Source organism: Phoxinus phoxinus, assembly GCF_949152265.1.
Source record: "Phoxinus phoxinus genome assembly, chromosome: 11".
NCBI lineage: Eukaryota > Metazoa > Chordata > Actinopteri > Cypriniformes > Leuciscidae > Phoxinus > Phoxinus phoxinus.
In genome coordinates, this window is record NC_136886.1 from 9,151,040 (window position 1) to 9,424,734 (window position 273,695).

Below are 273,695 nucleotides of genomic sequence, written 5' to 3' on the forward strand. Positions count from 1 at the left end.
GGTATAAGAATTGGCAGATATATCGGAGAAGCATAAGCCTAAAAAGTAATTTTTTATTAACATTAAGAAATCTCTATCTCACAAGACCAAATACCCAGCTATGTTGTTTACATTTGCACAGAACATTCTAACAAGTACACTTTGTCCAGGTTTGATGCCAGTCTGTGCATCAATCTCAGTGTCTTTAACCCATTGATAGCCACATTAAGAGATTAGCAGAGCCCTAATCGCATTACTGTCTCACATTCTCACCTGCCTCCATGAAGCCCAGTCTTGGCCTTGGCTTTGACCTCCAGTTCTTATTGGGTTACAGGGCAGACCATGCTCCTGCAGACTTTGTTTGGGCTGGATCACAGTGTACCAAGTCTGGGATTGAATGAAGAGAAGTTAAGTACTGCCTTGGCATTGGGCGAGGTTTTAATGCCCTTGTTAGAACTCGAAGAAAATGCCCCAGCTAACCTATCACTAATTGTATTATTCGGTTCTCTCATTCTCGTTCAGGTCTCAGATTTACACAGCCAAAGATCACAATGTTTCATATCTCAGAATCTATTGCAACAGCGAGCAATTGCCAAAACTCCCTGCTCCGTCTCAGATCAGTAATTACGCTGGTGTTTCACTCTGTCAGCAGTTTGAATTGGCTCCTCTCCTCGTTTCATTACTTGACTGGAGGTCATTATTGTTTAAACATTAAACATACTGGTCTGCACAGTTCTTAATAGACGTATATTAGGTTATTTTGGTTAGTTTTGTAATCACAATTACTAGTCATTTAGCAGATGCTGTTTACATAGCGTAGCATTAGAAGAAAAGGTTCTATATAGAACCTTAAAAGGTTCTATAGGCGCTTCGTATTTGGAACCCCTAAAAGGTTCTACACTCTTAGAAAAAAAGGGTTCATTGGGGTTCTATATAGAACCATAGGGTTCTTTATTCAACTCCAAAGAACCTTTTATGCTAAAAAGGTTCTATAATGACAAGAAAGAACCCTTTCTTGGGTTCTGTATAGAACCTTTTAGGGGTTCCAAATACGAAGCGCCTATAGAACCTTTTAAGGTTCTATATAGAACCTTTTCTTCTAAGAGTGTACGGTATACAAATATCAGTGACGGCCCTCCACAAAGAGCACTCTATTTAAAGGCACAATGGTTCTCTCAGGGATTCTCAAGTTCACAGGTCTCTGAGATCAAAGTGTCAGGCTTTTGTATCACTGGCCTTTAACCGCTGATATACCACCCCTCAAGTTGCATTTGTTCCTTTAATGAATAAATGAATTGTGTGCCCCTTTGACCCTGCCATGCTCACACTCTGAAACACGGTAATGATGTTTTAATGTTTAAAGCTCTGAATCAGAGAAAATGCTGCTAATGCAAAATAGATTTCAGCGTATAACAACCTAAATTTGTCTTTTTCTCACTCTAAGCTATTTTCTGGCTCCAGAATATAATTTACGGAATACTTGGTAGCCTATCTTATTTGTCCCTTTTAGCTTGACAGCCACCAGTTACAATCTTGTTTATGCAAATGATTGGACAAAATATTTTGCTTATGTTCCATGCAAGATTTTTTTTTTTTTGGAACAACATGCAGATGAGTAAATGATATTTAAAGTGATACCAAGTTTTTAATGTTGCTTAGGTGTTTTTAATATGCTTTAAGACAAACCATGTGCAAATTCATAAATCAGCATTGTGGAGTATATTCTCCTTAAAATTGCAGTGAAAAAAGACAGTCTCAAAAACGCGGTTTGAAATCGCAAACATTTCTTACATCACAAATTACCTTGTAACCAATAATGTCAATTTTAGCATATTGTTAACTGCTACGAAGCAGGGGAGTCTCAAGAGTTGTAACCAGGTTATACCTGTATATTTTACTGTTGATATGAAAAATCAGTACATTTAACAATATAGCGGGTGAATTATGTATATGATGTATATTACGATGTTATGATGAACTATATGCTTTTTTCTACTGACGTTCTGAGTTGATCAAGCGTTTCTTGATAAAATATGTTTTATTCGATAGAATTCGATTACAGGGCGTTCAGTTACTTTTGAAAGGACAGAAATTAGGTGTCAGTGTATTTCATTAGACTTTTAACTTTGCCAGCTATAAAAAAAAAATCAAGCATTTTTTACTCACGTTTTACCACAGATTTCTAATGACAGTCGATATGCATGGGCCCCTGGCCAATGACAGTTATCCCTGCCGTGCCATACCACAACGGGTTTCATGACCCTTTAAGTTGACCGAGTGGATCAGGTATTCTAAACTGGTGTGTGTGAGTGGAGGCGGGGCAAATTTTTATATTCATGGTTCCGCGTATATGTAATGGTTACAGTTACATTCAAGCTATTTTAAGGCATGCAGATTTGTTTCCCCCAGGAAAGATCTTTTAAATATGTCATTTTGGTGATCAAAGATGAGTTTTAAGGGATACAATTATTGACTGCAGATGGACTATAATAAATCCTTTATGTATTTTCCATATTAGACAATGGTAAACTTAATAGATGGTCTTTGACTAGTCATATTCAATAATTATAGTATCCATCTCCTTTGTTAACTTAAAAAAGGGGTTCCCTGCCCTTTAATTCATTCATGCTTTTCATTCTTCTCTCACACTTTTTCCATGGCCCATTTTTCCACTCGTGAGTTCCAGCAGGCAGGATTAGAGAGAGGGATTAAAGTCAAACCCTCTGCCTGTGGTCCAACACTACTGCAGATCTCCTACTGTTGACGATACGTGTATCTATCCTCCTTCAAACTAAGATTCTCTTTCTCTGAGGAAAATAATGTGGCCAGTACATTCCATTAACTTTTTCTGATGTCTTCAGAACTATATTGCCCATTTCCTCTCATCACCAACCAATTTTTTTTGCACTGAATATCATAACAGCATTTTATACACATTTCCAATAATAAAAAAATCACTGATATTGCCATTGTCTGAAACTCAGCACTCTCAGTTCCTCAGAAAACAAACATATGTTCACTGGCACCCTATTTGATTTTGTCGGCTGAACGATTGACACCAAATTACACAATTGTAATCCTCTACCATGTGGTCCATTGGTATCATGTCACCTGTTTTTCCACTCATTTGCCTGTATTTCTACCAAACGGTTTCACAAATTATATCATACTATTGCTAATAGCATTTTGTATGTTCTACATTTAATAATATTATTTTTTAATGTGCAAGCCACATGCAGTTGCCTTTTGCTCACACACTAGGGGACTACATATATTACTGTACAATGTGTTATGTAAGTGTTATGCCATGACTTTCAATTACATCTGTAACTTAGTACATCCTTATTCACCTACATGCATAATATTGCAAATCTCAACTTCTTGATTGCTTATACCTATGCAAAATGTAAACTGTATAGGCCTATTATCATCCAGCAATATATTTAATGTTGTATATAGACCTACCTAGTACATCTAACTTTACCAGAATACATACATTACACTCACGTAAAGCAATATTTGGCTATATCTATTTCTTACCGCATGACTGTTTATAATTACAAAATGTAAACTAGCATGGTAATAGATCATAGCATTGTAATTTGGTCTTGGCTGAATAGATCTGCTACGCTGCTGCAGAGCAAGTATACAGAGACTTGCTACTGCTATACATTCACAGACATTGCTGTGAGCAAGTAAGACATGCTGCTGCTGCTGTACATATAATATTATGGAAGAGGTGTTAGTGAGGCCAGCAGGGGGCGCTCACCCTCTGGTCTGTGTGGGTCCCTAACCCTATGGTCCTAACGCCCCAGTGTAGTGACGGGGACACTACTGTCAAAGAGCACCGTCCTTCGGATGAGACAAAAAATACCAGGATGTCTTTCGAGAGAATAACCCCGGCATCCAGGCCAAATTTGCCCAGTGGCCTCCTAATCATCCCCTATATATATATATATATATATATATATATATATATATATATATATATGTATGTTGAGGAGATTCCCCTTTGTAAAGCTTCTTTTTTAAAGTGCTGAGAAAAGCGCTATATAAATGTAATGATTATTATTATGAAATGACTGACTATATTAATGCTAGCAAATCTCAACTGCTTGATTTTTTTAGATAATCAAAAATATTTAAACTAGGTCTAACTTTTTAGCATTTAGCCTACTCACGTAAAGCGATAGCCTACTATATAGCCTATTGCAAATCTCATGTGTATAGTGAAAAGCTCTATTCACAAAAGCACTATTGTTTATATTGTTAAAATTATTGTTTTTTCTTCATAGAAAAAATGTGGCCATGTCAATGTTATCTGCTATTTTATAGTTAATTTTCAGTTCAGCTTTCGTTTCCCCGTACTTGTAAAGCTGCATTTTCTGAATTTTCGTGTTGTGACCCTAGCGAGTGCCTTAACGTATGCACTTACCAGCTTACATCCATGTCACACAGAGAGAAAAACACAGCTGAGCCTGAGCTGCTGCTGCTTCACCTCCTCCACCCCAGACTGTTTTCCATCTACTTCCTCCCCTCCCCCACCCTTCCTCACTCTTTGTTCGCATTCTGTCCTCTCCACTGGTTGCCACCCAGCACCATTTCCGGCGCTCTGATTGGCCAGTTTGATATTAGAGGCGGGGTTTGTGATGCAGCGCTGACATTTTCTCAGTTCGGTGAGAGATTACGGTGTCAGTAGAAGAAGAGTTTGAGAGAAGGCGGTTGACACTTCGGCGATTAAACTGCTCTTTCTCGGTGTAATCCCTTGTATTTCACCATTAGAACAAATATAGACCATTTTATTAAATAAGAAAGATACAAACTAGATGACTCTTGTCATAAAAGAAAGGATTTGAATCAAAACACAGAGCTCTTTTTTTGTCGTGTCGTCTTTCTTCCTCATTCCGGCTTCTTTTGTTTATGTCCTGCAGTGTTCTACTGCACGGTTGAGATCACATCCCTGATCGTGAGTAAACGATAGAGTGAATCGAGGGGAAAAAACGAAAGGCAGAGAGAAATATAGAGACAATCTCGTAATTTTAACCGTCTAACGTTACACGTCTTGTGGTGTCCAACTGGACCGGAGTAAGAGTCTAATGCCCCCGGAGGATGAGCCCAGCCATCGAGGGGATGCAGACAGAGCCGCAGGGGTATATGGGGAAAGGGGTGCTCCTTGAGCCCTTTGTGCACCAGGTGGGGGGACACTCGTGTGTGCTTCGCTTCGGGGAGCAGACAATATGCAAGCCCCTCATCCCCCGGGAGCACCAGTTTTACAAGAGCCTCCCTGCGGCTATGCGGAAGTTTACACCGCAATATAGAGGTAAGTAATAATGCGACGTATTATTCTGGTTTTATGCCTATACAGGCTATTGCTTTCTCTTTCACAAGTGTCTTTGGGGTACAATATGATATCTTTCGGTATGTTAGAGTGTAAAAAAACATCTTCACGTTAAATGAAGGCCAGCAATTCTGCTGTGTTTCCGTTTTAACGCTGTTTTCTCACGAGGGCGCTGTTGTAATATTATCAATTCTTAAAGGGACAGGTCACTCAAAAATAAAAATTGTCATCATTTACTCACCCTCATGTTGTTCCTTACCCGTATGACTTTCTATTCTGTGGAACAGAAAAAGTGACGCCCTTTCAGTCACATTCATTGAATTTGTTTATTATTATAATAGATGTGAATAGTTACTATCATTCTTCATTAGAAGTAAGAAAGTCATGTTTAAATGTATCTAAATGTTTGGGTGTATTACTATCCTTGTAAAGATCCCTTTCGGGTAGGGCCCCTATAAGGTAAGTTATTACATGCTGGCAAGGCTGTACACCTTGGTATCACAGTTTTGCTTGAGGAAGAAATACCTGAATTTGGAATGCTTCCCAGCCTGACAGACTTGAAAAATAAGCACCAATGCAATGACATACGTTTCTATCTGGACCAAAAGACTGCTGATATGACATCATTGACTGCATCCCACACACTTGTGGTATCAAGATTTTTCTGTCATTCCCGAGAAGAACCTGGAAAGACAAGTTCAACCAGTTTAGATGTTCGCTTCTGTTCATTCATTGGTCTCTTTTTTTCCCCCTACTTTAAAAAAAAAATATATTTACAGCTTTGTTTTGATGCACACTGCAGTGTCCGTGCTCTTTAAAAGTGCCCTGGTTTCCAGTGTGTTGATAAGTGTGCTTCTCTGTTTTTCTATTGGGTGAGGTTGAGGGATGGGTGTGATGTCAAAACAGAATCTTGGGCATAATCTTTGTGGTTGTTTTTTTGGGGTGTCTTGAAATGCATTTCTTTTTATGAACTGTTGGAAATTACTGCATCAGTGCTTGCTTTTGACACTTCCTTGTTTAATTGTTCTGAATTAAACATCTAGGTGAGACTTTGGGTGTTTTTTTTTGCATTGTGGCATTATTGTCATTACAATACTGTACATTTCTTTATTATGATGCAAAAAAAAACTGATGAAACCTACATGATTAAAATGTATACATGGTGGGATTTTTGATCTGACTTTTATTTAAATCATCTTAAATTAAAAGTATTGCATATTTTTACTTTGATGCATTAAAATACTAGAGTAATAGGAGGCCAATGGGAATCATCATTGAAAATAATGGGCATAAAATCGACGCAAAAATCGATTTGAATTTTATTTTTATCATGAGATTCATCCTGGTAGTAATTTCTCTCTTTCAGAATATCAATCATATATTTGATTTGTTGCAAATGTCTCATGTATGTCTCTTAACACATTTTAGACTGTTTGGGACTGCCTTTCGGGTTCATAATACATTCTTGTCATTCTTGTAATGTCCACGTTTTTCTTCTGTGATTTCCCCAGGTTTTGGTCCATTGTGTTTTATCTGATGTGTTGATAATATCAGTTTTGAATTTGAGTCATGAAGTGATATGATTTGCTATTTGACAATAAATAGTGTTGGTTTCATCATATCTTAAGCCTCTTGTCATTTGTTTGTGGGCTGGTTTCATCCTTGTGCGGCAACTGATCGAACGTAAACGTTTCTTATGGTTTGCCATGACCGATTGAGAGAACCAATCCAGTGAAGTCACAGCTCCTGTTCATTGGCTGCTCTCTCTCTCTCTCTCTCTCTCTCTCTCTCTCTCTCTCTCTCTCTCTCTCTCTCTCTCTCTCTCTCTCTCTCTCTCTCTCTCTCTCTCTCTCTCTCTCTCTCTCTCTCTCTCTCTCTCTCTCTCTCTCTCTCTTTCTCTTTCTCTTTCTCTTTCTCCTCTTTCTTTCTGTTCTAAGTATTTCTGTCTTGTTTGTTTGTTATGGATTGTGTGATTCCAATCAGGTTAGGACCAGCCCGTGCTGTCGGCTCAGTAGCTTTTGTTAAAGATTCGGGAGCTTTTAAGAGCAAAAAAGAGAAGTGGGTAAGAGATGTTAAAGATTTCCCAGACTTTAAGCTCGGAACTCTGACTACTTCTTTGCTAAAGTGAAGTTGTTATGGATTCACCTCTGACCTCATTCTTTTTTCTCCCTCTCCTATTCCATCTCTCTCTCTGCAGGTGTGGTGTCGGTGAGTTTCGAGGAGGACGAGGAAGGGAATTTGTGTCTTATTGCGTACCCTCTGCACAGTGATCTTGGGGACCTGGAGAATGTGGTCCCCTCGGCCGACCTGGATCCCAATAACAAAAAAAAATGGGTCAGTAAGATGCTGCTGGACAATGAGGGCTACAGCAAGGACCGGTCCAGACACACTCGGAAGGATAAGGAGAAGAGGTAAGGGGACGGTAACCATTGATTGTGCAATAGGCTTGTTAATATACATATTTGATGCGTAGGAAATAGGATTGACGAGTTAAGGCCCATTCACACCAAGATTGAAAACTATAACAATATTAACGCCCACGCTAGCGGAAGATGTAATTAAACCACCTGGCAAGTAGGGCTGAATGAATAATCAAAATAAAATAGAATTCGCGATATGGCTTATTGCTATTATCAAATCACAAAGGCTGCAATTTAATTAAATATATATAAATATATTAAATATGCTCTATCTAAAATAAATCCATCTCTACATCTGCTCTGGTTTTTGGGTCACTTACGTCGTGCATTTGGGAACACTACTTGTGTATTTATAAGTAAGTATTGTAATGTTAATTTCTTTTTATTTTATTTTTTTATTGCGTGATTTTATTTTTTACAGTGAAATTATAACAATAGTTATACTTCTTATTTTGTTTATATTTATCTAATAATAATAATCATTATAACAATATTTTAGGGTTAAACAAAATGGTTAGCCCTAAAAATGTGCAGTAATTCACAATTTTTATCAGAAAAATCACAATTGGATTTTTTCCCCCTTAATTGGTCAGCCCTTCTAGCAATTACCCAGAACACCCTAACAGCTGTTTAATAACGTGCTAAAAAACACTAATTTTACCTTATCAACCGTATAGCACTGACCTGACAACCACCTACTAGCCTACATTGTAGCACAGTTTTGCATTATCATTTGCATCATTAGATTCTTTCAAAACCAAGATGAAATCTTTAAATTTCTTCTTTTATATAGATTTGTATTGTTGTGGCTATTCAATTTTGAACCCCTGAAATAAATCCAATGTGATGTGTGCTAAACCCTTGCTGAAATATTAAGCCGCGTTTCCACCGCGGGAACTTTCCCCAGGAACTAGGAACTTTGGGCTGGTACTCGGTGTGTTTACACCGCAGGAATCAGGGTCTAAATGAAGTTCCGGGTAAATATTTCCCCCTCAGAAAGTCCCTGCTGGCGAGGTAGTACTTTTCCAAAGTTCAGGAACTTTCGGGGGTGGGACTCGCTGAACATGCTGATTGGTTGTGTTCACGCCGCATTTTGATTGGATGACTCCACGCAGCATTCTATTTTAACCGGCTTTTTTAAAAATCTATTGCGGTTCGTGGCTTCATGCAGTGAGAGTCATCTGTCTGCAAATATGGAATTTCATTTAATAAAAACACAGCTGGACCGACGACGAGATTCAGGCTTTATTAAGCGTATTTGTGTAACAGGAAATTTCCTGCGCGTTCGTCCCAGCCGTCTCAAGGCCAATGTCCGCATCGTCTAATTTTATGAACACGCTTTAGTATCAGTGCTCGTCTCTTTTCTACCGTTTTGTTAATTAACGTTACCTCGTTAGTAAACCAATACATCACAACAAACAACCGCAGCACAGTTTGAATCTCCTCCATACTTATTATAAATGTGGCGCTCAAAACTGATCACTGTCCGTCGCAGACTGGTAGGAGCAGTCGCGCGCAGTTTATAATCTTCCAGGTACTTTAGACCGCGGTGAAAACGCAGAAAGTAACCGGTCTGGGGTAAACAAAAGTTCCTGGGACAAATTGTCTCGGGTAATTTCGGTGGAAACGCGGCTTTAGTAGGCTTTTACCAGACGCTGAGGTTCAGAATCTGACAAGGGCACAATGCTGACAAATCATGTGCTGTTCCTTGCGGATCAAACCAGCAGCTTTACAGTTAGCAGAAGTTTGAATGCCTAGACCACACCACCCCACATCTCTGGAATAATACTAGCCTGTGTTCTCCTGTAATAATGGCCCTGCTCAGTACGTGTCTGACTCAGTGAGAATGTGACCGATCGTAATGTCGTCGTCATGAAGAGGCGCTGAACGCACTGACCCACAGGACACCCAGCTGGGCAGAGCAGATGCACTCTCAGTTCCTGGCAGCCGGACTGGTGCAAATGTGTGTTTTGAGCCAAAGTTTAGCAAGTGGTTATGTAACCAGCGTAGCTTTGTGACTTATTAGAAGTGACCCCTGTGTGACTGGGGAAGGGGTGAAAGAGCACATAAGGGGCATTTGTTCTCCGTGCGGGATTTAGGATTTTACGAATCATAAGTAATAACCCTCCATACATCACTCTACTGTAAAACCGAAAGGAAATGCACTTATTGGAGCTGTAGCAAACGTGTATGTCGCAGTAGCATTAAATCATTTTCCAAATCCTATTCATATAATAACATAATCAGATAAAAAAATCATAATATTCAAGGTCAAACATATTTGCAGTGTATGAACTCTTGCCCAAGCCAACATGAATCCAGGATTTTGCTATGTGGTTGTTAAGTTGTCCTGAATGCTTTTTGCATATTGCTTCAAGCTTATTTGGGTGTCCTAGGGTTTGTTCAGATCTCTAAAAAAACATGTTGAGTTCATCCAAACAAGTAGTCTGATCCAACATGTTAGCCCTAATCTGTCTGTCTGGCTGACTCACCTCTGTCTTCACCCCTGCAGTGTGAAACGCGAGGAGGAGTGGCTTAAGCAGGCCGATGTGTTCTACTACAGTCTGGAGGGCAATGCTGCCGGCCCTCAGCTCAAGCACAACCCCTGGAGCCTCAAGTGCCACCAACAACATCTGCAGAGGATGAAGGAGAACGCAAAACACCGCAACCAATACAGTATCCTTAAGTGCTGCCACAAACAACAAAGGTGGATTGGTCTAGTGTAGTTTACTGATGTTAGTTAGATTATTATACACACACACACACACACAGATATATATATATATATATATATATATATATATATATATATATATATATATATATATATATATATATATATATATATAAAACTGTTCAAAAGTTTGGGACCAGTGAGATATTTTTGAAATAAATTAATACTTTTAAAGACATTCATAATGTTACTACAAATCTCTATTTCAAATTAATGCTGGTCTTTTGAACTTTCTATTAATCAAAAAATCCTTTAAAAAAATGTATCATGGTTTCCGCAAAAAATGTTAAGCAGCACAACTGTCGACATTGATGATAATAATACGAAATCTTTCTTGATCACCAAATAATCATATTAGAATGATTTCTGAGGGATCATGTGACACTGAAAACTGGAGTAATTATGCTAAAAATTTAGCTTTACCATCAAAGGAATAAATTACATTTTGAAATATATCTAAATACAAAATATCAAATAATATTTATTTTCACAATATTACTGTTTTTCTGTATTTTTGACCACATAAATCGAGTCTTAGTGAGCAAAGAGACTTCTTTTGAAAAACGTTAAATATTTTAAACAATAGTGAGTTTATAAAAAATATATTTGATTATAAAAAACGATATATTTTAGTTTATTTATTGCCAATGAAAAGTAAATTATGGTATATTATTATAAATGATGGTAATATATACATTTTTAAATAAAATGTGTGATACAAATTAATGATGGCAAATAGGAATTGTAATTATACAAAAATGGCTTTAAATTAATAATTTAATCTTATTTCAAATCATTTTATTAGTTTTTAGTTTTTCCTTAAAAATCACTGAAAATATTCTAGAATGTTTAAACGCCTATTTTACCAAATGTTTACTTAAAAATCACAAAAAAATATAGATATTCACTGCACAACAAATAGCACAGCACATTACAAAGCTGGAAAAGTTCATTATACAGCTTCTTTTGTCTGCAAACAATTAGTGAGGACAATTGGAAGGAAAATAAAAGGAAGAGCATTTTATCCTGCAACAAAAACAAAGGTTAATTGTGTAGCACAATTTATAGAAAAGCCAGGAGAATCTGTGTTTCCCTTAACCCAGCACCTCCCATCAGAATTCATCCTGTTAGAGAACCTGACGTGGCGCTACACGGTTCCATGCGTGCTCGATCTGAAGATGGGCACGAGGCAGCACGGGGACGACGCCTCTGAGGAGAAGAAGGCCATGCAGATTCGCAAGTGTCAGCAAAGTACATCCGCCAGCATCGGAGTGCGCCTCTGTGGCATGCAGGTAAGCGTAGCACTCAAACGTGATTCCATAAGGAAAATATTAGAAAGGTAATATTTAGGGGTGTAACAATATATCGTGCCACAATATATCGCAATACAAAAATGCAACAATACGTATCGTGGATAGTGACAATATGTATCGTGGATAGTTCACCCAAAATAGAAATTACTGTATAAGAAAAAAAATCATGTTTTCAGAGTTTAAGTGTCAGTACTACATTAAACTACTATATAATGTTGATTATAATGTATAATAATGCAATGGTCAGCTTCAGAATCATGAATATTTTTATTCTGGTGTCACCATTGTCTTTGAATTACAAGCACCAAGTCCAAACCTGTTCATTTAAACCCACAATGTAATATCAAAGTTAGCATTTTAATCAACGGTACATTTTTTGTTAACCTTTTATCATATGTCTTGGGAGTATCGCAATAATATCGTATCGTGAGTTCAGTATCGTGATATATATCGAATCGTGAAATGAAGGTATCGTTACACCCCTAGTAATATTTCATTTACACACTCCTCTGCTTTCCTCCAGGTGTACCATTCGGACACAGGGCAGCTCATGTTCATGAACAAGTACCACGGCCGCAAGCTGACCCTGCCTGGCTTCAAAGAGGCCATCTTTCAGTTCTTCCACGACGGGAGGCGGCTGAGGCGCGAGCTCCTGTCGCCGGTGCTTCGGAGGCTGCGAGACATGCAGGCGGCCCTGGAGGCCTGCGAAAGCTACCGCTTTTACTCCAGCTCGCTCTTGATAATCTACGACGGAGACCCTCCGCGATCCCGCCATTCCCCAGAGGATGGACTTTCGGAAGAGGAGGAGGAAGATGACGAAGAGGAAGAAGAGGAGGACGAGGAGGAAGAAGAGGAGGGAGGTGCTTTTGGATTCCCTCACGGTGCAGGTGCGGCTAGCAGCAGTAGCATCAGCGGTGCTTGCGGTGGTGGAAGCGGCGCCAGCGCCTCTGCAGGCGTGCGACGCGTGGCCAGGTCAGACAGCGGCCCGGCCGTAGACGTGCGCATGATTGACTTTGCCCACACCACTTGCAGGCACTACGGGGAGGATAGTGTTGTCCACGAGGGCCAGGATAGCGGTTACATCTTCGGATTGGAGAACCTCATCACCATCATTTCCCAACTAGAGGATCACGGCACAGATTAAACCAGCAGGGCGTTCGAATGGGGGAAATGCTTCTTTCTCTTTCTATTCCTCATTCTTTCAGTCCCTCGAGATGTTCAGCTCAGTTAAAATCTCGAAAACTCCACCTGTTCAGTTGTTTTTGGTGTCTTTTTGCTGATTTTTGTGTGCGTAGAGGATTAAAAAGGGTCGAGAGGCTAACATTGAAACGTCACATGATCGGCTTCCTCTGTGTTCAGTAGCTTTACTCCCTTCCCCTAGCGTGTGTTTTTGGTTCCCCTTTTCGTTCTATTTATTGAGAAGATAAAATGGTTATTTACAAAAGAAGGACCTGATTTTGTTCCCGTATTCTTTCCTTGAGAAGGTTCCAGAACTTTGATTAGCTTCCGAACACTCCTTGTTGAATGAAGGAACAGTAGGTGTCGAAAAGGAAGACTGTTAACTGTCGCTCTACAGCACCGTCCCGTTGCACCTTTACCCATCGTGAAGAGAGAACTATATTCAGATAGTTAGTTGACATACAGAGACTATGATAAAGCTTTATTTATTTGTCATATTTCCTAAATAAACTAAAAAGAAAATTCAAAAAAGAAAATAAAGAAAAGAAGATTCAAAACTACATTCCATGTTATTGTTACAATAATGATATTAATAAATATTATTATTTGACATGTTCAGATACCTCTCTTATATCTGTTGTACACGGTATGTTGGAGGAAAAATAAAACTTGTTTGTGTTAAATTCTGGTCTTGTACTGTTTGTTTATTTATTTATTTATTATTATTATTCCATTCTCTAGCAAGGTGTGCTATCAGGTTATAGTAAAAAATGCCAGTTTTGTTCTTTAATTATATATTCTGAACAAGAATAGTGAAATAAAAAAGAATGCAGTTGGTTAAAATGTTTAAGATCTTTGCTAAAGAGGATATTATTAAAATGTAACTCGCTTAAAATCAATTGAAGGCAGTTCTTCTATAGCATTATTGTGATTACCCGGAGGAATCTGTTGACTGTTATTGAGTCATGTAGTTTTCATAGCCGTCAGAGAGATATAACCACATCACTTCATTATCATGAGTTTTAAGAATGCTAATGTTTTGCCCTGTGTAAAACTTTTAAAGCAAGGTGTCCTGACCCAGTGGCCCGACCTTATCCTCATTACTGGCTGTTTGAGACGCTCGTCTCGGTTACAAATAGACGTGTTACGTGGATCACTGTTACACAATGACGAACAAGTAAAACAGACATGCATTATCAACCACACTCTTCGAAAGACAGGAGTATGTTGTCACACTTTTTACTCCAGTGAATATTTCTCAGGGAGGGTTTATTAAAGTGTAGAGTATTATACATACACTACTCGTCAAAAAAGTTTTTGAAAGAAAGAAGTCTCTTATGGCAACTAAGGCTGATCAAAAATACAGTAAAAACAGGAATATTGTGAAATATGATTACATATTAAACTACATTTTGTTTTCTTGTTTAATATATTTTAAAATGTAATTTATTCCTGTGATGGAAAAGCTGAATATTCAGGATCATTACTCCAGTCTTCAGTGTCACATGGTCCTTATGCTGATTTGGTGCTCCACGTTTGTAAATGTCCTTAATGACACAATTTAATGCATTCTTGATTAATAAAAGTATACATTTCTTCTTAAAAAAAAAGAAATGATAGAGTATCAGGGTTTTAAGCAGCAATATTAATCAACTGTTTTCAACATTGATAACAGAAATAAATATTTATTGAGCACCAATCAGCATATTAGAATGATTTCAGAAGGATCATGTGACACTGAAGACTGGACACTGGAGTAATGATGCTGAAAATTCAGCTTTGCCATCAAAGGAATAATTTAGTATATTGCATAGTAATATTTCACACATTTAAGAATTACATTTCAAACTCAACTGGACTTCATTTATACTAAATGCCTCTAGATTTGGTGAATTGTGGTCCATGAACAGCTGGCCCAAAACATACCCACCACTCCACAGGGGGCTTCCGATGCCAAATGATGGGCTTCATAGGCTTTGAGGACAGTGAGTGTTTAATCGTTTGTTCTGTATGGTTGTTTTATCTGCTTTATCCCCCGTCTTAGCGGAGTGATTTGATGTAACCTCATGGATGAGGGCCAGTGTGTGTGTCAGTGCCAATGTAAATGCTAATTGGTCAGTGCGTGTACATGATTTAGGATTGTTTTTCTGTCTGAATGTTTGTTTGATGAATATTTCAGCATCACCCTTTATCCAGCGTGGTGGTTGCCATGGTAACGGACCTGTTTGGTAGTACTGAAATCGCTATGGCAACAGAACAGTAGATTTTCTTTTGCACTGGGGATCATGTGTTGGCCTACATACGGTATGCTTATTACACCTCCTTTAAAATGTCAGGCATATCAAGTGAATTAAACCCCAATCTTAAACATATGGGGGATATGTTCACCTTACTTAATTACTGGTTTCAAGTACGCAGCTGGCTCATTTTGAAGAGTTTACATTTGCATGCTCATTAAAGACACTCAGCTGTGCTCTGTTTTAGTTCAATTCAGTCTATTCTTCCTTTGTTCTTTCTTTGTCCCTAAGAATAGACCATTGTGAGGGCAAAGCATTGCTCGGTTTCTTTTGTCTTTTTCTGCGAACTGAGTCATACCTTTTGAGGTCGCACACACATTAGTAAATATTTAATTTGTCAGGCATCATCCTGATATATTTAACTTCCCAAGTGCCAATGTGAGATGCTTTTGATAAAGACAAAACTGGGACAATTCTCTAGCTTGAATAAAAAATAAAATAAATTTATAAATAATAAAATAAACAAAAGTTTATTCAAACTCACACAGTTCGAAATATATTTGAAATGTTTGAAATGGTTTTCATGGCAAAAGGCCTGTATTTTCAGGGTGTTTACACAACAACGACGTACTAAAAATGGAAACGTTTTTTCTTTGAGTTTTCGTGGGAAATTTCTTAGAGACGACAACTTAGGGTGACAGTCCCGAAATTGGTGCGTCCCTTAATACATAAATAGTGTCCTGCATTTCAGTTATGTCTGTATTATAATTTTTTCATCCCTGAAATTGCAAAAATAAAATAAAAACTGTGACTGGTATTTAAAAATCTATTTGTGCAGCCGTCATGTTCTAGCTGTAATATTAACCAACCAACCTAACCCTAGCCCTGAAATTATAAGGCAATAATATATCCCAAATTTATTGAAATGAACATTTATTGTCTTGTCAGAGGAGGACAGGCTCCATCCAAAGTTTCTCGTCAACTAAACATATTATGGAACTATTTTACCTGCTGCCATCACCTTTGTCTCCATTGGGACAAATGCAAATAATAGATTTCACAATGAAAAAGTTCAAAAGCATTATTTCTCTAAACTGTTAAAACACGTCAACTTGTGGATTTCTGAACTGGTGTGAGTGAATGGAGGCGGGGCTAATTGTTGCATATTCATAGAACCACGTATACTAAATGAGGCAACAGTGTAGTTACATTCAAGCAATTTTAAGGCATGAAGAACTTTTCCAAGGAACATTTTTTTAAATATGTCATTTTGGTAATCAAAGATGAGTTTTAAAAATGTGAGAACAATCACGAAACATCCAACTCCAGTCAGAAATCAATACCAGAGAGAAACTAGTGTTGAGTATCAGGAAGTTTATTAAAAAACTAAATTCACATGACCAGGATAACTTCTCCACTAGACACCACAGTTTGCCCACTAGAGATGGTCTTGACATGCGCATCTCTTCCTAAAAAAAAAAGTGATAGAAGCATGAGGCATTCAAATAAAATGTTATTCCTGAAGTCAATTTACAGCAAGCACTCACTTTTCCTAGTGCAGCTTTGCTCACAGGTGCCAGAAGAGGGATGGCACACCGCTGTACTACAGTGGATGAAGATCTAACAGAGGGGAAAGGGTTAAGCCTTATAATTCAATATAAAAAGCACTAAAATTAAGGCTTGAGGTAAGGCTGCAGAGCATACGGTTTCCTGCAGAGGAGCCAGTGATGCTGGATCCACAAATGTGAACATCTTCACAACAAAGCGCTTGTAGTGGGTTGGGAACTGAAGACCCGAAGATCCAGCCATTGGAACCAATGTGGTCAGGTAACGATCATCCTGGTAAGGGCATCTGAAAGGCAAAGAGGCATTCAGAAAAGCCTTACAGCACATGGATAAAGACTGGCCTTACTCACCCATCAACCAGAAGGTCCCATTGGGGTAGACTGAGTGGACTGGGGGTTTGTGTCGCCCAGCAATGTCCCAGCATCAGGACAATGTTGGGGTCGGTCCTCTCCAAAATGCGCACCTCAACATACACAGGCTCTCGCAGGACTTTTGTAATTGGATAATCAGCACCACTGTAGTAGGATGTGTACGCCTCATCCCCTGAGGATACAGTGTTAAACTAAACTGCTGCAACCTGGAGTTTGAGAGGCGTTAGTTATACTTGGGACAAACCCTTACCTTCTGCACAGCCTTTAGTGACACATTGACCATTTGCCAGTCTAAGCTCAACCCTGAGGGGTCCAGGAGCAGCTACTGGTGGAGGTGGAGGAACACTGTTGACCTCCACAACCAGAGCTTCCACAGAAGTAGCAGAGTACCTACACTGGAAGAGAAGCCTGGACAAACCATGAGCTTGTAGCAGTTGTCAATGATTAACATTTATGATAAAGCATAGGTCACCTACTCAAAATGGCTGTCCCTTGTGATGGAACCAAGTGGTCCAATACCCACTTCATACGAGGAGATCATTCGGTTTTCATACACCACATATCCACTGTCCTCCTGCAAATAGTAACACTGTTGGCATCCAGTCCATCCTAAGCCACACAGAAAAAAAAACACAAGCAGCTACTCACAATCATGCTCGTGCCACATGCAGTGACAGGGAACTGGTATATAGCAAAGAAAGGTGTGGATCCCACAGGACTGCAAGATGGGTCACTTCCACCCAAGAGACGGACAGAATCCAGGCTCAGTCGAGGCAGCGTAACATCTCTAGCCACCACTACCACAAACTGACCATCTCTTATACACTGGACAGTCACTGGAAAGAGTTACAAGAGCAGGTTATTGCTGAAAATCAGTTTAACATGAACACTTTGCATTGATTCAATCTTACCAGCCTTCCCATAGTAACATTGCTGTCCATTAAAGCAGCAGTTTATAGCTGCACACTCAGCACCACTAATACCAGGTGGTCCACATTGGATCTGCTCATAATCAGCTACAGCACATTTGTCAAGGGGCTCTGCCTGTGCCACTGGCTGCTTAGGCTGAAACTGAGAAAACTGTTGACTAGCTTGCTGTTGAACTGACTGAGGAAACTGTTGACTAGCTTGCTGTTGAACTGACTGAGGAAACTGTTGACTAGCTTGCTGTTGAACTGACTGAGGAAACTGTTGACTAGCTTGCTGTTGAACTGACTGAGGAAACCGTTGACTAGCTTGCTGTTGAACTGACTGAGGAAACCGTTGACTAGCTTGCTGTTGAACTGACTGAGGAAACTGTTGACTAGCTTGCTGTTGAACTGACTGAGGAAACCGTTGACTAGCTTGCTGTTGAAACTGCCGATTAGCTTGCTGTCGAACTGACTGAGGAAACTGTTGACTAGCTTGCTGTTGAAACTGCCGATTAGCTTGCGGTTGAACTGACTGAGGAAACTGTTGACTAGCTTGCTGTTGAACTGACTGGGGAAACTGTTGACTAGCTTGCTGTACAACTGACTGAGGAAACTGTTGACTAGTTTGTTGCTGAACTGGCCGAGGAAATTGTTGACTAGCTTGCTGTTGAAACCGCTGGTCAGTTTGCTGGAACATCAGAGATTGAGGATTCTGGGGCAGATTACTCCACTGTGGAACAGCATGACTGAACGCAAAGACCCAAACACAAAGTGCCAGAGACTGACGCGCACACCAACTTCCTGCCATTGTTCAACAGTAGTCACACTGCTGAGATGCTGCCCTTTGTTTTTTTTTGTACCATACAGACTTTGGCTAATTAATGATAATCCCTCCCTCTTCATTAACAGTCATGATTCTCCAGACTTGCATGAGTGGGAGTCTATGCAATGCGTGATTCTATTGGTTCTTACAATTATTATACTTTTTGAACATACACAAAAGCACATATTGAGCTGAATTCTGAATAGTATGCTAGTACAATTTATTTCATTCTGAAGTCAGCCTTTGTTTTCTCCTTCATTAGCTGAATTGTATAGGCTATTTGATGGTTTGGCTATTCTGGATTTTTTTTGTTTTATTCAATGTAAAATTAAAAATATAAGCATTTTTATTATATACATTTATGAATTTATGAAAATTCATAAAATAATTAATGAATAAATAAGACATTTATCAGTAGATAAAACGTTTATAAAAAACAAATATATAATTCACTCAAATTATTATGCTGAAAATATTATTTACAATCAACAAAACTGTATTCAAATTAGAATCATTTTCATTATATACATTTTTTAAATACAATTTGCAAAATACATAATATAAAATAACAAATAAACAATACATTTAGAAATAAATATAAAGTCTAAAAAATAAATATACATTTATTCAAATTCGAGGGCATCAGTGATCCTGTATGTCATAACTAGCAGGGTCATTTATAGAGGTCACTTCATCGACCCTTGATGCAAATCAATATTTCATCCCATTCTAGTCCCATCGAAAGCATGTGTTTGTGTGGCATGGTTCTTCATATGATACATTCAAACAGGTGGAAAAAAGACACTAGCACTGCTCATCCATATAGCCAACATCACATGATACAGGTTAACACTTTAGCAACTAACAGAGGGGGGAAAAAGAGAATTCAGGGAAGAAACACACCCTGACAGGGCCAGCCGTATAGGTCATGAATGCCCCTTGGTTTTGACCACAGTCAGAGAGAGTGAGAGAAATCCAGGCCAAGAAAGAATTCGAATCTTACATAAGCACCGCAATGACGTCAATGCCGCTCTCATATAGCATTAGCTGTAGGCTGTTGTGTTGACTTCCTTCACTGACTGTGCTGTCAACATGTGTTTAATCAGGCCTGCCAATTACACTAACAAGATCAGCTACATCTATCCATTCCACCAACATATTCCTGATCAGCTATAGGCCTATTATTTCATTAACATAACTGCAAATGCTCAGGTGATTCTCAGGTGAGTCAAGAAAAAGACAGTGTTGCTTTGCCAGATTAAGTGAGAAGTCTATGAAGAAATTTTTTTTTTTCATTTCTACTTTTCTATTGTATGTAATGTGAATATTCTGTCAAAGCAGCTCTGAGCTATTATATTCACATTACATACAATAGAAAAGTATAAAATGTATTTTGCAAATTGTATTTAAAAAATGTATATAATGAAAATGATTCTAATTTGAATACAGTTTTGTTGATTGTAAATTATATTTTCAGCATAATAATTTGAGTGAATTATAATTTTTATTAATTTATAAACGTTTTATCTACTTATAAATGTCTTATTTGTTCATTAATTATTTTATGAATTTTATAAAATATTTTTCATAAATGTATATAATAAAAATGCTTCTATTTAGAATTTTACATTGAATAAAAAAAAATATTTCAAATAGAGAGACAGAGAGAAAGGGCAGGGTTGACTAAGCGTTGTTTTAACGTAACCGATACTCGATACTCGATAGTTGAAGAAAATGGAAAGGGGTTGGAAGGAAAGAAGAGGTTTTCAGACAAAGGTTTTCATTTTCTGTTAAATCTATTTTTTATGTGTGTTTTTTTCCGATTAAGTATAATATTATCTTATTTAATTTCTATTAAAAAAAATATATTTTTATTAAACCTGAAACAGGGAAAAATACAATAAACTTCAATTTCTCCTGTTCTTCGCACAAAGCTATCATGCCTTCAGAAGACTGTGAAATTTAGTACATTTGGACCTCTTAAAAGTGTTTTGGAGCATGACAGACATGGCTACAACAAACTGCTGTTGTATTGGGGAAAAAAAGCGCACAAATTGTTTTCCTATTGTGTTCTGATAAAAAAATAGGTTTGAAATGACACAAGTAGTAAATGCATTTATGTGAACTATTCATTTTATGTGAACTATGCCTTTAAAAACCTAGTGAAATGGCAGTGAAGCACTGAATCCTGTAGCCTTGATGTAACAAGGATGATGTAACAATGTCTCAAGCAATTGTAAAGTGTTCTGGCGTCCGGTTCAAGGTATTCAGAGGCGTGCAATAGTCTGCTGAATAATACTTTGGTGGAAATAGTTTGGGTGCTGGTGCACAAGGGCGTCCTTCCATTTTAAGAAGGAATAAAATAGGACTAGAACTCATTTTAAAGATGTATTGACTTCCCAAATGATTCCAATATTGCCCTCTGTTTAGGAATCTGTTGAGTTGTAAAGTGCTCTGTCTACTGAAGCATTCTGTCCTCTGCTGTCCTGATGTGTGTTTGCACATGTGCCGTCACATTCTGACTCATTAGACGCCTCTCCAACTCACTAACAGTATTTATAGATGCATCTAAATATAAGAAAGAAAAAAAAACTCCCACTAATCTGAAACACACAGAAATCAGCAAAACAGCTCGGACATTTGTTGACATGCATTCATTTACTACAGTATAGTTTATAGTGTCTGAGGATATGTGGAACTAACTATGTTTACTCTCTCTAAACAAATTAGTAAATGCCTCATTCATTCATTCATTCATTCATTCATTCATTCATTCATTCATTCATTCATGTTGGAAAATACCTTGTGCACCAGGCCAGGGGGTTTACACAAAGTTTAAATGTTTTACTTCATTAAACAGCAGGGAGAAAGAGCAAAGAGAAACTTCAGACAATGCTTGTTATTATTTCCACATTTAATTTCACTTCAGTAATAAACAGCATTTTTTAAATAATTAAATTAATATTTTTATTTGAATATTATTATAATAATAATAAACAAACAAACAAATAAACATAAATAAATAAATGGATGGATGATGGATAGATAGATAGATAGATAGATAGATAGATAGATAGATAGATAGATAGATAGATAGATAGATAGATAGATAGATAGATAGATAGATAGATAGATAGATAGATAGATAGATAGATAGATAGATTCTCTCCAATAGTATTCTTTGTGCTGGTGGGATTTTCTCTAAAATTGGTCTGAGATGCTCCGGCCGTGATTAAAGCTTATTCGAAGGCATTGTCTGGAGTCTGTAATGCTGCAGGTTATATTATGGAGACCTTATTTCCCAGCACTAGTGTAAAAAGGAACGAGACGTCGTTCGACTCAGTGTGAGACTCTTAGGCGGGGTTATATTGCTGTCAGGGAACTAGAAGTCTAGGCATTTTATGTGGTCAGAATGGCAACTCTTTAGGTCAGAGGTCAAAGGTCAATTCAACTGAGTATAATTGTGCAAATGTCAACTGCTTGACTGGAGATGCCGCAGGTAAACTTAAGTCAGGTGCATAGGGGAAAATCTACCTAGATAGATAGATAGATAGATAGATAGATAGATAGATAGATAGATAGATAGATAGATAGATAGATAGATAGATAGATAGATAGATAGATAGATAATAGATAGATAGATTGTGGCAGTTATATCTGAAATAGATTTCATTGGTATTTTGTAATTTGCATGTCAGCTCATTAAGATTGAAAGAAAGATTTAAGTAATAATGTCCAGCTATATGCCTATTATTGTACTGAGTGCTTTTAAGAACACTTTTCAAGACCTGATGCGAACAGTATTGAGGCAGTCCACTTCCTGAGCATTTAATAAAGTAGATGAACTTTTTATTTTAAACCAAATTATGTAAGGCATAACGGAAGGAGCACAGCAAACCCAAGTGGCCAAATGAGCCAACGGAAATGTCACATAAACCATAAAATAAATCATGTAACTCTCAGCAGAGTTAGCAACTGAAGAATTTAGGTCCTGCGTTATGTCAACAGCATCTGAAAATAGCAGCTCAAATTGACCATATCTCACTGAGAAATGCAAACACCACAAAAATAAATGAAGCGGAAGGCTTTATATGTAAAAAACAAACGTTTTGCTTATGTATCACGCTGCTTTCTTCTCAGTCCAGATTCCACATCCTTCCACATGGCTGAAATATGACTCATTTAAAAGAAATGTACAAGAGGTATATATACACATAGAAAAAAAAAAAAATGCTAAATCAAGTTAAATTACATTTTTCCCCTTATACGACACGACACTGAGATGTAAAAGAAAACAAACTAGTTGGGGGAGAAAAGAATGTGTGATTTGTGTGGTATTTGCTTGGCCTCACCTCGGTGTTATCTCACAGTTCACTGACCATTATATAACCAGTTTGAACAAGTATCTCTTTATTAAAGCGCAGACAACTGCTCATCTCTAACCAACAAGCACACCAGAGAATCAGCCGCTGATGTGCGCATAAATGTGTATAAAGTACTGAGCAAAAGGCCATGTGTTCTCTCTGCTCCCTCATTTGTACTTTCCCCGGTTGGTGTGAATGTTAGTACGGCTCAGTGATAATGTGTGTCAGATCAGATTGGCCTGGATCAGCTGCAGACAGACCCCAGACTGGGAGAATCTGCTGTCAGTATCATGTTATAACCATTCAACAAATCTGTTTTGATGAAGAATTGTTTTTTAATAAAGAAAAATCGTCAGTTAAATAATTAATTATCAAGTTTTAAATGTTGCTGTGGTGAACACCATCTTATAAATTACAAAAAAATAACTTGAAATATGTATATTAACCCCTTAAGCAGCACCCCCTTATTTTTAAATAGACATGAAAATGCACATTCCGACCTTAAATGGTTGGAATTCAATGTTAAAAATTAAATTATTCATATTTTATATAAAATATATATTTTCAAAACCTGGAGGACTCTAAAAATGCAAAAATAAATAAATAATCAAAGCCAAAAATCTGAACAAGTTTCAGTGTTTCAAATTTTAGGTTGATATCTCCAAAAAAAAGCTTTCAGTGAGATTTTGTTTGGGCGCAGTACCAAACTTTTTCACTAGTTGTTTTTACCATTTTCATAGAATTTATGAAGTAGACATCCTATTCAGAAGTAGGCTATAGGATGGTTTGGCAAAAGTTTGGCAGATTTTAAAATGAATTCAACCTCTAAGAAACACAAAAAGAGCACGTATGTGCATTATAGCTCGCTGTCACATCACAAATAACATAACATAACATAATGGATGCTATCTTTTGAACTCTTGGCATGAAAACAAACTGAGGTTTCTACCATTCTTTCATGATTTTTCATGTTCATCACTATTTCAAAATAAAGGTCTGAACACGCATTAGGAGTATGAAAATATTCTTGTTGCAAATTGATAAATTACGGCTCATCTGTAATTTATTTTGAAAATCAGACACCAAATATGTAAACTAGAGATTGTAAGCTTTCAAATGATATATAGTTTGTCAAGATTAATTTAGGTTTAGTATAGGATATTACTGTTTTAAATATGTAATGGCTGTGCCAATATAAGGGGTTAAAAATTAATCATATTATATAATGTACAGAATTAATGGCATTATCATTGTAGGCCTATGTCAAAATAAACATCATTATAAAAGTGGTATGATTGTCAAAAAACATCTTAGTATCATAGTTCATAATACTATTTGTTCAGGGACTCTACATGATTCAACAGTAAAGTTCTTGTGGCAACAGGTTTTTTCATGCATCAAGAGTGCAAGGACGCCCCCTGGCGGTTATTTCAGTTACGTTGCTCAGACACAAACTATTCACCACAAATTTAAGCATTACAATTTTGTGCCTCTTAATTGTTGCCATAATATGTCAACTACCAATTATATTACGTTGGAATTAAATGTTCTCTTTGAAAGTAGTTTGAGTTTTGAGTAACTTTGGCTAATACATCAAAACGTTTGTCAGTCACAGTCAATTAAAAGACTAAAATAAACTAATAAAACATGCAAATATTGCTATCAGTGTTGGGGTAACGCATTACAAGTAACGCAAGTTAGGTAATCAGATTACTTTTTTTCAAGTAGCTAGTAAAGTAATGCATTACTTTTACATTTACAACAAAATATCTGAGATACTTAAAAAAAAAAAAAAAAAGAAGTAACACAAGGTAGGCTACACCTGAGCTCTCCTGTCCCCCAAATCGTTTGTGAGGTACAGAGGCGTTGTGTGCTCTGTTTAATCATGATGGTTATTGTATAGTTCTAGAATCTAAATGTGAGCATGTATTTACTCATCTGACTTGCCCAAAAACAGATTGAGTATTTCTAAAAATGAATAAAAACAGTGGAATGCAAACTCAGAATATTACACAAATCTGTAGGCTTAATAATAAAATACAACACATATAGCCTGCTCAATTCATTATTCATCTCATTAGGCTATACGTACAGTACGGATGTAAATTTGCTCTTCCTTCCGCCTGAGGATTATTTATTTTACTTTTGGTGTGAAAGGGGCTATACAACTACCAAAAATAGAACTTTTGCTTTTTTTTTTGTTATAACAACAAAACAAAACATGAGAGCCCAGGCCAAGTAACGCCAAAACACATTATTTCCCATAAAAAGTAACTAAGTTATACAATTAGTTACTTTTTAAGAATTAACGCAATACTTTTAAAAGTAACTTTCATCAACACTGATTCTAATAGGCCTACGCTATAATTCAACAACTCCAATCAAGTGATTTGACATATTCTTCCGCCAGGGGGCGCATGGAGGCTCGCGAAGCCGAATCTCCTTTAAAATAATTAAAATCTCAGGTAGACCCCATTCAATTGTATTGTAATTGTAAGTCTATTAATACCAAATGTTTGTTCCGGGAATGCATACAGAAATCTATCCCAGCACTCTAGGCTACTTTAGATCAGTATATTATGTCATTATGTCAAAGATTATATAAGTGTTTATCACGTGACTGCCCTCAAGCCTGTTCGAGCAATAATATACGTGTAAACAAATCACACACTGAGAAACCTAAATATCCACTGATGAACTGCGTGAAAAGATAAAACGCTTAAAGCGATCATTATCATACCTACGTATTTATTACGCAGCATCAGAGACGACTTCCGGACCACTAATCCCGCCCTTTCCAGTTTGATCATTTTGCATTCAACCCACTATTTCTGTGGCTCAGACACTGACGTGTATCTCTGTGCTCTGGGTGATGACGTGTCCTGAACACGCTCCTCTCAGACTCGTAGCGCTGCTGACCGGTGATTGCTAACCGCTAGATTGGGACCGTCATCAGAGGAACACCATGGCCAGTGAGTCTTCATCGTTTTTATTGTACTTCCAGTCTATTAACAACTAGTGTAATGTACTCTATAGTTATAAACAACTGGTATTTTAACAATAACTGGTTAGCCACAGTGTTTATTCGTTCATTAAACATTAGCAACTGCATTTTCTGTCAGAATCTAATGCTGTTCATTGTTTTATCGTTAGGGTCACAGAAACACGTTGTTTAACTTTTATTTTGTCGTTTAAAATGTGACTTTATGGTTAAATTTGTAATTTCACTGGTTTTAAAAAGAGACCATGGCCAGCTAGTAACGTTACTAACGTTAGCTCCGTAAGCTAGCCTTGTCACAAATGCATTTGTTGTTTATATCATTGCTTAGAAGTTGATTGTATTGTAATCCTGTAATAATGCTCGTAAGCAATTTCGTTAGAACCATGGTGTGTAAAATTATAACGCTAACTTCACATAAAAATCTGCCAACTATGATAATAATCATTGTTGTGTATCGTAGCGTGATTTGTATTCGTTTTATGCATGCATTTGGTGTGCAGATGGTTTTGATCGTGTTATTTGGGTCAGGGTTTTCTTCTTCTTGGACTGAATGATGACGTTGCAAGATAGAGATTCAAGCAACTTGTTTGACCTCCAGAAACTCTAAAGCCACGTCGCCTGAATTCCCAAGAGCTCCTGGGATAGTAACGTTGTCTTGTTTTCTCATGTTAGGTTAAATAACTCTAACCCCAAGTCCGGTTCTTTCCTTTTTCTTTCAGTTAAATTCCTGGAGGTGATAAAGCCATTCTGTGCGGTTTTACCTGAGATCCAGAAACCAGAAAGGAGGGTATGCAGTTATATCTCACCTCAACATCTTGCTTTAATGGTTCCTGTGGCACTTCAGTGATTCTAACTTGTTAAATCTCTTCACCACAGATTCAGTTCAGAGAGAAGGTATTATGGACAGCAATTACCCTGTTCATCTTTCTGGTGTGCTGCCAGGTATGTTTACTCCGTTAACTCCTAAGCTGTTAGTGCTGTAAACTGTTGATCAACAAATCATTCTTGTGCATTTGATAAACCTCTCAATCCAAACATTACCATCTTTGGATGTTTTTATTGGTTTAAATGATCTCCTACGCTCTCTCTCCTCCAGATTCCCCTCTTTGGAATCATGTCTTCAGACTCAGCAGATCCCTTTTACTGGATGAGAGTGATTCTGGCATCCAACAGAGGTGTGTATACCTGAATCAGCAATGTCAGAGTGATTGAATCAGATGAATGATTTAATCAAATATCGTTGGCGGATTAATTTGCTCATAATTATAAAATTGGATTTTAATGATGTTAAGCACTCTTGCTAATTTTAAGTCCATCAACATCTGCCAATGACTGTGATTTGTTTAGTTGTCAATTAGGCTACTTATACAAAATTATCCCAAATGGTGAATTTGGAGTAAATATGATTTAATATGTTGTACATCTTTATTTTTATATTGGTCACCTGCGTTTGCAAAATCCCAAATTGGCCAGCCATTAGATTTAGTTTAGTAAAAGTTGAATTAAAGCTTAAAAATGTGTGTTTCAGGAACTCTGATGGAGTTGGGTATCTCTCCTATTGTGACGTCTGGTCTAATCATGCAGCTGCTGGCTGGGGCTAAAATCATTGAAGTTGGAGACACACCTAAAGACCGAGCGCTCTTCAACGGAGCTCAGAAACGTAAGGCAACCCTTTCTCTTTTACACTATATGAGTTGTCCATTTACATGGCTCGCTGCAATTCCTGATTCTGATTGGTCATTTGTGGAACTCTGCATATATTATGCTTTATTATATTATGCATATATTATTAATATATTATATTTGAATGACGGGCCAAAGTTATACTTAATATTTTATTATTTAGTTATTTCATTTATTTGATTAATGTGTTAATTTGATCATTTACAGTCAGCCAGTTTTTATTGTAAAATAAACCCCCTCAGGCTCTGCCATCTTGCAACAATGCAAGATTATAATAATGCATTATCGTTTACCAGTTGCACATCTTTCCTGTGGTCTTTGATGTACTTAGCTAAGTTACTTCACTGATTGAAAGTAATAGAAAGGTCTAATGCAGCTCCCATTGCAGTAATGCTTGTGGGAAACCCATCTTAATGTCACTTGTTTCTGTAAGATATCTAACTGTGAGATCTTTCCACCAGTCTTTGGCATGATCATCACCATTGGCCAGGCTATTGTGTATGTTATGACTGGCATGTATGGAGACCCTTCAGAGATGGGTGCGGGAGTCTGCCTCCTCATCATCATCCAGGTTAATTCACATTCTCTCTATTGTATCGACAAGTGCTTGAAATAATTAGACATTTTAGGAGTGATAAACTGATATATTGGTACATATCTTCAGCTGATAACCTTTTCTACAGAAGCATTTGGTTCTGACTGAATCTCCTGATAGGATTGTGGATGGATAATGCACGTTTTCTGTTTGTCATTCATATTGTGTATCGGGTGCATTTTAATTCTAGTACTCTTGATTCTAGATACTATCATTGACAACAACCTTTAAAATAACATTGGATCTATTTTCACCTTATTGTGGATTTATTTATTTATTTTTATCTCTCTCTCCAAGTTATTAGATGGCACTGTTGGTTGTTACATTGTCTGTAAAATCACAAGACTTCGCTCTGGCTAATACAGTGAGCTTTGTAGGCATTGTGTAAATAATCTCATCTGTTTGCATTCGGGTCTAACCCCATCTATGCAAATGAGCGCATATAAACAAACTGATTGATCAACATCTTGTATCTTGTCAGTCTTATCTTGTGCTTCATCTGCATGCTCTGTATAGAGTTGAATTATGTTATGGTTGTTGATATCTTAATGATATTGATGATCTGTTCTCTGTAGCTGTTTGTGGCCGGTCTGATCGTGTTGCTGCTGGATGAGTTGCTGCAAAAGGGTTACGGTTTGGGCTCTGGTATCTCTCTCTTCATTGCCACAAACATCTGTGAGACAATCGTATGGAAAGCGTTCAGCCCAACCACAGTCAACACAGGAAGAGGTTTGTGTTCAGGATGGAAGTATCTCGTTTCGAACCATTCTGTGGTGTCATAAATAATGTTGACTGAATTTTGTTTGTGTACATTCAGGTACTGAGTTTGAGGGAGCCATTATTGCTCTGTTCCACCTGTTGGCCACCCGTACTGATAAAGTGCGAGCTCTGAGAGAGGCCTTCTACAGACAGAACCTGCCCAACCTCATGAACCTCATCTCTACAGTCTTTGTCTTTGCTGTAGTCATATACTTCCAGGTTAGTGGATTGTTGTTTAACAGAGGTGTTTGCTAAGGTTTCACTGTTGTTCAAATCCTAACCCAAATTAGCTGACAACATTTATTAGATGCTAAGTACGTATATATATTTTTTTCTTGTTCCACAGGGCTTCAGAGTCGACCTCCCTATCAAATCGGCACGTTACCGTGGCCAGTACAACACATATCCTATCAAACTCTTCTACACCTCCAACATTCCCATCATCCTGCAGTCTGCACTGGTGTCCAACCTTTACGTCATCTCTCAAATGCTCTCCACTCGCTTCAGCGGGAACTTCTTGGTCAACCTACTGGGCACTTGGTCGGTAAGTGACCATGTATAAGTTAATTGTTACTTTAAAATATTGTCTGAACAGTTTTTTATTTCTGTTTAAAAATGATTCTATATGATGAACAAATTATTTAAAAAATACTTGGTGCACCTATAATGTGTGTGTTTGTTTCTGTTAACAGGATAGCTCAAGTGGAGGGCCAGCTCGTGCTTACCCAGTAGGAGGTCTGTGCTACTACCTCTCTCCCCCAGAGTCTTTTGGTACAGTTCTGGATGATCCAGTTCATGCCGTCATTTACATAATATTCATGCTGGGATCCTGTGCCTTCTTCTCTAAGACCTGGATTGAGGTGTCTGGATCCTCTGCTAAAGATGTAAGGGCGTTAGTCTATTCCTGCTTCCTGATCACACAGAGCTACACTGCACAGTTGACTTAAGTGAGCTTTATATGTTCATTTTGCATTACTTAGGTGGCCAAACAGCTGAAAGAACAGCAGATGGTTATGAGAGGACACCGAGAAACTTCTATGGTCCATGAGCTCAACAGGTAAAACATGCAGAGCACTCAAATTGAATTAGACTCAGTGAGTCAAATATGGAATAACTAAAACTTTTTTTTTTTAAATCCTTATTTAGGTACATACCCACAGCTGCAGCTTTTGGAGGCCTGTGCATAGGTGGTCTGTCAGTCATGGCTGACTTCCTTGGAGCCATCGGTTCAGGAACTGGAATTTTGTTGGCCGTCACAATCATCTACCAATACTTTGAGATCTTTGTGAAAGAACAGAGTGAAGTGGGCAGCATGGGTGCTCTCCTCTTTTAGTACGGCCCTCTGTGACCACATCAGACTGTCTGAATTTATAAGGTTAAGTTCTTTTATATGATTTTTGATTTATTAAATGCACAAATTCAATGTTCTACATCAAGGATGGGCTCCCACTGTGCGTCTGATCCTGACCTGTAGTGGCTCGCTTTGCAGCAGAGTTGCAGACTGAATTGTGTTTTGCTCTCTTGGGGAAAATATGGCAGCTTGATATCTCTGTATTAAGTATGGGAATGTAACCATCCACTCTTTCTGTTTTTTTGTTGTTGCTTTTTTAAAAATCTCCCAAGCCGGTATCTATCTATAGATGTTTCGGATTCTACGTAATTCCATTCAATTATGCATTATAGAAGAAACCTGTCCCAACCTGATCCACATTTGATACGCCCTGCAGTTGTCTCTGTATGTGTGTGATGAGGTAAGCGCAATGTTATATCATGGCGACAGTTGATATGGTGTAAATAAAAATAGATTTTTACAGTTGGTATGCGCTCTTTTGCTCGCTGAGTGTGTGAAAACGTTGGATTGGTTGTTAAAATTTGCCCAGGTTTATCAATGCCATGTCTTTGTAATTACTGCATTGGATTTGTTGAGTCTTTGCCAACAGATTTTCCATTATATTTATGTTTGTTGTTTTTCTTGTATCTACAAGCTATTGTAAAATAGTTCTGTGCATTTCAGGAACACTACTTAATGCTTCTATTATCGCCACGCCCCCCTTTTAGATCTAATTAGCTTTGGTTTCTTTTAGTGGACCAAATGCTGCAGAAACTGCCTGTTTATGAATATGCCAGTGTTGATATGAGAGGATGTGGTTTGTAATAGTGTTTCATTAGTTGTTTTCTTATACAGACCATAGTATTAAAATTTGTTGCGAAGACTTTTGGAGTTTTGTTCTTTTAATTTTTACATTTTGAGCACAAATTTTTACAATTCTCAAAGATGTTATTTGATGGCAAAAGACTTACTTCAGAGTGAAACAAATGATTTCTGTGCAGAATCCACATGGCTACCCCATTCCATAAATAAATAGAAAAAACTTCAAAATAATTTGTCTTTGTGTGTGCGTCTGTGTTCATATGCTTTCTTTTACATGGCCTCATCCTGATGATAAAATAAAAAAATTGCATAGTGTCCTCTGTCAGATGCAATGTCAAATCCACTGAGAATGCTGAAAATGGAGTGACAAAGAATAAAATAAATGAATATTTAATGAAATGTAATATTTAACAATATACTGAAATCTAAGAATTAGGTAAATTATACTTATGTAGCCTATTATGTTTTTTTAAATTGATCACCCTATTATCCTAAGGATTTGGGATCAACTTCGATTAATGGGTTAAAGCTGCTTTATATATATATAAAAAAATTGCATATTGCAATACCAAAACACGAAAATAGATATAAAAAAAGACTAATGAATTGAACATTTAATAAAATTTAAAAACATTTAAAATTAACATTATTACATTAATATAATTATATTAAAATTCTAATAAAATAACATCATTTTGTAATTATCCACTAGAATCATATTTATATGCCATATTTCTTAGATTTTGAAATTTAATTATGAAAATGGCTTTTATTCTGAAAAGCTGTTCGTGTGTGCATATCTTTGCAGCAGCACAGCAGAGCCTCGATGGTGTCACATCCTGTCTTGAGTCTTTAGTCGGGCTTCGCTGAGATATACCATCATTTGAATACGACAGCAGGTACAATAAATGCATTATGATAATGTTGTCGCAACAGGTAGCGTCGAAAATATAGCATATGGTCGGTGCTGGTGTGTGCATGCCAATAAATGGTGTATCGATTCGCCACCCTAAGCCTGAAAGAAGGTTGTTAGCAAAAAGCTAGCCCTTGACTCGTTACAATGGGAGGATAATAGCAGCTACTAATATTACTTAAGTTAATATTAGTAATTTTAGACGAAGAGATGATTAGATTTAAACTTATCGTTTGTCTGTTTTAGGGTGGTCATTTCCTATCATTATCCCTTTACAGAAGCATGGCTGAGCCCGAACTCCTCCTGGACTCCAACATTCGCCTTTGGGTTGTGCTGCCTATTGTGTTTATTACTTTTCTGGTTGGAGTGATCCGCCATTATGTCTCAATTCTGTTACAAAGTGACAAGAAGCTCACGTTAGAGCAGGTCTCAGACAGGTAACTTTCATTGGACTGTTTCATTATCCATCCGCATGTGCACCGCGCATTACAGAACACTAAAGATTTGTGCTTCATGTTCTCTACACAGCCAGGTTCTCATCCGGAGCAGAGTTTTACGGGAAAATGGAAAATACATCCCCAAACAAGTGAGCCCTTCTTATGTTTTTGTGTCTTTTGATTGAGGTGTTACCGGAGCACTGTAACTGAAATGTTATCTCTTGCTAAAACAGTCTTTCTTGATGAGAAAATTCTACTTCAATAATCAAGAAGATGGGTTTTTCAAAAAAAACAAAAGAAAGGTAGTCCCACCCTCTCCAATGACTGGTGAGTCGTTCTAAAATGACATTCTTTAATGCATATGTTACATCATTAAAATGACAGTCAGGATTGAGCGACAAGGTTAATGTGATGATATTTACTCAATTAGATCCCAGCATGTTGACGGACATGATGAAAGGCAATGTGACAAATGTCCTGCCTATGATCCTTATTGGTGGTTGGATCAACTGGACCTTCTCTGGGTTTGTCACAAGTAAGAGATACGGTTTATGTTATCAAATATGGCTTCTTGTTGTCCATTCTCAAAGAATTCATCCTAACGCATTTATAATTTTGTTCTCTCCCTAGCAAAGGTACCGTTCCCTCTCACTCTCCGCTTCAAGCCGATGCTGCAGCAGGGAATTGAGTTGCTCTCTCTAGATGCCTCCTGGTTAGGGCTCTCGCAACCTTGAGTGAAAATAAGTGTTCTTATTTTATTCAAAGCTGTATCTTTAAATAACATCTTGCTGTATGCATCCACAGGGTGAGTTCAGCATCTTGGTATTTCCTGAATGTCTTTGGTCTCAGGAGCATGTATTCTCTTATTCTCGGACAGGACAATGGTAAATAACTTTACTGGTGTGCCATTTCAATACACCATCATTTTGACCTAGTCCGACGGTGATGCCATATTGTAAAATTGATCTAAAATCTGTCAGTTGTCTGCAATGAAATAATGTTTTAAATGGGCATTTTGCCAATTTAATCAAATTTGTACTGTAGAAATAGCTTTTTACCTCAAATTCTAATTAATTTTAGAATATGCATATTTTTGAGATTTGTATTATTTACTTAGGGTAGGCCCTATATATAAAAGTCCCTTTCAAGTTGGTGGCCATATTTCCAACGACTTCCATCGGCAATTGTCCATCAATTGGTGATTGTCTCTTTTTTTATTTACAAGGTGGGACTTGGGTCGCCTATTATGAGTGCACCGTCTTTGTATATTTAAAGTTTTTGCTTTATATCAATTAATTTTCATGCATTTGCAACAGGTGCAGATCAGTCTCGCATCATGCAGGAACAGATGAGTGGTGCTGCAATGGCAATGCCTGCTGACACAAACAAGGCATTCAAGGTATCAGCTAAACTCTAACGTTAATACATTTATTCTGTTATTTTTTAAATATATATTATTTTGAAGCTGGAAACTAAATCTCCCTATACAAAAAAAAAAAAGATTTATGTGTATAAATGTTCTGTACTTTCTGTTCTTCCTAGGCTGAATGGGAGGCACTGGAGTTGACCGATCACCAGTGGGCCTTGGAGAATGTTGAGGAGGATCTGATGAGTAAGGACTTGGACATGTCTGGGATGTTCAGCAAAGACTTGCCAACAGGCATCTTCTAAGTGCCTGTCTACTACTGAGAGGTTTTGGAGGACCTCATGAAATTACAAGAGTGAATTGTCGGACTGGTTGTGGGAGCTCATTGCAGACATGTAACATTTTGTGTCATTTGCATGCACCATTCCCTCCATCATTCATTTTTGAGCAGACTTAAGTGTCATAGTGTGACAGCTTTGAGCTTAAAGCTTTTTAAATTATCTCTTGCGACTGCGTTCATACAACGCAACAGAAACATTACAGTGCACCCCATAGAGTAGCATGTGGCCTGGTTTTCTTGAAAACATTCCCTAATGATTATTGCTGTTGTCTTTTATTTTAGTTTGAACAACTTTTCATTAACTTGTTTTAAGAGCCCCTTGTTCTTGTTTTACTAGGACCATTTGGTTGTTTGGACCAAGTAGGCAAACAGGAAGTTTTAGGAATTAATGTGATTTAAAAGTGGAACTGTCCATAACTTAGGTTCAGTTACATGAATTGTATATTGCTAGCATTTTAGATGGTTACTTATGGTGCCAATAATACACCATGCACTGAATATGTAGTAAAAATACTTTTTTTTTTTTTTGCCATCAAACTAATTAAGATTTATTGGCATGTTTAATAGATTTATTTGACTTCTATTAAACATCATCTTTGGTTTTATAAAATAAATGTTCCTAACTACATTTGGATGTGTAGATTTTTAATACAGCCTGTTTTACTAAACCGTGACGCACTGTTCTGTATTCTGTATTTATTTTATGATTTAATTTATTTTTCTGAAGAACAGCGGATCCAACATTACAGTTGAGATTAAGTCTTATTTGACCCCACTTTTAAAAAAAAATGTTTCTGGTCTGATTGTGCTATTTCTTTAAAGCATGATGTTCTAAAGACATGCTACTTGTCTTCACTATTTTTATCGAAATGTTACAATTTGCTCTGCCTCTTAGGGTGGAACTCTTTCTTTTTCCAATTCTTCAGATTCAACTGCTGGTCAACTGCTGCCACTCTTCTTAATATAATTATGATTTAGTTAAAAAAAACAAGACCATAGCCTAAATATAATTTGCATCTACATTATAAAAATTAGTTTACTTCTCGTTTTTTAAACATTTTCTTAAAATGTTATTTATTAAACCAATTCCTTTTCATGTTAATAAAACCGTTATACAATTAAGTCTCGAGCATATTTTCAGTATATGGTTTATGAATTTATGGAAGCTTGTTTTATGCCAAAAAAAAAGGTAATTGCTACTTTTTATCTAACAATTCGGACTATTTTTTTTTTGTGATAGTTTAACAAAAAAAAAGAAGTTTTTTTTTTGTTGAAAACTCGCAATTCTGTATGTTTTACTCCGTTATAAAGATGAAAACTTGCAATTGCAAGAAGACCTTTTTATTGGCTGAAACAAGCTTCCATGCGAATCAAACTATTGAACAAAAAATTTGATATTTTAAAGAATGTTTGTAACCAGACAGTTGATGGCACAGTATTTTATTTTCGTACTATGGAAGTCAATGGGTGCCGTCCGTCAACTGTCTGGTTATAAAACATTCTTTAAAATAATTATTTTGTGTTGAAAAGATGAAAGGAACTCATACAGGTTTGGAACAACTTGAGGGTGAGTAAGTGCGGCTCTGAGTAAGTGATGACAAAAGTTTCAGTTTTGGGTTAACTGTTCAGACTGGTTATGTGAACCGGTTCAACTGATGCATCGAAATTAAGATCCGACCATTCAATTTAAAGCTCAATATAATAGAAAATAATTTCAGGAACAATGTGTGACAAAAAGGTCCTCTCGGTCAAAACTTGTTATATCGGCTGACAGGAATAAATAAGCTGTTAGTGATGCGGACACCAATCTGTTTATCTTCCCAGAGCCCTAACTTTTAATGTAGGACGGTACATTTTGTTTCAATTATCCACCGCACCTCCTTCATGTAACTACTATTCGAGTTCGGCAGCCTAGTACGCGCGCTCCCTCTAGCGCTGCGCGTCCCCTGTATACTTCAGCGCGCTCGCGATTACTGCGGGTTCACTCGCTGCACGATGGCGGAGGGAGGCGGACCCGAGTCGGGTACCGCTTCGGACCCTGACGAGAAGCCGGTGATCACACAGACACCAGTACCGTCCACCGAGAGTCAAAAGCAGAGCATCGGTACCCTGCTGAAAACGCCACTTCGAAAGGGAGACGAGTGGTAAGAGGTTTTTAAATAATGCCGAAATCAAGGCACGCTTGTCGGTATCAGCTCAGGCCTACTGACGGAGACACCGGCTGCCGGAAATCCCTTTACTAGTTGGGCTGTGGACAACCACCTGCTTCGCTAACACACATTAACTAGCTGGCTCCCATTAATACTAAGGCGGTGTACACAGCAAGCGTGCGTTTTAATATAATAAAGATTTAACACTATTTATGTTGGTTAGAAAACGAGGAAGCTGTTTTGTAGCTAGTTAGCACAGATTAACCAGCCGTAGCTTTTATATTTCACATCAACTGTCCAAGTTCTTCAGCTTAAATGTCTCATTTATGTAATAATAATACGTTTTCAGACACGTTAGTAGCCGAAGGGTTGGTATATAAACGCAACCACCCCGTTGTCTGTTATCAGTTCTCTGATAACAGCGTCAGGCATGTAAGGCACTTTATTAGCCGAGGCTAGTTAGCCAGGCTAGTTTGTGTTTCATTGCCGAGTTAAGTGTTATTTTCTGTCAGACGTCAACCTTATTTTAGAGGAACTGTCAAACTAGATTAAAATTACTGTCCTACTTCTCCCTGTGAAGTTGTGGGGAAGACTAAGCTACCTAAACGAGTGTTACAGTAAAGCAGTGCTTTGTCATGGCCTCTGGATAACACCCAGTCACTCACAATGTTGTTGTTGTTTTCCAATAGACAAGTTTATGACACTGATATTAAACACACACACTCAAAATACATCTGGAATTAATGGAGCTTAAATGGCAAACACATATATACAATATTTAGCCTGTAAACCCGTTAGTATATGAACGTATTTGGATAACCTGTCCACTTTTATTTTGAAAACTGTGTGTAAAATGAGACTAGTGACTCACTCGAATGGACATTTAATTTTCAGTAGGATTAAAACAAGTATATATACTGAAACTAATTAATTTAATCAAGCAGGTAACTACTTGTGTTGTTAGTTAAGGTCATTTTACTCTGTTTTTAGATCGAGCTTCATAGTTTAATTAATTAATGAACATTTTTAAATAAAAAGTCTAGTTTGCCCCATTTTTTTTTTTTAATGCTCAGTCTTTTCATTGAATTTAAAAGATGTTAGACGGAAAGTTATGAGACTGACAGTTTCTGTTACAATAAATTAATGGTTTTGAATTTTCCACTACAATGACCATAAGCATCTCCTTTTCTGTTTCACAGAAGAACATCATATGTTAGTAAGCAATGACAATTTTGACTATTGGGTGATCCATCCCTTTTAATTCGGACTTTTGACGTTTCTTATCAAACTATTATGTCTGTCCCTTGGCGGAGTGTAATCAAGAGCTAACAAGCTTATGTAGTGGAACAAGTTCCTACTTTGGATGAGATTAAGAGACCTTATTGACCTTATTGAATATCCTTATTGACTGCTCTATATTGGTAGATGTGTAAGAACACAATAGATATTTGCTTTGCAATCAGTTTAGGCATTACATTTTAGGAGACAAACACATTTATTGTCCTTTTCCCCTGACTTTCACTGATCTCATTCTATTGTTCTATTTGTTTAGGTATTTGATTGACAGTCGATGGTTCAAACAGTGGAAGAAATATGTGGGCTTTGACAGCTGGGATTTGTACAATGTTGGAGAGCACAATCTGTACCCGGGACCCATTGACAACTCTGGACTCTTTTCAGGTAATGAATGTTGAGTGTTGTGCCTATCTTTGCTTTGCCACACTCTCATAGATGGGTGTTGTGAAAAAATGGGTTTATTTTGCCAGCAGTAAAACATTCTTTCTTTGTTTTGTTATTATAATACTGGATACATTTGTATCAGCTTTAAAAAATATGAATACTTGCTCCGTTATGTATGTGAATATCTGATTCAAAGCTGTGTGGGTAATTTAATTTTAAGGTGCTTACAGACAGTGCTGGACTGGGACTAAAAAGTGGCTCTGGAATTTCTGGCACAGAGCGGCCCACGGTACCCGGTCCGCAACACACCAACACAACTGCTCATTTTGTGCAGAGCAATTTTTAACACCACTTACTACAGGGCTCAACAATAAGGACTGCCCGATGGCCCGGGGCATTTTTGCACATTTTTAAGCCTTGCTAATTTAAATTTTAAAGCGCACGTAGACCCGAAAGTACCCATGTCTCTCAGTTTGGTACTCGCGCTGTATGAAAAGTTTTGTGCACAGCAACACATATCCAAAGCGTGCGCCCAGAACGCCGCGTCTCACAGCACGCAGATTCTCTTTCAAGTCTTCCTGAGCTTGCACGGACATATTTGCACAAAATTGTCAAATTTCCCGTCTTGTCAAGTACCATCGTAAACATAGCCAGTTAAACATTAAACGTTAACGTGTGAAATATGTAAGGGATAATGTATAGCGAGGCGGTTGTTATAACGAATTCAACACCAACAGGCCAATCGGGAGCCCGACGCGAAGCGGAGGGGTCTTGAATCAGCCTGAAGGGGTTGTATTCGCTATAACAACTGCCACGCTATACATTATCCCGCTTATTACATGGCTACCTACCAAATAAATCAATAATTTGACACAAAATGTTGATTTAAAAAGGAGTTTATTGATTTAAAAACGACTGTATTGCTTCCGTTAAAGAGCACCGTGTCCATGGCAACGGTGTGTTATACTTAGCAGCGGTCTGTTATCAAGAAATAACAGACCGCATTCTACATTAGAATTTAACCAAGCCATGTAATAAGCAGATGTAAGAGTATATTGGATCCGTGCAGCTCTTAAAGCGACAGCAGCCTAATATTCCTGCCTCTGTCTGTTTTTATATGTTAATCAACAGGACAGAAAAAAATCTCTCGCTGCTCTTGACTGAATAACTGTAAATAGGGTTAATCTATGTTTATACAGTGAAGACTATGCAGTGATATTTTACATTTGATTACTATTTATGTACCCTACCTGGAAATCTAGTTAAGACCTACATGAAAAACCTGAAAAGAACTGTTTATTTCATTTGTATATGTTTGTTCTGTTGTATTTATTTGTGCTATTTCTCTCTAATTTGACTCTTTGTTCAAGACTGTCTGTAATGATATTTAAAATGTATATGAGTTAGGCTAGTAGTTTTTGGTTTCAGAACCTTATTTATTAAGGTTACATGGATCAAAAACAATGAAAACAATAACTAGGCCTATTTATTTTTATTTTTATTTGTTTATTTATTACGGTTTTGTGGTGGGGCCACAAAAAAAAAAAAACTGGCAGGGCAAGTACAAATTTGAAGGATTTTTTCTACTTGTGAGGTTGGGCCAGTGGTTCAAGCAAGTAGAAAAAAATCCTTAGTGTTGAGCCCTGTACTAAATTAAAAATATAACAATAACAAAATATAAATTATATTTTAAATGTTTAACTGAAATAAAATAAATTTTGTGCTTATTAAAATAAATGCAATTAGAATAACAAGACATTATAGGGTTGTTACCAATCAATTTACCGGTAGACAGAATTATTCTTTGCACTGCAGAAGCTGCATCTGAAGTGGCATTTAGAGGTTTTTACACAGACTGTTAACAAATACAGAAATGTAATAATAGAAATTTTGGGGTAAAAAATTTAATCGAAAACTAAAACCGCTGGGAAAACACCCGGTGCTCCAGATCCAGAATCACTATTAACCAGATAATTAATATCTTTTAATTATTATTTTTTCTAAATGATTCGTTCATGAATCGGATTGATCTGAATCTTGAGTTTAGTTCACTGACTCAATGATCCAGACACAACATTTCTTGAGTTAACGGCACACTGGAGGGGAAGATTGTCATTGACTAATTACTTATTTATGTTTATCACCCAAAGCTATCATGTGACTTTGAAAGACATTTTCATGATGCTTTTCATTCTTTTTGAAGCTTGAAATCTTTTTTCAAAGCGACAAGTACATTTTCCAAAATCTATCCTTTGTGTTTTATTGAAGGAAGTAAATTTGTCATATTTTCACCACGATTTTGATATCACGAGCCTAGCATGGCTTATTCTGTTTGATAATACAGTGTAGTGTTAAAGGGTTGTAATGTGTTTTTCTAACGATTTCCCATTTTCTCTCTCTATCATAGATCACGAGTCCCAGACGTTGAAAGAGCATCTCATAGATGAGTTAGACTATGTTTTAGTGCCTACTGAGGCCTGGAATAAGCTGGTCAGCTGGTATGGCTGTCTGGAGGGTCAGAAACCCATCATCAGAAAGGTTCCCCCTATTTCTTTGTTTTGCTCTTTTGCTTTGTCTCTTTCTTTATTTGTGATGCTCATAATGTAGCATTCATTTAAAATTTTGCTTGCTATTTCAAATTTTATGTTATGTTTTTTGATGTCTTTATTTACCCATGTCTGATATACATGAGTTATGTAGTTACACAGGCAGGGTTACATAGTTATATTATTTTCATGTGGTAATTGCATTGAAACAGTTACACAGTTAATGATTTAATTAAGGTATGTTGAGATGCAGATTGAAATGCTTTTCTTTTGCTATGTCTTTGTGTGTGTTAATTGTTTTTGAAAACATGTTTTCCAGGTTGTTGAACATGGAATGTTTGTGAAGCACTGTAAAGTGGAAGTGTATTTGCTTGAGCTGAACTTATGCGAAAATGACAACATGGAAAAAGTTGTCACCCGCCATTTCAGCAAAGCAGACACTATAGGTATGAGATTCATAAGAAAATATCAGTTTTCCTCCTCAGTGGTATTTTCTTCACTGATTTGATCCATTATCACAGTTAATGAAAACTAAAACTGTTCATTCATTTTAATTGTTCACAGCTATCAGTTATCATATCAGTTAGTTTGAACTGATATTATAACTGATAGCTGTAAACAATTTTATAAGAGCAACAAAATTGCTCTTATAAAAATTGGGCAGCTGTCTGTACATTTATTTATTTATTTTCCCCCCTCTAGATACTATTGAGAAGGAAATGAGGACTTTATTCGACATCGCATGTGAAAAGGAAACTCGTCTTTGGAATAAATATATGAGTAACACTTATGAACAACTTAACAAGCTTGACAGCACTGTACAGGACGCAGGGCTTTTTCAGGGGCAGGTAAACCATTGTGCTTTATTCCATTCCAGTTGTGATTGGTTTGAGGCTGATTGACATTTTCAGAGGGTTTATGAATTCACATTATCAATCTCATCTCATTCCTCAGGTGCTTGTTATAGAGAAGAAGAATGAGGATGGCACATGGCCCAGACAGACCTGCCATTCTAAGTATGTACATGCAGTTTAGGTTGTTCTCATACTTAAGCAGCTTAATGTTTAAAAGCTGCTAGTTTCAGAACTGGAGTAGTTTTATCAGTTTATTATTGGGAGTTTTTTTTTTTTAAACCAGTTACTTTGTCTTCCCACTCGTCGTTATTCTAAAATTGCTTTGAATAACCCTAACATAATTCTTTGATTTATGCCTAGGTCCAGTACTTCCACCTCTCGGAATTATACAACCTCTCCAAAACTCTCTTCGAACTCATCTGCTACCATATCCTCCACAATAACAAATGGGGATAGCAATAGCAACTCTGGCTACATGCTGAACAACAGTACTTCTGGTAACAGGTCAGCTTGAACATTATGTAACATGAAAATATCTCAAATTACTCCAGTTAGTTTAGTTCCTTGCTGAGAGAAATTAAACGGGGAACTGAAACAAGGTTTCAGTACAAGTTCAGGTTTCCTGTATTCAGCATTTAGTTGACCGATTGTGGTGGTCTAAATAGGTTTAAATTGTGCTGTTAACTCATAGTAAATGTCTTTGCTAATCCACTATATCTGTTGCAAATCCACCATATCTGTTGCAGATTGGGAAGTTATAACTCCTACAGCTCCTCTTACAGTTACAGAGAATCTGCCGCTCAACCAGGCCTCTGCGGTCTGAGCAACCTGGGCAACACCTGCTTCATGAACTCTGCCCTCCAGGTACTCAAGCGCATATGCATTGCATGTTTTGAAATCTAAAATATGCTGTCTTTGCTCATGGGCACTTGGTTCAGCTGATGGGCGTAGATAGAAAAAGATGCTTTTGGGCCCAGATGGTGGTGTTATGACATCTAGTAGTTTGCTAGGTCATGCTAACCAGCCAAACTCTTATTCCTTGATTAATACAATTTTCCTTTTAATTCCAGTGCCTGAGCAATACTCCCCCTCTGACGGAATATTTCCTGGAGGACCGGTATGAAGCCGAGATCAACCGGGAAAATCCATTAGGGATGCGAGGCGAGATTGCAGAGGCCTACGCAGATCTGGTCAAACAGACGTGGCTTAGTCGGAGCAGTTACGTGGCTCCACGCACTTTTAAAGTGAGTGAATCTGTGTTTGATAAGTTACCCTGGAAGTCAATTTAAATTTCCAACACACTCTTAATTTGAAGGTTAAGTTTCTCCTCTCTCTGTTCAGACCCAGGTGGGTCGGTTTGCCCCGCAGTTCTCAGGGTACCAGCAACAAGACTCTCAGGAGCTGCTGGCCTTTTTGCTGGACGGCCTACATGAGGATCTTAACCGTGTTAAGAAGAAGCCTTACCTGGCCCTGAGAGATGCTGAGGGACGGCCTGATGAGGTAAACCTCGCATCATGATGTGTAAACCACAACAAGACATGCATTTTAGTTAAAAACCAAATTCAGAAGTAGTCAAAAACGACCAGGATAAAGCTATAATGCTGCACAAGTCCTGAGAAGTGAAGCCAAAGCATTTTGATGGCCCCCTGTTGGCTGGCTGCAGTATAGGCCATAAACCCTCTCCATGTAATCGAATGTGACACGAGACAAACTAAAAAAAACAATTAACACAATTTAAATAAGGATTTGGTTTTAGTTAGTTATTTGATGCTGTAAAAACAGGATGTAAAATGTTGGCCCTTAAACTGAAGAATGTTGCTTGACTTGTGGGTATCTCATTTGTCTGTAGATTGTAGCTAAGGAAGCATGGGCAAATCACCGGTTGCGGAATGATTCCATTATCGTGGACATCTTCCATGGCTTGTTCAAATCTACGCTGGTCTGCCCAGAATGCTCCAAAGTTTCCGTTACCTTTGACCCCTTCTGCTACCTCACGCTGCCCTTGCCCATGAAAAAGGATCGCACTATGGAGGTGTTCCTGGTCCGCACTGACCCACAGTTCAGACCCATGCAAGTAAGATCCGTTTTCCTGAAAACACACAGGCACAGGTTTTAATTTTAAGATGTGGGCTAAAAGATCAATTTGTTATCTTCCAGTACCGTGTAGTGGTTCCCAAAGTGGGTGTTGTAGCAGACCTGTGCAGTGCTTTGGCCAAGCTATGTGGACTTCCTTCAGAGAATGTAAGACTTTTTCTGTTCCTAGCATTTCAACCTAACAATCGCCTTTCCGTTATTTATGATTCTTAAAGAGATGGTTCTCTCAAAAATAGAAAAAATGGTCTGCTGTTCCAAACCCATATAGCTTTCTTGAAATAAAGCATGTACATTTTAGGGTCTTTTTTCTTTTGGAGTTTGAGAGGACTAGGTCACTGTATTCTTGCATTTAAGTGGAAAAGAGCATTTCATTTTGAAATATTTGCAGATTTTGTGATCCATAAAAAAAAAGTCATAAGAATTTGAGGCAAAATGAGGTTGAGTACATTGTCTGTTTTCACTTTTGGATGAAACATTTTTCACACAAATTTTTCACTGCTTTGACTCTTCTAGATGGTTGTGGCAGATGTTTACAATCACAGATTCCACAAAATCTACAAACGGGATGACGTTCTCAATCAAATAATGGAGAAGGATGACATTTTTATGTAAGCCATCTCTTAAATGTACTTATCAATACCGTTCAAAAGTTTGGGGTCGGTAAGATTTTCAATGTTTTTGAAATAAGTCTCTCATGCTCACCAAGGCTGCATTTATTTGATCATAAATAAAGTAAAAAACGTAATGTTGAAATTATTAGTTTTACATAATTTATTTTTTTAAATTGAATACATTTTAAAATGTAATTTAATCCTGTGATGGCAAAGTGGAATTTTCAGCAGCCATTAAGTTAAAAAGAACAGCATTTATTGGAGATGGTGTTTTTATTTTATTATAACATCTTACTTACTGATTAAAAAGATATTACTGACCCTAAACTTTTGAATGCTTATGTTTGTTCATTGAGTTGTATTACATACTGTAGGTTTTGCCAGTTGTTGTTTTAGTTAGTGGTCTTTTACTGATTTTGTCTTTGTGGTTTAGTTATGAGGTGTTAGAGGAAGATAGTGAGAGGATGAACCTGCCAGTGTACTTCAGAGAGAGGCATGCTAAGCACAGTGGAGGCTCTTCAGGCACAATGCTCTTTGGCCAGCCTCTTCTCATAACCGTCCCGCGCCACAACCTCACCGTGGATACCCTCTATGAGCGTGTGCTGGAGAGGATCGGGTTGGTATTCTGCTTTATTGGTCTATTCTAAATGTTACACTGATTCTGTCATTTCACACTTGGTTGACGTTTTATTATCTTTTGTTTTAGGCGTTACGTTAAACGTTCACAAGGAACCGTTACAGACAGCAGAGCATCTGCCTCAGCCACATCGTCTAGCAGCAGCCAATCACCAGAATGCCTCGCTTCAGTGTCCACTCACAGCACAGGGCTGAGTAGCTGCAGCAGCCCAGTTTCAGGTGGAGCTTCCTGCAGCGCTGGATCCAACGGCTGCAACCACTCCAGCAATGGCCCCAATGGAGTCTGTGATGGTAGGACACTCCAACTTGTTATAGAGCTCCCAATTGCTGTATTTATAGTCATCATTTTAGATTTTATTTTATTTTTTTATACACTCCAGACATCTGACACAGGTCTGATTTTGTTGTATGCGTGTGTTTTAGGCGATGAGGAAGCCATGGACCACCAGGAGAGTCCTGAACCAGAAAACAGCCACTCAGACACTGTGGATGGAGAGGAGGATTCAGAACCAGAGAATGGGCCCAATAGCAGCGGTGGAAAATCTTTTACTTCTCGGCCAAAACTCTTTTCTTTCAGCATGGTCAATTCCTACGGCACAGCCAACATCAGTTCTCTCCCGTTTGATGGCAATCTCCTGAAGCTCACAAGTAACTATCACATTTTTTACATTTCGTACAAAAAATTAATCAAAAGAATCAGGTTATTATTAAATGTGAAACTCTTTAGCATCACTTGCATTATATCCTTAAGTCAAAACTGATAGATATGCCTTTCTACAGCTCACTCAACAGTAGCCATTGATTGGGACTCAGACACGAAGAAACTATGCTACGATGACCAGGAAGCTGAGGTAATGATCTCCATTCCGCTAACTGTTCAAAACTACACAACTTTTTAAATGTTCGAGGTCAGTAAGATTTATTTTATGCTCACCAAGGCTGCATTTATTTGACCAATAATATAAATGTTAATGTTGTGATATATTACAATTTAAATAACCAAATTTTTTATTAAAATCTATAAATTAGATTTTGTTTTTGGGGACTGCTAGAACAGGATTTCATGGTTGAATGTTCAAAAAACGCGTTATTCTTCCCAGTCTGTCAGTAACGCTCTGGGGTGTGTTTCCCAAAAGCATTGTTAGCCAACTATGGTCGCAAGTTCCGTCATTTTCAGCATAGTTCAAGCAGTCATTCGCAAACAGCATCGCAAAGTTGAGTGGTTTGATCGAGAGCTCTCGACTTGTGGTTAGAAGCATAGTTTCTCGTTTGCATGATATGTGGACTCAATAAATCCTTATCTTGAGCCAAATAAGCAAGCTGACATTCAGTATGTTGTGTATCTTTTATTTTAAATACATACAAATGTAATTACATATTTTAATTTTGACACGAGATTTAAAGTGTCGTTTTTGATGAGTGGGCATGTGTGAACGTGCTCTAGTACGTAAGAACGAGCCTATGATTAAATCTGGAAATAAAGCTAAATAACTGAGAAAAATAGTCCTCGGATGCCATGTCTGTAATTTATAGCAAAACAACTACCATTAATTCGATCTCAAACAGATTCATTAAAATTAGTTATTACTCCACCACATGCATGACATCATTAACCAACGTGGTTGAACGAACCAGTTTTCTACTATACAGTTTTGAGAAACAGTCGTGACCATAACCATGAGTTTCAACCAAGCGGCAACCTTCCTGTCTCTCTCTTGAAACCAACATGGAAGTGACTTAAACTGCAATTCATTGGCTGGCCGCTAGAGACCAGAAGAGAGTCAATCCCATAGACCCCCCATGTTTAAATGCCCAACTTATCAAAACATTTTTACAGCCTTGTGCAAAAAGTAGCACAAGTTAAAGTTAAATTTTGGTCTATATAGCTAATTTTGCCCTTCATGACAACTGTGAGGGGGGTGAATTGTTTTATAAATCATCCGTTTAAAATATATTAAGCATGAACGTTCTGCATAATTAAGGGCATGGCCACTTGAGTGACAGGTGGATTGCCGCTGCTGTCACTACTAGCCGTTTGTCTGCTGTCTGTTAGCCGTCATTTTTGCCCGTTTTCATTTATCCATGAGTGACGTGCTTCCAAGATGGCGACTGCCGGCTCCATCCACTTTGAGCAAAAATGCTCTTCAGAAACCTACGGGTGATTTCATGGACACTTCCATATTTTTTTACAGTCTGGTTTCAACACACTAATAATGCAACTCAATCAGTCCTCGCCCTTTTTTTGCAAATGCCTTGGGCGGGAATCATTTGAATGAGGAATATTGTGACGTGTACATTCCTGGAAGAAATCTCAAGACTCCAATCGAGGCATTTCAGGGAGTTCAGAAACAGTGCTTACTGATATAGAGTTTAAAGAGATATAGACTCCCTTTAGAGTGGACTTTGTGCTTTGCAACTTTGCAGACCCTTTTTCATGCTCAAACTGTAACTTGACACAAAAAAAAGTCCAAAAAAGGTGAAAAAGCATATATATTTTCAAAATTGACTAGTTGATGGGTTTTTTAAATGATTAGTGAATTTAATCAATGTTGAACAAGTCCTGTGTAATTGGCTTCCAGTGAGATGTGACACAGTGGTCATCTGGTCAAAGATTTCTTGTCATAATCCTCACAAAAATGGACTAGTCGACCATCTTTCCTTTTAGCTACCTGTGCTAAGTGTCCTCGGACATTAATGTGAAGTCTCTCCCCAGGCCTATGATAAACATGAGAGTATGCTACATGCTCAGAAGAAGAAGACCACAGTAGCTTTACGAGAATGCATCGAGCTCTTTACTACAATGGAGACCCTAGGAGAACATGACCCCTGGTGAGGAGCCCCTGCTTTCCAAGGTCAAATGTGTTACCAAAGTATAACCACATTTCGTGCAGTTGTAATGATGTGTATGTTTGCTGTGCACCTGTAGGTACTGCCCCACGTGTAAGAAACACCAGCAGGCCACAAAGAAGTTTGACCTGTGGTCTCTCCCACGCATTCTGGTTGTCCATCTGAAGCGTTTCTCTTACAACCGCTGCTGGAGAGACAAGCTCGACACGGTCGTGGACTTTCCAATTAGGTAAATCAGTTGTGAGACAACAGCTGCAGATGACAAAATTGAATGACAATCATGATGGATGGATGAATCAATGAAGTGATGGATGGAGAGAGAGATATTTTAATTGAAATAAATGTAATATGTATTATATTATAATTGTTGTTATTGCTATTTATTTAACTACTCTTAATGATCATTCTAAATTATATAATAGCTTACAGGTTCTGTATGTAACTTTACTCTACTAAAGCATAAAAATACCATAATGTTTGCAGATATTTAGGAAACATGCTAAGTTCACATACTCGTTTCTCTGAAAAACATATTTTACTTTATTTTACACGTTTCGTGTTGTCAGTGTGATCTCGCCTGTTCACCCAATAGTATTTCGACACCTCGGGATGCCAGTTGGCAGGAAACAGTGTATATCGCAGCGTCAGTAACGAGCAAACAAACTGATCAGACATTGCAGATTCCACACAACCTAAAAGGCCTCGGTATCCATCTAAAAATCTCTATGAACGAGAGCATATTAAAACGTGGATAAATCAACTCATTAACTTAGTCTGTAAGTCTCCTCTGTTTTCGCCGTCAATTGCGCTCACTCCTGTTGCGTGTCCTCAAACTGGCAACCCGTGTGAGGGTTTAGTCTGAGGAGGAGGGGACGGGGAAACAACGGCCTCTGATATTTTGAATTTGGACTGTCATTCTTACTGACAGCGCCTTTAAATCGTGTAATCATTCTCCAAAGAGCATGGGATTTGTCCCTTAAATTAGGACTCTGGTGTGTCCTCTTCGTGTAAAGCGCTTCTGTTAATTTCCCACCAGATGGCGCCAAATTCTCTCCTCATTCACACAGAAATAGGTTTTCATTGTCTTAGGCCAGTTTCGGGATGGCATCTGACTTCAGATACATACGAACAATGCCACACTTTTGGGCAGCTTGTTTTTCAGCCATGATATTTGCCTTGAGCATTTGGCATTCATCCCATTTGGGTGCTGTAGGTCATCACACTGAACAGGAAGCAGGAAAGAGTGCACAGAATTCAGATGCATTGCATCAGGTGTCAGTTTCTGGGAAGCTGAGTCATGCTTACCTGGACAGACAAACACATCCATTGTTCATTGTGGTAAACGGAGTAGACTAACCCAGTACTGGTAGTCTAGTACATGGATGTATTGATAAAAAAATTATAATTTGTGGTTGAAATGTAAAATAGACACAGTGCGATTTTCATATTTGGTCGTTTGTGTTTTGAGGATAGCTTTTTTTTTTTTTTTTTTTTTTTTTTTTATTAACTTAAACTTCTGGAATTGTGATATTTTCATGTTTTTAAATCAATTTTAACTTTCTTACACAGGGACTTGAACATGTCAGAATTTGTTTCCGACCCCAAAGCTGACCCATATGTCTATGACCTCATTGCTGTTTCCAACCATTATGGAGGAATGGGTGGAGGCCACTGTAAGTCACTCTTACTGCTTGTCTCCCATTATTTCATAACTCTGTAATTCCCTTTTAGTGAAAGCACATCATATCTATTGTCCTTTTATAATTTTAATAACTGGCCCACTCATAGGCTGTCAGCAGCCTTTTATTTGCCCTTTATCACTCATTCTTTTCAACTCGGATATCTCATGTTTGATAGATTTCTACAGAAACTTTAACACCGAGTTAATCATTTACATATTTGTCATTGTATTGCTGCCTGGAAACGATCATTTAGTTTGTTTTGGATTACACAAGTTGAGGTTGAGCAATACGTTTCATTCATCTTGCAGACACGGCATACGGCAAGAACAAGATGGATGGAAAATGGTATTACTTTGACGACAGCAGTGTGTCTGCTGCTACTGAGGATCAGATTGTGGTGAGACTCTTTAAACTTGTACTCTTTCCCTTTTATTAAAATATATACTTTGCCATCCTCTCCAGACTCATATAGCATTCCTGTGGGTAATGAATCTCAAAGAGACATTGGAGTTGTTGATTTGCGGTTTGTGCACCGACTCGAAATTGTCTCTTTTTGTTCTCCACAGACTAAAGCAGCCTACGTGCTTTTTTACCAACGTAGAGACGCAGACACACCATCCAAATCCACCCCCTCCGCATCACTAGGCGGAGCTTCAGAGACCCCGGACGACCACATGGACACCAACTGATTTTCTTTTAGTCTTTCAAGGACTGGCACTGAAACAAAAACTACATAAAGATGAAATCAGCAATGCATCGACGCACATCCCTGGCTACTTCAGTGACTATTAAAGGCTCACAAACAGGCCCTCTGTTTTTAGCTTTATTTTATTTTATTTTCTTTCACACATGCGTCTTTATCAAGAGCCAAAAAAGAATATTAATAATAAATAAAGAGAATTTTAGTTTGAAGCGTGACATGAAAGACTTTATTCTTGGACCTCGATGCCTGCTGATTATAGAAGCTTGTTTCTTTTAGTCTGAAATGAGAATGAGGGTGAAACGGCAATATAACCTCTCTTTGGACGACATGAATGTTAGGTGAAATAGATCAGGAGAGGGGAAATGCCTAAAAATAGACTATGTATGCAACATTACGCTTCTCTGAAATGTTAAATTATGCCTCTGCCCACTCACGTTGGACTCTAGCTATCAGCATCTTGTAACATGTGCCTCCTGTGAAGAATAGACTCTGTGTTCAATAACTTAAGCGTGTGGTGACAAGCAGAGATTCTCTCAGAGAAGCTTGCGCTCTTATATTAAATATTGTCTCCAGGTTTCCTTTATCCTATCACAAGCCACAAGTTTTGTTAAATATGCCATGCCGGAGTGTGTTGTCTTGAAATATTTCAATTTCAGAGCTGCTTAACTATATCACAATGTTAGGTTTATTATCATGATGTTTATTTAGGGCGAGGCTGATCTCTTAAGATATTCACACACAGCCTTCACACCCCAAAAACTGTGCAATGGGAAGCTTAAGAATCAGTGGAACAAGTGAACGTAAGTCACGGTCGTGCCCCGAAACCGTTCCAAAGCACCTCATTTCTGATCTGATGGTTTGTGCTTTAATAATACTCATTTTTTCTCTCTTTATGGTGGATGTTTCTCTAAATGGCTTCAGTCCAGAGAGATATGGAGTCTGCTTGTAACACTTGAACAGGTATATGTACACAACATAGAGGAACACAAAGAAGGGCCATTGTTTTAATTAAGAACAGCCTTAAAGATGCAGCTGTCATTATTACATGAAGGTGTACATTGGGACATCTGCCCTGTGTTTAGATGTGGCATCATGTGTGTCGGATCGCGACTCAAGACAAGTGCTTCATGCTGCTAAGATCATGATACACAAAGCATATTCTTTTTTTCTGTGTGACAAAACAGCATGCAAATTTGTAAATCTGCAAAATGATAACTAGATGGTTGTTCCTGGTGTTTACCTTTCTATCGTATTGGCAGTCACTGACTGGTAAATCCACTGTTGTTATGGGAAAACAACTATAAAATTTAGGACTTGAACTGATCATTGACTCAAGCTATCCCCCTGCAGATCCTACATCAGTGAAACACCCATTTAAACATTTTTGTTTGTTTTGTAATTTCATAGACCTTTCTTGCATAGATGTACATTATCATAATCTGGGGCACAGTACATAGCTGCTTTGTGTTCTATTTATCATGCCAAGATGTGCAACACCAGATTTTGATTAAGCCTATTTCAATTGAACATATAATAAAAATGTGGAAGCCTGATTATAGATAATGGCTTTGTTTTTTGTTTTCTTTTACAAGTTTAGTTTAAGCCAATCAATTTATTTCAGATTAATTATGAATCCTAGTCTACAGGATAATTTTCCAGTCACCTACCTATTATTTATTATTTCGGTTTTACATTATTTTGAATAATACTTGCATTCCTATAACTCAAACAGTAGTGTTGCACTAGCAATGCCAATGTTTGATTTCCATGGAATGCAAAAAAAAATTGAAAACCTTGAAATTTGTAAACCTTGAATGCAATGCAAGTTGCTTTGGATAAAACATCTGAATAATGCATAAATAATTGGCAGGAAAGACTTGCACATCTAGAGCCAACAGTTTTGAGAGTACATTGGGAAAATGGTATTGATTTTGGCTGATGTAAATAGTAATGGGTGTATATGAATATTTGCAATGGTTGTTTAATAATGTGTGCATTTAGGTATTTTCGTTATGTTTATTGACTAATGTCAGGACATTATAAACTAAGTTTGGAATAATTAAGATTTTTTTTTTGTCTCATGTTTAAGTCATTTAATTCTCATGCATTTATTTGATAAAAATACATTAAAAACGGTAATATTGTGAAATATTACTATTTAAAAAACAGTTTTCTATGTATTTTAAAATGTAATATTCCAATGATGGCAAAGCTGAGTTTTCCGCATCATTACTCCAATGTCACATGATCCTTCAGAAATCATTATAATCTGATTTGGTAATCAATTCTTACATCTTAGTTTTTCTAAATGAATAAAAAAAGAGAATTTTGGAATTTGAAGGTTAAATGCAATTGTGTGTAAACATGTTTTGTCCAGTAACTGCAGTGGGAAATTCTACTCCCAGCTCTCACACCCACTCTAGAGATAAGTTTCCACTGGAACTCATTAATACAGAATGAACCTCTTCAATGCACCCGATGATCAGTACCGTATTACACAACGGACAAAACCCGAAAAGTCTGTCTTCCAGTTCTCCCAAGCTAACTGAAGATGAATCGAAAGAAGGAAATCTTGAGACACGAGTAGAAAACGCGCACGTTTATTGGTCCAAAATGCATATTGTGCCATACAAGAGCAATATGAAACTGTTCAGTAAGGACTTTTGCAGGGCATCAGCTGCTCCCCACAGACTAGCATGTTTACAGGAGCATCTTCATAAAGTAAAAGTCCAAACTCAGCAACATCATGCACATGAGAGCACAACCTACCTTGAGACCTATTGGAGACCCATATAGGTTCAGGTATACAAGCAGGATTATTATTGATTTATTTTGACCCCTAAACCATTAAAATGCATTTTAATTGGCTATGCTGAGAAGTTTCTTGATGTCTCCCTCGATGTTGCTGGTCAGGTATCTCCTGCTGTAGCGTTTGAATGGCACTCCATCAGATCCGATAAGAAACTTCTCGAAATTCCAAGTGATGTCGTTTCTGCATATGGGACTCCACACGATAAATTTGGGGTCGTTCATGAAGGTCATCGGGTCATCGCGTGGGAATGGAAGTTTCTCCTTGAGGAAGACGAAGAGAGGGTGAGCGCCTTTCCCGTTCACGTCGACCTTCTCCAAGAGCTGAAATTTAGGTTCATAGCCATTGCCTGGACGGATATGCTTCAAGGACAAAAGGATCTCTTCATTTTGACAGTTTTCCTAAAATAAAATAAAATGAATAGGCAACAGAATCACAAGCTATTTTGGAAATACTTTACAACCGCATAGTGAGAATATAATCAAGGGTAAACGGTTAAGTATAGTCATGTTTCATTATTGCATTCATGTATTAGGATAGGAGTAAAAATTATACAAATAAACAGAAAATCTCTAAAGTAAAATTACTTAAACTCAATATTTTTTTTTGTACAACTGTTCATTGTGGGTTTATATTACCGCAGGAGCATTAAATAACATTAACAGATACAACTATTCATTTTAATAATATATTAGTAAATGCAAAATTAGCCAATTTGATTTGGTTAGTCTCTAACTGTTTTAAGAATATATTAACAATAAATATAAATCTATTATTTAATTTGCTAAATATTTTTGTTTGTTTGAGATATACAAATAAATTATCATTATTATTTTTGTTGTTATTATTATTATTATTATATCTTAAACTAACTTATTGTTTCTCTTTGTACGACAGCTGTCGGTATGTTTAATGTTCTTTAATTTTTCATTTAAAAATATGGCTAGGATCTGCATCCAAGACCAAGACTATTGTTTTATAATATTTCACAGATCAGTAGTTAACATCCAAATAAATAAATAAAACATGTGAAAATATGTAAATCCAAATGTATTAATATTTCAAACTATTTTAATATAAAGTAACTAATGGTATTTTAAGCATTATATAATTTACAAATAAATAAGTGTGACTACCATTGACGTTTTATGTATTTTATTTTATTTTTTAAACGTAGGTTGCCCTTAGTTTATACAGATCAAAATCAGCATACATAAAAGAGGTGTAAGACAGACACTAGGGCATGACAGGTCAAGTGCGCCACAGGTCTGCTCACTGCAGTGAAGGGCTATTGAATGAATCAGACATGGTGTTGTCATCTATTCTTACCTGATACCCGAACTGATTGCAGGGGACTCCCAGAATCACAAGCCCTTTATCCGAGAAGCGCTCGTGGAGCTCGTTCATCTGGGTGTAATCCCTGGTGGTCGTTCCTCAAAGAGAAGCGACATTCTCGATCAGGACCACCTTACCCTGTAAAGAAGAAAACTTGAACTCCTCTCCTGTGAGGGTTTTTGCTGTGATGTCGTAAAGCGATTTTATTCCAGCCATGTTTATTCCTACCCCGATGCCTTGCAACTAACTGGTACAAATACACACAGGTAGCAGCTATAGATCTAGGAAAATGACACAATATAAAACTGTAAACTGAGAGGGCGGTCTGATGCAGTGACCAATCATTGCAAGACTCTCCACGCCTACTTTTTTTATTACACGCCCATAAAATATTAGGGAGTGTCACCAAAGTGTTCAGTTTACTATTTCAAGCCAAGGTTGAAAATGTTTATCTTATTATTTGTGGGCCTGATGACGTGTTATTTGGTGTATTTTATATTTTTAGACTTATAAAGTTAGATATAGTGAAGACAACACATACAGTAACGCATCAAACCAATTATTAATACAGAATTGAGAATTTTACCACGACCCCTACATTTTCCAAACCACTGGCGCGCTTTGTGAGTGTGACATTAGCCTGGTTACGAAAACATACATTTTATGCTACAGACTCAATTTATTAACATAACATCTAAACGACAAACGTTTAAGATCAGCATCGCGGGGAGTAGGTAAGGTAAACACTTCTGACGACACTTTGACTCAAATATGGTAATTTCGTCGAGTTTGTCGACGACTATGTAATTTAGCTCTTGCCATTTCAGTCTGTCTTGAAATTATTGTTTAACTTTACATTCTCCCGAAATGGGTTCTGGGATTGTTAGAACCAGGACTGTCATTAATAAACTGTCAGAGTGTTTCAGATGCAATCTAGCCTATGTGAAAAAGGTAAAGTTATTTGTGTTACTCCCAACAGGTAACATCTGCTATTTTAACATTTCCATCTGACCCGATCTGAGTTAAAGATGATGCGTAAGAAGAAGCGCTCATCATCCATCACAGTGGACGAAGATTCCACACTTGACATTCCAAGTAAGTTCCTGATGACGTCACATCTCAAATAAATCGGGAATAGCTAAAATCCTTGTACGTTACGTCTGGTGTCATTAAAAAGATGTAACGTTATTGCTGGACTGTATTGATGTGTCTTCATTTGTACAGAGTCAAAAAAGACCAAGAGCAGTGGGCGACCCACTAAGCCTTCAATACAGGACTCCTACCCGGACTCAGTTTTTGTTCAGTTTCTGAAGGAATCTGGTGTCATTTTAACACCTGGCAGTACGGCTAATGAAATTGGTAAGATTACAGATGATCAAGTATGCATACAATAAAGGTGAACAAACACACAAGAAAAACATACATGTTCATAACAACAGATTTCATTGACATCTGTCACACAATCCTTTATTTATTATAACAGCGGTAGACCAAGTTATATTTCAAAAGAGACTCCAGCAGCATCTACGAAAGAGTCCCAGATTCCCCAATGTGAGAAACAGATCATCATTATATCTCTTTTTTCTTTTTACAGAAGTAGTTTACCCAGTGTTTACATTGTTGAATGGCTGTTTTGTAGATAATTCAGGAGTTTATATCTGCGCTGGAAACGTACATTGAAGACCCAGAGAGATTGAGAAACTGTCTTCTGCCTTGTGTCCCATCATCCACTTCACAGCAGGATGCCACGTAATGCACTTCTTCTTGTTTTTCCAACTGACAACATTACAAGATTTTATTCAAATGTTAAATGCAAATTATTATTTTTTATATACTCTAATATACTCTTATTTGTTTATTTTTCCTCTGATATCAGTTCTGGCTCCTATCAGGAAAGTCTGGTACGCTTGTTGCTTGGAATAGAGATGCTACAGGTAAACAAATCAGCTTAAGTTACCTCAAAGCAAGAATAAACTAAGTATATTTATAAATATATATTTTCCTTTTCTTACAATTTGACTCGGCACATCAGTCTGAATTACAATTATTTTTATAATATAAAATAAATTTTAGATTATTGTTATATATATATATATATATATGTATATATGTATGACTAGAATCTTAAATGACTAGAAAGATCATGGAAATTAATTTGTAAAATTTGCTTGTCTTTTTACTTGTCTTGTTGAATATTTATTAATATTGATTTAGTGAATTAATTGCTGCTGTATTTAATTATTACATTTATTTTGTTCTAAATATTTTGGTAGGAATATAAGTCCTATATATTTTTCATTTTCCTACATTTAGGCCCTGGTCATAAACACTTTGTTTGAAAAGCTTCCAGAATTCATGTTTGAGGGGTAAATTTCCACTTTTTGAATACATTACTTCAATTACAGACAAAGTCCTGTATCATTCGCTTATCAGTGATTGTAATGTGCTCTGTTACAGAGTTAGTGAGGATGGCCTCAACGTTCCCCGTCTCATAATAAACCAGTTAAAGTGGCTGGACCGAATTGTAGACGGCAAGGTACACAGTCCTAGCCCAGTGATGAATATGTTCCTGTGAACGTCATAATTGCCAACTATTCCTTTGTAGCAGACATAAATGTTTGTCATAGCCAAATTGTGGCATTGCTGTGACAGATGTCTGACTACCATAACTGCTGTGTGTGTGTGTGTGTAGGATTTGAGCAGTAAGCTGATGCAGATGGTGTCTGTGGCTCCAGTGGAGATCCAGCGGGACATTATTACCAGCCTGCCAGAAATCCTTGAGGATTCCCAGCATGGAGACATGGCCAAAGAGCTGAAGTACGTCAGCAGTGTCCCAATCCATGAGATGGGGTAGAAGTGTCTGTTAAAGTTGATTCATGCTCAGTTGTGTTGTTTGGTTTAGTAATTATGGCTGTGATGGTAATGATGAGTGTGACTGTTATGTAGATGCTTATTATCATTGTGTATATTGTGTTTATGTGAGTCTGTGTTTGTGTCTACTTCCTTGTGCAGCGGTTTACTTCAGCAGAACACTCAACTCACTGTGCCTATATTGGATGCTTTATCCAGCTTGAATCTGAGCTCTGCGTTATTGTCAGAGGTACTCTAAAACATGCAAATATGTTCCCTAAAATGCAGTGTCATTGCTTTAAATGAAATAAAATGCTTTGATGATTATTTTGATAAAGAAAGACAACACAAGCACACAACACAAGTAATAAGGCTGCATTCATTTAAAACAATAAAAAAAGGAAATGTGACAATTTTCTGTTTTAATATATTTTATAATGCTGAATTTTCAGCAGCCATTACTCCAGTCTTCATCGTCACATGATCCTTCAGATATCATTCTGATACATTATGCTTAATTATCAATTATCAATGTTTAAAACAGTTTCTGCTAAATATGTTTGTGGAAACCGTGATGTTTTTTTCAGGATTTTTTTAATGAATTGAACATTCAAAAGAACAGCATTTATTTGAAATATATTTTTTTGTATCAATGTAAACATCTTATCACTATTTCAATTTAATGCATCCATGCCGAGTAAAAATATTCATTCATTTAGACTTTTGAATGGTAGTGTATACTATTCAAAATCCTCTTTCTCTCTATTAGGTGCGTGAGGCAGTAATGGGAACTCTCTCTGCTGTGCAGTTAGAGGATCTTCCTGTCGTAGTGAAGTTCGTCTTACACTCCATCTCTGCATCTGATGCTAATGAGGTCAAGGTCTGTAAACTGAACTTTTTTTTCATTTCTGATCATGAACATTTCTTTTCTCTGGTTGACAATTAAATGATTTTTCTATTTCTGTAGAGCTGTAGTTTTGCTCATGTCCGCTTCATGCTCCTCAGGTGGTGTGTGACCTGCGTAAAAAGCTGGAGCTGGAGCAGTGTGTTTTGCCAGCAGTTCTGCAGGCTTCCCAGAGTCGTTTGAAAAGCAAAAACGCATCGAGGTGAGACATATTCCAACTTACATTTATGCATTTAACAGACACTTTTTTTTTTTGTTCCAAAAAAGGAACAAAAGCAATTGGTCAAGGAGCCAATAATATGTGTAATGTACAATACCAGGTTTATGTGACAACTAGATTAGGAAGCAAGCTAGAGAAGAGGAAAAATGCAGAGAATAATATATTTTTGTGTGTGTGTACATGCGTAAGTGTATTGGTTTGGGTTATAAGGCATGGTCAAGTGCTTGTTGTAGAGGTTAAACTCTTAAAATGCTTCTTAAAAGATGTGATGGTCTCAGCAGTTTGCTTTCTCTTGAATGAAAATTCTGTCGTCATTTACTCCCTTCACAAACCCAAATGACTTGCTTTCTTCCATGGAAGACAAATGAGAATATCTCCAGATCTGCTGGCAGTGTTCTGACTTGTTCTTGATTGTCACTTCTCAGGCCCTCCAGTGTCCCATCATGCAGCAGTGGTCAGGACAGTGTGGCTTTGATTCTGGAGGTCATAAAGTCAGCTATCCGCTTTCAGAAAACCATCTCAGAGGCTTGGCTAAAGGTGATCTGAGAGTTCTATTCTGTCTTCAGACACTATATTTCCATCCAACTAAAGTGATTTAAATACTGTTTATATGTTTGATTTTCAGGCCATAGAGAATGTGGATGAGTCAGAGGACCATAAGGTGTGATTGAAATTTTATGCGATTGCCATTAGATTGACACATTTCACACCTGAACATACAAATTTATGAATAAACACTACTTGTTGTGTCTCTCAGGTGGTTGATCTGTTGGTGCTGCTCATCCTTCACTCCACTAATGCAAACCACAGCCGACGTGGGGCAGAGAGAGTGCTTAAGGTCAAAGTTCGTAAGGGTCTGATTCCGGAAAGCCTCTTGCAGAAGACCTTTAAGGGCCATTCTCAGGTCTGCTTTCATTCACACCATTATGACTGAAAGAATTGCCCTAAATATGATCCCTGAAGTTTTGGCTCCTCGTTTCAAGTATGGTGTAACTGTTTCATACAGGTGATGCGGGGTTATTTCCCATCCATTCTGGCTCTAGCTCAAGGACTCTTGCGTTCTTCAGACTGCTGTGTGGTGCCTTTCGGAGGTCACATGTACAAACAGTCCTTCACTGCCTTTGACTCCTACTGTCGGCAGGTAAGAAAAACTCTCGTCGCCTTATACACTGCAGGGCACCAACATTCATTCATAGACGTGGATTGATGTCCAGTACATGTGTGTTTGTTGTGTAGGAGGTGGTGGGCTCTCTGGTCACACACGCATGCAGTGGTGTTAGTGGCGAGGTGGATGTGGCTCTTGAGCTGCTCTGTGAGCTGGTATCTCAGAGACCTGCAGAGATGAGCCAGTTCACAGTTTTTGTGAAGGTACGATTGCCTGCCCAGTTAATGACCTTAATCCCTACTTTCGTCAGTTTTACTACAGGATTACCACAGTTATGCCACCCATGGAAGGTGTTTTTTTTTAATGTATGAAGAAGTCATATTTATTAAAATCTTAAAAGTCATGGAAATTTTATGGTGATTTTTTACGTTTTCTAGCCTTTATATTTAGTCTAAATATTTATTTACAAAATATTAACAGACTATTCAAAATATTAAATATAGACACATATGTAAGATTGTAAATTAATCTTTAAAAAAAATTGTCTTCCAATAAAACTTACTTGACTAAAAAAAAAAAAAAGTATATAGACCAATATTTGTCAAGAATTATTTAGACTAAATATAAAGGCTAGAAAACTATATATATTTATATACTGTATGTCTATTTTGGAAGGAAAAAGTTTTGTTGATATACATTTATATTTTATATAATAAAAATTATAATAGTTATATATATATATATATATATATATATATATATATATATAATAGTTATATATAATATAATTTTATCAAATAAATTTAAAATATTTTTATTTATAATTATTTATAATTATAATTATAATTTATAACATTTATTTTATTCTAAATATTTTGGGGAATTTGTTTGGGTGTTTTCACGTTTGTAACCTATTGTTGGTGTGAATTGTGGGTATTCTGGCAGGGTATTCTGGACTACATGGACAACCTGACCTCACAGCAGATCAGACAACTCTTCCACCTGCTTAGCCGCCTGGCGTTCGGACAGGAGCAGCACGGGGGACACATCCAGGTGAGAAACACAATGCATCTTAAAGGTATAGTATGTCATGTTTTCAATTAAGAGATAGTTGATCCAAAATGTAAATTCTTTCAAATATCTTTGTGACCACCACCAGGATGACATGCATATCGTCATCCGTAAGCAGCTGTCTAGCACGGTGCCCAAGTACAAGCGCATTGGTATTATTGGGGCAGTCATGATGGTGGGCAGTATGGGGGCCTGCAGGTACACTATTTACATTACAATGTTTCACTTATACACATATTTTAGTTGTAATCTTTGATCTCCATTCTTTTTCATCTTGTGATGTTAATGTAGAAATAAACCTGATGGCTCTCAAGGTGGCACACTTCCCAATGAGACGCACAGACAGGTGAGTGAGTGAGAGACGATCTGATGGTTTAACGGTGCAGTAAGATTTCTGAGAACCGCTGTTGAAAGTGGATCAGACCAAGCACCACAACACACTCGTGATGGGGGAGGAGAGAGAGTGAGCAAGAGGGAGATTAGAAGAAAGACTGTAGAAAGAGAGATGGCTGAGAGACATTACAAAAGCTCAAAATCACTGGGAAAAAAAGGGTGTTCGTGCATTTTGGGGGGCGGATCAAAGATGGAAGGGGCGTGTGTTTGTTTGGGTTGATTTCAAATACCAACAGTGTTTCTCAGAAATTGCTTACTGCACCTTTAAGTTTGTATTTACACTACCGTTCAAAAGTTTGGGGTAACTACGATTTTACTTAATGTTTTTGAAATAAGTATCTCATGCTCACCAAAGCTACCATTTATTTGATCAGTAAAAACAGTAATGTTGTTAAATATTATTTCAATTAAAAATGTCTATTTTTATATATTTTAAATTGTAATTTAATCATGCTATAGCAAAGCTTTATTTTCAGCAGTCACGTGATCCTTCAGAAATCTTTCTAATGTGCTGATTTGGTGCTTGAAACATTTCTTCTTATTATCAATGTTAAAAACAATTATTCTGCTTAATATTTTTTTTGGAACTGTGATACTAATATTTTTCAGGATTCTTTGATGAATAGAAAGTTCAAAAGTACTAGCTGAAAAGAAATCATTTGTAACATTGTAAATGTCTTGCTTACTTTTACTGTCAGTTGTACATAATATTTTGAGTGTTGTGTTGTGTGTAGGTGATGGCTCTGTTGGAGCTGGTGCGCTCGTGCAGTGAGAGTTCCCCTGAAGCTGCTGCTCTCTGTTTTGATGAGCTGGCCAACCTGCTACAGACCTGCAAACTGGACCCTCTAGTGCTGGTGTGTGTGTGTGTGCGTGTGCGTGCGTGTGTGCATGTTGGTTATATACTTCAATTAAGTAATACATATGCATCTCTACATGACAAAAAGGTCTTTATAGTACATTCTCTGTGTTGGCTGTCACCCTCAGGCATGGATCGGGAAGAGTGTGTTAGAGGATTTTCAGGAAGACTTTATTGTAGACCTTGGACCAGATATGTCAGGGTGAGTGACGCATTCAGGCCTCATAAAGACACCTTTTTTATTGTTGTATGGTCAAATGAAAGCAATCAGCTGTTTTATTTATTTTTTATTAAAGGGGTGGTAAAGTATGATTTCACTTTTCTAACTTTAGTTAGTGTGTAATGTTGCTGTTTGAGCATTAACAACATCTGCAAAGTTACAACGCTCAAAGTTCAAAGAAAAGGAAGATATTTGCTTTTAAAGAAAAGGACTACAACAAACGGCTGGTAGGGACTACACGACATTCCTCCGGGTTAGTGACATCAGCAAGTCTAAAATGTACATAAACCCCGCCCCCAGGAACACGCAGTCCATGTTGAGAAGAGGAAAAGTTGTTGTATAAAAGTACATTTGTGAGTCAGCTCAAACTTTAGCATCCATCATTTCACATGAAAGTCACTCTGTGTGCATCTCACAACAGTTCCTATACGAGCGATTTATAGATTATCATGACAGAATGTCCTAATTGAAGATAGTTAACTCCACATCAGCAACATACATTAATCAACTAACCATTCAGAGACGTCCTGTTGTCACTTCTTCTTGAGTCTCTCCATCTTTGTCTGACTCTGTTTTACCATTAAAGGCAGAACAGTTTCTGTCATTTTAGTGTGTCTGCTTGAGGTAATCGCAGCTGCTAACACACACAAGCTCTTGAAACCCCGCCCTCTGTGCAGCTCATTTGCATTTAAAGGACTAGGCACAAAACGGTGCGTTTTTGCAAATCCTCAAAAAGTGACAACTTTAACATGGTTTATAAAAATATTTGTGGGGTATTTTGTGCTAAAACTTCACACACACACACACTCTGGGGACATCAGAGATTTATTTTACATCTTGTGAAAATGGCACTTTACCACCCCTTTAAATAAATCATTTTCTTATGACCCTTTGTGTGCATGTCTCTCAGCCCGTTCGTGTTTCCTGCCTCTGTGATGTATAATTTGGACGAGGATGAGAGTCAGGGAGGAATCGCCATCAATCTACTGCCTCTTATGACTCAAGACCAGCAGCACAAAACAGACACAACCCAACCAGCTGGAGTCAAGAAAGAGAGGTCACTACTGAATGCACAACACTACTGAATGTACAACACTACTGAATGTACAACACTACTGAATGCACAACACTACTGAATGCTGTAGGCGGAATTAAGTGGAACAGATTAACGCTTCTGTTACTGTAAAAGGGTCAAATGATTAAAAAGCTCATAATTAAATCAAGTAAATCATAAAAATGATTAAAAACCTGATACGGTAATTAAATCATAAAAATGTTAAAGATATTACATAAATATATATTTTTTAATTTAAAATGAAAAACAACAAAAATGAAACCCAAAAAAACTATTTTAACCAATATTTTATATTTAATGCGACCGTTAATCAACATCAGAGAACTGTGATAATGCAAATGTGTTGTTAAATTAATGAAATAGTACTTCAAGTAAAAAGGTTTTCAGCTGAAAAGAAGTTTGACATTCCTTGATATAGATAATGGTGCCTAATTAGTATGAGTTTTTAGTAGCCAGTGCTGATATCTACATTACTACATTCATACGTGGTTTGATCATATGATATGTATGCAAAATTGCAGGAATTAAATGAAACTGAATCAATTATTTTACACAATATTTACACAAAATTAATTTTAAAATGTTCGAAAAGAAAATGATGTACTCCATAATTTCACAGACATCAGTTACAAGCATGCATTATTATTAGTTGATGCCAATAATCTATTCTGTATATCGACTTATCATTGGTTGCCGCTTGACACAAACTATTTATGTTCTTTATCAGTGTTGCTGTTAAAACATTATTGTTGGTAGTTGAATCATTAATAATCCCTTCCATTTTAATGCATATTCAATTTTTTTGCATGTATTATGAATTAGACAGTTGAAGCAATTAGTGGTAGGAGAGAGGGGAACGGCATCAGGAACCAACTCACTCTTGTGTCACGCTCTGTTGTGCTACATGTCCGAGCGCTGCCCACAAGGCTTTGGCTCTAACACAATTTTACAATTTGGATGCCTCTCTCTCATTCTAGGCGCGTGTCTCCTCTGTGTCTGTCCCCGTTTTTCCGCCTGCTGCGGTTGTGTGAAGAGGTGCAGCACCAGGGGGATCTAGAGGAGATCGATGCTCTGCTAGGTCAGTGATAACATTTTCATCGTTCTGTTCTAGATTGTGGTTTGTCATGATCACTGCACAGAAGGAATGTATTAGACGCTTTTCTCTTTTCATCATAATGTATGTTAACTTCTCAAGAGATGTCAGAGATGTTAAGTTTGATATTCAGCAAGTCATCTAAGGGAGTTTTGTACTGTCGTAGGCTGTCCTCTGATCCTGACTGATATGGAGGTGGTGGAGAAGGTGGAGAGTCTGTCTAAGGCTGAGAGAGAGTTCCTCTGTTCTCTGCTCTTTCACACCATCAACTGGCTCAGGGAGGTTAGTACACCTCTTCAGTACAACATTTGACTGAATGATTTCCTTCGGTGTAGTTCTCAAACTAGTGTAAGTAACGTCAAAAATCAATGGATGTCTTGAGACTGAATATCTTAAATTTGGTTTGTTCCTCACACAAACCGTCAGAAGACCTGGAATATAGTGCATAAATCGTATGGACTACTTTTGTTGATTTTATGGCAACCATTCACTTTCAATATTCCGGAACTGCAATTTGGAACTACTGAAAAAAAGAAAGAAAGTATGTTATATATTACTGAATTGATTCTAACATCTATATTATACATGTGTTTATGAGCTTAGGTGGTGAATGCGTTTTGCAGGCAGAACGATCCTGAGATGAAAATGAAGGTTGTAACTCGTATTCATAATATCACTTTCCTTCAGAGTTTACTGCAGACGTGCTTAGCAGGTACCAGAGAGACACATAATCTCTTTTTACTTTAAGTCACTATCTTCTGTATTCTGTCAGTACCTTGATAAAGTAAATATAAATGAACAAATCGTCATATTTCACTTTCAATTTAACTTGTGGGTTTCTCAGTATGTCTTATGCCAGCTTCAGACTACACAATACCAGCCTGATTTTGGCACAATCAATTTGACGTAGGGTGTCGTGGTGATTTGTAAACAACAATAAGAATCACTTGTTTTATCTCGTATAGTTTGTTATAGTGGACAATAACCGATGTTGTGTCTGTGATGCTTCACGAATTCCCGACAGAAAGTAAAAAAAATTTTACGGTCATTCGCGGTGGGTTTCCTTCACATCTGTTAAGTTGACCAATAGGAGCACAGAAGCAAATTATGCTATGGAGGAAAGGTTCGTGGATGTATTACCTCAAGTTCTCTTTGGTGGATTGACCGCACATACTGTGCTCTTAATGCAATTGGGGAACACTGTCGGGTTTTCTTTCTTTTTTGGGGGTTTTCTGACATCAAGACAGCCATTAGAAAGCTGTCTGTTTGTTTACGCTCTTGTTTCTGAAAGTCAGTCGCTAGTTTTGCCTTCTCTGTGACATCACGCACGTCGTTAAAGACGACGGCAAGTGATGATTAGTCAGGAAGCAACTTGTAGTCTGAAACACGACAAGTATTTAGGAGTCAAAAGTGACTGTCATAACAGACAAAAATATTGTGTAGTCTGAGCCCCGCATTATAGTAAAAAAATAAATATATCTATAATATTTTTTACTACCGGTATATATATTTATTCTAATTATTAAGTATGTACTATATTTTCTCTGTAAAGGCTAACATTGTTTTATTGTATATTGTGTTAGCTACACCAGGCTACACTCCTCCTCAGGCTAACTTCGATGGAGAGACTCCTGAGGGGATGATACCCGCTTCTTTAATCGCTCCGCCGAAGAAAGGAAAGAAAGGCAAGGCTGCTGGAGAAATCACCAAACTTTACTTTTTGTACGTTTTGTTTATTGGGGTCAGTCCTTCACTGTTTGTGTGTGTTTAGAGTCATCTGGGAGGAAGAGGAAGGCCTCGGCGAGTAAGAACTCCTCAGGCGATAAGTCGCAGCTGGAGGGGGCCGCAGAGGCAGAGGAGTCCCAGCAGGTAAAGACCAGATATACTTTCTGTCCCTTGGTTTGCAGACATTTGCATGAACATCTGGTAAAGTAGACCATAAAACCATCATGTTTGAGATGGAAATGGAGAATATGCTAATCTTTTAATCCATTTTATTGATATTTTACTATGGTGTCACCTGAATTTTAAAATATTAAACTGTGACTGTGATTTTTCTTTTTACATACCAAACCTGTACATTTTTTGTTATGGCAGGACCGTCCAGAGAAAGAAAGCGAGAAGGAGAAAGAAAAGGATGCCAAATCAGGGGTCAGTCTGACTTCGTACTGGCCATTCTTCAGAGAGTTGGATGTTGAAGCTCTAAGCGTGCTGCAGTGTGGCCTTCTGTCCCGGACACTACTGGACACTGAGCTACATAGTAAGGTAAAACAAGTCTGTTTGCTGGGTGATTCTCAGTACAAGTACATACTTTAATTATAGACTAAGAAATATCGTTGCTTTATGTGTAGTTAAAGGAGGAAGTGCAGTTGGGCCCTGCTGAGTTGCTTTTCTTGCTGGAGGATATGTGGCGTAAACTGGACTTCAGTTTGGCTTCTGCTCCAGCTAAAAAGGCTCCATTTCTCAAAGTATGAACAACGACATCAATTTGACAACAATTTAACTCTGTTTACATAGTAGAACATGTTCATGCACAACTTTGAAACAACATTCTAATCACCCTATCAGTCTCAGATATTGTTTTAATAATAATAAAAAAACACTAAAAACTAAAATCAGCTATTTTAACACTGTTAAATGTAATCTTTAGCAAATCTCAAAATAGAATGTTTTGAATTGTACATTAATGATACCAAAATTCACTTAATTTTGGTATCATTATAATGCAATAAAATGGTTTTATTTATTTAATAACACTGTTAAATTTAGTCTTTAACAAATCTTAAAATATTATTTTTTTATACTGTACATTATAATGATGGCTAAATTAAGTGAATTGTGGTATAATTTATTATGAAAAATTATTATTTTGAGATCTGCTAAACGTGACATTTAACAGTATTATTTAAACTGATTTTTTTTTTTTTTGTGTGTGTTGTTAAATCAAATTATTAGTGTTTTTAAAGATTAACTTTAATGAGTGTTTAATGCATTTAAAATAATGAAATGTAAAACAGGGAAATGAGCAATATAAGAATACACAATTAAATAAATATAAAAAGAACAATTAAATATTCAATATTGACCAATACTGATAAATGAAAAGACATCTCCAATATTGTCTGAAAACCAATATGGTAATGAAATATTGTGCTTTCCAAATATTGTCTTTGGTGTCTCATTAGAGTAAGACAGACAGAGCAATGGGCTTTGCTCACTTGCAACAGAAAAATGCCAAAGAAATCGCCACGTGCTGCATTGATCTGCTGCCCACACTCTGCACACACCTGGAGAACTGCCACAATCATTTTCAGGTACACACGTTCCATTCACAGCCTTGTAAACATGTTCCGTATGTAAGAATTCGTTTTTTTTAAACTCTGTTTTAACGTGTTTGTCCACACAGACTATTCTCTCTGAGCATCAGGGTGTTGTTGATGCTCCTGGTGTGGACGTGAAGGAACAGCAGCTCATGTGTTCAGCCTATCAGCTGCTACTTCAAGTGCTACACACCACGTTCAGCTGGTAAACCCAGACCTGTTAGCTGTTAGTTGAATTTGCTGACAACTACAAACCTTTCTGACCATCTTCAATCACCTGCTGTTCATATTCAGGGCCGGCTTTTCTGGTCTGGAGCATCGTGCTCTGCTGAAGAGTGCTCTGGGGGTCCTGGCCAGCCGGCTAAAAGAAGAAGAGACGGATTTGACTTTAGATCAGCTCAGCAGGTGGGAACGTCAGTGCACGTACTTCCTGTTTGCTGTTAGTGGATGATTTGCGATGTAACCATCTGTACGTGGTGTTTTATATGCTCAGGCACGCTTTTGAGTACCTGCAGAACTTCCGAAGCACAGTGCCCAGCCTGAACACAGCCCTATGTCTGACCCAGCTGCTCATTGTGCTGTCCCAGTATGGAGGATCAAACCACAGGAACTACAGAGAACAGATCAGTATGTTTCTGGTTTTATATGCTGTATAATAGTGGTTTCTCTCTGTAATACATTAATTTTGAATGATACAATTTCCCCCCAGCATCCCTGTCAAGGCATTTTCTCTGTCAGGAGTGGGTTACGGCGAGTGGAGAGAAAGAGCGAGGGAACAAATACAACGAGGCTCTTCAAACTCTCCTCGGGTACGTTACACACAAGTTCTCATTCAGTTCCAAAAGCCATTGAAGCAAGTATTAATACACATGAATATTAGACCACAATACAAGGTAGTGGAGACAGAAGCAGTCAGTAAAATGATTTACATGCTTCATGAGTCATTTATCCTCACTATTTTAGAAATAGTCTAATTCCTGCATTATACAAGACGACACAATTAATTACATAAAATATTCATGAAATCTTACAAATGCAATTATTATAATAAGATATTCTTTTACTAATTGAAATGTCAAATATTAATAACATTTATAAAATATTTCTGAGCATGTTTCTATAATTCCCCCCCCCCTCTCTAGTATTTATCTGGAGCACACTGATGATGTTTTGAAGGCGGTGGAGGAAATAGCAGGTGAGGGGGTTCCAGAGCTGATGAATGCTGCTAAAGACGCTAACTCGCGCAGTTGGCCAACACTCAACAGGTACGGCAGTTTCAAAAACAAAAGTAGTTGAGTAATTGTAAGGGATGAATACAAAACATACTCTATTTGAATGAATCCTTCATATATTTATATGACCACTTAATGTTAGACCAATCATAATCTGGTATTTCATAGTGACGTGTGATAATAAATGCAAATCTATGCTTTGTTTGGTGATGGTGCAGGCTGACGTTCCTGGTGTACTACAAGAGCATGATGGCAGAGCTAGAGAGAGCTGTGCGCAAGATTCCTCCCAGCAAACAGACAGATAATCAAGAGGTGTGTGTTTGTTTGTTGTGTGGGTGTAGATATTATGCAGGTTTGGTTTGTGTTGTTGAAATGTTGAGAACATGCTGTTTTCTGCACTGCGAAGCAAATCCACTTTGCATGCTCTTCAAAAGGACGTGGACCCATGCACGAATTGATACATTGAAACCAACGCCATCGTTACTGTTCGTATCACTCTGTATACAAGTGCTGAGGAAGCCTCCGGAGCTGAAATTCAGTTAATGAATGTTTCGTTTCTGACACACGCTGAAACAGTAGACCAATCACAACAGACTGGACCATCTGACCATTCAGAGTAGAGTAGGCTCTCAGAAAGGAGGGGTTTAGAAAGACCGAATCTTTGATCGAAGTGTTTCAGACACTGAGAAAAGCGGTGATGCTGCAATGTATATTACGAGAACTTTGATGCATGGAAACCTATTGTAGGAGACCTTCAAAACAAAACTAGGAACCTTTAAAATAGCATAATAGGGGTATTTAATTATTATTATTATTATTTTTTTAAATAACATGTTGAGCAAGTGTGTAGTGTCTCTCTCAAGCTAATGCCCTAAATCTATTCAGGTGCAGAGCGAGAAGCTCTTAACATGGAATCTGGCTGTGCGTGACTTCCACATCCTCCTAAACCTGGTCAAGGTACAGAGACTTTCACATCATTGTTGTGCTCACAGTGTGCACCCTTCACATTTATGGCTCTGTGAAAGCCTCTGTGAAAGATGGTAATCTATAAGATGTTCTTCTTCTTCTTTTTTTTGCAACAGATCTTTGACAGCAGACCTGTACTCACTGTGTGTTTAAAGGTGAGAAATATTTGCACACACAAAGGTATGTTTACGACGATAATGTCATTCATCACTGCATTGTTTTCACTTTGTCTTTCAGTACGGTCGTCTTTTTCTGGAGTCATTCCTTAAGCTTGGAATGCCTCTGCTTGACTACAGTTTTAAAAAACACAAGGTATTTCTGTCTCATTCATTTAAACGTATGCATAATGTTGCATCTTGCTCAGAATCAAGAGCTTTCAAACACAAATATAATCAGTTTAATGAAGTGATATTTTTAATCATTGCCCTGATGGATCTTCTCAGGAGGATGTCCAGAGTCTACTGAAGACCTTCCAGCTCAGTACTAGACAACTCCACCACATGTGTGGCCACTCAAAGGTGAACAGCTGTGCATGGTGGTCTGTGGAGCTAGACTGGGATTAAAGATTAAAACTTTGAAGGCGGTAAAGCATATGGCATCTGTAATTATAATCACTGCTTTACTGTTCTCAGATTAGGCAAGATACGGGTCTGACCAATCACGTTCCAGCCTTGAAAAAATGTCTAGAGCAGTTTGTGTATCGCGTGAAAGCCATGCTCACTCTTAACCACTGCCAGGAAGCCTTCTGGCTAGGAAACCTGAAGAACAGAGACTTAAAGGTGAGATTTTAAACTCCGGTGAAAAGAGAAAAGGCACATCAGGGCTTAATGTCACCATAAATCAAAATGGACAATTCTTAATTTTTATGGAATATTGCAGTATTTATTATAAATGATTTATTACTGCAAATCATTATTAAAAATGTTTTATTCATGTGCCCTCGTAATCTTTAATCAAAATAACTTCTCCTCCCTCTTGAAATGACGTCTCTTCTCTGATGATGTTTGCTGGCACAAGGACAACCTGTCACTCATATGAGATCGCAGCAATCAATTCCCATTGGACAAAATCAAGTCCCGCCCTACATTTTTTTTCTTGTTTGAGAAGCCGTCACAATAGAGTATCTTAACATCCGTGTGATGCCGACTTTTAACTATAAGGATTTTTTTCTACACTAGTTTTTACTCACCCTGGTGACATTAGGGCTTTTTACACCATTCTTAACCCTGGGTTATATCGTTGTTCTAAACCCCACTTTTAACCCCGGGTTTTACACGAAAAGATGCGGTATTAGAAAGTTACGGATAGATGCTTAGCAACCGACACCCAATAGCATACCTCATTTTCACATGCTTTGGACAGTTTCGGGAACACAGCGCATTGTATATATTATATAGGCCTACAGTTATTTCAGAGTTTGAATAGACAACGCGTCAATTGGAGTACAGAGACCATTTCATTTTTACCTTTATAGTCCGAAAAGTCCATTCAGAAAAAAAACTTGATAGTACAGTCAGCAATGTGTAAAATGAAGACTCGCACTTTTAGAGCCTTTATGTAAACAGGTCGCGTGTGTCGTTCATCCAATCAATGACACTGACACCGCAAATATGCAATTAATAATGTTAACCCAGGGTTTAGGAATGTACAGTGTAAAACAGCCGTTTATGAAAACCCAGGATTAATAGAGTGCTGCATGTATGACGTCACAAACCGGAAGTCTAATTCGCCGCTGTTTCCTTCGAGATTTTCCTATGGGGTTTTTCGATTTATGGTTCAAATAAAGCCTTTAAGCCCATATTTTCAAATGTTAGATTGACAATCTATTATTAATAAACATTCTGATTTATTTACAAGATACATTTCAAGCTTACCAGTATATTAATACAATTTACATTATATTAATGTTTATAATTTGCATAGCTTTGAATTCTAAAGCTACAATGTAAGTCCATACAGGGCACAGTGTACCATGTCTAGATAATACAGAGATTCAAACCAAAAATTTTTTTTTTTGCAGGGTGAAGAGATTCTCTCACAAAGGTCACAGGCAGTTGATGAAGAGGAGGAGGAAGAGTCATCTCAGTTGCAGAGTGAAGTGGAGGTATAATGACTGGCTGACTTGCATTATCCTGTATAGTGCATGGAAATGTAGTCTAATCACTTGACTTGTACTCCTTGAAAATAAACCATTTATTCTGACAGTATATGCTGCATCCCAATTTCTAGCTAAATTGATAATAACTTGACTTAAAAAAATTTAGGGGCATACACCACCATTCAAAAGTTTTGTTCTTAAAGCATTTTTAAAGAAAAATACAGTAAAAACAGTAATATTGTGAAATATTACTATTTAAATTGACAATTTCCTGTGATGGCAAAGCTGAATTTTCAGCATCATTACTCCAGTCTTCAGTGTCACATGATCCTTCAGAAATCATTCTGATTTGGTGTTCAACAAACAGTTTGGTGTTGATAATACCTTTGTTGCACAGGGGGTTTTGGGTAATATTAACTGATAAAGCATGCAAAGAGGATGGACACTTCAAAAATACTCCAGAAATAGTGTGTTTTGTCTTACTTTTGTCATTATATTACGATTTCTTATTACTATGCATGTTACTATGGCCTCACATAGCAAATTGTGTTTAAATAAATACAGATATGACAGATCAGTTCAGTTCATTTTGATAAATAGTTGTTATTTCTTTATAATTGAACTCATTTTTTTATACCAGAATAACATAATCATCACCTGCCCAGCCGCAGTATTGTGTTATCATGTGTTGTTGAACTGCATTTGCTTTTGTAAATTACATGACATCGCCTGGCCTGGAGGTCTATAATTGCCTTTAATAGCCTGTAATTTTGTGTCGCTTGATTTGGGAGTTAATTTCCTCGTGAGATCTTTTATGAGACATTTTGTGATGTCTTTCATTTCTTGATGCTTAATTCAATCTATTTAAACACAGGGGAGTGACTCTGAGGAGAGGAACAATGGACAGGAAGAAGTGGAGGAATCAGATGAATCAGACTGAAATAAGCAAGAATTGCTGCACTATTATTTGGGGATTGATAATCTCTTATATTAAATGGAAAAGATAAATAAAAAGTACTTTTCTGTAAGCTGTTGTGTAATGTTCACTTAACACTAATCAAGTGGTTTTCTTGAGCAGCTCTCTAACTGTTTGCATGTTTTAAGATGCTAATTTGTTTCTTTTTCATATTTCAATACTAATGTTAATAATAAATTCATTACGATTTTTGTTTCTAATTTGTTTCTTTTTCATATTTCAATACTAATGTTAATAATAAATTCATGTCAATTACCTTAATTTTTACCTTAACAGTGTTTTTATTTTTTATGTATGTTCTTGTCCAACATGAAGATATTTTAATGTATGAGAGGAATATTGACAATTCCAATGAATACAATTTCAATAAACACCCATAATAATAAGCCTTAAATGCTATAAACAACAAAAAATGTGTCAGCTGACCACGTCATAGCCTTAAAATAATCACTTGAGTCTTTTTAAAAATCGAACTGTTCGAAAGAACCGATTCGTGAGATTGACTCGGACTTTTTGGTTGGCTCGTTCCAAGCCATCCCTCTGACTCACAGTCACATGATGCAACCAGGAAGCAATGCGTTCAATGTTTCTGTGCAGAGGATAAACAAACGCTCAGCTGTGTCAATACAAAACTAATAGACGGGTGTAAACAGACTTCGCAGTGAAGCATCGATACTGTAACATCTACAGAGCGGCACGCATGCAAACAAAAAGGAAAACTGAAGGATTGTTTTATCGGGTGCCATCACATTAACAGAATTATTCATACACATTGAGCGTTTCTGTGTTTGATTTTCTGACAGCCGGGCAAAAATGTCTGACTTTGTCATTTTACTGCTGATTCTTTTTTTGGTCATTTGTCTCATCTCAACTCTGGTGGGCTTCGTTTTTTATACCGGACTTTTTTCTGAAGTCGTGATTCGGACTGGGTCTCCTCCGGTGAAAAACATCACGATTGCATACAAGTTCAGAAAGGGATCGTACAAGGACAGCGGAGCTGCTTTTACTGAGAGCTGCAGTATCGGACCGAAGCTGTCTTCTGTCGGGGTTTTTTACGATGACCCCAGTCAGGTAACGTTATAGCTCGATCACTTCTCTCTGATTCACTGATTCTTGAGGCAACTTCATCTGCCGTGTGTTTTTAAAACAGCAACATTTCCACTTGAACATGAACATGTGATGACTTATGGAATGTTCTCAATACAAATAAATCATTTAATGTGATTTAAATGATCACATTAAATGTGATCCCCCCCCCCCCCCCCCCCAAAAAAAACCCCGATGACGTCATGTTATCGCTTACAACCCCTACCTGTCATCAGATCCAAACCTCCTCCTCTCTCTGTAACGAGCTTGCTCCTTTAATGTCGTTACTTAAGGATGTAAAAAGGCGTTTTGTGACTTTTTTTAATCTTTTTTTTTTGTTGGAGTAGCTGACTTTGGTGCCTGTTTTAATGTTGTATATTAATAGCCTACATATTAATACAAAAAACCCCACCTGCCATTGTACAGGAAGGAATGGTATAAAATGTTAATACCATGGTGAATTGATATACTGAATAATTAATATAATGCTCCAAGGTTATTCAAAACTTACTATAGTATTACCATGGTGTATTTAATTATGTTAGTGATAGTTAGGCTACATGTATTATTGTTAACTTTGCAAAACAGCAGTTTTATAAAGATGTTTGTTTATTTATTTATTAAGTCTTTATTAACATGGACTGATTTTTGTACAAAACTTACTCTTACTTGGTTTGACGTACAGGCTCATGAGAATAAAGCCTCAAGCATGTTATTCTATTCATATTTTAAATATATGATTCACTTCGGTAAACATCTTATGTTTTCAAGACTGACTCACTGAGGTGTTTTCATCAGTCGGCTTCATGGCCACAATGCAAAGCAAAATCTAAACGTCTGGTCATTCCCTAATATTGTGTCTTAAATCTATCATTATATCCTAGTTTTCAGTGTATCTAGAGAATAAATTATAACATGCTGTGCATGGCCCTGAAGGTGAACATGGAGGAACAAATTGGAGGATAAAGAGATTTGAGACACTCTTGATACTCATCCTCATACTCTGAAAAGAGAATGGATTGAATTTGGCCTTCTCAGCAGAAAGTGGACGAACTACAGCATGTCAAATATGTCAGATGTCTCTCAGCATATAGTATTTATATCCGAACAGGTCATTTATGCAGTAATTGTGCATCAGTATTATAAGGTTGAGTGCTGAAGTAACCGTTTTATTTTGTGCAGCATGACAGTCATTGCCTAATGGACTCACTGGCATGCAAGAAGTACTGGGAACGTGACGTCCCACTGGTCCCATATTTTTAATCATACCAATGTTCTGCTTATTTGTTCTTTTTTTATATATAACTTGGACAAGGTGGAGTTATTGCATAATGTTACTTTCTGGTAGGAGTAGCATTAGCATTCACCCGATCATGTTCTGTTTTTAAAGCATTTGTCTCTTTCCTGACCCAACTGTATGAACCAGGCCTCATTTATAAAATGCACATACGATCAGATTTTTTTTCTTTAAATCAATGGATTTTATCCCACATCAAAAGTGAGGAACAAATTAGGACTTATAAACTGACTCTTACGCCAATTGAAGAGCATGCATTGAAACTTTTTGCCCTCATATACCAGTAGTTAAACAAACCAAGATCATTTATGAAAAGGCAATCTCATTAATGCATTATTAAGTTATATGGATTAAAGTTTATGCATACATTAAAAAAAAAATTATGTGCAAGGATAAATCCTTATAATAAATACTGCAATATTCTAAAAAAAAAAAAAAAAAGATTGTCCATTTTTATTTCATGGTGACTTTAAGTATGAGTTGCCTATCCAGTTTAGACCTTATTGGACAGACACTTGGATATTTGTCATGCATCTTAGAATAGAAAAAGGAAAATATGAAACACATTTTCTTATGCTTCTGCATTAAACACAGGGCCAATTGAAACCTATGGTGATGTGGCCGTGAGTAATGTGGGTAAAAAGGGACACAAATTATGAAGTGAATACCAGGCTGCCAGGGTGGTGTTATAGACCGTATTAATGGCCATGATATTCGCTGAAGTTAGGGATATATTATACCATGACCGGTATCAAGAAGAAAACTGATGATTTGTGACATTAACAAAAAAGAATCATTAAGTGCAATGCTTTTACCATCTGGTACTTCACTCTTTTGTGGTACTGCCATAGTATTTTTGTCAGGGGAAAATGAGACATGACATGGAAATTATAAATTAAATTATATGTTTCTTTTCCAGAGAGCTAGATTGAAGGGTTGCTTCGCCCAAAATGAACATTTGTCATCATTTACTCACTCTTATGTTGTTCTAATCTTAACCATATCATTTTCTTTCTTCATGGAACACAAAAGGAGAAATTTAGCAGAATGTGTGAGCTACACTCTTTCATATAATCAACATGAATGTGGACATGGGGATGGCAAGCTACAAAAGGACAAAAAAAAAGCATTATAACAGTACTAAAGTAGTCTGTATTCCAAGTCTTCTGAGGTGATAGCTTTGTGTGAGGATAACAGACACTTAATCTCGCTTGACAGCCGAAGTCACCATTCTCTAGAATCAAGCAGCTTGGACATCTCCTGTTGTGTTCCACTGAAGAAAGAAAGTCCTATGGCTTTCAAAAGATGTGAGGGTGAGAAAATGATGAGGGGATTGTCATTTTTGAGGGTGAACTATCTGGATGTTTACACTGCTAAATCCAATAAGGAAATGCAAAATAAAAGCTCAGCAGAGCAGAAGGGTGTTTCCTCAGTGCTGCATAAACTGCCACGTTAGCTTACTCGGCTTAAGCTTGTCTCAGTGGAAACTGTCAAAGCAGGTCATGCCTTCTGGAAATCAGTACAGTATTTCCCTAGCCACTAGATGGTGGTAGAGTGTAAAGAATGTAATTTGCAGCAAAAATGGTCGAGAGCAAGCCTACATGTATGGAAGTCAAAAATGTGCAGGGCTATTACTTCTAGTATTCATTTCATGAGTACAGTGATGCCACATTATACCTGGACAATTACACCCACATCAAAATGTATGATATTGTTTTAGATAATGTTTTTTAATTCTAATAATTATAAATTTTTTTGTTCTCAGTTATGTACATTAGGTTTTTGTAACATCTTATGTTGTAAAAGTATGTTTATTGCATTATTTTAATGTCGTGTGTTACCATGATGGTGTTTGTGTGCATGCCACCTATGACACCGTGTAGCCTACCTTATTACTCATTTCTCAGAAAAGGGCTGTTGGATTTACTGGTATCTTTTTCTAAATTACAGTTTAAAGGGGTCGTGAAAGGGAGAATTAACATGTTCTTAATGTATATGAGGTGACTCTACAACAACAAAAAATACTTTATGTTAATATTCTTTTCCACCCTTCTGAACGCTAATCGGGAGGATTAGCATGCGCAATCGTCGTATGTACTGGAGAAGGTGTGTTCTTTACAACTCTGTCTGTCCATCAATCACATGAGTGAATAGAGCTGCCCGATTAATCGTTAAAAATATCACAATCCCGATTCAAACACCCATGCCATCTTATTCCTAAATTACAGTGATTCCGCTTCTGCCACTGATCCAGAGAGTCATGTAGGCTACTATAGGACTATGAAACAGCTTCACAAAGCTTTTCAGCCACACAGTATCATTATTTCTGTGTTACAATAATTCAAATTATCACAGAAGTATTGGGATTAAAGTTTATAGTTACAGATATAAACACTAATTTCTTCTGTAGTGATCAAAATAGCTTGACGCTTCAAATAACGATTGTATCATATCGTACACCAGTAGTTGGCGACTGTTAAAAATATATTTGTCATTGAATCGTTCATTTAAGAGACTCATTAATAAACACTGATTCATCCAGTTATTAAACTTTATGAGTGAGTTTTTATGAGAGAGTGATTAAATCATTCTTTTTTAAACCATTTTTAAATAATTATTTAAAAATTACATTGTGATTATGTTAAATTACATGAATAATACAAAAAAAATATTTTGTTTAGTTATTCAGAATCATAGGAGAATCATCTCAATTTAAACAAAATATACATATAAAGTGAATCTCAATTTATCCAGAATCGTGCAGCTTTACTGTTGGATAAAGATGTTGAGTAAGACCGTCAAACTCAGATGTTGTTCTCTCAGTGGATGTAAAGAAACTGTACTTCCAAAAACTTTGCATAACCTTCCTAAAGATCGCATTATAAATGCATGGCTGAAGTTTAGTTTTTTTTATGATGTGCCTGTGCGACTGAAAGATGAAGTTTTCATTTGTTCTTCATATTTCACAACAGATTGATTATTCTCAACATGCCTCCAAGTGTGTTTTCAAAACCTCTTTTATTGAAAGATATAACAGTGCCTGCCTAGCATTTTGCCCTTGGAGGCAACGCAGGTAAGTACATTTCTGTCATGACAACTCTCGAAGAGATTGGCATGATAGATATGAGTATGGTAATGGTTATGGCAATGTTAATGTATTTAGTCTTGGCGGAATAGATCTGCTGCTGCTGCAGAGCAAGTACAGAGACTTGCTACTGCCAATACATTCACAGACATTGCTGTGAGCAAGTAAGACATGTTGCTGCTGTACATATAACAAACATGAAATACCTCGTGTAGCAGATCTATACAGGTGGAGCTGGGGAAGGTGGAGGGTTTCTGAAAGCGCGCTGCACACTGCTAACAGTAATCCCTACCGTATTTGAATGTTGAGCTGCAGCGCATTGGCTGTGATGCAACAGCAACCAATCAGCTGCGCTATGTAGATAATGATGTGATCGTTACCAAATTGTGTTGTGGACCTATCAGCCTGCGCCATCTAGAGTTTCATGCCAGAACATCCAGTGTAGACCCGGTTTTACACTGTGTTTGTGATAAACGTCAAACCAGCGTTTAACGTTAAGACACAAAGTGTATCATTGTTTGAGTGTTGCTAGAAAAATCAGTACATGCCCTGTTGTTTAAATGTTTTCTGCCTCGGGATCTGACTCGGGCTCAAACACGGCTCTATCACAGCGCTTGTCATCATATCTAAACACACAACATTCTGTAGAGAGCACAAATTCTGTGCGATGGCTTCAATAACAGCAGTGGGCATTGACTTCAGTTTATTCCAGAGGTAACGCCCCTTGAAATTGAGTGTTTTCCACTGGGAGTGGAAAAATAACTTTTTTTGGTGCAAAAACACTTTACAACTAACCTTTGAGAAACATAACCTTGATAAACATAAATTAAAATCTAAAACTGCATTTCATGACCCTTTTAAATTGTAAAATGCTTGGTTGCAGTTGGTGATTTTGTTCTTAGCTACATTCCACCTCAAATCCAGATAAAGGTCTGTAATGCTGCTCTACAGTACTTTGGCTGCTTGCCCAGCTGTATAATGTAGTCTGGCATCCGAGGGGATTTGCTGTGTTTATTGTCTTTGGTGACAGGGTTGGGGATTTTGATTGGCACTCTCACCTTTTAGTGTCCAGCCACTGTCTCCCCTAAAGCCAATTAGCTTCAGATCTGACTATGATAGGTTGTTAGCGCTCGCTGAGGTCACTGTCCGATTTTAATTGGCATAATGCTCTGTGCTTATTAGCATGCTCAGCTCTCCCGCGGGAGGCAGGGGTTGATATGGTCTGTTTCAGAAGGTCAGCTACCAGCGGATCCAAAGTGTTTGAGCTTGACAGGGTAAAACAGAGGAATTCACTCTTTTGAAACATGCTGAGAATGACTGTTCCAAGCTTGTCAGTGGCAAAACCTCTGAGTTATCTTCAGCATTATCTTCTGAGTGGTTCATACACAGCACCTTTACCTTTACCATGAGCTTAACACGGCTGTATTAGTGATAGTAAAAATACAGTAGTGTTTCCAATGATGGGCAGTAGCGTTGCTAAAAGTAGCGATGCTATATGGTTCAACTCACCAAGGGTGCATCATGTATTTGATGAAAATTACAATAAAAACAGTCATATTGTGAAATGCTATTCATTTAAAATATAGGCCTATGTCTTCTATTTTTTAGATAGTTTATAATGTACTTTATACCTGTGATACCTGTGTATACCTGTTTTCAGCATCCATTACTCAGCCATTACATTACCCATGATCCTTCAGAAATCATTCTTATGCTGTTTTGGTAAAAAAAAGAAAACATGGAAGCCATGTTACATTTATTTTTCATAATTTTCTGACTGATAGAAAGTTCAAAGGAACAGCATTTAGCCTACTTGAGATGGGATTTTTTTTGTAACACTGTGAAAGTCATTATTGTCACTTTTGATCAATTTAATGCATCCTTGAATAAAATATTAATTTGAGGTGATGAAAGCGGAAAAGCAAAGCACAGTTCAGAGGTCTGAGTTAGTTAACACACACATAAATGTTAAGAGAGTTAATATAGTCAGTTTTCATGTTGAATGGTCTTATTTCACAAGGCTAATGGCAATAGTTTTGAAAGCATTAGCAGTCACATTTTTTATCTGATTTAGGGAAGTACAAAAACTTGTAAATCAACAAATGTGTTGTTAATTTGGTATTCTGATCCATTTCTGTGGTTGAAGTTGTTGGTCATAGCAACGTTTTGGTGCTTTATCAGAAAGACTGACTCAAGTGACTTTGTGACCCGTGCAGGGTATTATGGGACTGGTAGGAACATCAGAGGTGAGACAACTTTGACTTTAATCCTTTATGCTGCGTTTGAACTCTCAATGGTTTTTATATTCAGTCACCTTCATTAATGCCATTTGGCCTTATGATGTACCAGCATGAAACCAGCTTATTTATAACCGTTTATAAATGGAAGAGCTTATTCTCTTCGGGTGGTTCATTCAACCCAGGTGTCTACATTCAGGGCTGATTGAAGAGGACGTCTTTCAGTTTTCAGTACGGCAGTCAAAGCGAATCGGTTGTTACTTCTGTGGAACTCGGGCTTGATTAACACTCCACAGAGCCTTCACAAACACTGAATCTATAATGGAAGTTTATGGTGGAAGCAAAGAGATGCCATTTAAAACTGGCCTACTTTGTCCAAAGTTAATAAATTAAATCAGCGAATGAATAAAAAACCTTTATAGCTATTTCACAGCACATCAAGTCCCTATACTCTGTACACTTTCATCTTCTAAGCTAAAATCACTCTGACATGGGTTTATTGTTCTCCATGCTATATTCTGTTTTGTAAGTAAAAGAATTCTTCACAGTCAAACATTGAACTAGTCCACTATATATATAGCAGTTATTTTAAAAATAACATACTGTATGTATAAGACGTATATAGTTTCATAAATCTAAGATGAATTGAAATCTACATAAAAGAGCTTTTATGGGTTTATGACATCTGGTTAGGACACGATGTAAGTACTGTCAGCAGGATTCTTTCGCTTCTTTCAGTTCATCACCTTTGAAGCGCCGCGGCTTCAGCCATCAAAGCGCAGCTTTCACTCAATTTCAAGACAATTATTTTCAAACTTCAAATTGCTTGCTGTGAGCATTGTTCCCATTTTTATCCATAACCCGCAGGTTTTGAGGACTATGATAGTTTTGTGGAACGAAGAGTTAGAGTTAGGCTGTTTATTTATTGAATATATGTCAGTACGAAGTATCTAATGCCCACAAAGGGTGCGTTTATTTAATCAAAAATGTATATGGTGAAATATGATTACAACTTAAAATAAATGTTTTCCCCTTTAATATATTTTATGTCATGGCAAAATCTTAAATTTTCAGCATCATTACTCCAGTCTTCAGTCGTATATGATCCTTCAGTAACAGTAACAATGTAATAGTTTTGTCACTTTCGTACAGTTTTATGCAAACTTTGCTGAATAAAAGTGTTAAAAAATGTATTCAAAAACTTTTGGACGGTAGGGCATACATCTCTAAGAAATATGTCTAAATGGTGTTTGGTGGACATGACCTTAAACCAGCCCAATTATACAATGTTTCCTTAAGGCCGTCTAGTCTGACGTGTTGTTTTGGATTCACAATCCGCTTATGAAACATGCTAATACATTTCTGTTTACTGAAACATTTGTTGGGCTATGAGCTGAGCTGATCCCTCATGTTCAGTTTCTTTTGTACATTATTATCTCCTGTTTACTTCTGAAGATGCAGTAACACAGACCAGGGGAATAAAGTTTTTTTATGAGAAAAAAAAATGCAAAAGGAGGGTTGAATGTTTTCTCCAGAACAGCTCTTTGTTGTCTCAGGGCAGTGATTTAAAGTTTAGGGATTAACAGGAAGACTGTCTTCACATTCATAGGCATCTGCAGTGCTGAACCTTCATATTAATGGTTTCTTCTCCTTTTCAGTATCTGATGTGCTGAACTTACTGTTCACATCATGACAAAAGAAAATCAACCAATCATGAGTGTTTTGTCCAGCTACTAGCAAAATGTCCTACATGCTTGACTTTTGAATGCCAGTCGCCCTCCTCTGCCTTTTTTAATTAGACTGATGGCGTGAATGTTGCCTTGAGCGGGGAGTTATGATTAGTTATAGCCTGGTTTTGCGAGAGCAGTGCATGACTGATGGACAGTCATTGTAGTTCCAGGCGCTTCAGTTTAGCAGTGTCAGTCAGCTAATGAAGCCGGAATCGAGTGCATGCAAGGTAGACCTCACATTTCTCTGATTTATGTCTCAAGCTGATGTTAACCATCTTTAAATAATAGCCTGAGCTATCCATCAACTTAATTTGAAGCATGCATTATTAAGAATCAAATGGTTTTCCTAAATGCTTCATGTGAAGGTTTTGACTTGCAGTGCAGGGTTTGGGGTTGTCTGCTAAATGCAAATACCAATTATTTGCTCTTGTGGCCCTTTTCAATGCCAACTCAAATATTATCTGAACTAGGCTCTTTTTTTTCTTTTTTTGCATACTCTATTTTCTGCCCCATTAATTCTGTCCAAATTGGCCCCTACCAAACATAGCACCTACGCTTCCCCAGAAATGCACCATCAGTTTCAATTTCATTCAGCATGGGAGCCATGCAACATTTGAGGACATTCAGGGCAGCTAATAATCTTGAGGAACTGGCAGGTTATGCATATTCATGGTTCTGTGCTAGTAAAGTTTACTAGCAAGTTCTCTCTTTCGCAAAATTCCATTTATATGCACCAATAGTCAAGTACAGCAATTTTTAGATAAAACTTTGATAACATTTCAATATATAAAATGTAATTTAGGGACTTGCATGAAGCAAGTCATTGGAAAAAAATGGTCTGATTCACAGAAAATAACTGAATTTAGCTAATTAACCGAGAACTCGAACACATTTTTGCAATTCATGTCCATGTTTAAGAAATGTCATGTTTAATGCAAGCCCTTCTGGAAGGCCTTTTTTCAAGCTTATTTGAACAACAGTAGCTTAAGGCTTGTCCACAAGTGTGCCATTGCTATTATTATTTAATGTATGCAGGCTAGCTGTTAACCTAATGTTAAATGTGCTGGTTGCTGCTTGTTGACCTGGATAGTGTGTTTTTTTTACTTGACGTGTTGCTTACAGCCTCCTTTTGCTTGGCTGTGTATCTGCAGTCGAATCACAGAATGCTCCCTCTTGTAAGTTAACTTAATGCTTTGAAGCGTGCTATATAATTTTAAGCCCAACTAAAATTTGTAAAGACAAACTGCATTTTATTATCTGTCCTGAATAATACTATACCTTCAGCTCTTCTAGGTGACCAGCAGAGGTCTCCCCAATGCCTATTCAGGACTTAAATGTACTTCAATGTACCTGTGTCATAAGTCCACTACCTGATTTGTTATATTTTATATTATTGTTTAGATTTTTGCTTTTTAAGGTTGTGTTGTTGTGCTTTGATCTTCTGGCACTTCTGTTACAGTGCAGAAAAGCTGTGAGTTTAATGCATTGCTATTATGCATGTGGTGTGAAACATGCCTTGCAGTTCATATAGACATTTTAGAGAGTAGGACACGGGTAGGACTTGTGTGGAACTTGCCCATGTGAGAGAGTTTGCTTTACAGCGATAAATATTTTTTTTAATTCAGAGTTAGACTATTGAGTTTTTTTTTTGCCAGATACTGTCCTGATCTTCTCTGAAGTAAACTCCATGAACCTTTTAGTAATTACACATACAGGTTTCAAGAACATTCCGCAGGAGGTCTCCACGAGGAGCTTTGCTCTCTGTATGAAACAAGGCTGCATATATGATTAAATATAATGAGGAAGAGGAGGTTTGTAGCAAGTGTAGAGCTCCATCCGGTTAAATTGAGTGCGGTTCTATACTGAGACGCACCATGAAAATCCTATTTCTCAAAATAAACAAAACCAGGACATTTACACTAAATTCTCTATCTGTTTCATTCATATGGCTTTGTATCCTCAAAACCAGCTGGCAGCAGCATCATGAAGCCCTAAGATATGGAGAAACTGTAAAAGCTCAAACAGTAGAGCATGTTGCTATGAACTAATAAAATGTACGTAATACCTTGAGAGCAATGCGTGTTTGCGTATTTACAGTAGTACTTAAATATTGCTATATATGACATGCGTTTGGCAGACATTTTTATTAGATGTTTAAAAAACGTTTCAATAAGTGGTTACACATACTCCCGATATCAGCCTGAGCTGCTTCAGTGTAGCTGTAGTGTACCAAGTGTGTTCATTTTGGAGCGTAGTCTGATGATTCACTGTCTGTTAATTATTTATCAATGTCTAAACGATCTGGTGCTGCTAATTTTTGCTAAATCAGTTTGATTCTGCATCTGGTTTGCAGCTTCCAGTATGAAGTAGGGAGACGCCTGTTGAATTTTCATGAGTCGCCTCTTGAGCCAAGGCTGAGCCGCCTCGCTCTCTACAATTATGCAGATCTGAGCACCTTAGGGACTCCTGGGGTATGCAGAGAGCTTTTGCCATTTCTCCGCCAACCCTTGATAAAAAAAAAAAAAGCAACACTCTCCCAGACCTGCACGCTCCATAAACCGTGTGTTAGCCGTGAGCAATGCCGAACGTGGCTGGGGGGGAATTCCCAGAAGTCCTAGCCCCAGGAGGATGGAGCAGAGGGAGAGGATAAGGGTTAGGAAAGATGAGAGGAGTCAATCCTTGTTACATGTCTGCTAATAAAGAATTACCACCTTTTTATTGTTGCAGAGCCTTCATCTGTCAAAAAAAACGATGGCCCTTGCAAAGCCGAGCAGAGAATTGCTTTTGAAAATTGCTTTTCCCTGCAGCAGGCCTCTAGAGGAAATACCGAGAAGAAGCCGAGCAAAATGACAATGCACTGCGTTTTAGTGGCCATCTTGGATTCCCGAAGGCAAAGAGTGCATTCAAAGACCGTTTCCTACATCATCCCGTTCCAATCATGAGTATTCTATGCATTCAGGGGATGAATGAAAAAAAAGATCGGGTTATAAAATGTGTCTGCAGTGCCATTTTTAGCCTGGCTATTTCAGTGTGCAGCGCAGTGACCCCTGAACGCGAAGATGCAGAACATGGCATATTGGTTCTTCTCTGCATCCATGTGGTCGCCACAACTCGAGAACCAATTACGCTGTAAAAGAAGGCCTTATCGAGCCCATTAGTGCACGTAGTCAAATCTGGGGCGACTGCCAGGAACGCTGATCGTAAATTCGCTTCCTTTTCATGGACGTCTGGAGACCAAATCTTCTCGGTTATCTTTGATTGGCAGTGTGAAGATTAGTTGGTTTGTTTGAGAGGGCTTGTGGGTGTTATTTGAATTGGTACTGCATTCTCTTGTTCGTCCACATCGTTTGGGTGAATTATTTGACATAAACAGACAAACAACAAGTGAAGGGAAGTGTATGTGTGGGCCTTCTTGCTTCTAGTAATTGCCTGTTGTCTCTTGGGTGCGCTGTCTGGAGAACTGCCTGAAATTCCCACTTTATTTGCTGACAGTTGTGTAGGACAGCAGCAATGGGGAGAGTTCTGAATACCATCATTAGTCCCCGGCTGGAGAAATAAGATCTTCGTGCTGGGAACAGGGACAAAATGCACACAGAGGAAAGAAGTACTGCAGGGGAAGTGAGTCAAAGAATGGAGGTGGAAAAGAAAGACAAACCAGGAAACAGGGAAAAAAATCGGCTTAAGAAAAGGATGTAGATAGTATACATTTATGCATGATGTCGGTTTCTGGTGCTGCTGTCAACCTGTTGAGAAGATCATCTTATCGTTGACGTGAAGCATTCAATCTAAATTACGGATGTTAACTACATATTGAATCATTCACTGTAGTGGGCAAACATGCTAGATAAGTAATTAGAGGTGACAACTTTATAAATGCCTTACCGGTAATTGGTTTGTCATGAATGTTTTATTGGATTGCTATCTCCAATGCTATCTCATGTGATTGTGAGGAGGTGTTAGTCTTACCATGAGACTTAAACCTCTTGGTTTCATGATGTTAGAGGTAGATAGCACTGTGAGACATTGCAAGAACTTAGACAGTCAGAAACCATCTAACCAACCACAGACCGTTGCTCGTATAATGCATTTTGAGGCAGTTTTATCTGACTTTGTTGAACTTGAAACCACAACAATAATGTGGGGCAGAAAATGCTGTACTGAAAACAGTCAAATATTTTGCAGAAATGTGTGCAGACTTTGTAATCTGACCATAAATACTGTCCAGAAATACAAGTGACTATTTTTCCTGAAAACGTTTAATGTAGCGTTACTATGTACAGCACTGTTCAAAAGTTTGGGGTTAGTAGTAATGATGCTGAAAATTCTGCTTTGCCAGCACACAAACTAAAATATATTTTAAAATATATTCAAATCGAATTTAAATTGTATAATATTTCACAATAGTACTGTTTCTTTGCAGGTCCAGTATTCAGCACAATCTGATGTAATCTATCTCTCTTTGTGTTTCAGACTCAAGCAGATCAGTGTCGGTATGTAGTGGGCAGTATACTGTGTGAAAATGAAGAGAAACCTGATGAAGAGCTACAGCGTCTGTATGAGAAATACGGCTACAAAGTCATCTCCTTCCCAGAAGTCACCTGTGCCGTAACTTCCTCGTTTCCAAACAGATGCACTCTGTCCCCCGTCTGCGGCGCTTATAGAGTCTACCCTGAACTACAACAGTATATAAAGGTATCAGTCATGCTTTATCTATCTATCTATCTATCTATCTATCTATCTATCTATCTATCTATCTATCTATCTATCTATCTATCTATCTATCTATCTATCTATCTATCTATCTATCTATCTATCTATCTATCTATCTATCTATCTATCTATCTATCATATCTATCTATCTATCTATCTATCTATCTATCTATCTATCTAATATATACGTTACCTGGCCGAACTTCAAATGGTCAGAGTGCAGCGCTCTGCTTTATTCATTGTAATTTCCATAATGCTTCACACCCCGCACGTCACTAGTGGTCAATATCAGGCACATCTAATGGAGGACAGCATGTGAAATGTATAGCGAGGAACACGCGTGTAAATGGGAAGAAACGGCCTTAGTAACTTCTGAATGGACAGATAACTGGATAGAGAGATGGAAAGAGGCTGTTAATGAGGTCAGTTTGTGTGAGCTTGCGTGTTGGTGGTCTAACAGCGTGAGTTCAGTGCGGTTCAGTGCTGTGAGATAATGTGATGGATGATGATGCGCTACTTACCATTTGTAAACCATAATGACATGTGAAACTTGAGTTGTTAATTGTATAGGTAGGTGTCATTTTCTTGTGCTGATGCTTTTCTTGTGCTCTATATGTACACTAGCAACCAGATAGCGATGCCTAGGCAACCACCTACAGCACATTTGCATTGAGGTGGCTGTGTATTGGGTAACCAACATGGAATGCACAACCAAAATTGGCACTCTAGTGGCTCGCAATATTGTCGTGACAATCTGTCCTAGTTGAAGTGCTGGCGAAGGGAAGTCTCATACAGTTACAAAGCAGTCTGTACCAGATGCTCACTTATTTCACTACATAAAAATGAATCTAGTCTACTAGCTATCCTTGAACACAAGGAATTTCTGTAGTTAATGCATTTGCATAGCTCCAGACTGTGACTAAAATAAACTCAAAATAAACCAAATAAATATTTGCAACAATAATTTATAATGTAGTTGCTGTCTGGAGAACTTTGTGAACTTTGTGTCCATATGCGCTTTCGTCAGATTCAAAATGCTAACTGGCCAGCAACTTGAGAGTGTTGTGTAAGTCTTTTCGATTGACTGACTCATTAAAAAGAACTGGTTAATCAAACATCACAACTCTAATTTATTAGAGTGGGTCTTATTAACCGTTTTTTTTTTTTTATGAGACAGACAGTTGAAAAGATTAATGAAAAAGCCTCAAAGTTGCTGGTCAGTTAGCAGTTTGAATCACAACTCGTCTGGATTCAGTCAGTGACTCGTTCAGGGCTGCGTTTGCAAGTCAAGGTAGATCGTGCTGAGCATTGGTGCCAATTGCTTTTTACCATATACTTAGGCTTACAATGCAGATCCCAGAGCCATTACTTAGTTCACAATGACACAATCTCATGAGTCATTTTTCATTTATGATTCAAAAAAATATACTTCTGTTTTCATGAGACTTACTTTAGTCTGCTTACTGAATGGTTGTTCACATGACAACATGTAATTTAAACATTAGTTTTGCTGTAGTTAATTAATAACGGTTTTCTAAAAAACAAAAACAAAATGTATTTATTTTAAATTATTATTATTAACTAAAATATTTATTTATAATATTATTAGCTACGTTAGCATAGACACTTTTTGTTTTGACCAGAAGGAAATCATTCCGATTGGTGAATCCGAACATAGTGTTACATGAACACTGAATAAAGTGATCGGGTTAGTGTGCAAGATTCAAATCGGATTTGATCTTTTGAGTTTTGACACACGCACACTACAAATAAAGAGTTTGCCTCTCTTGCATCTCTTCTTTTCTTTTAAAAATCAGACTTAATATTTATCCATTTTGGGTCCTGATTAGGAGATGGTTAGCCAAAGAAGATATGTGCTGTGCTGCTCATATTTATTAAGCAGTATAAACGCTGCTATCATGGCTAAAATAAGGAGTCTGTGGATGAGAGTCCGAAGAATGACATTCTCCTGTAGTTATATATATATATATATATAATGCAGATTGTGGTCTCATAAACCTATTGACTATAAACACAATTTCGCTATAGGTCACTAAAACTATGATGTAACCAGTTTCACTTGTTGACCTACAACTTCCATTCTCACACTTTTTATTTTGCTTACCTTCCTTCTTTAACTCACTCACACACACACACCAAACCTTTTCTGACTTGGCTTGTCTGACAGCTAAGAGTAGTGCAATAGTTACATGAGCAGTGCAGTGTAGGAGTCAGCACAAGATATATGTTGCATTATGGGACTGTGTGTATGAGTTTGTAATGTGATGTATGTGGAGTGGCACCGTGTACAAAGACGGGACTGAGCAGATGAATAATGGAGAGACATTCACAAATGCACGTGTGTATGTAGGCAGGGACATGTCTTTATAATGATTTATTGAATAGGGTCTGGCAGAAGTTCAGACGGGCACTTCCTTTATTATGGAACTCAAGTAGGACTTCCTGTAAAGACTTCTGTACACCCACCACCACCACATAGCACATGCACCACACTTCAATTACAAACCAGATATTACAAGTCACCAAGGAGTCCGATGTATGTGTCTAGAGCATTTGCTCATCTGTAATACATCGCGATTGGATTCTTTTGTTAAATTATGTCCACATATTTTATCTATACTTAAAGCATTGTTAATGCATTGCAACTATCAGGCTTGTTTTATTTCTCATCAGTTTTTTGTCAACAGTATTTTTAATTAAAATAGTTAACAGTTAAATTATCATGCTACATTAAAACTGTAACATATGGTCACCTGTGAAAATTTTTGGGTGATACAACGAAATAATAAAATTTGCATTTAAAAATAGAAAAAACTGATTCAGTTTGTATTGATTCGCTTCGCTCATGTAAATGAACTAAACTAGAGGTCTGTGCAGGTTGGATTTTTGTTTAAATACGGCTCCCGCAAGATTATGTCCCACTCTCTCAAAAAATCTGTTATTATTTTGCACCGCTGATGCCTGCAAAAGCCCTTGGGAGAAGGTCTATGGGGATTTTTCGGTCCCGGTCCGGTTGGATTCTGTCTTGTTCTGGCTTTTAAAAAACAGTTACAAAAATAACTATGATTACAAATTGTACAAATAACATTCTGCACCTTAAAAAATAAAAACATGTAACTTTTATTTTTCGAGAACTATATTTTGCTGCAGTCCTACAAGTCATCACACAATATTCATAATAATAATATTAATTTGTTATATTTATATAGCGCCTTTTCTGAGACCTCAAAGCGCTTTACATAGAAGGGGGGAATCTCCTCAACCACCACCAATGTGCAGCATCCACTTGGATGATGTGACGGCAGCCATATTGCGCCAGAACGCCCACCACACACCAGCTTACTGGTGGAGAGGAGACAGGGATGAAGCCAGTCAGTGTATGGGGATGATTAGGAGGCCATGATGGACAGAGGCCACTGGGCATATTTTGGCCAGGATGCCAGGGTTACACATATTTTGCACACATATTTCACGGGATTTTGCACACATATCCGTATCTTCCCGCACACACCTGCACTCAGCAATCAAAACTACTAGGCTATATTTAAATCAGAGATGACCACATAAAAAGCCAATCAAAATCACTGCAATACTCTCAGTGTTTCTTATTTTATACCATGAGGTCATTGTGAGTATTCAATGCATCACCCAGCCCAGTTCCTGTGGAGTGGACATGTGTTGGGAATGGCTTCTGTTGGTTCTCTGCCGAACGTGGCATTTGGCAAGGGGTTGTGTAGTCTGTTATGGCACGGGTTAAACACCGAACTGTCTCTCTGCCAACCCTAGATATCCCTTTTATCTTCTCCATGGACAAATCCTTTCTTTTTACTCCTCTCCCACACCTATCCATCTTTGTATTGGTCCCTCAGTTGTCTTGTTTTTGTATCGTTCTTCATTGGGCAGATATATCACTTGTCCACCCTCTATCGATAGCAGACACGGACACATTCTTCTCAATCTGCTGAGAGGCTGAGCCTTTGCTGATGATGATAAACACACACACACACACACACACACACACACACACACACACACACACACACACACACACACACACACACACACACACACACACGGACCATCTGTTAGACAGCGAGAGGGCAGAATCTCCTGCTCCCACACAGGAGTTCACTCCTTAGCAAAAGCGTACACAGAATATGTGGGCAGTCCCATTACTCCGTAACAGTGATTTCAAGCTGTTAGTGTGTGTTCGAGACGAGTGTGTGTTGATTCAGCAGACGGCTTGCTGTCAGAGGATTGACTAAGCCCATTAAAAGAGGTGATTCTTAAGAAGTATAAAGGAATGGCGAGATGGACTACATTCGAGGGATTTGCCTGAACCCCTACAGGTTTCCCAAAACGCACTTTTGTCTCAGTGCTAGAGTCTTGTTCAAACTCGAAATATAAAGTTGTAATCCAATTTACAGCTACCCACTGATCCGCTCAACTTCATGTTTAAAAAAGTAGCCTATATGTACTTATTGGTCAAACTGATTAACGTTTGCTGCCTGAAGTTTGAAATATTTTGTTGCAGGTTTTATAGCTCAAAACATGCTTCATAGTGCCAAAACATGCTAAGCTCTTCTAATCGAATCTGACTTGAATGCATTATTTTACAACTTTTCTTTTTTTTTTTTTTTTAAGTTGTCTACATCATCCTTTAGGCTGTAGAACTGCTTTGGTGGATTAACTACTAGTTATGCATCAATAGAGCACAACTGCCCACTTTTTCAGCGACCTTGGTTCAGAGAGTAGCTATATTTTCCCATTAATTTTCTCCATAGGCATTATGAAAAATGATTCAGTCAAGACTTTTAAGTAGTAAACCAAAAAACAACAACTCTGAGATGAATCACAATACTCCAAACATGGATTTAAAGATAAAAATGATGAAAATCATTTTAAAAAAGACAAAGACTGTCAGTGTTTTTATGAGGCAGTGAACTACTCGACTCGATCTAATTAAAAACTATTGACCAAGTCATTAATTGCAAAATATAAAATCATATACAAATATATATGATCGTTCACGGGTCTTTTGATGCAATTCTTGTTTCCATGGTAACAGTGACTTCTCTGCTGGGCGAATCTCTCTTCAAGATTATGGGTAATGAGGTTCTTCACAGGGAATTTGGAAAAGCTCATTGTTGGTTTGTCTTGAAAAGTTTACCATAACTTTAAAAAATGACTTCTCTATTGAGAAAATGTATCTTCTGTAACCCGACTGCTGTGCTCTGTTACTCTTTTGCTCCAAATAAAGTCTTTTTGTGGTTTGTTATATCACATAACTTTCTGGTATACCAGAAAGCTAACAGATTTTACTGGCTTTACATTGTCAAATATTGGCTATAACTTTGCAAAGACAAGGTTAATGGCGTATCTCACTAGTTTCATATTAACATGTGCAATGATCAAGTCTTATGTGAAGTCTACAATATTGAAACGTGGCGTCACTATATCGGCGTCAACTTTATAATTTATTTTAATGCAATGCCATGCCCCATTGACTTCCATTATAAATGCAGTACTGTTAATGCAGTTTTTGTTTGTATTTTCAGGACATCTATTCATGCAGTTATCCTTTTACTTTGATACAGATTATTTAACATCTTTACTATTTGCTGTTAACTTGTTTCACCAAGATTTTGATATAAGCAGCATGTATGATATATTCTCTGCTAGTGTAAAAGCATGTTCGTAAACATCATTATGTGTCATTAATCACAAGCAAATCTATCTCAAGTTGACTCCGCCCACCTTGGCAGTTACCCGAACAACACACTGATTCTGTTTCCCTCTGGTCCAATCAGCTCATGAATAATGCCGCTCTGTCCCTCCCTATCCTCTTTGATGTTATTATTTGTTAAATTAAACATGGAAAATTGGTTGTGGTTGTATACTGCATCCATATTTAAAGAGCTTTCCACTGTGTGGGCAGCTGGAAGAGAAGCACAGTGAATCTGAGGGGCAAAACACTAATCTGATAAAAAGATGAATGGGAATGGAATCAAGAAGGTGATAAGTGAGACTTTTAGTAAATGGCTATATGTGTGTGTGTGTGCGTGCGTGTGTCTTGTAATAATTCCTATGGAGTCACTCACTAAATCTTCTTCTAATTAGGGAATGTCTTGTTGCTAATGATAGGACCCCATCTGGAAGTTAATAAAGCATTTTATATTTAATAAGGTTTCATCCCTACTAGTAATTTCATGTTATCAGTATATTAACTGTAGCTTGTTGTATATATGTCTATATAGAGAGGAAGAGAGAGGTAGAAGGAGGGATGGAAACTGACCACAGCTCCCCTTTAGTGCTGTATATGTGCCCCTCTAGATGTGTGTGTGGGTGGGCTGGCAGACAGGCTGTTTCGAGCTGTTTGATCCTCACAGGTAGCCCTACATCTTTAATGAGACCCCATCAACCCTCCCCCCATCTCACTTGCTTTCTTTACCTTCCCATGGCCTTTCTTTAGGCCTATTTACACCTGCTCTTAACATCTGGGTTTTTTTGGGCATCTGAAAAATGTAGAATGCATACATGCACTACTTTTCAAAAGTTTGAAGTCAGCAAGATTATTTAATGTGTTTGAAGGAAGTCTCTAATGCTCACAAAGTCTACGTTTATTTAATTTAAAGACAGTAATATTTTGAATATTATTACAATTTAAAATAACTGTTTTCTATTTTAATACATTTTAAAATCGAATGTATTCCTTTGATGGCAAAGCTGAATTTTCAGTCTTCAGATTCACACGATCCTTGAAAAATCATTCTAATACACTGATTTTCTGCTCAAGAAATATTTATTATTATTATCAATATTGAAAATAGTTTTTTTTGTGGAAATATTATATACATTTTTTATTATACTATTATATTATTGTGGAAACATATACTTTTTCTTTTATTTATTTGAAATATATATTTTTTGTAGCATAATGCATGCTAAATTTAGACTTCTATTCAGCAAGAATGCATTAAATTGATCAAAATAGAATTGAATCCTTGAATGCTATTACTGGTAATACTGGTGGAAACGAGTTCCGATGCTTTCAGGTATCATTGTTAGCGAAGGTTCTTCGAGATTGTATCACTGTACCAGTTAGTCATCATTTTAATTAATTAAACATGAGGCCAAACTCTTTTGGAAAAGTATAGGCTAGTTACCGACACTACAAACAAATATAAAAAATGAGCTAACTGCACTGCAGTTTATTAAGAGTTTATTAAATATGTAACTGTCAGATGACACAGGAGTATATAAATCAATAATGTTTCAGTTTAATAAATATAATCAATTATATTTTGGCAACACTTTCTTTACAGTGCCATTGTTACATACGTTACATGTAGTAGTATAACTATAAATTGTGCATAATTATGCAACTAACACTAAACCAAACCAAACCCTATAGCAAGTACATGTTACTTAATATTACTCAGTACTTAAATATATAATTACAGTGTAACAAACAAAGACACCTTAACCTAAAGTGTAACCTACTTTTCTTTTTAATCAGAGCACAAAAAGAATTTAGAACAAAAGTCAAAACTATGATGAACAGTCACACAGACAGACAGTCTACGACTTAATCAGTGAGAGAGCCAATCAGTGAGTGTGTTTGTTTGTGTGTGTATGCATTCTTGTGAGGGCATGGCCTTATGCCAGATATAGCTGCTTCATAATTGATATGGTCTTCCTGGAGCATTGTGTGTGTGTGTGTGTGTGTGCTGTCTGTACGTTATCTTGGAAAACTGATGCATGAGCCAGGAGCAAAGACGCGTCCATCACAGCACTGAACCATAGTGGGCTTTGTAGTAAATGCTTAAGATCTCGGGATGTTCACGGATTCACTTTCTTCTCGAGGTTAAGGAAAGTTCAGCAGAAAATCCCTCCAGGCGAGAGTGATTTGCAGGACAGATAAATAGGAAATTCATCTAAATATAGTTTATTTTGAGGCTTAGCTTTTTTCTGTTTTGAGTTTTTCCAAAGCAAAAATATGCATATTTGTATACAGTACATTTAAAGAAGTGTTTCTCAACTCACCTCTCAGAAAGTTTTAGAATGTCTCCCTATTTAAAGTTGGCATGAAACACAAGTTGTGATAATCTTTTCTTTCCTATTGTGATGTACATCCACGTGAAACGGCTTCTCGTAGAAGAAAAAAATGTAGTGTGGCACTTGATTGCGTCCATCTGTAATTTATTGGATGGTTGTGGTTTGCTGTTGCGACGATCTCATGTGAGTGACAGGTTGTCCCGCTCTCACGGGTTTGGAACGACATGAGGGTGACAGAATGCTGCAAATTTTCTTTTTTGTTTGAACTAACCATTTAAAGGGATTTCAAACCCAAAAATGAAAAGTCTGTCATCATTTGCATCATGTACTCATTCTAAACCTGTACACATTTCTTTCTTCTCCTGAACACAAAAGAAGATATTTTGAATAATGAGTCCCATTGACTTCCATTAGAATTTTTGTCCAGTTAGTTACCAACATTGTTCGAAATATCTTCTTTTGTGTTCCATGCACAGAAGAAATAAAGTCAGTCTACTGACCAAAACTTGAGATGGTTGTATGGATCTGTTGGATTTGTGTTAAGCCGTGTTCCCAGTTACTTTCTTCTGCATTAAGGTGATAAGTTGGCGGTGATGGAAGTGAGACCCAAAGGGAGTATGGTTGAGGGGTCAGACCAACACCCTTGCACATTAACAGTGCATGAATCAGTCTCTGGCACCTCAAAATCCATGAAAACACACACACACACACACACACGCACAAACACTGATATGCACATTACATGACATGTTTGTATATGTTTACTTCTAAGAGATTTTTCCTGGAATTATTTAATGGAATGGGTTATAGTTCAAGATTTTCTGCCTGGTATTTATTCTAGTCAGGGTTTTCTTTAATTTCCCCCATGAACAGCTAAAAATATTGACTAGACCTATTTTTCGCTAACATGAATTTTAAAAAGCAGATTTTCTCCTGCACTTTGGCTTTATGATCAGATTATTGTACCATCCTCAATTTCTGTGTTCATTTGTAAAGTACCTTGGCTTTACCATGTTTTTTTTTTTAGACATGGAGCTATTGTTATACTGTGTTTTAAAGTATAAATTTATTATACACACACATACCATTCCAAAGTTTGGGGTCAGTAAGATTTTTTATTTATTCATTTTTTATAAATTAATACTTTTTGCTGGTATAAAGGTGACAGTAAAGACATTTTTCATGTTACAACAGTTTTTTTTATACAAATAAATGCTGTTCTTTTAAACTTTCTATTCAAAAAAGAATCTTTAGAAAAATGTATCATGGTTTCCACAAAAATATTAAGCAGCACAACTGTTTTCATCATTGATAATAATAAAACAATGTTTCTTGAGCACCAAATCAGTGTATTAGAATGATTTCTGAAGGATCATGTGACACTGAAGACTGGAGTTATGATGCTGAAAATTCAGCTTTGCCATCACAGGAATAAATTACATTACATACTTCTTAAAAAAATATAATCAAAACCAAGAATCATTAAACGGTTGTGTATATGTTTAGTTTATTAGTATTTTAGGTTATGTTTATGGTGCCTCATTGATTTTTCTGCTGTGTTTTCCTCCTCTTCCCTTCATCAGTAAAGGGAGGGATGGATAATGATGTATGCCACCTCGGAGAAACCGACAACATTTATCTCATGGAATATTAGATGTGCTTGTGCTTTGTTTTTCATAGACAATGTGAGACAGCTGGTCTGAGAAAGATAAGCTAAGTCTACATTTATGTTGTTTTCTGCTCCATGTGGCTTGACCCCAGGTTCTTGGTTGAGTTCTTTTGTGTGATTGTGTTTTAGTGAGATCAATAACCCTTAGGACTAATAAATAAACCCAGTGGTTCCCAACTAGGGGGCCGGAACCCTCTAGGGGGCCTCAGTAAACTCCCAAGAGGACCTCAAATTAACTTAATGATAAAAAAAAAAAAAGGCAATGGGTCAAAACAACTAAAAATCAAGATATTTCTTTTAAAATTCACCCCGTAAACAACAGTCCCCCCCACACACCCTGGATATATGAGGAAGCCTAAATTTTATTAAAGTGTTTAACTTTAAAAATAACATTAAGTGTTATTTTTAGATCTGGAAAAGTAAATGTGACCCTGGATCACAAAACCAGTCACAAGTAGCACTATACACTATTATATATTATATTTGCACCGTACCGCTGTGATTAAAAGCTATTAAGTAATGTGTAATCAGATAAAACAAGGTATAATGTAAAAAAACAAAAAAACAAGTTTAATATTCAAAGATCACGCAGAATTTGGCTGATTCAAACTGGCCTTTGCAGTTTTGTAAAATCGCGTTTCTTTAATGTTGCCTATAACGCCCATTTAATATCCTTAATAAGCCTTCACACAGCGCTGTCCGTCATCAGAGATATTTAAAGAGGCATAAATCACATCCCATTTTTCTTAACCACAGTCATTAAAGTCCAAAACACAATGCTGGTCTCCCAGTGCTGAGGAAGTGGTTATTCTCATCGAGAGAGAGATGTGCTAGATGCTGGCGACCGGGCCGCTGGTATTTCTAGCTGTAATTGTCTTTAGGGCACTGGTCCAGCAGAGACGGTCGTAGGTAGTTACACAGGGAGATGGCCGGAAATCATAGGCTTCTTAGGTTGTAATTAAACAATTCATTTTGGCTGTGTGCTTTCCACCTAATTTAGACGCAGACTTTAAAATGAAAGTACCGAAATAATTGTTTTAATAATCATATTAAAAGTGTTTTGTTTTTAGAAGCTTATAAGTTTTGTATCTCCTAATGACCACTCCAGGCCTGATAATGTTCTACATTAATATATTATCTAATCTATAAGTGAAATAATTAGAATGAAGCCACACATCAGTAAAATATATTTTCATACATGCATAATAGCACTGGTTGATGTTTTGTCAATAAGCATTTAATGCATGTTAAAATGTCAAGTTAGGTTTTTTTTCATTTGCTGATGCTGGTATAAAAAGCAGGGTGGCCGATGGCTTTTTTTCTGTGCTGGTTTTGAGGAAAAATCTGGAATGGAATTAATCCTGCAACCCTAGAAGATAATCGAGGATGGAAGATGGGTGGATAGAATTAATGAAGGTAGAATATGGTAGGCTGAGCTTATTTGATTCTGATTCCAATCACTTCTGGTTCCTTTATCAGATTCATAATTATGATTTTTTTACTAGGAAATATAGAAATGTGATTCTTGTTGCATCTTTCAATAATTTCAGCCCTTAATTAATTCAGTATCTGGTCCAACTGATTCATGGTTTTGATTCACTAAAAAGAACCGCCTCATAAGAGTCATTCATGAAAATTGTTAGTTTGTTAGTTAGTTAGTACCGTAGTTAGTTAGTTAGTTACCGTAGTAGTTAGTTAGTTAGTACTGAATTGGTTGCAAACCTTGAAGGGAATTATCAATTTAGCCAAAATATTACAATAAACAAGAATTTTATGAATGCCATTTATTTATTTGTTTGTTTATGTGATGCAGAGTCAGAGGCGTGCGGGTCCATTTGCAAACACTTTATTAATAGAAAGCAGGCAGAGAGAATGCAGTAGAATTAGTGAAGATCCAATACTCATAGACGATACCAGGCAGGGGTCGGGGCAGGCAGCAGACGATAACACGGAGATCAGGATAGCAGGCAGTGGACGGGAAACCATAAGACAATTACAATAAATAGAATGTAAACGCTCAGAGATGTAAGCCGTAGCTGGTACAAGACTTCGCAAGGAGCACTGAGAGATGGCAGTTTAAATAGAGAGGAGAAGTGGTTGCACCTGTGCAGATGATTAGGAATGAGAACAGGGCTGATGGGAAAAGTAGTTCAATATTCAGGTGAAGATGTTCTTTGATGACCAGAGAGAGATGTTGATGAGTGATCTATGACAGTTTACTAACAAAAAAATACAAATTGAAATCAATGTCCATAAAATCGGTCTATGATTAGTTCAAATCCATGAGACCTCTCTCCTCATCCTTCCCCGAAATCAACAAGTTCCTGACTTGTGTAATTGGATAGTTTATGTGCTTTTAGGCGATATGAAATCATCACCTTCCCACACTTTGGAGACCTGCGTACCTGTGTGTATGTGACCGCACTGATTGTATGTTGATTAAAAAGACAGGCGATTGCCCGTCCCACCATGTGGCTTTCCCTCAGATGTCTTTGTTCTCCTCTTTTATGCTGGTGGAGAGAAGAGGCGGACTGTCATTGCTTTGCATGTGAAGGACTGTGTGCGTTTCATCCTGCATCTTGCCTGTTCTTTTTAAGTGTGTGTGGATCATCTGCTGGTATGTTACATAAAGTCTGAGTGTTTCTGTGTGCGTTGGTTTTCTTAAGAGCCTCTGCCTTTTCACGGGGCTTGGAACCGACAATGCGAGTTGTGGTTTCACAGAGACACTTGATTTAATAACAAAGACCAATTGATTATGCTCTCGCAGCAGTTTCTGTCGCTCAGGTGAACATGCCAGGCCCTAATTTGATCTCTTTGTGGCAAATGTAATCTGCGTTACACCCATCACCGGTGATTGGGATTAATAGAAGCGATAGAGTGGATAGAATATCGTGGGATGATTGTGTCTGTCTGATGTTCAGTAAAAAAGCGGAGACTTTTGTTACCTGACACCTTAAGCGTCTGGAAGTATTCATCATTCAGACTTTGCCAGTGTTTGTCTATCCTGTATGAAAGCTGGTAGACCAAACCTGCTATTACTATCTCTGCAATTGCCTGTTTGGCTTGTCAGTTTGTCCGAGGTCTGAAATCAGACAGGAAATGAAATCCTGTTCTTCACAAACAACGCCAGTCTTATTTTAAAGGTGATGGCTTGTCAATTTTTCGATGTTCAAATATACCGTCTTCGTGCACAGGGTAATATTATTCAGAGACAAATTTTACATAAACATAGCTTTGTTCTTTTTAGCATCCCAAAGCAGCAACTGTAATTCGAACAGACTATCGAGACTATTTGTTTGTTTGACCAATGGCAGGGAGTGAGAGTGTTTAGGAAACCTGTCATTATGAAACTACTACACACTTCATCTTCAGCAGTAAGAGAAAATATTCAATATCATCCAGTTTGAAAACTTCTTCAGCAGTGACTTCCTTCACACTATAACAATATCAATTCCATTATTTTAACAATATTATTGCTTTTACTACATAATATTTGTAGATAATAAAAATATAAAGCACATACTGTTTTGAAGCAGGAGTCTGAGACGGATCCATGTGCAACGTTTTATTAAAGGTAAGGTGAAGGTAAAGGGTTAAGGGGATAAGAGGGCTGGGTAGCTGGTTCAGTCCGTACTCGGTGGTCAGGCAGGCTTAGTTCAGGGCTGGCAGCACGAATCGAAGTCGGGTCACAGGCAGGGGTTCACTTGGCAGGCTGCACAGAATCAGAGTCGTTAGGGCAAGCAGGGGTTTCAGAAATCAAAGATAGGTTATATAAATAATCCAGAGAATGCTCAGTCATGCAACACAGTAGTGGAACAATACTTCGCAAGGAACACTGAGCCAACGAGCCAGATATACGCTAGAGCTCAGCGTTCATTGCGAACAGGTGCATCGATCATCAGCGCACAAATGATGCATACTAGGCCAAGTATGCATACTCAGTATTCAGGGGACGGCGCTCGAGACTGAATAACGGGCATGTCACTGGGCGCCGTAACAGAGCCCTCTCCCTGGGAGCGACTCCTGGCGCGAAAACCCTGACGGCGGCGAGGTCTGCCGCGGGGACGAGGAGCGGGTTTGTCTGGGTGATCATGATGAAATACTTGAACGAGCAAAGGATCCAGAATATCTTTTGAGTCCACCCAGGAGCGTTCTTCAGGACCAAAGTCCTCCCATTCTACAAGATACTGTAAACGCCCGCCACGACGTCTAGAATCCAGCAGATGGCGCACACGGTACACCTCTTCGCCCTCTATCAGGATGGGCTGAGAACGGGAATCCTCAGACTCTACATTACTGACCGTGGAAGATGCAGTGGCTGGTTTCAATAGAGAAACATGAAATGTGGGAGCAATGCGGAGCTGACGGGGCAGGGCAAGGCGGAAAGACACTGGGGTAATTTGCCGTATAATCCTGTAGGGACCCATGAATTTAGGGCTGAGTTTCTTGCTGGGCAGATTGAGTCGGAGATCCCGGGTGGATAACCACACCCACTGACCGGGCTGATAGACTGGACCAGCACGGCGGTGACGATCAGCTTGTCTCTTAGTGCGATTGACGGCACGTAAAAGATGGGTGTGAGCTAGATTCCACGTCTCCTCACTGCGCCTCATCCAGTCATCCACAGCTGGTACATTAGAGGGCTCGCCGGACCAGGGGAACAGAGGTGGCTGATAACCAAGTACGCACTTGAAAGGCGTTAGACCCGTGGAGTGCTTACAAATGGAATTTTGAGCGTATTCAGCCCACATGAGATACCGACTCCAATCCTCCTGGTGGAAATGACAGTAGGATCTCAAGAAACGAATAATCTCCTGATTGAGACGTTCAGCCTGCCCGTTAGACTGAGGGTGGTACCCAGATGTGAGGCTGACATTCACTTGAAGCATCCGAAAAAAGGCTGCCCAGACCCGGGAGGTAAACTGTGGTCCGCGATCGGAGACAATGTCATCAGGTAAACCATAGAAACGGAAGACCAGATTACAGAGGTGCTCAGCAGTTTGCAGGGCTGTGGGCAGTTTAGGCAGAGGGATAAGACGACAGGCTTTTGAGAAGCGATCGACAACAGTAAGGATCGTTGTATGTCCGTCAGAAGGAGGGAGATCAGTAATGAAATCAACGGCTATGTGTGACCATGGGCGTTGGGGTACCGGTAGAGGCTGTAGAAGACCTGCAGGAAGGAGCCGTGAAGATTTTTGGGTATTGCAGTTCTGGCATTGCTGAACGAAGTTAGTCGTGTCTTGAGGCAGTGTGGGCCACCAGTAACGGTTCCGGAGAATGTGAATCGTAGCAGTGATGCCAGGATGACCAGAGCTAGGCAGCGCATGGACGTGTTTAAGCACCTTCTCCCGGAGCGCTTCGGGCACGAACATTTTTCTTGGAGGACAGTCAGGCGGAGGTTCGGAGTTAGTGTTGGCTTGTTCTAATTCAGTCTCAATATCCCACTGGATGGGACCGAGGACCAGGTCAGGACGGAGAATGTTTTCGGGAGTCTGACTGGTGAGTTCAGAGTCGTACTGACGAGACAGGGAGTCAGCTTTCGTGTTTTTTGATCCAGGGCGATACGTCACAGTAAACTGGAAACGAGAAAAGAACAAAGACCACCGGGCTTGGCGCGGGTTCAATCTCTTGGCAGTTCGCAGATATTCAAGATTTTTGTGGTCGGTAAACACAGTAAATGGATGAGAGGACCCCTCGAGCCAGTGCTGCCACTCTTCAAATGCGGATTTCATGGCCAGTAACTCACGGTCTCCGACGTCGTAATTCCGTTCTGCAGAGTTCAGTTTTCTTGAGTAGAATGCGCACGGATGCAATTTAGCGGGATTTCCTTGGCGCTGAGAGAGAACGGCGCCCAAGCCTGTACTGGAAGCATCAACTTCTACGATGAAGGGCAACTCTGGATTGGGGTGACGTAAGATCGGGGCAGTAGTGAAGCGGAATTTGAGCTGATTGAAAGCTTGAGATGCGCTCTCAGTCCAGGGGAGGCGAGTGGTACCTTTGCGCACCAGCGCAGTCAGGGGAGCCGCGACAGAACTGAAGCCTCGGATGAACCGCCGATAAAAGTTTGCGAAGCCCAGGAAGCGTTGTAGCTCTTTGAGAGTGGTAGGCTGGGGCCAATCTATCACCGCTCTGACCTTTCCATCATCCATTGCCACGCCCTCAGGACTGATGACGTAACCCAGGAATGAAGTGGATGTCTGGTGGAACTCGCACTTTTCAAACTTGGCATAAAGTTGATTTTCTATGAGTTTTTGAAGCACGGCCCGTACGTGCTGAACATGGTCCGACAAAGTGTCTGAGTACACAAGTATGTCGTCGATGTAAACAATTACATAGCGCTGAAGCATGTCTCGGAATACGTCATTCATGAATGACTGGAAAACAGCTGGACAGTTGGACAGGCCGAACGGCATAACCAAATATTCGTAGTGGCCGGAGCTTGTGGAGAACGCTGTCTTCCATTCATCTCCCTCACGGATACGAACCAAGTTATAAGCTGAGCGCAGATCCAGTTTCGTGAAATACTTTGCTGTGCGGAGGAGCTCGAGTGCCGCGGGAACTAACGGCAGAGGATAGCGGAATTTCACAGTGCAGTCGTTAAGGGCTCTGTAATCTATACATGGGCGTAGACCTCCATCCTTTTTCTTAACGAAGAAAAATCCAGCTGATACAGGAGAGGTGGAAGAACGAATGAAACCCTTGGCCAACTCTTCTCGGATATAATTCTCCATGGCTTCCGTCTCGGGCTGCGAAAGGGGGAAAATGCGTCCCCTGGGAGGCGTGGAGCCGGGCATGAGTTCAATGGCACAGTCGTACTCTCGATGTGGAGGTAACTGGGTGGCTTTAACTTTGCTGAACGCTTCCTGCAGATCGCTGTATTCCGTAGGGAGTCTAGAAAGAGCGGCGCGTTCACTGAGTGCTGAGATGCTTCGGACGGACAATGGTTTCACTTGGCTTAAACACTTGAAAAAGCAATTTTCACCCCAGCGAACGATCTGTCCCGTGGACCATTGCAGGTGAGGATTATGTTTCCTTAGCCAGGGAAGACCCAGTATGACAGGAGTATGTGGGGCTTGAAGAACGTAAAACTGAATATTTTCACAGTGCAGAAGTCCGGTGCGCATTCGCAGTTCCTGCGTCATATGAGTGATGCGCCCCGTGCCAAGGGGCCGTCCGTCAACAGCTTCGACTGTGAGAGGAGAAGTGGAGGGAATTAGAGATATCTTGTGCTTATGAGCAAACTCTTGAGACATAAAATTCCCTGCCGCCCCAGAATCGATCAGTGCTGAAGTAAAAAATATTTGATCAACCTTTGTAAATTCAAGAGGCACAGAAACACAGGAGAGAGGATTTAGACTGTCAAGAGTTAGACTCACCGTTGTCTTTTCTTTGCGTGTGGATAGCTGGGGACAGTGCAAACGGAAGTGTCCATCTCCTCCACAGTACATGCACAGCTTTGACATCCTCCGGCGTTCACGCTCCTCCTCCGTCAACCGTGTGGCGTTAACTTGCATAGGCTCTCCAGCCTCCGATGCCAAGGGACCCGGAGAGTGCAGATTGGAGATATGGTGTGCATAAGTCGAGGAGCGGATGCCGGAACGGCGTGATCGTATGAGGTTATCAATCTGAATGGACAAGTGAATGAACTGATCCAGGTTCCTCCCCTCATCGCGACAGGCCAGCTCAGCTTGAAGGTCGTGGTTGAGTCCCCGTCGATACACCACCTTTAAGGCGCTATCAGTCCAGTCAGTTTGCGCAGCGTAAGTGCGGAACTTGAGCGCGTAATCAGCAGCGGTACACTTCCCCTGGGTGAGCTCCAGTAGGCGGTCTTCCGATCCCTTCCCCTCTACAGAATGCTCGAAAACGGCCGTGAAGCGCTCGAGAAAGTCGGCATAAGAGGTGAAAGCGGTTCCATCCGGCCTCCAGACCGCGGTAATCCACTCCAAAGCCCGCCCCGTGAGAAGAGAACAGATAAACGTAATCTTGTCCATGTCCGTAGCGTACTGAGCGGGCTGCCGGGCGAGATACATGGAACACTGAAGCATGAAACCCTTGCATTTACCTGGATCCCCTTCATATTTTTCAGGAAGAGAAATACGAGTGCTGGAGAATGCAGAGTCAGCGGCTGGCGATAGAACTGGCGCGACTTGCACAGGGATTTCCTCCGTGGGCTTCTGTAAACTCTGCACTGCCTTCACAAGTTCCTCTGTCAACGAGGTTAGATGGGTCAACTGACGATGGTGAGTAGCGAGTTGAGATGCTTGGGCTTTAAATGCAGTAGATAGAACGGACATTGCTGCTGGATCCTGTGGTGGCGAAGTATTCTGTTTTGAAGCAGGAGTCTGAGACGGATCCATGTGCAACGTTTTATTAAAGGTAAGGTGAAGGTAAAGGGTTAAGGGGATAAGAGGGCTGGGTAGCTGGTTCAGTCCGTACTCGGTGGTCAGGCAGGCTTAGTTCAGGGCTGGCAGCACGAATCGAAGTCGGGTCACAGGCAGGGGTTCACTTGGCAGGCTGCACAGAATCAGAGTCGTTAGGGCAAGCAGGGGTTTCAGAAATCAAAGATAGGTTATATAAATAATCCAGAGAATGCTCAGTCATGCAACACAGTAGTGGAACAATACTTCGCAAGGAACACTGAGCCAACGAGCCAGATATACGCTAGAGCTCAGCGTTCATTGCGAACAGGTGCATCGATCATCAGCGCACAAATGATGCATACTAGGCCAAGTATGCATACTCAGTATTCAGGGGACGGCGCTCGAGACTGAATAACGGGCATGTCACTGGGCGCCGTAACACATACACAGTTCAAAATTTCGGGGTTGGATTTTTTTATTTTTATGTTTTTGAAAGTGTCTTATGCTCATTTATTTGAATGTAAAAACAGTTACATAGTTAAATATTATTACAATTTAAAATACATATTTATTATTTTCAATAAATTTAAAAAAATGAATTAATTCCTGTGAATTTTCAGCAGCCATTACTCCAGTCTTGAGTGTCACATCATCCTTTGGTGCTCAATAAACTTTTCTTATTATTATAATATTTGAAAACAGATATGCTGCTTGTACATGCGTCATACATTTTTAAAATGATTATTATAGACTTTGTAACAATGTTAAACTATTAGTTTCTAGGGCTGTGAAACGATTAATCGCAATTAATCACATCCAAAATAAAAGTTTGTGTTTACATAATATATGTGTGTGTACTGTGTATAATTATTTTGTATATATAAATGCACACACGTGTATATATTTAAGAGAAATTTGTTATTTATATAAAATGTTTATATTTATATAAAATTAAGTCTATATACAGTATATACATGCAAATATTTCTTAAATACACATGCATGTGTGTGTATTTATATATTCGAAATAAGTATACTATACACCGTACACACACATATATTATGTAAACACAAACTTTTATATTGGATGCGATTAATCACGATTAATCATTTCACAGCCCTATAACACATCTTTCTGACAAAAAACTTTTGAACGGAGTGGCATACATTTTAATAAAACTGTATTTTATTACACAAATGATTTAATCATATCCTTCAGCTTGAAGATAAAGTATCTGACAAGTAAACTAATAGCTGAACAGGGGTTTCATGTCGTAATTGTTACTGTATTATGCTAGAATGTTGAATTGGCCAATCAGCCTTCGAGTGGTTTTATAAAAACCGTTTAAAATACACTGCATGTAAAAGCATAAAGTATAATTTTAACACACTCAGACAGAATGATTCGGAGGTTGGATGTCTTTTTTTCTTCTTTTTGTGAGAGCTCATGGTCATTATTAAAGGTTAAAAAAAAGTTCAAAAGCATCTCTGCAATTTCCTGTCCATTTCCTACATATCAGATCTACTCTCAAATACCACATTAGCATCTCCGAAGGAGCATCTCTATTCTCCTCGCACCCTTTTGTGGCTCTGAAACCCCCTTTCGCGTACTATTCAATCTCTATTCACCTTTTCCGCGGCCTGTGTATCCCTGTGGTCTCTGAGGACACCTCTTTATATGTTTGTCAGAAAGGGAGGCATTTTGTGTTTTGTTCTGTGAGATGCCTTTAATGGATTTAGTCAAATTGTATAGAAAAATACCCTTCAAATAAAGAGAAATAACTCAAAGGGCTTTTCTTCTTCCACATGTCTAAACAGGTTTTTCGCCACATTTCATAGTATTTAATTTGACCAAACATCAAACCTGTCTACTGAAAGTGAATGTAGCATTCAAATGCTATCAGTTATGATGTCTTGCTATTATAGCGGCGACCTTTTCAACGGTATTGAGGCGGTTTGAAGCTTTTGATGCTAGAAACTATTGTGGCACAATGTGCAGTGGGAAAGCGGTCTTTTGTTCCTGTGACGAATAGGATGGCCCCGCAGGCCCCTGACTTCTTAGTGAGTCTAATAGAATATTAAAGTAAAGATATGCTCTTTTACTTAGGGGTGATTTGCTGCAAAAAGCATCGTCCACCAGGATTCACATCGCATGGGCCTTTTTCAAGTGTGTCATGACTTTACAGATGAACAGAATGAAAAGCGACTGCTTTGAAAGGTTGATAGATGTGCGCACGCACATCTCATTTGTCCGAGAGTGCTTCATTTGTAAAGCATTGTGTTTTCTTTTAAGTGTATAAACCGTAAACAGTAAAGAAGTTCTAGATCATTGTCATCAAATCTAGAATCATAGACAGATAACTTTATGGTTATCAGATTTCTGGTCACTCAATACCAATAATGGTGAGATTTGGTGATTATGCTGCAGCAAAAAGGAACATATGAAGACTTCAGATGCAAAAGCCTCTAAGTGCAACCTGACATTTTCTTCTAAAATTAGCATTTTTATCAAGCTCGTATATTTAAGTTCAGTAATATCACTTTAATAGGTAATCTTCATTGCCATTAAAGTGAAATAACTGAACATAAACATACAAGCTTGATAAAAATGATCATTAGAAGACAAAATTTCAGATGCCACTTAGAGGCTTTTGCATCTGAAGTCTTCATACACACTCATTTATTTAAAAAGTTAAATATAAATATTAACAAATTAAATTAAAACAAAGTATATTTCTCAATTTCAGTTATTCTTTATTTTATTATGGTTTGCCTATATAAAGAAATGTGTTTTTCGAGCACTAGAACAATTAAAAACAATAGAAGATAGACATTAAGTTAACAGTGCTGGAAGTTATGCAAAACAGTATTCAAAAACTTCTGACAAGAGACTCGCAGATTAGATTAGCGCGCGTGTGTGTAAATTAGTCTACTAGAACAATGACAATTGTATTAATGCTCAATGGAAACTCAACTCCAGTATGCTTGTGTAAAGAACGTAGGTTTAACAAAAAAAAAATTGTCAAAGTGTGTGTGAGTTTGTCAATGTGTGAATATTCTCAATCAGAGCCAAAATGGTGACAGATGATAGAGTGGTGGACCCAGAGAGTGCATAGGGCACATTTTACCCACACTTTGTGTTGCCAAACGGCTCCATACAGACAACACAAATGTTTTCATTGTCTGAGGTCTCAGAATCCTCAACATTTTCTGACTGATCTGTCTGACCTGGAAAAGAAACACTGGCACCTCTATCTTTCTTTCTTTCTTTTTCACTGTCTATGCATTTTGTAAAATTAGGCCTACCTATTAAACATAAATTGTTCTTAGTTGTATGGAAGGGGATGGTTGTAAGTTATAGTCATTGAATGGCTTTTCTGAGGTAAATGTATAACATTACGAGATATATTGTTTACAAGTTAAACGTTTTATTGACAGTCTTTCCGCAGTTGAAACACTGATTCAGATATTAAACATGATACAGATTTAATAGAGTAAATTGTACTGTATCTTTCATGTTGAAGCAATAACATTTCATGTTCCTTCATGTTTATTTCATGGTATAACTAGTAAAGAGGAAGAGATGATCAGTTCATGTGCGCTCCGCTTCCGCTTCGTTTGAAGGCTGCTACAGTGATCCACTCGCTACATTAAAGAGCAACAAAACGGTATTTATTATTTTAAATTTGTAATAACATTGGCAGGTTTTAAAAGCTGAGACTTTGTCTAATTTCAAAAACACAAAAAAACAAAGCCTTTTGCGATTTATTGGATGGGAGACTCAATACAAAGTTTTGAATAGATTAAAATATTGATTCTTGGGATTTAAGAATCAATATCAGTTCAATGAGAATTGATTCAAGTCGAGAAATATTTTTTTAACCCAGCCCTAGTAGAAAGCCATAGCTAAATACCAGACTGGCATATGACCACCAGTACAGAAAAAAAGATTGGGGATAAATTGAGAGAAACGAAGAAGGTAATATCTCTCAGTCAGTTGGAGGGAGAGGTCAGAGAGATGCTAAACCTGCTTTTTCTGTTGTACCCCTTCAGTCCTGGACACCTAAATGCTTGCAGCTCGGGCTCTCTAAGCCTGCTGGGGTTCAGTCTCATCCACCTGAGTGCCGCCAGACTTCTCGGCTCACAGGAGTGGAAGTGGTGTTTTAACACAGCTAGCTTCATTCCACCAGCGGCTATTGATTGACGCAGGCAATGCAAGGGCAATAAAACTCACATCTGACCGCTCCCGCCTTAGCGCCCATGAGCACTTCTTCCTACTCCTGTTATTCCTTGTGAATTTAGAGGGGGGGGGTTGGAGAGCTGGGGGGCCATTAACCTCCCGCCATCGACCCACAGACCTCTAGCCACCCGTCCCTTCATCTTCCTGAGGGACTGCGGCGTCCTGGTGGTTAATGTGTGGTGCGAAACTCATCCAAGATCTATTCACATCTTCTTTCGATTAGAGAAGTGGTTAATAAAAGTTATGGTTGTGTGGGTTACCACCTTAATGGACCGATGCTTTTGATGGTGGTTTAATTTGTCGTGTTACTGTGGCAGGGGAATGTAGCACCTCGTGTCGAGGGTGTTGAGCTATGCTAAAATGCATCTTGTGTTGTGTCGATAGCAAGTGAGTGATTTCCACAGAGGAGACGGAGGTAAAAGGGACATGTGGGAACAAAGCGAGGACAGGGACAGATGGATGGGTGCATGTTAAGTCAGGAAAGAGAGACTAAGAGATAGATGGAGCAGGTGGAAGGACAAATGAATACTTTTAAGAATAGTACAAAAATTATTTAAATGATGTACACTCACGGGAGATTATGATTGTAGTCTATTGGTTGTCTGAGTAAAGCTATTTTGATTGACATAAGGTCACCTTTTTTGTGATTGCCGCCTTATTGTGATCGCATGACCAGCTGTTTCTTGCGGTGTTAGAAGGTTTTCATTTTTCATTTTTTGTTTTTCTGGTCTTCTTTTCTTTTAGTAATTCTGGATAAATTGAGAATCACAATGTTTGCTTCAAATAGATATCGCGAATCTCCCACGATTCTGAATAGACAACTAAACAAAATAACGTAATTTCCTAGAGGTTATGACAAAATATGAATTGCTACATTTAAAAATGTTGAATTAATTTGAATGTATTAAAAAAAAATTGGTTCGAATGAATGATTCAATGACTCGCTCATAAATACTTCACTTGTTTTTTTACTGGATGGATCAGTGGTTTTGAACAAATCTCGTGAATGAATGATTCAATGACATGTCCATTCAAATTTTTAACAGTCACGTGTCGCCACCTACTGGTGTAACGATTTAATTGATACAATCGTTATTTGAAACTCTTCTCTGAGTCAGCTGCAGATTTTTGACGAAGGTTTAATAGACACATATGAATCATTGTCATTTAGGAATAAGGTTGCATGGGTGTTTGAATCAAGATTGCGATCTTTTAACGATTAATTATGCAGCTCTAACATGGATAAATCATTACAATAAACACTGCAATATTGAGTTCTCCAGAGCTGGTAGAGGCACAGCGAGGCTAATGCTGTTGAATTGGTTGTTTAGTAAAACAAACGAGGCTCAGAATTTTTATTTTTGGGCACTTTGGAATAGTAGCTTAACAAAGCGACAAATTGAATTAGCTCAGATCAAAACCCTCTGCCAGAACCGTGGAGAAATTAATGTTAAAAATACATTCAATGTGGAAAAAAACCTTTCCCTGTGGTACAGTATTATTATTTGTATTAGCCCCATTTGGTATTCTGTCACTCAGTACAAAATAAATTCTTCTTTATGACAGGACTCAGTGTAGGTCAGGCTTTGAGAAATGGGCAGAAAAACCAGTGAGGCATGGCAAACACCATGTCCATGTCTCTGGCCTATGCATGGAGTTAGCGGCTGCAGAAATGTGCATATGCGTCAGTGGAAATCTCATCTACTCCCCGCCATTAGCATTCCCCAGCAACATCTACAACCAACACCATTCTACCGCCTTGGGAGTCGATCTGTTTTTCATAGCGTTAGGAAGAAAAGAGCATGACACAAGGCATGATAATCTGACCCATATTACACCCCGTCCCTTTTTGTGCCCTCTTGCTCACTCACTCAATTGCACAATCACACACTAATATGCACTTTTATAATGAGGTAGCGGCGAATGGCTGTGCTGGGTCTGATTTTTAGTCGTGCACTAATGATGAGGGATAACATTTCCATTTGCTGCAGTCACACATCACAGAACAATTCCCAATCCTCATCCTCAATTTCTATTTCCCTCGTTTTCTTTCATGTTCCTTTGCATGTGTTCAAAATGCAAGAATGTCTCCCCCAAATAGCATTGTGACAGTTTTGGTGCTCATATCAGGTTTTCCTCTATATGTTTTCGCAGAGGTTTTACAGGTGGTAAATTGTTAATTAGTGGTGCTTGATTGCTAATATTGTTATTTATTAATTTGTAATATGAACAAACCACATGCATGAGTCATGCCTCCAATCATGTGACTTGATGAGGAGGACTTTTTTCGAACTTACGGTACTTTTTATTGCTTCATTCTCTTATTGTTGACTTCATAATAGTAATATTTTGAAAAAAATATTAAATAAAGCCAAAATTATGTGAATAAAGTTGTAGCGTTATGAGATAAAACTAGTAACATTTAGAAAATTAGGTCAAAATTATAAAAATGTATTCATAAAACTTTAAACTTTAAACAAAAATTTAATTGTAACGTTTCACAGACAAGGCTTAAGTCTAGTCCCAGACTAAAATGCATGTTTGAGCTGTTTTAACTGAAAGCAACTTGCACTGACATATCTTAAAATATGTCAGCTCCATTGTTTTGTCTCAAGATGCACACCAGTAATGTTTTTTTTCTAAGGGACGTTTATAAAAGCTACTTAAATGTCCTAATTGAACTAAGGCCTTATCCCTGTCTGTGAAACCAGACCTATAAGATTTAAAGTAGGAATATTTTGGGTTTCAAATTGATTCTTAAAAACAAAACCTCCCTGAACACCATGTCATAGCGGTGGTGCGTTTAGCTTGTGCAAGCATTTTCTTCCAAAAATATAAAAGTGTAGTGTTACACTGTGACACCTCTTCCTAGTTTACAGTCTGTGCATCTGTGAGGTTTTATGTAGTCAGTGGCATTTGAGTTGTTGCGTTTAGTTAACACGTGTGTGTGTGTGTGTGTGTGTGTGTGTGTGTGTGTGTGTGTGTGTGTGTGTGTGTGTGTGTGTGTGTGTGTGTGTGTGTGTGTGTGTGAGGACACAGAGGACACAGCAAAAGCACTCTACTCCTCTCACCCACCTCCTCTCTCTCAATCCCTTGGATTATCAAAGAATTCTGTCTCCATGGAAAAGTGATGCTCAGAGGAGACAGTTGCCCTGGCAACAAGCTCACTTAAGCCAGGCCTCTGGATGAAGGGGGAAACAGCTAAACTGACAAAACTCAAGACGGAGAGTTTATTACACACTTCACTTTGGAACTCTAAATTAGTCACCAGTATGTTCTTTAACAAAAATATAGACCACTCTCTGGCCGAGAGTCTGAAAAAGGCCACAGTAGGGAATGCATGGATATTTATTTATTTATTTATTTATGTATGACTAAGTGGTTTTTACTATGGCTTGTAACCAGTGTGATAGCCAATTTTATACTGTAAATGTAAAAACATGTAGTTACAAAATGTTTGCATCTAAGTTGTGAATTTAATTTAATGGGGACAAAAAAAGGAATATAATAAAAAAAATGTTCACATAAACCATATAAAGAAGATATTTTCTTACCTGACTTTGTTGGTGCTCATCTAGAAATGTATATTGTAAATGTGTTTCCATCATTGTTAATGTACATCTTTTTACTGAATTAAAAATTTAGCCACCTAAAGCGAGCATTTTTTTTTTTAATGTTTCCCTCAACAATTGTTATGCAATTTTTCTAAATTTGCATAAAAACAAGTGGGTGGCTAATTAAACATTTTCTAAAAAAGAGGATAAGAAGTTTAGTTCTTCTAACATAAACAAAAAAATTAATGGATAAAAAAAAAAGTCCTGATATTATCTGCTTCCAAAAATGGACGATGAGACCAATTTCGATCATTCAAAATATGAAAATATTGGCTTATTCAATGTAGTCCCTTGCATCCCAAAGCATCCCTTGCCAACATGATCACATCATTTCTTGTTTATTGATTGTCTCTTTCCTAATAAATGGTATTTTCTTATTTTTATCTCTTTATTGTGGACATCCACAGAAAAGGAGACTTAAAAGAGTAAGTTGAGAAACGTTTGTTAGCTTTCATATGCAGTTATTGTGTGCTAAACAAGTATCTACTGCACAGCTTCCAGCTATTGCCATGCTGGCTCTCAGAATGGATGTCATGTAAGACTGTTTTGATCATTTGGAGAGACAAAAAATCTCCCTCCTAGGTCTTTCAGTTTCCCAGAATTGCCTGACCGAAACACCTATAGACATATAATCAGCCTCTAAACATTAGCACACCCCATCTACTCATTCTACACATTTTATTCACATTCAGCTAATGCACTCTGAATGGCACCGTGTCTGTGTTTGAAAGCGATTTCAGCTCTCATCTATCCCGTTGGGTTTTACAATTTCTCTCTGTCATCATTTACCTGTATTATTTCCCTCTCAGCCTCGGGCCATGCGGTTCTGGCCACAACAGCACAAACTCTCGCTGGGAAACTGGATGGGGACTTGGACTTAGTTAGATTTATTTTTTGACCCATATATTCCTCTGCCCTCCCCTTTAGTGCTGACAAAGCTCTCTGACATCCCAACAGGGAACTACAAAACCAATTAGCAAGTTTTTTTTTTTTTTTTGTTGCAAGTGCAGAACTTCAAACTAGAAAACAGGCCAGACTAACATTACAAAACTGCCCCATTCCAGAGCACTGTGATGTGGATATTAGCAGGAAGCACAGAGGGGCAGCAGACAGCAAACGAAAATAATTGTGCCAATTCTTTTTTTTTAGCTCCATTAGTGAAAGATTTGGCGCTGCATCATCAGATGTTTGTTTTGGTCTTTCCTCGGATAATAGGACTGTGTGAATAACATTGTTTCCTTTGTCGGTTTTCGTGGACTAATAATAGAGCTGCGTGTATGCAGCAACATCCTTCTGTTCATATGGTCTCATGGTTGTGTGTGTTAGCGTTTTAGAATTGCTGAACGTTTTTAATAATTTGAAGAATGCTTCGAGCTTAACCTCGAGGTTAACCTTTAATGATGCCCAGAGAGATGCTGCCGGGCTGTCATGCGGGTGGTATCCGTGAAGTGAAGTTATCCGGAAGAACTGAACAGCTCATGGCAAGAACTGACAAGCTGACAATCATCAGGCTTATTTTTAGAGATTGACCAAAAAATATATAGCTGCATCGAATCAGTCATAAATATATTTGCGACCGATTCAAATTATTTTTTATACTTGCGTGTCCAATAACAGGATCCAGAAGCATAATTTTGTATTCTGTTTTTAATTACTTTCTAAAGGATCAAACATATACAATAACAGCAATGTACAAACTAACAAAAAGTACAAAAATGTATAACAGTTAAATTATGAATATGCATCTCTACCTGCATAAATGATACAGATGCATAAAAAAATATTATAATAATAATGTAAACAGAACATTCAGTCTTCCTGGAACATATAATTAGTGTTTCTATAAAGAAGTATACAAGGGTCTCCAGAGTCTCCGCAATGTGTCAGATTTATGATTAAGGTTATGAGTTAATTTCTCAAATGAAAGCTGATATATTTGATATCTACAAGACCACTGCAGTAAAAAGCATTTTTTGCAGAACTGATTATTAATTGTGTATTTAAGCTTCGATACAATAATAACTAAAAAGTGTTACTTCTACTACTACAACAGCTACTACTACTGCTAATAATAGTAATAAATATTCATAATTGTACCATAAAGCATTTATACAATTATTATTATTTTTACAATTATTATTCACAGTTGTTTTGTAATCTATTTCATACATAATATGTATAGAATGTTTCTGGAAAAAGTGCAAATATCTGTAAACAACAAGACAAGTATTTATTGATTTAATAAAATGTATTAATAAATTGCTTTAGCAGCATTATTATGAATTCCAAGTGTTTTTGCTTAAGATGACAGATTAAATATCAATTCAAATCAACATGAAACCCACTGATACAAGAACTGGAGCTTAGTGCAAACATATACAATTGTAATAGACTGAATTCGGATGTAAGTGATAGCCTGACTTTGCCCATGTGAATATGTGTGATGTGTTGCTTCAGGGCTTGCCTTAGACATTATGTTCGTGTGCACCAAACGCTTGTCAGCTTTAGTGAGAAACTATTTATATTCAGTAAACACTGACTTCTCCTTCTCTGTGAATGATGCTCTTCATTTAAGTTTAGGCATGTTCTAAAATGTTTGGTACACATCGCCATAGATAACAGTCAGCGTCTTCCTGTAGCGATGTCAGGTGGCTCTGTTTTTGCAGAGAAAGAAGCACAATAGTTTGTCAGTTCTTCAGTGCGAATTGAAGGTAGGAAGAAGCCCGCAAGAGCGTGTCCCACTGATACTTGGATGTTCTCAGAGACCGAAAAAGAGAGTCGGTAAAGCCCTTAACTCAACAGGTTATTGAGTTGCTGTGACTGTTGATGATGACTATATGTAAATGAATCATACAGATATGGAAAATCAGTCCATTTAGAAGAAAATACACACAAAGATTCAAGCCTGTTGTTTGAGTCTCCATCATTAGAAGGGTCATGATTGCAGATTGTGGGAAACGATGCCGTTTTGATTACATGCATATTTCCTGTTGACCATGTTTGAATAAGCAGACTATTATTAATAGGAAAAAGCAAGTTAAAGTGTAACCACTGATTTTCAACCTGCTTTGAATTGTTACAATATGTAAATTAATCAGTGATATAAAAATGTTCAAAACGACTCATTGCACGGTTTCTTTTATCATGTTGCAGTTGGCGTCCATTTTATAAAAGCAATATCCCACAAAACCTTTGTGTTTTTGCTATGCGATTTTACTAGGATTAAAGGTCTGTTCACACCAAAGACAATAACTATAACAATAGCTATACAGTTTTATTAATCATTCTAATTGTATGTGAATAAGAAAAGTCAACACCACAACTATAACAATAACGACTGGTGTGAACAGGCCTTAGGGGCTTCATCCTCTTCAATACTGTTTTACTGATTTTATGATTATCTAAGTTGTAGCTCATTTTGGACAGCAGGGGAAGCCGAGTGTACTGGTAACATCGGTTTCATCTCCCTTTTTTAATTGTTTTCTTTTGTAGCTACTTCCCCATCATTAAAAAAGATTTAACAGTTGTTCACAGTAATATTGGCATTTGAGACACTCAACTATTACATTTTGACCAGAACACAAAAAACTTGTCTTCTATTTCTCACAAACTCCTGAGATGCCCCCCCCCCCCCCCCCGCCCCCTCCTCTCGTGTCTGTCTGTCTCTCTTAAAATCACAGTCATTAGTGCAGGAAAAGAGGCTTCTTGGCAGTGAAGACAGTAAATACAGACTATTAGTGCTGTGCTCTTTCTGCACTAATAGTCGCTGGCCAGGGGTGAACCAGGGCCCAGGTGCAGGGGTCAGAGGGGGTCAGAGGCATACATCCTCATGCTGGAGACTTTCACAGATATGCCAGCCGAGCCTGTATATTATATATATATTTATACTGTATGTGAGCTGGTCATAAAATTAGAATATCATCAAAAAGTTGATTTATTTCAAGAATTCAACTTAACAGGTGAAACTAATATGTTATATAGACTCATTACATGCAAAGTGAAATATTTCAAGCCTTTATTTGTTATAATTTTGATGATTATGGCTTACAGTTTATGAAACCCACGAATCAAAATCCCAGAAAATTAGAATATTACATGAAATCACACAGTAATTACACAGTAATACCATGGTCATTGACCCAGGTTTTGGTTCTTTTGGCAGTGTGGGCAGGTGCAAATCCTGCTGGAAAATGAAGGAAGCATGAAGTGCTCTGAAAATGTCCTGGTAGACGGCTGCGTTGACTCTGGATTTAATAAAGCACAGTGGACCAAAGTCCTCTTTTCTGATGAGAGCAAATTTTGCATCTCATTTGGAAATCAAGGTCCTAGAGTCTGGAGGAAGAGAGGAGAGGCACACAATCCAAGATGCTTGAAGTCCAGTGTGAAGTTTCCACAGTCTGTGTTCATTGACATCATCACACTGCCATGTGAGAACTCAGGCAAAAATCAGTCCTGATGTCTCAAGTGTTTTAATAGACCAGATGTAGCTGGGTATCAATGTGCATGCTTGTACTATACTCACTAGGCTCATTTTTATTGTTTATTTGTTTTTCCGTTCGTTCATTCGTTCGTTCGTTCGTTCGTTCATTCATTCATTCATAATGCATGATAATTATAATTTTATGTTTGCTGTGTGTTTTGTATTATATAGTTGATGTGTTTTTTTTACATAAATAAATAAAGGTAAAGGCAAACACTCTCAGTGGTTGGCCTAAACATCTGGGATATAAAGAAAAAGAACAAATTGACAGCCATGAATATAAGCAGGCTTCCATCTACATGTCCACGTTCATGGCTGTCAAGTGCCTGTTTGTCGACTTATTTATCCTTGTCAGATTTTTAGGATGAGGATATATGTCCAATATGCACAGCTGACCCTGACACCACCAGCAGCACATTTTGATGAGACTAGATGAGATAAAAGTGTCCTTTCACTATATACTGCACATTCTCTGTGTGTGTGTGTGTGTGTGTGTGCGTGCGTGTGTGCGTGTGTGCGTGCGTGTGTGTGTGCGTGCGTGTGTGTGTGTGTGTGTGTGTGTGTCCTACCAATGCCAAGTGTAAATGGATTTTTAATTAGCTGTTTCCACATACCATTGTGTATGTCTGTTAGGGAGCAGAGGGAATAGGCCTCTGCCAAACAGATTTGTTTGTGCTGAGCTGTATTGTATGTGTTTAGAGGAAAGAAAAGGTTGGTGCAGAGATCTTTATATAAGGACAGACTCGCCAGGAACTAAATATTGATCCATGAAACATTAACACCGAACGTGTTGAAGTTTTCCTTCTAAGTAAATAAGGGATTCTGAAACTCATCATTTGTGGTTTGGGATTAATCTCATGAATATGATATTTTTATTGTGACATAAAAAAAAATCAGAACATCCGTAGTAAGTACGTAGTAACCCACTATAATATAAAATTATGTTTTTAATGTTGTAATGAGCATTTATTTATTGCATTATATACACTGCCTGGCCAAAAAAAGGTCGCTGTTTGCATTGTCATCCATGCCCCTCTTGATGGAAATAACATCATAACATTTATTTCCATCAAGATGTGCATACATTTTTGGTCAAGATCTTGTATTGGCAATGCAAGAGTCCAGGACTCTGTAAAGTCTCCTCCAGCACATCCAAAATACTTTCAATGAGTTTAAGGTCTGGACTCAGAGGTGCCAATTCATGTGTGAAAATGATTCTTCATGCCCCTCTTAACCATTCTTTCACAATTTGAGCCTGAGGAATCTTGACAATGTGACATGGGCATGGAATATGCCCATGATATGTTTTCCACCATGGTTGTTTAAGAAATGAAAAGCTACACACTCCAGCAATTAACATAACATATAACATGCTAGAAACATAATAATCACTGATCCAGTCTTAAGCATTTATTTAAATTCAAACCAATTTTAACTCATTGTTTTTTCTTTTTGACAATAAATAAATCATCATACAACTACTAATAATAAGTATTATTATAATTACCCAGTCCTGAGTATAACCAATAAATGATTCTCTTGATTTTGTGCTTAAATAACTGGGACATTTCTTTGTGAGATTCACCCTTTCAAACAACATTGTCATTTACAATTGCAAAAAGAGTTAGGAAGTGTGACTGTTAGGTTAGTGTTGATTGGCTGTGCTGAGGGAGAATGTAACCAATCGATTTAGGACTTCTGTGTCGACTCGGGCACCGCTGTTGACTAAGTCCCCGCAATTACTGTTCATCGGGAAATCCATCGATCGGCAGCGTACACACAGTGCACACTCACCCACACATACCCAGACACACACTTCACAAAGACCCGCATTCACACAAGCACACGCCATCCCTGGTGTGTTCATTTGTTTTATATGGACAAAAAAAGAGAAGAAACTTTCATAACTCTGTCGCCGGTTTGGACATGCCCGCGCAGATGGAGGGGGGGAGAATAAAGGTGTTATCATGTAAGATAAAAATACAGCCCTCTTCAAGCGTGCGACCACAAGGGATGGTCGGAATTGAACAGCACCGGAGGTGTGAAATGGAGTTTGCTTCTGTTCTCACAGATCCGTGTGTCCGCGAGTGTGTGACAGCGTATGAAAGTAAATAGGCAGGGGAGGAAGGGCTCCGGGGACTGTCGCCAATTGTCACTGTGATTTGTGGATGTATTAATTCCAGCGTCTGCGCGTTGCCCAGGGATCCTAGTAAGAAATCGCTGGTCTAAGAATAGGCAGGGATATCTGTCGTTAGCTGGAGAGTTTGCGAGCAAGGATGATCAGACCTTGCGTTTGAAGCTTGTGGGCAAAGGAAGCGGGCATGCTGTTGAGATGCTCTTGAAGCTACTTCCTGTCACTACTTATATGAGACTTAAATGGCCCCTCGCTCTCTCTCTCTCTCTCTCTCTCTCTCTCTCTCTCTCTTCCTCCGTCTTGCTTGAATTATCTGTCTCCTCCTCTCTCTGACCTCTGCCTCATTATTCAGTGGACTGTCGGCCTCATTTGTTGTCTCACAAGTAGATGCGTGTGCTGTCAGCTGCTGTCCTCTTGTCTTATTATACCCTCAGGTGACTGATAGGCCTCCTTTTTCTCACTCACTTTTGATGGGCATGTCTAGTCGCTCTCTGTTCATGATGCTCATCTCCTCCTGCTGCGCTTAGCCAGTTTCCTTATGAATGAATGATTTTGAAGGACATGATTACAGACTTTGCTGACTTTTTTATTCAGAAGTGTTCACTTAAAAAAAATATATATCTAAACAGGGGCGATTCTAGGATTTTTTCAACTGGGGGGCACAAGAGGGGCCACAATTATTACAGAGGGGCCATTCTTATGGTAGAACTGTAGATATCCAAATCATTTCAAGTTCAGTAAGCTTTAAAATCAGCAATAAACAGTGATACCCTATTATCTTTTAATAGCAGTTATTCACTGCTCTAAATCAAAACAATAAAATACAATTTATATTAACTTTTCACTTTACAAAAGTGAAAGAAAAACTGTAATAAATAAAATAATCCAATGTATTAGTGTACAACTCACAAATAATAATAGAATAGCCTTATTTATATAAATGCATAATTATATGAATCATTCATATAATAAACACAATTAATGAATTCATATAACTGTAATAAAATTTTATATAATAAATCTTTTTTTCCCACATCCTATTCAATTAGCATATCAGCAGTTGCAGTAAATTTGCATTGATGAATAGACCAAATCTACTTATGTTGAGGAAGGCTAATTAGTCTTGAGCATATTGATTGTAAAATATCATATATCAATAGGCTACTTTGTTAGATAGCTACTTTTTCAAAAAAGTAGCTTTAGTTTAACGTAAAATATGTGAATTCTAGAAACAGTTTAGAATGGCTTAATTAATCCAGTGTTATTTTAGTATTAATTATTTATTTAGCTATTTAATCATGCATTTTTATTTATTTATGATTTTTTTTTTTTTTTTGAGAATGTTTCTGGATGTCATCAAAGGACGTTTTGTCACTTCTGTGAAAACACAGTACACACCAAATTTAAGACTCATTTCATTAACTTTGTTTGACACACGAGTCGCCTGATTGTGCCACACAGCATAGCAAAACAAAACTACAATATCTTGTTGTACAACAAGAAAAGTAAACATCAAGATATAGAAATTACATACAACTCTATTTTAGCCTCACAACTGGAATACTGACCAAACAAATAAACAAAAACAACAACAACAAAACCACTGTCCTACAGACTAAATACAGTGGATGTAGTTCATGTTGTGGCTTATAATAGGTTTATGTTTCTGGTGTTTACCCGACAAACAATATTCGTAGATTCTCCTCTAACGTTACCCATGTTGTTCCGCGTCATGACTCATGCGGTCACCCGCGGTTACGAGTCATCCAAAAATATTTTTAATGATATTCGGGTCGCGGTCGGTCGGGTCGTTTGCAATAAAGATGCCAATTAAACATTTGTCATTTATATAGTAGCCTACTAGACACAATGTTCTATGAAATACATAGGTCTACACTTTATTGGCTGAATGCGCGAGGATGACGCACGAGCAGTCTGCAGATGAAAGAGGGAATTATCCTTATTTAGGCTACCTTTTGAATGTTGAGCGCGTTATTAACTTTTGAATAAAAGCTGACGCGGGACAAAATGCCCGATTTCCCAACACGTTGAACTGAGCAATGCCATTGTGCCATTTTAGGCTACTTTTAAACGCGTATAGCTTAGTAATGTCAGTTTTATGTATTTGCTGAGAGGGGGGCGGGGGGATTTTTGTTGGGAAAGTCGGGAGAGAGACGCACACTTCGGTTAGACTGGATAAACACATGCAGCATCTTAATTGTTAATAAAATGAAACGAAATAAATGAATAAATCAAGCCTTTATTACAAAACACTAGGCTATATCATACAGCATTCAGAAAAATGCGCACCCCTCCTCCGTCTATGGCCTAACGACGCTACGATGAGCATTTACTATAGCTACTTTAAAAAAACGCGGGTCAGGAAGTGGGCCGGGTACAATATTTTCTTTCTTTTTTTTTGCGGTCCGAGTTGCGGGCGGGTTAGTTGAAAACGTCGGTCGGGTGCGGGTTGTTTATACATTGACTCGCGCATCACTGGTGGGGGCACACTGGGGGGCCAATCAGTTTTCAGGAGGGGCCAGTGCCCCCATGGCCCCTCCCCTGTCTACGCCACTGTATCTAAACATGCCTATAAAGGAGCATAACATGTTGTTAGATTTAGGTTTAAACCCATAAATACATAAAACAATATGTTTTTATTTTTAAATACATTTAATTTTTATTTATAATTGAAATTAATTTAATTTTATAATTCAAAATTAATTTCGGTCTGCCTCAGTCGAAGCATGCAGATGTTGAAGATTCATTAATGAAACCAAACTATAAATAAATTAAAGAGGAATTATTGCCTAATCCTGATATGTATTAATACTAATATTTTGGATTTATATATTTATTTATTTATTTGAAAATTGTGTAAAATTACGGTACAACATAAAATTACTGTTAAAACACCTTTAATGCAACATACTTCTCTGCAATATTTTTGTCAAACTAGCAGGTAATTGATAAAAAATATGTCTGTAATTAATATTATTTCTACATTAATTCAGTTAGTTCAAGCAAGAATTTTAAAAAAGTACATTTTATAGTATTCAATTAAAGTATTTTACTTGGAATTCTACAATTTCAATATTCAGATAGTGGTGTTCCCATCAGTGCCACTACGGCATGATTAATAAGGCTGCACTGTTTTCCAGTTATATTTACACTGTTTTATCATTGCTTTTATTGTTGCTATGTTGACTTAGATTATACAATATTCAGATTGGTACATCATTCTGCTGGTTGAAAGTGGAACAAGAAGATCGACTGTTTTGTTTACTTATATGTTTCTAATACACTTTTAAAAGAATGACTGAATTCATTTTCTACATTGTTTGAGTAAAATTTTCAAACAAAGAGTGAGTAAAATATACTTGAACCAGAGTATTGCAAAGTAAACTTCAAATGAGCAAGTAGAACTCTAACTGGCCAAGTTAAATGTACTTATTACTTAATTCTATACATGTGAAATGTACAAAATACTGTATAGTCAATAATAGCTAAGCATCAAATGTGCCCTTTTGAAATTGATAGAAACCTTTTGGTCTGTTGTGTCACATGGACAGTGTCTGTAGGAGCAACTCTCAGTTCTATGACTGGCCTGTGATTGCGCTGGGAAAGGTGTGTGTTATGTAACAGCGGGAGCCCAGGGAGATGAGGGAGATTGGGGATGTGCTCACCTGTGAGTGCTCACATTCTGTTTGTGGGAGGAGAAAAATCCATGGAGCAGCTGCCTGAAAGAACAAAGTCACGACATTTCCCTGGAGTATTTCCCTTCTGTCACTCTTTTCCTCGGATTCTCTCGCTCAGACTTCCTCTAATATCTACATTGTACAGTGTGTTTATAGAAACTATAGCTCATTTGAGGCTCCTTAAGAATGAAATTACAATCTTTTTTTGACGATTCAATGAGCATGCCGAACAATTAAATGTGTGTTCTTCCTAGTTTTACATATGAATAGATGCGAGTCCTTTATTATCCACATGTTGCAAAATGAGCTGCTGCTGGTACAAATATTAATGCATTTCTATCATTCAGAACCACTTTATTGTCTGCATACTCCAAGACGAGCTATTGCCAATAGCTGCCAATTGAATATGCAGACAATAAAGCATTGGTACGAATATTAATACATTTTCTATCATTTGAAGCCACATTAATTAGTTACTAAGATGATTTCTTGTTAAGTTGCTCTGTTTTTCTATCTTTCCCATGTGTAATTTTCTTTTTTAATTGACCTTTCTATCCGTTTTCCTTTTCTTTACACCAGTGGATTTAAACCATGTTGGCTCTCCACCTTCTAAGCTCTCTCATATTTCATTTGCACTTGTAGTCAAACTATTCCTTTAATTTGTTTTGTGATATGGTTTGGTTTTACTGGAAGTTGTTTAACTCTTAACGCACTTTCAAATTACTTTTGATTGATCTTAACTTGCTAATGAAGTCTTATGAAAACGTTTGTAGTCCAGGTTAGAAAAACCAGTTAGGTTTAGGCACCCACACATCCAAATTGAGAATGTGTAATCAATTTAGCGTTCCTGTCTCTCTCTCTCATGTTATTGTCTTGATCTTTCTGTTTTATTGTCAGGTTTTGCATACATGGATTTGGAGCCAAAAGATCCTTTGTTTTATCAAGCCTTTATCGATGGTTTGTGGTTTGTTGTGTGAATGTTATACTGTGCGGTGCAGTCCTTTACGCGTCCTGCTGAGTTTCATCCGTCACCACTGGTGCAAATGTTTGTTCGTCTGGCATTCCACGTGACTAGCCTGTCATGCTCCCCGCCGTCCTCTCCATCTCTGTGTCCAGCCTCACAATCACAACACTCTTTGACAGCAAACAGGAAGGGATTCAACACTGATGTCTTAATACAGGCCATTAGCTTGAAGGTCTTACTCATAGAACTTGGCTGAAGCAGGGATGCTTTCAAAAATAAAACACTTGATCAGCATTTAAACCATAATGTCATGAACAGACAATAGCCTTTACACTTTGAGAACAAAAGATTTACATGCATTAATGCAAACGTCAATTTGTCCATATCCAGCCATCCAGAATGTTCACACATCTCTGTTTTGAATCTAACATCTACAGTTACCATACATGATATTTTAAAGGCAAGTTATTTGCACACAAAAAATTCAGATTTTATATTATTACTGTACTGAAGCCACAGCAAGTTATTGAAATATGATATGAAAAATATTGACTAGTGTTATCTTTTTCTGAAAACTATTAGAGTAATGTAGATGTACAGCATAAACCCGAAGAGAAACATGTCATGTCGATTTTCCCAATAAATATAATCATACCATTCCAATAAATAGCATTATCATCATTTTCACAGCTCCAAAAAGTATAATAATAACAATTATAATACATTTCCATGGGCCCCCTAAAACCATTCTTTGAAAACCCCTGTGCAGAATGAAAATGAAACAGGCTATTTATATTCACAAGAGAATTGACAGACAGCTCCATCTTGTACACCTCTCTTGTTACCTTGGTTTTTGTGGTTGGCAGTTGGTTAGTTGAAGGGGAAAAAAATGAGCGTCCTTTTATACCTTTTCTTTTTTTATATGTATAGGCTATATTTTATGCTAATGTGATTTATTCTATTATTATTTATGTTTACTTCACCCAGAGACACATCTGTTCCAGACACCCACACCTCTCAAGTCAAAAGTAATGTTTAAGCGCAAACAATTGAGAGGTTTATTCCAATTGTTTCAAAACTATTCTTAGTGCTGTTGTGACCGTGATGGCACTGAGTGAACAAGTTCACTATCTGTGTGTTTTCTTTTTTGTCATTCACAAGTTTAACATGTCCTGAAGTGATTTAATGAGAGCGCTTTAAAGATGAAAGCTGTTTCAGACATCACATGTGCTCTACTGTGCTACACACTTTAAACAGCTTGATCTATAAAGCAGTAATTGGCCTGGACTGAGCTGAATCATAGCTGGAATCTATCAGGACACATTGACTTTCTCGGCACAAATCTCACCTGTCGATGAGGGAATAAATAGCCTTTTATCTCGATGGCTGTACAGCGAAGTCTTGGACAAGCATCAAATCATCATGACCTGTTTAAAGTTTGAAGCTTGTTTCAGCATGTATAGATATTTCTTGATGATATTCCATTAAACTTAATGGATAGAGTTGGGCCAACGCTTAGTGTTTAACTCTTGACATAAATTGGAGAAGTGGTGCTCAGGTGAATGTGTCCTCTACACTAATTTCTTGTCCTGTCTCCACTATATCTGTCTCAAAAAGAGCTCAAAGCTTCCTAGTATATGAAAATACAACTTCGAGACCTGTACAGCCTGAAATGGTTCTGGCATGATGGTTGGGCTGGTCTGGTTTGATTATTAGGGATGCAATCAAACTTTAGTGCTGTATTGTTCACTGGAGATTATAGTATAGGTTTATATGTAGTCTTTAAAAATAATAATAATTTAATAACAGTTGAATGTGATCTTTAGAAAATCTCAGAATAATTATCCATTTTTCATATTGTATATTATGTTGTGCATTTTATTCAGCTACAGCGATATCTGGATGTCTTTGTCCATATAAGGGATTTCCTGGAACGTCATAAAATGTATGACTTTATTAGTCTCACTTGGACTTTCTGCATGAGGGTATCTCCAGTATGAATTAAACATACTGTACATGAGAGTGTATTTTATGCTCCATAATGCTCACATCACCTCATTTTGGGTATAATAAATATTTAGCTTTAATATATAAACTTAATTATCGGCCAATACCGATATGGCCGATCCCTAATTTTTAATATCAGTGTATCCTTATTTTGGTGGGAGCTCTTAAACCAGATGGACACCTGTTTGGCCTGCCTTGGGAGACCATGCAGCTAAACCATCTTAAAAGACCTACAAATCACCCTTTAAGCTGGTTTAACCAGGACTTGCCTAAAATATGCTGTTGTTATGGAACTTGGCCAGTAGTAACAACAGTGCAGCTGTTCTGTTCACTTCTGAGAGAAAAAGCCCCTCAGTCGAGCTCTCATGATTGCTTGCTCACATAAAATGGACACTTTTCATCCTGGTGAGGAAGCGACGTTTACTTTCATTATCTCCTGATTGCACCCCGTCTAGCTCAGGGTAAGTGGAGTCATGTGGACTCTTTGGGCTGGGTAACGCTCGCCCCGCGGCCACCACTGAGGGGGTGGTTTCGCATACAAAAGGGCAACAAGGAAAATGGAGCATCGTCTCCGCTAGGGCTGGGCGATATGACCAAAATCTCATATCACGATATAAGTCATCTCATATCCCGATAACGATATATATCACGATATAGTACCTTTTCTGTAAATTCAATCAATTAATAATTTATATATATATAATTACTACATGGAAAATACTTTTAGCATATATCAAATAAAAGAAAAGTTGATATATATATATATTAAGTATATCCTCAAAAATGTTTTATATATATATATATATATATATATATATTATATTCTCAAAAAAAAAGGGCAAATGTTTGATTAAGAACGTAGAAATATAAAATATGAACGAAATATAAAACACTTTTCAAAAACAAATGATTACAGGCCCAACATAAAATATTGCTATATAAAATACCAAATGTAAAAATTCAATGGAAGATGTTTAAAATGTAGCAGAAATCAGGGCTCCGAACCTGTTCAATGAACGAAAACAAACAAACGAAATTTTGACAGGAGCATAACCAGAAACGGAAACCAAATTAAATTGAATCGTTCTGAACAGACACGCTTATTTGAAATGGCCATTAACCGGTTAACAACGTTATTTTATCGTTCTGTTAACTATTTTAATTTGCCAGTCAACCAATCATGAATTCAAATAGTAGGCTACAGACTGAGCAAATGTGATATTGACGCGCATAGCCTATCCAACGTGAGTGAAATGCCCATGCTCAGCTGTCAGTCATCATTCATAAGTCGCAATGGGAATGCGCTGGCGTTAGTTTTCCATACTGTATGTCACCAACTGTCAAAAAATTAGGCCTACATTTCAGTGAAAATGAATAGCAGGTAATATGCAACTTTTTGTTTTTTGAAACCAGCGAAAATGGCAGGATAGTGTAGAACATGGATCCACACAACGTCACATCACGCACTTAAAGCGCTTCTGTGAACGGAGAAAACAGAATAAAGATAAATATATAAAACGAATATATAGGCCTATATGCGGAATATAGGCTATTTGCCTTAAATAATTACAGATTAACAAAACGAAAGGAAGCATTTTTCTGAGCTTCGGATCATGCGACAGGGTCCAAAGTTCACAAAAAGGAAACCGAGATGGTAGAAAAGGGAATCGAGCTTGTTTTCTGTATTTTACGGCTTTACAGTTTTGAATAATTTTTTGCTTCTATCCGTATGACCATAAATTACGGAGTAACGGATTCCTGTTCCTATGATCGCGCCGACGCTTCACGGCACGCGCACACGTTATTGCATTGCTAACTTGACATAGCAGCATGTTCATTATCAAAATATAATAGTCAACCAAACATAAAGAAATTTTACCAAATCATGTTCAGGCTACAGAGGTAGCCCCTCATTTAGGAACGAGCTCCTCGGTTTGTCCTGGCTGGTCCTGCTCGGAAACACCGAGTAACCCCAGAGTGCAGTCTGGACGATGGGGCGGGGCGACACTTTGGGGCGGGGCGACACGTGTCGCTCCGCCTACCAACAATTTCATTGGTTTATAATACAGCAATCTTATTGGAGTAGACACTTGAGGCATGAGCATGCGCATTCCTTTATGTACGAGTTTATGAATGATCTTCTATCTACGCAGTTTGGCCGTAGGCTACTACGTTGTCGCATGGCGATTTCAGTAATGATCAATTAAATAATGTTTTTATTAACTTAATACGAGTTACAGTTAATACGACTTAATAAGTTAAATTAAGTTACTGTACAACAAACAATAACAATCCCTTCAAGTCAGACCGCCGTGTGCTGCTAAATATGGGGAACGAATTCTTCATTCGTGGCCACGATACCTAGGTCTATATCAAGTGAAGTAAAAAAAATGTGTATAGCGCTCAATTCACATCGTTTTATAGCAGCTTTACAAACAGTAATATGCCTAAGCATATTGAGCCGTTTTAGAGCTGGGCGATATAAATAAATATGTTGCTGATATAAATCATACGATGTTTTAGATTTAGCTAAATTATATTTATTAATTTACCCAGCAGATAAGTCAATGGCACTTTAAGTGAGCAATGATCATGACTGCATTAAATTACTAGCATTGCAAGGAGAGATCGCCTATTAAGCTGATAGTAATATTTTCCGAATGTCATGCAGTGCTGCGACATTTACATCATTAATTTATGCTTCTTCATTTTTCCATTATAAATAAACTCGGGGTTTTACACTACATAATGATAATTCACTGTATTTCAGTAAGACACAGTTCCGAAAGTGACAAATAAGACAATAATAGGCTACCAAATATTAATAATACAAGCCCTGGCCATTGGTTTTTTTTGTGTGTGTGTGTGTGTGTTGTTGTTTTTTTGCGTACAATGGGAATTTAAAAACCTGCAGTGCTGAAAAGTGGAAAAAAAATAATAGGCTACTAAAACAGATATTATTATGTCGATCTATAGCAAATATGATTATTTATGTGCTCAATTTAAGTAAGTAGGTAAATAAGTAGCTATTTGAGGCTGTTAGGCTATAGGCCTATATGCACTTACAGCGGTGATTTTTTTTTAAATAGTTAGGCTGCTACAGATATAGCCTATGCCAGTGTTAATATTTGAAACTATTTTTAACAGGTAAACAACAAGGAAATATGTGTTTGCCATTAAACATTTTATTTGCACTTTGTGCCAAAAAATGCAAGCATTGGAGAACAAATCTCGTTAAAAAAAATCAACAAAAAACGGTCGTGCTAAAAAATCAGAGCACTAAAATCAGCGGCTTGCGTTCGGGTTTGTCCGATGTCTTTCCTTTAATACAGCGATTTATCATAATTTGCGTAAAATCCAGAGTTTGAGCTGATCCACCGACCGACCTGGTGGAAATATGAAATGGTGCTGTCGGTGCTGTCACCAAGCGTTCGTTTTTAAACAATAACTTTGTCTATTCTGTGTCTTAACAATAAAACATTATCCAATAGATCTTAACTAAAATTACCATGGCAAACCGATAATATACGATTAGAGTTAGCATTTAATATTTCTTTAATATGGACAAATCATTCACAAAAATAGTACATAAAGAATGCGCATGCTCAGGCTTGAATCAGGCCAATAAGATTGCTGTATAATAAGCCAATTAAATTGGGGGTGGGCGGAGCGACACGTGTAACCCCGCCCCAAAGTGTCGCCCCGCCCCATCGTCCAGACTGCACTCTGGGGTACTACGAAACACCCGGTTCTATCACCCTTCACTCGCCATGTTATTCACGTTTCTGCCTGCATTCTCATGGCGGCGTGTAAGATTGCAGTCCTCCAAATGATGAAAAAGTTTTGCCGTAAACAATGTTTTTTGCGACACGATATGAACGATAGAGCATAATATGAATCGATAGACTTTTTATATCGTCCATCCGATATATATCGTCATATCGCACAGCCCTAGTCTCCGCATAATTAAAAATGTTCATGCCGGAAGCGTACTTTCAATTATATCAGGCCTGGTTAATCTAGTGGCTAGTTATTTATTTATTTTTATGATGGACGGGAAATGAGGATATTCGTAGCTCTGAGAAATGGGTGACGCTGGAACCGCCAGGTGTTTTTTTATATACGGATGGGATGTCGCTTTCTCTTCTGTTTCTCAGCTGTGCATTCAAAATGATACAGGTGCCTTACCATAGAAGCATGTGTGTGTGTGTGTGTGTGTGTGTGTTATGTAAACATTTCAGGGTTGTCCATGAGTCTTTGTGTTATATTAAAATACTACAGTGATACTAACTAAGGCCAATCCTGGCTTAATCTAAGCTGTCTGTGATTAGATAAATAGAGTTCACGGTTATACTGATCATTTAAAGGCAAAGTTTTGAGGTCGAACTAAACAGACCTCACTCCACACTAGTTTTATTGCTTTCTTTTTCTGTTTTTCTGTACTCGACCGCACAATTTACGAACCGTGATCATTTTGTAACATATTATCAGATATATCAGTCACAAAGGATATTGAGGTCTTGGGTTAATTACCTTTTAAAGTGCAAATATTACCTGTGATCCCCATGACACCTACAGTAACGCTTACAAAGACAGTCAAAGTTATCGCAAAAACTTTACTGTTCGGTGCACCACATGGCTCTTTCAAGCTATATACAGTACTCTTTGCTTTATTAATCGTTATTAAATCTCATAGTGGGTAATTTGGTTCATTATTAGATTAAACGACATGCATGAAAGGTGTAAAAGGTGTTTAGAATGCCTGTTTTTTTTATGTTAGTCTGCTAAGTGCTTGTTGTCTTACTGAAAGTGTCGCTCAGAGCCGTGATGGAGAGCACAAGCTGTTACACTAATGAGGTGTCTGGAAGATAGTTATTACTGCAATGCTAGTTGACGCAGTTGATGAACAGCCATCAAATGACACTATTATAAGAGACTGAAAGCTTTGAAAGGACCCTAGTGACATGAATAGAAACGTATAACCTAAATGTACTGTACATTATTGCTCAGTCCTGACGGTAAACAAACTAAAGTATTACAGACAAATTTTTGCAATTTGCCTATTGCTGTTTCTCGCTTTGGTGTTTTGACATTGTTTTCATGGGGGCGAAAGTGTGGAGTGGATTGTCTTCGGTTTTTTCTCTCCTCGCACTCATTATCAGTCCTGGTTCAAGGAGATGTGCTCTCATTTGCATGTGGGCCCCTAAGGGCTGGAGTCTTTATGTGTATCAGGTGATTCATACTGCTTAGAGCAGGACTCTTTTGCAGAGGATTAGAATAAAACCAATCAATTAGCCAAGAGAAAGAGAAGAGTGAAACTACTAAACACCTTCAACTCCACTTCTCTGTCTTCCTGGGTCAGAGAAATGTGGAAATATGCTTAACTCTTTCCCCGCTATTGAGGAATTCTTCGGCTTTCCGTGTTTTCACTGTTATACGGTATAGGGGCGCTAATATACATCTTAAAGATTACTGAATCTCCTGATGAAAACACATGCGAAGAAGATGCAGAAACATGCAATAGTATATGAGCTATATGTCTGTGCAAGCTTGTAGATGGACTCAATCTACTCCATCTATGTTCAACGATGATCATCGGTCTGAATATGATCTTTGACAAAAACGTGATTTTTCTCAGCTTTTTGCTCAAAATGTTGCTTTTTTTATGAATATGTTTTTATGTTGATAATAAAAGAATACATACAGAATAAAAGAAAGCTAGAATAAAACTTTTTTTTTTCGTTGTTGTTGTTTAAAAGCAGAGGGTCTTTTTTTTCTTTTTATATATTGCATGTCCAGATATTCATACAACAAAATATTCTGGGGGCCATGAAGTTTTGTGGAAACGGTCCAAAAGCTGGCGGTGGCTGGCATCTTTAAAAGAGTTCATTGTCATTAAAGTAAATGTCACAATGCACAGATTTCTTAAAGGTGCAGTATGTAATATTGACTAGTGGTTGAAATGGGTACTGCAGTCCAAATTCAAAATATTGGAGAGAGCTGTTTCCTCCGTCCCCTCCGCCTCAGACTTGACGCTGACGCGGGTTGCCAGATTGAGGACACGCAACAGGAACGAGCGCAGTTGACAATGGTAACCACCAATGAGCCTTTGTAAGATGATCCGCTAATTTATTGCAATGTTTTTATAACCAAAGCTTTTTAGGTCGGGTAGAATCTGCGATCTCTGACCAAGTTTGTTTCCTGGCTTCCATGGCTACAGTACTCTGTGTTTTCTGCCAATTGGCAATCCATTGTGCCGAAATACTATTGAGTAAATTGGCAGTGATCACAGACCAAAACAAAAACAGACATTCCTATACTGACCTCACATTAAATAACTGGCCATTGTTTTTCAGAGAAACAAGTATTTGAACTTGGCATGGCACGTTTCCTAAATCTCAGCACCTTTAATTGACTTTCTTTGTACAAAATTATATGCAAAAAACATCTATATTATTTAGTTTTTTGATCAAAATGATCCTTCGTGCTTTTTTCCAGTCCCTTAACATTTCACATTGCTAGTTAATCCTTATTTTTTTTTTTTTTAAAGGGTTGTCTTTACAGTATCTTTGTGGAGATTTTATAATAATTATTTACTGTGACCATCAAGTTATTATGGTAATGAATGGCATATTTGTAGATATGTTTGTTTGTGTCTGGCCTGTACCTTGTTTTATTATGGCACTTGTCATTTCTATGGGCCATTCCAAACAGTGTTACTGTATCAAAACAAAGCTCTTATCATGAAGAGCCTGTACAATTATGGAAGTTCTGTTCCCGAGGGCTTGGTGGAACATAACATCCTCCACATATATAAATATATATCAAATCATTCACAGTACAAAAGGATATTGCAGCCCCTGTCTGATGTTGCTAGCATCTGCATTTTTATTACCATTCATCGCAAAGTATTTTCTGCACATGTATTCTGGTTCTATATAGGGAAACCTTAATGATGTTTTATGACATGTCATATTCAATATTCTCACATTCTTACTTTATGCATTTTAAATCTGTTCTTATTTGAATGTAATCTGGAACAATATGCTTAGTTGTTGGTTATGATATATTATATCTAAAAATAGAACTAAGGCATGGCTTACTGTGCAATTGCTTTGGTAGAATGGAATTAAATGGATAAATAGAGATTTAGAACTTCGGTTTGATAAGTGACAGTGGTTTATTTACGTCTAGATGCTTTTGACCTTTTGTTAAAACATGCTAGAGCTGTTATATCTAAATAATAGTCCCGAATGTCTTAACCTTGGTTCACAATTTCACGCTTAGCGGTTTTATTTGCGCAACAGCCTGATCAGCTTGCTGTTTTGCATTGTTCTTTCAGATCATTACAGTGGCATTTGGTCTTATCCTTAATTAGGCCGCTTCATTAAAAGCAGACTAATTGGTGTAAACTCCTGCCTAGTCCAGCTGCAAAGTTGTCATAAGGCTGGTGTGTTTGATCAGTAAAGGTCTGACCTAAGTTTGATTCTAATGAGGTGGGACATCATTGAAGGTCTTTTGCAGAGGACAGTGTATTTCCTTTCTTATAATGAACAGAAATAATTAGCACTGAATGCATTAAAGAGCAAATAACTTGGTGTCACCACTAATTTTTCAGCCAATGGTTTGTTGTTTATAGCTATTTTGTTCCCAAAAAATATAAGACTAGCCAAATTATATTAGCCGAATGTTCAATAGAACCCCCTTTTTCCAAATAGATTTAAAAGGAACTTTAAAAGGAATAGTTCACACGTAACTGACAGTCCTTTCGTTATTCACTCATCCTGCCATTCAAACCCGTATGATTTTCTTTCTCGCATGGAACATTGATATTCTTTTTATTATTGTTTTGAGGCAGTGTTCCCTGGTGGTTTTAGCACCGCACAGGACCGAATCATATATGCATGAGTTGTTTATATGTTAGTATGCAGCGTTATTAAATAAACTTTTTTTTTTCCCTGTAGGAAAGGAGTCTAAATGCATACCCATTCCTGGAGATATGCAAAGGAGATCTGATCCATTACATGTGTCCACTAGAGAATCCGACAGACTTCTGCGTGCCCGATCTTCTTGAGAAGAAAACATCTGATGACATGGAGGGAACAGTGGAGCATAAAGACGCTGAAGATGTCACAGAGTCAGGGGCGGGTATGTTACTCATCTACTTAGAATGAAAATAATTGTTCGAATCCGGTTCCTCATTTGCTATTTTTTAATAAGCTTGAGCAACATTCACATTTGTTGTGAAATGAGATGAAATTTATATTTCAACAAAACACTAACAAAACAGAAATAAATTCTAAAATGCAATGCTTGTTTGGCCACAAATATCTACATTTCAAAAAAAGAATTGGATCTTGCACATTTTTAAGTCCACTTTTAACATGATTTCAAGATGCAATAAGATCCTTCCAAAAAGAGTAACAAAAACTCAATACTTGCAATGAATTCGCTGCGTATCCAAAAAAGGATTACACGCCGAGTTGAGTAACTGTTTTAGTTGAGTAACTATATTGATTATGAGTTCTTGCATGAATGTGTTTATAAGGACTCATTCATCATGTGCATTTATTTTTTGTACTGGTAATAAAAAGAAGATTGCTAGAATCTCGGCGTGTAATTCTTTTTTTTTTTGGATACGCTGCGAATGAATTTCAAGAATTTAGGTTTTTGACTCTTTTTTTGGAATGATCACAACTACCCAAATGCATAATTTCACTGCAAATGCAAAAAAAAAAAAAAAAAAAAATATCTAGTGAATATTTTATTTGAGCAACTTTATTGATTATTAGTATTTTTTATATTTAGTGTTCATGATGATGATTTATAACAACAACACATTTATAAAATAATCACTAAATAAATTGAAATATTTCAAATATGAAATGTTTAAATATTTATTTAAATATTAGATTTAATATTGGAATAAATGAAGAGAACTAATTTATCTTATTATTGTTATTCTCGTCATTATATATCTGTGCAATATTTGTTTACAAATTTTACTTTTATGTATGATTCCATGATTTCAAGGCTCTGATGCATATACCTATATTACACACAAGTGTGAAAAAATGCAGACATTCCATTAATGGAAACAAGTGCCATGAAAAAACAATTGATTCTCATCCCGTGTCCAGTAAAATCACAGTCTAGCAAAGAATAATAGTGCATTTAATAGTAGTTGTGTCTTTATGTAGTTACAGGCATGGGTACAGACCGATGGGTCATGATGTTGCCGTGTTCAGTTACCCCTGCTTGGGGAATCCCGTACCATTACCCTCATGTCAGATGTTATAAATCTGTCAGAACCTGCCAGCAACATTAAAACGACATGTGAGCGATTGCATGAATGTGTTCATAAGGACTCATTCATCACGTGCATTTATTCCAGAGCAATTGCACACAGTAGTCACACCTTATCTGCCATATTATGTTTCTGCTGTGAGCTCTGTGAAACTGAGAAAAATGAAGGCGCGCAGCTCAGTCACAGCAGCAGTTGTCCACAGTTCAATCTGTGGTCAGTAAAACAAATGGCTGTGAAGATTGATGCTAAAGTCCAAGGGCTGTTTTCTGCTCTGCACAGCTAAACAGAGTCATTACTCCAGCGGGACAACAGCTAAGTGTGTGTGTGTGTGTGTGTGTGTGTGTGTGTGTGTGTGTGTGTGTGTGTGTGTGTGTGTGTGTGTGTGTGTGTGTGTGTGTGTGTGTGTGTGTGTGTGTGTGTGTGTGTGTGTGTGTGTGTGCGCGCCTGCAGCTCTCTTAATTAAAGGCCGTTCAATCACAGCTGCTCAGCTGGATCTGACAAGTGCAGGTTGTGAATCAAACTCCTTCATTTGGGGGATTGCAGGGCCGTTCAGATCATCTCTCTTTCACCCTCTGTCTTTCTTTCTATCCACTCCTTTTATACCCTCTCTTTCATTTCTTAGCTGCTTTAACTTGAACCACAGAACCTTAGATTTACGCATTGAGGAATTCCTTTATCAGGGCTTGGACTTCAGTGCAGGTATATCACGCTCATTGGACACAGTGAGTTCAATGTGAATGTGCAGTGACATTTGTTCATACCACATAGCTATGTGCAGCAGTGTAACTGTAACAGGTTCAAATTCAAGGTTCAAGTTTATACACACACACACACACACACACACACACACACACACACATATACACAGTGTATGTATATATATATATATATATATATATACACATGTACACACACATATATTGATTATTAAATGAGATCTAATGTAGGTACCCGGTATATGGTTTTATTACACTCATTATCACTCACACTCTTTTACTGTACCTATAATTACGTAGTCCTTTCCTCTTTCAAAATCCCTTTCGTCTAAAAACATTTTACTGAACAAAAATCCTGAAGCTCCGGTAGCAATCCCACTGGACCCAATTTAGTAACTAATTCAGGCAAATGCGATTTAAAAGGCTTTCCGAAGAAAGATATGCTTCAACTTTGTTGAGATTTCAAACCGTTTGGAGAGTCTGCAAGCAATTTTTACAACTGGAAGGTCTTTCTCACATATCAAATATTTGACCTGTTAGTGGCAAAACTGTTTCTCTTTTGTTCAGTGATATACAATGGTGGGATGAAATTTGAGAGGCCCTTCATATACATTGAATAAGTAATTAATAATTTTATGTGTGTAGTATATCAAGTATATTTAAAAACATAACATCAAATGTTTTCCATATTTAATCTCTTGTGTCTATCTCCTGTGGTCTGACACTCTGCGACTCAGGCAGGCCGAGATCTGTCTAGAACTGAACCCGATAATTACAATAAGGTGAGTTATTATGGACAGGAAAGTGATTAGGAAAAAATGTCTAGAGCTGGTGAATTAGGGACCCTCTGATCATCACGTTGTACTCTCAAGTGACCATTCTCCGATGTGCCAATGATCATTTGGAGGGTGTCATCCAAGCTGTGAACAGAGCTAATTCCAGTGTCACGGTGCTCAAGAGCACCGAGGGTACGCTGTGCACAATGTGAAGGACAAGTACAGGCACATTCACCAGGACCGGAAAGCCCTGTCTAATCTTAGCGGTGCCCTTTTGGGTTGTTAAAAGGTTTCTCACATACTCCAACTGAGAGGTTATAATTAGCTGTGGAGGTTTGGACAAGAACGAGAAGGTTTTAAATGAACAGTTTGGGTAACAGTTCCTGATTAAGCATCATTTGGTTTTGTACTTGTAAATTGCTTGTATAGTAGGGCTTATATTACATATATATTAGGTATGTCAGTAGATTCATTTATCTTGTTTAATGTGTTTATTTTGTCTTAATTTGCTATATCCAGCAAAGTAAACCATCAGATTGAAGGATGATTGTCATCAAATTGATGGCGCAGGCTGGTAGCGATCACATCATTATCTACATAGCGCAGCTGATTGGTTGCTGTTACATCAGCTGCCAGTAAGCTGCGGCTCAACATTCAAATACTGGTAGTGTTGCTGTTAGCAGTGTGCAGCGCGCTGTCAGAAACCCTCCACCTTCCCCAGCTCCACCTGTATAGATCTGCTACTGTTCATTCATTTATGCTACATGTGCAGCAGCAGCAATGTCTGTCAATGTATTGGCAGTTGCAAGTATTGGTACTTGCTTTGCAGAAGCGTAGCAGATCTATTCCGCCAAGACCAAACACGTTAACATTGCCATATTCATTACCATGCCAATCTCTCCGAGAGTTGTCATGACAGAACTGTACTTTTTGCAAGTTTTTTTTTTTTTTTTTTTCAGCCAAGAAACGCAGTTTGCATATCATCTTGCCATACAGAGGTGGCATGTTTTGACATTCCGTTCAGTCTGTATCACACAGAAACAATGACAGAATGGGACAGAGCTTGTGTTTTAAAGCTAAACTGACACTGGAATGAATATTTCACTGAAAACTGGCAGTGTATAACTGTTCTCTCTCCCATCTCTGATGTAATAAGCCTGGTTTTCTTTACATTAGTGCTGTTTTGGACTGACCGTTTGAATAAATTAGCTTACTGGATCATTGGACTGAAAACCTTCCCGGAGTTCTGATTCACAAACAGAGAACCAAAACCAGGTTTAGGGGTTAGAATAGAGATTTCCCCCGACCAGGGTTACAGGTGCTTGGGCCATTATTGCTAGACACAAGGGGCCATTGGAAAAAATGTAACGGCTAACTTGGATCACATGTCTTGATAACCAATCAGTTAGGAAGCAGTGAAGCCTCTCCTCCATTTATAGATTTAATATATATTTTAATTAAAATGATACAGTATACTAATGAACCCTTTTTTATTTGAAAATAATCCTAGATAAAATATTCCATGTTCCAACATAAAGGATAGATTCATATTGTGGTAATGGTTTGCATAGCGGAGTAGGCTCTTGCTTTGACCAAGAGTTTATTACTGTTATAAAAAGCCCATTCAGGCGGCTTAGGGAGGAGACATTTCTGCGGTGGGCAAATATAAGGTGTGTTGTGACACCTAATGAGGTTTGAAAAGGTCTTCCCCTCATTGCTCCTCTTTTCTGCCTGTGTGAAGCTCCACAATGAGCAGAGAGCTGGTGCTTAATTGAGATGCCATATCTAATATGTTGAGATGGAGATGATAGAGGGATCATTTCCATCCATCTAAAATAATGCTGGCAGGGAGGGACGAGAGGTTAAATTCACATGCTGTATTAAAAAGAAATTAGGCAGAATGGGAAGTTTTTATTCTTGTTCAAATAAGACTCTCAGTGTAGATTCTCTTTCTTCCTTCTTTTTTCTATCCCTCTTTCATCCACTTCCATCCTCATTGTTATTCAGTCACTTTATTTGTTCAGTTTAAGCATTTAGTTTCAGCAAGGGATTCCAGTCATGACCCTCTTAAATTGCACCTTACAAAGAGATCACGACCTCTTGCCCAAACGATTTTTGTTTTCAGACTCAATGCCATTTAATTATTCTTCTGTCCATTTTTCCAAGTTACCCTTCTTCCCGTTTTCAACAAAAAGCCCCTTACTCGATTTACAAAAAGATCTCGATCTGTGATAGGCTTATGTTAAATCATATGTAAATAATCAATCTATTGACTTGTAAAGCCGCTTTGTAATGCCTTTTCAATGCTTTAGGTGCTTTTCTCAGTAACTATTGATTAATCCAATAAATTAGCATTTCATTTGATTTTCTAAAATCTAATCAATATACAGCCATAGTAAAAAGCACATCTGCTTTGAGTCTTTGCCGTGGTGTTTAGAATGTTTGTATAGTAACCACTAAACTCGATTCATAAAGCTGCATTTCCTCTTTAAGGAATTCCTTTTTTAGCCAAGAGAATCGCAGCTGTTTACCGACTTAACCTTTAATTCTGAGTTAAAGATTTGAAATCTCTTTGGAGGTTGTTTTTTTATTTGGCACAAATGCCGCCTTTGGGGGTTGTTTTAGCTCATATTTAGCGTTTTGGCAATTATAACTCTCACCTGGTGTGTGTCACGATAACAGCACAGCTTCTTGCAATTATACTGCTGTTAGTAAATGACTGTAACCCTCTGATGCTGAAATGCCATTAAAGGATCCCCAAAGGCTATCAGTGATAACAGCAGGACTTTAAACTACCATTTTTTTTGTTTTATAATTCAAGTTCTTCAACTCAGCTTATTTTTAATGATAATGTACAGTATATTCACTCAGAATAGTTCCTAATGGTATCAAAGTCCCCCTGTAGTCAATATTTGTATCCCTTAAAGCTTATCTTTGATCACCAAAATGACATATTTAAAAGTTTTTTTCATGCCTTAATAGCTTCAATGTAACTCTACAGTCTACACCCTTGCTCCCTTTAGTATAAGCGGACCCATGAATATGCAAATTAGCCCCGGCTCCACTCACTCACACAAGCTCAAAGATCCACTCGCTCAATTTTACTGTAAATGCTGCACAAGTGGAAATACTGGTTACATTCTGCCATGTATGTTTGAACCAGAAACTGATTCAGAAGAAGTGGAAGAGTGAATTATACAGGGTCGTCTACAAGTCCATGTATCAGAATAGTAATGCGTTTTATGTATCGTTTTCTACAACATCGGACATACAATGGTAAATAATAAGATTAGGTTTTGCTTGACTATGTTATAAAACAGCTAATAATGTGTTGCTAATGTCACACAAACCATGTTCGCGTTCGCCATCTCAGTCTGCCTTCAAAAAATCAGTATCCTTAGAAACGCTTTGAACATCATAGAACGTCGGTGGAGAAAGGCATATATTTCATCATAACATCGTAATGTACATAATTCACCTGCTATATGCATCTGATTTTTGTCATATCATCAGAAAAATATACCGGGATAACATGGCTTCTCTTGAGACTCCCCTGCTTCAGAGCATATAGTTAATGATATGCTAATACGTGATTGGTTACAAGGTAGTTTGTGACTTAAGAAACACCGGCGATCAAACTACGTTTTTGAGACTGGCTTGGGTTCACGGCAGTTTTAAAGAGAAAATACTCAGCAATGGTGCTGACTTGTGAATTTGCTCATGGTTTGTCTTAAAGGATATTAAAATCAACATATAAACAGCATTAAAAACTTGGTTTTCACCACAGGGGGTCTTTAAAGGATATTAAAAATCCTAAAAGTAAAATCTCATACTTTCAGGCACAATATAACGATTTTCTTAAATTAAAGTGTGGCCTACACTCTTAAAATAAAGGATATTTATGGCATCAGTGCTTCCATGGAGCCTATTGGAAAAAAATTTTTTTAGTTTTTTTTTAATGTTCTTCACTCTAATAAAAATACTGCATATATTTTCAGAGCTGTTCACTGAAAGGTTCTTTAGAGAACCCAAAATGGTTATTTCATTGTATCTCAGTGAAAATCCCCAATTGGAACCTTTCTTTTTTTAAAGTGTAAGGAAATGCGGTCTTATGAGGGCAAAATGTCAATTGATTAAACTGTTAAATATACTTTATGTTCCAGGTGAGCTGGAGCAGAAGTCAAGCTCAGTGTTCCAGGAAGTAGTTGAAGAGAGCAGGGATGTGGTGGAGGCTTCTGCCCCATTGCTGGAGAGCTCTCAGCCTGGCCTGGGTGAGGAAGAGGGTCCCAGCGAGGATGGGGACCAAGGGGCCAAGGGGTCCAGCGAGTCTGTAGGCAGTGGCTCTTCCTTTGAAGAACTGGACATGGAAATGGAAGAGGAGAAAGAGGAGAAGAAAAACGAAGCAGAGGAGGAAGACCATAATGGACAGCAGAAGCCTGTGATGGTGGGAGAAACAATCGGGAACAGGGAGGAGTGAGGGATAAAGCGGATTAGACGGAATGTGGGTGAATGATGAGCGCATATGTGAGTGTGGGTGCATGTGTGAGAGGAAGAAAGTTTGTCAGTGTCTTTGAAATCATCAAAGGCTGTTTTTTTTTTTTCATAAGTCTTTGAAATTAACATCCTTAAATATCCGAAAAGTTACTTCTTTGTTATCAGCAAACAAGCAATTATCCCTTTCAGAACCGTTTATTAATGACTTAATGATATGCATACATTATTCTTTGGCTTTGTATTTATTTCTAAGAAAACAAATTGTATATGTTGCTTTCTCTATTGTCTTCCCACGGTAATCATGAACTACATTCAGGCAGCAAGTAAATGAGGCGCATTCTGAAAATGAGGTGACATTGTTAACGCAACTAAATGAAGCTTAATCAGACATTTTATTTCATTAACATGTTCTACAGATGATGTATTCAGTAGCGTTTGCTTCAAAACATGAATAATTCATTCCAAATGTTGTCTGTTGCTGTAGGAAAAAACTGACAAAGAGTGAGAATAATAAAGTGCATGTTTTTATTAGTGATTGGAGTGTGTTTGACTGGTATGTATGTAATTGATCTGTTGTTGTTTTTGTTGTTGTTTTGGGTTTTTTGGAAAAGAGGAAATCAGTACAAAAAAGATAGATTAAGTATACAGAAGATATTCAAGTATATCAGTATGTTTTCTCTTTCTTTACCACACACACACATATATATATATATATATATATATATATATATATATATATATATATATATATATATATATATGCCAAAAAATATATATATATATATATATATATATATACAGTATTAATGAAGCAAGCATAATCCACTTTAGACTTTCTAACTATAAAAGTAACTTTGCAACTACATCAAAGTCCCTTTCAGGAAAGTTATTTCACTCTGCGGCCATCTTTGAAACACCTCTCGAGTTTCAAGTCAAGTCACCTTTATTTAAACAGCGCTTTTTACTATACGGATTGTATCAAAGCAGCTTCACAGTGATAACATGAAAATAATACAACAAAGTTTGTTTCTAGAAGAAAATTGCGTCATTGTCCACCTTATGTAAGGCAGATCAATAATATTGTTGAATATTAAATGATCTTTCAACAAATGATCACCACACTAGTGTCTCATCATAGACACCACACTAGTGTCTCATCATAGACACCACACTAGTGTCTCATCATAGACACCACACTAGTGTCTCATCATAGACACCACACTAGTGTCTCATCATAGACACCACACTAGAATCTCATCATAGACACCACACTAGAGTCTCATCATAGACACCACACTAGTGTCTCATCACAGACACCACACTAGTGTCTCATCATAGACACCACACTAGTGTCTCATCATAGACACCACACTAGAATCTCATCATAGACACCACACTAGAATCTCATCATAGACACCACACTAGAATCTCATCATAGACACCACACTAGTGTCTCGTCATGGCATGGACACCACACTAGAGACGTCATGGACAACACACTAGAGTCTCGTCACGTCGAGGACACCAGACAAGAGTCTTGTCACGTCATGGCTTTAACGTCATATCATGGTCACCCCTGGAGATTTTTTGGTCTGTGTTTTTTTGTCCAACAAATGTGGAGCTTGGGTCATGACGGATCTCAGGGCGGATGAGACTAACTGCCAGTGTTATGGATCCACAACTAAGGTCAGTGCAAGCGGTGAGCAGGTCAAGTCTGGTGGTCCCAAGTCCAAATCCGGTAGTCCCGGAAGTCATCCCATTATCCGCAGTGCTTCCGGTAGTGGTCACCGTCATCGTGTGTGTGGGCCACAAACACTTTCTCAGAGACGGCGACTGCTCCTCCAGAGACTGTGGCGTCCACCTGTGAATTCTCTTCCTGTCACGTCACAGCCACGAAGGCCATTTATGAACTCTATGCCCCATGAGACGGCCACGGAGGGTGCTTAGGAACTGTCTGTGTCCCCTGTCTCAGCCAGAACCACTTCCTATAGGTTTCTGATCCACCACCGCTGCTCTGATGGTTCCCATCTTCACTGGCCGTGCACAACCAACTGATCCTCCATGATGTAGTCCTTCGCTCCATGGTCCTTTGCTCCACGGTCCAGGTCTACCTGATCATCCATAGTCTCGTCCTCTGCTCCACGGTCCAGATTCGCCTTTGCTTCACGGTTCCCAGTCCGCCACCATGACATGTTTTGGTTATGTTAATGCCTTCCTGCCTTATATTTTGATAAGTGTCACAGTCATGTGTCCTGTTTAATGTCATGTGATACCTGTCATGTGCCTTGTCTGGCTTTGTTAAATGTAACCCACTGTTTAACCTTTTTAGTAAAAAAAAAGATATGAAATGTACCCACTACCATTCAAAAGTTTGGGGTCTATACGTTTTTTTTTTTTTATGATTTTGAAATAATCTTTTATGCTTACCAATGTTGCATGTATTTGATAACAAATACAGTAAAAACAGTAATATTGTGTTTCACTGATATTGGGGTGTGAAAACCTTTTGAATTTGAAGATCAAGGTAAGTTGTATTTCATTTGTCTTCTGGGAAACATGTACCGGTAAGTATCTTCTGTTGCTTCCTTAAGGGCAGTGCTAAATAAATAAATACAATTATATTAAAACAAAATGAGAAATATTTGGACATCTTCATCATGCGCAAAAGTTTTCAGCCCTGCCTCTTAAGTGCATCATGTTTCCCTCTGGAGCATCAGTAAATTTTTTATAGTTTATCAATCTTTTTTCAATAGTTGTGATTGAGTCCCTCAATTGTCCTCAGTGTGAAAAGATGGATCTTAAAATCATACAGTCACTGCTGGAAAGGGTTCAAATGTGCAAAAGATGCTGGAAAACTGAAGAATTTGCAGGACCTGAAGAACATTGGGCAGTTAAACTGCTCAGAACAAACAAGGGACTCAAGAACAAAGTCGTGGATCATCCAGGTACAGTAATTTCACACAATATTAAGAATCAAGGGTATGTAAACTTTTGAATGAGGTCATTTTTATAAATTCCGCTTTTTTTATTTTGTCTTGTGGAATACATACAAACATCTTTTATGTAAAATATCTTATTCAGGACAGTACTAAATAAAAAAATAACATACATTTTGTGATCCCTCTTTATTTTGTTAAAATAATTAACATTTCGCAGTCTGCAAGGTTTATGTAAACTTTTGAGCACAACTACTTTCTTCAATATTCTTTGATGAATAGAAGGATCAAAAGAACATTTATTTGAAAACAAATTTATTTTATAACACTATACAGTAGATGTCTTTACTGACACTTTTGATAAAAATGAATGTGTCCTTGACTCCTTGCTGAATCAATTTCTTTAAAAAAAAAGTTTTTCTATGTGCTAGTGTTTCTGATGCTGAAGAGAATTCTGTCTTATTAACTATTTTAAGCGTCAGAAATCCCTTCTGTGTAAGTATTCTCTTTTTGTCATACATCAAGTTACTTTGAACTTCTGATTGGATGAGATGTGGGGGATTTGCCATCGACAATACAGATCAATACAAGTGCTGCATCCAAAAGCTCTGACAAGTTCTCCATTTCCCAAACACTTTGTGGATTGCTGCGAGCTTAGTGAAGCACAGAAAAGGAGGAACATTTGAGTTAGGATCTTTTTTAGCTATTTTTATTGTTGGACCAAAAAGAAACCCAATAGGTGGCCATATTGTGTCATAAACAGAAACACACTTGCAATATGTGTTACTGTACTGAATAATAACCCAGCTGTGATAACCTGGCTGAATCACACTTGTGCTTATACTCATTACAATAGCACTGTTGGTCTGATAGTTTTTAAATTCAAAAGTTCACTGAGTCCCTGTCTGTTTTCCATGGAATATAAGATGTCAGGTAAATTGACAGTTTCAGTCACTGTTCACTCTCATTGTATGAACAAAGATGGCATGAAAGTAAATGGTGACTGAGCCTGTCAGTCATTTCTGCCCGACATCTCCTTTTGAGTTCCACAGTCAGAAGAAAGTAATGTATAGTGGTTCGGAATGACATGATGGTAAATCATCATGACTGAATTTTCATTTTTAGGTGAACTATCTTTTTACACGCCAAAATGCTCTGACTTTTCTCTCTGGGGGGATGCACGCAGCATGTTCTTTTGTATGTCAATGTATTATTTACTAACTCTGTCACTTACAATGCAGTGTTTTAGGATTCTCCGAGGAATATCCCATCTGTAAGTTATTTTTTACACATTTTTGGACGTTGCTGGCGGTCAACAACTAACTGATTTTACAAGCATGCTCTCTCAAGTTATAAATATTTGGCAAGGATGGGATGTGACTGGTTCGATTGGTAAGAGGTCGACACGCAGTGTTCGGCTTGAGAGCATCCTCACGGGAGCTCGTGCCCTCGCGCGCCCACTCGTGTCATGTTGAAACTTGTCCATCGACCTGAAACGGGACATTGATCCCATGATGTGTGATTCTGGCAAGCCAACCTTAATATATCGCCGTCACGGACTGGTGCTTGGCCAATTAAACAAAATCGAGACCACCTGACGTGTTTTGGCGCATTTACATATTCCGTGTCTCGCGGACGGAGCAGTTAGAGCAGATTGAGTGAAGTTGTTGTCAGCATAGTTGTCTTGGTAGTTTATCATATGCGGTCAGTGATCGTTTCTGTTACCGGTTAGACATGCTGTTGTGGATGTTTCTCTGCCAGTGGTCAGTAAATTGGAAACGCATCTAGGATAGCCTACATGCCCACTTCATGATCTTTTTCAGTAGAAGAAATCCAGTCGATATTTTCAATTCATAGTTTCAGGGTTAGACATCAAATCAGTGCAAGTCTAATCTTATATGCGCGCATGCACACGCTCTCTTAGAGTCAACTTGCGCATAAAAAGGTTACGCTGTGACACTATTTCTTTAACACTCTGTAATATTTAGTATTAAAAAGTTTTTGTTCATGGTGAAACGAGTATTCGTTTGCTTTTTTAGGTAATTCAGTCGAGGGGGGCAAAAATTCTCAAGGAATCCAATGACGCGCGCGACGCCTTTTCAGTACCACGGACAGCTCCACGCGCGCACAGCGTCTCCGAGGCGCGCGCTCAACGCAAACTTCACCCGCTGAATAAAACCTGGATTCCACTGCTGGAATTCAGCCATACATTTTAAATGCAACATTAGAGCAATACGAAACTGTCACCAAGGATACGAAGAAAATACACGGACTTATAACCGGATGTCTTCAAGTAGATCCGCTTGGAATCTGTCGATCAGAGGTGAACTGGACAGGTCAGGTAAGACTGTTATCATCTGAATCTAATCTGTTGAAATCAATGTGTCTTATGTGATTTCAGGAAATCGGATAGTACGACAAATGCAGACAGGCATAAACTTAGCGTTGCTAACAGTTGGTTAAAAACATGCATTACATTTTGACACCTGACACAATCAAGAAATACCAATAATAGGCTAATATTAAAACGAAATGTCCTTTTAAAATAGAATGTGTTGCATTGGCTTTGCATTTGCATAAGGATTTCGGTTTGAGACGTTTTCAAAAAGGTAATAAAAGCAAGCGATCAGATAAACAATCGCACAGGTAACATCTCATCACATTGCTTTGAATAGCAAAACACTCCCGCTCCGGGTGTGTCTCTAAACGCATTTCTCTGACTGTGGGTGTAGAAAGCATGTAACAATTCTAACTTTATTTGTATACAATGTGGGTTGTTGTGGTATGTTCAACAGTTTCGCGAAGTGAAAAAGGGAGTGGATATTCAGATTAACATATTACAAGTTTGTTGACGCTGTTTGCGTGACAAATTTTTTAGGCTAAATTTCAGACCTTGTCTATTATTCACACCACGTAGAGATTCTTAAAGTCTTACATATTTAGACATGTCTAACATGTTGCTTTATAAAAAAATATTTGATTTAGAATTAAGACATTGACCAACATAATAAAGTAGTATACAATTGTGTACATACACTGTAATACAATGTAAACATTTTCTTATTATTTACATGATATATCATTTTAGAAATAGCCTAAGAAGGCTAAGGGCTATACGTTTTACCTTACATTTTGTCTGTAAATATGCTAATGCATACTTCTAAAAACAGTTTTCATAACATTTTAAAGTAAAAGATTTATATTAGGATGAATATATCGTTTTGCTGTTGTATGGGTTGCCTACCAATTAACATGGTTTTACTGTAAAACATTTTTTGTTTCTTTAGAGTTTCTTCAGTGTTGTGATTGTTGTTTTTTAACCCAGGTGAGGAGTGAGTGGTAACTGTTAGAAACGTGGCTATGTCCCTGGTGTTTTTTAATCATTCAAGTTTAGCCTGTCCTTGCTCTCGAAGCACAGTAATAATGATGTTGGTTATGCCCTTGGTTTTGATTGTTGCTTCTCTGAAACGTTCAAAATCAAGCATGGTTGTATCTAGGCTTAGGCTAGCCTTCAATCACAATGTGCAGGTTTGCCCACGTCTGCTGTCTCCTAAAATTAGGCTACATGATGCCATGTAATCGATCGATTACATGTTTTTGCCCATTTTTGTAAAAAATAATGCACTAAATACAATAAGATGGAAATGAATACATGCTAACGACGACCACTATATGTGTTTGGCTTTTTAAACCGAGCTGTGGTTTAAAAATAACAGAAACTCAAACAGAGGCGAACAACCGTTAGGCTGGTTAGTTTTAAATAATTCAAGCTCGTGCCGGACATGCTCTTATATCCTCTGCTGTGAAGAATTGTGTGAGAGTCAAGAATCTCGCCAGGACGCAGGTTGGAATGAAAAGGGTTCCGTTTTAATACCAAAACCGAATGATTTTCATGACGTTCGATTCCGTTAACGGTTCTCGAACGTGCATTGTTTTGTCGATGCGAACCGATTCCCGATCAAATGACTCTTTTGAGTCTGTTCTATTTAGTGAATCAATAACCGTTATGAATCAGTCGAATATGTGCATATGTTATTTGTTATAGCCTAATCAGTACACCAGTTTTTAAAGTGCCTGCACGCCCTTGTGAAAAAAAAGTGCACTTTAGTGTACTTTTATAAAGTGTACTTATTACACAAATAATATACTTTAAAAGTATACACTTAAGTGTGAATTAAATGCAATCTTTTGGGCGCACTTAATGCACATTAAGTATAATTAATTTCAAATTTATTACATATTAAGTTGAAATAAAATGCAATAAGTTGCCATTAAGAGTGATTTTTTGGAACAACTTAAGTGGGACTTTAATACAACTTTATATCTACTTTCATAATTGCTTCTAGTGTCTTTAAAATATACTTAAAGTGCACTACACAATATACTGACACACGCAATTAATGTGAACTAAAATATACTTTAATGTCAGTTAAAAATACACTTAAGTGTGAATTAAATGTATTGTTTTGGGCGCACTCAATGCACATTAAGCGTAATTAATTTCAAATGTATCACATATTAAGTTGAAATAAAATGCAATAAGTTGCCATTAAGAGTGATTTTTTGGAACAACTTAAGTGGGACTTTAATACAACTTTATATCTACTTTCATTACTGCTTCTAATGTCTTTAAAATATACTTTAAGTGCACTACACAATATACTGACACGCAATTAATGTGAACTAAAATATACTTTAATGTCAGTTAAAATTACACTTAAGTGTGAATTAAATGTATTGTTTTGGACGCACTCAATGCACATTAAGTGTAATTAATTTCAAATGTATCACATATTAAGTTGAAATAAAATGCAATAAGTTGCCATTAAGAGTGATTTTTTGGAACAATTTAAGTGGGACTTTAATACAACTTTATATCTACTTTCATTACTGCTTCTAATGTCTTTAAAATATACTTTAAGTGCACTACACAATATACTGACACGCAATTAATGTGAACTAAAATATACTTTAATGTAATATACATGTACATCGTTCGTTATATAATTAAATACATTTATACTTAAAAAAAATTATAATAAAGTTGTCATTTAGTAGATTTCAAATTTTAATAAAAAAAAAATCTCTTAATAACCTAGTTACAATCAAAAGAAACACTATACATAAACACAAACAGTTACAACACTTTAACTCCTTTAGAAAGAGTCTGGAGGACAATGAAGCTTATATGCACAATCATTTTCTTCCCTTAAATACAAAGGTACCTAAACATCACAGAAAACATTATGCATTTTTACATTTTCAGAAAACATTCTGTATGATATATAAAATTGTTTTTGTTTCCATGTAATTTACTGGTACTACTACTTTTCGGGTAATTTGGTCCCCATAAAAAAAACACATACACACACACACACACACACACACACACACACACACACACACACACACACACACACACACACACACACACACACACACACACACGCACGCACGCACACACACCTAATATTAACAAAGATGAATAAATACAGTAAATAAATTGTTCATTGTTAGTTCATTATTGATAATGTATAAACTAATGTTAGCAAATGAGACTTAATATTAAAGTAAAAATATTAAAGCTCTTAAACCTTAAACCTTTAAACCTCTAAAATCTTACTCAATTACAGTGAATGTAAGTTTGTCTAAAAACAAAAAACAAAACAAAATCTGAAGAACTCCAACGGCATAAAAACAAGAAAACCAAAATCGTTTGTCACCAAATGTTTTGAAGTTGTTGGAAAGTGCTGTTTATGTCTATGTCCCAGAAGCTCTCCAGAGTATATGTGAATGGAAATGTTCCAGAGAAGCAGGAAAGTCAGAAAAAATACCTTGAAGAAAGAAAACAAAAACAGAAGGAAAACAATTGTTTATAAAAACAGATCCAGTCCATTATTATATTTGGCTCAATTGAATGAAAGTGATAGATATACAGTTGCGCTTTAAAGTTATACACCTTGCAGTATCTGCAAAATGTTAATAATTATAGTAATAAGAGGGATAACAAAAAATTGTGTTCTCTTTTTATTTAGTACTGCCCTGATGAAGCAGTTTATTCATTCCCCAATCAAATGTCAATACATTTTCGTCATAGTTGTCGTCATTTAAAACTGGTTTTTATTTAGTTATCGTCTCGTTTTCGTCTGTGAAAAAATGTCGGTGACGAAAATAATGATACAAATTATTCGTCATTAGTAACATTGCAAGATGGCTGTGGATGAACACCAGTTGTTTGAAACAGCTTTGGCCGCTACAATGAACGAGTTAGACTTTTATCTAAAAGAGGAACCGAAGACGGTGCTCGAAACGTTCCTTTGTAAGAAGGATGTTTTTACTGTTTTGCCGGCAAGACTCTAATCTACCAGTTAGCTCCGCTGGTAGCTAGGCGTATGGGGCTTAGTTGTGATTGGTCGTACTAGTATTATCCAATTGCGTGCAGTGAGATTTTCAAATACATGCTTGATGCCGCCCCTCGAGTTGGGTGATTTATATTACTCAATGCCAGACCCTTAATCTTTCGGATTTGGGTCTGGATTTCCAGGCTAGCAGTTTCTGGATGTTAAAGTTGAATTTACTGTCCAATTCGAACCACTGAATTTGCGAAGCGGAAACATTTTTTTGACCGAAAATCACCTGTTAAATATTATAGGTTGTATTTTTAAACCATTTGAATATTTTTTAAGTAAAATATTAAAGGTGAATATGGATTATTGGATTTTTAATAATGAAAATGGGTTTGAAATGTTTTTAATCGAAATATTCACAGCTTAAATTTCAACCCAATGCAAGCCCTAAAAATACAATGCATTAAAATGCAAGCATAGTTAATGCAATGCATTTTTTTTTTCAAGTAGTGCAATTCAACAGGCTTTTTTGTTTCAAAAACATTTGCCATTATTTTACTTCCATACCCAAGACCCATGCAAACGTTTCCTCATCTTGGCTTGTAAATTTCAGCTTACCGCGCAAATCTTCATGAAGGATGTTCCTGTATTTACTGGTACCACGGTTGACACAGCAATTCTGCGGCCCTCTTCCTTTGGTTTGATACCTGTAAAATATATGAGGATTATAGGGGCATCTGTAAATGCACAGGTGGGAATTTATTACTTACAAATGGAGAAGATTTAAAGTATTTAAAAGCTATAGGGATAGTAAGTGACTTGATAGCAGTGTTTCAGCTTGATCAGGGTGTGCTGTCTGTGCAACAATTCATGACAAATTATGTAACGTAAACATCACCTCATCAATAAAGGCCTGTGATTCCACACCGCTTGCACTGTCTCTCCAATCACAAATGAACTGATCCTGCAAAATGAACGTGTAACTCCAGATAAGCACAAAAAAATAACATATTCCAAAACAAATAGTAACTGAACAACTCACTCTTCAAATGCAAAAATAAAAACATAATGCTACATTACAAGCATTATTTCTAGAGTGATATATTAAATATGTATGGTGGTTATAACATTGATTATATGTATTAAATGTATATAAATGTCTTCGAGTGTTACAATATTGGATCTGTATTTAGCAAATTTGTCATTCAGTAATGTTTAAATGATTTAAAAAGTCGGTTTAATTAAATTATATATTTTTTCAGCAGCCAAATTCGTCGAACACACCCACACGTGAAAATATTATGATGTAAGAAATTATTAGAATGCAATCATAGATAAATTATTGAAAACCTGATTAATTCACCTCCCGAGTCAATTGCGTCTGTCTGCGATGAAAATAATGTAATGTGTTACACTCTTAATCGCAATAACAACTGCCATGTTACGGTGAACATTTTAAAATAAAGAAAGCATCAAGATATACTTACTTGACTCATTATTGCAGTATAACGTCTCATCTGTAATCAAACGTGGCGTTCTCTTCCTGATTGCGCAGCTTCAGTTTCCTTTCCTCACGAATCGCGATTACAGAAACATAACAGTGCATTTTTCAAACTCTAGTGAAGTAGTGCGTCATCGTGACGTAGTATTTCTGGCGCATGCGCATTAAATAAAGTTAATATATTTCATGCATGGTTATATTTCAGCTTTTTAATTTCTGTTCAAACTCATTGTGTTGTTAGACTCTGTAAGTTCACAAAACTTGACTCATTCACCTAACTAAAAGTCAATCATTTTTTATAGTGTAGTGTAGTCTAATTTAAATTAAATGTATTTTAACTGAATTTAAATGCAATTTAATTTTGTTTAGATTTGTTTAACTTTGCTCACAACTAAATGTGTTTAATTTACTTAGATCAACATAATGATATTAAAAGTATTCTCTACACAGATGTAAAGTACAATACATTAATATTACATTAAGAACTCCTCTCATAAATTACATTTTATTGTCAAATATTATGTAGAAAACTGACACTTTTAATTGAGTTCATAGAGCAGAAGCTGGTGATAAAAATGTCAACAATAAGTTGTACTGGAGTATACTGTATAAACAAATGTATTGCAGTTTAGAGGAAAAATAAATTTCAAGTGCATTAATGCACACAATATATTATAGACTAAACACATTTAAAATACATCAACAAAATAATTTTGGACAACACACTTGAGTTGAAATTAAAAACAATTATTTTCCATATTTTCCATTAAAATTATTATTTTATTTAGTATATTAGTCAATACATCAAAATAACTGTTTAAGTAAAACTTAATTAGACATTATTACAACGTGCCTTTTTAAAACATGCACTTACGTGTGTTTAGAAATATTGTCATGAAAGTGTACTTACTTTAAGTTAAACTTAATTAGACATTATTACAACGTGCCTTTTTAAAACATGCACTTACGTGTGTTTAGAAATATTGTCATGAAAGTGTACTTACTTTAAGTTAAACTTAATTAGACATTATAACAAAGTGCATTTGTAAAAAGTGCACTTAAGTGTGTTAAGAAATATTGTGATGAAAGTGTACTTACTTTAAGTTAAACTTAATTAGACATTATAACAAAGTGCATTTGTAAAAAGTGCACTTAAGTGTGTTTATAAATATTGTGATGAAAGTGTACTTACTTTAAGTTAAACTTAATTAGACATTATTACAAAGTGCATTTGTAAAAAGTGCACTTAAGTGTGTTAAGAAATATTGTGATGAAAGTGTACTTACTTTAAGTTACACTTAATTAGACATTATTACAAAGTGCATTTGTAAAAAGTGCACTTAAGTGTGTTTATAAATATTGTGATGAAAGTGTACTTACTTTAAGTTAAACTTAATTAGACATTATAACAAAGTGCATTTGTAAAAAGTGCACTTAAGTGTGTTTATAAATATTGTGATGAAAGTGTACTTACTTTAAGTTAAACTTAATTAGACATTATTACAAAGTGCATTTGTAAAAAGTGCACTTAAGTGTGTTAAGAAATATTGTGATGAAAGTGTACTTACTTTAAGTTAAACTTAATTAGACATTATTACAAAGTGCATTTGTAAAAAGTGCACTTAAGTGTGTTAAGAAATATTGTGATGAAAGTGTACTTACTTTAAGTTAAACTTAATTAGACATTATTACAAAGTGCATTTGTAAAAAGTGCACTTAAGTGTGTTAAGAAATATTGTGATTAAAGTGTACTTACTTTAAGTTAAGCTTAATTAGACATTATTACAAAGTGCATTTGTAAAAAGTGCACTTAAGTGTGTTAAGAAATATTGTCATTAAAGTGCATTCCCTTTAAGTACACTTAAGTGGTATTTAATTTGAACTATATTATATTATCTGCAAGTGCACTTTTCAAAAAGTATACTTTTATGATATTAAGCACAAAAAAAGTACGCTTTCAATACAATTAAGCACACTTCTTTTTCACAAGGGCGTACATGTGTGTGTATGTGTGTGTGTGTGTGTGTGTGTGTTTGATAGTATTTTTATTCAATTTATGCTACTTGTTTGATTGTATTCTGCCCTCATTTGTTATATCTTTTCTGTTGAAATCTGAAATGAACACAAATAGAAATAGTGTAAAAGAGATCAATAAAAGTAAATTCTTCAGGTCTCAGTGATCCAGCAAAGTGGAGATGCCTCTGTGAGCACGGCAAAGCTGCGTTATCACCACAATTGCATGTAAGTGCCTCCTTATCTGCAAGTAACACAACCACACCGAAAATTGATCAACAATAAAAGTGAGAATTGCTAACACAGAGTTCATCTAATGGCTTTTTAGACTGGGCGACAAGAAGAATTTACGGTGGTGGGATAAGTCACAGATGCTGACAAGTGTCTTTGGCGGGAAATAGATTAACCGCTTGTGAGATTAATCTGTCGTGGGAGTGATTGATAGGTTACAGCAAGGTGTAAAGTAGGGTGTCACAGTGGCTAAGTGTGAGTACAGTCACCTCACAGCAAGAAGCTTCCTGGTTCGAGTCCTGGCTGAGTTGGGAGACCTTTCTGCGTGGAGTTGACATGGTCTCCCTCTTCCTCATGTCATTCCAAATATATCCTTTCGTCTGTGGAACAAAAGTCAAGATGAGTAATGTTTTTTAGTGGTTTCAAACAACATGAGGATGGGGAGAGACCAAATGTAGAGAATACGCTTTCCTTATGTCCTGTGTTTGTAAAAGACACTACAGATAGTAATTAGAGAAAGTGTGAAACAAAGAGCAAAAAGATTTGTTTAGAGCCAATTAGCTTTTTTTCCCTTTTGAACTCAGTAACTCAACTTTATGTTTTCAGAATCACTCAAATGTTCATTAATAAACATTCTATGATGGTATACTAATGCCTCAGTTGCTTTAAACATATAAACAACATTTGAAAGCTAGCATATTATCTCACCCTCCCTTCAGAGTGTCTCCAAAACCGTGCCTCCTCCGAAAAAAACATGAACGCATACAGCAGGGAGCAAAGCGTCACGAAGAGAGACGGCGGTAAATAACGTCATATCTTAAAGCACATAACATTACAATAATTATGGACATAAACAACTTAAAGAGCACTGACCTGTTCCACCTGACTGCTGCAGATTCATTCCGGCATTGATAGTGTTGCCATTGAAACGCATAAATTCGAGTCACAAACCACTCCGAGTATAGCGCCACGGGTTTCGCTTGCGGTGCTCGGTGACTGGCGTCTGTCTTACTCTGCACAGCATGAAACACACTGATGACGTGTGATGTCTGTGTGAGCAGGTGTCCGGATGTATGGAAATACATACGTTGACAGGCAGACATCGAATGATTGCATTCGGACCGAATCCAATGATTGGACGAACATTTTATGGTCCCACGCCTTCCACAGACGATATATATGCATATAAATACATTAGACCACTTAACTTACTGATTGCTATCAGGATGTGAAGAGACTTTCATCCAGCATAACAAATCACATACTCTGCTTTTAAGTAAAGCTATAGATAATACATTTTCGCCTTGACTCTCTTGGTCCTGATTTCTCAAGAAGACAATTAATGGGCATAGCAATTGAGCGAGTGTTTTCATTAAATAGATATCTATCTTATCATGTCTTGGGATAATCACTCATCGTTTTATTAATCTACCACATGATTAACAGATTAAATGATTGTTGAATGAAATGAGGTAGATTAATTCACTCTTATAAGTTAATAAAGTTTGGTTTTATAATGCTAAACTTAATGGACAAAGTGGGAACTGAGTGATGAATATAACCCACTTTTTCTTCACAGTATGCTAAATTGTGCATTCTAATGGTGTTTAACTTACCAAATAGCAAAGATCATTGATTCAACGCTGATTCAATGTTGAACCAATGATATTTGCTCTGTGCAATGGCATTTACATAGAGCGTTATACCGTAGCAGCTTTTTGTCACCACTTTGTGAACATCAACTGCACTCTTTGCGGTAAAAGTTATAATGTGAATAATGTCTTCATTTTCTCTATGGCTGTCTGAGATAACGCTAAGATCCTCTGGAATGCATCAGACACATCTGATAGCAGATGGTGTGTTTCTTGTCAAGCATCTGGTAAAAGACTTACAGAGAATCTCTGTGACCATGCAGATCCCAGGAGAGACTCGTGCACAGAGACAGGAGGATCTGTGTGTCTTTTGTGCATCCGTGCAATAGGGAACGTGTGTATATTTGTGTGTGATTCTAATAGAAAGGGAGGAAAACTAAAACAAATGCAAATGCGTAGAATTAAATGTAGGCACGGAGTGGTTTTTAATCACAGTGGGTCTATGCTGTGTACTTTTTCCAAAAGGGAGAAAGAACCATATGTGGGTTCACTCACACTCCCGGGAGTGTGTGTCAGATAAATACATAATGTGATGTATTAGGGTTGCATTAAAGTGTTTAAAGGCAAAAGGGAAACCCTGTATGCAGCATCTCACAGGTCTCCAGTGACTGGGACATGAATAATGTACAAGTTTAGAGAGGGAGAGGAGAGACCATATAGATGCAGAGAAGAAGATTTCCTTAAGTCCCTGCATTTGTAAAAGACATACAGACAGTAATTAGAGAATGTGAGAGATGAGAGGTGAAGCATACTGTATATACAGCTAGCATTTGAGTGAAAATCCCTTTTTGAAACCGAGCAATCTCTTCATCTTTTCTGCAGTTGACTTCACAGTAGTGTATGGGGAATTTGATTGGCAGGATTTTAATTGCTGCTTCCTGTCTCCTTCATGCTGTACTGGATGGGTATTATATTTACATTTTATTTGTCTCTTACTGTGATCTGATAATAAGCTTACCCCATGTGAAAAAGTCAGGATCATTCTCTTATAATCTAAAATGTTCCTTCTAAAGCTTTAAAGGTGAACTGTAATGAGTATTTTGTTTTATTGTTATATTGTCAGATACCATAAATCAGAATCTATGAATTTTGTCAATCAAAATCAGTTGCACTGCATCCCTGTAAAGTCCTTTTTCACAGTGACATTAAAGTTATTATTTAATATTTTATTAGTTATTATTTATTATTTAAAGATTAGTTCACTTTAAAAAAAAAAACTTTTGCTGATTATTTACTCACCTCCATGTCATCCAAGATGTCCATGTCTTTCTTTCTTCAGTCGAAAAGAAATTAAGGTTTTTGATGAAAACATTTCTCCATATAATGGACTTCAATGGGTCCCAAACGGTTCAAGGTCCAAATGACAGTTTCAGTGCAGCCTTTGAAGGGCTTTAAACGATACCAGACGATGAATAAGGGTCTTATCTTGCGAAACGTTCGGTCATTTAAAAAATTTTTAATCAGTTTTATAAGCACAAATGCTCGCCTTGCTTTGTTCTGTGATGCGCGTTCGTGACGTCACGTAATACGCAATTACGTTGAAAAGGTCACGCTTCTGTGAAAAGTAAAAAATTTGTGTCCTGACGAAAATGTTATTTTAGGCTTTTTAATATTACAACACCCAGGATACGCACACGAAATGGCCATTTTAAACGATAAACTGACGCAAAGACATTTGAATATGTGTATATGGTCCTCCTTCCGCACATTTGTAAACACTGACTCGGTACGTCAAACGTGACCTTTTCAACGTAATTGCGTATTACTTGACGTCACGAACGCGCATCACAGAATAGAGCAAGGCGAGCATTTGTGCCTAAAAAACTTCAACTTTTTTATTTATTTTTTAAATGACCGAACGTTTCGCTAGATAAGACCCTTATTCATCGTCTGGTATCGTTTAAAGCCCTTTGAAGCTGCACTGAAACTGTCATTTAGACCTTGAACCGTTTGGGACCCATTGAAGTCCATTATGGAGAAATGTGTTCATCAAAAACCTTAATTTCTTTTCGACTGAGTTGCACTTGCTTGGCTTTTATTATTACTATTCCTGAAGTAGCCTTCTTTTTTTGTCTCAAATTATCAACTCGGATTCGCAATGAGTGTTTACCATTAAAACTCTCTCTCTCTCATGGGCTTTTGGTTCCCATGGACTCTGAAAATAATATCCGACTAAGGGAATGGGTAAATGAGTTGTTACCAACAATCGTTTCCAGCTTGACCGATTCAGGCCATTTTGTGAACTTAAAGGGTTAGTTTACCCAAAAATCACTTACTCACCTCAAGTTGTTTCAAACCTGTATGAGTTAATTTCTTCTGTTAAACACAAAAGAAGATATATTTTGCTGATAACTAGCCAGTTGATGGTAGCCATTGAGTTCCATAGTGTTTATTTTTCCTACTATGGAGTTCAATGGGTGCCGTCAACTGTTTGATTTCTTTAAAATATCTTCTTTTGTGTTCAGCAGAACAAAGAAACTCATACAGTTTTGGAACAACAATGATGACTGCCCCGGCCTACTTTTTTTGCTACATTTGTTTCACTCGGCTTTACGTCACTCACAATTGAGAAGAAAAGACTATCGCAACTTCCGTTTCATGCTGACTTTAATAAAAACGAATGATTTCATTTAGGGCTTTTGAAGTAGGCATATTTCGCAATCGAGTAATCTGTGAAGATAATCATTGGATAGTTTCCTGGTCTCATTTCCAGAAAGTGTTCAGTGCGTTTAGCCTTCTCTAACAGTCGGTTGGTCCCCTTGGAGAAAGCTGTTGTACACACTTGATTGCAAATCCCCTTCAAATGGTGGTTGATGATGTGGCCGCTCAAAGAGCCCTGAGTAAGGTGTTCAAAACCTCATTTGGACTGCAGCCACCGACTCTTTGGATGATTATCAAATAACGTGCCTGCTGGGTTGTGGCGTTACTCACACTCACAGTTGCTCGAATTGGATTTGTGGTTTGGAGCTCCAAATTAAAAAGACATTTGTCAGCTTGTCGAAAAATGTACTGCAATCCAGCGATTAGCAGAAATTGAAGTTGTAATTCTGTCAGTTTATTGTTTTCAGCTTTATCACTGCCGGGATGGACTAAAGGCACAGCCACGGCCCAAACGTAGCGGGGCCCGAGAAGCTGTCATTTGCTTACAAGTGTGTAATGTGCATTTATCGCATGGCTAACTGTGGAAAATGGAATTTAAAATTGAGTGTTCAGAATTCGAGTGCAGTTTAACTGATGAGTGATGTGGGCTACTTTAAATAAAGCAACAGGTTGGTCGCACATGATTCTTGGATCGATTTAAACCCTGGAAATTTCCTTTTTTGTCATCTGAAAATTCATTTTCATAGTTTCTCCTCTCTAATCATTGCAGAAGAGCCCTTGTATGGAATCCCTCTCTTACCTTTTCCTCCGTCTGCCCTGCGGTTGCATAAAAATGACCTCTCTCCTAGATGTGCCATTACCATATTCATGCTGCTCTTTTTGCTAGCATGAGATTGAAAATACTGAAATGGATTAACACTTTGTGAGGGTTTGCACAACTCCTCCTCCTTAATGTTGCTCATTCCTTCCTCTCTCTTATTTGCGTTCTGTCTCCCCCTCCTCGCTCAGCCAGCATCTCTCAGTTCCCCTGCGTCTTCACACTGCGTGGCTGGAGAAGTCTTGAAGACTGGCAAAAGCAGTGGCATCAAATTGAAGAGGCCATCTGGTGAAGCGGAAGATACAAGCGATAGTGGAGACGGAGTAGAGAGAGAGAGAGAGAGAGAGAGAGAGAGGAGAGAGAGAGAGATACGGGAGGAAAATTGGACTGGATATTCAGGCAAATTTATGGGTCTTTAATTGCCAAGTATTTACATAATTTGAATAAATGTAAATGTTAGATTCCACTTCAGCACGGTTACACGGCGGTCACAGCGAAGTGGCATATCTCTAGTGTAAATATGCAGACATCTCAGTAAGGGAGATACACTAAACAGCTTAAAGTCAACATTAAATCAAAATCGATTTTATTTACTTCGAGATGCATATTTACATCCCTCCTGTTGTTTTAAATCTGCCTTATTCTGTGGAACACAAAACAAAGTTATGAATAATGTTTACTCTTCCATACAAAGAACTAGCTCCTGGGCTCCAAAGAGGGCAACAAAGCACCTAAAAAAATCCTAAAAGTGGCCATATGACTCATGCACTATATTCCAGGTCCAGCTACAGTATATAACCTTTCAAATACGTAATATATTTGATGTTGACTATAAGTGCTATTGTTTAGGTCTCAACATGTATTTTGTTTTTTCCCTTGAAAGCTCCAATAACGGGAATGGAAAGTAAATTCTGACACCCTGATTTTAAGGGTTCAGAAACTGACTTGAATGTCTGACAAACATGCGTCAAAGTCAGTAGTTCTCTCATCTCTCAGCAATCGTAAAAGCCTTGATTTATTCTATTACTTATTTGCACTAAGACTTATAGCGTTTAGATGTTGTCTCAGCTAACAATGTTAGTTGCTAATGTTCCCATTGAGTTATAAAAACTGTATATTTCTAAACGTTCAAAACATCCTGTTTTCTTCTTCTTTTGGTTATGCAAACGTTAAGGGAACATTCTATTTGATCATTTTGCAAATATTATGGGAACGTTACTTTTGAATGTTCTCCGAACCGTTCTGACGAATAATCAACAAAAATGTTTTAGAAGACACATTCCATGAACGATATATTAAAAATATATTTTTGTTAACGTTGTGAGAACATTATTAAAGACCAGATAACTTTCAATGAACATTATATTAATGTCACTTTGCCAGAACCTTGAGAATGAACCATGAGAAAAGCCAGTTTCGTCAATATTCTAACTGAACATTATCTGTTATCTGATAAACAAATGAGTAATATAGAGGAAATATTTACCTAGTATTATTTTTATTGATATTATCAGCATCTATAGACAATGTCAAAATGATAAGTTGTTGAGATAAGTTGGGAGCGATATGCAAGTGAGTAAATAATGACAGAATTTTTATTTTTGGGTGAACCCAAACACCTTTCTAGCAACAATAGTGCTCACATACTTGCACACTGACTCCAACCTTGTTTTCGTCTACTGTGCTTTGCCATTTGCCCCGGACCTGATTCCTGTTCACGAATATGGGGCATTTTCAGCCCTTTAACATCATACCGCACACCAATCCTAGTTTGACTTCCATAGAAGCTCATCTCACTTTCACAATACTTCTCTCTACCTATATAGTGTCAGATATTACTTAAGCTTATCATCCAATAAATAAATTATGTTGTAAATAACAGCGGTCTCAAATTATCTTTATGTTTCCGAAGGGATGCGAGTATTAATCCTTAAGAGATGCGGTTCAGGGGATGTATATGTCGTAAAAAGATATAGCCAATTTACACCAGCTTTACAAGAATTCCCATAGGACCTCCGCTCCCATCCTAGCAGACTAGATTGGCCCTTTCAGCCTCACTTCTCTCGCTCCCTCTCTCTCTCTTTCCCTTCCTTTCACTCTTGTCTGGCAAGTTTCCATGGAAACAAAGGGTAGGGAGTAGACCCTAATGAGTAGGTGTGTGTCTCACTGAGATGAACACATATATTGTTGAGATATGGATACACACATACACATACAAACACACACTCCAATTCCAAAGAACGATCGCTCCTGCTGGTCATATCTGAACTGTTGTTTGGCTCTTCATTCTTGATTTCTCATTTATGACACGTCCAGATGAAAAGAAATAGTGTAATTTACAATGTATTCCCCCCCCCCCTGAGGTTATTTATAGACTTTATTTCTCCAACATGGTGTTTCACTAAGACAAACCAGTTTCAAATAAAAAGAAATAAAAGAAATTGTAAAAATGTTACACAATTTTTTTTTTAAATATAGGGCTGTATAGGAACATTTTCTGTACCACAATTCAAAAAATCAGAAGTCACAGATTTCAGTTTACTGTTTTAATTTTAAGAGTCCTGGTGTCTCCAATGATTAATGTGGAAAAAAATAAATTTAAAAGTAAAATAAAAGTAATTAAAAAAAATTAACCTCTTAATTTTCGTTCAGATTCTTTTAATATGCTCCTCTAAACTAATCCAAACGTATTTGACAGATAGGATCAAAGCTTTAACACTCTTTTCAGAAAGTTATTTTCAGGATATTTTTTATTCATCATGCAGCAGTAATTCATCTGATGATCGAATGATGGACAAGAGCGTTATATCTGAGGAAATATCACAGATGCGCATATATAGAGTACACATATGGGATTACAGTGCTATGCATAAGTTTAGACACCCATGCTAAAGTTGACTAAAAAGAGGAATAAAAAATCATCTTTTGGAAATTGAACTTAATGCCTTAATTTAAAAAAATAGGAAAAATCCAACCTTTAAGGACACCAATTTTCGTTGTGAATGAATAATGTATCGTAAATAAATAAATGTTCTTCCTTAAAATACAGGGTGCATAAGTTTGGACACCCCTATGTTAAATTCCCATAGAGGCAGGCAGATTTTTATTTTTAAAGGCCAGTTACTTCATGGATCCAGGATACTCTGCATCCTGATAAAGTTCCCCTGGCCTTTGGAATTAAAATAGCCCCACATCATCACATACCCTTCACCATACCTAGAGATTGGCATGGTTTTATTTCAGTTAGCCTAACAGCTGGTTTGATTTGCATTGAGAGATGATCTTATGGAAAGTACTCCATGCCAATCTCCAGGTATAGTGAAGAGTGTGTGATGATGTGGGGCTATTTTAATTCCAAAGGCCAAGGGAACTTTATCAGGATGCTGAGTATCCTGGATCCATATAGTAACTGGCCTTTAAAAATAAAAATCTGCCTGCCTCTATGGGAGTTTAACATAGGGGTGTCCAAACTTATGCACCCTGTATTTTAAGGAAGAACATTTATTTATTTACGATACATTATTCATTCACAACGAAAATTGGTGTCCTTAAAGGTTGGATTTTTCCTATTTTTTTAAATTAAGGCATTAAGTTCAATTTCCAAAAGATGATTTTTTATTCCTCTTTTTAGTCAACTTTAGCATGGGTGTCTAAACTTATGCATAGCACTGTATATGGGACATATGGGACACTTTTTACATTTTAAACCGCTGATTCAGCATCCTCCACAACTTCTCACTCCCAACCGGCCTTCAAACTGGGGAATTGTGCTGTTCAAACTACATTCGGGACAATTTCTTAAAGATGTTGGTTACCTTTGAATAATTCCTTTGGTGAATCAGGTGCCGAAGCAATTCAGAACACAACTCATTCTTAGTGAATTCCCACATTGAACTTCTAACCATATACTTCAGTGGTATGTATGTATTTATATTAACTGAACATGAGAGTTAAATAAGTGCATTTTATTTTTTATTTCGCTCATTGAAATTCCAGTGGTGTACAGTCATTGTAATGTAAAAGTAAATAAGCACCTTAGCATGCAGTCTCTCTGCGCATACTCTCTTCTCACACACTCCAGGAGTCAAGGCTGCAAACCTCATAATTATATCGTTCACAGCATCTGAAAGCTAAACCCAACACCTCGTAGCATGTGTGAAATTAGCATGTGTGCTCCCCATTGATATGCCTGTGTATAAGAGAGAGATTAAAAAAGGAGAGGGAGAGAAACAAAAATAAGCCTGTTTGGTCAATTTGCTAACTACAGAGGGAATATTTTACAAAATCATTATGTTTTGATGTGCATGCTGAAACTGTATTGTTTAAGGTCACTGTCTTATTTAATGCGAATATATGCAAGCTTATGTACTAATGTGTGTGTTTGGTCCTGGTAAAACCCTACATTATGGGTAGGAAAGATGGCAATATCCAAAAACAGATGTTTTAATTTCCCATGAGGAAAACAGCTTATATATCAGATTCAGAGTAATGGTGCGTTCACACCGGACGCGAATAGCGCGTCAGGCGCGAGTCATTTCAATGTTAAGTCAATGCAAAGACGCGTTACGCGCGTAAAACGCGTGTAACGCGTCTTTGCATTGACTTAACATTGAAATCACTCGCGCCTGACGCGCTATTCGCGTCCGGTGTGTGGGTGCAGTAAGTGATTTTTTTTTTTTGAAAATGTGTTTTTTTGTGTGATGGTTATAGGTTTAGGGGTAGGACTTGAAATATAGTTTGTACAGTATAAAAGTCTTTATGTCTGTGGAATGTCCCCATAAGACAACAACCCACTGTGTGTGTGAGAGTGAGTGTGTGAGTGTGTGAAGCAGCTGTTGTCTTACAAGCTGTCTGATAGTGATCCTCTACATCAGTTCAGACGAGCTAGCTTTACACTACAATGGTCACACTGTCCCCTGCGCACAGAGCCTGACACACACACACTTTGTTTTGCTATACTTGTGAGGACATTCCATATAGGCGTAATGGTTTTTATACTGTACAAACTGTATATTCTATCCCCTTACACTGCCCCTATCCCTAAAACTACCCATCACAGGAAACATTCTGCATTTTTTTATGTTTTTTTAAGCTATTTGAATTGCGAGGACTCATGAAATGTCCTCATAAACCACGTTTAAGTTGTAATACCAGTGTAATACGCATGTCATTATACAAATTGGTGTCCTCATGAATCACACACACACACACACACACACACACACACACACACACACACACACACACACACACACACACACACACACACACACACACACACACACACACACACACACACACACACACACACACACACACACACACACACACACACACACACACACACACACACACACACACACACACACACACACACACTTTCCATGTTCTATGGGAACTTTACATAGACATAAAGATTTTAATCCTCTACAAACTCTATATTCCATTCCCCTTAAACACAACCTCACAGACACATTTTTTACATTTACATTTTTTTGTTTTTTTTTTACATTTTTTGTTTATGATTTAAAAGCTGTCTTCCTCATTGGGAGACAACAAGGACAATGATTTCAGATATTGCCATACTTTTGAAGACATTTTGTCCCATAATTTAGAGTTTTACCAGACCCCCCCCCCCCCACACACACACACACACACACAAGTGATGAACAAAGCTCAATGGACTAGCCCGGATCCTAAGGGAAAGAGGCCTTAGGGAAGCCATACCTAGTGCTGTAAGCTAACAAATCCAGCCGCCTGATGGAATAACAGAGACATTCTGAGAAATTCATTTCGGAGAGTTACAGAGAAAATCAGTGCAGCCAAATGAGGATATTTCAACTGCACAACAAATTACACTGGAGTCACTTATTTGGGGAAATCTGTGCGGCTCACGAATACTGATAAGCAAAGAATAAAACAAATGCTAATGGCCCAATTTATCCTCAGTTTTAGTCATTTTTTTATTGTAACTGCTCATGGAATTGTTTACAGTTTTTTACAGTCGCTAGGACACATTTCTCAATAGGTCACTTTTCCAAAACTCTTCACACAGTGATCATTTATCATTGCTTTGGTACAAAATGCATTCAATGACTACATCTTTCAAATTACATTAATTATTTTCTCACTTCGACACAACCGCCAAAACTCTGCCAATTTGCACATGCTTACATACTGATTTCAAAACTGTTAAACTTAAGTTCAAAACAATAACACAAAACTGAATAAGACAGCAATTTGCTGAATAAGACATTACATTTCTACAGTAATATTGTAATGAAATATATTTCAAATCTAACATTTAAATGCTATTAAAACAATTGGATCAACCACAGCTGATTGTATCTGTATCGGTGGATGGTGTGAATACACATTCTTGTATTTTGGAATTACTCAGTGCAAAAAATAAATAAAATATACATAAAATATATTGAAGCATACAGCATCATGTCTGATTCATTCCAGTAACATATTGCAGTGAATTCTAAACAGTAGAGAGGTGTCCTTGTTTCACAGAAGAAAACATTGTATAATGCTCCTGTTGTTAGTGTTTTTTAGGTCATTGTTTTGTGGGTGACAAAGTGTGTTTGTTGGCTGTCTTTGCTAGTGTTATGGAAGAATGTGTTGATTTGAGACACATGTACAGTATGAAGTGATTTGGTAGTTTTAGTGCATGTTTAATGTGAAATGAACTGCTGTCCCGAGCTGAAAGTTGGTTAGGAGAAATGTGTGAAGAGTTTTGAAAAAGTGACCTAAATATTGAGAAATGTGTCCCAGCGACTGTAAAAAACAGTAAAATTAACTGTTCAGATTTGTATGTTTGATCTATTATGTGATATAAATGTCCTGGAGACTTTTTAATGATATAAAGGATTTGAAATAATACAATTTATCACTGCAATAAAACAGCGGTCTTTATGATTGTTATACTTATATCTTCTAATTCCTCATGCCTTGATCTTGAAGTTATGGAAATGTTTTTGATGATAATAACGTAATGTTGATGAACATTAATCATAATAATGACATGATTTGCAGTTGCTTAGTTATAAACTTTACTTAAATGCCTTTTAATGTAATATATGGTGGAGGTGGGAAAGCACAAGAATAAGGAAACTGTACTCTCAACTGGCATTTGTACAGAAAATATATTTTTGAGAAAAGCAAAATATTTTCACCAGCTTCACTCTTCGCTTCAATGATAACTCCACCATGACAGAAAAGCTGCATAATCCCAACACTGCAGAACATTAAATATAAATAAGTTTTTTTCATCTTGCATAAAAACACATGAAGTAACACTTAATTTCAACATTTACTCTCCGGATCCTGTCCTACGCAATGCACGCTGAGAACTAGAAATCCCCTGTCCAGATTCAGCAATGCTGCCTTAACGCAGATGGAAATTATTCATGTGATTCCAAAACAAATGGATTATGTAAACCACTTCTTGGATTGTGACAAAATATTCAAGAATTGTGTTACCGTAGCTCAATTGAATTAAAGGAATAGTCTTCTGGCATTCTGGCATCATTTACGCACCCTCATGTCCATCCTAAACTATATGACTGTCTTTTTTTCTTCCGTGGAACATAAAATAAGAATGTTTGTAACCAAACAGTTTTGGTTCCCATTGATTTCCATAGTATTTTTTTGTCCCTATATGTGACCCTGGATCACAAAAGCAGTCTATTTGTTGCAATACAATAGCAATAATATATTTGGGTCAAAATTATCTATTTTTCTTTTATGCCGCAAAAATCATTCGGATATTAAGTAAAGATCATGTTCCATGAAGATATTTTGTACATATATATATACACTATAAAATTGTGAGTGGATGCAACACAATCGCGAACATAAATGGAGAACTTTAAAGGGTGATTTTCTCAATGTGTAGATTTTTTTGCACCCTCAGATTCCAGATTTTCAAATAGTTGTATCTCATCCCAAATATTGTCCTATCTTAACAAACCATACATCAATGGAAATATTATTTATTCAGCTTTCAGATGATATATAAATCTCAATTTAAAAAAAAAAAAACCTTGTGATTGGTTTTTATGGTTCAGGGTCACATATAATCTTTTGCAGAAAAAAAAAGAAAGTCGTATGAGTTTGGAATGTCATGAGGGTGAGTAAATGATGACAGAATTCACATTTTTTGGGTGGACAATTTCTCTAGGAAGAAAAACATGACAGATGAAAAAGTACATGGGACAAATTTGATTTTTATTTTGGGATGTACATGCCCCTACACTTATTCTTCACCCTAAGAAAACTGTTCTTGTTAAAAACAACCCCAAGGGCAACGGTAAATCACAGCAGTTGTTGTGTATTACAGTGCAGCATCTAATGCTCTCTCTCTCTCTCTCTCTCTCTCTCTCTCTCTCTCTCTCTCTCTCTCTGTCTTTCTCTCTCTCTCTCTCTCTCTCTCTCTCTCTCTCTCTCTCTCTCTCTCTCTCTCTCCCCCCCCCCCCACAGATTCTGATCAAGCAGGAGATGGCGATGATGCTTGAGTTTGCGTACGATTGCTTACATGCACACTGAAGTGTCTGAAGTCTTCCTTTTGCACAGCTTGAGCACCATCCCTTTCCAACACATAAGAGGACCAAAGAAACAGGGATTGACCTGCAAAGTGCCCATATCTTTACGCACCATGGCTCAGAGGTCCACTCACTTCGGAGGTCACGGTCCCTCCTGGCCGCTTCATCTCACTCTACTGCTGCTTCTGTTGGCCAGGACACCTCAGGCTTTGGCTATCCCAGGTTACAACACTGACATCACCAAGAAGGAGATCATAATCGAGGGGGATCTGGTGATCGGAGGCCTGTTTCCTGTTCATCAAAAGGGGGAGGGGGCTCAGGACTGTGGCCGTATCAATGCACAGAGAGGGATTCAGAGACTGGAGGCAATGCTGCTAGCCCTGGACGAGATCAATCAAGATGATCAGATTTTGCCCGGGGTAACGTTAGGTGCCCACATTTTAGACACTTGCTCTAAGGACACGTACGCACTGGAGCAGTCGCTTGAATTTGTGCGCGCTTCGCTAACGAAAGTGGACGATAGTGAGTACACATGCCCGGATGGATCCTACGCCATCCACGATGATGTTCCGCTCGCAATCTCTGGAGTGATTGGAGGCTCCTACAGTGATGTATCCATACAGGTACTGATCCCCGTCAACTATTTTACTAAATGTTTATTCATCTGTTTGTGTTTCCTTCCAGAAAAATGTCTTGATAATCAGATTATGTCATAAATATGCATGAGGATTCATTTGCATGTATATTGTGTTTATCACACTGTGGCTGTCATTCAGCCATATGCACAAGCCCGCAGTATAGTTCAGTTAACCCTGTAGAGTCAACTGTTGCATATTTGATATGCAAATTTCTAAGGCTTCTCAAATAGCAACACAGTCAAAACTTTGATAAAGATACTATTTTGGAAAGTAAAAGGCCTTTTAGTATAATTCTAAAAAAGTCCACCTTTAGGTTGTGGTGTATGTCTTTTAAATCTTCACTGATTTTTATAAATGAAACGTAAGAATTAATGTTATATGCCAGGTATGCCAGGCTTTACAGCACACCAAGGGTTCAGGGTTAAGCAAAAAAAAATCTCTGAGCAACTGAGCAACTGAGTATCTCTGAGCAACACACTGTGGTGTTTAATTCCTATGATTTGTTCAGTGTTTTGAACAAACAATTTCAAAAACAAATCAGGATTTTTGAACAAATTAGTTGGATGAATGATTCAATGACTCTTTCAAAGAGACAGTGAATTTTATTGTTGCCAGATTAATCAGCATTATTGAGTGAATTGGTTGAATGAATCATCCATTGACATAAAGACAAGGGCTGCATCCGAAATGGCATACTTCCCTACTAGGCAACAAAAACAGTATGTGACAAAAGTATTAAGTCGTAACTCACAGTACTCATAGGCAAAAAGTACCCGGATGACCTACTACTTCTGGCAAGATATACTGACGTGTGCATGGCTGTTGTACAACACAACCGACGCTGTACTGTAGGTCACATGATAATGTCATACTGTAATGGTGAATGTATAACACAGTCTCACCCCAAAACGTCAACATACGACGAAAAGGGTACCCCTATAACGTCCATGTGTGACGATTCGGGTATGGTTGGGTTTAGGTATGCGTTAGGGTACCGCTAGGAGGCGCTGCTGGTGCGCTTATGTCTGCGTCTCATATTGACGTTAAAGGGTACCCTTTTCGTCGTATGTTGACGTATGGTCAAGACCCGTCAGGTCAGTATATGACGTTTTGGGGTGAGACCGGGTTGGAATGTAGTACGTCCGGATTACACTTATACTACACACATTCATACTATATAGAACATAGTTTTGTAGATTCCACTAAGTAAGTACCTATTCAAAATAAATACCTACTCAAAAGAGTATGTGACTTCAGATGCAGCCAGTCACTTGTTTCCTTCCTGAATGAATCAGTGTTTTGAAGGAATCGGTTAAATTAATGATTCACTGACTCGCTCATATAGACAGAGTATCTTGCCGCCACCTACTGGCATAACAATGTAACTTGCAGAAGGAGTCACTGAAAAATCCCTAGCACTAATGAACAGACTGAGTCTGACAGTATTCATCTATATATATATTTTTTTCCTCACTTCTGTGGTTCATACTGTAGCATTTAGTAAGACAAATTAGCAGTCTCTTAATGAGGAAAGAATAGTGGTGGTGTCTGGCTACCTGTCATCCATATGCTCAACCCATCCAATTTGCCACCAACCATGTGGCGTTTCCTGACACTCCCTGGGATGTCAGGAGCAGACGTGCTGCAGATGTTAGCTTTAAGGAATCAAGACAGTGACAGCTTGATTACACTCTCCACAAATCTGCTGTCTGAAGATCTAAATATATTAAAAAGAGAGTTAGAAAGATAATTAGAAAAAAAATTCTAATATGCATACAAATTGATTGACTTAATCAACATTCCTACTTTATGAAAGTTCTTGCACTAATGAAGGTTCATCCACACTCTATCGTGAATGAATCAGACTAGAAAGGCAGTTGTGCTTTTGGAAATTTACTGAATAAAAAAAATTATATTGTGCTATTGGAAATCTGGCTCTTTACATGCTCTCAAAATGTGTCTTACACATTCATATCCATCAGACATTCTGCCAGAATGCTCTCATCTTACCTTCAGGGATATTGTACTTTTGAATTTCATTTTATTTCTATTTTATTTTCATTTTGTTCTTTTCAGTGTGGTTAAATTTTTGTTAGTTTCACAATTGCATGTTTAATGTAAGTGTGTTATAAAGTGTGAAACCATTAAGAACGATAACCAAAGATAATGATGATAACTATATTAGCATCCACACCAGCAGACGATATCTTTCTGTTTATTCCAAGCGCGTGCTTGTCTGTAACTTTAAATGCTCGAGCTCGTTACAGCAGGATCGATTCCGATTGGCTGTCAATGTTTTTATCCTTCATCAGCTGGATAAAATCATTCTGAAAGTAATTTCAATGATATCGTTTCTCTGTTACCTTTCTTAGTAATTGTGCTAATAATTTTAAGTAAAAAAAATGTATTGATAGCAAAAAACGCATAGAGTTACACTTAAAGCTACACTGTGTCAGTGTACTACACTGACTTTGTTCTTTCAAAATTATATGTGCTCATTCATGTGTAATTACTTCCACCAACTAATCAAGTATTCTCTTAAGCGTAGAATCTGCCATTCAGAACATACGAACGAGTCGCTCGAATGGCGGAAGCCATGTTGCGCCTCCATCTTGAAAATACATTCACCAAAGAGAGACATACCTGGAAATTCAAGCTTTGCCTTTCACGCTTTTACACTCAGGCCCATGGTTATTTTGAAAAACGGAGACATTTCCCTTCGTTTGTGCCCTTCGTTTACACGCAAACGGAGAATTCGCCTCTGAAATCGATTCTTTCTAAAAACTCCGGCCAGAGTGGAGATTTTGGAAAACTTAGTTTGCACGTTTGCATGTAAACTGAGAAAAAACTAGTTTTAGGCAGCCGGAGTCACAGTATGTGACTATTTTCGGGATTCTGATTGGCTAACGAGGGCTTGAGCTTCTCGTTACACTGCCACCTAGAGGTTTGGCATGCGGCATATACACAGGTTCGTGTAAACGAACACTTTTCTGAAAACTGACAGGTGTGCACGATTTTATTTTTGAAAATGGAGAGGGGTGAAATGTCAGTTTATGAAAATAGCCGTCCATGTGTAAACGTAGCCTCAGTGGCACGTGACGAATGGTAGGGGCAGATTACTCGACTGCTGGCAGATAATACGACCACTGTAGGAGTTAAAACTCCCTCGGAATTGGAGGGGCTAGAAAGTAATATTCAGTTTTACAATTTCACCACTATAGATGGGAGTAGATCTTACACAGTGTAGCTTTAAGGACGTAGCAGAATATCATATTGTTGTCAGCTCTTTTGACCCAGAACCACCCATAACACCCTTGCATTGTTGAGGTGACCTTTGTAGGGCCAAGAACAAGTCACATTTTCTTCTAAAAATGAATCTTACTTTATTATTGTAACATTCTTAAAAAAAATGCTTGTGGTGTGACAGGTAATGAGGTGCTTGTTAAGATCTATCTGCTGCAAATACCAATATTTGACAATTTAAGCCTTACTGAATTGAAATAACAAGTTAATTATGTATCCCCCCAACAGAAGAATGTTGGCTGATGAATGGAGGCTTTAAGTAACACATTAAAATCAGTGGCAGTCAGATATGTGCTGCATGCGGTTGGTGTATGAGTCACTCTGTGAGGTGGAAACAGAGATGGAGAAATGTGTTCATTCTTAAGGTTTCACGAGCATAATTACTGCAGTGTCCGCACAGGGACATGGAATGCATTAATAATGCAGAAAAAACAGACAAGGAGGAAGAGAGAGTTGAGTGTATGAAATTTGATTTTATCACTGTACAGAAATCCCCATCTTCTCCCTCTCGTTTCTACTCGAACTGTTGTTTCCTCTTTCTGTTTTTATTGATCTAGCTTATCTTCCTGTTTTTGTCAGGAGACTGTTGTGTGTCTCACGCATATGTACACAGACACACACATGCACGGTTTCTTTCCACTGCTGTAAAGGGTCACTTCGGGCAGTGGTGGGAGATGTTTTCTGGAGGGCTAGTGTGAGCGAGACTCATCTAGCATCTCTCTTCTGAAGCATGTCGCTGGGGAATCCCTGTTCCTGTGCCATTTTCCACCACTTAGAACCATCATTTCCTTTAAAGAAACATTCCACCCAAAATGAAAATTCTGTCATTTTCTGTATGTGGGACACCCTTTACGGGGAGAATTTCTGAGCTGAAAAACAAAGCATATTCCATGAAATACATTTATTTAATTCTAAGTATACGACAAATACATTTGCATATTTGTGTACTTAATATAAATACCCTGCACTTGTACTTTAGGTATGCTAAATCGGCATACTTAAAGTCTGCTAAATTAGAACAAGTAATTTTATACGTAATGCACTTTAGTTATCCGAAAGTAGTCCTGAGGTTCAACTAAGGAAATTAAGAATATTTGATTTTGCTAAAATGGAACTATTGCAAGAATATTGTATATCTTGCATTCAAAGACTGACATTATACAAATATCATACTACTAATAGTGATATTAAAACACATTTTAGGCTTAATGTTAAAAAATGTGCATTGTGAAATAAAGAAGTACTTCAAATAAAGTTTAATTATATCAGTAAGTCTCAAGCGATATGTCAGTAAATATGTTAATATATGAAATAAATGTATTTCAAATGCATTTTGGTATAGATTTTTTTTCAATTGGGCATATACTGTATTTTATTTGCTTTATTCCATTGGTTTTCATGCCATACAATATAAAATATAATGTTGTGAGGAAAATATGCACATTTTCAAATTTAGCAACAAATACATTACCATAAAAAGTTTTGGAGTCAGTAATTATTATATATTTTTTAAAATAAATAAATGAATATATTTAATCAGCAAGGGTGCCTTAAAGTCGTAGTAAAGACGTTTATAATGTAACAAACGATTTATTTCAAATAAATGCTGTTCTTTTGAACTCTTATTCATCAAAGAATCCTGAAAAAAGACCATGGTTTCCACAAAAAAAGAGGATTCATAATAATAAGAAATGTTTCTTGAGCAGCAAATCATCATATCAGAATGATTTCGGATCATGCATTTTAAAATATATGAAAATAAACAGTTAGTTTAAACTGTAATAATATTTCTTATTACTGTTTTTAGTGAATTTTTGATCAAATAAATGCAGCCTTGGAGAGCAAAAGTAGTAGTCTTACCAACCCCAAACTATTTATTTAATATCTTTTGTATTACGTTTAATAAATTACATATTGAGGTCAAGGATGGAAGAACACTTCATTTCCCAGAATGCTATGTTGAATTTCTTTGAATTGAGTTCTTCTTCTTGACATTCCAAACTTCCTGTGCATTCCAATTAAATTAAAATGATGTCTCATGAATTGAGAGTCAATTTTGTGCAACGCTAACTATTTCCCTGCTTTTTATTCAGTATTACCCTCATTCTGCTCATTTGCGAGTTTTTGCCTTTAGACTTTGGGTTACGATGGGAGGGAATAAATGCATTTTACTGTACATTCCCAAAATGCTCTTGAGTGCTTTCTCATGTCACACCATGAGCTGATAACTTTGCATCCATTCCTGCATTTTGAAGCTGTAATTTTTGCTCAGAGGCTGTGAAATGAGAGCAGGCTTGTTAAGGTGAGACTTGCTTGACAGCAGCGTGAACTCACTGGTGGCTGCGTGGAGTCGACTGAAACAGACGGGAGGTTGCTTCCGGCTTTTAGAGGTTCTCGTGTTAAGACTCCACTCTCCTTTATTGGCGTTCTCTCCCGTGGAGCGATAAGAATGGCGGACTTTGACAGCACAGACGCTAACCTAAAGAAGCTTTTAGGGCATGAGAGCGAGCAAGGGAGAGAGAGAGTCTGATGAACGAGATGTAATTTTGGTTGAGGTCGGTATTTGGGGCCTTTCTCATAAAAAGTGCATGTCCTTGCCTGGCAGCTATTTATGGAGTTGCTGTTGTAAAGTGTCTGCTCCAAAGCACAGCCCCAACACCTTTATATCTGAAACATATATCATTCGCTTGACAGTACATCAAAGCTGAAGGGATGTCGACTGGTTTACAACGCAATATGTGGTTCCGCAGATATCACTCTAGAAATTTACATTCCTACACAGAAAGCACAAGATGGCATGTAACTGAGACGTCTGATGCTAAATATATGCAGTAACTCCTGTTAATTACGGCCCATGAACATATACACTCAATTTATTAATTTGAATATTATGATGAGATGTGATTCTGTCATGCCTCACTTATCCGAATTTCCTTCATGTCTTGTTCCACTTCATGTTCTTCCTACTTGCGAAAGAAAGAAGTCGTCTTTTAGTGGTAGTCGATTCATAAGTCGTGGCTTTGTTTGTTAAGCTTTCTCTTGTTGAACTTGCTCCGATATCTTTTGTATCCTTCATCAAACTCTGCACTGAATTATTGATTGTTTGTTTGCATGAATTGTTCTTGGCACTCATTTGAACACAGACTAGAGTCTTCACCCAATGCTTTTCCGCCAGTTTCAGATAACTGATTTAAACTTTAACAGAATTAGCCCAACTACCAAAAATATGTTTTTAGAATATTTTGCTAACATTCCATTTTTATTTCGGAATGTTCTCTGAATGTTCAAAGCATCCAGTTTTTTTTTATGTTTTAATGTTTATGCAAACGTTAAGAGAACATTTTATCAATTTGTAAACTTTGGAAATTACTTTTAAACCTTCTGAAACAATGAGTAACATAAAAAAATAAAATAAAAAACATTAGCGGAACATCCAACTAAAACATTTCAAGACAAAACTTTCCATGAAAGGTGTATCAATAATGATTTTAAGAACATTATTAAAGACTGGATCACTTTAAATGAATATTCTATTAATGTTACTGGAAGAGAGTTTGTCCGTTGCTTTGAGAGATCCTTGCCAGAATTGCAGCCAAAGTTCTGAGAACGTTCCCTATCCTTGTATTTGATTTGTTGAAAAATATTGTACTTTTACTTTTCTAAGTGATTAGACTTTTCTTCTGGCAGATTATAACAGGCAGAAAAATCTTTAAGAATATTATAGAGACTTGGGGTCTGATTTTGGGCCAATATACCTACCAACCACCCAGAAACCCCTAGAAACCACCTAGCAAGGCCATAGCAACTGAAAAACACTTTTTTGTGAACACCAACTGCATAGCAAACCAGCCACACAGCGTAGTTTTCCTGAACCTCTTTGTGTTGATCTCAAGGCTTTGATAGCATATCCCTGACAGCACCGGTGTTGTTTGAATCCTTAATGAATTTTCTGGCTTTAGCCCTGCTGGTAGGACAAAACACCTCTGGTGATTATTCAGCTGACCTCCCCACCTTCCTGTGATTTAGCTGCTTTTTTTTTCTACAAGGGATTGATACCGCCGGACAAAGAAGTCTTAACTTGGAAAACTCCCACCTTAACTTGGAAAAGTTCCAACTTAACAACAATTTTCAATGCTCCTGCAAAGCTCTGAATGATAATCTTATAGAAGTTGACTTCCTCTCTGAGAAAATGCTCAGAGCTCCATGTTAATTGTTGATTGCCTGCGTTCTGTAACCGTACTGAGGAACATTTAGCCTCAGGAATAGCTAGTGATTAATTCATACTGGCAACTACAGCTCTATTCAGCTCGTCGAGTTCTTAGCTTTCTGTGACTAATAATGAAGCAGTATCCTGCACTAATGCTTACAGACTGACAACAGATACATCAGCAAAGCAGTTCAGCAGCAATGAAATCTCTGAAATGTCTAAAGTCTAATGTTTTCTTCTTTTTAAAACCAACAGTATATGACTTGGGTGATTGAGCATTTCACAAGTATAGATAGGAAAGATGAAAGTCAATTGACTGTGTTCACCATTCTTAGCGACAATTAGATTTACAGTAAGGACCTCTCTGTACCATTACCTCGGTCTGCATGACAGAGATTGTTTATTGGCACCATAATGAGCAGCAGTTTATCTCTTTAAATGCTTCAACACATCTGTCTGGGAAATTGTATGCATTAATCTGTGATTTTGTTTTTTAAAAGACCCCATATAAAATGGTTTAATGAACTATTTTAATTAAGTATTTTTTACACCATTATTTTTTATTCTTGTTGTAAACATAATTATGTTTTTTTGTGTGTGTATGTGAATGCTTAAAAAAAAGAAAAATATACACAAAGTTTGAGATTTATGGAAGCTTGTTTGTGTACAAAATGGTAAGGTAATGGTGATGTAATTGTGACTTTTTTATTTTACAATTATAAATTTTTTCCTCAAAATCGCAGTTCAGACTTTATAACTTGCAATTGTGAGTTTATATCACACAATTCCGAGAAAAAAAAATCAGAATTGCGGGATATAAACTTTTTTTGTTTTACTACAAATTGTTTGTTAATATCTCACAATTCTCACAAAACTTTGAGTTTAGATAAAGACTGTGAAATATAAACCAGGAACTTTGAGAAATTAAGTCAGAATTGCAAGATATAAACTTGGAATTACAAGAAAAAATTCAAAATTGCAAGATAAAAATGACTTCTTAATTTAAAAAAAAGAAAGAAACAAGAAACAAGCTTTCATAGGGGACAGTAGGATTTTGTTTTAAGAAATGTATCATTTTATCAAGGATGCATTAAATTGATCGAAAGTGAAAGACTTTTAAACTGTTACAAAAAAAATCTATTTCAAATTGTTCTTTTGAAGTTTCAATTCATCAAAGAATCCAGAAAAAAAATCACGTTTGCACAAAAAAACTGCACAACGGTTTAAACATTTTAATAATGTTAAATATTTCTTGAGCAGCAAATTAGCATATCAGAAAGATTTCTGAATAATAACGAGACACTGAAGAGACGAGTAATGAAATATTGTGAAATATTTTTGCGTGTACACTACTCTTGATGTGCAGCTCACTGTGAACTTCAGATCAGAATGAGATTTGAACCGCTTGTTCGTCACACAGGCTGCATTAAATCAGTTCACATTTAGACTAGTTTAACCATTAATCTGTAACTCATGTCCTCAAGGATTGTTGAGATTGTGAGAGTGAGCGCTAGGATGGTGGCTAGCGACTTTGATGCCACCTAAAGGGCACATGAAAGTAAAGACCCCTGTTAGAAAGAGAGCAAGCGTGCAGCAAGAGAGTCTTCTGTCAGGCTGGGGTGAAGGATCAGAGTTAGATTAGAGCGATCCTCTCCTCTCTAACCGGGTCACACTTCCACCTGACCAAACATATTCACAGCTGTTGCCTGGCAACGGAACTCTTCAAAATCCCGAATGTGGAATCCACCTCCTCTGATGTAGAGGCAAACAAAGCTGCACAAAAGATGTCACTGCAGTGTTAGTTCATCATTCATATCATCCTCCGTGTCACTAATATTCGCGTTGTTAGTGCCGGCGCTGTCATTCTTCATCATCATTATCACTGATGTCAGCAGCATTATCAAAATATTATTTTTTGTCATCGTTATCACCGTATTTATCATAATCCTCATGCATTCCTCACACGCAGCTCTGCATGAATAAATTGTTTTATTTTTTAACGTGTTTTTATTTATTGAGCATGAATGCAGTTTTGGGTTTGAATGTGCGTGTCTTTGTGATGTGTAGTGGGAATGTGTTTTCATGGTAAAGTAGGATGAGACAATCTCTAGGGACAAACTGATGGGTTTTTCATGTTGAAAAAGTCATGACATCTTTATAAAAGCAGAAGAATCATGCCCATTCAAATTGTGTTGGCACATTTTGAAGTGGTTTTCAATACAACTCTTAAAAGTAGGGTAGGCAATTTTCTGAGAGGCTAGCAGTAGAAAGCTAGCTTTGAAAGCATAAGATCCCGCCCTCCCTTCAGAACGTCTCCGAAACCACACCTCCTTCAAAACACATGAACGCGCACAGCAGGTTGAGTTGTTGTTGCCCTTAACACGCTAGCATTCTGCTAATGAACGCTGATTGGTCAGTGAAGGACTGATTACGAGCAGAGATACCGCTTGATGGCATCGTGGTATCCGAAGCGGGACCAGAATGTCTTCTAGCAATAACTCTTTTAGCACGTGTATTTACCTGTGTTGTCGATGCCTCGAGAGAAAAGAAAGTGCAGAGCCCGAAAGCACCAAAGTGACTGAAGGATTGCTGTAAAGCAGTAGCCTATCTCTGGTCGTACGATGTGTATGACGTCATTGACATTTTAAAAGACTTTTTAAAGCAAATAAGTGACTCTAAAAAATCTAATACCCAGCAATGTGTAATTTCTTTGCATCTCCTTTCGAATACAACATTCAAATTACTAGACAAAAAATGATAGACCTCCATAGACCTCCATTTATTCTGCACTCGTCCTGTGAGCGCCCTCATGTGGAACCAGAGTGGAACTGCAACCAGTTCAGAAGCCGGAAGTTAACTGAGAGTGGCAGTTCTCCCCTTATTAGACATTCTCTGGTCTGGCCAAGAGCCCATTCAAGCACATTTCCAATTTTTCCAAATCGAGGCACCAATCATAAACGTTGAGGCGGGCTTTACACGATGACGATGGCTCTGATTGGTTTTAGGTCTATCCAATTGCGCCCAGAGGCATTTGAGCGACGTCCGTTGGTGACGCCCTTTGGAAATGGGCTGTGAATGAACCTTCCCCAGACCCACGGTTACAACTGAGAAGGGTCTGGTGTCAGCCAGGCTAAAAAAGTATCCCAATCACCCTGAATTCACCCTGTAGTTCCAAAGCAGTTTTACAGTTAACTTAACAGTCCTAAGAATATTTTTTTTTTTGTCAGCAGACAACCCAGAGTTATCTTCACTTCTGAATTTCTATCTGTCCCGATCTCTGTCTCTGCGCTGTAAGAGTTTCTGCAAAAGTGTGTTTAAATTTTTTCCCTCTACTCTGTTTATACATATTTCATAGTAACACTTTCTGTGCTTGGGAACAAATTGTCAGAGTCAGTGCTGTGCCGTTCACTAGCTTTATAGAGAGGAATGTGTGAAAGTACAAGCACAATGTGTGACATTACATGAGTTAAAAGAGCATCAGTGAATGAGAAGTGAGTGGGAGAATAGATGGATAGTCTATGCAAAAATGAATAGATGGACAGTCGGATCAATTCATTCTTAAGCTGTAAACAGATGGGTCCTGGATATATGAATGGGAAAAATGTCCGTAATACACATTCAATTTCTCTTCTCGCTCTACTTCTCGTTTTTGAAACCCTTCCAGATATAATGCAGGGTGCGTGTCTCTCTCTGCTCTGATGCTTCTGTTTCTTGCATTATAAAGGAAGCCAAAAACATGGATTTCAGTAAAGAGACTGTGAGTCATTGGACCAAGGAAATAGTGTAATGTTATCTCCAGCTCAGCTTGGATCTAGTGTGAGCAGAAGCTCCCAGAGCCTTACAAACAAGGTTAATGCTTACCATACAGTAGCTACAACGTAATCTCTCCCTCCTTTTATCTCTCTTTCAGTCACTATTTTCTATTTTTTGCCTCTGGATCGTTCCTCTTCTAAAATGTCAATATGAAGGCAGTGCAGAGGGTATATTGATAGAGTGGCTGACAGCAGGCCAGTGTTAAGCAGCTGTGTAAATGAATAAGACGTGAGCGCTTTGTCAGATCGAAACATATCTTTATGGGACAAATTTTATTTGCTCATCAGTAAATGCAAGATGTATATCCTGATGATTCCTGTATAATGTTCTCAAGCGAGTGACAAACTGATTAACGAAGGTAAAGACAAACACCTGTATGTAAAATATTAACCAGCTACAACAATATTCTCAAGAAAACATGTTCGAACATGTTCAAAAAAGTTTTGTTTGATAGATCTCCAGATTGGTATTTTTATTTATTTATTTCATTTCAATTTCAGGAGGTTTTTTTTCTTCTTTTTTCTTTTCTTTTTTTACATTTCTTTATAAATTGCAGTTTTTATGTTAGAAGTTACAGGTAGCATGTCAAAAATCGCAGCATCCACTCAAAACACTATAATTGGAATAGTCAGAATCTAACGTCAGATTGACATTAATCTCCAACGTTGGACAGACGGGTTGATGTCAGAAGCCAACATCAGTCAGGTTCTGACGTCAGCCCGACTTTTATTTTTCAACCAAAATGCAACCCTTGCAACCAAAATCATCCCCTGCTGACGTTTCTACTTTCTACTTAAGGACCCTTTTAAAGAAATGTAGTGGAGTAAAAAGTATGATATGTGTCTTTCAAATGTAGTGAAGTTAAAGTAAAAAGTTTCCAGAAAAAAAGAATACTTTAGTACTCAAGTCAATGTACTTTGTTACTGTCCACCTCTGGTTAATTGATAGACAACAGGTGAATGGGATAACTAATCAATCACACGGAAAACTAGACAAAAAAGACATAACATACAGGTTACAATAATAAAATGATTTCACATTTATTTTACAGTTGTTAAAAAAAAAAATCATTTCGATATTGTGATAAAATTAATGAATGTGATTTTCATCTTAAATAATTTAGTTCAATATTTTTCCAATATGTTGAGACATATGGAGACACGAAAATGTGAACAACTGGATGTGTTAAATGACAAACATACAATATGTCCACTTCTTCCGTCAAACACAAATCCCGCTGTTCAAAGCCACATACTCTCTTCTAGAATAATTAATTCATTTTACTCTTCCGCCTGCAAATCCATGTGGCTGGTGATTTTCTTAATTAAATCCTAGGCTGTGTCTCGAAGGCAGACTCTCTGCATCATGACATTATGAAAAAGGGCATTAGCTCCATATCTAATGTGTTTAAGTCACACAAAGCCATTTGGTATAATAGAAAAGCGACCCACGGCTAATCAGCGCTAATCAATTGGATTGAAATGCTCCTCAAAATATGATTGAAATTCCTGTTGAGAACATTAAGCTGGTACTGTAACTGTGACCAATTTGAATTTTGAAACCTTTGATGATCTTTTAGTGTCTGTGCACTGCCATCTGTTTTTTAATATTTCATATTCATTAACGGTACTTGCTAACACAACCAATATTGCTACTATTGATCATACTTTAAGTTACCCTTTTTGTTTAACTTGTCCCACATCATTTGTGCTGCGGACGTGGAAGATTCACCGTGCTATCCCCCCAAAAAACATGGTACTTTATTGTAAGTAGTTTGTAACTTGCTTGTACGCTGGATCCTTGCTATTTATCAAGCTGTACTATATACTAAAACACTGGCTTGGTGAAAATCATCTTATTGTGTTTGGCAGCTTGTAGAATGTCATCAGGCAGAAGCAACATTTGAATAAAAAATCCTGAACTGTAATAAATAAATAAATGAGCACCTGCATGCACTTCAGACTGATGGCGGCTATTGTACAAAGCCGGCTAATTAATACAAGACTGCTATTAAATCTAATTTAGAAGCAAATTAGAAAATGAACTATAATTAAGAGGTGATTAGAGCATAGACTATAATTTAGATAATTACTGATAGTCTTAAGTCATATTTCTGCAACACCCATGGAGTTATATATCTTACTTACATGTAACATGTTATATTACTTCTCTTTTTTTTTACCATTAATAATACATTATTAAATAAATATGTTGTGGATTTCACCTTGCTTGTGTTTTTTCCTCAAATCCTGCAATTTGGCCTCAAAGTAAGGGTGTCAATCTATTCTAGAGGATATGAAGAAAAACCTGGCAGCTGTCTTCTAATATGTTTAAACACAGATAGTCTGGACTTGACAAAGAAGGAGCGTTTGAGTTTAAGTTAATGTTATATGACATTGAATCGTAAGAGAGGCTGATCTCAAAGTGAGCTAGGAAACCTCTGGGGAAACAAAGTAACAACATTAACCTCTGCTTCTCAAAGGCACCCTTTCATATTCAACCCAACTTGTTTCTATAGCAACAGATATGAAAAATGTATGCTGAACTTTTCATATTGCGTCTCTCTGAGAACTGTAAAAAAAAATGCCCCTGGAAATTCCTATATATGAGATGACTGGATCTATATGTCATCATTATGCTATGCATTACAGAGAGAGAGAGTTTTATGATAGAAGGTTATGTCTAATATCTGTATAACATAATTCTGGTATCACATTAATATGAATACACATTTTATCTAATGTTAATTAAATTTAATAATTATCACAAAAATTGTATTTATATTTTATTAATTGAGTGCTTTTTCAGAAACGCTTTAGTTGTATGTTCATCTAATGTTTTTTATTTATTTTAATATTACTACTTGTTTCGGAATTTTCAGATTCAAAATGAATGTTCCCATAATGTCTGCAAAAAGATAAAATTGAATGTTTGCATAACCAGGATTTTTTTTTTTTTTAAAGGACATTTTTAATGGTCAGAGAACATTCTGAAATGTTTTCTAAACTTAATGGGTATGTTAACAAAATGTTCGTAAAACATATTTTTGTTAGCTGGGAATGGACTATATTTGTCCTAGCTTACAATATACAGTCCATGAAAGATTTAAAAATACTTTTAAATTAATATTTAATGACCACGTTTTCATTTATTAGGCGAGCAGTCGTTTAAGTTTAAGCACTTGATCACCCTGTTGTGGTTTATATTATATTTATATTATGAGCTTTGTAATAGATAGTATAGTGTTGGCCCCAGCAGTGCCACATAGTCAAAAGTGACATTAATATTGACGTAAAACAGACTGCCATGCATTAGTAACCACAGAATGACATGAAAATTGCTCTTGTATGCATTCTTGAGGTACAGCACTTACAGTAAGTAGGGCAGTGTGCAATATAAAATTGACTGACATCATAGCAGGCAGGTAGTATTTGTTCTTAGGTAGTAAGTGGCCGTTTAAGTGAAAGTACACGAGGAAAGGCAGTTACATTAATCATTTATTGCCTTTTGTTTGAAGGAGAAAGCTGGTCTTGAGACTGGAGGATGTGAAGAGCAGGTTGTGGCCTTGGTGCTTAATATCTTTATTCCATTTTTGTTTACAAAACCGTGGTCAGTAATTGCTTTATTTTTACTGTGCACATACTTTGTGATTCCACTTATAATGATATTTATTAGGAGATTCGTTAGGGATAAATTAGTCCCAGTCTAGACGTCACTCCTACGGACCGCTGGCTGAACGTCTGATGTACGTATATGGCACATAAATTGGAAACACTTCAGGAGTTTCAAAGTCGTCATCTGATTGGTTGAATCCTACCGGATTTCCAGGAGACGTGTGTGTCGCGTTCTTAAACGGTCCACCTGGAAACAACCGTTGTGTTTACGAGTGCTTATCAGGATCAACTAAATGCTGGATTTTCAAAATTCTGTGAAGTACGTAAAGTTTGCGGCCAAGACTCTCTAAATTACTTCCAAGAGTGTTACACACCGGCCTGTTATTGTAGGAACATCGACACCCCTAAACATGAACAAAACGAACTGTGATTGGTTGGTTTACATGTCAGTCAGACTTTGTTGAGCTTCAACAATAATCACATTACAACTATCAAATGACTTTTGTTAAATGTCCCATGTGGATTGGGAAGAACTTTTTATGAGCCCTTTTCTTTTGCGTATGAGATGTGTATTCATGTGCATTTCACTTCGGCATGTTATGCAATGTTGACATACAATACAGATAAATCCTGAAGAGCTTTCTTATTCGCTGCTGCCGTCTTCATGCTGACTTTCCCTTAGGCTTCTAAGGAACTGCCCGAGGCAAAGACAGCCAGGCTCTATTGCATATCACATATTCACAACTAAAAAAACACTCACATACTGCTGGCAAAGAAATTGGTGTGCAAGACTATAGATCTAGTGCTTCAGTGTCCATCAACACCTAGCCAGTGAATGAACTCTCTCATAGAGCTACAGTTTGCGTACATGATGCGTATTTCATAAAGAAATGTCTGTTATGGCAGTGGAAGGGTTAAAGAGGTTTTTTTTTTTTTTAAGTTTAATAACTGCAAGAATAGAGTTGCCGTTCGCTGACGATGCTGCACCCAGAAGCCAAGTTTCCTGGGGTAATATCCTTTGGGATGATATTATTTTATTGTAAAAATGGAAATGTGAAGTGTTGCCATTACGGTTCTCAGAGAAGTTGGAAGGGTGAGACTAACTAATCACGATGCTAAGTGTGGTTATAACTGTCATAATTTGTGTTATCAGAGGAATTACATTCTCATGAATTTTTCTTTCTTTTTGTTAAACTGACTTTTTCAACGTTTTCTGTAAATTCAGATGAATTATTTTGATGTATGCTCTATAATATAGTATATAGTACTATAGTATATATACTATACTATAGAGTCTATAGCAAAACAGTAACTACGACAACACAATCTCTAAATAACATTATTTGAATAATTTTAGTCATAAGAACAATTAATTATTATATTATAAATGTGTGTAATTAATATTGTTTGAAGTTTGTGGTAAGTACAATTTTTTATGTTTTTGAAAGAAGCCTCGTATACTGATCAAAAACACAACAAAAACTGTAATATTGTGAAATTTTATTACAATTTAAAATAACTGTTTTATATTCAAATGTATTTTATTCTTGTGATGGCAAAGATCAATTTTTAGCAGCTATTACTCCAGTCTTCAGTCAGTGTCACATCCTTTAGACATTTCTAATATGCTGATATGTTGCTCAAGAAACATTTCTCATGATCTATGTTGAAAACAGTTGTGTGGCTTAAAATTTCTGTTGAAACCATGATACCCTTTTTCAGGATTCTTTGATGAAAATGACGTTCAAAAGAACATCATTTATTTGAAATATAAATCTGTTGTAACTCCGAGTACTGGGCTGCACAGGGTTGCACTTGCAAGGTCTAAATAAACATCATTTTGATCACGCCGTTTATGAGAATTATACTGACAGCCAACACTCATGAATCACAGTGAAATAGTGTGGCCATTTACACACTTCAGTAGTTTTTCATCACAGTTTTTCATTTGTCCTTTTGCAGGTGGCCAATCTCCTGCGTCTTTTCCAGATTCCTCAGATCAGTTATGCCTCCACCAGTGCGAAACTGAGTGACAAATCCCGTTATGATTACTTTGCCCGGACTGTGCCCCCAGACTTCTACCAAGCCAAAGCCATTGCTGAGATCCTACGTTATTTCAACTGGACTTACGTCTCCACCGTTGCCTCAGAGGGCGATTACGGCGAGACGGGCATCGACGCCTTTCAGCAAGAGGCCCGAGCCTTGCAAATCTGCATCGCTACATCCGCCAAGGTCAGTCGTTCCATGGACCGCTTCAGTTACGATGGAGTAATCAGATCTCTGTTGCAGAAGTCCAACGCTAAAGTAGTGATCCTCTTCACCAGAAGTGAGGACGCAAGAGAGCTCTTGGTTGCAGCGAAGCGCATGAACGTCTCCTTCATCTGGGTGGCCAGCGATGGCTGGGGGGCGCAGGAGAGTGTGGTGAGAGGGAGCGAGAATGTGGCGGACGGAGCTTTCACCATTGAGCTGGCGTCCTATCCGATCCCTGAATTCGCAGCGTACTTCACAAACCTCAATCCATACAACAACACACGTAACCCCTGGTTCAGAGAGTTCTGGGAAAACCGCTTTCAGTGTAGCCTGCACGACATTAATTGTGGGAAATATTCTCTCCGGGACGGCAAATTCGAGCAGGAGTCCAAGATCATGTTTGTGGTCAATGCTGTCTACGCTATGGCCCATGCCCTTCACAACATGAGACAAGCACTGTGCTCAAATACCACCAAACTCTGCAGTGCCCTGAAACCAGTGAATGGAAAAAAGCTGTACAAGGACTACATCCTGAAGACAAATTTTGACTGTGAGTTTTTTTTTTAAGTGATAGATTATATAATTTAAGTTCACTTTATAATCAGTAGTTCAGCAAAAAATGAAATCCTGTAACTCACCTTCATGTCATTCCAATTCAATAGGATATTTCTTCTGTTCATTTTCAAAAGCAGAAAGGACTGAAAAGCACCATAAAACTATAATAAAGATGGTCCATAAACTTTTCCCATAAATATTCCAAGTCATCTTAAACCATATTGATGCTTTGTGCAAGGATCAGACTTAAATATAATCAGATATTTACCAAAATCATCCATTATAGATCGTATATCTTTATCTTACAGTATATCTTTACCGACTGTGATTGGCCAACATTAAATATGACAACTTGCATTTCATGGAAGAAAGTCATATGTGTTTAAAACAACATAAAAAAAGAATTATTATTAAATATGAGTTCATGAAAATGAACACATTTTCAATTTGTTTATATATATTCAATGTTAATTCAACATTAACAGTTCTCTTCTCATTAGGCAATACCTGTAAATTAAAAATAAAGAAATAAATAAGTCCAACAATTTCAACATCCTTTTTAGTTGATTTGGCTATTGTTATATTTACTGATGACTCCCATTATGCAGTTTTCAATAATTTGTAATCCTGGGATTCCAGCTAGCCTATATATACATCTTCTCACTATAGCATGCAATGAATAAAGTTAATAAAGTAAAAACTATTTTTTTTGTATCACTATATCTTAATAAATGTGTCTGTTCTTTGTTTAGTCAAAGAAATCAATTTGAAAGATATATGGATCTAGGAAGTTTCCCCCAGGGGAAAACTGCTGCTGTCAAATAGATTACACTAATGCATGAATCCAACATTATGACCTGTGTACAGTCTAAGTGTTTTATTACATGCATTAGCCTCGTTAGCCCCTTGCTAACTTCTAAATGATTTAAACAAGTACAAGCAGGGATGTATATTAAATGTCTGTGCCGAGTGGTCAATTGCTTGTATTAGGGAACTGATGGCAGACTGTCAAGTTCCTATAGCTATTCTTCATCTATTTCTTTGTTATGTTTCATTTTTATGTTCTTCCGAGAATGACAAATTACATCATAGAAACCAGGCGATGTATCAACCTCCTGACTTCCATTATGTAAATGTACCATTCGCACCTGAGTCCACTGCATCTAAAACCTAATGAGAAATGGTCATGGCAGAACATGGAAGAAAGTAGACTGGACTTACATTAGAAGGTCTTTCTGGGTTGGACATATTGTGCTTACAAAGAAAAACACTTTGCTGCTGTAAAATATCTATTTATCTGTTGCCAAAAATGTAAATAAATGATGTTTATCATATGCCCTTTGTGTCCGCAGCTCCATTTCGCCCTGCAGATACAGAGAACAATGTTCACTTTGATGCTTATGGAGACAGTCTGGGCCGCTACAACATCTTCCATTATCACAAAGAGAATGATGGATATGTCTATAGGAAAGTGGGGTATTGGGCTCGGGATTTAAGTCTGAACACAAGCTTGATTCCTTGGGAAAGCCAAGTGGTGCCCACATCCCAATGCAGCGACCCATGTAGGAAAAACGAGATAAAGAGCATGCAGCCCGGTGACGTTTGCTGTTGGATTTGCATTCCCTGCCAGCCCTACCAGTACCTCCTGGATGAATTCACCTGTGCGGATTGTGGCTTCGGACTATGGCCTCTGGACAATCTCACGGGCTGCTACAACTTACCAGAAGAGTACATTCATTGGGAGGACGCTTGGGCTATTGGGCCGGTCACCATCTCTTGCCTTGGTATGCTCTGCACACTCTTTGTCATCGGCCTCTTCATAAAGAACAATGAGACACCGGTGGTGAAAGCAAGCGGACGTGAACTTTCCTATATTCTTCTGCTAGGTGTCCTCCTTTGCTATTGCATGACCTTCATCTACATCAGCAAACCCTCTGCCGTAGTGTGCACGTTACGGCGGCTCGGCCTGGGCACTTCCTTCGCCGTTTGCTACTCTGCGTTGCTGACCAAGACCAACCGCATCGCTCGGATTTTCAACGGCGTTAAAGATGGAGCTCAAAGGCCGAGGTTCATCAGTCCAGCTTCACAGGTGGCCATCTGTGCTGGTCTGATTTCTTGTCAGCTCCTGGTGGTTGTGGTCTGGCTTCTGGTTGAGGCTCCAGGGGTGAGAAAGGAGGTCAGTCCTGAAAGAAGAGACGTGGTGACATTGAAGTGCAACAGCAAGGATTCTAGCATGCTGATGTCCTTAACCTACAACTGTGTCCTCATCATCCTCTGTACATTTTACGCCTTTAAGACTCGAAAGTGCCCAGAGAACTTCAATGAAGCCAAGTTCATCGGCTTCACCATGTACACCACGTGCATAATCTGGCTGGCTTTCCAGCCAATCTTCTATGTTACTGCCAGTGACTATAGGGTAAGTAAATATGAGCTGTACAATGCATGGTTGTGACAATAGCTCACTAATGGCATTTAATAGCTTGTCAGCTTGTTTCTATGGAAATAATAGCCTCTAAATAAGATTTACGTTCGAGTCAAATTGAAATGTCTTTTGTAACCCTTTTTACTTCCATAATGTGACGTATTTCTGAGTGCAACGGGATATTCAGCAGGATGAAAACGTGTAAAGGTTGAAGGAATTTCATTCAGTTACTGAATTGTGAAAAGTATTGTACAACAGAACAGAGCAATGTGGTTTGCAAGAGAAACATTGAAACTAAGAGGGATTTGTGCGTCAGGCCAAAACAGAAAGTCATTTCAGAGGTAGAGCCAATTATCATATTATATTATATTATATTATATTATATTATATTATATTATATTATATTATATTATATTATATTATATTATGTTATATTATATTATATTATATTATATTATATTATATTATATTATATTATATTATATTATATTATATTATCATTAAGTAATTTATAATTTTACAAAAGATTTTTATTTGAAATAAATCTGTTCTGTTGAACTTGCAACATTCTAAAAAAATATGTTTGTTTGTTTTACTTTAACAGTTTGCATCAATCTTTTTGAGTTCCACATATCCATATTCCACATATGCTCCACAATCCACATATTTGACCAACAAACTAGATTGAGTTAGAGGAACTTAATAATTTGTAACATAAACACACATTTTTAAGTTGAATCCAAGTACTTGATTTGCAGCCCTGGATTAATCTGATCTATTTCAGTTCAACCCACAGCTCACATAGCACATGCTAAATGTAAATGTAATTTAACATGCCAATTTAATAAACAAGTAAGATGTACTTGTCACTGGCATTAGCACAATCTTTGCATATAGAACCAATGTAGTTTACGTTCATGTCGTCTATACTCTTCAGCATAATTGTAACCACATGAACTTCAACAGAACAGAAACTCTTTTAAATGTCAAATATAACAACATTAAACACAAGGTCTTTCCCCTTACTAAAAAAAAAAAAAAAAAAAAGGACTACTTATCTTTTACATTTATTCTACTTATCCAGTCCATGGTGGGAACTAGAAATCCACAACCCAATTTCCCAAGTCATCAAAACAATTTTATGAAATCCCTACAACTCAAAAAATAAATAAAATAATAATAATAATGCAGAAATATGAGTTTATATTACATAAAATATTAAGTTGATGTAAAAATAAACATTATTATGTCCGCAGAACTCAACACAATAATGTTTGCAACTTAAAACGTTAAATTAAATCAATAAGAAATGTTAACTTTAAATCTAAATTTAAATACTTTATAGATTGTATTCATCAAAATAATATCATGGTTTCCACAAAAAAATGTAAGCAGAACAACAGCATTTTCAACAGCTATCTGAACATCTTAACAATCTTTTGTACTGTGTACATATGTATGTAAAGTGCTCTGATGAATTATGCACAATAAGACCAGGACCAGTAGCAAAAATGAATGAATGAATGAATTAATGAATGAATGAACGAATGAATGAATGAATGAATGAATGAATGAATGAATGAATGAATGAATGAATGAATGAATGAATGAATGAATGAATGAATGAGTGAGTGAGTGAGTGAATGAGTGAACAAATGAGTGAATGATTTTTAGATTTTAAATTATGCAAAATCATTTAGATTTTTTCTTTTTTTAATTGCAAGAACGAGTGGTATACATACATATATAGTGGTATACAGGTATATGGTTTTTAATCTTGTATGTGAGGACCACAATATAATTTTAAAGTTTCTCTGAACATAACTTTAAATGTCATTTATGCTCAACATAGTTGAGATTTGGCTATAGTCTTCTGACACATTGTTAATGAATGCCGTGCTTGAGTGTTCTGTATAACAATGTGATTTCTTTGAGAAGTAAATCTTGTGCCGGGGGGATATTACCGGCTCTCCTCTGGGAAAAGATATCAGAGGGGCTGTCTCAAATCACACTGCACACACAATGACAGCATGGAATATTTTTCATCATTTAGATAATGAGCTTCTCTTATAACCCTTAATCACTTCCCGACACTGACTTTATCCTTTATTTTTAGCATATATACAATTTCCCTGAGAGCGCGAGACTGAGAGTTTGCCTGATTGATTTTTTTTGTTACCATACCTGCCAATTCAGATGGCAGATAGAAAAATCTCTTTGATCACCTGTCTTTTGCACTGATGAAAGGAGAAGCTCACATTTCATGTGGCTCAAAAGCTGTTCAGTGTAGAACAAAGAAAGTGGGGATCTTTCTTCCTGGCAAATGACTAGCCTATGAAAACATGCTATTCAATTGGTCAGAGAATCCTTCAGTCAAGTGCCTCAGGACAGACACCATTAAACACTCTTACATTTGACAACATGAAACTTTTATTTTTACAGTTTTAACCCTTTGATGCATGCATTATTAAATTGAAAAAAAAAAGTCCTAATTTTTATTGTCAAAAACAATAATATAATAATTTCCAAAATGTTTTAATGTTTGTTTATTTATTTATTTCATCACCCATGGTGGTTTGGAAGTAACATCACACCCTGATTCCCCTGTTGTGAATTAAAGGGTCACAGTGCAACACAAACTTCTAAACAAGAATATAATAATTTCTAATATTTTTTAATGTTTAAATTATTATTATTATTATTAATTATTAATAGTTATTTATTTAATTTTGTTTTGTTATTTATCTTCACACATAGTTTGGAAGTGACATTACACCTTGATTGGTCAAAATTCAAACAAAGAGTTACAGTGCAACGCAAACTTACTTGCCATATATCATTTTTATATATGTGCATCCAGAATAGTCAATCTGCCTGGTGCATATAGCCAGCACTGCTAGTTTAAACGGACGTTGTACATGGCATTTGGATGCTCCAGTGAGCAAAAAAAGAGGACAGAAACATGATCCGGATATGTTATGGCTGTAGGGGGCTTATGTAAGGGTCAGTTCTACATCATCCATCAAGAATAGACGAAAGGATACAGAAAGAAAAAAGTCAAAAGGCCTCAGGAGAGAGAAGGGAATCTCCTTGAATTCCGATTGGACAGGATGTCATCCTCTGTTCAGGGTTTCCGCATTTTATATATATATGTGTGTGTGTGTGTGTGTTTGTGTGTGTGTGTGTGTCTGTGTGTGTCTGTGTGTGTGTGTGTGTGTGTGTGTGTGTGTGTGTGTGTGTGTGTGTGTGTGTGTGTGTGTGTGTGTGTGTGTGTGTGTGGTGATGTGTTAGAGCATGGGAGAATGATTCCCAGCTGGGGCCTGTGCTCAGAAAGCAAGGTGTGCCTTAGAGACCGAGACCTCGCCGCACACAATCCCACACACACTCACAGGAAATGCAACAGCCTCATTCATCCCGCAGATATCATTTTTAGTTGTATCATTTCTGCTTCTCACCCACCAACAGCATTGATGTGCAGAAGAAAAAGCACATGCTGCTTGTAAGATTTATATGATAAACATTTGATCTTCAGAATCACATAAATCACAAATGCGGAACCAAAATAAAATAGTCGGCTACAAAAATCTGAAATTCAAAATCCTGTAAATAAACAAAGTATAAACTTTCAATTTTCTTTAAGAAATTCATATTTTTTATTACAGCAAGGATCAAAAGTTACAGTAGACATATTTATAATGTTTAGCATCAAAATGAAGCATCAACATTGATACTAAGAAAAGTTTCTTGAGCAGCAAATCATCATATTAGAATGATTTCATGTGACACTGAAGACTCGAGTAATGATGCTGAAAATTCAGCTTTGCCAACATAGGAATAAATTACATTTTTAAACATATTCATTTAGGGAAGAGTTATTGTACATTGTAATAATATTTCACAATATTATGTTTGTTATGTTTGGTCAAATAAATGCAGCCTTGGTGAACAGAAGAGACTTCTTTACAACAACGTACTGACCCCAAACTTTTCAACAAAATATCTCTTTATAATTTATATATATACAACATTCTGAATACCGTGATTGGTCAAAATTAATTATTATAGAGCCATGTAATATTTTTTGAGTCTCTTTGAAAAGCAGATTTCCATTTGCAGTTGGGTTCACGTCTGTGTGTTTGTTTGTACTTAGCTGAGTCGTTCCAGTTTTTCACTCTGGAGATATTTTGTTAAAGAATAACGATGATCAATTATGGAGGAAAATCAGACTACAACATGTGTCTCATTCAGTGTGATATTTTATATAAAAAAGTGCATGTTTATGGAGACAAGAGCAAGGCTTGCTGGGAACGCATACAAGACCTTTCCAAGCACAGCTCTCTGAACGATGCATTATTTAAAGCATTTTGGTTTATTCTGACGCATTGCCGCGCTCACAGAAACACTTTTAAATCTATTACTGAAGAAAGAATGAGCTACTCTTTGTTCATTTGGTATTGAGGAAAAAAAACTATAATTCAGCTGAACCATGTTTTGAAATGATTTAACAAAGGTCATATTGAAGTCCAATGCTTGACCCTGAGAGGACTGTTAACCGCAGCTTTTAATATATTTTGCCCAACCGAAAGAGGATAGCAATGGCATGGCCGTGGATTTGAAACGCAGGGAATGCACATACTGATAAAAATGAATAGCTTGAATGCACATCAATTTAGATAAAAGTATCTGCCAAATGAAATGTCCAATGATACAAAGCCAACATCTCAGCCTAAACAGTGAACATCTTAGAACCGGTTCCTGTTGATTCACCCCCTCTCATCAAAATGTTATTTGGCGATGCATGTCTCTAATACCTGTATTAGTATGCATGAGATTGCTTATACACGGCACACACACCTGCTTTGCGCATGGATTCATCCTCTTAAGATACATCTTTAGCCGCATAGGCTTTGGCAACACTTTTGGAATTGAGTTCAATGGAAAAATAAATTCAATCCCATGTTAACATCCCTGTTGAATATGAATACGCCAGTCAGGTGGTATCACGGTGTGAATGTAATCGCTTTTTTTGTGTCTACTCTCTCAGGTACAGACCACTACCATGTGCATCTCCGTGAGTCTGAGTGGTTCAGTGGTGCTGGGATGCCTCTTCGCTCCCAAGATCCACATCATCCTCTTCCAGCCCCAGAAGAACGTCAGCACGCTCAGAGTGGCCACCACTCGATTCAGTGTGACCACTGGCCCTGGCTCCAGCTTCTCTCAAGGTACGGTATCATTTATGATCTCTGTCTTTAATATACCAGCATCATCGTCAATATAAGCAATCAACAGCTGTTTAAATCAAGCATTTTGAGCAATTCGTGTCACCCATATTCGAAAATGTGGATTGGCAATGCCTGAACTGTCATTAGAAATGAAAAAGATATTGATCAAAATATTCAGTAATATTCAGAGAACATAAAGTATCATTGGCCCTGTGAGTGCAGATATTTAGCTTTATTGGATTACATTGATATTACTGAAACATCCCTGAGCTTAGGATAGACTTTGAGCGCTGTTAATTCACAGTATATTCCTGTAGGCTACTTTCTCGAAAACGACATATATCACCCAGAATGCATTTTTTTCTGCGGTATATTGCTGTTTTAATGGAAAACAGCATGATACTGTTAAAATTTGGACGTTTTTTTTACAGCAATTTTTTACAGTGTGAATCCCTTAAAATGGGTATTTCACCTCAAATAAATAATATTTAGCATAATGATGTAAGTATTCGTTTGCATAATGACAGACAATTCCTCTCATTACTGTAATGCAAAAATACTCATTCTCAGTAATGTTATGTGACATTTAATAAATATATTTTAAATTGTAAACATTTAAATTTACATCATGGTAGAATTTGTGATATTGCTGCATTACAAAAAAATATATATTATATGTATTACCTACAGTAATACAAATATGAGGAGAATCAAAACTGAAAATTACACAAAAAAAAGCTGAAATATATAAATAAGAAAAATATTAAAATTGGGTGGAAAAAGTGGTTAATTATTATGAAAATAATGTAAAAATGCAACAAAAAAATAGATTTATAATTTTTTCTATTTGTGCAATGTTTTATTAATATATAAAATAAAAATATATTTTAATGAGATTCCCCCACATACTTGAAAACATCTATTGAATGGCAATGATACACTGTGATATGCAACTTACGACATCTTTATTATTGAAAATGTCTTTACAGCCTCGGCCTCCAACGTCGTGCCTACAGTATGTAATGGCAGAGAGGTAGTGGACTCAACAACATCGTCACTCTGAGAAACAGGATTCCTGTTTGTTTGCCAAATGCAGTATACAGATAAATCTTATCTTCACTAGTCATGAAATCAAGTGTTTGCTAATGTTGAGGAGGCTATTCGGAATAAAGAAAGCCTGTTATGTTGTTCTCAACGTGCTGTGAGTACAATATCCCATTTTGTTTCTCTCTCTCTTTCTCTCTCCGACTAGTTAGATAATATCAGTGGGATGCCAGTTTAAACTCTGTATACCCGTTCTTTTTATGGAAACCATAATAAAGTATTGTTTGAGATATGGAGTTAAGATATAGTAAATCTGTTTAAAGTATTATATACAAGATGTTTTTAATGTAGATTTATGGTGATTCTGGTTTGTGCTTTCTTGTAATTTATGTAAATAAAATGTGTTTTATATGAATACAAGCTTTCCTGGTCGTTTTAACTTGATACTGTATTATATTATATTATATTATATTATATTATATTATATTATATTATATTATATTATATTATATTATATTATATTATATTATATTATATTATAAGTTTGTACAATTAAGAAAATTACACACATCAGCTTTAAAATAATTAAATATTTATATGCAATGTTCATGGTATACAGAAACTTGTACATTGTCCCCATCTAGAGGATGTAGGTGCTCATCACAGTTTCACTAAACTTGGGTGAGGTCAAACTAAAATGATCAAGTGTTGGGCTTTAAAGCAGCACTAGGTTACTTTTCTTTTTTTTGCTCTCGGGGTCCCCCTACAGTTGGGAAACAGTATTGTCCTCTACTACTGTCGTAAACTCTGTCATACATGCACGTCCATTTGTTGACAACCATGATAGCCCTGAACACTGTAGGAGTTCACATGCAGGTGTTCTGCTTGTGTCGCGTGTGAAATGTCTTCATCCAGGTACAGTGGCATATATTTCAGCATGTCATATGAATATAATTTCATGGGTTTTATTTTTTTCAAACGACAAATGATCGTGATGCTTACGTTTACAAGCCAGCGTCATTATAGTAGCCTAGTCTATTGGTTACCGTTTTACTGAATCTATATGATACTTCAATGCAATGTTTGAGTGGTAGATATAATAACCATATATCGTCAATATTATAATATCAAGCTACCATAGATGAATCTGCAAATTTTACAAATCGATTTATTATAGCTTGAGGCAAGACAAATAAACAAATATCACAGACATGTTAGGTATCCTAAAATATTATTTTGTACATCTTATATATTTACTTGAAAGAATGTAGCCCCTACCAAACTTGTACACGCCCTTTAGACATAGGCTTTCATTTGATATTTGAAAGTCCGCATCGGTCGAGCATAGGGTTGCCACCTTTGAAGTGTGAAAAACCGGGACACAGATTATTATTATTTTTTGTGGTCTGAGTCTGAGTTGTAGGTTGTAAATAGTATTTTCTTTGACACTGGTGGCTCATCCGACTTTGTTGTGTTATCCTCATAGACAGTGGTTATCCTCCTCGTCCGTCTCTCTCCCCATTTCACACAATAGATGTAAATAGACATATTTTAAAAAGCTATCTAGCAACTAAACTCACACTGTATCATCTTGGATGTGTGTTGATGCGCGCGCGCGACCGACCGACAGCACAGGCAGTTGCTAGGCGATAAGTTGAGCTTCCAATCAAATAAAAGTAAACGCCTGGCATTTGCCAATCCACTGTTTTACCCGTTTTTACCATGTTTTTTACCCGTTTACGGACACAGGATTGGATGTACTGTACACAACTATGAAGAAAACACAGTAACAGTAGACGGAAACGGTTTAATTTGAAACCAGGAAATTCTACTTTAGAAGTACATTTTCACAAAAAAACGGGACAATTCGTGTCCCGGGAAAGAATATGAATTTTCTGGGACTGTCGCTCAAAAAAGAGAATAATCCCTGGAAAACCGGGACGGGTGGCATCGGGCACCCCTCCTCCTCCTTCAGCTCACGCCAGCGAGGAAACGCTGGCCCAATGTAGATCCTCGTTTTGCCTTTAATACGATCACTTTCTCGTTTCCTCTTTTTGCTTTCCTCCGACAAAACCTTTGCTTTCTTGCTTTTCTGTGCTGCTTCGGCCATGACTATAACATTTGGCAAACAAACGCTAGTTTGGCTCGCACGTCCGATTTTAAGGAAGTGGGGGTGGTGGTGGAAGTGACGTATATGCCGTAAAGCAGTCGAATTTTGTAGTTCTCTTTGTTCGCCGGTTACTACCCGAAACCCGAAGTTTAAAAGTACGATTAAAAACTATACAGACCCCGTCAGGCTATGGCAGACGTGTCATTCAACCTAGTGTAAGTCGATGTACCATCACAAGAGACTTGGAAATATATTATTAAGGTTGAAAAGTTACCTGGTGCTGCTTTAATATTAAATGCTAATTTGTTGCGCTGTATAAAATAATACCCTGAGTGACCCTTTTAAAATACGGGTGATTTGCAAGTGCAATAAATTATGTCCTTAATTTAATTGCGCATAAAGTCATTTCATTAGCTACCATATTAAAATGTAAATAAACCAGTATAGGACAAATAAAAAGACAAAATACTGCAAATTATGCTATTACTGCACTACAAATGTAATGCATATACATCAGTCTACCGAAGGATCGTGTCTCATGATGGACAAAACATCATATTTATATATCCATGTGCAGGCTATCACTGACCCATGTTACAATTGCACACTCAATCACTGGTGGTAAAATGACAAAAGAGAAATAGATTTTTTTGTGTGTGATGGTGATATCTGTAGTCATTTTCTGCCTTAATATTTTTAGCATTCATAAACATTTGGCCTACTAATGTCTACATAGTCCCACTGGAGGATTTTCATTTTTAACTGAAAACTCACAATTTTAACTGTAACTTTTAACTGTTTCCATTCAAGCATAAAGCCAGCATTACAACTTACATTAAGTGAGAAGTACAGTACAAAGGTTGGATGTTAGACTACAATTATTTACGCAACCTCATTATATTGGGGCTATTTAAGTGTTTGAAGCAACATGTGATTTTTTAAAAATAAATAAATAAAATAAAATATAAAAAAGTAAAATAAAAAGTACAAATTATTTTTAAACTATTTTGTTTTTGCAGGATGTCGCTTTTAAGATACACAAGAGCCTGAAACTTTGTGTCAGAGAAGTACAATATAAACAATTGTACTAATTATTTATTTATGAACATTTTCATCGCATCTCAGATGGTGTATTTTATGAATTGAGAAATGTGTCTGTTTTAAAACATTAGCTACAACTTTGGTGACATAAGCTGTCATTCAAAATAAAAAAAATATATGAAATCAATGATATGAGGGAAGGGGTGTGACGTAAAGTGTCAGAAACACGGAAGTCAGGCTGCAGGCAGTCCCGAAGTGTGAGAGTGAATCTGCAAACTTTCTCAGCACCCTTACTAGCAGGTAAGTATCATTCTATCTGACTAATAATACAATCAAATCATTTTTAACAGTTATATTGCTCTGTAGACGTGTTGCTACAGCGCTGCAGGTGAAGTGTGCGTCAAAACACACACGTTTTAGCAGTCGCAAGCGTTGCGTTAACGCCATAACTGCTCGCCGCGTTTCTGAACACTTGCGATTTCACATTATATGTTTATTTGTGGTGCACACATTTGCGAGTTAGTAAATGTTCTCATTGTTGACAAGACGTACCCCACTACCCCTGTGATTTCTATGAACCCATTTCAGTGCCTCTGATAGGCTGCCAGGAAGATCTACGTCACTTACAATAAACTCCAGCATGCCCGCACATGTCTAAGCAGGACTGTGTTGATTTATTGTTTACCATATTTAAACATTTGATGTCATACCATTTCTAAACAGTGTGTTTGAAAAATATTGATTAGATATAACAATAAATAAATAAACATTTTCTTAATAAATTGTCAGGTGTCCATGTTATAGAAGTTACACGTGGCGATACATTTCTCAAAGGTGAAATAAATTCACCTATATTTTAAATTAATTGTGATATTGCGATAAAAGTACCGGCAAACTAAAATATTTTTTAAATGAATTTTAAATCTATTAATGCATGCTGTAGGCTATGTCTTACCTGACTCAATAACTGCTGATCAGTTGTTTATTGAATGTTTATACTATAATTAAAACATCATATGATTATGAACAGAGAGGAAAGAGGATGGCACCTAAGAGAAGGGCAACATCACGCACTAAAGCTGGAGGGAAGAAGGTAAAGGAGGAGCCTGAAGCTCCACCAAAAGACAAGTTCACCTCTGCCAAAGAGGCCCTGAAGGCAACAGGATCGCAGGTGAAGGCCACTAGGAACCCTGACAGCTTCTGTGATCTATCAAATGCTGAGGTGAGACCGAAAAAGTGGTTAAATGTACCATTTTTAATTTTATTTATTTATTTATTTTACCTTTATTTTACCAGGTAGGCCGATTGAGAACAAATTCTCATTTGCAACGGCGACCTGGGCAAGATAAGGCAAAAAAAAAAAAACATGTGCAAGACAACATAGTGTTACATAATAAATACACAGAACACAGGAGTGCAAATTTACAAATTACAGTGAAACACAATAAGACAATATAGGGTCAAAACAGGATAAGATATATGTGAGTCTGTTAAGCAACATAATTAAGACATATATTAGGACATAGCGAGAGTATTTTAAGATGAAAAATAATAATTTTACTGGATATATAAAATGTATCTTATTAAAATATATCTAACCAATAAGTCAAGAAACTCAGCAAGTATGACAGTAGTGCAGGTGAAAAAGTCCACTGTGCAAAGCGGACATAGCATAAAAGAGAAAAGATTGAAGGCAATTAACAGGTACATAGATCGGTCAGATGTTCAGAAAGGAGTAGTTTAAAAGCAACTGGTGATATGAGTGTTTCAAGTTTTAAGGTTTTTTGTAATTCATTCCAGTCATTGGCAGCTGAAAACTGGAATGATTGGCGGCCGAATGTTGTGCAGACTTTCGGGGTGACTAAGGCAATATACCTACTAGATCGTAGACTGCGAGTAGGTACAGCAATAGTAACTAGACAGCTTAAGTACAGCGGGACTTTACCAAGCAAAGACTTGTAAATAAGTTGATACCAATGAGTTAAACGCCGCACAGTAATGACGGCCAACCAGCTAATGCATAGAGCTCGCAGTGGTGGGTGTTTTAAGGAGCATTTGTTACAAAACGTATGACGCTATGATAGATAACGTCCAGTTTTTGCAGCAGAAAATTTGAGGCAGTTCTATAAATTACATCACCAAACTAAAGTCAAACATTGGAATGATAGTCATTTTCACCAAAGCCAGTTTGGCAGCATAAGTAAAAGAGGCCCTGTTGCGGAAAAGAAAGCCAATTCTAGATTTAATTTTAGATCTTAGTTTGTTAATGTGCGGCTGGAAGGAGAGAGAACTGTCTAACAAGACACCTAGATATTTATATGTATCAACATATTCTAGCTCAGACCCATCCAGCGTGGTGATGTTAGGTAGACAAGCAGGTGTTGGCCGCGAACGATTGAAAAGCATACACTTAGTTTTACCAGAATTTTATAATATTAAATAACCATGTTTAAACTACCATTGATGTCTTTGGTTCAATGAGAATTGTGAGTTTTCAGTTGAACGTGCAAATTATTGCTTGCCCTGAATCACAAAAAAAAAAATCATGTGTGATCCTAACCAACAGGTTCATGAAGATTACGACTGCATGCTAAACCAAACTAACATTGGAAACAACAACAACAAATTCTATGTAGCCCAAGTCTTAGTGTCTGGAGGGGAGTACTATTGCTGGACAAGATGGGGCAGAGTGGTGTGTTGCTTTCTCTTTTTTTTTTTGTCTATCTATCAAATATGTCTCAACATAATGTGCATATGCTCTTGTGGCTTCTAATGGATGATGTACTTTTCCTGTCTTTCACTGTTTTCAGGGAGAGTCAGGCCAAAACAATTTAGCTGGTCCATTTACCGCTGATGCAGCCGTTAAGTGTTTCGAAAAGAAATTCAAAGATAAGACCAAGAATAACTGGAGCGATCGAGAAAACTTTGTCTCGCATTCTGGGAAGTACACATTGATAGAGGTAGATGGGGACCAGGATGCAGAAGTGAAGGTAATTTAGCTTGTTCATCAGTTTTTGCAGCATTTAATACATTTACTTTATTACACACTTAATTGAAACCATGTCATTGTTATTGTCCAAAGACTAACACATTTGACAGTTTCTAATGTTTTGTGTTTCCTGCAGGTGGATACTGTAGACGGTGGAGATGTGAAGGTGAAAAGCGAACAACACGTTCTGCCTTGTGCGTTGGATGAGGCAACTCAAAGGCTCATCCGATTCATCTTCGACAACGACATGTTCAAAGAAGCCATGTCCAGCATGAACCTGGGTTAGTTTATTGTGATATAGCTTTGAATCATTAGGCCGTGTGTCCACCAAAGCGTTTTTAGCCAGCTGAAAACTTAGCTGTGGGCGCTTGAGAGCGTTTCGGCAGGGCAGCGTTTTTTTTCCGTTTAGGCGCTTTGCCTGCTATGATACGAAATATCAAATTTTATAGAATCATATTTTTACAGAGTTTTTTTTCTGTATTGTTTCTATATAAAATGCTGATACAATGTAAAGTATTTGCTCTGGCTCTTGTTTTAAATTATTTTTTGCAATTATGCTTATTGTTGTCATCTGTTGACATTGGTCGGTGTTGTTTTTGTCCCGCCCCCCCTCCACTGAGATTGGACGGCTGGGTAAAAAGTGACAGTGATGAGCGCTGCATAACCAAAGTTGAACATTCTTCAACCCTCGGCATCCGGTAAAAAATGCAGAGCGATTCATGAATTCGTGAAATAGACGCAATAGATTGTAAACTGAAGATGGGACTTTTTGCTGCCTATTTGAGCCCTATCTACCCGATCGAGATGGATACAATCCATTTTTTGTGAAGGAGTTTCATGCGTCACATATTTCTCTGTCAGATATTAAGAAGATGCCTTTGGGGAAACTCAGCAAGCAGCAGATAGCCAAAGGCTTTGAGGCTTTGGAGGAGATTGAAGCCGCAATAAAGACGGGGGAACGGAACAAGTTAGAAGAACTCACCAACAAATTCTTCACCATTATTCCTCATAACTTTGGCCGCAACAGACCCCCTATCATCTCTGATGATTCTGTTCTTCAGGGCAAGAAGGAGATGCTTTTGGTGAGATACATAGCAGTTTCTGCACACTGAGAATGTTTCGGTTTCATGAATAGGGGCTAGTTGTCACTTTTTTAATGTGAATATTCTCACAATAGGTTTATTTGTTAAATCATACAATATTTGGCTACAAAAATAAACATTGATCTTGTGTGTGTTTTTAATGGCCAATATAGAGTGCTTTGCCATCTCGATAAGAATGACCAAAATCCAAACTTTCTTTTGCTTGTGTCTTGTAGGTTCTTGCAGACATCGAGGTTGCCCAGAGTCTTAAAGCTGAGTCTGAGAAAGCCACAGAAGAAATGAAGGACGTGGTGCCTCATCCACTTGACCAAAATTTCCAGTCTCTGAAATGCAAGCTACGTTTGCTGGATAAGAAATCGAAGGAATATAAGGTTTCAATGCACAGCAACATTTACAGTCCACATTGGAAATCAGGAATTCAAAATCTAATTTAAATCTGGTAAACAAACTTTTAAAATAATAAATGATGCAGTGTTTATTATCAGCATAACACTGATTATTTGTGTCAGAATGTCTTAAGAATATGGCTTTGAAATATTATAATAGCAAAATTGTAAATATTGAAATGAATTGTAAATGTCAACATAAAAAAAATAATACAGAATTTCCAGATTTAAATGAAAATTCCCAGATTTTCATGAACATATATTAAAAACATAATGAATGATTTTATATTATTTAACCTTTGCTTTTTTAAGTCTTTAAGTTATGAGTTCAATGATGAACATTTACCAAGCTTGATAAAAGAAACTGATGTATAGAAATTGGTTGAAAAAAGTGCAGTATGCTCAGAAGTTCCTTTCTCTCTCTCTTTTTTTTGTATTTAAGATAATTGAGAAGTACTTGAATGCCACTGGACGCGAAGGACTCACTTTAGTGGACGTCTGGGAAGTTGACAGAGATACAGAGGTGAATAGTATTGTGTAATCTAAGTTTATGCATAGTAAGCAGTAAACGATAAAAGTAAACGGTAAACTCGTAACAGTAAATGTCAAAAAAGTGCAAATGCACAGTATTTTTTTCCATTAGAACTCCTGTTAAGTTCCCATTAGATTCCTAATTTCATTTTAAACCAGCAGTGAGCAGCCTCAGTGGGTGTTGAATTCTGTTCATTACTGAGTCTTATTATCCTAATTAAATCCTGTGTGTGTGTGTGTGCGTGCATGTGTGCATTTGCTTGTGTAGGCTGAGCGCTTCAGGGAAAATGATGCATTGGAGAACCGGAAGCTGCTTTGGCATGGAACAAGCGTGGCCGTGGTTGCAGCCATTCTGAAGGGCGGACTTCGTATTATGCCCCATTCTGGTGGACGTGTGGGCAGGGGAATCTATTTTGCTTCTGAAAACATCAAATCTGCTGGCTATGGTGAGAAATCTGTTGCATCATTCTAAAATAACAATATAAACACATATAAAGTTTGATTTTGACATTGTCAAGGATTGCTTGTAGATTTTATCGATTAACTCGAATGTGTAGTTTACGTCGACTTGTTTGAATGAAAATCGGTTTTCTCTTTAACATCCGCTGACGCTCCCCTCTGGGCCCCCGTAGTTCCGAACAGGCTCAGCATTTACCATAGAGATACACAAACAACATTGCAATGAACAAGACCATGTCAGCACAAGCACACCCGCCAAAAACATTTACAAACTGAATCCGCAGAGCTGCCAACTCTCACGAATTCACCGTGAGACTCACGCAATTGTCACTTTTTACACGCTCTCACATCACACATCCATTTTCTCACAAAGAGAAAAATCGTGAAGCAAAGAGGACACTGACACAGACAGAGAAGATTACTATTAATATGAAACAAATTCTCAGCTCTCAGATTCTGACAGAAATTCAAACAGTAAACACCGTTTTGGCGCTTGTAAATGTGACGTGACATATCTCAGTTCTCAGGAAATCGATTTAAATCATAAATCTGACTCTTTTTTTTTTTATATGCCATATCACACAGCCCTAGCTTGTAGTAATTATTTCCCTGCATTCCCTCCATTTCCAGGAAAAATTGGGAATGTCGTAGACATTATTAGGCACTTTTTTATCTCTAAAATATTTTTTTATCTCTAAAATAATAACTTTATTGTGTTTGCAGTGCATCCATCCAACAACATCGGCATCATGTTTCTAAATGAAGTTGCTTTGGGCAAAGAGTACACCATCACGCAGGATGATTGCAGCTTAAGGAAGGCCCCTGCTGGCTATGACTGTGTAATTGCACGTGGAAGCCAAGAACCAGGTTTTTCCAAATATAATCAAAACTCATTACTCAACGCATAACATTAGTTCTTAGCAATTTCAGTGTTTTTTTTCTTTCTTCTTCAGATCCCTCGAACAATGTCTTCATTGAGTTTGATGGTAAAAAGGTGGCAGTTCCTCAGGGAAAAGCCATAAAACAGCAGCAGTACGAAGGAAGTTCATTCTACAACAGTGAGTATCTCATCTATAAGGAAAGCCAGTGTCGCATCCGATACCTCCTGGAGTTGAACTTCAATTAATACTAGAGCTGACTTGAAAACATGGAACTGTATCTACATATATAGCTTCTTATAAATGGCACTTCTGCTATGTGGCCATAAAGCATTGTTTGAGTTAATTAGTCGGAATGTCTAAGAAATATTTGATTATTACATTACATCTTTATCATGTACTGTAAACTTTGGTTGGTATTAAGTTCAACTTTAAACATTTGAAAAATGTTGAATAAATGTGCATTTTTATTTTCAAAAAGGGCTAAAATGAAGAGAATATAAAATATTGTGATTGCTTTTTTCAGGCTTTTCCCGTTGAATTAAATACTCTTATTTTACACAGACTAAGAGTATTTAAAAAATATTTCTGAAGTATGATTGAAGTCTAATTAATTTTGTTAAAAGTATATTTTCTTTTCTAAAATTGTAATTTCTTTTAAGTTTATGTTCATGCAATTATATGCATGCAAGCTGCTCATACATGGCTGACAAGCACGGCTTATGAAGGAAGGTTTTTGTTCCTTTTTATTTTTGTTTGGTCAGATGTTTGTTTTATCAAGCATTTGTTTGAAGGTCTTTATATAATCATATTGCATTATTGGTGATAAATATTATTCCATTGTTATATATATATATATTTCTCTTTTATGTTGTGGTGAGTTTTGAAGGAAAGTTAATGTAACTGCTTAGTACTGGGGAAAAAAATGAAGATAATAAATCATTATAATTATATACTTGCACTGTTGTGTTCTCTTTTTAACCAGTAGATGTCACTTTTCAAAATGTAAAGGTTTTATTAAACATGTCCCATTAGATCCACAGCACTGTATGCAATCTGTTAAAACTTTTCACAAAGGTTTTAGTTAGATTTTCATTATAGAAATGAATAATATGCTAGACGTTATATGTGCATTTATAATCAATAAATATAATGTTCTGAGCTGAAGTGGACAGCACTACAATGACAGTATATACAGTGCCTAGAATAAGTGAATACACCCATGCTAAAGTTGACTAAAAAGAGGAATAAAAAAATCATCTTTTGGAAATCGATCTTAATGCCTTAATAAAAAAAAAAAAGGAAAACTCCAACCTTTAAGGACACCAATTTTCTTTGTGAATGAATAATGTATCGTAAATAAATAAATGTTTGTCTTTAAAATACAGGGTGCATAAGTCGGGACACCCCTATGTTAAATCCCCATAGAGGCAGGCAGATTTGTATTTTTAAAGGCCAGTTACTTCATGGATCCAGGATACTATGCATCCTGATAAAGTTCTCTTTACCTTTGGAATTAAAATAGCCCCACATCATCACACACCCTTCACCAAACCTAGAGATTGGCATGGTTTTATTTCAGTTCGCCTAATAGCTGGTTTGATTTGCTTTGAGAGATGATCTTATGGAAAGTACCCCATGCCAATCTCTATGGTGAAGGGTGTGTGATGATGTGGGGCTATTTTAATATATATATAATATAATATAATATATATATATATATATATATGTATACTTTAAGACCTGTTGTATTAATGTGTTTTTTGGGCAACTTGTCTCCACAACATAACAACATATGGAATAATAAGCAGCTACCAATAGAAGAAATGTTCAGAAATTCGTTCTGCTTTGAGATTTTTCAGACCTATGTATGAGAAACTCAATGAAGTACAAATGATAATTACAAAACAATATGTTCCTCTTTCTGTAAAATATAATGAATTATGTTATCCATTTTCAAAAACCTAGGGAAACAACTTTTCATTACTAAACTTCCAAACATCTGGTATCTTTGAATGGTAATTAGACGGGACATGTAGAGTCTCTGAGAATAAAAAATAAAAAAAGTATAATAATTTGCAATATTTCAATTCCGCATGAAACGGAAGTTGTCATAGTCTTTTTTCCCCCTATTGTGACCTATATCACGAGTGAAATGACTTCTCAAAAAAAATGTAGAGCTTGATTTTGTCCATTGGGAATTGATTGGATGGTTGTGGTTTGCTATTGCTGTGATGTAATGTGAGTGACAGGTTGTCCCACCATCGCACCAGTAAACGTTATCAAAGAAGAGAAGTTGATGGAAGAGGGAGGGGAAGTTATAATGATTAAAGATTACGAGGGCACATGAATAAAACAAAAACAAATGATGTGCACAGAAATTATAATAAACACTGTAATATTCCATAAAAAAAAAAAAAATGTTGATGCATTTTTTTATTTTTCGTGTGAACTTCTCATATATTTGAAAAATATCCTTACAAGTGACAAAAATGACTTGGTCGAGCTACAATGGACCATTAAAATATCTTTTAGTTTAATGGTGTGCAGTAGGACCCAGGGGATGACTGCCACACTGGAGGACAGAGGAGTATGTGTCTGTTTGAAAGAGGAAGAAAAAAATCACAGAGATACAATGTGTGACAGTCACAGCCCTCCACAGCACCGGACACTGTGGAAGAGCATCCTGACGGACACTGGCCTAAGTGGTGTGAATACTGATCAACACTACTGGAAACAGGAAGAGCAGGTGGGACCATATCCTTTCTGCTTCACCTGGGTTTTGTTAGATGGAAAGGGAAACCTATATGAACTTTGCTTCTTAGAGCCGGGGCTTTCCTGGATGATAATACTTTTCGATGGATCATGATCCACCCTGGTTGCTCTCCACTGAACTCACCTGAGACGTCGAGCGGCCTCCTGTGGGCTTGCACTGCACTTGTTTGGATGTCTGCAGAAGTTTCAACACATGTGAAAATACGTCCAGATGTTCAAGTCTGATTGGAGAATCAAAGAAAAATCAAAGTCCCAGACGTTGACCGGTAAGAAAACTCAGATTGTCTTTTTTCTTATATGTCAGAACAGAGGAACACAACCTGACATGACAGTAGGTCATTCATTTTAATTTAGTGGAAAATGTGTTTTTGAATTTCTAGCGGAGTGAGAAAAAGTTCATGGGGCCGTGGTGTCTGTGGGTCGGGGGATGGGACGGGTCAGCGCGTATAGGTGGGTGTTGTGGGGAGGTCAAGGCACACAATCAGGTATGACTCATGTGTGACTCCCACTGACAAACAACAACAATAACAGCAGTCATGTATTCCTCCAACTTCATTGATCTCTGACGGTCAACAACCCATTTGTGCAAAAAAAACATGCTCCTGTTGGGTGAAAGCAATCTGTCAGTTGCCAACAAGAAAGGACAGGATGTTGTTCTGCCCTCATTAGCATATAGAGAGACCTGGTGAGTGGGTTGGGAAAAAAATAATAGATGAGATTTTCCATGAAGACTGAAGTAAAAGGAAATTGACACAGTGATTCTGGGAATGATCTGTACTTTTTTGGAGAAATGATTACCAATATGCACTCAGGATTTATTCATTAACTTTGTATGAGGGAATTTCCTTTCCATTTGGACTCAAGTGTTTAGTGTGTGTATGTAATAACAGCTTTAGTGTTCTGATAATAATTGCATGTTTAGTTTGACATGAAAGGGAATTTGGTCTCTCTCGCTGAATGATGAGTGATGGAGGCGTTACAGATTTACATAACTAATCATTATGGGTATGAAACAGTCACCAATCCTTTTATTGACCCTTTGCACTGAATCATGGCATAATATTATGTTATCCTCTTAAATAATATGGTTTGCAATATGCAGCATCACTTTCTTTACAACTTTAGGGTTTCAAAAAACTGTTTTTGATATATTCACTTTGATATTGACCGTATCTATATCTATCTATCTATCTATCTATCTATCTATCTATCTATCTATCTATCTATCTATCTATCTATCTATCTATCTATCTATCTATCTATCTATCTATCTGTCTGTCTGTCTGTCTGTCTGTCTGTCTGTCTGTCTGTCTGTCTGTCTGTCTGTCTGTCTGTCTGTCTGTCTGTCTGTCTGTCTGTCTGTCTGTCTGTCTGTCTGTCTGTCTGTCTGTCTGTCTGTTAAATGTATGTAAATGTAAATCTATCTCTATCTATAAACTTTGCTCTGTGACATGATATCACATGAAATACAGTATTAATAGATCTGCTCGTTTCTTCTCAGAAATGGTTTCAACACAAACGCTTGACAAACTGAAGAGAAAACAACATTTAAGCATGGAGAAGCCTGGTTCTATCTCGAGCCGGTGAAGTATGGAGAAAGCTGTGCCAGGTCTGGTGTTGGGTCTCCTGACCAATCACACAACTCCAAATGACACGTCCGGCCAGCGGATCACAACCAAGCCTACCCCTCCCAGCATGGAGGAGATCATCCACTCGGAATCCCAGATTAAGGATCTTGTTGGGCTGTTTTGCATGGTGACCCTTAACCTGGCAGCACTTTTGGGCAACAGCGGAGTCATGGTGGCCATTGCCCGAGCTCCTCACATGAAAAAATATGTGTTTGTTTGCCATCTTTGTGCAGTTGACTTGCTTTGTGCTATATTGTTGATGCCTCTCGGGATAGTGTCTAGTTCTCCGTTCTTTAGCACTGTAGCGTTTACCGTTCTGGAGTGCCAGGTGTACATCTTTTTAAACGTTTTCCTCACCTGTGCCTCTATTCTTACAGTGACTGCGATCAGTATTGAACGCTACTACTATATTGTTCATCCTATGCGATACGAGGTAAAGATGACTCTAAACCTTGCGCTTGGGGTTATGGTCTTCATTTGGGTCAAATCCATCCTGCTGGCTTTGGTTACGCTTCTCGGTTGGCCAGCGTACGGGAACCAGAGCTCCATCGCAGCGGCCCATTGCTCTTTACACTGGAGCCACAGTCGCCTCAGGAAGGTTTTTGCTATTCTCTTCAGCGTGCTTTGCTTCTTGGTCCCCGCTGTTGTGATTTTTGCAGTATATTGCAATGTATACAAAGTCGCACGAACAGCTGCCCGTCAGCACGTACCACTGCCCAGCTGGACGGCCAACCAAGCTAAGCGTCGCTCGGATTCCATCAACAGCCAGACCACCATCATCACCACCACCCGCAGCCTGCCCCAGAGATTGTCTCCTGAGAGAGTTTTCGGTGGCGGAAAGGCTGCTATCACCCTGGTTGTCATTGTGGGCCAGTTTCTTATCTGCTGGCTCCCGTACTTCAGTTTCCACCTTTACATGTCCATCACCACTCCGCTTCAGAGCCCAGGGGACATCGAAGAAGCCGTCACTTGGCTGGCGTATTCCTCGTTTGCTGTGAATCCATTCTTCTACGGCCTTCTGAACCGACAGATCCGCGAGGAACTGATAAAACTGAGAAAATGTTGCGCCAGTAGACCTGTTGAACTTCGAGCCTCTAGTCACGAAGGTTCCATGCATGAAAACTTTCTTCAGTTTCTGCAAAGGACCAACAGCACGGCTGAGACCACCAGACCCAGTTGTGGCAATTCCAGTCCGAGGAATACTGTGGATCAGGGTGCCAGGTTACCTGGCCAGATCCCTGAGGAATGACTTGGAAAATGTGTGAGTACTTGTAGAATAAAGGTCATGACTTTTGAATTTTTGTTTTTATTAAGAAGAGCATTATATAAGTGCATGACTAATTATATATTAAAGGGTTAGTTCACTCAAAAAATGAAAATTCTGTCATAATTACTCACCCTCACGTTGTTCCAAACCCATAAGATTTTCATTCATCTTCAGAATAATGATTTTTTTTATTAAATCTGAGAGCTTTAACACACACAAAATGAACCTCATTGGTTCTTGCTGAAGTTTAAATGTGATTCGTAACACACGAGAATGAACCTCATTGGTTCTCGCACCTCAAGCGAATATGCTTGAGCTTCCGTTTATCTTAACTGATGTGTGTTGGTGAATGTTTATTTGTGAATAAAAGCCTAAATTCAATCTGTCCATCATTAAACGAACGCGTCTCTTCAGAGAATTTGGACTAAACCGCTAAATTCAAATGGATTAGTTTTACGATCTCTCTGAACGTTTTATTGCGTATGTTGTCAATGGAAGGACAGGAATCGCTCATATTGTATTAAAAATTTCTTCATTTGTGTTCTGAAGATGAACGGAAGTCTTACGGGTTATGAAAGACAATGTGAGTAAACGATGACAGAATTTTCATTTTTGGGTGAACTAACCCTTTAAATCCATGCAAATTCAGATCTAAATGATCTTTGGACTAGTGTAATCTATTTATCCATAATTTGTTGTTATGGTTCCTATTGATAAGTGGCAATAGTAAGTATTCATGCTAAGATTAAATAACATGTTGATTTATATTCTGTTAAAATGAGTTAATTGAGAATTACTCTGTCATTATTCATTCATTTCATAATATCAACTCGTACTCAATAATTATTTAATTTATGGCTGTTAATTGTGTGTGCAGCCACTATATTGATGACACAAATAGTCATTAATATTAATAGGCTATGTATATATTTTTTTCTCTGTGAAAATAAAACATTTTTCTTACATAGCATTTGAAATGTGCTTTAATGCCTCACTCTAAGGCCACTGTATTGTATATTAAGAAGTTTCTCACTCCATCACAAAGCCTGATTCAGTTTTCGTTCAGGAAAAAAAACGTGTATCTGAGGGAGCTCTGATGTTCATTGCTAATTCCTTGTTGCCCTGTAACCATGGAAATGTGATGAGAGAGGGACTTGCATAGCAACAGGGCGCTTTTGAGTATCGTCCTAGCAGATTGGCTGAAATAAAGGGTTTCAGGCCAGTTCTTTTTATAAGCTGCACTATAATAACCGTTTTATGCAGGATGAAATTACCTATAGTTTGAGACGTAGGCTTTTAATGTAACCTTTTAGAGCAATACTAGAAATCATTACCATGCCATGCAAGTGCACAGAATGAGATAACATGCAATTTTATGGTCTTTTGCCTTTTAGTGTACAACTTTAACAAACAGAGGGCAAAAATCAGGAGCCAGCTTGTTTGTCCTCAGCAAACAGCAACAATGACCTCTTTACCGGTTCATATTGCACACTAGGTGTTGAATTTGTTTTAATTATGTAACTTGGGCTGTACAGTACAGTATATTCCATTCTTTAGTTAGTAAACATAGCAGGTCTGTTTGCTGCACTTGTAAATGACCGTGGTGGGAAGGAACTGCATGTACAAATAAAAGTGTTTCAGGTCACATTTCACCCCTAAATAAACAAGAAATACTGTAGTGAATGAATTACTTGTGAATTTTTTGTTTGTTTTTGTAATCCCCTTTATTCTCAGTGGTCATTTTAGGGTGAAATATGACATGAAAATGGAAGGTTCAGTTATGAAATGAGACCGATTTATGATCTATGCCTTTGGAGTCATTATGAAGATAGTCACTGCACTAACTACAGTATGTGAAGGAAAAGACAGAATGAAACCATATTCTCAGAAGCTAGCATGATGTATCCTTATTGCGGATTAGTCTCTGCTTCAAAACAGGCCTTTCTCATCAGTGATTCAATAGAGAGTGACCTGATCTGTCACTTCTAACAATAAAACCACGAGCCATGCATGAGGAGCGAGGGAGTCAGAAACAGAGGGGGAGGGCAGAGCGAGAGAGAGAGAGAGAGAGAGAGAGAGAGAGACAGGTACATGTGGCATGATTAGGGATTCATAAACTTGAGTGTCCCTGCTATGATCAAAACAAGGCCAGGCAAAAATAGAACCTGAAAGGATTTAGACATGTTGAGGTGAAGATTAAAGGAAAATGATTAAAGAGGGGGGAAATCGTGGTCAGATGATCAGCAGACAACCACAACACCCTCCATGATGGACAATTATAAAGTGATGAAGAACTGCTTAAACATTGAGTGTGTAACAGTCGGCCATATGTTGTAATAAAACCGTAAGTTGAAGCTGTAAGGCTGGAGAAACTGGTTGGAGAGATAGACTGGTCTATGAAACAAAGAACCTTGCTGGAAATTAACATCTGACCTCCCCCGTGCAGCCTCACTCCCTTTCACGCCTAAAGACTCACACAAGAATATATATGTGGTTTAATGTGAATGATTATTATGTTTAGTATCATTTTAAATGTCTCAGAGTGAGTGGTACAAATGTCTCATTTCCAACTAAGTTAAACAAAAAGAAATCAGGTTTTGAGAAGTTTAGAGAAACTGGCACACAAAGGAAGGTTGTCTCTAGGCAAATCGTCTCCTACCCCCAAAAGGTGTCAACTCTGAATGTAAATTCCCAGTGTTAACCATATGAAAGAGGTTTTGGCTATTTAATGGAAGGGGAAGAGGAATCGGGGGGCTTTCTGTATCCAGACTGGCCCATGATGGCTGGGAGTGACCGAGACTTCCAGCCTCGTGTATTTATTCAGGTTGGGTTCGCATCTCTTCATTTTATTCATGCTTTGTATTGATTATACAATTGACCTGATACCTGATTTAATAAATTGTTACATTTGATTATTCAAACTGATTTTGACCTTGTTCATTTAATAGTTTAAAAGTAATAATCAAACATTCGCTCACTTTTAGTGATGCATAGATTTTATCAAAACCTTTCATTTATGGAGTCAGATGAAATAACGAGTAAATACATATGAGAAATGTATTGCATTTAACCCAAAATACTTTGTCATGAGAAATGACGGAACGCGCAAGAAACCTTCCCCGTGTAATTGGAAACCCTCATTGGACCAATATAGCGCGGCTTACAAAGCACAAAAATGTGAAGGTGTCATATCATGATTTTTTAAATATTATTTATTTTATTATTATGTTAATTCTTATATTTTTTGTTTTGTTTTTGCACCAAAAACTGGTGATAAAACCGTGTCTACGTGGCAAAGCAAACAGAATCCATTATAATCAGTGATGCTGTCTACACTGGTTGCGAAACGCATCACGACAAATTCCTGACCGTAAACCGATGCCCCGTTCTATTTCTGACTCCTGTCGTGTCCAGTTTAGACAGCCTCAAGCTTGCTTTTGTTACGTCGCTCGCGTCCGTGGTAGACACAGTGTTAGAATTAAATGGACCATTTTTCCTTATTAGCATATGAAATGAGCAACAGTGCTTTGGTGCCCTATCAAATCGTTGGAAATAGGTGTTTGAATAACACAAATGAATCATCATTAGCATTATTCTATTGTAAATATAATTGTATAATTAAATAGTCAATTATATAAACATCCAGGGACTTGAAATAAAATAAAAGTTTCAATAAACTTCAGTTGTTTGTTTTTATATATGGAAGAATATGCAGAGTGGCACCCATGGTAACATCCTACACGGTCCAAAAAAAAATCTAGTCAACAAGGCTATAATAATATTCATGTTAATCAGATATTGGTTGTGTCCTAAATCGCCCCTATACCCTCATATCAATATCAAATTGATTTCTAGAACACAGTTCCAGTAATGGGATTGAATGTGAGATTGAATAAGTGCACTCAATAACTTCCACAATGGTTTCTCTGACACCCATGGCCGTACCCTCAAATAGTGACTTTTAGAGTCTATGAAAAGTTTGTTGGCTTTTAGTATGAATATGTTAGCCTTACTGTTATGTATAAGATAGTGTGCACCAAACCAATGACAACATTCACATTTAGAAGACCAAACCCAACGTTGAAAATGAAAATGGGGTTGATGTCAGGATCCAACATCAGTCGGGTTCTGACGTCAAACCGAGTTTCATTTCCAACCAAAATCCAAAGTCTTTTACTACTTTCTACTCAAAGACCTTGACAGAAATGTAGTGGAGTAAATAGTGCGATATTTGTCTTTCAAATGTAGTGAGGTTAAAGTAAAATATTTCCAGAAAAATAATACTTAAGTGCAGATACTCAAAAAGTGTAACGTACTCGGCTCCACTTTATTTCGATAGTCCACTTTATACATCCTACTAACTATAAGTAACTTTGCAACTACATATCAACTAACTGTCATTAGATTATTAGTAGACTGTTATGGTTAGGTGTTAGGGTTTGGGTTAGTAGAATAAGTTGACTTGTACAGTAGTTGCCAAGTTACTTATAGTCAGAATATCTGTTGGGTGACCAACTAAATAAATTGTTAGCAGATATTAAGCAGACAGTCTACTAATAATCTAATGACAGTTAGTTGGCATTGCAAAGTTACTTATAGTTAGTAGAATGTCTAAAGTGGACTATCGAAATAAAGTGATACCCAGTACTCAAGTAAATGTAGGCTACTTTGTTACTGTCCACCTCTTCAGGTGTTACACAAAGCCAGTGTATTTGTTAGTTATATTGGTGTTTAGGAACAATCAAACGCCTTATTCCCTTAATAGGTGTCAAAATATATATTTTTATTTATTAATTTGTTTATGAAGTAAGGACAGAGGTCTAAAATTCTATGGTTTGCATGTGCCACATAACAACTGAGCAGTAGGGATGCAAAATTGTTTGAATGTGCTGGTTCAAACCAGGATTTTGGGTGAGGTAAATCTGGGAGAGAGTGATCCGTAACTGCAGCAACAGCTGGAGGGGCAGGTGTGAGTGTTGGAACATAGCGCTCTGAATCCTGCTGCTAAAATCCACTTAACATAGTTGGATTAGAGTTTATTAAATCAATTTAGTGACACAAGGGGGTTTTCGTGTCATGATCATGATTGCCTTTTTGACATCAAGGCACCATAGGAATCCACACTGTTGTATTAATGGAAATAACAAAAGAGTGCATATAGTGCTAAACTTACTCTTTCCAAATTACAAATTACTCTTTACTTTAATTAGAGTAGATGAATTGAATAGTGAATTCATACACTTCATAAAAGAAGCATCTAAAATTATTTAAAGTAGAACAATAATTTTGTTAAATAATACATTAAATGTTGGTTTGTTTTTCACTAAACCCTATTGTATACCACTAGATTACATGGAATATACAACACGTGTTATATTGGATCATTCAGTTATACTTTAGCATAATTTTTAAAAGCTTAATGCTGGTCGAGTGCAACTTTTGTTTTCCATAAAAGAAAGAAGGGCATGTGACTTTAGAACAACACAAGGGTGAGTAAATGATCACTTACTTTTCATTTTAGGGTGAACTATCGCTTTAGGTGTTCTTTTTAAAAGTGCAGTTTTTTTTTACACATTTAAAAAAAGTTGCCTCTAAAGAATCTCATACACTCAACATGAAATGAACTCAAGTCATTCTAAATTTAATTCTGAATCAGACACAACCCTGCATCAACGGCAGAATGGACTTGAATCCTTCATATCAGCCAGATGTTTTCAGGCTGAGCCGTGTGGGGAATTAGTCCCGTTACACAATCAGTGTGATCATCCAGAGTATCTCTGTAGTAAGGTGAAAACTGTGTGAAACATATCTCTGGGTCAGAAAAATTAATCTCTGAGACAAGGTGCCTCCTATTTATGGACATAATATTGATAAGTATCACAGAATTTTTAGGATTTTAATTTGGCAGTAAATTCACCATCCTCTATCCTTGCGCATTTGAGTCTCTGGAAGGACAGTCATGAGAGATTAAAAATGTTCCAACTCTCAGATGAAAAACATGTCCTCTCACAGACAGTCAAGGCTGACAGTGGTTATTAATAGGAGGCTCTGGAAGATGATCTCTTAATGGCTGTAAAGGTTGGAGAATGCAGATGTTCGTGGATTCAAGGATTCTCAGTGATTTCGGCAAAAGGTAAAATATACATGGGTTTTTGTTTTTATCAAAACATTTTTTTTCTCAATGAAGATATCAAAAATTGGTGTATATATACATATACACAGTGCTAAGCATAAGTGAACACACCCAAGCTAAAGTTGACTAAAAAGAGGAGTAAAAAAAAATCATCTTTTGGAAATTGACCTTAATGCCTTAAAGAAATTAGGAAAATTCCAACCTTTAAGGACACCAATTTTCTTTGTGAATGAATAATGTATCGTAAATAAACATATGTTCTTCCTTAAAATACAGGGTTCATAAGTCAGGACACCCCTATGTTAAACTCCCATAGAGGCAGGCAGATTTTTATTTTTAAAGGCCAGTTATTTCATGGATCCAGGATACTACGCATCCTGATAAAGTTCTCTTGGCCTTTGGAATTAAAATAGCCCCACATCATCACACACCCTTCACCAAACCTAGAGATTGGCATGGTTTTATCTCAGTTAGCCTAATGATTTGTATTGAGAGATTATCTTAAGGAAAGTACCCCATGCCAATCTCTAAGCAGACTGTCATTGACCCTGATGAAGAGCTTCATGTTTATCTTCACAATCTCCACCCAGTCGTTGATGTTTTAAGGGTGAGTATAACAGTAAAGTGAACATATAGAATAATCTGTGTTTAAGAGATAAACTTTTTTTTACTTCCACTTTAAAACTACCATTATATTTTCCTAAAGGTTCATGACCACTGCTGACTGACCTTCATGCCTCCTCCAGTGGGCTGACCTTTACAACACTCCTCATTTTGTAGACAGTGCCCTTTCGCTTCCCCTGTCCTTCACACTTTTCTTCAGTGCACCTCCCTTCATTTGTTTTTGGTGTCAATGTTAATTCCAATGTGTCTGTCACACCATGGCTGAAAAAAAAGTATTTTTTGACACCACTTTCATTGCATGGGATACATTTTTTTTTTAACCAAATTGGACAGAATTGACTTACAACAATCACTTTTCAAGCAAAAAAAAAAAAAGTACAAAAATATGTTGGGGTTTAAGATAGTAGAGATATGTAATAGATGTACAGTATAATATATTTACCGTTAGTAATTAATTGTATTGCATATTTATAGAAATACAATGCATGCATGGAATGAAATTCATATTTATTTTACATCTTATTTAAGTTCCCAAATACTTTCCCCAAGTCCAAACTCATTCAGTGGAAATTTACCCATCCAACTTTCCTTTCTAACCCAATCCACCATTTCAGCCAATGTCAATTAACAAACCTCTGCCAAAAAAAAGTCAATCATTTTCTATTTTATGTCAGTTGTCCTTTAGGAAAGCTATTTGTGACGAGACTGCACAAATATTTCTGCTATGTCCCATCTTGGTGCTAGTGACTCCATCTCTTATTGGGAAGACACTTTGTGATCTTGTTGTTCTCAGTATGTCCACAGGAAGCCTTTAAGACAATCACACATAAACACACACATACTGCACACAATGGACCAGTGAGCATCTCTAAATAGACATAGTGATAACTGAGGAGGAGGAGGAGGAGGTGTCTTCACTCTTGGATCAGCGTGAAATGAATCCATATGATGCTCCTGGTGTTACAGAAGCACAAACAGAAGGACAGGATTCATTGGCTGCTCACAGGAACACAAAGGCTCTCATCAAGGACAGGGGCCCAAAGGGAATCAACAAGTGTCTTAAGGTGAGTCATACAATCAACACAGTGCAGACTAATGGCCCGCTGGTCTTATCAGGCTAACAGACATTATATGAAATATGTGCTATATAAATGGTGGCAACAGTCCCATTTAGACCTTTTTTAAATTTGTTTTGACCCAATATATATTTCATATTTCTATATATATAGAGAATTTAGATTTTTGGGTGAACTAACCCTTTAACTAACTCAACACGAGAGATTTTCTTCACACATAGTGTGAGTTTGACAGGATATAATCGGCACTGATCATCGGCTGTTTATAAAATATATTGCCGATAGTGAAAATAATTGCTTTTATCGGTCGATACCGATTGTTGGTACCGATATATATACATTTGTATTAATATTTATATATTTTCTAGAGTGTCATTAATATAAAATACTAAATAAACTATTATATATATATATATATATATATATATATATATATAAAAAACATTTTTAGACAATTTAGTTGATAATAATTGAATAACCGATGACAGACAAGGCAGAATACCAATAAAAGAGATTCATCTGAAAGGGCAAATTATTCTATGACTTACAAGCATAAATATTAACTTATTCAATTGCTCATATTTTAATTAAAGAGGTTTCATAATAGCAACACGCAAATGTAATGATTTTACTTTCAACTAACATAGGATTTTAATAAAAAAAAGAAAATATGTCTGAAATGTACATCTAATTCATGGAAGTAGTAAATAATAAAATAAAATTAGAAAATTAAAAAATAACAAAACTAGTAAAAAAAAAACATGCCACTTTTGCTTCAAAATAAAAACTGCAACTTTTACTCCACAACTGTGATAAAACATAAACCTGTGATATTCAACGTAATACAATGTCATAAATCAAAAAATTTCAGAGACACAAAATTAGATAAATTAACCTCAAAACTGTTTCCACTGACTAAATCTCACAAATGGTGATATTCAGATGAACTGACAAAATAAAATAAAAAGTGTGTGCGTGTGTGAGTGAAGAACATTTAAAACATTTTGTAAGTAAGACCAATAGATGTCAACATAGGCCTAAATGGGACAACTTGTGGGCCTATATTGTAGTATTATTCATAAGTGTCCTAGAAACACAGTTTAAATTTTCAATTAAAATCTATATTAATTAGCTGACCCTTACCTGAATGTATTCCAGTATTGCTGTCTTACATCAACACCAATAGTGGGCGCTACTTCGTTTGTAATCCTACACTGCCCTCGTATGTTAGACATTGGTATTGCAGGACTTTCAAAGGCAACACAACACGGATTCTAATTCAGAGTAATCAGTTATCAGTTAGATGTTTGGGATGAGTTCTAGATCTAAAGTTACGGGCCGGCAGCCTAAAATAGTTCCCCTCATGATGTATCTGTCCTCTCAGGTGAGCTTTGAGGATGTGATAGCAGAGCCTGTCTCAGTGAGCAGTTTTGATAAGGTGAGTCTGTAGACGCATGCTCTGTTTGAGGTGTCCAGACTCTGGGGTTCACTGCTGCTTTGGCTGCATGTGTTCTCTTTGCTGTCCTCTGCTGTCTACATATTTGGTGAGTCACGAGTGAGTGAACAATAAATTCCCATAAAGCAAAAATGTGACAACATCTATCTGCATAATAATTAAGGGTTAATATTAGTATATTAGTTTTGATATATGGAAGGATCTGACAATATGTTATAAATATATGATATATATATAAATTATACCATTATATTACATTATAACATGGATTAATGTCAACGTTTTGATGACCGTAGAACTGTAATCAGATGAACTAACATGGACAATACTTTTACACCATTTATTAACCTTATTTTCTCCATGTACTTTTAACACTAAAATATATTTTTTGTATTGTTATTATTATTAAAAATAAGTGTTAACATTCAAAATATTTTATTAAAAAATAAATTAACTTACATATACTGTACTATTAAAGTATTAATACACTAAAAATATAGTTTGTTATGTATATCATGACCTTGTGTAATGCATTAACCAATGTTAATGTTGAGCCTTAAAAGTGTTGCCTGTTCACAGAAAATAACTGCTAAACACAGTATTTTAATCAATAGTTACTATAGTAACATTTCCACCAGTGCCTTTTAAGCCAGTCAAAAATTAAACATAATCTATAACAGCTTTTATAGTGTGTGGATATTTTTTTCCATTTTAAATGTGTTCTAATTGCAATAGAATCACTGTTTTGCTCAAGACCAATAACACACTTACATCTGTGACAGAAGCTTGGATCATATGAGGTGACTGCTATTCCTCCGTCTGTCCTTTAACATAGACAAAGTAGATTCCCTGTTAATGAAAATAACGTGTGGGTCCAGGATTCGAGCCTTGTGGAACATCACATATTGTACCATTTTTCCAGAAAAAAACAGCCAAGTGCACTTAAAATTGCACGGTTTGTCAGGTAAATCAATATCTTTGCCATAAAGGCTTATCTGACTCCAAAGTACAGCCAAGAAAATGTAGTCAGCTCTGTCAAAAATCTGGACTGAAGTCTAAAAGAAGACCAGAAAGCTAATAATGACGTATCTTCCTTCTCTCCTTTTTAGGCTGATAGTTCCCAGTGTGCAGCTCTTGGTCATAACCCTGCACTGGATAAAGGTGGTCCGGCGTAATGTGCTGGACACTGCGATCTCCCCTTCTTCAGAAGCTTTGGGAAGTGCTGGGATCCATCAGAATTAGTTCGGAAACTGCATTGCAGATCAGCTTTTAAATGCAAAGGTTTCCAGAAAATGACACAAATACATACATTATACATGACATACATGTCTCTTTAGTTTCATAAATTCATAAAAAACTGTAAATTTAACAGTTTTTTTCTGTAAAATGTAATTTCATGTAATGCTAAATCAATTATAGTTATTCACCGTACACTAACTTACTGTTAACCAAGTAACAGGTTTTTACCGTAGTATTTTTTACAATCTTTCACCATCAAAATAATCTATTTTTTCTTACAGTGCATGTATACGCAACAAATTCTGTATGGGGTGAAAATGGGATGAAAGTTACTGTGAGAATGTGTGCTGCGGCTGACAGTTACATGACTAAAAGACGATTGTCTTTTTCTGTGGTGGCCTTTTTAAACGGATACACAATCAGTCTCGAAAAGTCACATTTGCATACCAATGATGCTTGCATTGATCCCATCTTTCTTTGACAGGTTTTTAATAGTAGTCATCATCATTTGAGATATTTTATGTGTAAAGCTGAGCTGATGCAAATCCCTGGTTCACACTTGGGACACCAATTGCTGGAAGAGCTGATAGATGAGCACCAACGATACTGTTTTTCAAGCATTTAAGAATGAATAAAATAAAAACAATACATCTCTTGAGGCAAAAGCTGCTCATGGGAGAGTTTGCGAATAATCTCATCCTCTTCCTTCCTCATATTATGTTTCATCTGCTTAGAAAATCACTTGTTTAAAAACAATAGTGATTACTAGCTTTGGTTGCTGAAGACGAAAACGTCAAGCATTAGGTTTGCATATTAATATAGCAGCCAGCTTCTAATTTTAACTCACACACTTGAATATTCTTCTGCTTGTTTATGTATAGTAAAAAGTAGAGCGGCCTGTGGATCTTTGCTAAGTAAAGACGAGGTTGGTTCACTCCCCACTGTTATAAACAGTCCCACAGATATAAACGGTATGTCTGGGTGGGTATTTTTGTTCTTCTCTCCCTCAGGACCTGAACCCCATCCCAGCTCACAGAACACTGAGAATATTTCTCTAATGAGCAGAAAGACATTCCACACACACCTCCGGCACATTTAAAGCTTTGGTGCATCTGAGCAAAGAATGTTTAAAAATCCTTTTTTTTTTTCAACCTTCTAGTAGTGTCATTAATTATACAGAAAGACATAATAATGAAAAGTGATGTACAGCAACTGTCGGATTTCTCAAAAGATGAAACTGTTACACAATTAGAGGTTATAAACAAAAAAACAAGACAGCAGCAAATTTAATGCTGTATGTCAATGAAATTATGCAAAGTGATGCACAGGCACGCAAAGACCTTATAGAGACCTTTTTATCTCAATCCCAGAATGTAATAAACATATTTCTGTCTTTTAGCAGGACAATATACAATCTTATATAAGCTTTCAAATTTTAACATAACATGGTTATTATATTTGTATTTCCATCTAAATTAAAATAAATGCTGAAATAAATGAAAAATATATTTAAAAAAATATTTCAGCTAGTGGCCAAGACAACATTTATAATTTTATATAATTTATTTGACTAAATTACTTGATAAAATCTAAAATAACCAAAACTAAAACTGATTTGAAAATTAATAAAAACGTTATAGACTTAATTAAAAATAAATAAATAATAATAATTCACAAAAATGACACACACAAAAAACAACAACAACCAAAATACTTAAACTGTATTTAAAATGAAAATAGAATATGGAAAAATAAAAGCTTATTTAAATAAAAAAAATAGCATCTCATTCTCAACAATACTGCAATAACATTGAAATAGTGTAACACACCTCATATAAATGCTTTGAAAATGGCAATATGTATTGTAAAAAAAAAAGTATTAGGGCATCAGTTTTCAATGCAACAGTTCACAGTGGAAATTCATGCCACTGTGCAACTCCTGCCTGGCTGACCCCGCAGCCGTGTGTGAAATGTGACATGGCCCCTGGTTTCCCCTTCAAGGCGTGCTTTTACCAAGTGTGTGAGTTATGGACTGGGCAGTATGGGCTGTGTGGGGCAGAATAGGTTATGGGAGGGGGTAGAGGAGGGTAACGTACTGAGTGAGACAGTCAGCGTGAGCAAGAGAGAGAGACAGGAGCCCTGGCCGGTGCAGCTGTCCCTCGCATTCCAGGCGTGTCGTCAGTCCACAGATTGGAGAATTAACTGGGACTAGGGACTGTGGGGCCATTCCGACACTTTTCCTTCAGGCGATAACTTGGTTTGCTTTACTCTCCTTCCTTTCGGACACTTCTGCAATACATAAATCCTGCTCTGACCAGTCTTGGGCCAGAGGCCCCCAATATGGCGGACCAGTATAACACCAACGAGGAGAAAATCCTGAGGGATAGTCACACCAAGGAGATTGACTTGATCAACAGGGACCCAAAGCAGATCAATGAAGACGTTGTGAAGGTGCGTGTGTTTTTGGTTTGACAAAATATTTTGTGTTAACAAATTTGACACGCAAACTTTGCTGTTTCATTTGAAATTCCATTTAAATAAAAATAAGTATTTGCAGAAATTAATAGCTTGCACAGAAAAATAGAAGTATATTACCCTTTTGTTCAGTCAAAATAGCACTATAAGCATATTTGACAAAAATGTGTACATATAGCTATACATACATTTTGAGAAACTGATCAGGCATGCAAACTATTCACTAACTTCCTAATGGTGGAATTGATATGAGTGGATTGATCTGGTCCATAGAGACAGACTTGCTTGTGTGTGAGCTGCACTACACTTTATGATGCAGCTACATGGCATGACCCAAAAATAGCACCAAACCTACTTCTGCCAGGACAGGCCATACTATCAGTATTTATAGAAGGAGGTAAAAGGGTGTGTCAGACAGTCAAATGTATGACTTCTTCAGTAGCTCCCATGTGTTTAAATAATTCACTAGATTAGTAGAGGAAATTGTGCTATTTATTGATCCGTGTATATAGATTTATACAGGATGGTAAAAATTACACCATGGTGTTCTTTCACTGTTGACTGTGAATGTAAGATCACTGTTGTCATTAGCAACACTTTGTGTACTTCTGACTATATATAGATATGTAATAAACAGTGAGAAGATCTATCGATCATCTATCTATCTCTTTAGTGTCACGTGATCCTTCATTCTAATATATTGTTTCGGAAACTGATACATTTTCTTCAGAAAGCAAAGTTCAAAAGAACAGAATTTATCTGAAACCTTTGATCAATTTAATGCATCTTTGATGAATAAAAGTATTAATTTCTTGAAAAAAACAAAACTTTTTTTCTTTCTTTTTTCTAGATTTAGATTTCCAATAATCTCCCTCTCATTTCAGTTTAATTCCAAATGTTGTCAGTAATGCGTGTTATAAAGTCCAAACTGCATTTAGTATATTTACTACATGTTCAATATTTCTCTGTCAGCTCTTAAATAGAGGTTACATAAAGATTTTAAATACCTTACTGAAATAGTTCCTCTACTCTCTGGTTGTTACGAGATTGAAGCTAAAATAAACAAGCTGCCTTCTACTGATGGGGGGATTTTGGTATCAAATGTCGCTGTTTGGAGAATTAATCATCATCCATTTTAGAAGCAAAGCGAACCCGTGCCGCATGCCTGCCAAATCACATTGACTGTTGATTGTTCAATAGGCTAATCTTTGGCAGCAAATCTCTGGTTCTTCTGTACTGACCAGTAATGTTACCATATCTTTTCCCCCCCAATAATCCCAGGTGGATTTTGAGGATGTGATAGCCGAGCCCGATGGCACACACAGTATGGATGGCGTGTGGAAGGCCAGCTACACCACCTTCACCGTCTCCAAGTACTGGTGCTACCGAGTGCTGTCCGCCATCTTTGGCATCCCGGTGGCGCTGCTGTGGGGCTTCTGTTTTGCCTGCATCTCCTTCTGTCACATTTGGGCAGTTATGCCCTGCATCAAGAGCTATCTGATCGAGACCCAGTGCCTGAGTCGAATCTACTCTCTCTGCATCCACACCTTCTGTGACCCGTTTTTCGAAGCCCTGGGGAAAATTTTCAGCAGTGTACGGGTGGCATTACGCAAAGAGGTTTAGATTTCCTAGACAAGTCAAGGTTTACATGTTCGGTCCTTTGAGGAAAATGTTTTATTTTACAAATAGCTGATTTTGGGTAAAAGTTCCCTAAAAAATGAAAGAATATGCTGCCCTATGCATTGTTTTATGTTCTCAGTGTATGTAAGAGGCTTTGGGAGCAATTCAGAATTAGGCCACCTGCTTGTTCAGAGAGACACACTGTATGTACTGTATGATGAAAGGCCTCGCTGACTGACGTTGGAGAATAAGTCTTATCTGATATCATGGGGTTTCTAAGTTTGACAGATTAAAATTGGTATGTTGCTGAGTGTGGTATTTTTATCATGATAATGTCAGGTGTATTCTGTACAACTACTAATTAAACATTTAATTTTAAACAACAATGGTTTGAATTGTGCTTTATATATAGGTTCAAAAAAAATTAAATGAGTGTATGGGTTTTTGATGAGAATTTGCTTAATTTGTGTAAAGAAAATGTACAGTTTGCCGCACTACAACTAATTCATTAAACAATCACTTAATCACTTAAACTGATGCAATGAATTCATGATGTAATGTTTCAATCTTTTTGTAATTTCACATTTTTATAAGACACTTTTCACTTTCCACTAATATTATATGAAAGTGTACAGCTGTCAAAAATATATAATATAAAGATTTTACAGTGATTAATTTGCTTTTAACTCTTCACCGAAGGCTTTTTATATATTCCACTTGTCAACACATTTACTCACAGACATCAACACATACAATTTATTTCAATAAATAAAATCTACAGCTACACATATTAAATGTAAATAGGCAAGATATTTTTCAGGAGGAAAAATCAGTAGCTTTTTAAATGGGAAAGTAACAATAGTTTCAGTGAATAGAGTGTTTAAACCTTATAAAATAAATATATTTTTCTGATAATACTGCCTTTATCATTTTCTCTTTTTCTTCTCATCTTGCAGCACTCGTAAACAATTATGTAAAATGTCCTTGTCCTCTTAAACATGTAGAATATTTTATAAAGATGAAGTAACAAACATAATCATACGTATTTAGAGCAATATTAAGCAAAATATGTAAGGGAAATAAACTTTAATCTTACTGATTACAATACTCTTTTACACAAGACAAACAACCATAAAAGTGGAGTAAACAACCAGTCCTTTACTTTTAAAAACAAATCGGGTGTTTGTCATATTTGATTACCATGATGCATTGCAGAAACATTTTGCAAAGAGATGTGGTCTTCTAGGCTGGACAGTAAAGTTTACATGCAAAATGATGAAAAACAGTGATAACAAGAACATGTATGTGCCAAGAATGAAAAGTGCTTGTGTTTTTAAAACAAACAAACAAACAAACAAAAAATCTATTTTGACAAATCAAGTTCATTAAAAATGAGCAACTGGCCATATTTCTCAGTAGCCCATCTAGTTCTCAAATCTGCATATACTGTAAGCTGTTTTGTGTAGCGAGTGACAGTTGCCTCCTTTTAACGCATAAGGGGTGTTTACACGACAACAATGTATTAAAAACCTAAAAAAATGTCATTGCATTTTTGTGTACAGTCAATTATTTGTCAAAATGATCCCCGATTACACGGATCCGCAAAACCGACTAAAAACGCTGTATTATTCATGCCAGGCCAGTAGTTGGCGATGTCACTTTGTAAAGAAACACTACGCACCTATAGACTGAACACGTAATACGCATGCGCATGACGTCACCGTTTTCACAAAGTCGTGTTTTTGTTGTTTACATGGAGACGATAACGGTATCATTTTCAAAAGCTTGCACTTTGACTCCCGTTTTCAAAAGTTTGCATTTACAGGCCCCCAAAACGCCGCTGTAAATGACCGGCCAAAACACATTAAATGTTTTAAATTTATTGTTGAAAACGGTGTTGTATAAACAGCTCATGACATGATATAGTCCTACTGTCATCTTCAGTACAAAGTATGTCAACTTCATCTTTGACAATAAGTAGTGAAATTTGTATTACTTTTCACTGCTTTTCTCTCCTTTTTTCTGAATAATCATAAGGTTGAGTAATGGATGACAACATGATCATTTTGGGGAGAACTTTTCCTTTAAGGGTCAGTGGTTGTGCATGTTTACATCACATCGGGGGTATTTACACTTGGACACTCTAAGACACTTTTAAGACCGACAGAAATCCGATCCGGTGTCTTGAGAATCGGCCAAGTGTAAATCCATCTGGCTGTTCAGGCCATATGCAAACTTTGCTCCTCCTAAACAGATCTATGTCAGTGAACGAAGCTTTTATGCGGCACGTAACAGCTGTTCTGTTTTGTACCACAATCATCAGAGCTAATTCGCCCACATCCTGCTTTCATGAGCTACATCAAGCACAGCGAATTTTGGTGCCCAGCACCAAGACACATTCATGTGGCCAAACGAAATGTGTGCACAACTAGATTCAAACGATGAAGATGTGTGACTACTAGACCACAAACATGGTCAGAATCGAACACCGATCCCTCTGTAATGTTTAGAAACACAATACATGAAGGTAAGGAACAGAAGACTGCTGCATGCTCAATGTCCTCAGAGATAAGAATACGGGTGAAAAGAAGTGGAGTAATTAAAATGCCATTCTGAATGATTCCCAAACGAAAACACAGCCGAAGGAAACCGAGTGTGACATTTAGCTTGCATTGCTGTCTTGTGTGGCTTTACATTTTAGCTTTCTTGTCCTTCATCTGACTTTCAAATTGTGAAGCAAACAAAAGGTTTTGAGGTACATCTGGTTTATGTGACGGAGGTCTGGGTGATACTCCGCTGGCTGCTGGTACTTTTGATGACGTAGGTGGAGGAGTTGCTCTTACGGGAATCTTGCTCCGGATCATAGCGGCATTGCGAGGACTTCAGATAGAGCGTGGAACAGCAAAGCAGGTTCTGCTTAAGGTCATGGAAGAGATGGCCAGCAAAAAACATGTAGATCCAGGGGTTACAGCAGCTGTTCAGACTGGCCAGCAGCATGGAGATGATAAAGGGCATTGCTGTAGAGGAAAAGAAACAACATTACCTAAACAATGTAAAGATAGAACACACATTGTGTTCCAACTGTGTGGTCTTGTTTTAACCTTAGGTCAAATATTCTGCGCTGTCAGTGCTTTCATAATATTGTCGCTAATGTATTTGATTATATATTGAATATAAATAAAGGTTCTTTATTGGCAATGATGTTCCATAAACTAAAGAACCTTTAACATCCATCAAATGTCTATTCCACAAAATGTATACAGATAGAGTGGGGAAATGTTTTTGAGATTTTTATTTTGAAATGTTCTTCACACTAAGAAAAACTGTTCACTGAAAGGTTCTTTGAGGAACCAAAATGGTTCTTCTATGGCATCACTGCGAAAATCCCCTTTTGGAAACTATTTTTAACTGTACATAAATGTTTTGGGAGAATGCTGATAGTTATTTGTTGAAATTACACACTTACACATTACATACACCTCTGCTGTCTCCTTGTATGGATATGAATTATACAGTGAGAACATTAAATTATATGAATAAGGATCATTATTGTTAAAATTACTATTTTAATTTGTTATACACCATCACAGAGGGAAAATTTATAAGTTCAATATTTGCACATGACCTCAATTTCATAGGTGGACTTTGTTATACCACTTTAAAATATAATTTGGTAAAGGTATTAATAATGCATGTTATACATCATATCATAAGTAATTGTAGCCAAAGTAAAAATGCATTATAATATATGCAGACTCCTTGTTACATCTGAAATTGGTTGTTCGTTATGTGTTTTGGTAAATTCTACTTTCTAAAGGTGTGTTTAATGAATAGATAAGTATTATAAAGTATTATAACCGTGGTTAACAATGCATTATAAGGTTATTTACAAGGCATAATTAATTGATTAAAAATACTTGGTAACGCTTTAGTTTAGGGTCCAATTCTCACTTTTAACCAGTTGCTTATTAGCATGCATATTACTAGGATATTGTCTGTTTATTAGCACTTATAAAGCACATATTAATGCTTTATTCTGCATGACCAAATTCTACATCCCTAAACTTCACATCTACCTCACTATTAATAAGCAGTATTTGTTTATTGAGGCAAAGGTCGTAGTTAGTTAATAGTGAGAATTGGACCCTAAACTAAGTAAAGTGTTACCAATGATATTTCAAAGTTGTAAATAAAACAAAGATTAAAGAAAATACTATTTCAATCTTTCTACTTAAAACAATTCACGTTTAATTCAATGTTACTTGCCATTTCTTTGTAATTAGTACAACAAAAATATCAGAGTGAAAATTGTTTCAAAGAAAATCCTACACTATTGCGCTTATTATTTTTCAGTATAACAGTGATATTTCCTGCAGAACTGATACCGTATTTGAGGGCTATTTGAGATTAATAGTATATAGGGTAGTGTCCTGTATTTAACCTCATACAGAGCAATCTCTCAGATCTGATATTATCACAGATTAAATCTTAATGAACAACAGCAATCTAGGGAAGATGAAAACATATCACTGGGAAGACATTAGACACTAATTCAACAGTCATTTGCGATTTATTTTGGCAGTATCTTAATAAGGGCCTGTGCCACTATACTGTTTATCTTTAGAAGTCCAGAAAGGAACAAGGAAAACAGGGAAAGCTTCAATGTCAATCAGCACAGTGTCCCAAGCTCAGACATGGTTTATCACCATCTCCAATCTTGTAGGGATATGAATACACTATGTGGCATTGAAAAATAATTGGTGTGAGAAGCATGATGTCAGATTACTTTTTTATTTTATTTTTTTATACAAAACAGTGTTGGTGGACTGTGGTTTAATCATGCAATCTGTCACTGAGCTGTCCTTCTTAAAGATCTTATACAAGCAGACAAATATAGACAGAATAAACAACAGATTGTTTGCTAGCTCATAACAATGCTGAAAGATCTGCTAAGCTAGAAAGCAGGAGATGATTGACAGAGGTAAACTCATTTTGCTCCTATTTACATAAAAGCAATGAGCCAATCAAGGTCATTCATTACTGGGATTTTATCATCATGGGAAAGAGATGTTCTCAGGCATGAGTAGAAGTGAAAACCATGGTTTGTAGACTTTTTACTGTTTGCTTCAACAAACATTATGCTAATGTGATCGTATCTTAAAGGGTAACTGTTGCCAAAATTGAGGCTCTTTTTGTTTATCTACCCAAGTTAAACATTATTGTAAAAGTATAATTAGAATGGAAACGCCACTTTTAAGATTGACCGTATAACCGTTTTAGGTCAAAATGCCTTTTGAATGGGAGTGCATGTGCACTTCTATGATCGCATCAAAATCGATGTTTTTAAAACCCTAAGAAGGCTCGACACAACATAAAACTGTGCTCGAAGTATAACCAGGGGCTCTACACATGAACTTGAGCATTGACTACATTGTTTGTGTACACAAAGTTTACTAAAAAGAAAGGTTTTGTACGACTCACTTTATCAGTTAGTGTTTCCAGTGGCTGGAATTTTGTCAGTCAAAAGTAGTCGATCTCCGAATGCAACGTAACAGGGAGGAGAGTAAAGATGGAAAGCGCCTAAAGTTTAGTTCCATATAAATTCACGGATAATTTGTTGTTTTGTCGTTAGTGAAAATCAATATTGACCTTGTATTTGAAAAAGGATGCTCGTATAATAATGAAATGATTCAGTGATACAGATCGACTATTTTTGACTGACAAAATGCCGGCGGCCGGAAAGAACAACAGCTACAGTTGTTCAAAACCTTTCTCTTTAGTAAACTTTGTGTACACAAACAATGTAGTCAATGCTCAAGTTCATGTGTAGAGCCCCTGGTGATACTTCGAGCACAGTTTTATGTTGTGTCGAGCCTTCTTAGTATTTTAAAAATAGCGATTTTGATGCGATCATAGAAGTGCACATGCACTCCCATTCAAAAGGCATTTTGACCTAAAACGAAAATACGGTCAATCTTAAAAGTGGCGTTTCCATTCTAATTATGCTTTTACAAAAAGAGCCTATAGGTTCAATTTTGGCAACAGTTACCCTTTAAGACAAAAATTGACAATCAATGTTCAGGTATTTACACTTGAGGGGAAAAAAAATCCAAAACCTGCAAATAATATGCATATAGAAAACCAGGCCAAAAATCTAAGCACCAACATGTTCTGAATCACCATTAGAATACATTATGACTTTGCCATACTTGGTCCTCATAACCTATTGTTAGTATGCAAAGAGGAAATGAGAAGCAGGTGATAGTAATCAATCTGATTAGTATTCTGTTGGTGAGCTGACTGTGTACTGCGATTAAACGTGATATGCCTATTGCAGGCTAATGTATAAGGGCTGTGAAATAAATAAATTCCCCTGAGAAAAGGATGACGCATGAGGGTAAAAAAGAAGAATCTGATACATGAACCATGATTCCATCGAAGCCCTTTTCCCAAAAATCTTTCCGAAATACTGTGGTGCATTTTAAAAAGACATGTCTGTGTCACGAATAAAGAAACAACCAAAGATGTTGTGCTGGTTAGGCTATGTAGAAAGAGAAAAAGAAAGAAAAAACTAGTGAGAAAAGCATCCAAAGGAAGGAATATCTTGAAAATCAGTTATGCCGGTCTTGACAGTACACCACAGACTCTACAGAAGAGCAAAAGGGAATCTGAGCAAACAGAAAGAAGCTGAGAACATCTTAAAACATAATGTATAAACTATAAAAGCACACATTTATGCGCATTCACGTGAAAAAAAGATCTGAATATGGAGGAGAACAACCAATGCTGCCTTCACGTGCTATCAGTAAATACGTGTTTCCAAGTTAAAAATTGGACATAAATGCCCTGTCAAGTCGTACTACTGGGAAACTTTGAGATCATTTTGATACCTGAGTTTTATATAAAAACTTTAAAGATGGCACAGGAGAGAACGATTGCTGCTGTTGACTTGTATTCTTTCTTCTTCTTTTTTTCCACAACAGCTATCGCCTTGTCTTGTCATTAATGTAGTGCTTATTTACATATATGAATAACAATTTAAAGCACATTTTATGATTTATACACAGCGGAAATAGCATGTACTGTATCTGACACAAACTCTAGATCTAGATAGCTGTGAATGTAAACAATAGCGCTGGTATTTTATAGGGTTGTCAACAAATGGGACATTCTGGTTTAAATACGATTTCCACAAGAAATAGGTAAGAATAAACTTGTCCTCCATGATTCCTTTTCTTTCCGACAACAAAACACTTAATGTGAAGACATCTCATAATCACGACTTCAGAAGAAGTAGGAATTTTCCATCAGCATGTGAAAGCGTAATTCCCAATATTCAACAAACAACCATGACCATGACAGATTTTCAAGAAGACCAAACCAGTCGAAAATAAAATTTTGAAATTATAAACAATTTACGGTGAGCAAAAAAAAATCATATTAATGTTCTGTACACATTGATTAAATAAGGTTGACAAGAACTTGTTTTTCAGTGTACATTTATGTGCACTCGTGTCATTCGCATCAAACATCCAGACACAAAGTTTCTCCGTTTGATCCTTCAGTCTCTCAGAGTAAAGGAAATTGAATTTAGAAATGAAGGAGTAAGCAACTAACCCAGATAGGGCTCCAGTCAAGAGTATTGCTTTTCTGTTTGCTTGTTTCTATCTCCTATTTGTGCTGAGCTCACAGGAGTCAGAGAAAACTGGGCAAGCACATCTCTCTACTATCGGCAGTTAGATCAATGAACAGAGAGAGAATGAAATTCTTTAATAGGAAGAAATGAAAAGGAGTTCCCAGCATGCAAAAGTGCTTTATTCTGCACACTTCATAAGATTTACAGAACATTTCAACTGGATGCAAAGCTAAGATGATCTACTTAAGTACCTTTTTTCATCAGACTAAAAACTATTATAGTTATAACAAGGTACTTGATCTTTTAAACACTGTTCAAAAGTTTGGGATTGGCAAGTCATTTTGAAAGAAGTTTCCTATATTCACATATAGGCTGCATTTATTTGATCAACAATACAGTGAAAAAAGTAATATTGTGAAATATTATTATTTAAAATAACAGTTTTTTCTATTTTAATATATTTAAAATATAATTTATTCCTGTGATGGCAAAACTGAATTTTCAGCAGCCATAACTCAGTCTTACATGATCCTTAAGAAATAATATGCCGATTTGGTTCTTAACAAAAATGTCTTATTTTTATCAATGTTGCAAACCTGTAATACATTTTTAAGGGATTATTAGATCAATAGAAAGGTCAAAAGACCAGCATTCATTTCAAATAGATTTTTTTGTGACACTGTAAAAGTCTTTACTGTCAAATTTGATCAGTGTCCTTGTATAATAATGAATAAATCTTTCCGACCCCATACATTTGAACAGTAGTGTGTATTTACAAAATGAAGATAAAAGATCCATGCAACTTCCTTTTAGAAGCCCTAAACAGGTCAGTGAGTGTCAGTCGTCCAAACGTTTTACCGTTCATAAAAGGTAAAAGGCTGTTTTTCTCTTGTAATTCAAGTAAGAGTCATGGAGATGAGAACAAAACTAGAGGCCAAACCTGTAATGACATTGCCAAACTAAACGGTCTCAAAATAAAGCAAACAAATGCAAGTTCAACAAGAAGTGGCTGTTTTCGGCTTTCATTTAATCTTATTATAACTGCAGCTGAGGTTTGAACACATCAGATCATCAGTGTTATAAATCTAATCAATTGGTCTTGGCCAAAAGAAACATATTGTTTCACACATTTGGGGAAATGTCATTAATAACTGCATTCCACTATGGCTGTGTCAGCCACTGTTCATGCATAAATCTGTTCAGAGTTGTCTTAATATTTATACTTTGTGAATGTTGTGCTGAACTTGCCATGGTGTGTGAATAATCATGGTTATTATTTTGAATGGTGGAGGTCATGATGCAAGTCAGTATCTCACACTCTCTTTCCTCTGATAATATTTAATTTTTCTCTCTGAAGTGTGCGACTTGTGACCAGACCTTACTCTCTTTATTGCAGGACACGGTAAATCTCATGGCAAGAACATTGTTCACTGACATTTTATTTCAAACACACAAGAGAAGTGTAACTCTTGTAACTCGGATTAATACAACTTTTGAGCTTACAAAAATATGAGTTTAAAATCCATCAATTAATATTTTTAAATAATGTATTGTTTAGGTAAGCTCCAAAGTTTTAGGGTTCCTGAATGTCTTTCGTACTGAAAACTTGGACTTTTGTGTGCATGTAAAACCAAAATGACTATTTGTAAATAATTTGTCGAGCACATTTCATCATATGTAATATACAGTATTAATGTCATATAGCAGCATCGAACTTTTATTCAAAACAACTGGTATTTATCACCAGTTCTCCCTGGGTTTGTTGGGTGATTTGTCATACTGCAGACGGTCATGATTTAGGCAGTGTAGCTCTTCTGAATATTAATGTTTCCCCGAGGCCGGTCTTTATAGCTGTGCCGTTTATAGCGGAGTACATCTGTAGTGATTTAAAAGATGCCCACCAAAGCAATCCTAGATCTGGACTGATAGAACATTATTCATCTTATCCAATGAATTGCAATGAATTAAAACCAGCTTCTTTTCTTGTGCCTTGAAAAGAACAGTTGAAAGAACACAATAGTCATGGTCAGGAGCCATCTCACATGAACTCATTAGGCTACCATTTTAATATTGTCAGCAATATCTAACTGTGTAGTAACAGACTGATAATTGTATAAATTAAACTTTACACCATGTGAACGTGAGAATAGCTCAAGTGAATGTTCAAGTATGGTGGATTTAAAAAATCAGTCTAGAAGAAAGTGAGATGAGAAAAGTTACAGACCTTATTGAGGGAACTTCCAATAGCAAACAGCCTTCCTAATTGGCCAACAAACTGACGTCATAACTGAGCCTATAGGCCAGAATCCCTTGCTTCATTAGTGAGGTAGGGTGAATTCAGGTTGATTGGAAGTGGGACACTTTTTGCCAGCGAGATTGCTGGCTACTTTAAAAAGATACATTTAAGTTTTCTTTATTTTATCTATTTTTCATTTGTTGACTGATATTTTGCAAATATCTACCTTATTTTTTTAATTTCCCTTTATGTTTTCATGATTTAGGCCTATAACTATTAAGTCAACCCGGTCACATTAAATGCGTCTCGTGTTTATCGTGCAATTTATACGCAAAAAAATAGTTTTTACGTGCATATACGCATGGGTAGGTTTAGTAGTGGTGTGGGGTGCGTGTGTATTATAGCCTACCTACGTTTGGTTAGGATTAGTGGTGTGGGGAGCGTGTGTATTACACGCAAAGCAAGTGCGTATCAAATGCACGCGAAAACTGCGTATCATATGCACGATATAAACACAATGCGTGCTATAGAGACGCATTTTCATGAGATCAGGCTGATTAAGTTGATGAAAAAAATCACTTGTGATTATTATTATTAATGGTCTTACCATTAAAAAGTTGCATATTATAAAAAAAAAAACTTTAATAGCATATAGCCTACATATCACTATATTCAGATGATTGGTTGACCTACGCCTAACTTGTAATAACTTTAACTGTATAGTGATATTAGATAACCTAAAATATTATGTATTTTTGATAGATAGATAGATAGATAGATATATAGATAGATAGATAGATAGATAGATAGATAGATAGATAGATAGATAGATAGAATATCAAATTACAAAACTTTTTGTAACTTCCCCAAAATAGCAATACAATGAAAAATCCCCAAACTAATTGTTAATCGAACTTCCCTCACCGATGCCATAAACTACAGTTAACAATGAGCCCTCGTCTCCATGTAATCAATTTGGCATAGGCCTACTGTTAAAACGCTTATCAAACTGTTCAAGGAACTTACCTTCCCGTGGTGCTTCAGGATCCCATGCTGACCACATCTGTACGGAGAAAAACGGAGTCCAGCACACTATATAAGCCAGTACGATGACAAAGGTCATTTTAACAGTGGTGATTTTGGCCTTGGAAATAAGTTTGACGCTGCTGACCCGCGTGAGCGCACTGCTTTTCTTTGCTTTGGTTGTGAGAGTGATACACGGGTCCTTCTTCGTCTTCCTTTTAAAGTTTTGCCATATTTTAAAGCTTATAAGTCCGTAGCAGACGCTCAGAATGGTCACTGGTATGATGTATATTGTCAGACTAATCCATGTAATGTAGGCTTTCGCTCCCCAAGGCTGCACGAAATCTCCCCAGCAGTCATATACTCCTGAACCCACCTCCCGTAAGGAGAATATATAAACCTGTGGGATGCTTAAAAGTAAGCTTAGAGCCCACGAACAAATCACGTAACAACGGTCCTTTCGCTTGTGTAAAGAACGGAGTGGCTGACAGATTGCCATACATCTGTCTATGGACATCAAGACCAGCATGTACGTTGAGGCGAACATCCCAACGGTCTGGAGATATTTCACCAACCTGCACAGGACGTCTGGTCCATAAAAGCGAAATGTGATGTCCCAGATGAGTTGAGGAAGAACCTGGAAGACAGCCACGACCAGGTCTGCGATGCTGAGGTGCTTCATGAAGTAATACATGCGAGATTGACTGTGCTTGGCTGTGTGGATTGCAATAAGGACGCAAAGGTTACCGGCGAGTGCCAGGAAGAGCACCAAGGCCAGTACAGTAACTTCCACTTTTGCCACCTCTTCGTTCCGCTTCAGGGGGTTCACCGTCTGGTTCACGGCGTAAGTTTCATTGGTGACGCTGGAGTTTCTAGTTGACTCATTGAAAGACCAATGGATGTCCTCCATGGTGCCAAAAGCGCTCACCTACTTCTCCACAAATGTCAGACAACTGATTATTTTTCCTTGCGCATTATCAGCCAGTAGGCAGCCTTTTAGCTTTACAGGTGTCACTATGAGGATCTCCAGGAACAGGGAAAGCCCTTTGCTGCTCGGCGATGATCCCAGTTGTTCTCAACCTTTACTGTGAACTATACACACAATAAGCATTATTTTTGTAATCCAGCACATTTAGCCTTTATTTTACAAATAGTAGCACTATTCGCATATTTTTAATGATTTATAAAATACATAGATGTATTTATCCAGAAAATATTCTATTTAAATATTATAAAAATACAACCTTATAGTATTTTAACATTGAAAATATATTTTAACATTGTAAATATAATTTTGAATGTGCAAGTACTTACAATTATTATCCATTTTATTCGTTTTCCAGCTGGCAGAGTTTGTGTAAAGCAGAGTCCTAGATGCGGAAGACGTCCTTTGCTCTCACTCGGCTCGCACTGAATGGAGCGCGTCACGATATCACCACTTATACATCTTCTCAATGGTTCTCCTCACTCAAACATACCTATGACTTCCACTAGGGGTCCGTGTGCTCTATTGCAAACCAGTAAGCTCCTCTGAAACAGTCCTAAGCCTGAATGGCATCATTGTTTTTCAGTGTGCTTTTTTGTCGTTTCATGTTTACAGCCTTAATAATCTTTCCTTTTTACTAAGGGCATTTATGATGAAAATTATTTATGATGGGAATAGAGCAGAATCAGGAGGAGAAATTCCCTTTTTGTAAAGAAGATAATATAAAATATCGGTAACACTTTACAATAAGGTTCATTATTAACATTAGTTACCTTAGTTAACATGAACTAAGAATGAACAATACTTTTTCATAATTTATTAATCTTAGTTGATATGAATTTAAACATTTACTAATACGCTATAAAAATCAAAGGTTGTATTTGTTAGCATTAGTTAATGTACTGTGAACTAACATGAACAAACAATGAACAGCTGTATTTGTATTAACTAACTACCATTAACAAAGATGAATAAATACTGTTACAAATGTATTGCTCATTGTTAGTTCATGTTAGTTAATACATTAACTAATGTTAACTAATGAACATTATTGTAAAGCGTTACCAAAATGAACTAAATTAGGTTATAGATAAATATTAATCAGACATCTTTCTCAAGCACATTAACAAAAATATTAGACTCATTCATACAAAATATCAGTCAAGATGGTTATCATTGAATAACATTTATCTTTGGTGGCATGTGAGAGGTTGCAGCTCATGTTTTGAATATCCACCTCAAGATGACTTATTAGTATGCCCCAAACAGGCCTTATCACACTCCATCAATCGAATGCCCGAGTCCTGATCTGCGTCAGCGTCTCTCAGTGGACGTGCTGCATACCAGGGTCAGGAGGATTTCTGAAAGTCAACACGCATAAAATCGTGCCGACCAAGGAAATACATCAACAGTTAGTTACGGAAATTACATAACTTATTATGGCAGACGATAACATGTTTTCATAACTTAGAATTGAAAGCAATGCATTGGCAAAATGTGTTGTTACACTTTTCAATTTAGGTATGTTTTTTATTATGAACAAACAAAGAACATGTGTTTTGCTCTCGAAAAATGTTGCTAGTCTGTCTGTGATATGGAGAGGATTAGAATATGTCAAGTCATTTAAATGGACTATAATAGTTTAAAGTTATATAATGGATGCTATAACAAAGATAAATTATGTGTGTTCAGATCACCAAATTATCATAGACTGACACTTTGCTGTCACTCATAACACCCAACGGTGGAATGTCTTCAGTGTGTCAAACAGGTCAGCTTCAAGAGGAATAAATCACTCCATGCTACAGCAAACTTCATGTTTGCCAGCCCCACTGGTGCTGCACTGGTATCTCACCATCACTCATTTGTTTGGACGTCACAGAACCTCAAATATCCCATGTGGCCATTGCAAGAAAATGGTTTGTTCGACTCCTATAATCTAACAATGTGCTATCATGGCTAAGAGACCTAAATCTAAGTCATTGTAAGGAAAGGATGTTGTGCAAAGTGAATGGTGCTTTATTGCATGGCCAGTTCATTTGCATTAAATCACTTTGCTTTGTTATGTTCCAAACAAAATGTCTGTCTCCAGCACCTTTGGTGATAACATGCATAAGCCAGCTGCCTCATAGCAAGTAGGTTCAAAGAATCCCCGTCGCAGTGCTGAGAGAAATCTTGCTGAGACCACAAAGAGCAGTAAATTACACCGGTCAGTGGAATCTCTAGTTAAATCTCAAGACGCTTCCTGCTGTACAGTGGCAAAGTCACCGAATGGAGTTCGCATGTCAACTTCAAATTGAAACAAATTTACCCAAACTGCATGGCTTGTGTGGATTGACATGCACAGATTGTCCAGCTTAACGAAATTCCTCTTAACAAGTGATACTCGCGGAGATTCAAAGCTTAATGTGCAAGTACTTCCTGGCATGCAGTAAGGCTCATAATTGGGATAATAACGCCATCACTACCACAGCAACATCCTAAAATCTCATTTGGCCAGCAAAGAGGAGCTCAGAATATGACTGCAGTCACCTTAGATAATCACTGTTTTGAGCTTCAAAAACAGTCCGGCTTCTTCAACAGAAAATAGCAGGACCTGGCTGACCCTATAGGTGATGTATTCTTCTGACTGCACTGTTTATTTACAGCAAAGCTCACTCATTATTCTCAGTGGTTGCAGTGGCGGAAGGGAACAGGCCTGGACTTCTAGAAATTTTAAACAACTCGTTTGGTTTTCAAACAACAATCAGATGCATGAGAGTCGGTAAAAAGCATACTTTTTTGCTTGTCGAAGACTTTATAAATGTCCCTAAAGCTGTTTTTCCTTTCTAAAGAACAAATCATTATTTTTACAGCATGTCTCCTCTATCAGCGTTAGGATTTCTATTGGCTCGTTATCATTGAATAAGCGAGCCTGGTTTTCATTATCATCCCTGGCACAACTCCACCATAATTTCATTTTCAAATTTTATTCCCTTTGGCAGGTATAATTGGTTAAAACAAAAACGATGCTAAGAAAGTATCTGGAAATGGTCAGCCGTCCCATAATAAACAAATAAATGGGAAAATTAATCAAATTTAAAATAATTGAAGATACACAGGCCAGAGGGCCTATTTATTTGTAAAATATGTGGTTTGTGCTGTACAAAATACAAAGCAGATGAAATATTGAAGTGTGAAAGAGATATTCTTTAATGTTCTCCTGCATTAAGGTAAAAACAATTTTTTCGAAACAAGTCGAAAATAGCACAATATTTAGTGTTATTTTAATGGTTAATGGCACGATTTTCACAAATTCTGTAGATAAAGCACCTTTAATGTTTTAAGTTTAAGCCGTGTGTTAACTTGCAGACGGCTTTTTACATGAAGAAGAGTCAATGTTGTTCCATCTACTCAATGTTAGGATATTAGCATCAAAAAGTTCATAAGTATTTGAAAAATTTCCAAATATTCACTATAGGGTTTAAATCTGGACTCTGACCAGGCCATAACTTGAGCCTATAATGGTCTTGTTCTCAAGCCACTTCTTGGTTGTTTTTGAAATTTGAGGAGCATTTTCTTGTTGAAAAATTACATCCGATCATTTGTCTTTAGATAACAACTTTTCATTAGCGGAAATAAAGCCATTCAGCAATATTCTCCTGAAATCCAAAGCATTAATTGACTTTTCCCAGGGAAGTAGCTCACCAATACCAGCAGCGTATAAGACTCCCCACACAGTGCCACCTCATCCTCTGTGCTTCACTGTGGTAGAGATGCATCTAATATTATATTTCTCATCAGAATTTTGAAGAGACCGTTCTGGAGCATCAGCATGCAACTCATGTTTCACTGTGATTTATCACTCCACACAACTCTGCCTGAACCACTCAGAGTCAAACTTCCCAAAAACTTTGTCTTTGATGTTTTTTTTTCTGAGACAGCAATGGATTTTTAAGTAGCCACAGTGCATTTGCTTACATTTTGCAATTTCCTGATCAATAATTTGAGGTTAAGACAATTAAAAGCTTGTGTGTGGCCATTTTGGGCTTGGCTAATATTGTAGCACTAGAAGAAATAGAAATTCAATTCAATTTACATTTGTTTGTGCTTTTCATAATACATATAATTTCAAATCAGCTTTACAGAAAATGCTATTTAGAGTTATCAGAGGTGACAAAATAATGTCCATATGTCAGAAATATTCAGATCTAAGGTAATACAAATCATGACAAATCAAACTTATGTATTCCTTTAAAGCAGGAGCTTATTAAAAGCAAGTTGTGATCATAATGAATATACGATATTCAGAAAATGTGTCAGATTCAGAGTTATGCACAAATGTATAATTAATGAGGAAAAGTTTGTGCTCATCATCCATCCATCCATCCATCCATCCATCCATCCATCCATCCATCCATCCATCCATAGTATATAAAATAATCCCCTAAAGGACTAATGCTGTTTCGGTAATCAACACTAAAAGATGCAGAGACGTCAAAGAAAGGTAAATATTGTTTTACATAAGGTTAGTCCAAAGTCAACCTTGCAGCCATTGGAAACTAAGTTACTGCTGATGAGTGGTTGGCCTTTCATGGATCATTGCTACCTGTACGATAGCCATGTGAGAGTGTCTGTTCTATATCAACATAATCATTATAATATACAGAGCATGTATCATCACTAAGTGTATCATTACACTGTTAAAAGAAAAAAGAAAAACATTTTATTTACGTCTACGATGTTACATTGTACATTGATAGATCTTATGTAAATCCTTTATGGGTACATTGCTTATCTGATAATACACTGAATGCAGAGACTTAAATTAAATCAAGTCACTGAGGGGTATCTGACTTTGTATTTACCTTCACACAGACAGATGTGTACACACAGTGAGAGAGAGAGAGGACAAAGACACAAAACAGGGAAGAGAGAACACGTTGCTGCTCACGCTATCGAAATGCAGAAGTGTCCTTGAAGTCAAAGCTAATGTAGATTAAGGCTATGGGATTTCCATTTTGCTAATGGAAAAAAAAAATGCGTCAAATTTTCTTTGTTGATTCTATATTTAGACTTACAGAGTGGGATCAACATCATAACAATTTGTATAACTATTACAGATTAATAATGCTAAACATACACAAACACATGCATGCTTGAAAAAGAAGATGAACAAAGTGGTTGTAGAATCATAACGGAAACATTTCCACTAGCCAGAAACGTTTCTTGGCAGACACATTTGACCAGTATATTTGAATATTCCATAAATATATATATTCCATATTTGAATGGTAAATGATTCACATATGTTCTAGGATATTTTGTACAAAAATGAAGAAAGAAAATAAAAAAGGCATTAAACATGGTGATCATCGGTGATAACTAACTGAAAATATGCAGTGATTCAGATTTGACAATCTTGCCCATTATAAAATGCAAAACCTTTCTAGGAATTGTGCTGAGATTTTCTGATGAGGACTAGCTCAAAAAAAGATCTCCAAGACTCCAAAAAAAAAAAAAAAAAAATGTTGTAAATGTAAAATGACGGGATATATTCTAATAATATTTCTAATAATAATAATATTCGTTGAGGACTTATCAGATCTTAAAACTCTTAAAGGTAACTTATGGCCCTCAAGCGGTTAAAAAACAAAGCTGCACATGCATTTTGCAGAAGAAGATAGTTTTGGTTGTTCTTTGGCTCTGTGTGACTGTGCGGATGAATATGACCCTTCACAATAGATAATACTTTACAATGGCCTCAGATAGAGAGCTAGATATGGCAATTTAATTGTTCAATAAAATACCTTACTCGCTTATTAAGTAATAAAAACGCCATCTCCGCGTCGCTTTTACGACTTTTCTAATCCCTCAGTTCTCACCATCTCCGAAAAGCTGAGCCAATGTTTATTCTCATTTTATTACGAGCTCCGTCACGTTCTCTTTTTGCCAGCAGACTCTCTTCTGTTTTTTAAAAATGAAATGGGTGATTCCCTGGAGGTTGGTCCATGTCAACCTTTCTCACTCGCTGTGAGAACTAACCTCCGCCACTCCCACACCACACACACATCAAAGTAGCCAGAGCAACTTTTCTCAATTTACAGATATGACAAAACACGCTCAGGCGAGAGTGTGTGTGCATATGTACGTAATTTCCCGCAAAAAAACGTCTTGTAGGGTCTAAAATATAAATTATTATAATAGGCTTACCATAGTAAATCAGGGAGGGATAAAACAAAAACTCATTTTTGAAGAAGGAATGATGATGTAGCACGTTTATCGTGTAGTTTATATGCGAAAATGAGTTTTTACATGCATAGGATAAGCATGGGTTGGTTGGGTAGGTTTAGTAGTGGTGTGGGGTGCGTGTGTATTATACGTTTGGGTAGAATTAGTGGTGTGGGGTGCGTGTGTATTACACGCAATGAAGTGCGTATCAAATGCACGCGAAAACTGCGTATCATATGCACGTAAAAACTAATTTTCGCGTATAAATTGCACGATAAACACTGCGTGCTATAGAGACGCATTTACGTGAGAACAGGCTGATTGACTCATTTCAATTTAGTAAATTCTGAACAAAAATGAAATTACATTATGTACCTTTATGGTACGTTTACAGATTGTATTAAACATAATTAGGGCTCTTGAATAGTGTTGTGCAGAGAGTTAGAATACAAATATATTGCTTTATTACTTGTCTTCTATATCCTGTGGGGCATGTTTGCTAAACGATAGCGTACATGCAAATGCTAATGAAAACAGTCATGATAAGCACACCTAAATCTTGGCATGCGTGAAGTGATGCATTCTGGGGGTTTTGGCAGCGTTGTTGTACACTTCAAGGCTGACGGAGAAAACAAGTTCACTCTTTATTAACATAGACAAGCATGACAAGATATCACTGGATCAGATGTTTAGATATAAATTCAAGACAGGCCTGAAACATCAAAATGAAATTTTTGGAGGCCAGTGTTGAGATTCCTTTTAAATCACCAGTAAATGAAATGAACACGGTACAGTTCAGGCTCCGCTAAGTATTTCTAAACCGTGCAGCACTATAGCTGTTTATGGAGTGAGATAGCATCACTTTCCAGAATCTCACTGCTCTCAAGGGTTATTTTTCTTTTTGTTCTGACAGCACCTAGATAAGATGAAAATAACACGAAGGTGCTTCATAAATAGAAGATGTGAGGACTTATTCTTAAATGAAATTGCATATGGTCATATTTTAGCATTTCTATAAGAAAAGGCATAAAGTGAACGAAGACGTCTCATCCAGAGAGATCTTCAGATCAATTCGGACTCTCTGAAAATGGGACTTGGAAATTGCAATACAATTGCAATACAGAGCATTTTAGATGAGGAACAGTATAAGAAAACATCTGTACATTTTTTATGAGATGTAAAATACCTCTGTATCAGATTTCATTATAAACAAAATGAAAGAAAACAGGAAATTCCAAGGAAATAGAGCATACATCATTTTCATACACATTCTATTATTCATATAGGACTTTAATTTGTGATATAAAAGGGATGATTCAACAACAATAAGATTCAATTATGAAGAAAAAACAAGAGATTAGCGATGGTATACATATACATAAAAAGTCCAGGATGTGTACGTTGGATGTGTGGGAATTAACGTACTACCAACCTCATTCAAAGAAGAGCAAATCCCAGCCTACAACACCTCATTTACTTGAAACTAATTTAATCTTCTTAGTGAACAAAATTAGCTTATTAGCCTGCCAGAGAAAGAGAGAGAAAGGCTGAGAAAGAGACCAAAGATGTATATTGATACAGAAAGCCTGGGGTCTAACTTTATCTTTATAACAAATCAATCCTTTGTTTCTAATGAAGGAACTTTCCACTTAGCGTACTCTCTGCCATATATCTATCTTATTTTGTAATATATTAATTCAAAAGTAGCAGTTCAAACTGCAAATTGTAATCTTATAGTATACAGCAGGGGTCCACCTTTTAAGGAGGCACGGTCCTGCATCGATTCTGGCTGCCACATATTCTGTATAGCTTATACAAACAAATGAATTTAAAACATAACCACTGGACACCCACAAGGCAACAACTGCACCTTTTCTCTGCGTTTAACAGCATATTTCACAAATCAGAGGCTGTTCTCTGTAGTCCTTCAAAGAAACGTGACGCACCTGAGACACAGATTATCTAAAGACACGTTGATTTTGGGTCAATCTTTTAGTAAAATTTTGGACTGGTTTACGGAGCCAGTGAATGACATACAACCAAAAATATATGTATTGTGCTCACGAATAAAGAATGAATTTCTTAGTTTAAGTGAATCGTGGCCATACTATTTTGTTACCTCGTTTTAATTGAAATCAAAATGAGGGAACGAATTAGTACAACATGGCCATGATTTACTAAAATGAGGGAACTTATTTTGAAGCTGCACTCTAAAAAATGCTGGGTTGTTTCAACCCAATTTTGGGTAAAATATGGACAAACCCAAACGTTGGGTTAAAAAGCTAATTGAAAAAATTAACCCAATGGCTGGGTTTGTCCATATTTTACCCAAAATTGGGTTGAAACAACCCAGCATTTTTTAGAGTGTGCATTCAAAAACCATTTGGCTCAAAGATTTTTTTGAATGGGCATTCTGGAGTGCTAGAGTTCTGTACGCCTTTCAAACACTTGATATTGCATGAAAACAAAATATATGTGACAAAAAAGAAACATGTTGTTTGCTAACATGTAGAACATCATTTAAAACCCTTTGGGGGCATAGTGAGTTGGGCATGCATGATATATTTCTCAACCTCTTACATTTTTTCCTCTTGGTCACTCATTCGATGTTCTCAGTCTCACCAAATATCCCTCGATTTTCTGGTCCTCCTGATAGCTGCAGTGTTATGGCCAGACGGTGAGCTCAGGGCTACAAAGCATGCAGCAAATCTGTTAGAAACGTCCTGAGGATCACACAGAAATAGAAAGAACCATTTTTGAGTCAGGCTGGCATGCAACGTAAGCTGGGTTGGCAAATCAGTCGGAATTGAATTAGTTCAGGTCACTTGAACAGCAGGTTATCATGTCTCGAAAAGAGCTGAGGATCATTATGTGTTCATTTTGAAAACATTTAGTTTTTGAAATGATTAAAAATGCTAATTTGTAAGAGGGTCCCACTTTACCTACTCTTTAATCTACCAACCCGATCTCATGAAATGAGTCTCTATAGCACGCATTGTATTTATCGAGAAATTTATACGCGAAAATTAGTTTTTATGTGCATATGATACGCACTGTAAACCCCTTGGGTAGGATTAGTGGTGTGTATTACACGGCATAAAGTGCGTATCAAATGCACGCGAAAACTGCCGCATCATTTCCACGTATAAATTAGTACACTATTTTATGTAAGCACACAGTAGTTAACGACACCTAATATAAAGTGTGACCAAGCAGGATTTTGTTATTATGAATGGTATTTTAACACCAATAGTATTAATTATAATTTAGCATGTCTCCCTCAGGCTACTGTATGTATTGTGCATATGCACACTTAAACACGTGATGTCCTTGACTGACCACGTCATAAACCCTATTTTATGCTCAGCCTGATGAAATGTGTGTGCAGCATTCAGACAAGAGGATTGACACGTTCACATTTGCTATGCACCCATGGACACATGCTGCCGCATAGCTGACAGAGTCAACAAACATGCATGAGAGAGTGTGTGAGAGACAGTAGCCACGAGCGAGAGAGTCACAAACAAATAGACCTAGGAAGAGCATTGTGACCTTCTGGGAGAGACCATTGGCTATAAAACTTTGAAAGCAGACCAGCCATAATGAGAGTGTGGAAAAGTGAAGGGCAGTTGTTAAAATTCACCTCCATTCACCACTGAATCTCTTGAGTTCTCCCATCCCTTCTAAAAAATTCTACATAGACTAGAAAAAATTATTCACTGGAGTGTCTGGTGCCAACAGTGATGGTAAGAGACGGAGAGAAAACGAAACAGGACTTCAATGAATCTCAATTCAGGTGCAACAATAATTAATCCCAGAGAGTATAGGAGAAAAGCCAATGGTGGGGACATAAACCATTGAAACCTACTGCACTGTCCCGCAGGGTGAGCACTTGCCTGATTAAATGATGCAGAGGCATGAAGGGAGAACGAGTTCAAACTAAAGTGTATTTGGATTGGCTTTAGCAATGGTTCTATTTTCAATTGTGTTGTAAATTCAGAATGTTTTGGCTCTCAATGCTTGGGGCAAATCAGTATTGCTCCCTATATAAATATACACTGCTATAATATGCTTTCATACATTTCATAACTGTTTTCATATATTTTAAAATGTGGAAAATCAAAAGTTTCAGCAGCCATATTACTGCGCCCTTCAGTGTCATATCATTCTTCAGAAATAATTCTAATATGCTGATTTTTGTGACCAAGAAACATTTAATATTATGATGAATGTCGAACCATGTGATTTTTATTTCCAGGATTCTTCATTTAACAACAAAACAACAGCATTTATTTGAAATGTTTTGTTTTTTAATCTTTTATTATTAAAGGAACATGACACCGTTATTTGAAATAGGGGTTATTCACCGTCTCCCCTACATTTAGCAAATGCATTTTTTGTCATTTTTTGTGCATGCATTGTCTTAGTCTGGCAGCGCCATCGCTAGCTTAGCTTAGCATAATGAATGGAATCCTTTGTTGCCGGATAGCATGTCGTGAGTAAAAGTGATTAAAAAAACAACAACAAATTACTTCTTGTGGCCTGCGTATTCACAACGAGTACAAATAGCGATGCAGATTAAGACTAGGCGATTTCCTAGGCAGATATTGACTTGGAACTATATTGGGGTGAAGCACAGGCGAAGCAATGCTACTTGGGCGCAGAGATATCACGCGTGGTGATTGGTTCAGGTGTTGCGTGATATCTCTGAAATAACCCCTATTTTAAAAAAACGGTGGAGTGTTCCTTTAAATCTGTCTTTACTGTCTCTTTCTTGACTTTCTCAGTTGAATTAGTCCTTGCTGAATAAATTCATTAAAAAAAAAATCTTAGACTCCAAAAATTCTGAAGTAAATAGCTATATTATTTAGTTTGATTCCTTGTAAGAGTAACAATATATTGTAACTGCATGGATCAAGGCAAGGCAAATTTCAACAATACATTAATTGCATTAAAAAAAAACATAAGACTAATTAGTTTGTTTGTTTTTTCTTGGAGGTGTTACCACAGCATAAAAATCACATCCGAAAGCCTAAATACATCAGGGCATTGATCAATGATTTTTAGTAAAAGCACTTACATGTTAGACTCAAAGCAGCTCAGAGACATAAATCTGAATTCTTCTCTGGCTAACCTCACCTCAAGCATCAAGTCAGACAAGCTCAGATTATTTTACTCTGAAAAGTAAATAACTACTGCATTAGACTCTCTGAAACTTCATCTACTACTGAATCTTTTCAATTCCCTCCTCCTTACTAAAAAATAAACTATAGACCAGAAAAATGATTGAGATTATGCATGTCTGGGTCCCTACAAAGACTGATGTGCGTTTGAAAGGCAAACAGGTAAGCGACAACAGCATTAGATTCTCTGAAATTGTCAAGAGGACACTCCTCACCACACTTTATATGTCTTCAATCACACCTGCACCCAGACTGAACAAAACACCTGCGAACATCTACAGTCTGTAGGGTACATGAAAAGTTTCCGCTCGTCTCACTTTTTACATCCAAGGAAAAGTTAATCTGCAATAGATTAAACCACAATAATAGCCCAAAGTGAAAACAATCATTCAAATAATGTTTAGTCATAGAAATCTCTTGGGAACATCGCTTCAATGTACGATGACCTATAACGTGAGACGGAAGATGATTGCAAGCTGCAAATTCTTGGAAGAAGTGACTAATCTGTCTGGTGCAAACTGATAATGACACCCTGATCATACGGCATCTGTCAACAGATAAAACACTGGCCTTTAAATCACTTCCTATTCTAAAACAATATTTTAATGATTATAAAGTGTTGAATAATTATTCACACTGCTGGAAAATGTACAGAGAGTGGATTTAATGACTTTGGACACAATGCAGTCTAAGCACATCGGCTCTATAGACTCGTTTAAAGTAAGTCTTGGGGTTAAAACAGGCGTAATTTTCCAAGATCTGTCCCAAAAAGGTTGTTTTTCCTGCTCCCCATTGTGGACTTCTTGACATCTCCATGGCAATGGAATTCATTTGAATCAGTGAGGTCCATTGCGAAACATATTTTGCGACTGACATGAAAAATTCCCTCATTTGAGCCTATAGTGTTGCTTGGCAATTCATTATGTGGATGGAAGAGATCTTCAAATAAGCTGGTTTGAGCTATCGGCAAAGAAACAGAGGATCTCTATTTTAAAATACGATCTATGATTTCCAAGCACATTCCATATAGGTCATGACAGGAGGTCCCATACCCTCAAAGCTAACAAACTGAAACTTAAAGGAGAGGGCAAAATTATGGCATCATAACAGTAAAATCCCTGGAGGAAGCTAAACAAGCACCACCACATAAACCTATGCACCTCTTAAATTTAAACTGCAACACAATACTCTGGAAAAACAGAACCACAAATCATTAGGCTTGTCACAAGAGAAACATAGTATAACGTGACTCTAAAGTACACTGGTTCAAGAATGTGTGAACCACAGTGTGGTCAAGAAACAACCACATGTTTACTTCTTATGATTTTTTTCTCTAGTGTGTGAGATATTGATGTTATGAAAGTTGTGTTTGTGTGATAATCCGCCATATTTATTGATTTAAGCTCTCATATCTGAATCTACATCTAGGGTTATAATAAAATTTAAATAAAAAAACAACTTAAAAAAAAACGTAACATATAAAGTAAACCCCCCAAAAAACAAACAAAATGACTAAAACTCTAATTAAAATGAAAACATAAAAACAAAATCTAAAAAACATTAACAAATATAGCATATCAATGATACTAAACTAACACCGTCTATTTTTGATTATGCATTAGGTCTATGACCAGGGTTGTAGAACTCAGTGATATTTGTGCTCTAATGTGGTCATTTGTGCTAGAACTATTTTATCTTTAAAGAAGCATTTTAGTCCAGTTCCTAGAGCTTGAGAAGGAAGCTAATAAAACCAGCCATTAAGGAACTATTAGTCTAAAAATACCTCCCTTGGGTTATCAATTTCACCTCTCCCTGAGGTAACCATTCAACTTCCGCTACCACCAGTTTTCACCTCTTCCCAAAAATGAGCCGAAGTATTTACAGCCTCTCAGTTCTTGATTGAAGCTTTAAAATCTCAGGAGACCACAGTACCAATGAGCTGCCTGTGAACAATTTTTATCTATTAAATATGTGATGATCCTCATTTGTGATGATAATTTTAGTCAAAATGATATGAATGCAGGGCAATTTTGCATCAATACAAAACATATTATTGAAACTAAATCTAATTTAATTTCCTATATAAAAAAAATATATGCATGCATTCATTAACATTAAAGCGAAACACATCAACATTAGAAGAAACAGGAAGAAATCAGGTAATAATAATAATTATTATATTATAATCTAATTTAATCTAATAATATTTACATTATTTTTGATAATTGTGGCCATCATTTTTTGACAGCCAATTATTTCCCAAACATTTGGAAACAAAGTATGACATTTACTTACCTCTAAAACTTGAACTGAATCCTCCAAATTCACAGTTTGGACAATTATGGCTGTTACCTGTAAAAGCAAAAGCAAAATCAGCTGTAAATATTGTACAGGTATCACAATGGCTAAATCAGTGTTGGGAAGATTACTTTGGAAAATGTAATCCGTTACAGATTACAAGTTACCCGGCATGCAACAATTGAATATTATTCAATATAGTTCTGTCAATCGATTAAAAAATTAATTAACTAATTAATAGCATTTTTTCTGTAATTAATTAATCGCACCTAACGATAAAGTTTTTTTATATATTTTTATATTGTAATAATTTTACATTTAATCTCCAAACTAATGAAGAAACAACATAAAGACAGTATATTTTAAACATTCGATCCAACAGGAAATATACAGAAACTGAACACATTTATCAAACACATCACAGTCTTCACTGCATAAATGATCATTTAAATATAGATGAATCCTAATTATATACATATCCTCTGGTGCAATTACTCTTAATTGTGAATTGTCCCTGTAAAAAATAAACAGTAAAGTAAGTAAAGCTACAAAGGTTCAGTCAAGAGCAGTGAATGATTTTCTCTTTGTCTTTTGTTCTTTGATTAACATTAAAGACAGACGCAGAGGGTTTAGGCTGCTGTCTCTTTAAGACATGACACGGATCTTACACGCTTCCGATGTCCTCACAACATATTATTTACCGTCATTTAAGGCTTTATTTAACTCATTAAGACTGTGCTTATGAGGATACTCGACAAAGCGGACATTCTGGCATACTTTTGTGTTTTTGTGTCCCTACACTCAATGCGGCCGCCAGTAAATAAGTTCTTATATTTTCGTCTTATCGTGCTTGAATGGTTTAATATCCTTTGAATGAATGATAGCGTTATACTGTAACATATCCAAATCCAACATATCAACTTTTTACAGAAAATATTCAGATCCAACCCCCTTTGTAATCGTTAACATTTTTACAAGTAGCTGTCATTTCATTACAGATTTTTTCTTAGTAACTGTAGAGGATTGAATTATTCAAATTAAATTACATGTAACTAGTTACTCCCCAACACTAATTTCTGTTTCGTCTGAAGTGAAACAGGGGTCAGTGAATATTTAGGGCTTTGCTCAGACCTCTGAGGAAGCATATGGCGCTATTGATTAAATGCAATTTTATACACTTTAAAATAAATATCAAGTTAATATTACTAAAACTACAACTAAAACGTTACTAACCCCTAGACTGTCCCTAGTCATGAGTGTTTTCTTCCAATTCAAGTAAATCTGTGCCTGCGGAAACACTAAACTCATACCAACTGGAATTAGAATATTATGGAGCATATCACATATTAACTTATAGATAAATAAAAATTTTAGCTAATTTATTGCCCTGAAATCATGTGACATTTGAAGCAAGTGAGGCTTTCATCAACATGAAGCAAGACTCTCAATCTGAGTTTCTAAGAAAGTATGCCATGCTGCAATTACGGCAAGGACATGCAGTGAATGCCAATGATGCTTACTAAAGCTGTTCAAATGTCGACCTGATAATGGCGTCGCAGTGACGCAGGACAGCAGCATTCAGAGGACAAATTCAAAGCCATCAAAATTGGCTTCCCTCATTTGCCCCGGCACTAATTCGTCATTTTCATCTTGGGATTCAACACTCTCAACCTTCTATTGCACCGCACACATGAAGACATAATGATTCTCTATAAATTCTCCTAATATTACTGTAAATCTTGGTGACATTCGGCAGACGTGGTCTCGGCCAGATGCAGCACATTCAGCTGTTATTCTGTTAGCTACCATATTGTCTACCAGACAGGTTGAAGCATGCAGGTTGAGGAAGGAGAACAGTTGCATACTTTATGCATCCGCATTGATTTTAATCCAGCTTGTGCTGAAACATCCAGTCCAAGCCTCTGGAACTCATTTAAATGTATAAACAGAGCAAGAATCTATAGAGCCTGCACCACAGTATTTGCTCACACCTAATTCAATGAACCCATACATGGGGGGTGAGCTGCGTCACAGGAAGTCCTTTTCGCACTCTCTGAAATATGAAAAACACTTAAACAGTGATATTAAAAGATCAAATTCAGTATACATGTTATTGATGATGCATATACAAGTGAGCAGATGAGCCCAAAATATGAGCGCAGTGCTTAACTTAAATGGTTAAGCACTTTCTTTATAATGGTTTGAAGCACTTAACGAGAAACAGTGCTTTATATTCTGGGTTTATCTGCTTGCCTGTGCAAAGTATGCATCATTAATAAGGTGTATATTGAATTTGGTCTTTAAATATCACTGTCTTACTTCATTAGTACAAACCATGGTAAAAATGACTTGCGATCAATGGAGAAAAGCCTTGTTTTGCCCTCCAGGCAGATATGACTGCATGGCAATTTTGCATCAATACAAGACATTTTATTGAAACTAAATCTCATTTAATTCCCTATGTAAAAAATGACCTGCATGTTTTCAATTCATGCAAATTGACAATAATTCAGGTAATAATGTTACTATAATCTAATTTAATCTAATAACATTAATAAAAACAACAACAGCAACATTATTTTTGATAAAAGGTGGGCGTTCAAGGGTATGATGTAACGTGAAAACTATGAGGAGGTGAGAAGTGGCACAGCTTACCCCACTCCTCTCTACTGCACCAAAGCACTGAGAAAAGGAATAAATGAAGCAAAAATCATAGAGAAGTTGATACAAGTTTGCCTGATTGGTAAGCCTATTTTACTGATTGGTAATCTTTAACTTTTTTTTTTGCAAATATGCAAATAAACATAAGACATTAGGCCAATAAAATATGTAATTTTGAGAAGAAAAAAAACTTGTCAAAACACAATTGCCTGTAATTAAACACGGAGTAAACGAGCTTCTCCAGACGAGCATGATTAATCTGAATACATGATCAAGGCTTCACGCTCAACTTGATTAACCAACGTCAAGCACATGTGTCTGGAAGACCTATGAAAGCGAATATTATAAAAATAGTTGATTCATAAATGAGCCTTGTGCTCTGAACTTGAGGATTACGAGTGCAGAACTGTGCAGTAAACATGATGGTTGATGTTCAACATAGTTGTAAGCTAAAGAATCAGCTTCAATGGTCTCAACAGACACAGCAAGCAATGATGCATTAAAATCCAAATTAATTGATTTTGAATTAAATAAACTCTCTGCAGGCAGAGTGTTAAAAATGTAATTAACTCCGCTGCAGCTGCTCACTTCTAATATTTGTATTATTTATAATTAAATAGAGTACTAATATGAAATTTATGTAAAAATTAAGATGATGAATGAAATCTCATAGATCAGAGGACTCTCACAAATGGACCAGCTCCCAGAAATTCCCCCATGAGACTGTAAAGCACGTAGAGTACAAGAAAGAATCAAGATCTGCGAAAGCCAGCTGCGCACCTCTCGTCTCCTCCTGAATGGATTTGGAATTACACAGAGTGAAGGAAAACAACTCGGAGCACAGTGTGTTCAGAGACTGTCATACAGTGGAGAGGTAGAAGTCAGGGGTTTATCCATTTCGCTTTTCTCTGTATGTACTGTAAGATGTGCTTTCTCTCTCACCTTCAATTTTTCCTGCACGCTTTCCCTCTAAATTAAATTAGTTTTTTTTTTTTCATGTGTTAAATAGAAGTCGCAAGCCACTACTCCCGTGGTATTAAGCAGTGTAAATGTGTGTGCATTTCCACACTAGCCCTCATTGTGTTGCACTGCATAAAATCACATTTAATTTGCCCAGGAACTCTGTTGGTTTGATGGAGCGGTTAGAATAGCTTAGGTAGTCTGAAGTTCAACCATCATCGGGTGAAAAGCAATTCAGGTTATTTTGAAGTCTGTTTATTGATGATAAAAAGATCAGAGGGGTACCTGAGATACATTCCACCATCATAAATCACATGAACTGCAGTTTATTGGCTACATGAAGGACAAAACCTGAAGAAAAAAAGGTAACACTTTATTTTACGGTGCCCGTGATACAGAGTAATTACATAATCAAGTACTTAGTAGTAGATGTTGTAATAACATGTAACTACATGTACTTAACATGTAATTAAGTTATGGAACAGCCTGTACTTACACATTGTAATTACACACATGTAATAGGCAGCTACTGTTACACATATGTAACAAGCCGGGTCAGTTACATATGTGTTACCAACTTGGTACAATGTAATTATATAAGAAAGTACTTAGTACTACACAATGTAACAAAAAATACTTAAATATGTTGCTAAGGTGTGAAAAGCCTGCAGGGGTAACATGGGCTGTTACGCCTATGTAATGGTCAAAGTCTGTTACACAGCTGTTAGTGTAACCGGGAGATCCAGATCTGTACTTTAGTTTGGATTAACTCACTAGTTCACAGCATAAATACATGTAGTAGCTTCCTAATTACATTGCAATTACATAATATTACACAGGGATAAGCTACGTAAAATAAAGTGTATCAAGAATGTACTTAAGTGTACTTCATGTGTATCTACATACCTTATCTGTACTGTAGTTTGGATTAACTCAGTTCACAGCATAAATACATGTAGTAGCTTCCAAATTACATTGCAATTACACAATATTACACAGGGATAAGCTACGTAAAATAAAGTGTATCAAGAATATACTTAAGTGTACTTCATGTGTATCTACATACCTTATCCATCTGTACACATGAAGTACACTTAAGTACAGTCTTGATACACTTTATTGTACGTAGCTTATCCCTGTGTAATATTATGTAATTGCAATGTAATTAGGAAGCTACTACATGTATTTATGCTGTGAACTAGTGAGTTAATCCAAACTAAAGTACAGATCTGGATCTCCCGGTTACACTAACAGCTGTGTAACAGACTTTGACCATTACATAGGCGTAACAGCCCATGTTACCCCTGCAGGCTTTTCACACCTTAGTAACATATTTAAGTACTTTTTGTTACATTGTGTAGTACTAAGTACTTTCTTATATAATTACATTGTACCAAGTTGGTAACACATATGTAACTGACCCGGCTTGTTACATATGTGTAACAGTAGCTGCCTATTACATGTGTGTAATTACAATGTGTAAGTACAGGCTGTTCCATAACTTAATTACATGTTAAGTACATGTATTTACATGTTATTACAACATCTACTACTAAGTACTTGATTATGTAATTACTCTGTATCACGGGCACCGTAAAATAAAGTGTTACCGAAAAGGAAATTGGAATAGTAAATTAATAAACAAACGAATAAATAAAGTTAATACATCAGGCCCTAGAATATCACAGAGACTGTGCGGGTTTATATACAGTAAAGATCTAGTTTAACAACATAATAATAAAGAACAGAGAAGCGGAAGCTACATTTACACAAAAACACAACATATCTCTCTCTTGAAGGCACAGTCACTTTCACATACACAAGCAGAGCGAAGGACCTGCAAGAAGGAGAAACGAGGCAAGATAACCTGAAAATGTCTTGCTTCAGCGGCTCATCAGACATTGTTGTGAATCCTCAGCAGGATGGTTTGTTTTCAATTTCTCAAGGCCATCTGTAGGCAGCAGAAGAGATTGGGATCAAGCTGGATGTTAGATTCTACAGTAGCCTACTCCATATTTTCTCTACCTTAATGTGACTTGTGGGATGGCAGATATCTCCCATAGCATCACAAGAGATGATAGAACCCATTCTGAACACAATTTAGATGTGATTGTTGGTGCATGAGGGTTATCAGAGTTGGCTTTTCTTCCAATTGACAAATAAGGGAAATTCTACTGTGGAGCAATAGTATGTACATAATGTTTGCCTATTTGTGCACTCTGTGTTGGATTTTACTGGTATTCAACCCACCTACATAAAAATGCTACAAAAAATGTCAATTAAAACAAAACAAATTACAACTCTGGAAACACAAGAGATTCTTGATAATATGACTGCAAGTGAAAGTAAACTATATTTTTCTATTTTTTAAGAACAAGTAAATGGTTGCATGCAAAACTTGTCAGCATGATGTTAGGGTGATTGCTAAGTCAAAAGAGTCCACCTCCAAGTCTTTAAGAAAGACCTTAAGAAAGGCCCAAGTTCCCTCCTCCAATGGAGGTCAATGCTTTTTTCGCCCATTTGATCAACCGCCAGGTGAAAATCGTAGGTACGACCACCTAAATAAAATGTAGCAACCACCATTTCATTCTTCAAAATAAAGGTTCCAAAAGGGGTTCTCACAGCAATGCCATAGAACAACCATTTTGGGTCCCCCAGTTCTTAATATAACCCTTTTTTCTTAGTAGAACATTTTAATAATCTAAAAAAAAAAAAAAAAAAAACTTTTTCATTGAACCAGTGATACCAAAAAAGAACCTTTATAGTAAAGAAAAAGAAGAATATTGAACTATTTAATTGTTCAATACATTAAGAAACATTATAACACCTCATTTCAAGACTTCTGTTTGTAATATTTTCAGCAGCTGTGTGTTCTTGTGAACAGGCGAATCACATCAGTTTCATGGTTCATCCCGGACCCGGTCCTCTCGCTCATCAGCTGCTGATGTTTGCTTCTGTCTTTATGAGCTAATCAAGAGCTTCAGACATACACACATCTGCTGTCACAAGGCTTCGGTGTTACATTTATCAGCACCATTCAGGTGTAAAAATGAAAAGCAAATTTGATGATAGAAGGCTCTTCAATAAGGAATCAGCTGTAAAAACAAGGTGGACGTGTTATCGCCATCAGTTATTGACACTAGATTATAGGAAAATGTCAAGTGTTGTTTCTTTTTTTAATAATATCATATGTTTACATTCAGAACAGTAACATGATACTGTTACTTTAGCATTTATTCATCATTATCATATGATATGGTCATAAAATCCTAATTATATGCAGCAATCAGCAATACTAATATTTCTGAAATGCATGTTTGGCTACAGAGTTTGCTCAGTGCAGTGTTTACTATACTTCGGTCTCCTTTTTATTTGAAAATGCCACGCCTTCAAAGAAGGGGTCATGAAGTGAAGAGGAAACAGAGCTCTGTGGGAGTCACATACGCCTGAAAGGCAATGCATCATGGGAGCAGACTGCCCCTTTCCGCCCATGAGATTGCAGTGGGAGGGCAATCAATCTGGTTCTCTTCTGGTTCAGGCCCTTCACTAAACATGGTCCACTGCATGGCTGGACAATAACTAAAAACAACAGTGGGAAAAGTCATTTCTGAGTTGCTTTTACCCAAGTGAAACTTGCCAACAAACAATTTGTGTTCAATCATCATAGACGAAAGGGGAAGCCCAATTTCCGAAGCCCAAGTGCAGGAACCTGAATCTTTGCATAACATTCCGCTTTAAATGAAGCATGAAACAACACAAGGAAGGTTTCATTTCAGAAAGTTCAACATCAAAACAGAGCTTGATCAAAAATAACTAAAAATAACTCTCAGTGAGTGGCGCGCATCTACTTTAAAGCTACACTGTGTGATTTTTACACCCATCTAGCGGTGAAAAGGTATATGACCATCCAGTGAATATTAGTTTCTGTTCCTCTCAATTCCGATTTCGTTTTAACTCCTACGGTGGCCAATGTAGTCCAAGATTAACATGGCTTCCAGTTCGACCTCGTCCATGAGTATTCCTTCAAGTGATGAGGTTACTTTAGAAAACTATTATAATTTGCAGTAATTTAATTTGTCAGTTAACATATAGGTTATGACATCTATGTAAAATTTATGTAAAAATATTTTTTTACCATTTCATTGCTAACATCAGCGATCAGTCCCAGACGAATGCAAGCTAATCTTAGTAAAGTAACTTTTATCAGTGCTATCGTTATTCTGTATATTGTACGACATCACTAGCGTAAGGCAACGTTTACATTGTAGGCTATATCATTTTCTCCGTGAGCAGAGATCAGTTGATGTGACGCGAAAGGCGAAGCTTGAATTAACGGGTATGTCCCTCTTGGCTAATGTACTTTCAAGATGGAGGGGCAACATGGCGACCGACATTCGAACCCCTCACCCGTATGTATTTTCAAAGGCATATTATACACTCACGAGAATACTTTATTACTTGAACGAAGTAAATATACATTAATGAGCACATATATTTTTGAAAGAACTAAGTGTTTTTAGCCAAGAATAAACTAAAAAAGTTACACAGTGTAGCTTTAAGATACAATAAGACCTCATATCTTTATTTTCAATTATAATCCAGATTTATTATCAACTGATATATCAATATTATCAACTGCTGATCCATCAGTTATCGTTTCATCTAAAACTAATGTTTTTGAAAACAAAAACAAAACAAGGATACAATTTCTGCTAAAACTAAGAAGCTAAATTTCACGTTTTTTCTTCCCATGGAATATTAATAATTATAATAATATTAATTATTTCTTCCCATAATATTAATATGTTAATATCCGTTTTCCTTGTCAGTTTATAAGAGTTAACAATGAATGCTGTTTTTTATACTGTACAATTGTGTTTATAATTAATTATTTGTGGCAATGACTTACATCCATAATGTTTGTGTGATTTTTTTTTCTGTTTAGTAATATTTTATGTTCTTTGAAACAGACATTCAAAGTATTTATTTATGGGTTTTTGTTCACATTTAAAATTTTGAAAATCATTTGTAAAGATGATTTTCCGAACCAACCAGTGTATTTATCCTGAGCTGATGAAGACATAATGTACTAGTTGCAGTTAGACTGTTGAACAAGTAAACCATAATATAAACTGTGAACATGACAATAGAAAAAAACACCCAACTTCAGTGTCGTTTTAAATGCTGGTGACTTCTCACGTGATCATTATCATTAAATGCCCCAATTTCCTATTTAAGCTCTATTCACAAAAGCCCACAATAAAGTAGAATAAGACATGTGAGAATGTCTTTAAGATAATGAGCTTATTTTATAGGCTAATTAACTCTTTTGTGCTCGTGATTGCTGTTAATATCTCTATTATTTACATTGATCACGTTCTCTCCTCCTCACGGTGACAAAACTGAGAAAAACAACTCTGAATCCACTAACCTTTATTTTAACCTGTCCCACATACAGTCTGTGGTTGGAAACTGCTGCTGTAATTCATAAGCGTTTTTTCCCCCTATTTATTTTCTTTTTTAATACTCACAATGCTACTAGTTGTTTGATATTGTTCCTTGAGGATTACAATACCTTGAGGAGAAAGGTAATTTAGTCAGAAAATAACATAAAAACACAACTGAGCATTATCATGTTTCTCAAATGAAACTGACATTTACTGTGCTGTACCTGAAAAATTTGCATCACAGGCTTGGCATGACTTGTCTGAGATTAGGTCACTTATCCAAAAGCATTTTTTAAACTATACAGGCTGCGCTAAAACAGGCATCAAACATATAAGATTCAACCATATAGTAACCTATGTGCACAATTTCGATTACACTAGCTTGATTGTGCTTAGAGATGCAAAGGCCACTAATGATGATATACGGCAGTGTCCCGGCCCTTTTCATTAGGAATCCCCATTTCAACTGCCAAAAGCCTATTATTTTGTCTGAAACTGAAAGCATTAATGTGGTAAATTAATCAATAATATTATTTACATCATCCGTCCACTATTTTGTTCTGAAATTCTACTCAACATCAATTTTTTTTTACTGCAATACACGGATAAAAATGAATTCAATTGCACACTCTAGCAGAGAAAGCACTTCTGTTATCATCAAACTACACAACACAAAAGACTATATTTATACCTGACTGATTCTCCTTCACCCGCAATGCATTATTCATGAGTCGCCAATGTAAGAATCATTTAAAAAAAAACTCTCTGCTACTCTTCATTCCAGTCCATTCCTTCTCGGATTCCTTCAACACACTCATACTGACCGAATCAAATCCTTTAATTTATACTCATTATTCAAATCTCCATGTGATTAAGATCCTAACAAGCTAATTTAAGAGCTTATTATGGTTTGTCCACACTTGAACCTACTTAAAAATCCCTTGTTTCACTTGTAATAGATTATATGCACTGGTTTCAGAATAAGCGTTTCTGTCAATACATAATACTGCTTTATTATATGTTGGAGACACGCAGTTTACACTTTCTCCACTAGTTACCTCTAGGGTGATGTTCAATATATATATATATATATATATATTGACTGATAAGCAATATATATATTGACAGCAATTCACAGCAAATGTCAAAAACGGTCAATTTAAAAGTAGTTTAACTTTGAAAATTTTATCATGCAATGATATATGCATGTGCCTAAAAGATAAACCATACTTAGATCCTATATTCCTAGACTACCACACTGATATTCAATGAATCTGCAGTATATTCATCGTCCATCTTTCTCCTCAAGCACACACAGGAGACATGCTTGCGTAAGCTGGAGAGATTCTGCAGTTCTTTTCTACACAGGACAGGAGTCAGCCTCATCTAATGACAGTGACCTTTCTCAGGGCCTGGTAGACAAAACAAGACTTAGAAACACAACAAATACAGCAGTATTATCTCCGGCACCATAGCGACACCTTTTAATAATTAAGCACCTTCAGCACAGAACTAATTCAGACACTGCTTTGAAAGAATTACACCATCTTCAGATCTAACATTTTCAATAGTTTGGTGTTGTCATTCGTAGAAGGGAATCATTTGTGAGATGCACTGGTCGTTTGACCGAAAGGTCACATGGATCCTAATTTGCATGGTATAAAGAAAACTATAAAGTCGATATGAGATCAAACTGTACTTTCTTAACACATATCCCTGGTGTTTTTGTGTATGATTAAAAGACTGGTGCATAGATGTATACACTAGATGTCGCCTTGGCTACGGCAGTTCATTGGAACGAATGTCTTTAATGCGACATCTAGTGTATATATACCTATGCACCAGTCTGCGTACACGTCACACAGAAGGAAGCGCCCGCGCCCTCAGATCACTTGGACGTGGCTGTGTTACAAGAGGTAAAAACGATATAAATACTTTTCGTTTTCTTACACAAACTTAGGCCATCATGTGTACTTACATTTACGAGACATTAAATCATGTTTAATTTGGACTTCTCTGTGCATGCTCTTTGAGGTGGACCCCATAGACCTGCATGACTGTCAGACAAGAACGGTTTGACCTAAAATCTTGACATCTTGGATGCCCTTGAGGTAAGCTAAAACATATCAAAAATGTATTTCAAAGTGACCTATCCCTTTAATCAAATAATCTCTTGAGGGAGTGAATTAGAGTTCTCAACGATCCTGAAAATTACAACCCAACCCGACCCGACCCGGCCCGTGGCTTTTAAAGCCCGGACCCGAACTAACCCAACACATCAACATGAATTATCAGCCCGAACCCGGCCCGCGGGTATTTTTTTTCTCTCATACACGTTATGACCAGCAGACGGGAATTCAAATCAACCTTTAATGTTTACGCCTTTTAACAATACAAACAACTGAAACAATAAACTTTAAATATATAATTAGGCTATATAAATATGCCTTAGTCTAAATAAAAATCTTCACACAATAATAAATAAAAAGAACTCAAACATGTACCCAGCCAGCGGGCGGGCTGTACATAACCTGTAGAATTTCCATCAGAATCCAGCACCAGTCCAAACACTTTGCAGACCTCTGATTTCCCACTCCTGTAGTAGCGATGGTGAATTCACCTGCGGCAAGTTTACTTTTCACCAACTCCATCTTCTTCTCTAGGCTAAAGGCGTGCACGTAGCGGCGTCAGGTCTGCCCCCACCCCTATCCATGATGCACGCCACGTTACACGCAGTGCCAGACTTTCTTTACGGTGAACAGCAGCAATGATTAATAAATGTTTTTTTTGTTTTTTTTCACTGAGCGGAAAAGATTAAGCCTGAGGTCCGACCCGACCTGAGTCATTTGCTTATATTTTCGACCCGAACCCGGCCCGACCCCGCGGGTCCCGTCGGGTTTGTCGGGCCGACCCGACCCGTTAAGAACTCTAGAGTGAATAAAAAAGATTGAGAGAATTCGGACACTGAGTGCGCGATAAATTAGGTCAGCCGGAACCAGGAACACTTCCTATAATACTCGATGTACCCAACATAATAACCCAACAGTTACATCATAAGAAGAATGGCATCTATGCTAATGTTAGTCTTTCTGCTTATTCCGAGGTTCACTGTAATCAGCTGGATCCAGATCAGATGGTGGACCTGCTCCTAGACACGACCACAACGCATGATGTAAAGGCCTGATCCTCAACAAACTCATCCCATGCCTGCGTGACCGATCTTCAACCAGATGGAACTGGACAATATTCTGACTGTTTCAAACCAATCTGACTTCTAATCTATAATGCTGCCTGAATCCTAATCATACACCGTTTGTTCATTGGCCAGAGGAGAACTGGCCCCCCGACTGAGCCTGGGTTCTCCCAATGTTTTTTTCCTCCATTCTGCCACCTGATGGAGTTTTGGTTCCTTGCCACTGTCACCTTTTTTCCACCTTTGTTGCCATTGGCTTGGCTTGCTTAATGAGGACATTACATTTAATTTAATATTCAACAATGATATTAATCTGCCTGCAATGACACTATTATATCAACTGAACTGAGCTGGAGGATGACATCACGGTTTACTCCAGAGCGACTAATATATATATAAATGAACTAAACTTTTTTTAAACAAAAATGAAACATCACTAAACTTACAGTACTGACTGTGATGCTATTTTCCTCTGGAAACAAACTTTTTTTGCATTATTTTCCTGTTGTCTCTGTAAAGCTGCTTTGAAACAATCTGTATTGTAAAAAGCGCTATATAAATAAATGTGATTTGACTTGATTTGACTTTAATAATAATTTGAAACTCAGCAAACTAGCAGCTCCAGTAGTAATGATAAGAGTCATGTACAAACTATGTATAAATCAATTAAAAAGGAAGTTATCTATATAATATTATGCTGTAGATTGGAATTCATTCAGCGCCCGATTCTCGCAGTGCATTATGGGTCTCTAGCCCATTCTCTAGCCGTTGAGCGTACATGGGTTGTACACTCGCTATTGTGGTGCATTATGGGATTGAATACGTGCACTCGATAACGTCCACTATGGTTTCGGACAGCACTACAAATGGCTGTCCCCTTAAATAGTGCCCTATTTAAGGATATAGAGGCGATTTCAGACAAAACCTTTGTCAACTAAGGAAAAGACAGGAAATACACAGGGAACTGGGGACACAAAACTAAATAGTACACAAACCTGAAAATGTGTGTGGATATATAAAAATAATTTTTTTTTTGTTACATTTTTTAATATGTGGTGTTACCATTGGGATGATCGATGACAAACTTGACTAAGTGATCAAAACCTTTAAATCTTGGAGTAAAAAGTGGGTGTTCTGAAAGTCCCACACTATACATACTACACACTATATGGGTTTGGGATACTCATGGTATTTTCTTCCCAAGATGTCTGCTATACTAAAATATAATTTTCTCCTGAACACGTTTTTAATTTTTATGGTAGAATTGCCTGAGGAAGTGTGCTTTCCATCTTGTAATGTAAAAAACTAGAGATTAATTTAAACTACTGGTACCTGTAGGTCATCCTGAGTGGTTCCCTCAGATTCACAGAAGAGTCACACAGACTTGACAGGTCTGGCTCCATTCACAATCCAATCAATTCCTGATGGAAATACATCACATTATGGAGGTGCAATGGCTTTGTGAAAGCCATTCCATGTTGACTATGTCAAATACAAAATATCAACACTGAAAATTAGTCTCCATTTTGAATGATAACTTACCTTTGTGGACACAAAAGTTCTTGGCTGCAAGAAAGAAAACACATATGCGTGCGGACCGACACCAACTGTGTGCAACAGATGTAATGATGTAAGTCATGGAATAAATGTTATACACCACAGCTGGCAAGCGGTATTGTGATGTAGAGTGCAACTTAATTATACTATCTCTCGCTATGATTTTCTAAGCTAAGTTTCCATTTCACATCTCATATTCTATGCTTTGCTGTTCTCTGAAAATAAGGAAGTTTCTAAACCCAAGTGTTCTTGGCAATGTTCCAGGGAATTACAAAGAGGTCATGACTGGTTTGTTTGTGTCCCTTGGTGGGAATGTATTTGAAGGAGAAGTGAACTGAGATTGGACAGAGACATTGTTAGTGGAGCAGAGTTGTACTGGGACGTGTTTCCGTGCTCACAGCGGAATGTCTGGTAGCATTTTCGGGCAACAAACAGCCCAGTCAGTGTTCTGCTCAGGCTTAAGGGTTTTAATTCCAGTGGGGCCGAGATCAATGAGCTTTCACATTTGGGGGAGTTCGCGTGGGTGAGGAAGCTGCTAGAAGATGGGTAAAATGGGAAAAGGGATGGGCATATGCACACAATCTGAGGAAGATAAGCAATGTACTGCAGTGGAGAGAGAGAGAGAGAGGAGCACCTCAGGGATCACAGCAAATTGTTCGGTGTTGTTTTACTATCGATTGGTCATGTTGCTCATGCTCCCTAAATATCAACCTGCACTGAAGAGACTAGCATGGCATAGAAAATATCATAAACATGCGATGAACACAGTATTGCCTATCACTTGGCGTCGCAAGGTTTCTGCATCTGCATTCTTGGGTTGAGCTCATATTCTGAACATCAGTATTTGTTTTTATTTTCTTTTAAGACTTTCACTTTTCTTTATATTTGGTGTTTCCATATGTAAAAAAATAATATTAATTTAGAAATTAACCTCTTAGTTAACCCCCCACAATTTTCATAAAGTTTCAGAATTTCATATTTAATCTAACCTTTTTAAAACCCAGTCACAAACCCAGTTTATTTCTCTATTTTTACAACAAATTAGGCATGCACATTTCTGAAATATGACCGGAATTAATTCATTTCAATTATGTTTTTGTTTGGAGTCAGTCTGACCCCAGCAAAAACATGTTGCAGAAAATAAATGCATAACTAATTAAATACATAAATAAAAGTCTCCAGCATCCCTGCACCCATATATACAGGACAAGCTGTTTGGAGAATGGATGGATGGAGAAATGAATGAGAATAAATAAATAAATAACAATCATAACAATGATCAGGTCTTGTAAGATTAGGAAAATTCAGTATCATCCTGATGCAAACTAAAGTTAACTGTTTTTTAAAATGCTAAATGCATTTAACATGACCACTTTTATGAATCAGCTGAAAAAATGTCAGCATTCAAAGAGAAAAACGAGATTTAAAACACTTTGATTCGTCTCTCTGCACAGTGCATCAAGTACAAACAAAAGCATATTAAGCAGAGAAGAAAACATACTTTTGAAAATGTGTAAAACTGATTGACAAAAAGGATTTTAAAACAATCAACAAGACTTCCGTAGTGTTTTCGAAAGGATTTGTGGGAGTGTCAGTGTGTGCACATCCCTCTTGATTCTTGGCTCTGATGATAAGCCCCCTGCTTGCTTGAGCGCCTTTCCCAACCCAAAGTCGGGGTGTTATGACTATGGATGACAAGCACAGGAGCTTTCCAGCCTGAGACAGCAGGGGACAGAGATAATAGAGGGTAAAGAGATACAAGACACATGGAAAAGTGAAAGATGGTGGAAGTCAGAGAAGACAAAGATAGCCATAGAGGAGCAATGTAGGAGGTGAAAGCTGGAAGAATAGCATTTGAAAAAAAAGGAATAATATTAGAGATATGAAATTAAAAGCTGCAGAGCGGCAGAAAGTGGAGGCTAGCACATTTTTATACCACAATGCTGTGGGAAAATGTCACATTTAATGTGTGTGAAATCTGTCAACCTATTTTAGAGGCTTGCCTTCTCAGCAATACATGTGTGCATTTGTGGACAACAATAATCAAGCAATTGTAAAGCAGTAAAGCTGCTGTATGTCACTTTCTGTCACTTTTTTTGATCTGGATTTGCATTCTTTTTTAAATTACCGTATTGATCGCAAACAACCCCCTTTTTTAACCTACATTCCCGTCTCTTCTGTGTTGTTTTTCCTTAGACCTTGAGTAGATTGAATTATCTTGCCCCTACAGTGCACATTCAAACAAACACAAAATCAATTTAAAAGCAGCTTATGGTGAACACTTGACCAATAATTACAAATGACAGGCAAATTCTGCTGTCCCCTAGACAAGGAGAGGGGATGTAATACTGTATATTGCATACTGTAGGTAGAGAAATGGGGGAGAAAAAACTTCAAGGGCTAAAGGGTAAACTCAATAAAAACAAATATGAGAAATCAACTAGCCGAATCAACAAATAGAGACCTTGAAGCAGAACTGCTACAATATGACTGCAGTGAGTGACATTTTCACATTGAGGAATGTGTCCGATGCAAAGAATTTGAGCTAATTCCATTAAAGGGTTACAAATGGTGCCAAGTGTTTTTGTGCAAGTTTCCTAAGCCTGTCACGTGTACACCATTTAAAATGATACTAGCATTTATTTAAATGCTATTATAGCCAGTAGGGAGCTTTCTTTGTTCTTGCCATAAAAAAATATATATTTGTGAAGGATGTGGACAGCTTTTAAGAGAAGCTCAGTTGCAATCTTGTAATTACAGCAATTCTTATAGGACGTGAACATTATTTTAATCACGGTATGTAGTATATGCAACATTTACATTACATTTATTATTCTAAAAGAACCCATGGAAAAAAATATTATCATTAATTTTCAACAAATACATTGATATGACAACCGTTTTAGAAAAGCGAATGCATTTTTGCGTTACATATTTTATGCTAATTTTCATATCTTAATGTTAATGTACTACAGTCTAGCCTCGAGCGTACAACTGATTGTTCTGTGGATTGGAAACATTTTGAGGTGCAGCGCAGCTTCGGCACTGTAGATAAGTGTAATCCTTTCGAAAGATTGTTTTTAGTCGTGTAGTCATTAAGAGAATTGTGTAGAGCTCTGATACAAGAAAGATGCGACAAGACTTACATGCAAAGATAGTTTACAGTGCGTGTGCATGCTTATGAGTTTGTTTATCTGCTTGGATGAGCATCAAAAACCTTGAGCTCAGGAAACCTTCACTATTGATTACACTCGACAGCGAGATTGGGAACAGTTCAAAAGCGAGTGGTAAAATAATCTCTTAAAGGGACACTAATTTTTTTCAGTTCAAAATTAACAACATTTAAAAAACGACACAATTATTTTTCCAAAACATGTTTTTGTCTTATCATGATTCACTATGGCAAGCCTTTTATAAGCCTTAGCTTTCGGAGATGGTGAGAAATTAGGGATTTTTATTGTAAAAATGAAATTTGTATTACTCAACAGGTGAGTAAGGTATTTTATTAAACAGATAAATTGCCATATGTAGCTCTTTAATATAGTTCATTGTAAGAGAGCATTATCTATCTATTGTGAAGGATCATTTCATTTTGGTGGTTGCAGCCTTATATTAAAGGGTATAGCTGGAATTTTAAGGAAGTCATTAAAAGGTTGAAATTGAGATCTTTTCCATCTAAACTGGTTCTCTCTCTTAAGTAGTAGTGAATGTTTTATGAGCAGCAGGATAATTTCTCTTGTTTTTTTAGTTATGAGAAAGAACCATATTCATCCGCAGTCACGCAGAGGCGAAGCACAACCAAAACAAAGTTATTTCGCAAAATGCATGCGGTTTTGTTTTTTAACCTCTAGTGTACCTTTAAATATCTGGTCACATAGAACTAAAGGGTCAAGGTTTTACAGATTAGCATGGCCCTCTTATTAGCCCCCGCAGGTTAAAAGTTCTGGGTATTCTGGAAAAAAGTAAATATTTAATAATGTTATTATATTGTTTTTTTTACAATTTTTTTCTTAAAAAAAGAGAGAAATTAGACCTATCTGCATCCCATCAGCGCCACAGATCTGTTGCTCCTGACGTCCTTTTCCTCCAGCTCAAAAGTAATTATCCACTCAGAAGAAAAGATGTCAATTTCAAACCGCATGCTTCAGGGGAGTCCTGCATCAGTTGAGAAACTGCAATTGAGATGAATGAGAATTCTAACAGATCGATTTCTTCAGGTATTTCTCCAGACAGACAGCTATCCTTGATGTTCATTATACAATGAGTTTCATATGAATGATGAATGAATTACATACATTTCATAACTCTATATGAATATGAAGAAATGGTAAACTATTGTCCATAACATTTTGGCAATGGAATTAATTAATTCAGTTCAGATATTTAGACCACACATTCAGTCAAAATAAAGAAATAATCGAAACTGATACTCTGTTACATAATGAACTTGTTTCATAGGTCTTCAAGCATCTGGCCTTCAGAAGAGGAGAATTCGCTCACCGTGTCTAGAGAGAGAAATTCACATGGTTGAAATGGGCTTGTTTGGCACTAGCACGTGTTAAACTGAGCAGAAAGAGATAAGTGAACAAAAAGTGTTACAAAACAGCTGAGGTACAGATCTCCCGAGTCCCTACTGAAAAGACGTTTGCATAATCCTTATTGCAGACTGTAAAAATCTCCTTAACGCGTCAGTTGCATGTAACGACGTTACTCAAATCGCATCCATTTTATCTCCATGGTAGCGTTTTCATTTTATTTTTTAAAAATACAGTTAAAAGACTAATGATGATTAAATAACTAAAAGCATTAGAGCAGCCGCATGGTGTCCACAGAGATGGCAGAGCCTAGAGAGAGAGAAAGGAGAAAAGAAAACTGCAATAGAAACCTGCAACTGAAGCCATTTCCTCTCTAGAGCTCACACTAAGACAATCATTCACTAAGCCCCTTGTTCATTTAGCCAGTTTATCTTCAATTTGTGTTTAGCCCCCCCCCCCCCCCCCCTCACCCCTGTAATGCACACCACAGTACTTTTTTTTGTAGTTCTCTCAAAATCATCCAGGCGAGACTTCTGTCTCTCCATTTCCTCTCATCTGCTTGACTGCTTTTTGCATAGGGAGCTAAAAATCATGATTCTGCTAAGAAAATGAACACGGAGTAAGCTGTTTACAGTTCAATAAGATGTCTAAATATAGCATTATAATCCATTTTGCACACAATCCAGTTAACAATGAAAAAGCATATCATTCCCTAAAATCCTGATACTCATGAAGTAACATCATTTTACACCTACAGCATGGATTGACGACAAGTTAATATCATAAAATGTTAAATTTTTGCACAAACCGTGATGACAGCATTCATTAAAGCTCATGCTTGTTACCAAAGTAGAAAAAACAACAACTCCAAGAATGTTCTAGTACTAGTTGTTTTGCTGGGCAAGTGTTTTGGACCCTGCACATCACAGACTGCAGTTGCTGTAAGGCCTAATAGTCAGAAAGCTGCAGACAAATGCTTTTTCACAAACAAAATCATGGATGAAGTCCAATTTCCCAGCGTGACCACTATTTCTAAGGACGAGTAACTCCACCGCTTCTCAAGGACATGCTTTTATCATTTAGAAGGACTGGTCTGGATTCGCTTTCAAGTCCGTACAGTATCAGTTATTGGAAATCAAGTTTCTATGCCAATTTCTCTTTGTCCATTCTGGTTAAGATCATGTCTGGTACAAAACCCTATATTCTTTTCCACAAAACCAGATCTTCTAAGATAATACATTCTTTGAAAATTCAGAAACATTGATGTTCTTTCTTTTTTTTCATCCTACAACAGAACAAAGGATTTTTGAGGGGCACTTAAAAAGTGAAATCCAAAAGTGGGTCTGCAGCGACACTGCAGAGGGCATCCATTTAATCATTTAACTAACTAAAAATATTAGTTAGTGAAGTTCAGCTAAATGTGTCCTCCCACATTAAAATCACAAAAATATTACATCAAATTAAACTGTACAAGTATATAAATCTGTAAATAATTTATTTTAATGGTTGTTATAAATATATTTATAATGGCTGTATAGAATTAATTTTAATGGCAATTAGTTTCATGTAACCAAAGTACGTAAATAACATACAAATGAATTATGACATCAAGGTGTCATTGGCCTTAAGATGACAGAAGACCTGCCTTAGACAATAACAAATGCATACTGGATTTTAAAGATTAAAAAGGGCGCCCTGAATTTGAACCCGAATTTTCGGCTTGCGGCCCTTTTCCGATCCAGTTCCCCTACTACTCAATGTTCTCACATACAAAATCTGAATGATAAATTTGAACAGGTCCAGAGGTGAAGCGATCATCAAGAGATGATGACTACTGACTGAATTCAAACTGGTAAAAAGATTTAGTGCTCAATGACAGACGCATCAAACATCTCACAACCAAGGGATTTTGTAAGGGGCTGAGAGGATTAAAGCAGATGTTTTCAATATACTCAAGCTGTAGACGCCAAAAGGCAACCCTCAGGATAAGCTTAACAAACCAGCAAAGAATGAGAAAAATGCAACGATTTCTTCGTAGGTTCTGGTTTATGATTCTGGATTACTAGCATGACATTTGCAACGACTTATCCAAACATCCAATGATGCTAATATCTTCCAGATCAGCTCTTAGCAAACGGAACTAATTGATTCGCCTCATCTGAAATGGAGGAGCTTTAAGATGGCTTCATAGCTTGAACACAAGCCAATGCGTGTCAAGGACCTTCACTGTCAAAAGGGCACTGCGAGTTTGGACGATGTGCATACGTAAACATCTCAGCCGTTGCTTTTCTGGGAAGTGTTATTCAGTAAGGGACAGAAACCGTCCATATGATGCAAATAAATAAATGAGGGTGAATGTTGCATGTGTCCACAAAGTGAAACATTGTTTTCTGTAAGTGAATGATGGCAAAAAGTGATAGTACAAGCCAAGGTTGCATGTTGGACAAGTTTGTTATATCCTGAGACGCAGACAAGTTTATAAGAAATAGTGTGTGATTGTGAAAGAGACAGCCCTTTAAACACCCCACAGCTGTCCATATGGAGACACTTTCACATGAAGAGGCTGCATTACATGTTTTCACTCAAAAGTCAAAGGAAAAAAAAACTGTGGCACTTGTCTTAGATTAAACAAACTTTAAAGAAAATACAATTTATGACAGGGGTCTCCAACAGTCCATGCAAGTACTCCAGGAGAGCTAAATTACGTGGAAATGTTTTTAAACAAAAACATAATATTAGGTTAATTTCAACTAAAGCTTTAGCTGGGGATACGCTTAACTAGATGAAACATTTCAAGACTGAACTGAACACACTGTTTTCATCGACTGGAGCAGATTTTTAAACATCGACTGAACGCATGTGCGTTGGGGCATGATCAGTCGTAAGTATCAAATTGCATTCATAATCGGCCTTACAGTCGTTAAGTGTGTAACCGGCTTTAGGTTAAGAAGCTTATTGGGGTCAGTAAGATTTTTACAGTAAAACTGTAATGTTGCTAAATATTATTTACATTTAAAATAACTGTTTTCTTATTTGAATACATTTTAAATTGTATCATTTATTGATCATTATTAATTTATTCATCCTCACATGATCTTTCAGAAATCATTCTAATATGATGATTTGGTGAATGAAACATTTGCTTATTATCACAGTTGAAAGCGGTGAATGCTTGGTACATTTTTGTAACAATGTAAAAGCCTTTACTATAACTTTTGATTAATTTAAATGCATCCCTGTTAAGTAAGAGAATAAAAAAAATCTTTAACAAATTGTCCCCAATCCTTTGAACGGTAGTGTATGTTTATACAGTAATATGGCACAACTAAATGCATACTTTAAAGGCCAGGCTGAAAAATGCAACACTCAGTTTTATACAATATGTAACATGTTTCTGCTTCAATCTCTCTAACCACCAAGGGGGGTCCGACTCCTTGAGACCCCCTGAGCTATGGAAATTGGCTCAGTTGTATGCTGGGAGCAGAATGTGTGTGGGATTTGACGCTACTCAAATAAACCAGCGTCCCCCCTTCTTTATGCCTTTGCGCAGAGATTTATTGTATATCAATTAAGCAGGAGCTGGGCCTGCAGATAAGCCTTCTGAGAGCCATAGACAAAAAAAATATCCATAAGAAATATTTGATCCATATGCTTAATGAGAAAAACACAAACAAATCAGTCCTTTCAGTATCCTGGTTCATGAATCGCACAAAGCGCTCGAGGAACAGTGAGTGACACTGAGCGCTTGCTTACGGCTCCCAAAACAGCCAGTTCAAAAGGAGAACGGATGACACCGCCTGGGACACAAAGGCAGTCGTACGTCTTGATGAAGGTTTAACCAAACAGAGTTTTGGAGTAGAGGGATTTTTTGCGTTTCATAAACAATGACGGGGGCGTTAAAAGGACGATCTATTTTGGAAACGCATAACATCTTTCACCATTCATGTGTTTGGGAACAGACTGTGAGAAAAAGCTATGAGATAACATTTCACTTCTGAGAGAAAATTGAAACAGCTGAGAATTTATTGCACATATCTTTCATCTTAGCTTCAAAGATCAAGCTAGATTCTTAAACTCTGTTGAAGAAAATTAGGCCCTTGTAACGACAATATGCCACAAGTTGTAATATATAAATTATGACTAAAAGGTCTTGAATCAGTTTCAAAATCTACCTTAAAATTTTGAGGGATGTTTTTTTTCTGTTGTCAAATTGTTTGGTGAATAGCATGTAAAATAAACCATAATGTCTGGATAACTGCCTTAAATATATACTTATCTATTTAGGTCAACTACTAATTAGGATTACAATGTCCCAAATCTCAGTACTTAGTAAAAGTATTGGGATTCAGCCCTGGCCTAGAAGACAGAGTGGTGAGAATTCACTTCATGAGTAAGATGACAGTTCTGTTCTGGACAGAAAAGTTTCTGAAAAAAATCTGGAACATTAATCATGCACCATTTCTGATATTGCATATGTCAAGCATTTTACGTGGCTAAATGTGGTTGGGTTATTGTAAGCAAGCGGGTCGGACATGCATGTTGATGAGCTGCACTACAAGTACCAGTGATCTCCACAATCCAAGAACATAAAAGCTGTAAAAAAGTGCAATATCACCATCTGGTCAGCTCTGGCCAAAACTTCTGTTATGTGCAAAAAAACTAAAAAAAACTTGCATGGATTCTAAAGAGAAAGTTTGCTTGCTAAATATACTCCATTTTATTCACATTAAGTTCTGACTGCATCTCTCGCCATAACCAATGAATGTAGTCCGATGGT

At 37.0% G+C, this 273,695-nt stretch overlaps 13 protein-coding genes and 1 long non-coding RNA gene across 18 annotated transcripts; 10 read left to right on the plus strand and 4 right to left on the minus strand.

The window, feature by feature from the left end:
* Nucleotides 1-4,638: 4,638 nt before the first annotated feature.
* ip6k2a (inositol hexakisphosphate kinase 2a) lies at nucleotides 4,639-13,643 on the plus strand. The gene is made up of 5 exons (XM_079627755.1): nucleotides 4,639-5,299; nucleotides 7,515-7,728; nucleotides 10,250-10,413; nucleotides 11,588-11,763; nucleotides 12,308-13,643. Exons 1-5 carry the CDS (start codon nucleotides 5,089-5,091, stop codon nucleotides 12,926-12,928), a joined length of 1,386 nt encoding a protein of 461 aa, XP_079483881.1. The 5' UTR covers nucleotides 4,639-5,088; the 3' UTR covers nucleotides 12,929-13,643.
* Nucleotides 13,644-16,492: 2,849 nt separating this feature from the next.
* On the minus strand, nucleotides 16,493-18,897 carry LOC307006919 (zona pellucida sperm-binding protein 4-like). Its single transcript, XM_079628441.1, has 8 exons — nucleotides 18,049-18,897; nucleotides 17,786-17,973; nucleotides 17,614-17,711; nucleotides 17,388-17,545; nucleotides 17,117-17,309; nucleotides 16,905-17,052; nucleotides 16,748-16,820; nucleotides 16,493-16,669 (listed from the first exon to the last, which is right to left on the minus strand). Exons 1-8 carry the CDS (start codon nucleotides 18,854-18,856, stop codon nucleotides 16,593-16,595), a joined length of 1,743 nt encoding a protein of 580 aa, XP_079484567.1. The 5' UTR covers nucleotides 18,857-18,897; the 3' UTR covers nucleotides 16,493-16,592.
* Nucleotides 18,898-25,977: 7,080 nt separating this feature from the next.
* sec61a1b (SEC61 translocon subunit alpha 1b) lies at nucleotides 25,978-31,650 on the plus strand. The gene is made up of 12 exons (XM_079628442.1): nucleotides 25,978-26,207; nucleotides 26,956-27,023; nucleotides 27,113-27,178; nucleotides 27,333-27,411; nucleotides 27,765-27,896; nucleotides 28,381-28,490; nucleotides 29,090-29,243; nucleotides 29,332-29,492; nucleotides 29,620-29,817; nucleotides 29,966-30,157; nucleotides 30,254-30,330; nucleotides 30,420-31,650. The coding sequence occupies exons 1-12, from the start codon at nucleotides 26,201-26,203 to the stop codon at nucleotides 30,604-30,606; spliced, it is 1,431 nt and encodes a 476-aa protein (XP_079484568.1). The 5' UTR covers nucleotides 25,978-26,200; the 3' UTR covers nucleotides 30,607-31,650.
* A 527-nt stretch (nucleotides 31,651-32,177) lies between these two features.
* On the plus strand, nucleotides 32,178-35,684 carry emc3 (ER membrane protein complex subunit 3). Of its 3 annotated transcripts, none has more exons than XM_079627514.1 (9): nucleotides 32,178-32,324; nucleotides 32,585-32,775; nucleotides 32,867-32,924; nucleotides 33,009-33,102; nucleotides 33,206-33,310; nucleotides 33,406-33,487; nucleotides 33,580-33,659; nucleotides 34,092-34,174; nucleotides 34,318-35,684. In XM_079627514.1, exons 2-9 carry the CDS (start codon nucleotides 32,621-32,623, stop codon nucleotides 34,444-34,446), a joined length of 786 nt encoding a protein of 261 aa, XP_079483640.1. In that variant the 5' UTR covers nucleotides 32,178-32,324; nucleotides 32,585-32,620; the 3' UTR covers nucleotides 34,447-35,684. The 3 variants fall into 3 exon arrangements, with proteins under 3 accessions (XP_079483640.1, XP_079483641.1, XP_079483642.1); XM_079627515.1 differs by having other exon boundaries at nucleotides 32,222-32,324; nucleotides 32,617-32,775; nucleotides 34,318-35,601; XM_079627516.1 differs by having other exon boundaries at nucleotides 32,323-32,450; nucleotides 32,617-32,775; nucleotides 34,318-35,601.
* Nucleotides 35,685-36,176: 492 nt separating this feature from the next.
* On the plus strand, nucleotides 36,177-50,499 carry usp4 (ubiquitin specific peptidase 4 (proto-oncogene)). Its single transcript, XM_079629457.1, has 22 exons — nucleotides 36,177-36,625; nucleotides 38,184-38,311; nucleotides 40,719-40,849; nucleotides 41,177-41,303; nucleotides 41,560-41,705; nucleotides 41,812-41,873; nucleotides 42,072-42,215; nucleotides 42,458-42,575; nucleotides 42,782-42,955; nucleotides 43,053-43,211; nucleotides 43,561-43,785; nucleotides 43,869-43,952; nucleotides 44,319-44,413; nucleotides 44,850-45,032; nucleotides 45,123-45,343; nucleotides 45,476-45,700; nucleotides 45,833-45,903; nucleotides 47,766-47,881; nucleotides 47,979-48,128; nucleotides 49,469-49,572; nucleotides 49,890-49,978; nucleotides 50,148-50,499. The coding sequence occupies exons 1-22, from the start codon at nucleotides 36,477-36,479 to the stop codon at nucleotides 50,268-50,270; spliced, it is 3,024 nt and encodes a 1,007-aa protein (XP_079485583.1). The 5' UTR covers nucleotides 36,177-36,476; the 3' UTR covers nucleotides 50,271-50,499.
* Nucleotides 50,500-52,868: 2,369 nt separating this feature from the next.
* Nucleotides 52,869-54,752, minus strand: gpx1b (glutathione peroxidase 1b). The gene is made up of 2 exons (XM_079629458.1): nucleotides 54,423-54,752; nucleotides 52,869-53,494 (listed from the first exon to the last, which is right to left on the minus strand). Exons 1-2 carry the CDS (start codon nucleotides 54,642-54,644, stop codon nucleotides 53,144-53,146), a joined length of 573 nt encoding a protein of 190 aa, XP_079485584.1. The 5' UTR covers nucleotides 54,645-54,752; the 3' UTR covers nucleotides 52,869-53,143.
* Nucleotides 54,753-55,035: 283 nt separating this feature from the next.
* Nucleotides 55,036-73,094, plus strand: fancd2 (FA complementation group D2). Of its 2 annotated transcripts, none has more exons than XM_079627523.1 (44): nucleotides 55,036-55,162; nucleotides 55,408-55,523; nucleotides 55,653-55,787; nucleotides 55,912-55,979; nucleotides 56,068-56,177; nucleotides 56,305-56,362; nucleotides 56,742-56,794; nucleotides 56,886-56,964; nucleotides 57,121-57,245; nucleotides 57,441-57,528; nucleotides 58,048-58,158; nucleotides 58,284-58,384; nucleotides 58,828-58,939; nucleotides 59,028-59,063; nucleotides 59,160-59,306; nucleotides 59,409-59,543; nucleotides 59,639-59,770; nucleotides 60,453-60,560; nucleotides 60,667-60,776; nucleotides 60,870-60,924; nucleotides 61,706-61,825; nucleotides 61,956-62,029; nucleotides 62,958-63,104; nucleotides 64,100-64,200; nucleotides 64,382-64,497; nucleotides 64,819-64,927; nucleotides 65,799-65,900; nucleotides 65,987-66,084; nucleotides 66,313-66,480; nucleotides 66,567-66,683; nucleotides 67,401-67,529; nucleotides 67,622-67,740; nucleotides 67,830-67,940; nucleotides 68,029-68,162; nucleotides 68,245-68,344; nucleotides 68,678-68,800; nucleotides 68,986-69,079; nucleotides 69,653-69,724; nucleotides 69,850-69,888; nucleotides 69,971-70,045; nucleotides 70,177-70,251; nucleotides 70,366-70,512; nucleotides 71,754-71,837; nucleotides 72,706-73,094. In XM_079627523.1, the coding sequence occupies exons 2-44, from the start codon at nucleotides 55,457-55,459 to the stop codon at nucleotides 72,769-72,771; spliced, it is 4,350 nt and encodes a 1,449-aa protein (XP_079483649.1). In that variant the 5' UTR covers nucleotides 55,036-55,162; nucleotides 55,408-55,456; the 3' UTR covers nucleotides 72,772-73,094. The 2 variants fall into 2 exon arrangements, with proteins under 2 accessions (XP_079483649.1, XP_079483650.1); XM_079627524.1 differs by having other exon boundaries at nucleotides 55,057-55,167.
* Nucleotides 73,095-73,346: 252 nt separating this feature from the next.
* tex264a (testis expressed 264, ER-phagy receptor a) lies at nucleotides 73,347-142,024 on the plus strand. The gene is made up of 4 exons (XM_079628755.1): nucleotides 73,347-73,878; nucleotides 86,713-86,934; nucleotides 134,161-134,344; nucleotides 141,159-142,024. The coding sequence occupies exons 1-4, from the start codon at nucleotides 73,621-73,623 to the stop codon at nucleotides 141,470-141,472; spliced, it is 978 nt and encodes a 325-aa protein (XP_079484881.1). The 5' UTR covers nucleotides 73,347-73,620; the 3' UTR covers nucleotides 141,473-142,024.
* Nucleotides 142,025-146,071: 4,047 nt separating this feature from the next.
* Nucleotides 146,072-195,622, plus strand: grm2a (glutamate receptor, metabotropic 2a). Of its 2 annotated transcripts, XM_079629080.1 has the most exons (6): nucleotides 146,072-146,766; nucleotides 168,075-168,759; nucleotides 185,674-186,511; nucleotides 187,869-188,932; nucleotides 193,983-194,160; nucleotides 195,150-195,622. In XM_079629080.1, exons 2-6 carry the CDS (start codon nucleotides 168,130-168,132, stop codon nucleotides 195,221-195,223), a joined length of 2,784 nt encoding a protein of 927 aa, XP_079485206.1. In that variant the 5' UTR covers nucleotides 146,072-146,766; nucleotides 168,075-168,129; the 3' UTR covers nucleotides 195,224-195,622. The 2 variants fall into 2 exon arrangements, with proteins under 2 accessions (XP_079485206.1, XP_079485207.1); XM_079629081.1 differs by lacking the exon at nucleotides 146,072-146,766 and having other exon boundaries at nucleotides 168,244-168,759.
* Nucleotides 149,377-152,519, minus strand: LOC307006567. The gene is made up of 4 exons (XR_013799491.1): nucleotides 152,260-152,519; nucleotides 151,671-151,736; nucleotides 151,391-151,479; nucleotides 149,377-150,259 (listed from the first exon to the last, which is right to left on the minus strand). It is a non-coding gene; the product is annotated as an uncharacterized lncRNA (long non-coding RNA).
* Nucleotides 195,623-198,560: 2,938 nt separating the features above from the next.
* On the plus strand, nucleotides 198,561-205,654 carry parp3 (poly (ADP-ribose) polymerase family, member 3). The gene is made up of 11 exons (XM_079629373.1): nucleotides 198,561-198,655; nucleotides 199,386-199,577; nucleotides 200,922-201,047; nucleotides 201,166-201,345; nucleotides 201,481-201,625; nucleotides 202,206-202,426; nucleotides 202,663-202,818; nucleotides 203,276-203,356; nucleotides 203,633-203,810; nucleotides 204,547-204,690; nucleotides 204,777-205,654. The coding sequence occupies exons 2-11, from the start codon at nucleotides 199,398-199,400 to the stop codon at nucleotides 204,947-204,949; spliced, it is 1,584 nt and encodes a 527-aa protein (XP_079485499.1). The 5' UTR covers nucleotides 198,561-198,655; nucleotides 199,386-199,397; the 3' UTR covers nucleotides 204,950-205,654.
* Nucleotides 205,655-207,360: 1,706 nt separating this feature from the next.
* gpr61l (G protein-coupled receptor 61-like) lies at nucleotides 207,361-211,335 on the plus strand. The gene is made up of 2 exons (XM_079628772.1): nucleotides 207,361-207,742; nucleotides 208,978-211,335. The coding sequence occupies exon 2, from the start codon at nucleotides 209,067-209,069 to the stop codon at nucleotides 210,351-210,353; it is 1,287 nt and encodes a 428-aa protein (XP_079484898.1). The 5' UTR covers nucleotides 207,361-207,742; nucleotides 208,978-209,066; the 3' UTR covers nucleotides 210,354-211,335.
* An 11,472-nt stretch (nucleotides 211,336-222,807) lies between these two features.
* On the plus strand, nucleotides 222,808-225,907 carry cav3 (caveolin 3). The gene is made up of 2 exons (XM_079627658.1): nucleotides 222,808-223,350; nucleotides 224,656-225,907. Exons 1-2 carry the CDS (start codon nucleotides 223,240-223,242, stop codon nucleotides 224,995-224,997), a joined length of 453 nt encoding a protein of 150 aa, XP_079483784.1. The 5' UTR covers nucleotides 222,808-223,239; the 3' UTR covers nucleotides 224,998-225,907.
* oxtra (oxytocin receptor a) lies at nucleotides 225,891-237,305 on the minus strand. The gene is made up of 3 exons (XM_079627657.1): nucleotides 237,204-237,305; nucleotides 235,893-236,981; nucleotides 225,891-228,011 (listed from the first exon to the last, which is right to left on the minus strand). Exons 2-3 carry the CDS (start codon nucleotides 236,797-236,799, stop codon nucleotides 227,761-227,763), a joined length of 1,158 nt encoding a protein of 385 aa, XP_079483783.1. The 5' UTR covers nucleotides 236,800-236,981; nucleotides 237,204-237,305; the 3' UTR covers nucleotides 225,891-227,760.
* Between the last annotated feature and the right edge of the window lie 36,390 nt (nucleotides 237,306-273,695).

Excerpts from the sequence above, each read along its gene's own strand:
- ip6k2a (XM_079627755.1), top strand. The coding sequence starts at position 5,089 with ATGAGCCCAGCCATCGAGGGGATGCAGACAGAGCCGCAGGGGTATATG. Across the intron at positions 5,300-7,514 it reads GTTTACACCGCAATATAGAG|GTGTGGTGTCGGTGAGTTTC; the intron begins GTAAGTAATAAT and ends CTCTCTCTGCAG. Across the intron at positions 7,729-10,249 it reads CGGAAGGATAAGGAGAAGAG|TGTGAAACGCGAGGAGGAGT; the intron begins GTAAGGGGACGG and ends TCACCCCTGCAG.
- LOC307006919 (XM_079628441.1), bottom strand. The coding sequence starts at position 18,856 with ATGGCAGGAAGTTGGTGTGCGCGTCAGTCTCTGGCACTTTGTGTTTGG. Across the intron at positions 17,546-17,613 it reads ACAAGGGACAGCCATTTTGA|GCTTCTCTTCCAGTGTAGGT; the intron begins GTAGGTGACCTA and ends TGGTTTGTCCAG. Across the intron at positions 16,670-16,747 it reads GCAAAGCTGCACTAGGAAAA|GAAGAGATGCGCATGTCAAG; the intron begins GTGAGTGCTTGC and ends TTTTTTTTTTAG.
- sec61a1b (XM_079628442.1), top strand. Across the intron at positions 27,897-28,380 it reads CTTCAACGGAGCTCAGAAAC|TCTTTGGCATGATCATCACC; the intron begins GTAAGGCAACCC and ends TCTTTCCACCAG. Across the intron at positions 28,491-29,089 it reads GCCTCCTCATCATCATCCAG|CTGTTTGTGGCCGGTCTGAT; the intron begins GTTAATTCACAT and ends TGTTCTCTGTAG.
- emc3 (XM_079627516.1), top strand. The coding sequence starts at position 32,383 with ATGGTCGGTGCTGGTGTGTGCATGCCAATAAATGGTGTATCGATTCGC. Across the intron at positions 32,451-32,616 it reads CACCCTAAGCCTGAAAGAAG|AAGCATGGCTGAGCCCGAAC; the intron begins GTTGTTAGCAAA and ends ATCCCTTTACAG. Across the intron at positions 33,311-33,405 it reads CTTCTCTGGGTTTGTCACAA|CAAAGGTACCGTTCCCTCTC; the intron begins GTAAGAGATACG and ends TTCTCTCCCTAG.
- usp4 (XM_079629457.1), top strand. The coding sequence starts at position 36,477 with ATGGCGGAGGGAGGCGGACCCGAGTCGGGTACCGCTTCGGACCCTGAC. Across the intron at positions 43,786-43,868 it reads CACAGTTCAGACCCATGCAA|TACCGTGTAGTGGTTCCCAA; the intron begins GTAAGATCCGTT and ends GTTATCTTCCAG. Across the intron at positions 45,701-45,832 it reads CAATCTCCTGAAGCTCACAA|CTCACTCAACAGTAGCCATT; the intron begins GTAACTATCACA and ends GCCTTTCTACAG.
- fancd2 (XM_079627523.1), top strand. The coding sequence starts at position 55,457 with ATGATGCGTAAGAAGAAGCGCTCATCATCCATCACAGTGGACGAAGAT. Across the intron at positions 57,529-58,047 it reads GCTCTGCGTTATTGTCAGAG|GTGCGTGAGGCAGTAATGGG; the intron begins GTACTCTAAAAC and ends TCTCTCTATTAG. Across the intron at positions 58,159-58,283 it reads CTGATGCTAATGAGGTCAAG|GTGGTGTGTGACCTGCGTAA; the intron begins GTCTGTAAACTG and ends CATGCTCCTCAG.
- tex264a (XM_079628755.1), top strand. The coding sequence starts at position 73,621 with ATGTCTGACTTTGTCATTTTACTGCTGATTCTTTTTTTGGTCATTTGT. Across the intron at positions 73,879-86,712 it reads TTTACGATGACCCCAGTCAG|ACTCAAGCAGATCAGTGTCG; the intron begins GTAACGTTATAG and ends TTTGTGTTTCAG. Across the intron at positions 86,935-134,160 it reads AACTACAACAGTATATAAAG|GAAAGGAGTCTAAATGCATA; the intron begins GTATCAGTCATG and ends TTTTCCCTGTAG.
- grm2a (XM_079629080.1), top strand. The coding sequence starts at position 168,130 with ATGCACACTGAAGTGTCTGAAGTCTTCCTTTTGCACAGCTTGAGCACC. Across the intron at positions 168,760-185,673 it reads ACAGTGATGTATCCATACAG|GTGGCCAATCTCCTGCGTCT; the intron begins GTACTGATCCCC and ends GTCCTTTTGCAG. Across the intron at positions 194,161-195,149 it reads TGGCTCCAGCTTCTCTCAAG|CCTCGGCCTCCAACGTCGTG; the intron begins GTACGGTATCAT and ends ATGTCTTTACAG.
- parp3 (XM_079629373.1), top strand. The coding sequence starts at position 199,398 with ATGGCACCTAAGAGAAGGGCAACATCACGCACTAAAGCTGGAGGGAAG. Across the intron at positions 201,346-201,480 it reads ACCAGGATGCAGAAGTGAAG|GTGGATACTGTAGACGGTGG; the intron begins GTAATTTAGCTT and ends TGTTTCCTGCAG. Across the intron at positions 202,427-202,662 it reads GCAAGAAGGAGATGCTTTTG|GTTCTTGCAGACATCGAGGT; the intron begins GTGAGATACATA and ends TGTGTCTTGTAG.
- gpr61l (XM_079628772.1), top strand. The coding sequence starts at position 209,067 with ATGGAGAAAGCTGTGCCAGGTCTGGTGTTGGGTCTCCTGACCAATCAC.
- cav3 (XM_079627658.1), top strand. The coding sequence starts at position 223,240 with ATGGCGGACCAGTATAACACCAACGAGGAGAAAATCCTGAGGGATAGT. Across the intron at positions 223,351-224,655 it reads TCAATGAAGACGTTGTGAAG|GTGGATTTTGAGGATGTGAT; the intron begins GTGCGTGTGTTT and ends CAATAATCCCAG.
- oxtra (XM_079627657.1), bottom strand. The coding sequence starts at position 236,799 with ATGGAGGACATCCATTGGTCTTTCAATGAGTCAACTAGAAACTCCAGC. Across the intron at positions 228,012-235,892 it reads TCCTGAAGCACCACGGGAAG|CAATGCCCTTTATCATCTCC; the intron begins GTAAGTTCCTTG and ends TTTCCTCTACAG.